The sequence below is a fragment of the Dermochelys coriacea genome, chromosome 7 (genome assembly GCF_009764565.3).
Source record: "Dermochelys coriacea isolate rDerCor1 chromosome 7, rDerCor1.pri.v4, whole genome shotgun sequence".
NCBI lineage: Eukaryota > Metazoa > Chordata > Testudines > Dermochelyidae > Dermochelys > Dermochelys coriacea.
Genome location: NC_050074.1, coordinates 28,947,143 through 29,181,047, shown reverse-complemented (window position 1 = coordinate 29,181,047; position 233,905 = coordinate 28,947,143). Strand labels below are relative to the sequence as shown.

At 41.5% G+C, this 233,905-nt stretch overlaps 1 protein-coding gene across 3 annotated transcripts; it reads right to left on the bottom strand.

The window, feature by feature from the left end:
* Positions 1-9,475: 9,475 nt before the first annotated feature.
* Positions 9,476-182,595, bottom strand: BICD2 (BICD cargo adaptor 2). 3 transcript variants are annotated; one of them, XM_038410551.2, is made up of 8 exons: positions 181,842-182,595; positions 90,875-91,087; positions 55,410-55,562; positions 52,379-52,831; positions 50,145-51,164; positions 48,576-48,727; positions 31,723-31,933; positions 26,379-28,529 (listed from the first exon to the last, which is right to left on the bottom strand). In XM_038410551.2, the coding sequence occupies exons 1-8, from the start codon at positions 182,424-182,426 to the stop codon at positions 28,524-28,526; spliced, it is 2,793 nt and encodes a 930-aa protein (XP_038266479.1). In that variant the 5' UTR covers positions 182,427-182,595; the 3' UTR covers positions 26,379-28,523. The 3 variants fall into 3 exon arrangements, with proteins under 3 accessions (XP_043374419.1, XP_038266479.1, XP_038266478.1); XM_043518484.1 differs by lacking the exons at positions 26,379-28,529; positions 31,723-31,933 and adding an exon at positions 9,476-9,640 and having other exon boundaries at positions 181,842-182,447; XM_038410550.2 differs by having other exon boundaries at positions 26,379-31,933; positions 181,842-182,497.
* Between the last annotated feature and the right edge of the window lie 51,310 nt (positions 182,596-233,905).

Below are 233,905 nucleotides of genomic sequence, written 5' to 3'. Positions count from 1 at the left end.
ATGCAAGCAGATCAGAACATACACACTGGAGTAAGAGACAGCAAGCACCTAACTTAGGGTAGAACCCCCCCCCCCCCCGGAGTTTAGTACAAGATACCCCATGAAGGCCAAGAACCAGTAGATTCCAGGGCCTACTTTAAAGGAGGCATGATATTTACACACAATAAATTTTTAAAAGACAATTTCCAAGTGCGCCCTCCAACTGTGCGTACCAAAGTTGTTTAGTGCACTATTCTGGGCATCTCAAAACCTAGAGATGTAAGACAGACATCTACAGGGCTGACAAAAACTAAAATGCAGCTTGGTTCCATGGCAAGTTCTCAAGGACAAAAACCATGAACTTACAATTTTGATCCATGCAAGGTTAGAGATGGGTTTGGAGCTACTTTGAAAATGCGGCGTTAAGTGTCTGAAAAATTCAGTTCAAAGTCCTTCACTGCTGCCTGATAAGACATGACAGGAGATTTCAAATAAGTGAGACTAGGTAGAGCTATGGATCAGAGCATTTCCTCTGGCCATGGTGGGGTATTCTGTAATGTCAGTAGTCAAGCCACACAGTTTAAAAGGTGATACTGGTCTTTACAGATGACACCACACCAGTCCCATCTTTTAAACTGCACCAGTTCTTTTTGACACAAAAAGGTCATCTCTCCCCCAGAATATGAGCTACAGCAAAGACCATCCCATCTCGGTTGGATGATGTGCTCACAACACAAACCCCTGCCCTGCATAGTGGGTTGCTGATTCCCAAGAAAAAGAAACACTTTTAAATGTGTTTTTCAAAAAGATCATCTCTCTTCTAACACCTCACCACCATCCACAATTTACAGTCTTTACAAAATTTTGGTGGTAGATTTTCTAAAAGTGTAAAGTTTAAGATCAGAAATGAAAGTTAAGGGATACAATCAATTCTCTACTGTCTTGTAATCCTTCATTACTCCTTGTTCCCCACCTGATTATACAGTCTACCCTACCTCCACTTCAGTCCCTTGGTTTGTTCTGTAACAGAAACATGCTGTTTGATAGGTGTTATGTGTTGGTAGAGTAGATGGATGTTTTAATTAATGGGATTAGAAAGATTGATGTTTGGTGTGATGAGATGTGTTTGTGTGAAGTATATGTAGACCTTGTAAATTTGTATTTTAACTGTACCATGTGGCAACTAACTTTTTTTGTAGCAAGTAACAGTGTACGTTTGCTTTACAGTACAATGCTTTAAGTCTACAATATTCCCTTAGATAGGAAATGGGATTTTGCAATAATTTAATCTGTTATTTTGACTTTTCCATATATTGTGTCTCCCTTAAATTCTACTTCATAACAGCCTCCTTGGGCAAGGAAGGCCGAAAAGGCCCCTTTGTAACAGGAAGCCAGCTAAGGGAGTCCCCTTGTGTCCAAATGTGGCCATGCTGCTATCAGCTATCTCTTCTGAGTCTTGTAAGATAAGAGTACTTTAAAATTTCCCCATCACCCCCTTTGTGGGGTCTCATTTATTAAATATCATACAGCGAATCAAACTTCTTCACCCCGTAAGTCCAGCTCTTGTTCCCCAGAATTCAGTCCTGCAAACCTCTTTCCTTGGGTCTGCACTGCTAACTCACTTAGGCTTTCCCTTCTTAAGTCAGGAGTCCCACAGGCCTCTTTCTGGGGTCTGTACTGCTAATTAAGGCCAGCTGCAGCTTCACTCCAATTCTCCAAGCTGGTCCCTTTCAACTCTGTCCCCCCCGAGGGCATTAAGAGATCGGTAGGCAGGCTGGCAAACAGTCATACTCCTCCTCTCCCTAGGCAAGCACTAACCAGGCTTCTTTCAAGCCATCTGCTCACTCTCTCCACCTTTGGTTCCCTGGAGGCTTCTCTTTTATCACTAGTCCAGGGACTCATTTAGCTACATGAGCTACCTATCATGTGACTGCAATAACTTCCCCTGGGGAGGAGATCTGAGCAAGGCACAGGTGGAATTGGACCCATTACCTCTTAAAGGGCCAGGCACCCTATGACACACATCAGTGCCACTTCTGGCTTGGGCACAGTCCCAACGATCAAACTCAACTTTCATCATACACCAGTGAAGAGCACTAACCATTTGGGGCCTGATTTTGCCATTTTTACTCACTAGGTCTATTGATCCCTTTTACACACAAACACACTCTCAGGGTCAGACTCCCATTACAGGGTGCAAAAAACCTCTTTGCTTTAGTACTATGTATAAAAAAAATGATGTATTATGCATCAAAGCTGAGAATTTTCAAGAGCGCCTATGGGAGTTAAGAGTTCAGTTCCCATTGAAATTCAATGAGACTCAGGGACCTTCTTCCCTTAGGCTCCTTTGAAAATCCCAGCTTCAAATATTGTCCTGCAAATGTGTTTTCCTAACATGCATTTAACATATAAATAACTATGCAAGAGAATAAGGCATTTAATTCTTTAGAAGACAGCCATAGCATCCTGCAATGCTGCCATATAGGACAATGAGGCAAATTAGGTCTTAAGCTTATTTCTGTTTTATAGCTCTCCTTAACAGTTATCATTAAGTGACTACCACATATAATGGCTGTTCAGAAGCAGAAACAAAGAAATAAGTGAAAATAGATACAACAGGTTTTTTTTAAGAACAGTACTCAGCTTCCTTGTAGTCTTAAGTGGGATCAATGCTATTTTAAAGTACTTGCTATCTCAACAAAAATACATTTATAAGGAGTCCATCATACTAATGGCTGCCATAAAAGCCAACATTCCTTTAAAAGGATAACTATTTCTTGCCAGTTTTGTTCCTTTCCAACATTGTATCTTCCATTGGTTTGGAGAAATAAGGCTGCGCAATGTGGTGTTACCATTAATGCAAAAAGTGCACACAGGCAAGAATTCCTTTGTGCTAATTCCAATTTCATGTGTCAAGGAGTTACATTGCCAGGCAGCCACCTCCGGAAATACTCAGATTTTCATCCTGGGATCTCTCAGCCTTAGGGCCCTGATTAGTTGCAACTCGCATAGTGGGACTCTGTCCAATCTGAACATAAGAACAGCCATACTGGGTCAGACCTAAGGTCCATCTAGCCCAGTATCTTGTCTTCTGACAGTGGAGAATGCCAGGTGCCCCAGAGGGAATGAACAGAACATGTAATCCTCAAGTGATCCATTCCCTGTCGCTCATTCCCAGCTTCTGGCAGAGGCTAGGGACACCATCCCTGCCAAAAGCCATCGATGGACCTATCCTCCATGAATTTATCTAGTTCTTTCTTGAACCCTGTTAGTGTTTTGGCTTTCACAACATCCTCTGGCAAAGAGTTCCACAGGTTGACTGTGCATTGTGTGGAAAAAAAAAAACCTACCTTTTGTTTGTTTTAAACCTGCCTATTAATTTCATTTGGTGACCCCTAGTTCTTGTGTTATGAGAAGGAATAAGTAACACTTCCTTATTTGGTCTAATCAAAGAGCAACTCTATGGAGACAAAAAGAAAAGGAGTACTTGTGGCACCTTAGAGACTAACAAATTTATTAGAGCATAAGCTTTCTATGGAGACAGTTTACAATCTAAGAGTTTGTCTGTACTTGACATGCCGCAGTGACACCGCTGCAGCATTTGAAGTATAGACACTGCCTATGCAAACAGGAGAACCTCTCCCATCAGCGTAAGTAATTCACCTCCAAGAGGCAGCAGCTAGGTCAACAGGAATTCTTCCATTCACCTAACACGGTCTACATGGGGACTTAGGTCGGCTTAACTACAGCATTCAGAGGTGTGGATTTTTAAACACCCCTGAGCAACATAGCCGGGTCATCTTATGTCTAGGCCAGGCCTAAACAACTATTCAGGTGTAGCCATTATTACTGGCCAACCAGTACTGTAATCAAATGCCAATAAATGTCTCTCTAGAAATAGGCTATTTTCAAATCAAGATAACTGAAGTAGGTTTAGGAAGTATTTGCAGTAAATAAACAGTAATGAGAAGGAAAGGAAATAAAGTGTGGGATTTTTTACTCTGTTAGGGAACTTAAAGAATTTCAAATATTTTTAAAAGTATGTTGGACAAAACCCACGATGATGCTTTGTAAGGCATGATTAAGAAAGCAAAGCCCAACCTTTTATCAATACACAGGTTGCAGAATTGTCTATTAATTTACTTTAGTGAGAGTGCTTCCTTCTCAGCTATGGCTGCATCTCCTACCCATCAGCCAGTCTCCTGCAGTCTTTCACAAAGGAAGTCATAGCAGGAACAAATCCAGAGAGTCATCATTTTTTTCCACTTCTCCAGCACGGTGTGACTTGCTCTTACCATGGCTATAGGCCCAAAGTTGTAGTACTGACAATAATAGAAACTCACCTGCAGTCTCACAGGATGAGTTCCCACACTGAAAATGCAGTTTGCATAGCAAATGAGGGCAACAGTTTTAATTAAAGTTTATTTTCAAATATACCTTACAGTTTGTACCAGGTACAAAAGTACTGCATATCTTATGAGCTTTGGAGCACTGCTCTGCACAAAGCAAATGTGTCCTTTATCATGAGACTTTTCCTATAATTCCCAAGCCCCCCAGATGACTATCACACATACACGAGAGTAGGAGAGAAGGGTCAATAAATGCAATGTAAGCAGTTCTCAAAATTCACACAATTATTCATTCATTCATTCTTCTCCCAAAAAAATTGCTTGTCATAATTCATTAAAAATCTTTCAGCAGAAGAGAATTTTCCACATGATTTAGTTCTCCCCAGTGTTACGCGTTGCAGTTAAGTAAAGATTGCCACTGAATATCCAGGAAAGATAAATCTAAGACAGGAAAAATAATCTCTTATACATTTTATGAGACATTAGAGACCAAAAAGCTCAGATTTGCAAATACACAGTTTTGCCTGACATGCCTTTCATATAAGAGATGCATGCTTTATTCTTTTCTGGATGATGTAATACTCAGGATGACTTGCATGTGCTTTTGCCATCATAGGACATTCTACTGAATATACAAAGTTCCTTTGTGCACTGCTTTCTTATTTATAATTCTCAGGATTAGAGCAGAGCAATTTTTTTAAACACTTCTCATTTGAAGATGAATACAGATTAATGTAACATGTCTTTTGACCATTTATGCAATTTAGTTTGATGTATTTTGGATTGAGCTCTTTCAACTGCGGGAAAAGAAACAGTGCTTTATTTCTCAGTCACAAAGAAATTAAATCAGTGATCATGACAACAAGAGAAATATAACTGTGCCAACACTAAGCCTGGTAGTTTTACTTGGATTCACAAAGAAAAGTGAAATAAAATTGATGCATCATAAGTGGCTTTATATAGGCTCATAACAACTCAAGCAAAAGCAGGTTTATGCCACATCAGTCAGCTACAGTTATCAAAACAGCCAGTAACCCAAAGAAAAGACAAAGCTGGAATAAAACAGTTAAGAAGAGACAAAAACACACACTAAGATACTGTGACTAAAAAAAGAAAGAAGGCCTGATCCTCCACTCATTACACCAGTTTTTCCTACAGCTATTCTGGTGTAAAGTTCATGTAATATAGTAGAGCAGGCCCAATATCTGGAGAATGACATTTTAACCTCACTCCACAAAGAATTTGAATTTAAAATATATACTCGACACCGTAAATTGAACTAGTGTTAATTCCCCGTGATATTAAGGCAGTTCACATGCAGGACCTTATAACTGTGGCAGGATTCTTTGAACATTAACTTAATATGATTTTTCATATTAGTTTGCTTTAAATTTTTTTAACATAATAGCATAGAATCATAGGACTGGAAGGAACCTCGAGAAGTCATCTAGTCCATTCCCCTGCACTCATGGCAAGGATTAAGTATTATCTAGACCTGTCAGGGGGCAAGCAGTGGGGGGGATGGGTCAGAGGTTCTGAGGGGGGGGGCAGTCAGGTGGTGGGAAGTGGGAGGGGATGGATAGGGGGCAGGGGCCCGACTGGGGGGCACAGCCTTCCATACCCAGCCCTCCATACAGTTTTGCAACCTGATGTGGCCCTCTGGCCAAAAAGTTTACCTACCCCTTCCTTAGAGCCTCTACCCCATGGGGCAGGGGGGCGGGAAGGAGGGAGAACAACTGATGGATAGGTGCAATGGTAGAGCCACTTGTCTTGTCCCCATCCCTTTCCCTTGCAACACTTAATTCTTGGGGCGGGGGGGAAGGGGGGATTGCTGTCAGTGTGGAGGGTTATGCACCCTAGAGTGACCTACTAATATCTCACATAGATGAACTTCACTAGTTCTGGGACCATCCACTGTTCACCCCTCAATCTCTTTGATTTTAGCTCAGGCTTGTAAGTGTTTTAATGGGCATCGATATCTACAGAAATCAGTGTACCCTCTTCCTTTCTTAACAAATGTACATATAATATATATGGACTAGTTATAACTAGATTACCAAAAGTAAACTCTTTAGAAGAGCTAATGCAGTAATGTTGCTATATCCTTTGTCTGTGGATTGGACTCCATTTGTTAAAGGTTTTGCATAATTATATATATATATATTACACACACACACACACACACACACAGTATTAAAGATAGTCTTAATTTGTTTTAAATGATGCATGTTACTTAGCAAGATCAAGTGTGTAATTAAAACTCAGCACTATTTTTTTTAAAGAATGTTTCCAAGTAGCATTGGTTATAGTGAGCCCTTTGACACCAACTTGTACTTCTGAACTGACAAGTCTTATATGTAAGAAATAGATGTAGGGTAAAATTTTCAGGAGCACTTGAGTGATTTTGAAGCCTAAATCTCATTTTCAAAAATGACAAGGAAATAGGAGTCTAAGTCCCATTCACTTTCAACGAGTGGCAGGTTCTTAAGTCCCCAACTCTTTTGAAAATACGACTTGGGCATTTCAGAAAATTTTACCCAAAGGCTACAAATCCCTGTCTTCTTGAGAGCCTGTCACCTACTGTAATTATGATCAGTGCAAGTGCTTGAGCTAGAATCTTCAGTATAAAAGAAAGGGAGGTACTGGCAGCACAATTGCCACAAGAGCCTTCAGCTTGGGAATTCATTCCCACCTGGGACTGAAATAACCATATTTTGATGACTTTCAAGGCATGCTACGTGGCCTATTTACTCAGGCTTTTCAGGAAGGAGAAATACAATGGGGTCTATCTTTTACATGGAGAGGGAAGAATTGTTAAGATTGATTTTTGCTGTCCTGGTTATTGCTGGTGTGGGGCAAAGTAATTTGTTTGCATTTTAAGTTTTTGTAAAGGTGCATTGGTGTCTTTTTTCCTGTGTTATTGTGAATCTAAACAAATCGATATACGGCAGTGTCAGTACGAAGTACTAGGTAGCCCCACAAACTAGTCTGAGGCCCAAACCTTTCTGTGCGAGCTTCTTTACTGTGAGCATAAATACATACATATATGCACGCAGAAACGGTCAGCACACATTCATGGGATCCATTACTAAAAACAGCCAAACTACAGACATATCTCCTTTAAAAACAGGTTCTCCTCTAACTTTTCCCAGGGTGACTAAAAAGTTCACAAACAACAAAATTACCAAGTCATTTGCCAAAGGTTCAAACAAGCTCTCTTGTCTGTCCTCCCACCTGCAGTTACCAAAGTCTCCCTAAATTGAAAACTCTTCTTTATCACCAAACTTCCTCCTGTAACCCCCCAAAAGGGCATTTGTCACTTAGGGAAGGTCCTAAGCCCCTCACAGCTGGAGTCAGCTCTCTAGTTTTGTCCTGTGCCTAATTAGGCACAACAGGAACCACCTGCAGTAGTGTTGCTTAAGAGAATCGAGAGAACACTTACAGCGCTCTGAGTTCCCAAGCTGGAATGCTGCAGTTGTTTGTCTGTTTTTTACCCACAGAAGGGTTCTCCCAGGACCTGTTTCCAGGATGGCATGTGAATAAGGCTGTATTATCAAAACTCAGCCTATTTGTGTCATCTGAAAATGTCACTTATCCCCACTAGGTCAGACTGTGTTTCAATCCTCAGATTCACAGATTTTAGGGCTAGAATAGACCATTATGATAATCTAGTCTGATATCTTGCATAACCAAAGACAAATTTTTCACTCAGTAATTTCTGCATCAAGCCCCAAACTTCTTGGGTGAGCTAGGACAGTGGTTCTCGACCTTTCCAGACAACTGTCCCCTTTCAGGAGTCTGATTTCTCTTGTGTACCCTCAAGTTTCACCTCACTTAAAAACTACTTGTTTACAAAAATCACACACAAAAGTATGTCAGCACATTATTGTTGAAAAATTGCTTACTTTTTACATATATTATAAAAAAAATTGGAATAAATATTGTACTTACATTTCAGGATATAGTATGTAGAGCAGTATAAAAAACTCATTGTCTGTATGAAATTTTAGTTTGTACTGTAAGTCTGTGCTTTTTATGTAGCCTGTTGTAAAACTAGAAAAATATCTAGATGAGTTGATGCAGCTGCTGGAAGACCTTTGCCTACCCTGAGGGGTACATATACTCCCGGTTGAGAGCCACTGAGCTAGGACATATTAGTGGCTAATTGGCCAAAAGCCTTTTCTTCTTAAACCTGAGGCTACTGAAAAACTAGCCTCAGACAAACCATATAGTGAACTTTAATCAGTACTTCATGCAGCTCTTTGACTATTACTTAATAGGTCTGAGCTTTTCTTTGTATCTAGGTTCTCATACTCATCAGTATGGTATCTTAGATCTTGTTTTTTCTTGTCACATGGCTCTGTCCTCTAGTCAGGAATCAGTGATGTGAGGATTGGGTATAATAAATGCCCTAGTACTTGACTTCATTTGCAGAATTTTTTTTTCTTGTCTCTACATCCAAACTAGAATCTGAAACAAAACAGTATTTCCGGTGCTTTCTTTTTATTCTTGGTAAGAAATGAATCATTCCAGGATAGCCATGTACCCTCTATTGTTGATTAAACACCAGAGCACAACTTTTTGCTACTGTTGATCTACATACATAAGCATAACTCTTGTTGATATGTGATCCTAATGCTGAGATGTTTGCCACCAGGACAAATTACTGTACTTATATTTCAAACACTCAGTGCTGATGTTTCAGAAAGCATAAAACATGGCTTTTGACTCTCAAACACTTCACCTAGAAATTGCTGGTACTTAGATTTACTGACCTTTAAGAAACCACCTTGGATTATTTTTCAGATTAGTCTGAACAAAACATATATGTCTTATAAATTAATGATTAAGCCAATTTCTCTAACTTTGTGTGTTAACTGAACCATTACAACTGTATCACAAAGGGAAAGGCCGGGCCAATTCAAGCCACTAATTTTATAATATAGCCTTCCTGTATATTCATCTGTCTTCTCTGAAAGATATCTGGGGCCAAATTTTGCCCACAAATCCATTTGCACATCTCCCATTGATGTCTATGCCTTACCTGGGTCTCCTAAAACAATGCAGTCCCCAGGAACATCGGTCTATCCCAGTCTAATTTTCCTTCATCCTCATCTCAGTGTTTTTGTTTGTTTTGGGGGGCCATCTGTCTGATAGCTCCCTCCCACATGCAAAGTGATAGTAGCATCAGGTCCGGTGGAGAAGACAGCAGTCAGTGCCTCCAGCAGAGCTACCGGGATCCAGGGGAAAATCCAGAGGGAGACCATCTTTCTTGACCAGTAGATCACACTGTGACCAGATATCGGACTTCCCTGCAATTGTTGAGAGGAGGGAAAAGTCAGTGGCTAAAAAGATTAGGCGGTGGAATGAAAGGAATAAGGGAGTAAGAGGTGAGACCCAAGCCAAAGCAGCAGGACATATGACAAGAAATAAGCAAAGCAGCATTCTAGCTCTTAATAGCTCATTGTATAGGATACTCTTGAGTCTATGATCATCTCTTCCCCAAAATGCATGCAACCATGAAAGCAATGTGGAACAGAAGGAGTTTAAAACCAGAGATACAGACATTTACTATTACTTCCATCTGCGAAGCAGCCAAGTGTGGCTAGAAGACCAATGTTCTTTCTCCCATCAGTCTTGCAACAGTACACAGGGGCAAAGAGACAAAGTATTGGCAGAGTCATGGTTCCCGGACTCTTGAGAAGACCGTGAGATCCCAAACAGCGATTGCATTACAGGCTACAATGCTAAAACATAATAGCGTCTATGAAACTCTGCATCAGCCAAAAGGTCAACATGCCTATGCCTCACCGGAAAGCTAAGACGAATGTATACAGTCCTGTGCTGTGTTCCTTCAGATGCCGAGGACTATGAAGTATTTCAACAAGCTCAGTATTGTCAAGGTGAGAGTCAGTGTCCTCTAGCATCTCCCCAAATTCTTACCAAGGAAAGAGAATGCTTTTGAAATGCAATCCCTTTTGATTGGGTTAAGTACAGGAAGGAGGAGCAACCTCCCATCTGCAACAGGTGCGCAGAATTCAGTGCACCACCCAAGACATAGCTTACCCAGTAACAGGCAGTAAACATGGAATGGCTCTCTGAGCCAAACAACTCAATTTCTGCCCTAGGAACCTCAGCCACCAAACCTGTTGCAAATCCTGCGCGAACTGCCATCGTCGGTCTCTGCTGAGCTGAAGAGGCCTGGGAGTCTCCTTTTAGTCATCCCAACACATGAACACCCACTCAGGGTCCGCTTCCCTATCCTCATTGCTTCAATGGCAACTTCACCTATGGCGATCAGCATGAAAAGAGGTTGGTAAAAGCATGCTTGGATGGACTGCTTCATGGTGGGTGCGTATAGATGCCTACCGCAGCTGCTGACTGAAGTGCCCAGGATGGATGGGCTTTGCCTAGTCACTGCTCTCGCAGCTTCCAGTTCTACCCTAGCCCAGCGGCACTGACACAGGTCCCTGCCGGCAACCCCACAGAGGCTAAGCCCAGCTCTCCTGCTTTGGCTCAGACTTTGCCCGAGTTCAGTCAGCCATCCTCTTTTCACACTGGCCACCCTAGGTGAAGTTGCCGTTGAAGCAATGCCCTGAAAGGCTGACTGAACTCAGGCAAAGTCTGAGCCAAAGCAGGAGAGCTGGGCTTAGCCTCTGTGGGGTTGCCGGCAGGGACCTGTGTCAGGGCCGCTGGGCTAGGGTAGAACTGGAAGCTGCGAGAGCAGTGACTAGGCAAAGCCCATCCATCCTGGGCACTTCAGTCAGCAGCTGGGGTAGGTTCCCAGTCACTGCAAGTCCAGAACCACCTCAGGACAGTTGATTAGATGGCTTACTGGAGACAAAATGGCTGCCACTCAGGCACAAAGGTGTGTTACCTGCTCAAAAATGTAGTAAAGGAGTCTCCCCTGCACCTGTGGTGTCATTAATTGACTGTCATATGGCCCTTGAGGCATTCAGTCATAGGCATGCTAGCTGGCCATATCGCCCGTTCACAGAAAGCTTTACGCTAAAAACCCTCCAAGCTAATATCTTCCCCAAGTACTAGGAAGTTATTTAGTATTAAGTGTGCAAGGCTAAAGGAAACCCTGATCAGGCAAAATGGATTGGAATGTAAAGCCACTACAAGACAGGATTTACAGGGGGGGGAGGAGGGGATCAAATATAAAATCCTTTAACATGGAATTAAACAAACTGATAATGTAACCTTGTTCTCAGCATTATAGGCATTTTCTCAGTAGTTTCCCAATGATCTTGTTTGCAGCTGGACATCTCTAACTGCACTGAGGCCACTTTGTACTGTATTGCCATCTAGTGGCTGCTGTATAGAATCGCTCCAGGCCATGGTCCAACAAGAAAACTGAATTGCAAGCAATGGTGTTGCATGTTCAAGCACAGCAAGCTTCTCCCTCTATCCCTTTCATACTGTATGCCGTTTAGTTATGAATGGAAGCATAGTTGCCAATTGTGGACACATTAATGAATTTGCTAACATGCACTATAAGAACATGCCCTGAATCTCAAAAGACAAAAGTTAACTAACATTTCTGCTGCATTTCTTAATGTAATCTCCATAAAGCTGCGGAAAGCATTAGAAATGGGAATAGAATTATTGAGGAATCCAGTCTGTTCCTGTCCATGTTTACAAGTGTTTTAATGAGTTGCTTTTAAAATATTGCTGTGTTGTACAGTCATGGTCCCAAACACGCTAGTAACACTACTTTTAACCTTCAGTGTTTGCATTTGTATAATGCAGAATCCTGTGGTGCGTTATATCAGTAAGTGATAGAAGTATTGGCTTCAACAGCACAGATGCTGTGTACAAGAGCGGTCCAGATCCTCAGTTATGGCCAAACTACTCAGAGCAGGATTTTGTACTGTCCTGGTCCACCAGCTGTGCTGTGCAGGCTGCAACCATCTTAAAGTAGTGGGAAGCCTGCTCTAATTGATGCCCTGATTAATGACTGCAGGGAACTGGTAATTGAGTTTGTTTTGGGAGAGCAGCAATCCTTTCCATTAATCCTTTCATACCATGGTTTACAACCACCATATCCCAAAACACTTCCCTTGCTTTTAGTTAATCAGCATTAACATGGAGAAGGACTGTCATAGCTCAGAGCAATCCCAGCCAAGCCTCCTGTTTCCCTGCTATGCTGGTAGCAGGGATGGGGAGCCGCAGCGTCAGCTCTACCCCACTACTCACCTTTACCCTGGGATGATCTACTCTAGGCCAAGTAAACCAGTTTCAGGTTCAGATGATGCCAGCACAAAGCAGTTGCACTCTTCAGATACTTGGATTTGGGCCAGATCCTCTAGTCCTTTACAAATTGCTCAGGATTAGAAAACCAAACTCAGATCATATTCTTTCTTCTGTACAAAACTCTGGGCTTTACAATGGTACATGTGTCTACAGGGAACATCTTAACCTGCCTGAGGTCAGAATTCTGCATTTCAGTGCAAGGAACTGGATGCGTGTATTGTAGATGGATCTGATGGGGGAATTTCCAGTGAGTTTGTTATAGAAATTTGGAAATTGAGTGTGCGTTGGGCATCCAGCTGTTTGGCCATTCTGGCATGTAGGTGGGGCTGGTGTGCATATGAACACTGCCCTATCTGGTGACTTCCCTGAGATTGCATAAGTAGGAAGGGTACTTGAGCAACCTTAGCTATCAGTTCATTAAATTTGTCTTTGTGGGATTTGTTTAAACTAATTGAGGATCTCCAGCCTGGTCTGTTTACCCTTACATTAGTGGTGACTCTGGAGAAATTCAAGAATCTTGATTCAGAAAAGTACAGCTGTAGCTGAGCTGATGTTAATGCTGATTAACTCAAAGCAAGGGAAGTGTTTTGAGATACAATGGTAGCAAACCGTGGTATAAAAGGACTAATGGACAGGATTGCTGCTCTCCCAAGCCAAACTCAAATGCCATCCCAAACCAATCAAAGCTGAGGGGCTGTGTCTTTGTTGCAATCACGAGATGTGATAGATGTAACCAAGGTAGCCTTAATCTAGCCAAGTTGGGTATTGCAGCAGTGAAGCTGCAGCAGGCTAGCCCTCTGAGTAATAACCCAGGGCTCCAGGTGGGGTTGTACAGCCCACAGCAAAGAATGCTCAGCTTTGGCTTCCCTGCTGCAATGCTCAGGACACAGGTATCAGAGCAGATGGCTCTTTGTTAGTCTGGTACAGGAGAGCTTTTGCATTCTGTTTGCAGTCTGGGAAGCCCATTCAGAAAGCAGACCACACTTAAACCCGCCTCCTCCATGCTAGCTAGCCTTGCTTCTTTGACCTGTACAACATTCTGGGAGAGTTTGAGGGAAGTATTAGTCTCATGCAAGTTCTAGAAAGGCAGTAAATGCACAGGGCATAAAAGCACCAGTAGAACTGCATGTCAAGATCTAGCTCAAGTCCTCAGCAGAGGCCACTATGTTAAATTAAGGAAGCATGTTTGAGCTGCAGTGAAGAGATGGAATGCAGAATTATCCTGAAATGCCACTAGACATTGGACATACCAAGCCTCCAAAGATTTTTATGGTCAACTGTGGTGTAAGTGGTTGGCAAAGGAAAGATCCGAGTAATTAGAATGATTTTAATATATGTTAGAGGTAGTATAATGCATGATCTAATGCTTTGGACAACGTGGCCCATTTTCATAAAGTATACTAAGGATGAGTATACTCCAAGCCACATCTCTCTCTACCCCTCCTCCCCTCACAAAGCCCATCCCCTCTTCTTGCACAGTTCCATCTCTGTTCTACCATGCTAGCCTTTTCCTAGCCCCTGTTATGGCTGCCAAGAGAGTCTCCCATCCTTGCAGATGGAGAAACATGCACTCATCACCAGCCTACACTAGACAGCCAGCTGTCTTTTCTGCATGGAGCGGTCCTGGGCTTTATGCCAAAAAGCCACTGCGCAGAGCAACTGCAGCTGCTCTGAGTTGCTCAAACTGTCCCTCCTAGCCCATGCTATCTTTTTCCCCAGGTGCCTCCTTCATATCCTCAACTCTGCTTGCACTCCCCTGTCTCAGCTTATCAACCTCATGCTCACACCTCTCCTTCCTTCATTCCTGTGCTACGATCACGCCCAGAAGCCCTGTTGTATTCTCCCTCCCTCAAAGATGAGATTGGGAGTTTTGTGCTGTTTTTCTCCCCACCCTCTGGTTACGCACCAGTTTTCTCTATGCCCAGCTGGAAGATTATAAAACTGAACAAAGGAGCTATTGCTGCTAGTGCTCTTGTTGACGTATGGTGGTGAGATGTTGCTTGTAATTATTAGAATTGGGAGCACTGGCTGTTGGGAGTCTGAAAGGACAGGAAGGAGGGGAGAGGAGTTGAGAGGCTGGAAAATAGCTACAGAGGGTGCAGCAACAGCTTGGTAAAGAGGTTTCCACTTTGAAAATAAAGTCCTGTTGAAGCTTGTTAGTACCTTGCCTGGTTGATACAACAACATTCTGGCGACGAGGATGGATCTTCTGCCTCTGAACCCACCTGCACCCTTTCTGCAAAGCCCAGGTGAGCCTCCAATTGCTTTTACTGCCTGGATCCATGTGCTTGCAATCGGTGCTACAGAGATTTCTGAAGTAAGAAAGCGTGCTCTGCTAATCCACTGCCTTGGAGCAGAGCAGCCTATATTTTACACTTTTTTCCCCTTGCAGATGATAAATATGAGACTGCACTCACGGCATTAAAAAACATTTTTGTGCCAAAAGTGAATGTAGTAGCTAATCGCTACAGATTTCTCCAGCATGAGCAGAAACCAGAGGAAACTATAATGCCAGTATATTGCTTTCCTGAGGAGTCTGACTGTAATTTGTGACTTTGGGAATATGGCAGATGAAATGATTAGAGACCAGTTCATTGAGAAAACAACCATGCTTTGTGTAAGAGAATGCTTAATTCTAGAAGCGCAACTTACATTAGAAAAAGCAATAACCATTCTATTCAGATTGAGTCAGCTACAGCTGAAGCCGAAATAATGAGCATGGATACAGGAGGCACAATCCAGGCTGTGACTCCTTTGCAGAAAAGTTCGCTATCGCTGCAGACACACAATTGCAAGAGGAAAACTAATGAAAAACCACCGAATCAGCAAATTCAAAATACAGTAAAAGCATGTTTTTGCTGTGGATCCACACAACACCTTGCAAGCTACATAGGATGTCCAGCAAAAGTAGTTCAGTGCAATCATTGCAAAAAGATTGGACATTTTGCTAAAGTATGTCACAGTAGCCAGTTCAATCAACAGGTGCACGCAGTTACAATACCAGATGTTACTGTGCTGAACGTGGACAAAATCGCTATTGCACATATTCCAGAACAGATAAAGTGCACTGTAAACGTTTCCACCATACCCTCAGGCAAACCACACTCTATTCAGCTAATGTTGGACACGGGCTCAGCAGTATCTATACTACCTGATTCCATTTATCTGCATTACTTTAAAGATGTGCCTCTTACTGAACCCAAACTTCACTTGGTGTGCTATTTGAAAAAAACATATTTCAGTATATGGCTGCCTACCAGTAATAGTTCCTTTTGGTGATTGCTGTGTAACTGCAGAGTTCTACATTGTCCACAAAGGCACTGCTAACTTGGCAGAGATTTACTGGCTGCTTTAAATGTCAGGGTAGTTAATGGACAAATTGATCTTCCTCAGCAAAGCACTCTTGCAGTACACACACCAGTTTCAGCTGGGACTCAACACCAAGTTGAGGAGAAACTCGGCTGTGCTTATGGGTTTCTGCATAAAGTTAAAATGTGGAATAATGTGATGCCTGTACGACAGAAGTTACGGTGCTTACCATTTTCAGTCAGGGAAGCTGTTTCAGAGGAACTTAGAAAACTAGTTCAAAAGGACATTATTGAAGAGATCGACACCTCGGAATGGGTTTCACCTATAGTAGTGATGCAGAAGAAGGGTGGAGCCATTCACCTTTCTGTGGACTTAAGGGACCCAAATAAAGCTATTGTGATTGACAGCCATCGTCTTCTCACATACAAGAAGTATTTGCAGAACTCCGTGGAGCAAAGATGTTTTCTACTCTTGATTTGCAGAGCGCATACCACCAGGTTATGTTGCACAAAGATAGGAGACACCTCACAGCATTTATTACACATGAGGGACTATTTCGTTTTAAACGTGTTCCATACAGTCTCGCATCTGTCCCAAGTGCCTTTCAAAAAATGGTGTCATTGATTCTGAAGGTTTCAGAGTAGCAGCCGTGTTAGTCTGTATTCACAAAAAGAAAAGGAGTACTTGTGGCACCTTAGAGACTAACAAATTTATTAGAGCATAAGCTTTCATGAGCTACAGCTCTGAAGAATCACCATGGAGTTCAGGGCTGTCTGGGTGATATTATCGTGTTTGGAAATACTGCTGAGGAGCATGACAATGACCTGCAGTCTGTACTGAACTGCATTAGCACAGCAGGCCTCCAGCTCAACAGGTCCAAATGCAAATTTAGACAAACTGAACTCTCCTTTCTGGGGCATACGATTTCACAGGCTGGACTAAAACCTGATCCAGATCATATCCTGGCAATTTCAAATGCTCCTCTCCCAACAGATTGGCAAACCTTACGTTCCTTCTTGGCTCTTACCTCCTGGTATGCAAAATTCATTCCCAATTATGGTTCTGTCATTGAACCGTTACAGGAATTACTATGGAGAAGTTCAACCTTAGTGTGGATAACGGATGCACAAGCTAGTTTCGAAACCGTGAAAGACTTGATTGTACATAGTCCAGTACTTGCACTATTCAGTCCTGCATTGCCCACAATTGTAACTACTGATGCTTCTGATTATGGACTTGGGGCTGTTCTCACAAAACTGCATGAGGACAACACAAAACAGAGAGGACTGTTGCATTTGCTTCAAGGACACCAAGTAATGCTGAGAGAAAATATTCTACAGTCGGAAAAGAAGCACTTGCTTTTGTCTGGGCTACTGAAAAATGGAGAACTTACCTGTAGGGCCGCATGTTCAAGTTGCGCACAGACCACAGCCCTTTGACGACATTGCTCACCATGAAAGGACTGGGAAAAACAGGATACCGTATTGCTCGATAGTCTGCAAGACTACTCTCTTTCAATTATGAACTGGAATATAAGCCTGAAAAACAAAATGTGGTCGCTGATTGCCTTTCTCGCCTGTCTTTGCCTTCACCAAATGGTCCACCGGAGGATGAGGATGTAGTGGTTGCGCTTATTACAAGCACTCTCACTGCAGTTACAAGGGAACAATTTCAAGCTGCTTGTTCAGCATGTCCAATTCAACAAAAACTATGGGAATTTCTGACAAAGATTGCCCAGTCACCCTAAAAACCTCAACCCAGTTTTGCTGCCTTATTTTAGAGTTTGGGATGAACTTTCTTTGTTCGATGGCTGCGTGCTACAAGGTACACACCAGCTCCTTGTGCCAGAAGAATTACAGTCAAAACTCATACACGTGGCAAACAAGACTCATCAAGGAATTGTCCAAACCAAACAATGACTACGGGATCTGTATTAGTGGCCAGGGACAGACTCTCAAACTGAAGCACTCATAATAAAATCCTTTGTCACTTGCCAAATGCATGATAAGACAGCAGTGACATGTACCCCTCCATTACAGCCTGTTCCTCTTCCTGAATCTGCATGGGAAAAAGTGGCGACTGACATTGTAGGACCCTTTGATACTGCTCCAATTGACTGCCGTTATGCCATCACTTTAAGAGACTATTTCAGTAAATGGCCTGAGGTAGCATTTACATTACAAATCTCTTCTGATACAGTAATTAAGTTCCTCTCTTCAATTTTTAGCAGGGAAGGTAACCCCAAAGAACTGGTTTCAGATAATGGTAGTCAATTTACTTCCCTGGAGTTTGAAACTTTTCTAGCACAGAAGAACGTTTTCCACAGAAGGTCATCCCTATATTACCCTCAAGCCAATGGGGAAATCAAACAGTTTAGCAGAAGTTTAAAAGAGAGTTTGCAAATGGCTAAACTGGAAGCGCGACTGTGGATACCCTTCACTACTGATTTCTGTAAGCATACGAGGCTACGCGACATGCCACAACGCAAAGATCACCCGCAGAGTTACTGCATGGGAAACAGATGAGTACTAAACTGAACATTGCTGGATTATTACAGGCACAACCTGATGCCCCAAATTAGGATGATATGAGAAAAACAGTTGAACAGAACCAAGCAAAGTCTAAGGCTTTCACAGACAAGCGGTGGGGTGCTAAGGAACCAAAGTTTGAGTGTGGTTCCTTCGTTAGAATACGAAAACCTGGAATTTTACACAAAGGGGACCATAAATTCACAGCTCCTCTTAAAATCATAGAGAAGAAGGGATCTTACACCTATTGACTTTCTGACGGGCGGGTATGTAATGCTTCTTATCTTGCACCTGCCTATGCACCAAGAGGAGATTATGCCAACACCCAATCAGCATTGGATGACTTCACTGTAGTACCAACACAACAAGACATTGCAGTGGAACTGGGGCTTGAGAGACGGCCTGTCAGACCCAGATGACCACCTGTCTGGACTAGAGACTGTTATGTAGTATCTACAGTGTTTTCAGTGTAATATTTCTGCCAACAGTATTGTCTTGTTTCATATTTGTTCCTGTGGTTAGAACAATAATGTTTATTTTAATTGGGAGAGTTTCTTAAGAGAGGAGGGAATGTGGTGTTTAGATGTTGCTTGTAATTATTAGAATTAGGAGAACTGGCTGTTGGGAGTCCGAAAGGACAGGAAACAGGAAGGGGGGAGGAGTTGAGAGGCTGGAAAATAGCTACAGAGGGTGCAGCAGCAGCAGCTTGGTAAAGAGGTTTCCACTTTGAAAATAAAGTCCTGTTGAAGCTTGTTAGTACCTTGCCTGGTTGATACAACAACTTGCTGAAGCCTCCAAGAATGGAAGACCCTCCCTTCTGATTCAGTGCAGTGTGTAGAGGCAGCCAGAAGAGGAATGGGAGAAGACAATGGGGTAGCAGCACCACCTGGAGGCAGTAGGAGAGGGAGGCTCACGAATAGCAACCGTTTCCTGCAGGGTGTCCCAGAGTCCGGGGCTGGCCCAAGCAGAAGCAACAGTCATACCCCTGCACCCCAGGAGGAAGCCTTCCAGAGGGAAAAGGATGAAGTTGCATGAATAGTTTATTTGCTGAAAAATGCAGTTTTGGTTGACCCGAAACTATTTGTGAATTTGACCTGATTAATTTTGGCTCAGGAAATTTTTTTCAGGGCTAGCTTCTGGCAAGTGAGCCTATGTGCCCTGATACTCTTCAGCCTACTGGTCAGGGCTCTTGCCTGGGATGTGGGAGACCCACGTTTGAATCCCCATTCTGGAGCACTTGACCTTCACCCTCCCCAGCTCTCAACAGAGCATCTTAACCACTGGCTATAAGCTCTTCTGGGGGTGAGTTGCTTTCACTCTCTCCTGTTGCAAAGCTGTGATCCTTTGAATAAATTATTACTCTGGTCCAAAGAGAGAGAAGGACTCGCTAGCCTGGTGGTTAATGCGCCCCACCTGAGAGGTAGGAGATGGAGATTCAACTCTCTCCTTAGGCTGATGACTGAGATCCACATCTCTTACCTCTCAGGTGAGTGCCTTAATTGCCAGGCTAGAGTCATTCTCTCTGTGGCACAATGAATAGTTAAGTATTTATATACCAAGCAGAACAGCTTCAACAGGAAAGACCAAGAGCCGCCTAGTGACAGGATGCTCACTTGAGAGTGGGGAGAGCTGACTTCAAGTCCCTGCTCCAGAGCCATGCGTTAAACCTGGATCTCCCACAGCCCAGCTAAGTGCACTAACCACTGGGCTAAAGCTTACAAGGATGGACGGACATATACCTGGCTCTTTACAAATGACTGGAATGAAACTTCTGATTTGCTGACAAATTCAGAGCATTTGGGGAACAAAACCAAGTTTGTTTGTTTGTTTTTTTGGTTTGCTGGCCAAATTGGGGGGGGGGGGGGAAATCAGTTATTCACCCAGCTCTAGTGAAGACACTATTCCAATGGGAAACAGGACCAGAGGAAGCTGTGACTGTGGTAATTCCTGGACTCAAGGAAGTGATAAGATTAAAGGGGAAGGAAAAAGGGTGGGAAGGGAGGCTTATGGCCATTTGAGCTTCCTTCTGATTTATAAAGGAGGTCTCAAAAACTTGTTTAATCAAGGTCTTGTCTAGGGTGCAACTGAAACTATGCTGTGGACAACTGGCAAACTAAGAGTGTATTGGATGTCCTTCCAGGGCAGTGAACCTGGTACAGGGGTGTGGTTATTTTTACTGAGTCTATTTAAAACTCCTTGGCTTAGCAACTGCATAATTAAAACACATAGGAGACAAGTTCTCTCTACTGCCCCCCTTCAGTTAGGGTTGAGCACTCTTTTGTGTTGCCCAATAAATCCTCCGGAGAGGGGAGGGGGAGAAGAGGCAGGCAAAAGACAAGACTTGACAATTGGGATATTTTTAGGGAAGATATAGAGAGAGTAAAATAACCCATTCATGCATCTTCCATATACCATAAAGGTTTTTTTAAAAGTGTGTGAGGGATGACACACAAACCTATTTCTCTCTGCCCTTATCTTTACTGGTACTTTTTAATTCTGTGCCTAAAAATGCTATGTGAAGAGAAACACTTGCACCAGAATCACTAGCAGGCAAGGCCAGACAGCCTTAGTGACAGCCCACAGGGAGGGGGACTTTAGGAGGAGGCCCACAATGTGTCACAGTCACTGCGAAGACCAACCTCAGTGCCATTCCCTCTGACAGATCCACCATGGTAACAAGTAGCACTACCAAACTGCCCAGAACAGCCAGTAAATTGTACAATGTGAGAGATTTTCTTCTGTACCTAACAGAAATAAACTGCTTATATCCATAGTACCTGAAAGCTAGACTCATTTACGTTCTCTCTGGTTCATAAGGTAATGTAAACAGAGACCGGAAGATGTTACCCGGTGTCTCTTTGGTGGCCTATGTGAAATGAAGTTTGTGGTCCCCTTCCTAGTCATGTGTGATAAAAGTACACACATTAGTGTTTGCAATGTGCATGTGAGGACTGCCACAACAGGGACTGAACTGGGGGACCTCCAGAGCTAAGAGCATGAGCCACCTCAACTTGAACTAAAGAGTTATGGTGCTATAACAACTCATGTCCCCGGTGGATCAGCAGAGGAGGAGGATCCAAAACACCCATTCACCGGTGGGCTATCACCTATACATGTCACTGAGCTGTCACAGCACGGAGGCCAAGGAGTGAATGGCATGGAGAATGAACAATCCCCAGTATATCTCATGTCAGGATCAAGACCAACCCTTGGAGTAATCCACTCTTTCTGTAAGAGACCTTATTTATCTTCTCTCTTAAGTAAGTAAAGTTTGAGCCTTTTGCTTTGAGACTCAAGTAACTGCACTGACTAAAAAAACCAAAACATCCTCCCAAGCAGTGGTATGTATGCATAGATTGCATCAAGAGTCCCAGAAAGTATCCATCCACAATCTATGCATACATACCACCAGTAAAGATAGAAAACTCACTTCTACAGGAGGCAAGAAAATCATCCATCAGCTGGAGAAGTTACCCATTAACCGTCCAACTGCTGCCAGATAAATACCAACTTTTTGCACAGTAAAGGAGAATGCATTCTATTCTCCACCTCAATACGGCTGGCCTCAAAAGCTGTTCTCTGAGCCCGTGTTGGATCATGCTTTAAAGATTGCTATTGTCACTCGAGAATTGACAGTCTGGTTTGGCTTGTTCTTCCAAAACATTATATATCAGATTTCCTTGTTCATTTTTAAAGGAGAGGTACTAAAGCAAGGATTCCATAATTGGTTTAATAAAGACTCATTGTTAATTTTGAGGTAACAGGAAGCTGGTGATCCATTGTTGGATCAAATACTTTGCTCTTATCCCCTTGAGCTGTATTAAGGTGAACTCCAAAGTATACGACATGCTATAAAATAAGTGACAATATACTGAAGATTAATTAAAATAGATTGTGTGCCTAATTCTGAAACTAGATTCATGTCAGAATCTCAGTGCAAACTATCTTAATTAGAAACAAATTCTCATGACCAGAGATCAGGTGAAACTATTTGTGATTCTAGAATTGCTGGTCTGGATTTTGCCTTTGCTTGAGTAAGCAGGTCTAGTTATTTATTGTTTTTAAAGCAAACATACTGCAATGGCTGAGCAATAGACTTTAAAAAAAAGCAACCCCTACTCAACTGCTGGAAGAAAACAAAGATTTAGCCTTTTATATGGAAGATGAGGGATAATTTACCTTAATTATAATTGTGTGGTCAGGTAATAGGCAGCTGGTTCAATAAAACCCATGCAGCATCTGATAAACTGCTCATTAAGGATACTATTATACTAGAATATTAAAATCAGGTATGTGTACTGAAGAATTTCCAAAGCTGTTTTAAGTTCACGGGGTTCTTTATCTCCGTTTCTTTTAGTTAGGAGATGGAGTAATGTTGGCAATATTTCATTTATGAGACCACTTTTGTCCTTTAGAAGAAAAAGAAAATCAGTTTGGCAAGGAGCTAATGGCTAGTACTTAGGAGCAGGATTAAGTATAAGATCTGTGGCTAGAACAGGAGCTGCTAGAGGAAAAGAAGTCTCTGAAAATTCAGCGACACCACAACCCAGACAATTATTGGAAACATCCTCAGGTGCACTTGCTATGTTTCCAATGTACAAAGGCCACCTCTCTCTCTCTCTCTCTCTCGCGAGAAATTCAAAGTTCATCACTGAATGGGTGCGTTTCTAGTGAGGTTCCACAGGGATCGGTTCTTGGCTGTGTATGCTATTTGACATTTTTATTAATGGCCTGGAAGACAACATACAATCATCAGTGATAAAATTTGCAGATGACACACAAACTGGGAGAGGGGTAAATCATGAAAAGGATGGATCACTGATTCAGAGCAATATGGATTGCTTGGTAAACTGGACTCAAGCAAACAATGCATTTTAATACGGCTAAATGTATACATCTATCAAAGAATGTAGACCATATTTACAAGGTGGGGGACTCTATCCTGGGAAGCTGTGACTGAAAAAGATTTGGGGGTTATGGTGGATAATGAGCTGGACATGGAGAATCTTGAGCAAGAGTAGAGAGGTTATTTTACTCCTGTAAATTGTATTTGGCAATGGTGTGACTGCTGCTGGAATACTGTGTCCAGTTCTCGTCTCTACAATTCAGGAAGAATATTGATGAACTGGTGGAGAGGGTTCAGAGAAGAACTACAAGAATGATTAAAGGATTCAGAAACATATCTTGTAGTGATGCAGGAGTTCAGTCTATTTAATTTAAAGAGAAGATTAAGGTGTGATGTGATAATCTAAGTATCTACATGGGGAACAAATATTTAACAACGGGCTCTTCAATCTAGCAAAGTATAAAACAATCCAATGGCTGGAAATTGAAGCTAGACAAATTCAGACTGGAAAGGAGGTGGGAAATTTTTAACAGTGAGAGTAATTAACCATTGGAGCAACTTAGCAAGCATCATGGTGAACTCTCCATCAATGACAATTTTTACATCGTTTTAATGTTTTCTAAAAGAAGATCTGCTCTAGGAATTATTTTGAGGAAGTTCTATGGGCTGTGTTATATAGGAGGTCAGACCAGATGATCACAATGGTCTTTTCTGGTCTTGGAATCTGTTAAAGTGATCTCACTCTACAAATTCCTTGCTGATTTGGAGTGCTTGAGAGACTGTTATCTAGTGCTCAGAGCAGGGGGCACCTGGATTCTATTCTCACCTCTTTCACAGTCTTGTTGTTTTACTTGGGCAAGTTAGGTAAAGTGTGGAACAAAAATCCTATTTGAAAAATAGTATACTGTATAAAAGGAAAAGGAGAAGTTACATTTTGGGTCTCCATACCTTGACTCTTTCAAACCAGGTTTCAGAGTAGCAGCCGTGTTAGTCTGTATTCGCAAATAGGAAAGGAGTACTTGTGGCACCTTAGAGACTAATACATTTATTTGAGCATAAGCTTTCATGAGCTACAGCTCACTTCATCGGAATGCATCCGATGCATTATGCTTATGGTCAAATAAATTTGTTAGTCTCTAAGGTGCCACAAATACTCCTTTTTTTTTCAAACCAATGTTTTGCAAAATCAAACAGCCCTGTTATTTGCAGGCCTTGTCTACACACACAGTTGCATCAGTTTAACTACATTTGGTGTTTATATGGATGTACTTACACTGATGAAAACTAGTGTGGACACTCAAATTGATTTAATCCCAGTCAGTCAATTAAGGATATGTCTACACTACAGCCTATGTCAGCATGAGAATTTGGCACTGACAGGCTTCTGAAACCTGTCCTCTCTGAGGAAAGTTGCTGACTCCCTTACACATGGGGTCGTGGGGATAGAAAGGAAGGGAGAAAATGAGTTAATCTTATTCACCAACTCACATGCTGTTCCAACAGCTGCCTGTTATTTACTATGGGTAGCTAGGAAAGTTTGTCTGCAATGATACTTGGGTGCATTCCTTCAGATCTACTGGAAATGATAGTGTTTGTAGAGCTGCTGTTTTGAAACCTTCTTCTAGGCTATAGAACTGATTTGTCTTTGGCTTTTCATCTTTATTACTAGAAACACGATTTAGAAAAGAGCCTTGCCTCTCAGAGCCTGATCCTACAAGGAGGCTGAGTGACTTCAACACCCATCAAAGTCAAGGAGAGCTGAGGGTATGCAGCACATTGGAGGACTGAGCACTCAGCCAGATTTTTAAAGGTATTTAGGCCTCTCAAAATGAGATAGGCACCTATTGGGATTTTCAAAAGCACTGAGGGGCCTCCCATTGAAATACCTTTAAAAATCTCACCCTTAGTCTCTCTTGGTGCAGTCCTGCTTTTGTTATAAGAGATTATAAAATAATAAGTTTTTTTTTTTTAACTTTTTTTTTTTTTTCCAATCTTTACTGCCAAGCAACAAGTATTCAGCTCTAAATTGCTGATTCTCCAGGACAGGTAAGGGTGTTATGTTATTTGGTAGATTCCTTTACCTGAGACTAAATACAGCAACATTCGTCAGCCTGGCGTTTCAGCTCTGGATTAAGTCTCTGAAGTCAGAATGTGCCAACATGCCACCAGACGGGCCCAATTTTCACACCACAAAGACTGGCATAAGAAATTAATATTGTATTAAAACATACAACAGACAAATAAAGATAAATGTTTTCCTTGTATTATTTTGCTATTTTCCCAGTACACAGATGTTTACTTAAGCTTTCATCTTTTGAACTGCTCTGTTCTATATGTGTGCTTATTTGCATATATATTATATATAATCTATTCTCCAGGCACAGCAATCCTGCAGGGAAAACTCCAGTTAAAGCTAAGGGAAGTTTTGAATGAATAAGCACTAAAGGATCAGGCCAAGAGCCTTGTCAGACATGAGTTCTGAGTATTTCGCAAGCTGACCAACATGGTTTGTGAACACTTGCTAAATAGAAATGGGCCATTGTCTTCCTTGAGTTACAATGTACATTAAGTTGATTAGCTTTTCTAATGGAATTGAATACCAGGTTACATAAACTACAATGAGTTGCATTAGTTTAGGACAATCCCCATTTTGGAGGGATGGTGGTATTATAAACCTTAAAAATCCCATAGACATGTATTTCATGTCCCTAGAGGTCAAGACCAACTCATAGTAACCTACATCCTGAAAAGGCTTTGTGTGTTGTTTGGATTGATCAAAAGTCTTATCTATTTACAGCTGACTTCGTACCTATATTTAAGCTGGTTTTAGGTCAGCTGTATATACAACTTCCTTCTGAAGGGTCCATCAGAAATTACTGTTAAACGTATGAACAACAGTTAATAGATGTAGGAGTTCCTTTTTCTATTCAAACTATACGCAAATGTAAATCATCTTTTAGGTTTCTCTCAGATAAAACCTATGACAAAAATACAAATATTCATTTAACCTTGTATTAAGATTCTTAATGACCTAGGAATATTTCAACAAATTAAAGTGGCAGACATTGCAAAAAAAACCAAACAAAAAAAAAACCCACACGCACACAGTAAACAGATCTCCTTTTCTTTTATTGATACTGCCAATGTGACTACCTTTACACAGGCAGATTGCTTTCCTACATTACACACTTTTTTTTATTGATTTGGAAGTAACATTTTGCCCCCTGTGCCTCCTAAAGTTATCAAATTAACACACAGTTATACTTACGAATCAGTTTTCCACAATTTTTTTTTAACCAATGACATTTACTTTTTCAGATCTGTGTAAAGGTTACTTGGCAAGAGTACATGCATGACATTAAATGGAGACCAATCTGCCACTAAAAGGTAATGCACATAAAACATAATACAGTACTTTGACATCATTTCAAATAAATACCCACGTACAAATGTAGTAATTTTTAAATGTAACAATATTTCTTATGAATCAATACTGTAACCGAAGATGAAAATATAAGAAGTCCCCACATCTAGGAATAATAATGCTTCTTCCAGCAAACAGAAATCTTTTCCCCACTGACATTATTACAATTTGTACTTTTTTTTTTTTTTTTGAGGGAGGGAAGTCCTCCCTCCTCCCCCCGAAGTACCAATTTAATGATTCACATTAGCCTCAACAAACAGCACCAAGGCAGGTAGGTACAGCTTGTTGATGCACTTTTCACTTTCTGTTTCCTGAAATTACAATGATTAGATACAACATGCAAGAGTAGGTATTAATGTCTTGTCTTTCACATTTCCAAATAATACTATGGTTAAACTGTATCCACCACCATACACAGCTAACAGAACATTTATGTTCCCAATACATCCTCTGTACTGCAGCCACAAATGCGTTAATACATCTTGCTCATTTGTTCAATAAAAGTCCATTTTGGTTCCCAAAGTGTATTCGGGTTCATTTTTTTTTCCTATACCCCTGAATTTGCAAGGATCTGCATGATGAAGTATCATTGACTAACAGTATTTTTTACAATTTCTTGTGTATATATAATCTCTATATTAAGACTACCATTAAAAATGTGCGAAAGGGGAGTTCGCTTTGCACTTATTGCTCCACATCTTTACTAAGTTCCAAAACAACCGTTCATTTCTTCTTGTATAGACTAAGCTATTCTAGGATTCTCACTTAAATTATTAAAGGCACTACTGGCAATAATAATGACAAAAGGCGCTGAAATAGAACACCCTATTCATTGACAACTTTAGAATTTTTCTTTCTAAATGTACCATAATTTGGCACAATAAAATGAAGAAGTAACAAAAACAATTCCAATTTGGAATTTAAGCCATACAGTTGTATAAAATTCTGTTAATCAATAATACTTCATACCTTCCTAAAACCCAGAAATTCTGGAATTTATAGGTAACACTACTTTAATATTTTTCAAGTGCCTATTACTGTTTTAACTAGAGCAAAGTCAAGTTTTCTTCTTGTTACATTGAACTATTCCTAAGAATAATAATACAATATGAAAAAAACCCCAGAATTTGAATACCCTGGATTTCTTAATGAACATGGCAGTTAAAAATCAGTAATTTTAACACATAAAGCTTAACATTTTATAATAATAAAAAAGTTGCTGAAGCACAGCACATATATAGTTTAGCAGAGCTCCTGGGTTTTGTGTTGAAACTCTTTCTAAACACTATCTAGAGCAAAATCAAAAATAGTCCAAATCTCTGCCACATGCTGATGTAGAAAATCAACAAGCACAAGCCCAAAATCGGGAGAGAGACTATGAGCACAAACCACTGCATTTTATATAAATTCTTCTACATAAGGAATTAAAAGAAGCTAAAGTAAAATATCAAAAGTGCACAGGTTTAACAATCAGATAAAAATGAATATCTGCAATGAAATAAGAAAAATTTCCCCATCTGAACATTTCTAGTAGATCATAAACTATATGGTGATCATTACGTTCAAAGTAGGTTTCTTCAGCACTTGTAAGTTTTCTTCCTGCAGCAGCACATATAGGTAAAACTTGTTTGTTTTATAACTTGAGACATAAAAGTAAAATTGCAGGTAGTATATTGGAAAAAGGTGTTTTTTTTAAAAAAAAAAACCAACAATCTAGGATCAGGTCAGTGGTTTCCATTCTTTGTGCAACAGGCTACCACTGTTAACCAGAACGAGGCAGGCTAAGAAATACTGTTGCACTGTTGGAAAGGCCATCTCCAGGAACTACTCTAAAGCTGAAAAATGGAAAACAGAATAACATTAGAAAAATTGGTATTCATTCATCAGTTAAAGAACTGACTTAATACAGAGTGCACTGCAAGATCTCCATAGCAGGTTAGTCGGTTGAGGGGCATCTGTTAGTTTCCCAAAGTTAGAGGCAGTCACTTTAGTTGGCATGTGCTTTCCAAGCTAATGAACAATGCTTTACATGAGTACTGTTCAGAAGCAATAGCTTTGCAGGAAGGTTTCTTACAAGTACTGAATAAAGCTATGCTATTTGAGCAAAAAGATACAGCAGTGAGTATGCGAAAGCCATGATCAATGAAGATTTAGGTTCTCCCAAGACATGCAGGTCAGTATATCATGCAGGCCAATAGAGAGAACAGTAATCATTCAAAAGAAGAGCCTGCTTGCAGAGGTAGGTGATGGCTTAAGTTTTCCAAGCTAAATCCCAACCCATTGAAAGGGAAATGAAAGACTTAACATAGCATAGGTAAGTTTCAAGAGATTTGTTTCACAAAAGTACAAGCCCCCATAATCTTAAATATATTAATCTAAACATACAGACAGCAGGAACAGGTCACTTTTATGTACCGTTGCTCATTTCTCTTTAGATCAGGTTTTAAAATGTACACTTGACAAGCTTAAATAGTCTGGCTGTTTTTTATTTTAAGAGCCATAGAGATGAATAAAAATGGAAAGGATTACTAAACTGGTGATGTATCAAAACTATTCATATTTTGTACTGATAATGTGAGCCAATATTGATAGTAATAGTCAGCTTCTGATAACACTGAAATCTTCCTATAAAATTTCAATTGACTTTAAAACTAATCAATGCATGTAATTTCTTAAATTTACCTTTTCTATCATTCGTATGTTGTGACAATACTACCACTAGAGACAGGGAAGCAATAAGAATTGTATTAACAGCTTCCTACCACAGTTAAAACAAAATGATAGCTGCTTCTAATGGAGCAAAATGAGTTCGTAATCTAAATGCCTACTTTTACAAGGCATTCTTTATAATTACCCACAATGCAAAAAAAAAAATAAAGGCCTTTTGAAGGATTGTGCAGCAAAGAAGAGGAAAAGCAGGATTGAAAATTGTTAAAAGGTATTTTGCTTCTAAAAATATCAAACCTGCTACATAGCAATATTAAAGCTCAAATTCAGGAGAATACAGTGTTTTCTAAAAATGAAGTAATAACTAATGCACAGGGGCCTGCTTTTAGGGCCACAATTACTGTCTTTTTAAACGTCTCATGTACACAGGTAATTGGGCAATATAGTAGACTTGGAAAATCCACTCTTTTTAAAAAAATAGATATTGGCAAATGTGATTCTGGCACCAAATTTAAGGATGCCACATTCAAATATTTCTTTTAAAACAAGATTTTTCATAACTCTGATATCAAATTTCTTCACCATTCACTTGGGTGGATTTTAGAAGCATTTTTTAAAAATCTCTCAGAAGCCAAAGACTATCTTTTCCCTCCACTGGGAAAGCAGGCTGCGCTGCTTATTACTTTATATTTATATTGTGATATCTCCTGACTACTTATAGGCAGAGCGGCGATACACAGGAAGCAAGCTGCTGACCATCTACAAGAAATGGTAGTGAAATGAGGCAGTACTACACCAGGATCATTAGAATGGCTTTAGAAAACATCACTATCAGCAGACAACTGTGCAGTCTTGGATTACTTTTAGTTAATACTACAAGCATACAAAATTATTTTAAAAAGTACAAAATGAACAGGGCTTTACATTAAAATAAAGTTTGAGGCTAGGCACTTTAAAAACTTTTGTTTTTAAAAAAAATGTGCCTTATTGTGCTCCACAAATTTTCCACAATTTTAAAAGCAACATTTTTCAATCTTGTATATCACTTGTATAGGCACCAATTATGAAGTACACTTTTTTATGTTATCAAACATATTGAAATTAAGTGGCTAAAAAGGCCCCTTAAAAGTCCAATAGCAGACAAAGTATTTTTTTTTTTTACGATTAATACATATGCTAACCTACTCCATTAATATTTATTAACAAGATGAACAGGTTAAATTTCCTGTGCCTATAATGTAGAGCCCTGTGAAAGGTGTGCTTGCATAAGGAATGCGATTTTTTTTATATTAAAAAAACCCACAAATAGAGCTCTGAAACACTATCCCATTAAGATTAATACTGAGAGCTGAGAAGAACTGTATTGCGACTTAAAAATAGTAGAACACAGTCACATAAATTCTGTACAAATATGGTGTGGATATAGTAATATGTAAAACACCTTCTTTCCAAACTGTTATGCTGCAATAAGCAACATGAGACCACAAACGTCCTTTCCATACATGACACTTTTTCACAGCATAACTTTAATGTGAAACTGCATATCAGTTAGGATCCTAATATTTTTAATTTCCAATTTTATTCCAGATGGGGTAATATTGCATATTTTTAATAGACTATAAATGTGCAAGTTTCTTTAGGTTAACCCTCTGAAGTAGAGAAGAAAGAGTTTAAGAATGTATCCCATATTTCTCCAACTTTTATAGCTTATAAAAGCCTTTTGGGACTTCGGTCAGTGGTGATATGGCAGAAAATTTCTGATGACTGCCACAGCAGGCAAATCTAGTTTTGGTACTGGTTTTGAAATGTTCTGCATTTCCACATTACATATCTAATTTCCAGTGTTGTATTTCACAACTTTTCAAACCAGATTAACAAGGAGATTTTAGGTTTGCTTTTTCCTGTGAAAGCTTTTTTTTTTGAAGGATGCTGTAACCCTGGGGAAAGGTTCATATTTGTGCTAATCAAACTAGAGTTAGTAACACCAGATGTAGTATATCAGGTATACACTTAACACTTACCCATAAACAGCAAAACCATACATGTTAACTGTGGAAACAAAAAGTTCCTTTCCACTATTAACTTGTTAATAAGATCTCCATATGTATGAATTAGTTACAGTTAAGACCACCATAATACTATTTGTATTACATGGTTTAACAACATACTAGTACAAGCAAACTCACTGCAACATTAGATAGTGGGGATTTATGCTGACAATTACAGCATAAAAATTAGATGCATAATATGATTTCCTACATGCCTTTTCTAGTCACAATAGATCTTATACTTCTCACAAAACACCTGGTTGTTAAGGACAGACCCCTCAGATCTGTCTCCACAGGACCGGATATGACTTACACTCGGGTTACTGGTCTTGGCTTTGGAAGCAGATTTAGTGCGCACCCTTTTGGACTGCTCGTGGTCGAGCTCCAGATGCTCCAGGCGCTGGGTCAGTGCCAGTTTTTGCTGGATTGCCATACGAAGCAAGGAGTTCAGAGTCTTCTTCTCATCTTCAGCTGCTGCAAGCTGGCGTTGCATTTCATCCAGCTGTGTGACATATTCGTCACATCTGCAATGAAATATCAAGAATCTTTAGCAACCCTGTTTTCCATTACAAAGCATGAACCCTTTGTGCTCAGCGGACATGGCCACTGGCTGACCGGAAGGAGTTTTGTAATCTGTTATGTGCATATTTATTTAAGAACTTCAGCAAAACCACCGTGCAGCCTAATTATTTTCTTCTGTGGATCTCCAAATCCCACATTTAGTGCTCAAGTTCTCCCATTTCATTATAAGTCTCCCTGACTACCCAAATATGGAACCTGAAGATCTTTGAGGGGGCTCTGTCTGAAAATTGAGCATCCCGCACTTGACCTGATAGTGATGAATTACATCTCATGACTCATTCTTCACATAAATGGGGCATTCTATTACAGAAAGTTAGAACTTTAGTTCTAAAGTGTAGGTTAGAACAAAAGGCTCCTATAACTTTTAATGAAATGGCCATTAATGCCATTTTACCATTGACTCAGATGAATTCATTTCCCTATTTTCCATGTGAGAGAAGGCTGAAAGACGTTTAATAAATTCCCCTTGTATCTTCCAATGCACATCCAACCCCATACTGAACTCAGTCACTCTCCCGGTCCCAAAGAAAAGGCCTACAAGCTACCCAATATTGTTTGATTCAAATTTTTTTTTTTTTTTTTTTGAAAGAGGAGCAGATGTAGATTCCAAAACTCCAGTTTTGCCTACCCTGTTTGCTGGTGTAAGATACCAGATATTAGTGTTTTATTGCTGTTTTGTTTTGAGCAAGTATGTCTTTTTATGCAAAAATAATTGTTTTCAATGTAACAGTTTGGAAATGAATTTCTATCAAAGAAAAGGTGGGCCCTTCCAATGTTACCTGGCATCTTGCAGGGCACGCTCCACAAATGTCTGATCTGTTTAATCTGTAATCACTTCCATTGAGCTTGGGAGTTATTAAAACTGCATCACGCACCATAAGCAATTCTAAATGAAGTCCCTCACGTGTAGGTGTGTGGTATGTAGATGATATAATGAGTGTGGGTGTAAAAATAAATATGTCTATCCACCAGCAGAAATTTCTCACGGCCACATCTGTAAATCTGAGCATCTTCATAAAAATCAAAGCCAAACCTCCACCAGGGAGATCCTTCTTGTGAGATGTATTGAAAAGTCTGTCAAACTACAAGCAACGTATAATCTAAAGCAGAGAGGGGGAAAAAAAAAATCTGCATTCAAATGCAGATTCACACACTGTGCCTTATAAAGGGCCTGATTGTTTTCCCGTTGACTTCAAAAGCAGCAGAGGCCAGCCTGCCGTCTGAGTTTGTAGGAGAAAAGTTTTTATTTTGAAGTACACATTGAAGAAAGTATCCAATAGTGGCCCCTAAATGCTCATATCAAACTTCAGTGCACTCAGACTGCACTGTAGGTTAGCGTACCAGGGACAACTGGACTCAGTGCTATAGATGGGAGTCTACCCTTTTTCTCATGGAGGAGCTGTATCGAGAGTAAAGACCTATGATGGTAACAATACATGGAATTCTTGGAGAGTTTTGAGGTGATGGTGGGATTGAGACAAGGCAGTGTGCTGACTCATCTTCCCTTCAGCCTAGTTATGGAGGTAATTAGTAGGAGAATCAAGCCAGCGGGGAGACAAAAACCTATGTATGCTGACGATCTGGCCCTTTTGGCTGACAGCAAAGAGAAATTAGCTAATACGGTATCAGAGTGGGCATCTGTGTTTGAAGACCATGGTTTGAAGGGAAACACAAAGAAAACTGAAGTTGTGCAAGTAGGGAATGTGTAAGAAGGGTGGGTGGTTGACATTTCAGGAGAGAAGCTACCACAGAACTACTAACTGTGGAATGTAACCTATCATTTAAATGAGCTTCTGTACCAAATGATTGGAGGATAGCTAACGGGATGCCAATTTTTAATGCTCCAGTGGTGATCCTGGCAATTATAAGCTGGTAAGCCTAACTTCAGTACCAGGCAAATGGGTTGAAACTATAGTTTTTAAAAAAAAAAAAAAAAAAAAAAAAAAAATCATCAGACACACAGAAGTACACCATTTGTTAGGGGAAGAGTCATCATGGTTTTTGTAAAGAGAAATTGTTCCTCACCAATTTATTAGAATTCTTTGAGGGGTCAACAGACGTGGACAAAGGTGATCCAGTGAATATTGTGTACTTGGACTTTCAGAAAGTCTTTGACAAGGTCCCTCACCAAAGGCTCTTATGCAAAGTAAGCAGTCATGGAATAAGAAAGAAGGTCCTCTCATGGATCCATAACTGGTTACGTGGTCACAGTTTTCAGAATGGAGAGAGGTAAATTGTGATGTCCCCCAAGGATCTGTACTGGGACCTGTACTGTTCAACATATTCATAAATGATCTGGAAAAAGGGGTAAAGAATGAGGTGGCAAAATTTGTAGACAATACAAAATTACTGAAGCTAGTTAAGTACAAAGCAAAGAGTTACAAAGGAATCTTTCAAAACTGAGTGACTGAACAACAAAATGGCAGATGAAATTCAAGGTTGATAAATGCAAAGTAATGCACATTGGAAAACAATCTCAACTATACATACAAAATGATGGGGTCTAATTTAGCTGTTACCACTCAAGAAAGATCTTGGAGTCATTCTGGATACTGCACTGAAAACATCTGCTCAATGTGCAGCGGCCGTCCAAAAAAACTAACCATATTAGGAAACATTAAGAAAGAGACAAATAATAAGACATAAGATATCATGCAACTCTCTAAATCCATGGTATGCCACCATCTTGAATACTGCTTGCAAATGTGGTCACTCCATCTCAAAAAAGATATTAGAATTGGAAAAGAGCAACCAAAATGTGGAGGAGTGTGAAATACTGTCCATATGAGGAGAAATGAAAAAGACTGGGACTTTTCAGCTTGGAAAAGAGACAGCTAAGAGGGGACATGATAGAGGTCTATAAAATGATATGACAGGTGTGGAGAAAATTAATAAGGAAGGTATTATTTATTCCTTCCCATAACATAAGAACCAGGGATCACTCAATGAAATTAATAGGCAGCAGTTTTAAAACAAACAGAAGGAAGTACTTCTTCATACAACATATAGTCAACCTGTGGAACTCATTGCTAGGGGATGCTGTGAAGGCCAAAAGTATAACAGATCAAAGAAGAACTAGATAAGTTCATGGAGGATAGGTTCATCAACGGCTATTAGCTAAGACGGTCAGGAATGCAACTCCATGGGTGTCTCCAGTCTCCTGATTGCCAGAAGCTGGAAGTGAATGACTGGTGATGGATCACTCGATAATTGCCTGTTCTGTTCATTCCCCCAGAAGCACCTGGCATTGGTCACTGTTGGAAGACAGGTTACTGGGATATATGGACCATTGGTCTGACCCAGTATGGCCGTTCTTAAGCTGATTTGGAAAAAGAATTTGTGAACTTAGGGAATACATTTAGCACTATTGGAGAGAATCCAGAAAATTGAAAAGAAGAACCCAAGTATGCTGAGACAGCACTGAAAAAGGTGGCAGGAGTGCTGTGGGATCTGTAATTAAGTACCAAATCGAAAGGAAAAGTGCATGCTGCATGTGTGTGTCCCTGCTTGCTCTGTGGTTTGGAAAAGATGAATCTTACATAGATGGAAGAAAAAAAGGTACAGATAGTAGAAAACAATATACTGAGACAAATGGCAGGTAAGTGGAGAGTTGACAAAGCGTGTCTGGAATTCATTAGGGGGAAGAAACTTGGGACTCTCAGTGATAGATAGTGCTAGAGAGAGTATGCTTGAGGTGGTCTGGACTTGTGAAAAGAATGGGAGAAAAATGAAAGCATGGGAGGAAGAGGAGAGCAAGAAAGGATGTGGAAGACTGAGGAAAGATGGAAAGATTCTGTCAAAAGAAGCTTGAAGAGAAAAGGACTACAACTGTAAGACTTAAAAATCCATGCCATGGACAGGAAGGCGTGGCGAAGAATTATGGTTACCTCAGACCCTGAGTAAATAGGAAAAGGAGTTTAATACAACAGATATTTCCAAGGCAAACTTGAAAAAAACACTCCAAAAAACTAGAGGAACCAGACTTGATACTTCCCAAACTATGGGCCAAGTCATCCCCTCTGATCTGTCACTGATATTGAGGAAGGAAGAAAGCAAAAGGAAACAAGTTTAAGTGTCCCTAAATATGTTGGATGGAGGAGAAATGAAACTTTAGGACCATCATTTCCCTTCCCCTCCCCGTAAGCTTCCCTGCAGAACTTTCCCATCTTTGGAATGAGGACAATGGGGTGGGTGTGGCCGGCAATAGCTGTCTTATGCAGCATGTCCCAGCAATCCTGCAGGGAAATGTTCACAGGAAAGAATCATTTGGACCCCATCAGCACTAACTGCTGCACCATCCCCTCTATGCTGGCATATGGAGATGGATTTCGTTGCCAAAAGGTGAAGGGGGAGGCTGAAAGGACAAGGAATAGCCCAAAGGGACTAAAGATCTCAGGATGGCCAGAGATCTGTGGGATTTCCCTTCAGTTCTTGGGACATCCATGATGTTTGGAAGAGGGAGCACACACTGGGTGGACACCATGAGGAGGCAAATCTACCACCTCCTTCCCCCAACCTGACTCTTTGGAAACTTGGCTACCATAAGCCAATGGAGTTTTCATAGTATCTTGTGACCTCTTGTTTTTTTCCCCTGCAGCAGAATGTGATCTGGCCCTAAAACATGACGATTCATTAGGCCAAATTTGGTCCCAGTTTAAACTGCTTGCATTCTTAGTGCAGGACTGCTGGAAACCGATCCTGCACAGAGCAGCTATCCTCAGCTACACCTACCCCTCAGTCCTCAATGAGGTAACAGGATCACACAGGGTGAACATCAGAGCAAAATATCTCTGCTTTTCTAACCATTTGCAGATACAACCAAACTAACAATTTCTTTTCAATCTGAACTGCACACTTCAGCCCCCAACCTCACTACAGTGAGGCTTATTTATAACTGCTGCAGCCATTCATTTGATTTCCATTGCAAAATTTGTATTAAAAGACAAATGAAGGGGAGCGGATTTCAGTTTTAGTCCTCCTGAAAGCGAAAGGCTGGCTAGGAACAAGAACACTGCAGAAAACCAGAATACAGCTTCCCATACAGCTTTGCTAATGCACCTTAATAGCAGGAACATTGCAAACTGAGGATTATCTAGGCATCTCCTGATCAAAGGCTGTCAGTTGTGCCAAACTGGGTGGTAGTTTGGTAACATGGACAAATGCCTGTACGGGACTAGAATAAGGCCAACAAACTCAGTCCATGGGTGATCTAAACTGTAATTAAATCCCAAGATTTCACCTGTAAAAGGCAACCATTGCACCATCAAGCTTTTTGCTAATGTAATATTTAAACATCAAATGAATGCTATTATAAACTTGACAATGGAAAATGATTTACTGTTTTTAAAAATGTGATGAGTTTTTTTTTATCCATCCTATTCTCACACTATTTCATTAATATAGGTAGTGCTTTCTTGCTAGCAGCAGCAGAAATGTAGTTGGGATAATTGAGCTTTCAGGCTTACAAAGGAAAATAAAATTAGCATAATTCAAGTCTGTTGTGCACGTACTGTTATATAGACAACAGTACGTGCACGTACCGTTATATAAATAACAGTATGTGCACAACAGACTGGAATGATGCTACTCTTATATATGATGCAGACCTTGAACATAAGGCTTTGATGTTGCTTACTTTATCACTGATGATTAACCAGGAAAACAAGAATTTAAGGAAACCACCACTTTGTAAAATTTTAAATAAGCAATACCATAAAAAACCTCAAACTCAAGATACAGAGAGAGGAAAATCCCTGAAGGGCTCCATAAAACTAAAACTAAAAACATTTAAAATGTCCATGTCTAAAGCTAAATTATTCTTTAAAAACAAAATCAAAAGCATGCCGAATATCAATGTCTCTAGGGTTAAAGATCTCATTTTCCAAAGCAGTTTAACATTAGCATTATTTACTGCACATGCCAATCTCTCCTTATTTCTGCATATATTTTTAATCTTGAACTTCAGTGTGTTCAAAATGGTTAATTAATCCTGATATGTTTTTAATCATGTGTTCTGCCATGTTCTTCTACTGTGCTAAGATCTGTATTTGCAAATGCAACCCATGTAGTTATTGGCACCTGCACTTACTTACACCCATTTACCTTTTCCCATATTCAGTTGTGATCAGTACAATGCAAATTTATAAGAAAGCAGTAAAGCATAACAAGTAGAAAAATCTAACTGAAGAAGCCTCTTTGGGAACGTTGTCAGCTACTTTAGCCTCTACCACAATAGATTAAACTGTTAATTAAGAGCAGAGAGGATTAAAGTCTCACAATTTTTCCTCTTTATTAAAAGATGGAAAAATATATCCAAGCAGACGCTAAAAGACATTTAAATGAACATGGACTCTAACAGATACTAACAACAGCATGGCTATAAGAGGTATTAGCTTCGACCTGCCATATTAAGCTCTGTCTTTATATTTGAAATAAATTTTATGAGAAAATTCCTAACAACCCACCATCACCAGCAGGAATGAAGAGGCCCTTACCTGCAGCGGAAACAGTGTGTGCTTATACTGCTAGAGGGGTGGGCATGTGGAGGAAGAGAGGGGTCAGGGAAAAGAAGGTGAATGTCATTATATAGCTCCATTACCCTTCCACCCAAGGCGACAGTAGAAAATGCACAGTAGTTCCGCAGCTGCTTTGTAGGTTAGAGGGCAGAAGTAAAGATTCTTCCTTTTTCCCCTACCTCCAAAACTATCCCTGGTTTGTACTGGGCACTGAAGGCAAGATTTAGAGCCAAGCTAAACACCATTTGAATTTATTTAATTAGAACACCAAGTTTTAAATGGCTTATATTTTGCATTAGCTCACCATGCAATGTAGAGAGAAAAACACAAGTTACAGTGGTTCATTTTAGATGGACAACCTCTAATTTACAAATTTTCTTTCACATAAGACCAAATTTTGTGATTCTTTCTCAAACCAAACTCCCACTGGATTTCATGGAATTTTGCTTGTCTAAGGGCTATAGAAGTTAGCCTTCATTTACTAACGTCTCAATCCTGGAAGGTGTTGAACTCCCAACTCACTTAATTTAGATTAATACACACACATACACAGACAAAGATAAGTATCCGTATGCCCTCAGCTGCCTTGACATAAAAGTGCATAGCAAGGAAAACAAACCGAAAGATAAGAAAAGAAAAAAAAGAGAAAAACACAACCTAACTGAAATGCAGTTATCCCATCCACTTGGACTTCAGTGGAGGAGCTCACACAGGACTGGACTCTAAATAGTGAATGAGTTATTGACCTTCATTAAAGACAAAGTGAATAAACAAGTTGAAGCCCAATCCTGAGCGGTGTCAGTATGGCTCTGCACATGAATTCGTGTGGATCCAACTGCAGGATCAAGGTCCTAGTCCTAATCCAGTGTCTGAAATATTTTATGAAGTCACTTCATAATCTTGACCTGTCTGCCTGTGTGGGATCACGCATCTGTAGCGCACATGCTTAGCAGATCCATGTAAACAAAGGAATTCTTTCAAATGTATTTTGAAAAAAATACATGAATCCAATCAGATAAAAAGGAAAAGACCCCAGATTTATATATTTTTGGGTTTAGAGATCAAACCAATTCAAATATCTATTGGAAATCTTGACTCTGACTTTTCTTATTTTTTCCCTAATCTCCTGGACATCTTACATTGAAAATTCATCTGAACTGCACATTAAAGAAAGTTAATTATGGGGTGGGTGTCCTTTGGCTAAGAATCAAGTACAGATTATAACCAATATATAGTTTCCTAGATCATTTATCTCAGCCATATGGAACAAATACTTTTGCAAATTATTTGTATTAACTGTTTAAAAAATAAATCACATGGAGAATCTCCTCTGCAGCTTGATATTTCCCAGGAGAATTCTCTATAATACAAACGCCAAGGTCAGATCCACACAACTGGACCCTTCAGTCCTTCTGCTCTTCCAAGGAATGCAATGGGACTCTGCCACAAGGGTCTGCCTACTTCCATCCTATTGAAGGGTCATGACCAGACTTGAAAAAAACTGAATTTACCATTAAAAGAAATCCACAGGAAACCCCATTTCTGTATCAGGGGTGAAATTAACCCTGATGAACCATTTAATTTTCATCTAGGCCACATATACAGAACAGAGGGCCTCTGCAGCTGCTCTCTACCACTAGCTACCTTTTAATTACTGGGTGACACTTGAGGTTTTGATTTTAACCAATGAAGGCCCTGCCTATTTGAGAAGCTGCCATTTTGATAAGTTGTTGTCAAGGCTCTCACCAGGAAAGGGGCTTTAAAATTTACTCCCCATTAAGTTCAAAACAGCACCAAGCTTTTGAAAAAGAACATGGGATAAGGGCTGGTATTTTCTCTAGTCGATGGGTATTTTCATGGCCCTCATTACCACACAATAGGACCATTTGCCAAGTATTTACAACACTCCTGTGAGGTGAGGAAGTCTCATTACCCAAGTGTTGCAGATGCAGAACTGGGGCACACAGCAATATGTGACTTGCCCAGAATCACACAGGAAAGCTGAGGCAGAGCTGGGATCTGAACACAGATCTCCCCGGTTCCAGTTATGAACCTATTCATAAAGCTATCCTCAAGGGGATAGCAGAATATTATTGATTTTCAAGCTCTGGTCATATTCTGGTTTGAGGAAAGCTGTTGGCCATTTTCATTATATTTTTCAATCTTCTTGTCAGCAGTGCCTAGATCCTAGGATAGGTGCATTTTTGTTATACATACAAATATATAAATCAGTACAAGAAGTCACGAGTGTCATTTTACATAATTTCTATCAAATACATTTTGAATTCTTTTTTCTGCCACCATGTCTTGTTTCTTGCATATAGGACATTGGCAGTGCACAGTACTGGACCTGGAAAACGTGTTACACATAGGCTCATTCACTGCCCCTGAGCTATACTGTACCACTGGCTGTAGAAATTGGGAGAGAAATGCCTGTTAGTCAGGCCTTATGAGACTCCACTCTAGCCAGTTTTCAAGATCACAGTTCTCCATCTGGCTTCTCTGAACTGAGCATTTATCCAATGTAGAAATATTCTACAACTTGTTCCAAAACTGTCCCAGTCCAATATGAAGCCCATTTAGTTATGTTTCAGAGTAGCAGCCATGTTAGTCTGTATTCGCAAAAAGAAAAGGAGTACTTGTGGCACCTTAGAGACTAACACATTTATTTGAGCATAAGCTTCCGATGAAGTGAGCTGTAGCTCACGAAAGCTTATGCTCAAATAAATTTGTTAGTCTCTAAGGTGCCACAAGTACTCCTTTTCTTATTTAGTTATGTATGTCTCTTACATGCAAGTTTCACTGTGCTCTGGTTCAGTTTACAGCTTCCATTGTTAAGCTCTTCTTTCATGTTCTGTAGGCCCTATGATATCTGAACAAGAGGATAGCCTCCAAATTAGCTTTGCTATTTTAACCACTCTGCCAGTGTTTAAATTTGTTTACTTCATTTCATTTTCACACCGCCAATTTGATGCCTTCTCTGTGATGGTGAACAGTAATCATTTATTAATTGCTGTTTGGGTGGTAGAAGTCACAGCCTGATTCCCTTATTCTGATAGCCTTCTTGGAATAGTCTCCTCCTATTTTAATACTAGTCTCATACTATGCACTATCCTCACATTACCAGCATTTTCTAATACATGTCATCTTCCCTCCTGCTGACTAGCTGCAGAGTTTGTCTTCTTCACCTCCTATTGATGAAATACTGGAGTGTCAGGATGCTTGTTAATTACATCTAGGTGCACTTGCACATTGCTTGTCAAAGTCATCTACTCTCTGCAGGATGCCATTTCTTAGTTACTGTTCCATCTTCATTCTGGAGGGAAAACATCTATTCTCATCTCATTCTCACTTGTTCTTAGTTTCTGGGAAGATGGTTTCCCTCTAGAGATTCACTGTAAGGTTCTATTTGCTGATGTTCTATAAAACCATTTTCCTCAGGCTCTTGCTCAGCGGATTCAGCAACCTTCACTCTGAAGCAGGGAATTTGCAATGCTGTGGCAAAGTTCTTTTTTCTGCAAGTGTTCATTTTGTCCTCCTTGCAGAACTAAAGTACTTTTCTTCTGTTAGAAGAAGAGGCAGAATATTTCTGCAGAATGGTCTGAATGGATTTATTTGATCTGAGGTTTCAGATTCTAACATAAAACACACGAACACCATGTTTGAAAATGTTTTGTCTTTGGAATGGATAAGTGTCTCATTTTGCTTTTCTGTCTCCAGTTGAATTTGCACCCTTTTAAAGGGATATTTGCTTCTCATCCTGAAATAATATCTTGCTTATATCCTTAGCTGCTTTGATCTTTGCATGCATTATTTCCTGGCACAGTAAGTCTTAATGCTATGGTCTTCTTGCTGAATCTTGGCATATTGTTCTTATTCTTGTATTATTAGTGCTGTAAGGTGACCAAGTGTCAGAGTCAAGTCCTTGTGGGGCAGAGTGAAGACTGTTCTACTGAGTTACACTGACTTGAAGACCAGGTTGGTCTCTTTGGCCCAGATTTTCAAAGGTTTTTGGGCATCGCTGCATTCACTCAGTGATGCAATGTCTATATGATTTAGGACCCTAAATCTCACTTTCAAAAGGGATTTAGGAATCTAAAATCTATCAATAGTCAATGGGATTGAAGCACGTAAAATCCCTTTTGAAAGTGAGATTTAGGCTCCTAAATGAGTTAGGAGTTGCAACGCTGAGCGAGGGCAGCAATGCACAAGTGCCTTTGAAAATCTGGGCCCTTTGCTCCAAATCATGGATATAAATAGAGGAGTAGCAAAGAGAGAGAGGCAGTGCAGCACAGAAAATTCCAGAGACTAGCCTGCCTGAAAAGAAGCAGGGTCTGAGTGTTTGTAGGTAGGGACCTGGCCAATTCTGTGTTCAGTTATGAATAGAGGAAAATCATGGTAAGATAGGAATTTTGTGCAAACTAAAGAAACAAATCTTTCCCCTGAGGGGCTTGCAATCTAGGTTATTCACAAGGCAGCCAATTATGTCCTGGAAATGATAAGGGTCACACTAAAAAATCATTATGTACTTTTCATATGTACACATCCTGGGTTCAGTGGGTTTTTTAGAAGGGTGCAGGTGTGTTCACTAATACGTTAAAGTGTTATTTTTAGGACCTGGGCAAGCTAAGTCAGACAAGAGAAAGGAGTAAAACAATGGAATCAGTGATAGCCAGTCTTCAAATTGAAACCAAAAGATCTTCCTTTCTTTCAGCTTTTCTATGCTAGTGATTAATTAATACCTGCTTGATCAGGGTTTGGGTTTTTCCTGAATAACTGAAGCTTCTCTCCCAAATCTGCAATAATGCCCTGTGTTTAGTCTGCCATAGTACAATAGCTTCTTAAATAATGACTTGTGGGCCAGTTATTTTCTGTTCTTCACCGAGTCAACTTCTTATAACCACACTTTCATTCTAGCATGTGTTTTTGATCTTTACCCTCAGATGCTGTAAATCCCTGCACCTCTGCTGAATCACCATTCCCATGTATTAGGGACTGCTGGAGAATTACAATCATGGTGTTTTGATTTATTCCCAGTTGGGTGCAAATGGCTCAAAGCAACTGCCAGGAAGGCTGCAGTCTCCTTCCTCCACGTTTCCTTACTGAATTAATAAAAAAATAACTTCTGTTTAAATTCCAAGGTTGGTATATTTCTTATCTATTCTAATATTGTGTTTTGTTCCATAATGAGCCTAATTCATTAGGAAATGAAGCCCTTTGGAACTTTTTCTGTAAATAACTGTCAGTCTAGAAACATATACCTTTAAATTTTAGCCAAGTTAATTTCAATCTCATCAGAATTTTACAGGAAAACCTTTTCATAGAAAAGAAATCTTATTTTCAAGCTTCTAAACAAATAAATTACAAAACCACAGTTTAAATAACCTGACTTGATAATTGTAAAAAGAATCAACTACTTATGTGCTTTTAAATATCTGCCTTAGATCTGATGACTTTTAAAACTAGCTACTTGGAAGTGTAAATTTGATAAGATTCCTGTATAAAAATTCCTTCCAGAATAATTAATCCTCTACATTCATTATTGAGGTTTCCTTATTTGGTGCTGCTAATATAGGCCCTTAACCACAGGAACCTCACTGACAGCTTTATAGCTCTTTGGAAGTAGCCTCTTGATTAAAATATTTTTCTGGAAATGTATGAAACAAGATCTCGTTTCATTTGAGTTTTCTCTACATGTGTGCTATTTTACCAGCTTCTTTGTGGATAAAATAAACAAACAGCTAAACAATGTGTGTACACTACATTTCAAGAACTTTTCCTGTTTCTGATAAATTCATCACAGAGATATGCATTAAAACAACTATTATTAATCAAGTTAGCTACCAATTTACAACATGCTAAATAGCACTGGGTAGATTTTTAATAAATAAGAGTGGTTTGTAGGGCATTTAGTTTTTCTTTTCAATTTGCAATGATTTACTTTTTCAAAAAATAAAATTTATATGCAACTATGCTTTCAAGTTATGAGTATATTTTAAGAACAAACCATTTATCTTAGATTGAATCTTTTCACAGCACACAGATTTTCTTGATTTGCTTTTTTAGAATTCTAGGTGCAGATGTTCCTAAGATATACACCAGATTCCAAAATGTTAACTTGGGCAGTGTATTTTTATATGAAGAACTTTTCAGAGATTCATGATTTTGAAATATACACTTTCAACAGCTGCTTCAGATGACAGCTAAACTATAAGAGTGGATGGTACCTTTAAAAGGTCAAAAAAAAAGAAAAGAAAAGCACCACTTCATATTAGTAATAAAACTGGAGACAGTGTCTAGCTAACATTTACCGCAGTCAGGAAAATAAACAGACGTTCAAGTCTTTGTTGCATGGCAACATTTAGAACCATCCAAGCTTCCAATTAGCAACTGTAAAGCTGAAAGAAAACTCAGTTTACTTTTCTCTTGGCATTTTAAATGGAAAACCTATTGCATCTTTCTTCTAATGGGGAGAGTTTGCTAATTAACAACAAAATATTTGACCGTTATGAATTGATTCATGAATAAATACTAGAGTCCTAATTAAGTGGAAAAATTCCGTTTTCAGATCAATATGGCAGATTTTGACTATCCCTCAATATTCTGATCTCCATTTGCATGGATAGTAATTGCGTGCAAATTTTTGTGTGCACAATTATTAAAACTTGGGCCTTAAATAGTTTTCTGCTTGTTCTTTTATCTTCTATTACTCAACTATTTTAAGACTGCTTGATAAATGAGCGTATGTCTATCTATTTACTTACTTGGGGATAGGGTGACCAGATGTTCCGATTTTATAGGGACAGTCCCGATATTTGGAGCTTTTTTTTTTTTTTTTTTTTTTTTTAAAATAATATAGGCACCTATTTCCCTGCCCCCCTTTCCCAATTTTTCACACTTGCTATCTGGTCACCTTAAGTGAGGGGAGATATTCCAGCATTTATATGAGTCTACTACCCTAAAAATTAAATTATTAAGGGTATATCTGATGGAAAAAGCTATTTTTCAAACTCTGATTTGCATGGCTTCCCCTGTCCACATCTCAAGTCCTGTTGCGTTTTCATTATTTATTGAAAATAGTTAATAGTACTGTCAAATTAGTAGGATTAACCTACTTTAAAGAAAATTAGACCCCTAATTTCATGCCCAGATCATTAACACCTATTTATTATTTCACCTTCCCTCATATGCTACAAAATGGCCAGTTCCCTGTGGATAATATAGATCCATGCTTATCTCAGCCATTGTAGCATCCAATGGAGGAATGCAGGCCACTACTAGAAGACAACATACTGGATGAGATGAAGCTTTGAACATGGATAGCTATCCCAGTAATTAAACTCTGCACAAAGATGTGTTTCTCCTTCTCCTCCCCTCCCCTGGCCAGTATCTTTAACTCTTCACAGTGTGTGTGTGAATTTACTAGTTATGGAAGTGAGGGACATATCTGTGGGAAGAGAGGAATTTTGCAAGCTCCATGCAAGTCTGCCACTTAGCCTCAGTTTAGATATAAAATAATCCCAGGTAACTTTGCGCAAGTCTCTGAATTTCTCAGATGGGTGGATTATTGCTCTCATATATGGGTGATTTAAGATACAGTATGAATTCAGGTGTTCAAATGTGAAAGGCTATTGCACTGAATTACCATCCATGCAGTCTTCTGCTTTCTAAGGGTCACTCTGTGCTCTTACTGACAGCTCATTGCTCTTTCATTGCAATGCCTAGGTAAAATGGGATCTCAGAAATGTTAGCTATTCATTTGTGCAAGCAGGTCTCTAGTGCGTTAAGCAAACAAGTCATTCCTGAGTTCTTTATTCATGCAAATTCCCCACTTACCTCACTGGGCATAAAGGCTGCAGGCTCAAGCTCATAGTCTATACCTCCCAGCAGCTTTCTCTATGCGCCCTCCCCCCCCCCCCTCGCATGTACATAAGCACCTTCTCGCCTGTAAAAGATCAGGGTTGAGTTTTCAATGCCAATAAGCTGGGAAGCAGGAAAACAGAAAAGAAAATTTTCCCTGCAGCATCTCACTCTATGACTTGGCTGTTTATTTTCCCTTCCCACCCCCTCCTCTTCCTGCTTCCAGCCATTTTCTCACTGATCTAAAAGTATCCATGGGAAGATTTGGTCCAGGCCTATGCAAGTGTAACGCCAACAGACCCCGGTTGTCGGCGGGCAGGATCGAACTTGGAGCCTCTGGAACTTAGTGCATGAGCCTCTACCATATGAGCTAAAAGCTAATTGGGCTATTAGCTAAGGCTATAGAGCAGACTCCTTTTCTCTCTCTCTCTCTCTCAGGGCAGGTCTTCACTATCTGCCAGACCAGCGTGTAGTGATCGATCTATTAGGGATTGATTTATCGCATTTCGTCTAGATGCGATAAATCAATCCCCAAACGCGATTTATCGCTAAACTGATCCCTGATAAATCTGCAATAAATCGATCCCTGAACGTGAGAAGCAGAAGTGGAGTTGATGGAGGAGCGGTAGCGGTCGACTTACCTCTGTCCTCACAGCCAGGTAAGTCGACCTAAGATATGCCAACTTCAGCTATGCTATTTGCGTAGCTGAAGTTGCATATCTTTGGTCAACCCCCCCTCAGTGTAGACCAGGGCTAAGTGGTCTCTAAGGTGGGACAGAACACCACACCCAGGGAGATGGGCGGTGTTAAATAAGGATAAACAAGGGAAGGACAATACAAGAAAAAAAGTCTGTATTGGGTATTACATTGTGTAGGAAAATGATCTGCCAGTTATTCATCCTTAAAGCATCTCCATATCCAGTTTCTCTTTCTCAGCCAAGCCCAAATGCCAGGGTATTGCAGGGAAGAGAGTATTGCTGTTGATCCGACATTGCGCTTTGCCTGAACATCATCATTTGAGTGATGTACCTCCAGGAGTGCTGCTCTAGAGCCATCCTTTCAAGTGCACTGAAGATGAAGCCACAGAGTCCTCGCAAATGTTCCCATTATTCCTCACTGTGGTACTTTTTGACATAGCACAGAAAATCCTTTCAGCGTAAAAACTGCTCACAGCAGACAAGAAAAAGGTATAGGAAGTACCTAGCGTAAAGACGCACAAAGACCTGTCCTCCCCTGTGGTTAGCTATCCAAACTATTGAGTTACATTAAATGGTGGTCTTTATGACACCTGCCCTGCTCATCTTGCATTGTTTAGATAGCCCTGCATAGCCTTCGGTTATTCCAAGAGGTGTGAGGGTTTTTTTGTTTTTGTTTCTGTTTTTTGTTTTTTAAACTACAACCTGGAACTGCCTACTTTAGATAAAGCTTTTTTCAGACTAGTTTCCCCCAACATTCCCCCAACCCTAAGTTTTGTAGGTTTAAGAGAGGAAGTCAGTGATGGGCAGCTCCAAGTAACATGCAGATCAACAATGGAATGCTCACACCATTTACAGCATGTAACATATCAGCATGTTCTCCAGGAACACCACAAAGTACAGCTAAGCAGGGCAGAAACAAATTCCACGCTAAAGTAGTGCAGCGACCCTGATAAGGTTAACTTTGTAAATGGCATGAGAGACAGGTGCCAAATGCAGCATCTACAGCTCTAAGAATATTTTTTCTTTAGTTTATTAATATATAGACATATACTCTTCAGTGCTTGCTAGCACCTCCCATATTACTCTGTGTACCAGCAGGATTCAATTATAGCTGTATCTTCATTATGTAGTGTTTATTTTATGTTCTTAAACATAATTCCCTCTCAACCTGAGTTTAAGTCATTGAAGCTAGTCACTCTCTCCCCTGATTTTCACATTATGAACACCCCCCATTCCAGAGTCAATACAATTTGTTACAGCAGAGTGCTATATCCCTATATCCCTGTCATTATCCTAAGCAATAGGAAAATATAATTGCAGATCACTTTAATGAAACATTTCAAACAGCAGAAACGTGAAGGAAAAAAGGCATCCCTCTTTTGTTTTTCCTCTCAGATATGATGGCATCCTTGCATGGTTAATACTGCTGCTTGTAACTAATACATTCTATTTATTCCACATACAAACAAGCAGTGTTTGGGGGTTTCAAAAAGAGTTCATGTGTTCTTTACCTTGTAGCAAACATTGCTCGCAGAGAAGAGAAAGTAGCAGCATCTTCTTTTAAAGCCTTCAGCTCATTACGCAGCTTCATCATTGTCTCCGTAACCATAGCTTTCTCATTTTCATACTTGCTTTTTAAGTTGGCAAGGGCTACCTCTGCAGTCTATTGTTTACCAAGAAGAACAAAAATGTACCAGTTAATGAAACTCTTCATAAATTGGTTAGCCAAGAGGTTTTTAATCTCCATTCATACAATGGAGCATTTACTTAGTACTGAAATTTTAAGCTTCTAGTCAACTTTTCCTGGACAGATAAAATGAATTGCATATTAGGATATTGGAGCACAAAAAGAGTGTTTCTAACCATAAAGCACCATCCCAAAGAGGTCAGCCTGAAGGTATTTAGTTAGTTGTATATATATATTCCCAACACTACTTTGTTGAGTCAAATGCTACTATAAGTGTAAGTACTATACTACACCAACAAAGATACAAAAAGTTAAACAGTATAATTTGAGGACTTAATCTCGATTTGCAAGTTATTGGGACTACAACTACATATAGCTTCTAAACTGCACCAGTTTTCAGAATAGATTACATTTCTCAAACAGTAATATTACAAACAAGATGAGTATAAGTCTATTTCTGAAATAAATGTACTATATAATTATTATTTATCTTAACATCTATGCTTTGAGATAAATTTGAATTTACATTACCTTAATTTTAGATTAATTAGTGAAGCATTTGTCATCGTAAACTCTAGAAATAGCTGATCACAATTATTCTAATCCAGCTGTGCTACTATGGTTATCAAAATGACATAATCCAGTCTCCAAAATTTAAAAATCTCTTTTTCTCCTGGTTTTTCTTCCCTTATTCTGGGGTGGAGTTGTTGTTTTCTTTGTTTTGTTTTTTTAAGTTCTTATACCATTCTCATCACCATGGAGTGTTTGAATTATTTGTGTGTGTGTGTGTGTGTGGGTGAAATCTTAGAAAAGACATACTTTTTACAATCCCTTTAAAAGACCAGCAAACATAATTCTTTCAATAAGAAAATAATTTTTATCTTTTATTTTCAGTGAATTCAATGATTATTGATCCATTACATTACATATAACCTACTATGTTTTAGGCTGTCACTAATGAAGCTTGCCCAGAATGCTTTGTCAGTATACTTACTACTGATCTTCAACAGCCCACTATTCCAGTTCAGAGAAGATGCCAATAGCGTTACATTATGTAGGAATGTATTCATATATTCCCTTGGCACTAGACAGAAGCCACTTTCTATTTCTCTTGTCATCTCAGCTAAACTGGAACTCATGAAATGCAAAAGTATGTCAAGGTTTTGACTCACTAGACTGCTCGGCATCACAAAACTTCAGCCCTTAGACTATGTACATGGAGTGAAATCCAGGCCTCACTGATGAATGGAGCCAGGATCTCACCCAGGACTGCAATGTCTAACGCATGTGGCAAATGGCAACAAGGGTCATTCTAGCCAAATTTTCTTTAATGCTTTTGCTTTTGATGTAGGTGTGTAAAACCCTGGGTTTCATGCCTGCAAAACCTGCTCACCTGTTTGTTGGCCTTTAGTACAGTTCTCAGGGTTGCTATCTGTTCTCTCTTGGTGCTTAGCAGGGACTTCAGCTTCAGGATTTCCTCCATGAAAGCTTCCTTGTCTTTGTCCACTACCGGCCCAAGTTCTTGGGTGGCAACGCGCTGCCTGGACAACTCGGTTGTTCTGTCCACAGCAGCTTGTAGGTGTTTGATCTGATCACGAATTATAGCGATCAAGTTGTAAATGTTCATGGGTTCCTTCCGAGGATCTGACACAGGAGATGGGAGGGATGACACTGGAGATGGACTGCTGTCACCACTTCCATTCTCTGCTTTTCCTAGGTCTATAGATAGCAGCCCTTTAGAGAGCAGGATTGGCGACCTTCGACCTTTGCCCTCTGGGCTGCTGCGTCCTCCTTTACCCTCTTTGTAATAATCCAGCATCACCCTATTTGGAGTTTCATTGTTGCACATGCAGACGTGGTGATACAAATTGGCCAGCTCCTCACTGAACGTGACTAGTTCATCTTGGGCTACACTGAGACTGCCCTGTGTTTCTCCAGCAACGTCGCTTACTTTCTTCAGCTCCTTCTCCAGTCTGGCTACCTGTTCTCTATCTTGCCTATTAGATTTTTCTAACAAGGTGATCTTTTCAGTAAGAGCTTGGCTTTCAGTCTCATACCTGCTCTTCTCCTCCTCATATTTAGACTCACACTCTTCATATTTGCCCTTAAGGACTTTAAACTCTTCCTTTAGGTCACTGATCTCTGCCACGGCCACTTTGTACTTGCATTCTAGGATCTCTGGCCCATTGATGTCAACTTCGTAATAATCTCCATCTTCGTGGCTGTCACGCTCCTTCTCATTGTCAAGAGCAGACTGACGTTCCTTGCTGACTTGGAGTTTTTTCATCGCATTAAGGTTCTCTGTGAGCCTTCCAACTTTCTCATGCTGCTCTGAAAGGGCTCCCCGGGTGTTCTCCAGCTGTTTCTGAGTCTCTTGGAGTGTAGATAACAAATTAACTTTTTCTCTTTCCATCTGAAATACATAAAGTCAGACATTAATTTTCTGGAAGCAAATACTTGTGCAGCTTTATTCTGTACAATCAAATGAGAAAATGGTAAATAGTCAATAAAAGATCATACAACTGCAGAAACTTGGTCCCTTACACTCTGTGGAAAAGGCAACTCCATTTACATTAAACTCAATCTTAAAACCTATTGGCACCATTATTAATTTGCATCATAGGGTGGTTCTTACATCCATTAAGGATTTTCAAACAAACATACCCTTTCCTGTTTTACCTTCCCCTTCCACAGTTTGGACCTCTTAGTAAAACCATTATCCTTTCAGTTAAAGCTAAGCTGAAAATAGTGTTGTCCCATAAAGTGCCTAGGAAATGATTGGGCACTGTAAAAAACAACAACAAAAAAATGTGAAGCCAGTCAATAGTGGCAGTTTCGCATAGCACTACCAACCCCAGATTAGCCCTGTTAGCAACAAAAAAAGGTAAAACATCAAACTATTGTCACCTTACTTTGCAGCACAGGGCACTAAACCTTCAGAGAATTCTTGAACTGGTCAAAACTAGGTCTTGTGTTTTTCTATAAAAAAAATTCTAAATCAAATTTTTGAATTTTGGTGGGGGGGAATCCTACTCTCACTTTATAAAGTTCTCCCCTTTTTCCACTATATATTTCTTCCCCCACTTTTTGGGGTATTACTATTTTTTTTAAGTGGGCATTTTCTCACAATTCTGAAACAATTTAGGGATTTCCCCCCGAATACTTTTCTCACTTTGAAAAAATGAAAAATTTTGTCAAAACCAACATTCCCCCAACCCCTACCGTCCATGTTTTTATTAAATCCCATTTTTTACATCAGAAAATTTTCAGCAAGCTCTAGGCAACCCAAAACTGTGCCTTTTTTTATATTCTTCAATACTGGGTATCTTGATTATAATATAGAAAATGCAAATGACAATTCATGGCAGACTCTTAAGCAAATTAAAATGGATTTCATTTTCATCAGACTATGAATTGCATTAGACAGGAATTATAGTACAGTTAAATGTAAATGCATATTAAGTACATTATGACAGATCAAAAAGCTCCAGTTTTAGTATTTGCAGGAGACCCATCAGACTGTGCGTAACTGAATGAAAAAGATCTTTTGAGAAGACTGGGTTACCCCACAGTAATCTCAGACTGCTAGTGTAACACAGATTTATTATCTAGGATCTTAACATTTACCTGCACAAGCTGTTGTTTCAACTTCTGGATTTCTGATATATTTAGCTCACTCAGAAGATCTGAGACTAGGCTTGGGGCTGGAGGAAAGCTGTCATTTTTCTTGGGCGTGGATGTATTATTCTTGCCATTGCTAATTTTGCTGAGGCAGTTCTGTTCAAAGCCATTCATGATTTCATCATTATTGGGCTCTGTGGTTTCATCGCTGAACTTGAGTCCATCCAAAGAGATGTTCAGGTGGCTGGTGTACATAGAGTCATTGATGTTCATGTAATGAGAGAGCTCCTTACGAAGGTTGTTCTTCTGCTCACGCTCAGTCTTCAGGGTCTCTAAGGCCTCCTCAAGTTGGCGTTCTGAGATCTCTTTCAACCGTATAGCATCTTCTAACTGGCTGTTGAGAAATTCTGTTTCCTCTTCAAGCCTTTTGATTTCATGTTTTAGGCCTTCAAACTCCACCTAGAGAACATATGATAAAACACTATCACTAAAACGCCTGACTGTAAGAGCTCACAAAGCAATCTCAGAACACTTCACTGATGTACATTTTATTTAGTTAACTATGGTGGAAGGGGAATAATTTTTAGATTCTGAACTCTAGTTCCTGCACCATGACTACAGACATCATTCATTTAATCTACCTCTGAGAGTACATTTGACAAACAATTTCTGAGGAAACTGTTAAATGATGTTGATCTACTCCAAATTAATTAGAATAATTACGATTTGCATCATGTTGTAAAGAGGCAGCACCCAACAGGTTTCCCTAGCATATAATGACAGCTACCTGTTTGATCAGTAAATCTGTGTGCCAAACTTCACACAAACTCAACCCTCAACATATTTAGAACCAAAGTTTTAAACGCTGTGAGCCTGATTCACTATGTGTAACTCCAATGAAATGGCCTCTTGAAAAAACTGTTGTGATGTAGTGATGAAGGGCCCTATAATTGTAAAGGTACACAAAATGCCTTATTACTAAGCACAGACTAGGACATCTTCAAATCAAACCTATATTGACAATATGGTATGAAATCTGACTACTACCATAGTTTTCTCATCGTTGTACAGATGAGAAAACTATCTGTTGTGCATTGGTGTTGTAACCTTAATTAATGTTTGTACAGCTCTTTGGATTCCTTAGAAGAGAAAAAGAGTAGCAGAAGTGGAAAGTACTGTATTATCTGATTTATTGTTCCTCTGACTATGACTTAGGACATGCAGCCTTTGTGTTAATTCTGCTTTGCAAATGAAGGTCTGGAAAAGCTGAGGGTTTCTTTTGGTTGTCTCAATGGATTAATTAAAAACTAGTAACATTCAGTGGATGGGATTATGGGATGGAGAAAAGCAAAAAAAAAAAAAATTAAAAAATTACTTACTTTGGTTCTAAATATACCCACCAAACCAGTATATTTATGATGTAATTCACATTATCAAAGGATCCAGGACACAAAATGATAACCAGCAATTGCTGGAAACAACCGCCATCTACCAAACACCGCCTGACAAAGTTGGCTGAGGCTCAAAGTCAGCATTAGTGAGTTTAATTGGCTTTGGGTGCAAAGACTTAAATAGCTAGGCAATTTCACTTGCTTCCCCCTACAGGGCCAAAGTGAAATCCTGTTGGCTAGAGGAGGAAAAGAAAAACAAGAAAGGAGGACAACATTGTTTGTTCTGTTTCCTAGTGATTTTCTTGAGGACCTACTATGGCTGCCAATGCAGTGTGTACAAATAAACCAGTTCCTCCGCTGAAGATCTGGACCAATGTATTCAGTGAGGGGGAAACTTATACGTAAGAGTGCTTTGTATGAGTTGGAATTCATTTGCCTCAACCAAACCGTGTTTCCTCAACGTGTGATGTTCGGGCCACTAGATCCACATAGTCCTGGCCCACCCTCAACTCACCCTACATGCTGGCCTATTTGGGGCTGACATGGAGCCCTATTCTGAGCACACAGGTGGTGTGGAGGCCCAGTTGTATGGCCAGTCCACCCCAAAGAACTTGTGCAGACCCCTCTGCAGGTTTAGAGGTGCACATAATATATTGGAACACCCCACAACACCTAGTTGAAAAACCACTTTCTGCTGAACAGCCCCTTTAATTCTTGGGGGGTGGGGGGAAGAAATTAAAATGAAGGTTAAAAACAAATCCCAATAAGTTTGTTTCATGTTTTCTATATTCTACGGCAGGCACAGCTACATTTTTTTCTCCCAAGTGCTTCTTAACTCAGCAACATGACAGTATTTTCTGAAGCCTCCCAAACTACGATGCTGTATGCAGGTTTATAAATTAAATTGACAGGATCTCGGGAGGAAAAAATGACTAGACATCAGTAGATGCGTATTTCATCTGTATACAGCTGAGAGACAGAATAGAAATAATTCCAATCTAACTACCGTCTGAAACAGTAACACAAGAAAATTCTAAACTCGTTACAAATACATAATTACCTTTCCTGAGAATCTGCAGATGATTAGGACTGTACAATAAAATATTACTTAGTTTTCCAGCATGTGCATCACACAGGTATCTGACAATGCAGAGCAATTATAGCAGTATTTAAAATATTACAATAAGGAGTCAGAGAAGACAGAACATTAGGAGAACAACAAAAGTAGCAAGCACAAACATGAAGAACTGTCCAAAAATATATTAGTTACAGGTGAGACTGGCCGATGTATTTTAAAAGGGGATGAAGAATCAAGTGCAGCAAGGAAGTAACTCCTAATAGCTGATGTAGCAGGGGATCAGCCTCGAACAGAGGAAAGGAGGGAGTGGAAGGACTTAGATGAGACCAACAAAGAACTAGTAGAAAGGAATGACCATGTGGGGGTATAGGCAGAGTAGAGATGAAGGTACCATCATGAAGAACTTTCAGTACAAGAGGATTGATTTTGTAATGGACAGAAAGCCAGCAGCGGCCTTTTGAGGGTGGGGAGATGTGGCTGCACATGCGCTAATGGGCATGGAGGCATGTTGTAGCATGTTGAGCACACAGGAGCAACCTGGAGCCATGCTGATTATTTCAATACTTGCCTGGTTTTGCTTGAGGACAGACACTTGTTTCTGAAGGCAGATGTTCTCCTCCTCGAGCTCAGTGTAGTCTTGCAGCAAACGAGCTTCTCTGAATTTATATTCCTTGATGTCATCTCGCAAGCGGGCTCTCTGGGTCTCCACATTCTGATTGATCTGTGAAAGTACCACCAAAAATATAAGCGTCTATATTAATTAACTATCTAAAGCTATCACTATATGAACAATACTTCAATTTTAAATTAAACTGTGTATACATCCTCGTTATTTAATGAGACTAACCTGAACCTTTTTTTTTTTTTCCATTCTGAACTGAAGCCTCAGGGAATTAAGTATTTTACACAATAATTAATGATGACCTACTTGCTTATCTTACAGGGGGACTACCCCTCCTTCATATGAAGTAACGCAACACAGAAAGCAACACTATGGGCTTGTCTACACTACCACGCGGGGTCAATCTAAGATACACAACTTCAGCAATGTGAATAGCGTAGCTGAAGTTGACATACTTAGATCTACTTACTGGGGTGTCTTCACTGCGGTAAGTCGACAGCTGATGCTCTCCCATCGACTCCACCTGCGCTCCTCGTTCTGATGGAGTCGACAGGAGAGCGCTCAACCGTTGATTTATCAGGTCTATACTAGACACGATAAATCGACTGCCACTGGATCGATCGCTGCCCACCGATCCAGCGGGTAGTGTAGACAAGCTCTAACAGAAGAGCTCTCACAGGCTGTAAGCAACAGGACAAGAACGTTACACACCTCAATCCATCTTTAGGCATTTAAACAAAAAGGCCTTTTTAAGAGGGTAAATACAGACTGAGGTGTTTAGCTTTAGGCAACCCATATTAGAATACTAGGTCTCATTGCTTATGCCCCTCACCAGAACTTTAGCCCATCCCCAGTGCTGACAATGCAGCTCCGTAATTTGGGGATACTGCACAGTTAGAATTAAGAGAGGTGCATCCTTTGGATGAGACATGGAACTGAAGATCCACACAGCTCTGATGAAAGCCAAGATGTAAATCAGGAAGACTGGGCCAGCCTGGTGAGTTTGCCAATATTCCCTCTTTTGGTAATAGCCCAAGATTTGTACAAGACATTGCTGAGCAAATCCTATGTCTTCGTACACAGTCACCACAACCATCCAACTTATCCCTGGAAAGCACTTAAGGATATGCGAGTACAAAAACCAATATAATGAACCAAGTTATAGTCACATGACACATATATGCAGACAAATAAATACTGAGCTAGCACAAATTCCATTTGTTCGGATTCCTCACTGTACTTTGCCAGATTTTTTCACACAATATTTTTTCCTTCAAGCTACACTAAACTACAACAGTGAAAAATATATTTTAAATGTTAGCAAAAATATTTTCACAGGAAAAAATGTTTAAAAAATTCAGCCATAGAAGAGCAGCCAAATATTTTGCAGCAGTACACTTGATAGAGTGAAGATAATAGCTTTTCAAACAATTAATGAAAAAGCTAAAAATAAAAGGAGAGGAGTTGTCTATTATTAATTCAGCAATTTAGGCTATCACATCTTGTTTCTGCTATCCTCAACCCAGCAGTCTAGCCAAATAACAAAAACGTGTCTCATTCTTTTCCAGTGCTGGTATGCAAACTAGTAAAGAGAGCTACTTTGGATTCTTTTAGCATAATGAAAAGGAGTACTTGTGGCACCTTAGAGACTAACAAATTTATTAGAGCATAAGCTTTCGTGAGCTACAGCTCACTTCATCGGATGCTGAAAGCTTATGCTCTAATAAATTTGTTAGTCTCTAAGGTGCCACAAGTACTCCTTTTCTTTTTGCGAATACAGACTAACACGGCTGCTACTCTGAAACCTGTCTTTTAGCATAATGTTATACTACTGGTTGCTGGAAATCAGAACATCAACACTGCTTGCAAATTCATCAAAACACTGTGTACAAATCAGCAGCCTCTTCAACAGAGATACATAGCACAGATGTCAAATAGGCATTTACCGAAAGACACAACACAAAGAAAATGGATGTATTTCAGGAGGGATGCCAGGAGCAGAGTCTGTTGTGTGTTCAGGACATATGTGGAGTTGAGTCACCTAGAACTACAAATCCAGTAAAGCTAACACTAGCTCCCTCCCTCCTCAGGTAGAGAGTCAACTGTGTAAATTAATTTACTTTTAGCAGACAAGAAAATAGTATCCCTAGCACAGTGGGAGGCTAAATTAAAATAGCCTGTTTTAGCTAATTGCTAAAACAGACACTAAAATGCAGTCAACAATGCAAATGAGAGGTCATTGCATTCCATATTCCAGGGCACGCATCACAGCTCTACAATAGAACCACTAATTCCTTGCACAGGATGATGTTGCAAGAGATCATTTGTACTTTAACTACAGCATTGAAGGAATCAGGGATTTTGAGTCACAGAGGTTTGTGGGATCTTTTTTCCCTTTCAATTCATATGCATTTTTCTCTGAGTTCATGGTTTTGGTGCAAAAATGAAATCTGGGCTTAGGCTCAACCGATAGATTCATGAAATGTCTAACAAACCTTAGCTAAGTAAAATTCATAGCTTGTAACGGATGGCCCAAACCAGGCAAATCTGCATAGTTTTGAATCTAAATATCCCAGATAATATTTTGTGCTTCTGTAATGCCTTTTCTAAGAGATTCTAACAGCACTTTGCAAACATTAATGAATCAAGCTTCACAACAATTTTGCAGGTAATATTTCCCTCCATTTTACAAAGGAGTACTGGTTAGAACAGACAGACGCCCAAGCTGTTGTGAAGCAGAGGGGCATTTTAAATAAATATAGTATTCTAAAGAACCGAAAGTTATAGGCAGGCATGAATGCATGTCAGAACTCCCTCCCCTGCTCAAGTGCCAGATCCCAGCAGGAAAGAAGACACTGCAGCCAAATAATTCAAGCAATTAAAAAGCTAAAATCATAAAAGGCTCCTGGGTCAAACTCATCTCTAGGTCAGATCTCCAAGTTTTATACCTAATTACGAGCCTGTTCTTGTAATCTTTACCCACGTGAAGTCCCAGTGAAGTCAACGGTATCCCTCATGTGAGTGAACAACTCTCCCTACACCATCAAGTTAGTCTCAAAATAAGATACTCCAAGGTGTGTTCTTTGAATCCTTAATCATTTTATTTGAAAAACAAGGTTACACTCCTCTTCAGTACTCTAATTATCGCATCTCTCACATAAGTTTAAACCAAGTTGTGTGTGTGGAGTAGAGGTGGATTTCAGATTCGCAGTTAGTAATCAGACAAATTTAATTTCTTTTGCTGTAGAGTTTTTCTGTGAAAGGCTATGATTTTTTTTAAACTAAACATGCTACTTGCAATGGTTCAGCGAATCATCCAGGTGAACAAAATTTCAGCAAACTTTATGGATTGTTCATGAGGCCCACTAATAGCATTCACAGAGTTTGACTGGTCACCTTAGTCACACAGCATTGCTTCTGTTCCTTGGTTGGATGACCTAAACTTTGCAAACAGGAGGGCCTGGAGAAAGCATTGGAGTGGTTATTTAAGACTGGGGCAGAGAGCATTTTAAGGAGATTCAGATAGAGCAGCAGATGTAAGCAGGTCTAAGAAATCATTTTAAAATCTTTTCCTGTCCTGTTCTTCACAAGAAAGAGCATTGTCTGTGGATATGTACAAGAAGCCCAGATTTTAAAATAGCTGACTTCCTTCCTGAGCACGGAAGGAAGATCTATAACTCTGATTTATTGGCTGTCTACAGATTGTACATTCCGTTTGCTCCTATCACATGTACACCAAGCACCTATGTATGTTGCTAGTTGTAGAGGTTATAGCTAGGTCCCTGGCTGTCTCATATAGTTGCCCAACTGCCAAGGCTTGGAAATCTGGGGTCTGCTGTTTATTTCCCCCATTCCATATATAAAACACTGTATTATATCCACCAAGTGCATGGAATGAATCCACTGGTCTCCATACCAAAGGAAATTATACTGCACTCGTTCACACAATTAATTGCTGTGGCAAACGATTGTTGACAGTATAGAAGACAACCTAGTATTAGAGCCTATCAGCATGCCAGAGCTCCCTCTCCTACTAAACTAAGGAATATTCTCTGCTACACAAAAAATCTTCTCTCTCGTTCTACACAGCAGAGAATATTCATCAAATTGACTGTATCCTAAAATGGTTCTGCTCATTCAAAAGCACACAGACCTTTTCTCTGACCTGTGTATCAACCCTCCTGTTACGATATTTATCAGTGGAACTTCTTCCTCTTAATTTCCCCCAGATGAGTTGTTGCAGGGATCTCCATTTTACAGCACAGATATTAATTAGAGCTATTAGAAACAGTAGACATTTTCCTGGCAATAAACTAGGCAGGCCAAATCCACATTATCCCTTATATGCCAGGGTGCAATTGTTTTACTTTGTGTGGCCTATTCCCTATCATTGACACCAATTTCTCGATCTGCATACAAGATAAACTGGAAAAATTTTCCTTTATGTGGGAGACAAATGGCACTAAACACGTGGGAATAACCTCTCTAATTTAGAGGAAAACAGCCACACAGAGAGGGCGAAATTGTGGCCCTACTGAAGTCAATAGGATTAGAACCAGAGAAAATGTAATTCAGAAGTCTTCAAACAGGTGAATCTCTCTTCAGTTTCTCTTAGGGTATGTCTTCACTCCAGAGTTAACTCGGGTGATTGGCACCTGGGTCTGAGCACTCAGGTTAGCCCAGTCTGGGAATGGAGTCATTGCAAAGCCATACCCCAGTTACCGAGTCAACGCTGGTGCTGCGCTCACCCGCATGTGTGACTAGGATTTCTGGAGAAATCTCCCATGGTTCTTTGGGATGCAGTCAGCAAAGCTGCTCTATGATTCTTTCCTAGTGAATTGAGGGAGAACTAGTCTGTCCTTGCGGGCACACGGGTGGAATTGTGGGAAGGTATTGTAGAACTATCAGTTCTCAAGTGATTTAGTCTGTATCCTTCCTGCAAAGAGAGTGATTACCAACCTGAGTGAAAGTGGTACCCAGGGTTTAGCTTACAGCCCAGCCGGGCCAGCTAAACTGGATTGAAATGCCACTAAATTTGACTGAGATGGTTGTGTGTGGATGGAAAGGGGATTAGAGGCAACAAACAGGAGCCTGAGTTAACTCTATAATGAAGACACATCCTCAGTGGGTCTGACTAGGGCTCCTAGGTGCTTTGATAATGTCAATAGAGTCCAAAGATATTCAGCATACAAGGTCAGTTATTTTTCAGATATAACCTCAAATTCACCTACTGATCAGCTTCAACTCAGTTTCTTACATGTTACCTTTCAAAAATACAGCCCTCCTGCATGACAGCACTGGACACAAAGAAAACAAGCTTTGGTAGATTAATATTTAAGATGGGGTCAATCAGGCCAGCCTGGAGCTGTTAATTATATCTTCTACTTAAAACAAGGTAGGAAATAGATCATTTGAAATTATAATCACATCCAGCTGGGATGGGTTAATGAAACAGGGTGGCTTGCCACTTAAGGGCTGGAGGCCTGGGGTCAGCCAACCTGATGACTGTGGGAGCCATCTGTGCCACATTAAACCACTTTGATGGGGCCTGAAGGAAGGCAGCTGATTCCCCTATAAAGGGGGGAAAGGGGTAGAGAACAACTGATTGTCTCCTCGGGGGAGAGCAAAGAGTACCATTGAAGGGGGGGGGGGTATTTATATAAAAACGTAGAGGCCTTAAAATATCAAAGTTTCTGCTGCAATACATACTAAGAACATTAGGAAAACAGGTCCCCATTTTTTTTTAAAAAAAAAAAGCAATATTGCTATTCTTTAAGACTACTGGGAAGGATGAAAGACTTCAATTTTTGAATTATCTATGGTGCCCTGTGTTTGGCAGTGATAGACTCAGGAACTGAGTCTGCTTTGCCCTAAAACAGAAGAAGAAGAAGGAGAGAGGGGGGAAGCTCACAAAGCTGTGGCAGAGACTGAAGAGAGTAAGGATCTGTGCAGAGAACATGCTGCAGGAAAGGCTGTGAGACCAGAGGAATCACCCCTGTTTAGAAGGCTGGGAGTATCCTGCTCAGGCAGAAGGAAGAACCTGGCACCAGCGGAGTTTGGAAGTCAGAGCCTGAAGGCTGAGCTCCAGCCAGGTAAAGCCTGGAAGGGGTAACTGACTTGGGAACCAGCTCAGGGAAGGAAGCACAGGTGATGGGGATAGAGGGGACAGGCACATGGGTCTCATACCTCCCCCAGATTTCTGCCAGACTGGGAATCGGGCTGAAAGGACGTGCCTGGGAAAGGCACCAGCAGCTAGCGCTCCCACTGAGCCCCACTAGGCATCAAGATCAGGGAAGCGAGACCAGGTTAAAGCAGGTAAAATATAACAAGTGAGTCAAAGTTTGTAAGTTCAAAATGACAGCAGAGATGTAATAATCTGCCAGTTTCCCAAAAGTCTTCTCAGCGTTACCCAGAATAACTCTGGGAATCTCTGTCTTCTCGTTCAGTTATTTTACCCTGTTGGAATCCAAAAGGTCCAGAGATGAAAGATTTTCCTTTGAATCAGTACTTAAAGCTTCTTCTTCGGACAACAATCTGCTAAATGTGTTTACAAACACAATGGCCACTAGCTTTGAAATTAGTATTTCCTGTTACAGACCTTAAATCCCGCATTAGCATTTCACAAGATTCCTTTGAGTAATTTAGTTACAGGGTTATGCACAAATGCAAATGTTTGTAATAGCAAACAATAGGGTATTTAACTAGTTTTCATGAATTGAACACCTGAATACATTCTCATACTAGCACACATTTTAATGTAGGGTTATCTAAACAAATTATAGGGGTATATGCAATGTAAGTGCAATTTAATAGCAGACAATCAGTTACAGATAATACAAGAACATTAGCATCTCTTTTGATCTCTACTAGCATAAGAGTGAATTAGTATGAATACATACTAATGCACTTAACACTTCTTTGATAATCACAGACAAGTAAATTGGCCTATGGCTCTGGCCTGAGCTAGTCTGTCAGCATCACAGCCTGTTACAGTTGATTATTGAAAAGAAAGCTTTGCTTTCCCATTGTCTTTATACAATCTTTTCTTTGTGTCACTCCAAGACTATCAACAAACCCAGTGTTTAAATCTACTTGGAAAAATCACTCTCTCTCTCTCTTAGATAAGTTGTATCACAAGCCATGCCATCATGCTGTAAAACAACAAAAAAACACAGCGTGGCTCAGCTCTCTAATCACGATTGGCATTACATCCGTTTTTGGTTGATGAAAGCACAAAAAGGAGTTAACAAAATCAGTGACCTAGAAAGTAAAAAAAAAAAATCAGCTTTTTATCATTCCCAGGGGTATCAGTATGTAACAAATTCAGTCTACCTAGCAGGCAAGTTTATAAATATATGCACTGTGTAGCTGCCCGAGAATCCCAATTAGCAGTAACACCACTACCCTAAAGGCAGGTATCTTTGAAATACAACACAATAATTTACTTAAACTAGTTCCATCCACCTATAGATGTACATTTAAAAAAAAACATAAGATGCCTAGGTTTGAAAGTCTGGGCAATGGATCTTAGAGCTGACATCACCCAAAAGCATTGTTCAAAATATGAAAGTCATTTAATCAGACAGCAAGAATTCAATCTTTGTTCTTTGGGTTCATTGAGCTGTCTTGACCACTGTTAGATATGGCCGGTATTGCAGATGAAGCCCATGTGAATACACATTCTGTCATGTCAACACTGTAGGCTCCTTAGGGCAGGATCTGCTTCTTTATTTTTGGGTCAGATTCAGTTCTTCCACTGTGGTAATCTGGCTCAGAGCAAACCTTACACGTCACACTTATAAGTTTGCTCTCTCACTTTCAGATAGCCCCAGTTGCCATAGCAGATGAATACCCTGAAAAAAAAATTCCAGTTGTATATTTGGTATTTCATGTAAGAAAAATATTTTTGGGACATAAGTAATTTTCTCATTCTCAAGTCTTCAGCCTTTCCCAGTTTCACAGCATCACTAGTGGAAAGATGCGTAAAGAGATTGCAAGGGACTGTGCCTTTCTTTATCATTGTACAGCAGCTAATATACTGAGGTCTCAACTGGAAATAATCTCCTAACCATTGCACTAAAAATCAGCATGAAACCTGGTAAAACCAATCTACCTGGCTCAGTGCAGTAGGCCTTGTCATAAATTTCAAAAAGCTGATGAGGTGGTAAATACAGATTAACGTTTCTATCTGTTTCAGCAACTAGCATCCCACAGCAATGTCCCTGCAACCTCACGCTAAAACTCATTTGTGGCTCAGATTACATAGACTACCCATCTGTTTCTGGGTGCAATTCCAGGGGTTAATTTTGAGCCATACGGCTCTTTCACATCTAAAAAAACCCACTATTTAGGCTACAAAGCCAACGTTAGAAGATGCCAGATTTACAGCAGCCCATGCAACTTCAATTCTGTCTCCCTGTGCATCTATTCTAGGCACTAAATAAGGTAGGAGTCCCATGGCAAAACAGCATGTGATCATGCAGTTAAAAAGAAAAGGAGTACCCGTGGCACCTTAGAGACTAACAAATTTATTAGAGCATAAGCTTTCGTGAGCTACAGCTCACTTCATCGGATGCACGAAAGCTTATGCTCTAATAAATTTGTTAGTCTCTAAGGTGCCACGGGTACTCCTTTTCTTTTTGCGAATACAGACTAACACGGCTGCTACTCTGAAACATGCAGTTAAAGACCATCATCATACAAAAGGGGCAAAATTAAGGTTGCACAAGAAACCATAAATTTGGCTTTTCCTAACTTTTGAGTGCTTGTCTTAGCCACCTAAACATTATTTTAATTAAGATTTTTAATGTAATTTACTATGATTTTTTTTTAAATGGAAAAAGGTAAAAACAAATTCTGCTTTGTGCCTCTATAAAAATCCTTTCACACCATGCATGATCAGGCAGGCTTGAAGCCTGAACCTTCAGCACTGCTGCAGCCCAGACAGCTTGAGCGACAGGACTAACTACATAGCTGCAAGCAAAAGGCTTTTATCCCAAAGGTGGGAGATGGGCTGCTTGGACTGTGTCCAAGGTGGCTGAGGGGATTCTGGCCATTTCTCCCCTCTCTCTCCAGAGGTTGGAGGAACATTTCTGAATATTTAAATTTTTGTTTTGTTTTGTTTTTATAGCACTTTCCATCACAAAGTGTCCAAAATGATTTCCAGCTGTAATACGTAGATACTTAGATACTGTACTTGCCTATTAGGGAGGCATGGGAGAAGCGCAAAGATAACTTATTTCAGAGTAGCAGCCGTGTTAGTCTGTATTCACAAAAAGAAAAGGAGTACTTGTGGCACCTTAGAGACTAACAAATTTATTAGAGCATAAGCTTTTGTGAGCTACAGCTCACTTCATCGGATGCATTTGGTGGAAAGATAACTTAGTCACTTTTGCCCCACCTTTCCCCTCCTTACTTGCACAAATCTTACTTCAGACAGGAGGTGAAGATCTAGCCATGTTTTATTATATTATATACACATTACACACACACACACAAATGTGTTATTTTGGTGGCGAAGTCAAGCACTCCAAAGTTAGGACAACCTAGGTTTATGGTTTCCTGTGCAACCTTATTTTGGCTCTCTTGTGTGTATGCATTCTGACACCATCTTTAATTACATACATGTATATGTATACAAAATATATATATATATATAATATAAAGACCTCAGAAATGGAAGCCATCTCTGGGATGAAGGCTGGCAAGCAAATGATACATTGTACAGCAATGGCCTGTGCTCCTCCAGGTCCACAGAAATCAGGATGGCAATTTAGATTTTATATATACTACACAGTGCTTGATTTATCTATCGCTCAAGGTGATCATCCCCCTGTTATAAATGTATTCTGGATATTTCTAGCTATAACTAACTTATGGATCCATTACTAATCCCATTTAGCTATTCAGGCTACTATACCTGTGACATACGCTATTCGTGATCTCCTGTGTTTTGTTTACATTATGTTCATTATTTCCTTTTCTTGTGCTATAGGATTCAAACAAATCAAGTGTTTTCACCATTGTTTTCTTACCACATTCCCTCCCCCAGATACTCCATATAGATATTATGTAAATGTAATGCATAACAGAAATTAATACCAAAAATATTGAAAAAAATCTGTGTGCACAAACTGTTTTACCATTGATCTAGGAAATTTGTTCAACTATTTTCCTTGAAATTTTGCAGGGAGCATTATTCATAAATGTTTAGTAAATATCAAATATTTATTCATGTGCCTTTATTTACGAACACACATCAGTCGATCTCGCCACCCACAAAAGTGAGGCCATGAAATAACTGAAATGGACATTCCCCAAGAACAGGATGTTCCACTTATTGCAAAGGCATTAAGTAAAAATCTACAGAGAACCCACAATCTATAGATTCCAGCAGATACAAAGAAAATTATTAAAAAGTAGCCTGGTTGAGCTATAGACATATTAGCTCAAAAGTACTGTACAATTTAAAAAGTTTAATTCTAAGGAAATATAGCAAAAGTCATGTCCAAATAATAGCAGCAGAAAGCGTTATGTCATACCTGATGAGAACAATGATCACAGTACATTTTACAATGTTTTTATCAGTGTGTGTTTGCAGTCTGAACAAGTTAACTGGAGGAGAAATATAAAGTGGACATTATGCCAAGTGGGTAGTTAAAAACCAGGCACGTGCTTCTGTTGAAGTCAGGGACTGCAAGCGGGACTTGGTCAGTCTTCTCGGAAGCTGCTCGGTTTTTAAAACTGGGTATGATAGGAAACAGAAGGTAGACAAAAATATTAAAGGGCGTTGCAGATCACAGGTTTTAAGCACAGAGCGTGTCACTAGCACCCAATACACCAGAGACGAGCAGAGTTCTTAATGCTCCCTAATTCTCCCACACACCATTAGGCAGGACTCAAGCTGCTTAAGTGGAAAGACTGCTACTTTTAAAAACAAAATAAAAAATGCCACTTGTAGGAAGGCAGAGGTCGCTTGGGGAGTTACATTACACCCTTTTTGATCCTGCATTTGGTACAAGCCTTCATGTGTTAATGCTGCTCTTTCTTACTAGCACTACTTGTTCACTTCAACAATGAGTTTAATGCTATTAGAAACACAGTGGGTCTTAATCTACATGTTAAGTGTTCATTCAAATTTTAACCTGATTTAATTTAGGGGGAAAAATTTTTGAGCAAAAAAATAAATGGTACATTATATCCAGGTCAAAGCCTCGCTTCCAAGCCATCTCATTAAAACTTCACCTCTTTAAAGAAAGTATTATCTGTTCCTTTAACAATGAAATATGCGTAAAGTGCCTGGCTCAGCAGTTAGCATTTTGCACAACAGGCTCCCATACAGGAGTCTGAACCAGGGGCAGATTCCACCGAAAGTGTCTCACCCTTCTGGATTAGCAAAGGTTGGGAGTTCTACAAAAGCACCTCTAACAGAAGGAGCACCTACTGTGATATCCTGTGGATATTCTGTAAGCACTGTTAAAAGAAGACCTAAGTGAATGTTTCATGATGCAACCCAAATCTCACCTGTCTTTAGGTTTTACTACAAGTCCTAAAGTCATGCCAGATTTGCTGAGATTCATGAACCTGGAGCCAACTTCTGAGTGACCCTGGATCAACTTTCTAGTGGAAACCACACCAAAAGGTTTGCACAGTACCTTTGCAAACCAAAGACCTCTAATAAATGCAATCTGGCCAGTCTTCCTGGGACAGACAGGATGGGTTCTAAGACACAAGAAGCCTACAGGAGGGAAATAAAAGATGGGAAGGGGGAGGAAGAGAGAGAAGGTCCTCTGGGCTCCAAGAGGGGTAGTATGCATTACCTTTCTTCCCCCTCCTGAACCCCCCAGAAAGCAGGGGACAGAGTTAGGGATAACCATTCCTCTTACCTTTTACCAATGTCTAATATATAGCTCCTGCTACCTTTAAAATATTTTAACAGCAGCCAACTTTAGGGGTGAATGTGAATGACTGTCTGACTTCTTCCCTGTCCCCCTTGTGTCCAAACATCTAATTCCATGGAGAGTAACAAATACCTTCATCATCATAGCTGCTACCCTCTCAAATTTTTAAACCTGTTATTTCCAAGGTGTTGTCTGGTTTACCTGCGTAGCTCCAAAGTTTAGTCACAGCTTATAAACTCTTTAAATAAATAGCTTTTGTGACACTAACACTAAAGAGAGGTTTATTGCAACAGAGGAGAATAAAAATATATAGCATCATGGATTTCTGTTCCGTGCAACATTATAGCTTCGCTTAATTAAAAAGCACCAAGAGCAGTAACCCCATACACATTTAAATCTTCTATAATTTCTTAATCAGCACAAAGCCTTGCTATAATACAGATATTTGATTAGCAACTATTGCTTAATACATAGTTAATTAACACTTCAGGTTTTTTAACCCAATCTAAGAGCCAAGTTTCAAAGCACAACCCCAAATCCTTTATTTGTCAGGGCTAATAAGGAGAGTTGACATCTGTGCACGTACAGCTGGGACTACAGACACATCATTGTCTGTTTTCTGTCAGCTTGTATTTGTTTGTATTCCTTGTTTGAGGATCTTGCCTTGATCAAATAATCTATTCTATCTTCAGTCACAAGCCTAAACCAAATATGTCTGCTGTGGCATTCTTCCCACCTCACTGATTACCACCACCCACTGGACTCCATCCTGGGTCAGTAATCTGCAAGTTTGTTTACTGTGGGGTTTTTGGTAGGTGGTTTAGGGGTGGGGTGGTTGGCACTGGTGTCTCTACACTAATGCAGCTGCACCAGTGCAAACCCCTAGTATAGTTGCAGTGCACTGGTGTAAAAAATGACTTGCACCAGTGCAGTTACTTTGGTGTAACTATATTGGTGCAAACAAACCCTCATTGCAGGTAAGTCCTAGAAGCAAAGGGTTCCACATATCCGAGGAAAACCAAGCACCAATGATTTTCTGATTTGCTGATAAATGTGGGCTTGTCACCTGCAAAATCGCATGCTATAAACAAAAAGCACAAAATTTCATCCAGTCACTGTTTACACATTTCCACACTTTATTGAAAGAAATGACCTCATTATTTCAAATGCAGCTTTTTGTGTGTGTACGTGTGTCCAAATTCTATACTGCCCTCCCCGCAAGAGTGGGAGTGTACAAGGAAAATGCTGACCAAGCATAATGACAGTGGTGTGAATGGCACAGTGTGGCACAATTATAATAATCTCTCCCTCCACTGCACTGTACTGCTTGCTAAGAACAGCTAAACTCCAGCTGCTTTTCAAATCTGACATTTAAATGATTGGCAGCATTCCATGTCCTTCATTTTAATCAGGAAGGGGTTTAACCCTTCTTAGGCATGCTAAGGGAACAACAGTCTATTTGAACATTAATGGTGTTAATTCAAAGGATTTCTCTGAAGGTCTTGTTTTGAGAGAGATTATATGTCTCTGCCAACTTGGCAGTAAGGGAAAGGATGAGTGTGCTGTGGGAGCTTTATAAGAAAGGCACACCTGCCTAAAAACATGTCTTTGGAAGATCTTTATTTGCCAAAAGACAGGCATCTGCTTGCTTCTCAGTTTGTGGTAATCAGCAATAAAAAATAATAAAGTTAGTCAATCATGGAAGCAACACACAGTAACATGGCAAGAGAACCAAAATGAAGCACAGTGTCCGGAAGATATCAGAGCAATATACCTTAACTATTACGCACTTCAATCCAATCTGCCTCACAGCAATGTTACCTTCTGCACTTATCAAAAGATAACACCACCTTATTATGAAACCAACACCAGCATGACTTCACTTGTACATACATTAAATAAATCAATCAATCTTCGCCCTCGTCTAATCTCTTCCCAACAGAGTTCGTGTAAGAATCAATGACGCTGTAAACTCCATCAGCACTAGATTATGGGCCAGATCTTTAACATTACTTTGGCACCTCCCTCCCATTGAAATCAAGCTGAAGTAAGCACCTAAACAGCGTTAAAAAATCGGGCCCTTTGATTTTAAAAGATGCTGGACAAATCAAAGAATGTAAGCTAACACAGAACACTGAGTCCAATCCATCAAAACAAAACCCCAATACAGCTGTGAACAAAAGAGAAACAGGTATGACTTCAACTTTTGTTAGAAGCTTCAAGCTAAACCCTGGTCATTTAAACCCCATTTTGCCAGTCCACTAACCCACACATCCCTATCCCTTACCTTTAAAGTGGCTTCCACGTGCCCTACTGTCACCCAGTCCCTCTCCTCTGACGTGTCTTCTAGCTAGACAGCCCATTCACTGGGATCTTCAAGCAGTGCCAGATGGCCACCACCATACATCAGTCAGGGACCAGGGTTTCCCTAGCTACAGCACAATGGATTGTGGGGTGCCTCATCCTTCCGAGGCTCATTCATCTGGCAGAAGCAGGACTGTTTCTTCTGCCACTGCTTCTCAATGCGTGTATTGAAAGGACCAGGACAGACACCCAAGGATTCAGTGGACAGAAAGGAAGACAGCACGTTTTCTTACTAAAGAAAAAAGAAAAGGAGTACTTGTGGCACCTTAGAGACTAACAAATTTATTAGAGCATAAGCTTTCGTGAGCTACAGCTCACTTCATCGGATGCATTTCGTGAGCTGTAGCTCACGAAAGCTTATGCTCTAATAAATTTGTTAGTCTCTAAAGTGCCACAAGTACTCCTTTTCTTTTTGCGAATACAGACTAACACGGCTGCTACTCTGAAACCTTACTAAAGAAATCACTCTCAAGTTAGTCCAAAAATCTTCTAAGTGAAGGGGGCTCTCAGCCCTGAAAATCCCAGGACAGGAGATGCAAACCACCAGGGCTGAAGATATTGGCAGGGCGAGGGGGGGGGGGGAAATGAGGAAATTGCAATATTCCTATTCAGTCCTGCCTCTCCCTGCAGAGGAGCTAAGTTATTAGAGGCTGGTAGGGCTAATCCTAGGAGTCAGCCACACTATTAGACAGTTCCAGCTTGCAACACCACCTGCTGCCATGGGGGGACTTCTGGTGGGTCTGAAGTATTTGGGCAGCAAGTAGAGGGATTGTGTATAAAAGAGAGAGAGTAGAGACTTCTTAGGGGGGTCACATTGCTCCTTAATATAGTACTTCATTTTTTATTCTGAAAGGGGCCTGTCTTTCTTTCACACTTCCCCACCAACATCCTTCACCCCCCACCTACGTATTCTCCTGTGACACCTACTCTCCCACTGTCCATATTTCAGTTTGGAAAATGTGGTCCCCCTTCGGGAATGGGGGAAGGTCTGATGTATGGAGGTGGTAGGGAAGAAAGCAGTGGAGGGGTCTCTGCTACCTGAAGTCCCACCACTTATTTTGTCACCAGCTACCACCATCTCCCCCTTTACACTTAATAGAGAGAGGGTTTCCAGGGACTGCTCAGAGGAGTCACTTTTAGGCTTTGAATATATACAGTTCAAAGTGACCTAAGTCTCCACAGGACTCAGCAGCTTTTCTGAAATCTTCAAACATTTAAAAGAGCTTTGAAGCACAAAAACACAGTATGATTCACAGCTGATCAGAGGTGAAATTCTGGCCTGATTGAACTCCCTGATGAAACTTTCCTGATGAAAGCTGGGTCCAGGATTGCACCCCAGGTGTCTATAGTGAGCATAACTTAACAAAACAGATTGCTAAGCCACTCTGATGCCAAAAATTTCCTGAATGACCTAAGTTTAGGGACATATATCCAGATAACCCTCAAACAGTCTGACACCCCATATTACATCCATAGAGAAACTTTTGCTTTCAGATCACGTGATAGGAAACCTCAATTCCATTCATGAATAGAGATCTTAAGTAACTTTTTTTTTTTTTAATTCTGGTTTTGAAGCTCCTGGATTCACATATTTTAGATGTTACATTCCCATCTTAAGCAGTTCATTGTTTAGACAAAAGTGCTGGTGAGAGATTGAGAAGGGAAACTGATAATTGGAAAACAAATTTGTAAGAACACTCAGCATTCAGAAGACTTGCCTGCCATTTCCCAAGATGCACTTTTGTTCCAGAAATAATGGTTAGCTGATAGATCAGGGCAAAATCGCGCCCTACGAAAGCATTCAGGGAGGATATGGACACATCATTTTACAGTCAAAGAGTAACAGTCAACAAATTGATGTTTTGTAGAAGGTCAAAGACTTTCTTTTTTAGGAGACAGGAAACAAAGAGAGAGAAGACTAAACACACATACAGAAAAACAGAATGAGCAATAAGCAAGACAATGGGAGTTGACAGCCAGACAAATATAGAGGGTGTATAGAAATTGGCAATGGCACATCCGTACATCCAGATCTAGCATCCCATACTACCCCCACAAAGAATGGGTCTATATAAAATAAGTGCCACGGCAGGTTACAAATTATATTTTAACTAAATCACAAGTTGTCAGATTTTAACTCAGCCAAAGACATCTGATTCTGTGCCTATTATAAAAGATAATTTCCTTATTTTAGTTCAGGGACATTCTCCTCCCTGTGCCCTTCCCCATTAGAAAATGGTAGTAAATAGCCCAGGAATGTGGTATTGTTCTACCCAGAATAAAAAAATATCTGGAGACTTTCAAAGACAAAGGGATACCAAGCTAAATGTTGAAGTAACACTAGTTAGGATTCTGAAATAAGACAGAGCACTAAAGTTCCAATTTCCTGACTGAAATGTACAACATAGACCAGTGACTCTCAACATTTCCAGACAACTGTACCTCTTTCAGGAGTCTGATTTTTCTTGCGTACCCCCAAGTTAAAACTCACTTAAAAAGCGCTTGCATACAAAATCAGACAAAAATACAAAATTTACTGAAAAATTTGCTTACTTTCTCATTTTTACCATATAATTATAAAATAAATCCACTAGAATATAAATACTATACTTACATTTCAGTCTATAGTACATAGAGCAGTATAAACACGTTATTGTCTGTGTGAAATTCTACTTTGTACTGACTTTGCCAGTGCTTTTTATGTAGCCTGTTGTAAAAATAGGGAAATCTCTAGATGAGTTGATGAACCCTTTGGAAGACCTCTGCATACCCTCAGGGTCCATGTACCCCTAGTTGAGAACGACTGACCTATTTATTACATTGTATTCTCTAACCCCAAAGTGTGTGTAATCTGATGTGATAGCTTGAACAATAAACTAAAGAAAGGCAAAAAGAAAAGCAGTACTTGTGGCACCTTAGAGACTAACAAATTTATTAGAGCATAAGCCTTCGTGAGCTACAGCTCACTTCATCGGATGCATTTGGTGGAAAAAAACAGAGAAGAGATTTATATACACACACAGAGAACATGAAACAATGGGTTTATCATACACACTGGAAGGAGAGTGATCACTTAAGATAAGCCATCACCAGCAGCAGGGGGGGGAAGGAGGAAAACCTTTCATGGTGACAAGCAAGGTAGGCTAATTCCAGCAGTTAACAAGAATATCAGAGGAACAGTGGGGGGTTGGGTGGGGGGGAGAAATAACATGGGGAAATAGTTTTACTTTGTGTAATGACTCATCCATTCCCAGTCTCTATTCAAGCCTAAGTTAATTGTATCCAGTTTGCAAATTAATTCCAATTCAGCAGTCTCTCCTTGGAGTCTGTTTTTGAAGCTTTTTTGTTGAAGGATAGCCACTCTTAGGTCTGTAATCGAGTGACCAGAGAGATTGAAGTGTTCTCCGACTGGTTTTTGAATGTTATAATTCTTGACGTCTGATTTGTGTCCATTCATTCTTTTACGTAGAGACTGTCCAGTTTGACCAATGTACATGGCAGAGGGGCATTGCTGGCACATGATGGCATATATCACATTGGTAGATGTGCAGGTGAACGAGCCTCTGATAGTGTGGCTGATGTGATTAGGCCCTATGATGATATCCCCTGAATAGATATGTGGACAGAGTTGGCAACGGGCTTTGTTGCAAGGATAGGTTCCTGGGTTAGTGGTTCTGTTGCGTGGTGTGTGGCTGCTGGTGAGTATTTGCTTCAGATTGGGGGGCTGTCTGTAAGCAAGGACTGGCCTGTCTCCCAAGATCTGTGAGAGTGATGGGTCGTCCTTCAGGATAGGTTGTAGATCCTTGATGATGCGTTGGAGAGGTTTTAGTTGGGGGCTGAAGGTGATGGCTAGTGGCGTTCTGTTATTTTCTTTGTTGGGCCTGTCCTGTAGTAGGTGACTTCTGGGTACTCTTCTGGCTCTGTCAATCTGTTTCTTCACTTCAGCAGGTGGGTATTGTAGTTGTAGGAATACATGATAGAGATCTTGTAGGTGTTTGTCTCTGTCTGAGGGGTTGGAGCAAATGCGGTTATATCGTAGAGCTTGGCTGTAGAGAATGGATCGAGTGGTATGATCTGGATGAAAGCTAGAGGCATGTAGGTAGACTCCAACGAGAGACTGCTGAATTGGAATTAATTTGCAAACTGGATACAATTAACTTAGGCTTGAATAGAGACTGGGAATGGATGAGTCATTACACAAAGTAAAACTATTTCCCCATGTTATTTCTCCCCCCCACCCAACCCCCCACTGTTCCTCTGATATTCTTGTTAACTGCTGGAATTAGCCTACCTTGCTTGTCACCATAAAAGGTTTTCCTCCTTTCCCCCCCCCCCTGCTGCTGGTGATGGCTTATCTTAAGTGATCACTCTCCTTACAGTTTTCAGAGTAGCAGCAGTGTTAGTCTGTACTCGCAAAAAGAAAAGGAGTACTTGTGGCACCTTAGAGACTAACAAATTTATTAGAGCATAAGCTTTCGTGAGCTACAGCTCACTTCATCGGATGCATTTGGTGGAAAAATAGTCTCTAAGGTGCCACAAGTACTCCTTTTCTCCTTACAGTGTGTATGATAAACCCATTGTTTCATGTTCTCTGTGTGTGTGTGTGTGTGTGTGTGTGTGTATATATATAAATCTCTCCTCTGTTTTTTCCACCAAATGCATCCGATGAAGTGAGCTGTAGCTCACGAAAGCTTATGCTCTAATAAATTTGTTAGTCTCTAAGGTGCCACAAGTACTGCTTTTCTTTTTGCGAATACAGACTAACACGGCTGCTACTCTAAAGAAAGGCAGTTTCTCTTTCCAGAAATTGGCCTACAGCCTTATATTTAGAAACAGAGTCTTTCCTTTGGTTATTGCCAGACTGCTGCATATAGCCTGGCCCTATTCACATACTCAAATCAATTAGCATTTTTCTCCATGAGCAGATCAAGGATTATTCTTCTGATTCTGTGCATGATGGCTCTCCCAGCAAATCACAATCAACATGACTGTCAATGATCTCCGAACTGTTCACTGGAAGTGGAGTGAAGATGATTAGTCTAAATAATAATAAAGCAACACTCAAGATAGGAATAGAAGATTGGATTGCCCAGTTTAGCTCCCTGCCAGCGCAGGATTTTTCCCTACAGTGTTTTGCCCAGTCTAGTTTCAAATGTCTCAGGTGCCACCATTTCTCTAAAAAGGCTATTTGTTCTTCAGTCTAACAAATCTCAACATCAGGAAATTCTTCCCAATATTCAGTGTGAGTTTTCCCTGACTTAATTTCAACCCATTTTCCTAACTACGTCCCTCCTTCTCTCACCCAAGCCTCACATATTAATTCTTTAACCTTTTCTCAAACCATTCTTTTGAGCTCACTGATAATTTTGGGCCTGGTCTACACTTAAAATTTCACTCAGTATAGCTACACCGCTCAGAGGTATGACAAATCCACATCCCTGACCAACGTGGCTAGACCAACCTAACCCACAATGTAGACACAGCTAGATCAACAGAAGAACATGTCTGTTGACCCAGCTACCGTCACTCAGGAGGTGATGTTCCTACAGCGATGGAAAAACCCCTTCCAGAGCTGTGGGCTGCATCTACAGTAGAAGGTTATGCTGGCAAAACTACAGCACCACAGCTATGCTGCTATAGTCCCAGTAGCATAGATGTGGCCTCTGTTGCTCTTCTCTGCACTCTCTCAAATTTGTCAATGCCCTTCAGCTAGTCAGTTGCCCAACTCTGAATGGAAAATCCCAGGTGCAGTTTTATTATATCCCTATAGAAAGCAACTACTATCTCACTGCTCCATGGTACAATCCCTCTGTAGCCCAAAACAGCATTGGCTGTTTTATTTTGCTGTCATATCCCATTGTAAACTTGTGTCTAATTTGTCTCCTCATATCTGTAAACATATATTCCACTTTAATTGTCTGAAGTTTTACTGGTTAATTAATGCCTGGCCTTCCTCTACTCTGAGATCCTAAAGAGTCTAACCTATTTTCTCTTCTACTCTAATATTAAAGACCTATTTTAATGTCCATTAATCATTTACAACAACATTCTTGTCAAGCAGATTTGAAGTTAAACTACCTTCTGCAGCAATCTGGGAGAAGATTCCCAGGAATTTAGTGCCAGACTACACACATTAAGTCAGATTCGGGGAAAGTCTTTACAACTAACAATGTTAACAGGGCAGAAAGTTATGAACTGAAGAAAGATGTCACAGGGTACATCTGACCTATCAGTGTAACTTTGTCCTAAACCTCTTGCATGTATATCACTCAAGAATGATTTTAATACATATTTCATTACATTGGGAAGTTATTCCAGTTAAGGGTCATATAGTGCCCAAAATCTGCACAAGAGACATTAACAACAGAAAGTTGAGTTTCAGTGTGGCTCAAGGGAACTAATTGGTGCTAACTGGAGTTCTGCTGCAATTCAAGGCAGTATTTGGCATTATACTCCGAAGTTCTGTTCTGAATTGAGAGTAGTTAAAGTTTTGGCTAGTTTGTAAACTCACAACATCATTGTATATGCTTTAAAAGAAAAAAAAATCTACCAATATAGTAAAAAGCATGGTTTATGCAAGCTACCATATCTCTGGGATGTAATATGGGCTTAGCTTATTCTGTTTAATTCTGTTGAGATCTTAACTCACAACTACCTGACCTGGACTACTCACTGTTTAAAACTACTTATAATGAGTAAATACCAAAACAACCCATTAGGCTGAACTGTATTTGTGACACTCCAAGATGTTGTTATAATCAGGGGAGTTATGTTCAGGGATGTGTATAAGCTTCTGATGGAGGAAGTTTGAGAGCGAGAGGAGTGTTGGGGCTCTATACGGTGTGCTCTATACTACAGGGAAAAAACAGTTACCTACCTTTGTAACGGTTGTTCTTTGAAATCTGTGCTCATGTCCATTCCATTCTAGGTGTGTGTGCACCAACGTACACAGTTGTCAGAGACTCTTGCCCCGGCGGTATCTGTAGGGTTGACTGTAGTGCCCCCTGAAGAGCCGTGCTCATGCGTCGGTATATTAGGCACCACTGACCGTACACCCTCTCAGTTCCTTCTTGCCAGCAACTCCGAAAGAGGGGAGGAAGGTGAGTAATGAAATGGACATGAGCAACACATCTCGAAGAACAACAGTTACAAAAGGCAGGTAACCATTTTTTCTTCTTCGACTGCTTTCTATGCTAGGTGACTCACAAGCAGTATCCTTGGAGGTAGGCTTGGAGTTCACATTTTGGCAGTTTGTAGTACTGCTCTACAGAAGCCAGCATTGTCCTGGGAGCGCAGCCTCCATGAGGAGGGCCCTCAAGCGGATATCTGGGTCCTTTTGGGTTCTAGGTTGAAAGTTTTTATAGATTTGACACTTCTCCTTTCTATGGGATTCCCCCAAATACTTCAAGCAACTGTTGTGGGGTTCACTGATAGGCATTGGCCTGCTGCATGTCAAACATGGTTTGAAGCTAGCAGAGCGGGGCATGCCCTGCTCTGGAGAGGGAAGCCCAACCGGGCCTCTAACTACCAACTAACCTAACACTTAATAGCTAACTATGTACCTACAAACTATGTACAAAGAAGATAACAAAGGCTATAAAGAACTGCTAATGCTCTTGTGATCTGCAAGACAAAGTGCTTCAACCAACCATCATGGATGATAAGAAGGAACTGAGAGGGCTTAGGGATGGAAGCGCCTAATATACCGATGCACGAGCACGGCACTCAAGGGGACACCACAGCCGACCCTACGGATACCTCTAAGGCAAAAGTCTTCAACAACTGTGCCCGTGGTCACGCACACACCTAGAATGGAATCGACATGAGCAAGCACCTCAAAGAACAACAAAAACTTAAGATATTAAACAGTGTCATATGAAACAAGAAGAATATGGTTAAACCCAGGCTATCCTAACGGGTGCTCAGAGCTGGGTGCTGAGCACACAAATTAGCTCTGCAGTGAAAACATACTATTAGAAAAAGTTATATTGGGTTACTGGATTAAATCCTCTCTTTATCTTCCTTTTTACAGAGACCAAAGTAGTGGCATTCCCTTAAAGCCTAAACGTGCAGCCTTACTCACAGCCTCTCTGACTTCAGTTCGACTCTTCACCTCAGCTACAGCTGAAGCTGTACTCCAATTTCTGACGAGACTAACACTTCCAAAACTGGAGTCACCTAGCATTCTAGTTTCAATAGCCAGTACCATTCTTCTGGCTTCACATATACTGCAAGTTTCCTTGTGAAGAATCATCCAACCCTGAAGACTGCCTGTAGTCCAGGGTTTTTGGGAGCCAGTGAATAAAAAGGAAGTGACTAACATGGTTTTTGTCTCTCTAGCCACTTCTATAAACTGTTCAGCAGGAGATAGCCCTTAAAAACATGCTGATGATTCACTAAAATAACTTCAGGTTTATTATAATCAAACCAAGGGCAGATAAAGTTTGCTGCCCACTTTTCCCAGTTGAGCTCCAAAAAATGTCTCACAGCTCTTTGTAATTTACAGAAACAGATGTGGAGATGTAGCAATTTGGACACTTGTCAAACAGTGACTAAATGTTGTTTCCAGAGATTTCCTTTGCCTTCCTCTCCTTTTTTTTTGGGGGGGGGGCGGCAGGGGGGACTGGGTGATCTTCCAACTAACAAAGACCTCAGAAAGAATCAATACATAAATCCGTGGACTTTCATTTCACTGGATAGGTACTGGGTGGATCTGTAAAGTGTTAGTGTAATGCACTCTAAGGCCTTGTCTACACACAAGAGTTGTACCACTAATTGTCCCAATATCTAGTTCTACACTGCTTTAACTATATTAGTAGCACAACCCCCCTAGTGTGGACACTGTTATACCGGTCTAGAAGTTCTTATGCCAATGTAGTTGATTCCCATGAGGAAATAATCTGTGCCAGTACAAGGCATCTTTATACTGCTGATTTACCTGTATTCACACTAGAGGTTGTACTGGGTAACTAGTTTGTTTGACCCAAACAAATCACACCCCTAACTGAAATAGCTATACTGGAACAAAATTGGTGTATAGATTAGGTTTATGCTGGCAATGCAGACACTGCTCTTGGTCATGTCAAAATTCACTTTCACTGAATGGATGATAGAAAAAAGCAGCTTTTGTCCAAATAGCACAGAAATTAGAAGCATGGTTGGAAACAACAGAGAAAGGTGTGACGTTAAAGAAGCTCTTTTACAGTGGTTATCAAAATGTACGGAGTCAAGTTAAAGGCACTAAAGATTGACTTCCTCAATCTTCTTCACCAGATGTCCTCAATTCTTTTGTGGAAGTCAAGTGCTGCATCTATACCTTGGCTTCAGGGACTGACTGGCTGCTCTCCTGAAACTGGCAGTTGCAGCGCTAGTTACTCTCAGATGAGGGGATGTTTTTTATGTTGTAGACAACTGTTCGTTAGACCCCAGACTGACAACACCAACTCTTTTCACAGAGGTCATTAAGTTAGTTGTCACATGATGGCAACTTTCAGCCACTTTTGAAAAACGACTGGATTCAACCAATTATCCAAAAGATGACAGGCTTATTATTCCCATTTCCATTCCCCTGACCTGGTCTCTGTTTAATGGAAAGGGGAGCAGGAAAACCAGAACCACCACACACAGCAGGAAGCAGCCATTTCATTAACTTGCCTTACCACATGCTTTCCCTTTCGGCCATGCCTGTTTGGACAATGGATAACAAATTAAAGAGATACCAGCTTCTGACACATGAACGAATGATAGCTTTGACTCAGTGCAGTGCGAACTATCCCAGAACTTCAGCAAATTCTTTATTCTGGATTGACAACACTTGTTAGAACAGCAACGGACCTCTCTCGTGAGCAATAAAAAGACAAAACATGGTAGGATTTCATGAGTTAGCCCCATATTCATTTGTGACTGAAGGAGAGAATAAAAATTAAACTTGTGAACAACACTGATTTCAATCCCTTTCATCTAGGGAGAGAACATCTGATCTGCATTTACAGACTGGATCCCCATGTTCAGCCACTAACCCAAAATATTATCTTACATGCAAGAAAGTTGAGAGGGAAGTATTAGTAAGGTAGCAAAACTAGGGTATTTTTTGGAAATTCTTTTTCAACCTGACTTACAAAATTGCTGTGAATGGCATAGGCACAGAAACGAATATAGGCAGTAAGACGACAGAGAAATGAACAAAAATAATTGGTATAAGAGCTGGTGTAGTGAAAGCACAAGTCAGTACTACAGTGACCATTCACTAAGAGTATTTGTGCTTCCTATTTGGACAATTTTTTGTCACATTCCTCCCTCATCCCCAACACCAACCTAAAATGGCTGAAAAAATATCTTAGAAGCAGTTCTGGGTCAGTTTGCTAGCTGCCAAGCTACTAAATACACTGTTTTTCTTCAAATACAATTATTCAAGTATAATTATTATTACAATTATGCTTTAGAATGTACTACACATCCATGCTCTTTCCTATTTTCAAACCTTTGCCTCTCAAAAACATGCCAAACAAATCTTACTTGGAAATACTGCCAGAGGCCACAGTCCCATAATGGAGGTAGCAAACCCAGAGCCATTAACCCAGAAGAGTGCCCTTATTTTCTGTGGCCTTAAACTGTAATACTGCTGGAGTTTGAGAAGATTTCATCCAGCAGCAAAAGAACACTTTTAATAATGGTTTGCCAGGTTATTTCAAGCCACTGTCAAACCGGTTAGAATGTTCTCAGTCACACTACATTGTGTAAGTATTTTCAGATCAGATAAAAGATTACCTCACAGGGGATTGTTTTACTTTTCCAGAGCTTATGCTGGTCAGAAAACCCTGAGCAGACAAAGGTCAAAAGGAAGGTCATAAGAAGCCATCATTTAAAAAAAAAAAAAAGCGTTCTGTTCCTTGCAGTGCAGCACCACCAATGGTCACATACCAGCTTACTTAAAAGGGGCGCAATTCCCAATTGACCTTGGAATCTTACCACTAACTGAACCTTTGAGACTCTTATTACATAAAAAAGATTAGATTAATAAATATCATGGCAAAAATCTCTGCATTGACTCGTTACTTTAAACCTGGAATTTGAAAATATGCAGTACGGTTAAAGAGTAACACGTGCATCTCTTTGAATTTCCAGTATCAATTTATTTTTCAAAATTCTCACTCTTTGGGATGCAGCCATTACAGAAAGAGAAATGCTGTTAACATCTTTCCCCTGAATATATCAGTGCACAACAACAATGGAGAAATCAGGAGCAGATGCCTCCTGGAATACATGCAAAGCAAATCAATTGAATTTCCATGACAATTCATCTTCTTTGAAATTGATTTTATATTATTTCTCAAAGGGCTACAAATGATATATGCTACTTCCCTATTGTAAAAATAAAAAAATTCTCGTTATCAAAAAAAGGAGAAGTTGTCAGTGTAAAATCAACTCCAATGAAGATAAAAGGTGGGAAGAAAACAGCTGCCATCTGTAACCATCTGCAATATGCTGAGACAGCACCCAGCAGCGTGCCTGTATCATACGGTTATCACCATATTTGAACTTCCTGTTATGAACAAAAGACAGGCAATTATTCTGCCCATTTACCAGACATCCCTTCCAGTGCTCTAGAGTCAATGGGGGGGGGGGAAGGAAAGAGAAAGAGAAAAATAAAAAATTCACACTGTGATCCTTCTAATTCTTTCAATATGTTGCAGTGATAAGGAATCCAGTCTTGCAGATCACATTTGATAGGCTTGGTTCCTTTGGGACATCGACCCGTCTCTGGCATGCTTTTATGAAAGAGCCTTGTTAGTCCACAAACAAAAGCTTTCAGCTAAACAGAGCTTTGAATAGTCAGTTTCAAGCTCCATTAACGATTTCAGCGTAAGGAGCGTTTTTTAAAAAACTGCATCATCTCAATAGGCTTTCTTCTAAATCGTAAATAAATAATGCTTTCTTCAATAAATTGAAAAAAAATTCACATTAAAATACTACGTGTGCACTTGCTAGAGTATTTTGTTTGAATTTTTAGTCCCTCTCTAGTCCCACAGATATGAATTCCTGAGGAAATCAAGTCTATTTTGTGAGAGTATTAAGGATCCAAATGTGTTTTTCCTAAAATTAGTGTTTGCCAGGGCATCCTCTCTACCTCCCCAAACTGTAGTGCAAAGTGCTGTGTGCCAGCTGTATGCTGCCCCTCCCCTTCAGAGGGTGCATTTCACAGTGGTGAGATACATGCATGCTTTCTAACACTTTGGAAACTTTTGGAATGAAAAGCAATATATAAATGTAACTTCTTTAAAAGCGTTTCCCCCCCCCCAGGATACATGAAAATGGAAATGAGTGATATGATCTATCAAACCCTCCCCTCGAGGAGGGGGAAGAAAAAAAAAGAGAAAAGAGGGGAAACTGAATTCAACCTTGAAAAATAATCAGAGCCTCTCAGGGCAAAGTGAATTGAGGAAGTTTAACTTTGTGCTTCCACACGTCATATTCAGCTTGGGACAGCAATCTAAAGAAAATAAAGACAGTTACATCTGCTGAATCTGCCAAACAAATTTTTCAAATTTGGATTTTTCACCAAAATATCAGGAAGAGGGGAGGGAGCTGCCCAGCTTTGGAGAGGGTTGAGATTTTTTTGTTTATTTTCAAGAAAATTGTCTAAAAACCACAACATTTTCAAAATGTTTAAATAAAAGAATTATGAAGTGTTTTACTGTATTTTTGACCAGCTCTATATGGGGGGAGGGATAGCTCAGTGGTTTGAGCATTGGCCTGATAAACCCAGGGTTGTGAGTTCAATCCTTGAGGGGGCCATTTAGGGATCTGGGGCAAAAATTGGGGATTGGTCCTACTTTGAGCAGTGGGTTGGACTAGATGACCTCCTGAGGTCCCTTCCAACCATGGTATTCTATTCTATGAAATATACTCGGTCCACTCTCTCCTTCACTTTCTCCATTATTGCTTCTGCTAACCTTTACTCTCCTGATTTTTATCTCCCTCTGGCTGTGTCTGGACTACCCATTTTTGAGCCCTGGTATAAGCGTTAGTGTAGACATGGCTCAGGCACTGTATAAAAGACAAAAGAATATAAAGAAAATAAAGGCATAAATAACACGAGCCTTGTTTATACCAACAGTCAAAAAAACAAAAAACAAACAACAAGCACCAAACTAAATTTGGTAGTGGAGAGACAGCCTCCGACTGCTCCTTTAGCATCTCTGACAGGTTTCAGAGTAGTAGCCATGTTAGTCTATATTCGCAAAAAGAAAAGGAGTACTTGTGGCACCTTAGAGACTAACAAATTTATTAGAGCATAAGCTTTCGTGAGCTGTAGCTCACGAAAGCTTATGCTCTAATAAATTTGTTAGTCTCTAAGGTGCCACAAGTACTCCTTTTCTTTTAGCATCTCTGTAATGGTCCCTTTTTTCCTCTCTTTTCCACCCTTCATCCCCCTCCTCTTATTCATCTCCATTCTCTCTTTAGGTGGCCCCCTATGCTCCCACAGCTTCAGCCTCTACACCAATGACAAATTTACCTCTCAGCTCACATCCTTTCCCCTCTTGTACCTTCAGCTGTTTCTGGTCTCCTAGGTGTCTTGCAAGAATCTTCAACTCACTCTCTCCAAACCTTTTTTCTACTTGACCCATTTGCTACATTTCTGTATCAAACTTAACTATGTAGGTCAGTCCTTTTCTTCCACAACCAACACTGACAACTCCACTGTTCTTCACCTCTTATACACCTGCAACCTCTTCCCACCCACATTTCTCCAAAATGCTGTTGCTAAAGCTGTCTGTTTCCCACTGCTCTGATCACATCACCTTCCTTCATGAAATCCTTCACTGGTCTCCTATATGTCAGGAACTCAGAAACAGATGCCTTATTCTCACTCCCATTTACATCTCTGATATGATCTCCCTCTTTTGCTCTTTGTGCACCACTATTTCCTTTCTCCTTTTTGCTTCTTTCCTCCTTTTCTAAAACTTAGGCCATGTCTACATTACAACAGCCCGGCTACAGCACTGCAGCTATGCCGCTGTTGTGCTACATCGATGGCAAGGGTTTTTCAGTCACCACAATTAATCCACCTCTCCAAGACATGGTAGCTAGTGGTATCTACACTGGGGGTTAGGTTGACCTAACTATGTTGCACAGGGCAGGAAATTTTTCACAGTGGTTTTTTGCAGTGACGTAGCTAGATCGATCAAATTTTTAGGTATAGACCAGGCCTCAGCTTCACACCTACTCTCCTATTCTTCTATATTCTATTTATCATTAAGCAACTCCTCTTTCCTCCTATAAGTTTCTTCCAAGACTTCCTACTTTGTTCTCATAAATCTTTCTTCCCCACCGCTTACATGAACTGAACTGTTTTCCCACGTCCTGTCTTGTCTATTTTATTTTGATTATAAAATCTTCAGGCTAGGGAATGAGGCTTACTCATCTGCCTGCCTGCAGTGCGTGCACACAAATTTATGATGCTATATGATTAACAACATCTCCATCCTTACCTCACCTCATTGTGTTGCAAATTGGCAAGTTGAGGCCTTTATTTTCTGTTTCCTGGCAGGTGCATCTGAATAGAAGTACTATCTCAACTTGGATTTTGTGTGTATTTTTTTTTTTAAAGAAAAAAACCTCAAACAATACTAAATTAAAGAGAATTAGGTAAATAGTTTACCAGTTTATTTGAGAGGGGAAAAACAGAGGATAACAATTCACAAAGGACTAATCAGCATTTTAGCTATAAATCCTACTGGGAAAGAGAAGTGCACCCATGACTTTGGGAATACTCTTCCCATTACTTATGATGCTAAGGCAAGTGCTTATGGGAACTTGGAGGACTTGAACAATTGCCCTACTGTGTACTTGGAGAAGAGTACTAGACAGTGCTGCTATAGGCAGACAGGCGCTTTGAGTCTAATAGCCAGCTTAATGAGCTACCATGGTGACAGTGTTGGCCCCTAAAAATACACACTTGCTAGAAATCAAAACACAGACAATCTGCTATGAACAGAGCAGGCTCTGTGCTTTTCAGCAACATCTTTCCCATCTCCAGTTCTGTACTTTAATGTCAAGACTCAAAACCCAGGAAATTGATCTTGAATGGGTGACGCTGTCACCTCTAGGGCTCAAGTAACTAAAGAACCCAAGACCACTGCCAGGCACCTATGTGAGCTGGGCCGAGTGGGACCAGGATATCGCACTTCTATGAGGGCCCAGGGCAAACTTGAAACTTCTAACCCTGAGGGGTTGCCTGACTTAGTCTGGGGTCTCAGGGCTAGGCGAAAGAGCCAGTGCTGCCCCCAGGAAGCAAACCCTTGGCTGATCCCTTAGGGCAGTGGTTCTCAAAGCCAGTCTGCCGCTTGTTCATGGTAAGCCCCTGGCGGGCCGGGCCAGTTTGTTAACCTGCCTCATCTGCAGGTTCGGCCGATTGCAGGTCCCACTGGCCACGGTTTGCCGCTCCAGGCCAACGGAGGCTGCGGGAAGTGTGGCCAGCACATCCCTCGGCCAACACTGCTTTCCGCAGCCCCCATTGGCCTGGAGCGGCGAACCGTGGCCAGTGGGAACCGTGATCGGCCGAACCTGTGGACGCGGCAGGTTAACAAACTGGCCCGGCCCACCAGGGGCTTATCCTGAACAAGCAGCGGAACGGCTTAGAGAACCACTGCCTTAGGGGAGAGCGATCAAGAGAGGCAACATTTTGAGAGCCCCAAGCACAAGGGCTTTTGCCCTCCCTGTTGAGATGTTTTGCCACAGCAGCTGTCTGGGAGGGTTCCCCAATCTTGGGCATTCCCTTTCCTCTGACTGCCCCAGGCCTATGTGCCTGAAGCCATGCTCCAGTTCAAATGGTAAAAGCAACAGGAGGATAAGTCCTGCTTCAGCACACTGACCTGAAAGCCCTCTACATGATGTTTTCTAGCACCGCTGCTGGCTGGGGGAGGCGCTGCAGACTCCTGCTGCTAAAAAGGAGAGGATCCGAGTGCTGGATCACACTGCAAATGCTGCTGGCACTGAGCAAATGCTGCTCCTGCCTTAGGCTAGTGCCCTCTCCCTGTTGGAAATGCTGCTTAGAAAGAGGGAGAAAAAAAAATCCTGCCTGGTAAGCAGGCCCAGAGAGAGCCTTCAGAACATCTCTCTGCCCTTAAAAAAAGGCAGACGTCTAGGCTGCAGACAGTACATAAATACCGTCAACAGGAGGAGCTAGTGTGCAGCCTAGCTGGGCATGGCAGACATCACCAAAGGGAATTGCTGCCTAGAGCATGAGTTGAAGTCAGAAAGCTTGGCCATCAGTACAGGGCTGATGTAGCACTGGATATTTATGTGGAAGAGAAAAGGGCACTAAGTGCAGTGACTGGGCTAATTCCTTAATACAACATTAACCTGCTACCCTACTTTGCCTCCACGGTTTCTTTATCCCCATAGGAGAAAGGGTTGGTCTTAGGAAATAAACAAAACTGTCATGTACAAAATGTTGCCCCTCTGCAAATATATTTTTATAAAATTCTGCGACTCCTCCCACAGGACAATACTTTGGGGGTGGGGGGAAGATTGTCAGCATTAACCATGCAAAAAAAAAAAAAAGTAAACAAAAACTAGTGGGATTGGAGGAGCAAAGGGAGAAATCCCTGCAGATAGCAGAATCAGGAAACTACATTTTGTAAATTATCCTGCAGTTTGACATGCATTTTCTCTATATAGCGCAGCCAAGCAAAGATGAGATAATACAGAACAAAGCAACACAAAAAGCTTCCTGAGGAAAATAACTGCCACTTTATAGTTTCAGAGGAATGACGCTTGTTCATACCTTCCTGATAACCCTGAATAAGAGAGTTTTGTTTTTCAAGCATAATTTTCTGCAGATTATATAGAGCCATGTCATTTTAGCCAGCCTAGTACTTAAATAGTTTGATTTTTTTTAAACCCAGGTATTGAAACAATACAGACAATTGTTTTGAGATACATTTTCTTCTTCGGTTTATATAACTGAGGCATCTTTCCACTTTCCATGCTCTCCTGGAAAAGCACTGCTCAATTATTTTTTGGCTCCTATCAACTGTGCGTGGCTAACATTGAGGGTTGGAATAATCCGCTTTGCAATCCTACTGCTAAAATACAGAAGAGATGAAAGAAGAGAAAAGGGAGTGGTAATTACTAATTGTTCAGGAGGTGTCCCTCCAATGACTCCTCCAGGGCACAAGAGCTGCTGAGCTAGCTAATGGCAGCACTTGAATTCACATCTGGTAACCACCCTGTCAACCTGTCTCAACAGGACTGAACTAGGTAATTCAATGGAAAACTGTCAAAAGCTCTTGGATCTACTCCAGCAACTTCAGGTGTATCAGAAGTCATTTTCTCCTTAGCAAAACACTGATCACCTCCACATGAGTGCTTATGAGAAGACAGTTTTATTGCACATCCCCTTTCGGACACAGCTTCTGATGGTGACAACAGCATGAGGTAGATGTTTGTTCTAGCTCTTTAGACTGAAAATAAAGTATAAATTTTTAACAATGAGAAGAATTAACCATTGGAACAACTTACCACGGTCATGGTGGATTCTCCATTGCTGACAATTTTAAAATCAATATTGGATGTTTTTCTTAAAGATACGTTTTGCAAATTATTTTGGTGAAGTTCTATGGCCTGTGTTACACGGGAGGTCAGACTAGATGATCACAATGGTCTATTCTTGCCTTGGAATCTATTAATTATTTTAGGCATCCAATGTCAACCACATCCTGCTACATTACATAACCATTAATATTGTCCAGTATAACTCAAGAGTGAGCTGCTAATCAGTCTCAGTACAACCACTTCCCTGTTCTGTTATTGAGGATAGATTGATCTTTCTTTTATGTTGAGATTAAAAAAAAAAAGAAGGATACCATGTTGACAAGCATGGAAACTGCCAGGCACCTATATCCACATAATAGGTCACTGCATGGGTAGTGCTAGTTTCCCCACCAACCCTGCCAAACGTATCACTTCTAAAAATGAGACTGGGATTCAATCAAATTCTCGACTTCTGGACAGTTTTGCTATATGGGCACCGCCACTAGGAAATGGACTGAAGCCATCTCGGATCTCGTTGACAAAACACCCTCCTTCATGAGGTGACTAGTCACTACCAGACTGGACCAGATCTGAAATGAACAAAGAGGAGGCGAACAGCGCTCTGTTCCATTAGAGATCTCAGGAGCCAGCCCATTCCTTTTGAAGAAATCTGTCTAATAGTAGTAAAACAGAACTTCCCAAACATACACATTGAATGGGCCAAATCCTGCACAGGGACTCTGACAGGTGATAGGGGGAGAGGGGCAAATTGCAGTAGCATCTGTGACCTGGATAGTTCTCCTCCACAGTGGATGTTAGCCAATGGATCTGTCTGTACAGTCATTGACCAGTTAGCCACACCCCTATGCCATCTATGTTGCTGTTGAGAGGGATAATTCACAGGGAATGGAGTCTTTTTTTTGGACTATGGTCTGGTGTCTGTCTCTCTATGCAAATCTAGGGCTGTCCATGCCTGCATGGTGAATGGAGTGGGTAGACTTTCCTCACCAATCTACAACTGATGTTGCATAATCTCCTCCAATTCTCCCCTATAATGGCTTTGAATAAACTCACTAATATGTACTGTATCCATAATCTTTATAGAAAGAGAAGCCTGTATGTCTCTTCCCAGTTACACTCAACCAAGTAGCTAAACGATTTAGCTATTCAACCCACTGAAGAAGATGATGACGAAATAGGAATTGTTTTGAAGTTTTGCCAATTCTTGACCCACTGCTTTGGAAAATGGTGAGTCTGTCAGGTTAGACATTTGCTGCATTTTGACTTGGCTCCAAATAGACTGGAGAACTTGTGATAGCTAATACAACATTGTTCATGCTGCCTCAATATTAGAACCACCAATGGCAATTACAGGATAGTTTAAATTTAAATGTGGTGCAGAAGCAAGCACCTTCACAGGAGGCGAATCCTAAAATATATTAGCCAGCTGGCTCAGATGTTTTCACTTTAACATTAAAGGCCTTGTGTTATTTTTTTCCTAGCAGAAGAAACAGCTGGGTCTTAAATGGGAAAAAGAGAAAAGCAATGAGATGACAGAGAGGAAATGACATACAACCACTCTTTCTAAAGCAGCATTATTCTTAAGTACTCAAACTCATCAGCAGGGGTCTAAATTTTAGAATACACACACACACACACACACACACACACACACAATAGCAAAATACACTGTTTCTCAAACTTCGAACATTTTTTTAAATGAAGGATTGCTCAGAGTTTAATAGATCCATTTAAAATTTATAGTTAAACATGAAATTAAATTCTTTACATTATTCTCACAGCTGATTTCTAGTCAGATGTAGAAGGTGAAGAAATTCAGCAGATTTTCCCCACTCCAAAACACAGAAAACTTCAAACTTCCTTTTTTAAGCAGAGGAAGAATCTCCCTGAGTTCCCATGGGTGATCTGATGTCACTGTTTCCCTCTTTAGAGCTGCTCAGCTCTCTCGGAACAAATCTACAAAAAAAAGTTTCCATCTCATGCAAACAGCATATGTGTACTGGGGGAGGGATGGACCTGAATCAAGCTAAACAGCTTGTCCTAATGCAAGCATGACAACATTTTATTAATCAACATGATGCCTCCAAGCAAATCAGGCAGAGTTGTTTTAGCATGATAGCACAAAAAACATCAACTGCAGCTGGTGACTCGTAGATTTTGGATTGCAATCTGCCTATCAGCATGTTTTAAGGAACATTTTAAATTTCATTAAGTGCACAAAGCCCTGGCGGTGGGGGTGGGGGTTATGACGGGGGAAAGAGAAAGGAAAGGGAAGGGAAAGGATTTAAACTGATCTTAATGGTAGGAAATAAATACATGATAGCTTTGCATGTGCTTGCAGAGACTGGTTCATATGTTCATGTTGCCTGAGCATATCAGCATGGCTGGACTCCAGCTCTATAGTCCTGCAATCATGGCACAGGATCAGCGATAGAAGAGAGTTAGATTATTCCTGTTCAATAACTTGTAGTAATTCATGCTGCAAATCCCCACGCTGTTATACTTAAAAGGCTAAGTAGTGACTGATTCTATTCTACTTTACTGAAATAATTGAATTTTCCAGAAGGACTCAATTTAAGATTTCCCACTTCTGTAGAATTTCTCCTGCCATGTATTTTCCATGTATATGCCATTCAATTATAGAGAAGAGAAAGAAAACTAAACAAGGCGCCTCTGTAAGTCACTTAGCAATGTGAAATATATACCAGAGGTATCAGATAATTAACCTATATAGAACTACCCCCCAGTCCAGTATCCAAGGATTCAAAGGCAGGTGCAAGAAGTCTCATAATAAACAATTATGAAATAACTTCCCTGAAATTTATCGCTTTTAGACTTTATCCTATTTAAATTTAAGGAATTGACGTCTGTGAACTTTAAACTCAAAATGTTACCGGCTTCACCTCCCTCCATACCTGTATGATTTTGTTTTTATTTTAAGTATAAGAGTTCATAAATAATGGAATTGTTCGTTTAATCAGTTATATGTCTCTATTTTCTCCCTCCAGATAGCCCAGCACTATTAATATTGTGCAGCCATAACACTAAAGAAATATTATGATCAGGACTGAAATAAAAGGGTCAGATCTCTTGCAACAGCAATTTAAGCAGTCTGTTACCATGAGATAAATACAAACTTATAACTATAAAACAAAGAAATCATATTAGGACCTTAACAGTAACCAAGTTCAAGGTTTTTATCCCATGCATGTGCGTCTTTTCAAGTTAGGCTGCAGGAAGTTCTAAGTTTACTATATAAATAAAAGGGCCAAATTCTGTCCCATCTCACACATTGATCCAACCCCATTGATTTCACTGTAGAAGTTGCTACCAGGGTGCAAGCCAAGACAGAACTGAGTCAGGATATTCTTTCTGCCTGAGCTAAGCAATTTTCCTGTTTCTTAGCTGATACAGTGCTTTCTTACACTCACAAGAGCGACACCCTGTCCTACTGGCTGTGGGGTAAATACACTGAATACTGACCCAGGATGACTTCACAGGTATGAAGTAGAACACTGATTTCACAATGGGAGAAACAAAGTGTTCTCACAATTCATGCTATGATGCACAGCATCCATTTGCCCTTACCTCTTTCAGTTCCTGTGCGACAGAATTAAGGCGTTCATTTTCAGACTGGGTGTTGGCAAGGACATTCCTCAGCTGCTTTAGCTCAGTCTGCAGCTCCATTACTTTTTTCATGTAGTACTCTTCTTTGGTAGCAGACTCCTGAATCAAGGTCTCCTCCCTGCTCTCTCCATCTGCTGCTACCTTCTTGTGGTTGGTATGAGCCTGCCCAAAAGCCTAGGATGGTCAGAAAAAAAATGATATATTTGATTAATAAACACATCGACCTTTGCATAAAAATTACTTTCATTTTAATAGTTCACAAACTTTTCCACATTTCAGAACTGCAAAAAAAAAAAAAAATCAAATCATCTTTTCTTGCACTTCAATCTCTCCATTACAGGGCAGATTGTTAACTGGGGCAAACCGGCTTAGCTGCATTGACTTCAAAGGAGATACACTAATGTACACCAGCTGAGGCTCTGGCTGTATGCAGATAATGACCTGACTCTGTAATTAGAAACCGTTTTGCCCAAGCAAGGCCCCTGAAAATAGCAGGATAGGGTCCCAGTGGTGTTCCGAGTGACCTATTCATGATGCATAAACAAATACACATATAGAACCTTGGATACATTCACATACCTGAGAGACTATCTACTATATTTCCTACTGTTTGAAATTCCAATGTTGATAGCTTACTCATCATTTTTGTGGCCACCATTTTAGTCTAAATGCTAGGCCAACAAACAAACTTTGTACACAAGGAAAAACAACCAATGTTCTTTTAAAATCTGGACAGGGTAACTGTTAAAATAGGCAACATCAAACAATGGCTCAGATACTAATGAAGGACCTCCTTTTGAATGCCATACATATTAGTAAAATCTACTGCCTTCATACAGCATAAGCACAGGTACTCAAAACAGGGAGATAGTGGACCAGTTCTTAATTTGCTGTTGCCACAACAAGTGATCTTATTTTCTGGTTCAACTTCTAGCTCTGAAGAGAAGATGGATCTTTAAAACAAACATTGCAGTTTATCCAGCTTTTATGTCAAATCCTCTTGCCAACACTACCCATATTTGTGATGTGGATCAGGACTCAGGGTCCCAATTCAGCAAAACACTTGATGGGATTATGCACGTGCTTAAAATTAAGCACACGCTTACATCTCATTGACTAATGGCACTTAATCATGGTTTTCATGTGCTTTGCTGAATCAAGACCTTAGTCTCCAACTGGACACGATATCTCTGTGTGATGATCGGATACAGTACTTTTATCCTTCCTCCCTTGCCCCTTCCCCCCCAAGGCATGGTATACAGTGTAAGTGGTCAGGTCCAGGGCTGTGAAGACAGAATGAATAATGGAACACAGATTTTATGCTAACAGGCTGTTCTGTTTCCTGGTTTTCATTTGTGATGGGAAAAGCATCTTGCAGCAAAATTTTCCTTTGAGATGTAAGCATGTAGGTCTTATAGATTCAATGAGCATCAGATGGCAGAACCTGTTTTTAGAACCCAGTCAATTGCTTTCACTAAAACACATTATAAAGCAAAGGGTTTCTTAATAATTTAAGTAGGTATATACTGGTAACAATCTGCCTGACAGATGGACTGGAGTCAATGAGATTAATGAATGTTATCTTTAAACGACTGTATGTGTTTCTGCCCCAGTCCACTCCAAGATGAATTTGGGGCTTCCAGGTGTCAGCAGTTTTCAGGGTGCCTGTCTCCGTAAGACAGGTTTTTTACAGCTAATATTATTATGATGCTTTAAGCCAAATCAAGGACAAACTAGCATCTCCTTTCCAAAGGAAACTCCTTGTCGAGTCAACTGTAAATTTTTTCCATTAACCATTTTTTCCTCCACTCTTCAAATGTATCCTATCATCACAAAAGGAAATTTGCTTCCAATATATGTAAGTAGGTTTCAGCATTTCATTCTTCTGCATATTAGAGAGGAAGCATTTACTGATACAGTGCTTATTGAATACATCAGGGCTGAAACAGATTGATAATGTCTGCCCTGTCCACTGTTAAAGGCACCCACTTACTGCTCTTATCAGAGTGAATTCGATTTCAGATAAGCAAATCAGAGAGCACCTGACATATATCCACGGAGGAAATACTGGCCAGATTTACTCAGCCAACCCGAGGGAAATTAAAAAGCGTCACATTTCAGACATAAAGTAAAGCACCATCTGTGCAAGTCCTCGTCAAATGAGTTTCAACTGTACAAAGCAGCTTAAAAACTAATACCTCAGATCTCCATAAGTGTCAAAGGGATGACAAAAAAAATAAGCTGCTTCTCCTCAACACACTGACATTTTTTCCCCAAAATTAAAATCAGTCTGTTATGGACTTGCATTTATTTTAAGTCTATAATATGGAGACAGAGGATCCAACATCCACTTATACAGTAAAATCAACTGTTTTCAATATGGTAGGCTTTTCTTACCGGTAGACTGCTAACACTGAGCAGGTTACAACAACTTAAACCCATTTCTGATCACGCAGTAAAAAGTCTAAGCAAAGTTAAAACAAGTGATTTAGTAAATTACCTACAGAAAAATTCTTGAGAGCAATGGCTAGTTCACATTTAATCCTTTGGACACAGGTGTCAATTTTAGGATTTCTTGTAGAAGTTAATGACTCTCATATCAGCAATCAAATAGTTCATCACCACATCACTGGTGCAAATACAATCTACGGCCAAGATCATAGGAACATAGCAATTGCCATACTAGATCAGACCAGTGATCCTTTTAGTCCGGTAGTCTGTCTCCAACAGTTGCCAGTGCCAGATACTTCAGAAGAAGGTGCAAGAAACCTCCTAATCTCTAGTAGTTGGGAGATTGGCTTAAACCCTGAAGCATGAGGCTTAATAGCTCTTCCAAAATGTATACTGTGATTAATGATTATAACTCTGGATATTCTTGTTATCCACATAACATATCCCATCTCTTTTAGAATCTTGATTTGTTTATGATGGTGTCCTGTGGCAATGAGTTCCACCATTTAATCGCACATTGTGTGAAAATATCTTTCCAATTAATAAGTTCAACTTTGCCATTTTTTTTATTTCATTGACTGTCCCTTTGTTCTTGTGTTATAAAATAGAGAGAACAGAAGTTCCTGATCTATCTTCTCGGAACCGTTGTTATTTTATATACCTCTATCATTTTTACTCTTGTTCATCTCCTTTCCAAGGTAAACTATCCCAATCTTTTCAATCTCTCTTCATACAAGTTTTCCCATTCCCCTGATTATTCTGAGAGCGCTCTCTGAGCCTTCCCTTAATTCCGCAGTATCATGCAATATGTTGTTATAAATTGTGACAAATAAATAAAATCTGCTCATATGGACTGACTGCAGAATTGTGACTGAAGTCGACAGTGACTAAGGTCCCAGTCCCACAATTTATCCTGTGCCAAGTCCCAATGAAGACCCAAATGCATCACATTGCAAGATAAAGGCCTAAAAGACTTAACAGTCCATACCATCCAATGGATGTGGGATGTCCTGTTTGAAGGAGGTTAGTGGTTTCTAGTACAGTGAATAGATAACCCCATCACAAAGCCAACCATCACAACAGATCCCCTTATTGGTGATTTGAGCAGAAATTAAAGGTTATATGGGCAAGGAGACCTACCTACTTTCTAAACTCCAGTGTGTGGTCCACCCAAATAAGGTTGAGGCAGGGCACTGTGGTAAACACACACTGATACTATCCAAGATACACTTATTACCTACACTTACTATATACCAGAAGCCTTTACTCACAAAGCTGTCAGCCTGGTAATTTTCTCTAATACTAAAAATGCCGGAAAAAAACAAAAACAAAAAAAAAAGCCACAGAGTTCTCCCATTTTTAATCACGTCTCACTGTGCCTCTCTTCTACTTAAGAGTGGGGATCCCATATGTTCATGTTACAACTAACTGCAACAGACTATGTGGAATGGGAAATTTTATTTTAACCCAGATGTCCATAAAATGTAATTACCATTCATGGCTACGGTCCAGGTCTGTCTTAAAAATCTTACGTTATGAGAAAAACAGGTTTTAGTAATGTGCATGAAACCCATGAACATCAAAGCACCATTAAAACCAGTGGTGTTCACAGCCTCCTTTTACTTTCTTTGCTATTTAGATGTAAGAACCATTGGAGGGATGAGGAGAATTCAGAGTTGATTAAGTAATGCTTCTCTTACTCCTCTACCGAATGCTCATTTTGCTTTCGCCTACTAAATTACCTGGTTATTGTGCTGTGATTAACAAGCTTCAAATACCAGCATTTCCCCGAGGCTTTTAAGAAAAAGTGCAGGCAAACATCTAAGTGCTAACTGCACAAAAAAATATCATGGGGCATATCTACGCTACAGCTTATGTCGCTCAGGGGGCTGAATAAATCACCTCCTCCCACCCCCGAGCGATATAAGTAACATTGATATAAGTGCCGGTGTGGATACTGCTATGTATATCGACGCTACAGCTTCCGCCGCTCGCGGGGGCTGGAGCAGTTTAGCCGATGTGAGAGCACTCTCCCATTGGCTTAGAGTGGCTACATTAGCAGAGCTTGCAGCTGCGCCGCTATAAAACTCTCTAGTGTGGCAGTAGCCGAGAAGAGGAAGGAGGCCAGTTATAAAAGGATCGTTGTAGAAGAGCGTTTTTAAGTGTCACTAAAATGCCACCCTGACTGGATAATTCACAATCGAAGGTCTGTGACTACTATGGGGTCATGCAATTAAAATGCATAATGCACACACGCAAGTTAAGGTTGTCCCAGCCAACTATAATACTGCTGTTTCCTAACTTTTTCATGCTTGAATTTGCAACCTTAATAATGTTCTTTACACTCAGTTTGCGTGTGTGAGATACGTATTAATTTATACACAGAGAAAGAGAAACATACTTTTTCCTGCATCTTAATCTAGGAAGCTACCAAAATCCATACAGGTTTTGGTGGATGGTGACTTTGTAAATTCTGGAAGATACCAACATTAAAAAGGACTACCAGAGCTTTCTCTGGCCTGTCCTCCCCCTGTCCTATTCACCATACTGGTCGTCTTTTCCAGGATGAAGTCAGCAGTAGGAGTCAAAAGTGTTCTTTACTTATTTAGCCAGATGTAGGTGTTGCTAGCTACATAAGCAAAGCACTTCCATACAGTACTGTGCTACTATTTGTTGCCACCTGTAAGCCTCTGAACTGTTCCTCATTATGGAAGGATATTTTACTATAGACCCACATATACATCTGTCCCAGACAAATCTGTTTATTTCCTCCTAGCTTACATTACAAATAAGGAACATTTTACCCATGAAACTGAGGTTGTGGATAATATCACATGAAACAAAACTCCTTCTGCACATATGATTGCAAACTTTCTGAATTATTGCAGTTCTGCACCCTTTGGATTGCATCTTTGAATGCATATTTGAACTCCAGGAGGTTGAATGCTATGGATAATTGTCCTGCCGGCTCAAGGAGAAAATCATTAACCAGCTGCAGTCTAGGAAAGCAGCACACTACCAATCAGTAAGTGTGGTGGGTATTTAGTCCCACTAGGCTTTCTGAGTCTCCCACGACCATGACCACCATTCATTAGCTGTACTTCCAGGATAAAACACTGAAGGCACACACGGAATTTTATATGAAGTGATTGAAAAAATAATAAATCAAATTACAGTTACCAATGTTACCATCCTTTCTCCTAATAGTTGAAAGCATAATACTAAAAATTAGCTAAACTCATTTTGAGAGCTTAACCATAGCCATTTTACTGCACCCAATAATACAGAAGTTCAGAAGGGAAAAAGGACTTTGATATTTTAATTTGCTTAATAAAAGCTGATGTTTGATCCCACTGCTGGTGGCAGCTATTTTGTTGAAATGAGCAACACAGGATTTACTGTAAAGGTGCGTCTAGTCCAGTATCATTTTGTGGCACTAATATTATGGGAGGCAGCCCAGAACAAGAGAGACAGTAAAAATGGCTTCTTGTTTTAAACACTGAGCAACCCGGGGTAGGGGGCGGGAATTCTTCTCTACTACCCAGCCCCAGGCTTTGGGTAACCATTTCTTTACACCAGTACAAGGAATGTAAAATTCTACTAAAGTCCGAATTCTCCAGGCATGGCAGTGTTAGCATTTTACACCCACATTTTGTTGGTGAAAAATGACTACGCTAGATGTCAGGCAGTGGAGAAACAGGTGCCCAATGCTTTAAAAATATTCAGCGTTGTTTAAGTATCAACAAAGTAGGCTTGAAAGCGACCCACGCAGCCAGCCAGTATCACATGATACTCTTTTCATCAACATGATCACCAGCATCTATTGCTACAAACAAAAAAATCTCTCAGGCATATAGCTTCTCCTTTCCAACTCCCTCAACCTTTAAAAAAAAAAATATCTTGTGATTTGTTCTGAGATGGATCCAAATCACAAAATTCAGATCCACACCTCCTACAAGTTTAGGGTGTTCAGAGCCTTTTCTTGCTTTCATCTTAATAAAAAATGGACTGTAAAGGTGAATTACTTTATCAGATTTGACAAGCATCAGTACAACACAAATCAATGGAGTACAATAGATCTGAACACAGCACCTGGCAACAGCACTAAAAAGAAAATCCTATCGTCTGCAGTCTAAACCTACATCATAATAAACAAACACTTTTAATGAAAACATTATATAGTGTCTTTCATCCAAGAATCTTAAGTACTTTAAAGCCATAAATGAAGTCAGTCTCACAACACCCTGTTGAATAGGTAAGTAATACTGCTATCCTTATTTTGCAGATAAGGAAGCAGAAGATGAGACTTCAGACAGGTTACCCAAAGTCTGCAGCAGGCAGGGACAGAGAATGACCTGTCCCCCTCTTTCTCAACTTCCTCTTTTCCCACTTGAGAGAAAGTCTGTGAAACAGGGGAGGAATTCCCACAAGGAATGTATTATGATAATTATCTTTCTCTAGCACATTTCATAGTTCATTCATGGTAGTAAGAACATTCTCCCTTCTGAAATCTTAGATGGTTGGGCAGGATTAGGTGAAATCAGAGCTGTTCTTTAAGGAAGGACTTTCATGTAGCCGGAGGAGTGGAAATCAAAACTTTCAAAATTATTAAACTTATTGCTTGAATCTATTTATCTCAGAGATGGGCCTGAGCCAGAACATTCATATCTAGATGTCAGACAAACCAATATTCAAGTGTATTCAGAGCTAGAGTTTTGATTTGAGCCCTGTCTCTAATTTGCAATTCACATTTTCTTCCCATAATTTTCCTTGCAATATTTGCTAATTAGAGATATTTCTGTTTAAACTAAGGGCTCATTCATTCCCTTCCCAGTCCATCTTCCCTTTCTGCTTATTCTGCAGTAAAGTCATAATGCTTAATTTGCAACCGATAGTTCATTTGCATGGCCACAGATTGATACATAATTAGTACCTCACTGCAGTATCAAACTGAAAAAGAGAAATGGTATTAAGGGCCCAATCCAGTTCCTGATTAAAGCCACGAACATTAGCAGAAATTGGAGAAGATGAACCGTACAAGTATGATTCAATTCCCACTGTAGACAACACCAGTTTTTCCATGCACTTCAGTAGGAATTAGACCAAGCCCTAAATAAATAAGCTCTTCTCCAAGTCTACGTGTCTGAAACAATAGCAAACAAAATACAGAAAGTGACTGTCCAGTTGAAACAACGTCTTTTATAAAATTGTCTCTCTTCTTTAAATGTTTGCTCATGTCAATGCTGCTCTTTTTACACCAAACAAAAATATATACATATATATTCCCACCTCCCCCAAATATATGCGTCTGATTGATCCAGCTTGCATTAGGGTGTTCCTGTTATAGGGCCAGATTATGGTCCCATTGAAGTCAAGAGGACTTTTGCCATTGATGGCAAGGGGAGCAGATGCAGGTTCAAAGCAAATACCTTTTATATTACCATCATTAAGTGAAGATGATTTGAGAAGGCGAGAAAGTAGTTCATATAGTGTGTGAGGATTAGAAACTTTCAGTTAAACAAAATTTCACTTTGGCTATATTAGCTATATAAACAGATTCAAAGAGCTTCCCTCATCCCCCCCAAACACCACTATCATACTTTAAAATGCTCCAGAAACTTCACTGATGAAAAGAAGGAGAGACATCTATTAGTTTAAAACTTTAAAGATAAAATGCAACAATATTATCCAGATTTTTGTTGTCACTGGGCTAATTCAAAGCTCTCCACAGTTGATTAGAACTGGAAAAAGGAATTAGGACAGTAATGGGATGAAGTGGACCCATGCCAAGAATGACATGTTATACAAATCGCACCCAATTTCCAAAATACGAACTCATACAAAGTGAAGTTTCATTGGTATTTTAATCAACAAAGATCTAAAATCATCTGGGTATTTACAAGAAAGGATCAAACCTTAAGTCTCTTGGCAGAGGTGAAGTTTTTTTTGTACCTGACAGCACAGTGTGACAGGAAGGTAACTCAATATTAAGGATGATTCTCATACACAAACATCATAGGAAGCAGCTATTCCCCCTTTGAAGGTTAGTGTCAAGATTATCAAGCTGTTTTTTTAACAAAAAGCAGTTTCTGCATGTCGGTGACATATCCATTCAGCATAAGCATAGAACAACATGAAGAGTTACGGAAACTCAAATCAATTTGTCCATTTCGTGCGCTGAACCTCACATCTATTAAAACAGCCAGTGTAATAAGCCAGAACTGACCCTAAAACGCTCAAAACTCAAAGCAAAGCCCAAGGCTTTTCTGAGATTTGAAAAGGTGTACAGTGGTTTTGACTGCTGTTTAAAAATCAAACCCAACACTCTGTGCTATTGTTTTACTGTGTCTACATGACCAGAAGCAGAAGTACAGAAACATCTGGAGAAAGAGCCTCGGGTCCTCAGTTCTCCAATGAATATTCCATCGTGATTCTGAAAAGGCTAGCATCAGCAAAAACACTGCAAAACTATTTTGAGGCACTAAAAAATGAGGGGACAAACACCTCTGAAGTGACTTACAAAGGTAGTAACTAATCACTACAATACTTTGATTATTGCAGATTACCAGTTTGGAAGACACAAGAACCATCTGGGTTAAATAAATAAACTTTGAGGTAGGACTTTGCAGAGGGGCTGCTCACAGCCAAGCTAGGCTAACCTGGGTGCTGATCTCCCAAGCTAGCTCTGTGGTGCAGACATCCCCTTAGCTTAGGGGATGAGAAGCAAAAGACAAGCCACTGGGCTTGTTAAAACTAGGCACACTGAATGGAAGCAAAATATCACAAAGTTGAAGATGTTACAAGAGCCAGTAATTCAGTTAATCAGCAACAGAAATAAGAGCTCTATCTTACACAGAAGAAATTATGGGGGTTCCCTGCACAATAAACATAGCAGTTAGAAAAGAAAAACCAAACTACCTTTATTAAAATGTTTTAATGGAAATTACTAGGAAATTCACTTGCCAGAGCTACACTCATTGGTAAATTACAGTGACACACTTCAAAGGATTGAAGGAAAAAGGGAGGAAAGCAAACTGCTTATGAAAAATGTATGAAATACAAGGATTAAAAGAAAGGTAAGGAAATAAACAGAATGACAACTTGAAGATTAAGAGGCATCAGGTGCCAAAAGTACAAAGCAACCTCAAGACAGTAGGTATCAATGTTAGAACACACACAGCTAGGCACCTTCAGATAAAAGGGGCAGCTGAAGTTCTTTGTCACACTAAAGAACCCTGAAAACATGAACTCAACTGAAAAATAAAAAAGGCAAAGCAACTAATAGGGGCATTCCATGTAAAATACTTCGCTAGGCTCTTTGTATGATTATCTGAAATTTCTCAGCCTGAATACATCAAAGTGGCAAAGAATGTTTTTATATCCTATAATTTGTCTTTGGTCCATACATACTGAGCCTTTTACGTTTTAGAGTATGAGCTTAGAAGCAGCCTTTAATTAAAAAAGCTTTTAAAAAGTCAAACATGAAGAACAACATTAAGAGCCATATTTTCTAAAGCATGAGCACACACAAAAAATGTACATGTAATTGCATGCCTAGTTTATAGATTTTTTTTTTTAAAACACACAATAAAAAGACCGATGCATCCGATGAAGTGAGCTGTAGCTCACGAAAGCTTATGCTCTAATAAATTTGTTAGTCTCTAAGGTGCTACAAGTACTCCTTTTCTTTTTGCAAATACAGACTAACACGGCTGCTACTCTGAAATAAAAAGACCCTGCACCTTGTACTTGTCTGCTATCTCAGTCATGAATGAATTACTACATAGCTAGCTCATCACCAACAGGAAAAAAAGATTAAATCTGTTAATAACTTAGACCTTGACCCTGCAATTGCACAACTATGTTCTTACATTTATTCATATGGAAGTAAAGTTATGCAAATTTGGGTGCATGGTTCTTAGCCTGCGAAGGACTCATAATAGTATGGAGGAAACAAGCAATGTGTAATTTTAATAATTTTAAAAGAAATACTATCAAAGTATATTCTTGGCCTTTAGTCATTTTCAAGTTGTGCTTGCCTCCTATTAGCTTATTCAAATAAGATCTCTAACAGGGAAATTAGAACCTAATTAAGAAGGTATTATGCACCCTTGTGTGATCTTGTGCACTAAAGAACATGTTTCTTGACAGGTGACTAGTGCATATGTGGAACTTGTAAGATGCAAATACTTTTTGCTCTCTTCATGTCTCAGGTATTAGGAGTGGTCAGTGCATGTCTTCTCTTCCTCTCTGCTCCCAAAACACCAGTTACTTATACCAAATGTTTTGATTTAATTTTTTATGAGGATTTCCAGAATTTTTCCTACCACAGTTTATCATCCCGGAAAGGCAGACAGTGAGGGAGGGACGTTGGAGGAGGGGAGAAGCACAAAAGAAAGATGCTTTGAAGGGGAATGACAAAAGCAAATCTATGAACTGAATTTTTCTTTTTGTCTACTTATGCCATTAAGTTTTCTACTTTATTCTCCTTTCAATCTGTGCACTAGTTTTTCCTCTTTAAATGAATACAGCTGGGGGTTTTTAAATTCAGGGGAAGTGCAAACACTTCTGCTTCAGAGGGTAGAAGCTGCCAGAGCTCAGTTTCTCCTTTCTTTGACCACTTGGTGTGCAGCTTTATAAACCAACAATAGGGCTCTCCAGTGGTAAACTACAAAGCCAGAGCAGAGCAGTTAAGCATTATCATCTGTATCAGGGCAGTGTCTACAAAGGTGCTAAGTGCTGTACTCAGACATGAGCAGCTCCAGAGAGAATAGGATTGTCACTGAGGAAAACAGCAAACTCCTCTTGCAGTGCTGTGTACGTACATGCCATTTTTAGAAAACAGTGAAACAAAATGAACTCACACTTGTTCCTCTTGTCACTCCACAGAGCTAAATTTAGCTGTTGATTCAAGCACCAAGACCACATTAAGGATCCCAGAGCAGCTCAGTGCTGAATGTATCAATTGAAATCAGTACCCAAAAAAAAAAAAAAAAAAAAAAAAGTCAGGATGAAGGCATGAAACAAAATGGGGCAACACTGAAACTTTGTGATTTTCTCACATCAGGTATTTGAACAGTGAGCAGAGGCGGGAGTTTCTGAGTTGAAAGACACCACATCAGGTGTTCCTTAGATTCCCGACATGAAGATTTGCAGAGACCAAGTTCAAGTTTCTGAGCCAGAGGCAGATTAAGGTTTCCTAGGGCCCTGGGCCAGAGCAAGTGGGGGCCTCTCCCCACCAGTTCTGCCCCTTCTGCTTGTGGTCCTGCCCACAGCCTCCCCTTTCTACCCCTTCCCCGGGGCCCCCCCCCGTTCCACCCAGGGTCGTACCCCCGCCCCCACTGCAGCCCCGCAGCCTGTTTGCTCCTTTCTGCCCTAGACCAGAGAAACTCTATCCCATGCCATGGCCCCACACTGCTATGGGGAGTGAGAGCTCCTCCAGTCGCAGAACTGCAGCAGGGATTCAGGTGCTGGGGCTTCCCCCACCACCCCTGTGGTTCGGGGGGGCCGGGGTAGGACAGATGCACAAGGATTGGGGCGCTGGAGCTTCTCCATTCCTGCACGAAGCTTCTGCCAGAGAGCGGGGTCCAGTGGGCTTCGTGTGCCCCACCTACCCAGCAGCCTGGGCTCTGGGCTTCTGCCATCTGGCGGCCGATATTTCCCGGCACCCCCAATTTGGCTGGCCCCATCGGCCCGGTGGCTAATCTGCCACTGTTCTGAGCTATAGTCAGTTGCAAAGGGCTAATAAGCAACAATAGAAGAGCGTAATGGTGGGAGTGTGTCTTCCAGAACTGCTATTGGCCAATTATTTTACATTAAATGTAATAATAAGTAATAAAATCTGACATTTATGCAAAGTCATTCCAAAGGATTTTAGGTTTCAGAGTAGCAGCCGTGTTAGTCTGTATTCGCAAAAAGAAAAGGAGTACTTGTGGCACCTTAGAGACTAACAAATTTATTAGAGCATAAGCTTTCGTGAGCTACAGCTCACTTCATCGGATGCATCCGATGAAGTGAGCTGTAGCTCACGAAAGCTTATGCTCTAATAAATTTGTTAGTCTCTAAGGTGCCACAAGTACTCCTTTTCTTTTTACAAAGGATTTTACATTGCTTTACAAACATGGGCTTCAGTAGGGCTCTGCAGGGGAGCAGGGATCGGACTGCACAGGTCTGATTTCAGTCTTATTTACTAGAGATGGTCTAAAAGCATTCAGAACAGGACATAGACCACTTTTAGACTACAGTTGGGGACAGATTACGGTTACGTTCCAGGATCTCTGATGGTAAACATATAAACTTATTCTCAAGGGATTTTGACCCAAAGTTGTTTGAAGTCACGCAAGGCAGCCATTCATTACTTTTCTGCTATCTCAGGACACATCAGAACCAGGATCCGACCGGCTAGAAAGGCTCCTTCCTGTTTGGGGGACATGCACCCCAAAGCTGTGTCGGGTGGGTTCAGTTCTTGGGTTTAGATTATACAAAAATATGTTCAAACAAAAGAAGTAAGAGTTAAAAAGTAAATTTGTAAAAAACTGGAAAGGGTAGGGTGAAATACATCACAAGGGGAAATGGCAAGGGCTAAAAATATAAAACAGTTAAAAAAAGAGACTGGGTCTGAGACAAATATAAAGAAATAAAGGTAAGATTTAAGATTAATTTAAAAAAAATTAGGCAAGGATTAAACAAAAAAAAAGCTCAAACAACATGCCATGCATCTGACATCACCCTGACCACTTTACAAGGCTGTTGTAATCTGGTTCCCCTTGCCTTCTGACCACCCACATTATTCATTTATTTATTTTAAGTTAGGAAGAAACAGTCCCCAGCCCAAAGAGTTTACAATGGGTTTGTACAGCTTTCAACACTATGGAGTCCTGATCTTTATAGGGGTCTTCGAAATAATTCAATTGAAATATAAGGGCTTCCTACATGGGGAGTTATTCTGAAATAGTTAGCCCTGATTAATTCCCTGTGTGAATGCTCTTATTCTGGAATAAGAGTGCCTTATTCCATACTAGCATAATCCATTTTGGAAGTGGATTAAACTAATTCAGAATAAGGCACTCTTATTCTGGCATGAGAGCCCACATGTGGAATAAGTCAGGAATAGATAATCACTTTAAATTCATATCCTACCTTATTCCAGATTAATTTTCAAGGCCTGATAAAATTGTGCGTTAAAAACACCCACATATACACCACCCCCACACTCACAAAATTATTGCACTCACCACTAAAACACAGTCACCTCTGTGATAATACAACAGTACAGGACAGGAATATCGAATAGTACTGTATCAAACAGAAACAGTGGGAGAGGAGTGGGAGAAAGTTAAATAGACAGCAAGGTTCATACAATTATGCAAAGTGGACTTTGGCCAAGATGCCATGGCTACCTCACTATCTCTAATATCTCTTATAAAATCTTTAACAGGAACAAGTGAATACAGCTTAGATTTTATCATCTCACATCTAAAGCACAAGGTCACATAAGATGGGATATTAGATGGATGGGATCTGAGTTACTCAGGAAAGAATTTTCTGTAGTATCTGGCTGGTGAATCTTGCCCATATGCTCAGGGTTTAGCTGATTGCCATATCTGGGGTCAGGAAGGAATTTTCCTCCAGGGCAGATTGGAGAGGCCCTGGAGGTTTTTCGCCTTCCTCTGTAGCATGGGGCATGGTTGACTTGAGGGAGGCTTCTCTGCTCCTTGAAGTCTTTGAACCATGATTTAAGGACTTCAATAGCTCAGACATAGGTGAGGTTTTTCATAGGAGTGGGTGGGTGAGATTCTGTGGCCTGCACAGACTAGATGATCAGAATGGTCCCTTCTGACCTTAGTATCTATGAATCTATAATACAAAGACCACGTCTACACAGCAAAAAGGTGAGTTGTTCCCAAATTAGTTAGTTGAATTCTACTGAAAACTCCTCTTACTGCTATGTTAAACAGTTTAAATCTTTCAGATCCTTTGGAGTTGGTCATGTTGTAACCCAGGGGGAGTTTAGGCCTTTGTGTAAGCAAACACACTTTTAATCCTAAACTAGAGAGCACTTTATATCAACAATACTTCACTGTAGTTATGCCAGTTTGTACTTGCTGAAGGTCTATCCCAGTGAACGCTCTTCACAGATGGATAGCATACTGGTGGCAGCATACCTGCTTTTTCAAGCAGCCATACAAATTATATATCTATATATCTATCAAACACCTCCCAGGTACCACAAATTCAACCTGCCTCAGATGACAAAATTCTCCCCAAAGGCTAGAACTGCATTTTTTCCCAATTATGGGCTATTCATAATCCAAAGATTTACTTCTTTGCTTTCTCACTCACAGTACAGGACCACATTCACAGATCCACAACTGCTCTTTGCTCTCCAAATTGCTGTATACCATAGATAAATGATATAGGCTTTCTAGTCTAGATTGGTTTCCTACCTCAAGAAGTCAGATTGCTTTGTCTGAATTTGCTTTGTCAGCTAAGCATTTATGGCCGTCACTTGCTCTTTTCATATCATAGATTTCCAAGGAATTCAAATACTATGCTATTTGGCTCTGGTTACATAACCTAAAATCAATTCTGTACAGAATCACATGTAACCTACCGACATTTCCAAGTATTAATAGTGAAACTCTTAGGGGCATTGTCTCTGTTTATTCCATGAGGATAACTTTCATTACCAACAAAGGGAGAATGGACTTTTATAATGTATGTCAACTGAAGCAGTCTTGAATCTTAAAGTCTTGCCAGTTACAACTGCCTGAAACTGGGGTCATGGAAAATATAGAAGAGCTGTCGCTGAAAAATTAAACTTAATTCCAGCTGCAAGTTAATGCTTAACCACAACTCCTTAAAATGAGGAAGACCATGATGCAAGCAGGTTTAATAGCATATTTGTATGCGAGAAATAAGCCTGCTAAATGCAATTTGGGGTGTTAGATTGTGCAGGTTTCCAGAGAGTCTAAGACTTTTTATCTTCTTTGAATAGAAATATCTTATCACACAATGTACAATTCAATTGTGGAACTTTTTGCCAGAGCAGATCACTGAGGCCAAAAACTTAGCAAGATCCAAAAAAAGGATTCGACATTTTAATGGTAATACTTAATACTGACTATCAGAAGGAGACCTTATGTTGGGGGCAGGTTATCCCACATCTGCCTAATACAAGGATTCACATGTGGGCCACTGTTACAGACACGATACAGGTCTAAATGGACCACATGTCTGATTCGGTATGGCAATTCCTTTGTTCCTAATTGGAATAGACTCGGGAGACAATAATTCTGTGTTATGAGTATCAGCACCCCTCCCCACAATCAAATTTACAGGATGGTACAGTGGTAGGAGCTTCTTACAGGACACAATGCACCAGTATAATACGCCTGCTTCTCACAGAGGAATTACAAAGATCCCATGCCACGTCACAGTGACAACCACAGAGGTCTGAAACACACTGTAGTGATTCCCAATACAGTTGGTGATTCAGTATGTCATGAAACACACTTCTCCTCTATACACCATTAGAATCCTCAAGAACAGGAGCTGAACATTTATTGTTTGAGGGAGCAGCTTCTGGTAAGGTCTAATGCAGAAGTGCAGAGTAAAAAACAGCCAGAGAAAAGGAGCGTGTGGCAGATATTTCTTACCACAGCCTGCTGAGGCTTCCCTACAGTCCCATGATGGCAGGAGCCAGAGAGAGGTTTGCTTGTAAACCTCCTGCTCAGAAATGGTCCCTGTTCGCTCTCTCACACACGCAGCTTTAAGCAGGAATAGCCTGTGTAGAGCAGCTTTTCCCTGAGAGAACATGGATGCAAACAAAGGTTTTTCTTTGAAATCTGAGTGTAAACCTGCCTGCGCTTTGCGCATGCATGTGGCTCCTAATTTTGTTTGGAAAAACCCCATTCTTCATTGCTAACCCAGAAGCAGATGTAACAGTGAGGCAGCACCTTGTTTGGAAGCAGGGTTTGAATGATGCAGCGCTCCCTCCACAACGACAAGAAAAATCCCAGTTTAAACTGCACTGTTTTGCTCACAGCAACTTTTCTGCACTTCATTTCTCAGTAGATCTCATCAGCATTATACTAATCAGGATGTGCTAATACGCTTCGGAAGATTAATTAGCACTAAAAGCCATAAGGATTTTTGTTCACGCTTTCACGTTTCAGCCTCTGAACTTAATTACAAAATTTTATCACAATATCAGCTCCTAATTTTTTCTGGTCATGAAATTCAAAATAAAATAAGAGGGTTGTTTTCTAGGGTTTCCTTGAGTGCTGCACATTTTCCTACACTAACATTCATTATGCCTATAATGAACTGATTAGCGAAACAAAAGTAAGAAACATCGATCTCCAGGGAGTCAAGTCACTTGCCAGAGTGGAGCATTAACAACAACAAACTTTGCATTCATTCCTCTTGCATCGCATTTGTCTGTATTTTTTCCCCTGAGCCTTCATGTAAAATGTGTATGTCCCTGTTTCTCAGTTAATAGACTCAGCACTTTGGGTAGACTTCCCAATAAAGTTCTTAAAATGATACATTAAACCTGTGTCAGAACATAAGTCCCTCATAGAAATCTGATCCTTATGTGATCCTGCTGGATTTTTTCCTACATATTTTTAGAAACTTTTAAACTAAGAACTGTCTACACGAGCAAATATCAATACCATTGTTCATCTCAATACAGCTGTTCCTGGTAACAACCAAAAAAGCTGTAGCATAAACAGAGCACAGAATATTTTTTGTCACTGTGTCATTAGAATAATGGCTGCATACTTTACAAGGAAAATTAATCTAAGAAAGGAAAGGCAAAGATTTTGAAGCACAAAATATTAACTTTAAAATTACTGGGCTATAACAAAATTTGTGAGTGGCCCCCTGTGTTCACTGACATGGCTAGTTGTCATGTAGATATCTGCTCATTCTCCTGTCTCAGGGTGTGGATGCAGAGCTCATTCCAATGCCAAAAGAAGAATCAGGGTGTACCGCCTCTCCTACCTGCAACTACAAGATCCCCTGTGATTTGTGCAGATTGCTGGGGATCCGACAAAGGCATGAGCCAAAGGAGCTGGGTGCTCAGCTCTGGAATTTATTTCCCTCCTTTGATCCAGTACAGCCAGAATTTGATGGCAGACTCAGGACATTTTATAAGACTTACTAGGTTTCCAATCCACAATTGCCTTATAAGATCATAAATAATCTTATTCTGCTAAGGCGATCACAGAGGGACATTCAGCACAGAGACCGTTTAGAATGACTGTTCTTATTAATATTTATGTTACAGTAGCACCCAAGACCCTGCATTCAGCACATACTGTTGCAGTGCACTAAATTTGGGGCAGGGAGGTTATCTTGAGTGTTATTGAAACCTGTTTTTTTTTTCTCAACAGTTTACAAAAAAAATTATTTGAAAAATATGGACCCACAAGAAAAGAAAAAGAGAGCCTGAGAAGCAAATCCTGATCTCACTGAAGTATGTGGCAAAAGTTGCACCAAGTCTTGAGGTAACACCATTTCACCTTTATGAAGTGGGGGAGTTTGTTTCACAGGCAGGCTGCTCTTTATCTAGTTAACTTTTGTGACTTTGTATCTATTATTGTAAGAAGTGTTATTGTAGTTCATGAGCCAAACAGTCTAGCACTTCTAATGGGGTTCTACCAGCAGAGAATTTGGCCCTGGGTTTGGAAACTGCCGAGCCAGCAAAAATAGAATTCAGTACATGTGAAAAGGTGCCAGATTGACAGCTCTGGAAACAGAAGGTTTACTCTCACACACAAACAAAAGGTTTTCTCTCTCTCTTTCTCTCACACACACACACACACACACACACACACACACACACACACACACAAGCGTGAGAAGCATCAGCAGCACAAGTCCTCTCCTCCCCCCACCCCCATCAGTGTCTCTTCCTTGACTAACCTCGAGGATCACCTTTAAGAATGATCCTGGCTCCAGTCCCTTTTACTCCATAGCTTCACTAGCAGTGTAGTCATCAGTGCCATTTGTTACAATGGTGAACTGCTGTGATTTCAATCACTAACCCAGCACCAGTGCTTAGGCAAGACCACATTAGTGCCAAATTTTACCTCACACGACTAGAATCAGAACCACTTTCTTTAAAATAAATAAATAAATAAAAAGTGGCTATATCCAAGTGGTGTGACTAAAGAGGCCACATGCACACACACAGATTGAGGTTACATGCACACAAAGGTGCACAGGTACTTTTGGGTGTTTCATGCAGGTGACTTGGCCACTGAGTGAGCAAAGACTTTTCTTCTAAATGTAGGTCTAAATGCGCCGTGTCATTTGTAAGCTTTTCATCAAACACTTAATTCCAACGCCAGTAGTTCACAAATTAGCAGCTACTAAAAACCATCTCACAGTTAAAACAAAGAGGGTCATATGAATGATGTGATTGTGGAGTCCAAATATTTGTAACCTGCCACGGCTAGAAGCAAATGCTTTAGGATTGGGAAAATGGGATTCCTTGATCTTTCAGTTGTAAAGGGCAATAACAGAGGACCTTAAAATATCATTAGGTCACTCGGGCTGGCTGTGCTTTTTTTGGCACCAGGCTGAACACAGGAAGACCCAGACATTCAGATTGATGTTATTCTTAATCCCTTCATTTTGTGTAGACATCTGTCCACTGGGACCATTGATTTATTTCACGTAGGCCACCAAGCAGCCATCAGCTGGTAATTACTTCTGGTCACTACTAACCTAAAGGTGAAAGGCTCTGTATAGCATTAACAATCCCTTGCTACCTAGTCCCCCCATTACTTATACTATAATTTGAGGCATTTCCCCTCCATTCGTGGTATATGGATAAACACATTGACCTGAAAGAGCTCTTTGTAGCTGGAAAGCTTGTCTCTTTCACCAACAGAGATTGGTCCAATAAAAGATATTACCTCATCCACCTTGTCTCTCAAGCACATTACCAATAGTCTGAACACAATGAAAGAATGACTGACAATTTGTAACATTCATTTGAGAGGTTACCACACAAAATGGGCTCATAGTATTATAGTACAGAACAAGATGCCTGGCTTTTAAGCAATAAAATCAGCACCAGGTAATTATAACCACCATTGGACTAAGGGATTCCCCCTTGCACAAACAGCACATTCAAACTAACCAAGATTTCTATATCTGAATATTTCCAAAACCTTTCCCCCATTATTTCCTAAACAAATGAAGAATAGACATACTGTTAAGACAAATCATATAAGACCACCACTATGAGCACTTCTGCAGTTAGGAGCCTTAATCACAAACGCAATCTCACAGACAGCACGTGACCTGTCTTACACCACAAACAGATTTGCTTGCAAATGGGTCAGACTGACATGCATAATTCATAGGATCTTCCACATGATTTGTTAAAATTAAACCAGATACTACTGCCACAGCTGTACTGTGCTAGGACAAAGCATAAGATCAAAAATTGGTGGTCACTGTGACCATCTATCTTCCTACCCACAATAAGAGATACCCTTATGTAGTAATCCAGTGCAGCCAGCATATAAAGTTAGTCCAAACTGAATGGTAAGTAATAAAGTGCATTTTTATCAAGTGTTAATGTCTTTTGTGGCTTATATAGAAACCATAAGGAGTTAGTTTTAACATCAAATTAAAGAGATAAAAATGCATTTCAAGGGGTTAAACCATATTACAGATTTTTAGTACATCATCATTTCATCTTCTGTAGCAAGGTACTGCCTTATTACTGTTCATATCAGGACCTACGAGACATATGTGACACATACATGGTAACTATTTCAGGCTTCGCACACACATCTGAGATTACTGACCAACACTAAAGCGACAGGTAAATTAAATAAGTGATTTAAAATGCTTTGCTCTTCATAGTTAAGTTATATTCCACTTTTCATCCCAGAGATCCCCCAACTCTCACAAAGGCGAGTAAGCATTACAATCCCCATTCCGCTCACAGGGAAGTCAGTGGCACAGAGAAGGTTAAATTATTTGCCCAAGGTCAATATAAGAGCAAGAATAAGAATCAAGTCTTCAGACTCTGACCTTCACTGTACTATGCTGCCTCCTTATTACCTAGGTTCTCTGAAACATGAAAATCAATAGTTCTCTTATTCACAGTTCTTCCACTATTATTATTAATCATTTATAATCACAGTGGTACCCGATCACAATTTGGTGACAGTATGCTGAACACTGTGCAAACACAAATAATGACAGTCTCTGTTCCAGACAGCTTATGTTTCAGTGTCCTTAAAATATATGAAATATGAGGTTTTTTTTCCAATGAAACATTTTAAATGAAAACTCATGAATTTCTTAGAAAACTTAGGGAGGAAAAAAATAGTGAAAAAAACTTCACACAGGTTGAAATAATGCACTTTTGTTTTGTTTTGTTTTTTTAAGGGTCCAGTTTGATCTCATGACAGTTAAACAATGGGTTGATGAAATGATATCAGAAGCAAAAATCAACACATCATTACACAATAGCCTTTCAAATTTGTTTACATTTTGCAACCATATTAATTAAGACATTGGTTAGGGATCAATGGGACTGCTTACTTACATAAGTAAAGTTAAACACATGTATTAAGTATTTGTAGGATCAGAATCTGTGTGCACGCACACACGCCATGGTAAGATTAGAAATCAACCTGAACCACTAATGTCTAATCCAGGCCCCAAATTCTCCAAAATTAAATAGTGTTCTTATCCAGGCATTTGATTCAGGTTCTCTTCTAAGCAAATGCAACACAACACAATTCAAATTTGAAAAAAACCCAATAATTATAAAGCCTGGTTTTCATATTAGCTTCGATAACAGAACCACTGAGGGGGGGGGGGCCAGCGGGGGGAGATTTTTTGCCTCAAAACACTCCACACAGCACAGCACACGTATCACTGCATGGCCTAGTTTATTACTTTCTTAATCTTACTTGACCATAAAATCTTGTTACAACATGCTGAAGACCACGGAGGGAATTAGGCTCATACACCGAGAGGATGAAAGAGCTATAGAGGTCAAAGACTGGTCAAGAGTATGACAACATGCATCTGCAGAAAATGAAATCTCCAACACCGCTCTAATCCAAGGCTGCCACTAATACAAAACATGAAATAGGAGTGGGGGAACCAAAAATCCTTCCACGCTGTTAAATCTGTCTTTATATACTCTCTGTGTGTTTCCAAGCTGGTCAGTACTTCAGGTTAAAGGAGATGAACCTGTTTTCCTCCCTCTCTCGATTGCCCTGCACTGCCCCCTTCTCCCCCCCCCCAAATGTAAAGGGAAAAAAGTTCCTCCTAAAAAACAGAACTCGTAAATCCTTGGGTTAATATTAAATGCAGTAAACATTTTATTTTAAATGGTTTTCTTTGTTTTTATTCAAACAATGCACTCAAGAAAAGAGCTAAGCATTTAAGCCATAAATGACTGGGCCTCAGGAGATCTTGGTTTAATTCCTGGCTCTGCCACAGACTCCTCATGTGATTTCAGGCAAGTCACTTACAACCAGATTTTTAAAGGCTTTAGGTTTTGCTCCAGCGATTGCATTTAGGTGTGGAGAGACTAAGGCCCAGATGTCTAAAGGTATTAGGCATTGCAAGGCCTATGTGACTTAGATGGCTAAATCACATTTTGAAAAGTGATTTAGGCACTTAAATCACTTTTGAAAAATGCAATGCATTATACCTTTAGACATCTGGGCCTTAGTCCCTCCACACTTTTGTTTCCCCATCTGTAACGAGGGGAGAGTAATATTTCTCTGCCACAAGTAGGTGTCGTGAGCAGTGCAGAGACACAGTGATGGGAAATATAAGCACCAGAATAACCAGCTAAAACCCCCCCAAAGTTGCAAGTTTTTGTTTTATATTTACCAACTCATCTCTTCTGTCATATAAAGAAAAAAGACCACCAACTCTGAGATGCAAGTACAATAAGTAAATCAGCCCACCAAAAAGAGGAGACATATAGTAGAACAGGTAAATAAACAGAAAGCACTGAAGTTGTCATTCTAATGCAGAATGAAGGAGCTTGTATATACTAGAGTGACTTTCAGAGTTATCTTAGTTAGCAGGGTTTACTTTATCTAGCCTTTGCTCTGTATTCAACTATATTTACAGAAATTACGTTTATTTGTGGTTTAATGATGTTTAAAAAGAAACTACAATTTACAACAACATACAATTAAGCTTGACAGGAACTATTTGCTCTAAAATATACATCATAGCATCTCTGGTTCAATTTTTCACGTCTAGAGGAAAAAACGCCTGTGTAATTACCAACAAAACCTCTCTCTGACATCCGTTTCAGAAACACTATTCCTGATAATAATCAGTAACACATCTGATGCACCATAGGTCCTACATCTGCTCTTAGATTTTCATTCTTCTTTTCTGACATTCAACTTATCATACAGGGGGACAAAAAAAATAATGTTGCCATTTGATTCACTTTGTTGTTGCAAATGGGAAGAAGTGGGAGGCTTACACAGCTGGAAACCTAATGCCTCACTGATATTTGCCAGCTGCCTACCCACTCTCCCACAATGAGATTATTTCACTAACCAATTTTGAGAAGTGAAAAATTATCTTCAAAATATGAGTGATTTTAAAAGAAATATAATAGAAACAGAATCAATCTGCTGCCGTACACTAACAGCAAACGATGCAACCTTTGTCCCTCTGCGAACACCCTGCAGTCAGAACACCCTCTGCACAGCAGGCTCTAATTAAACCCTGTATGTTGGAAGTGTGAGTGGAGCATCACTAACAGCCCAAGGACTGTGCACCTAAGTGTGTCTGTGTGCTCTTTTGTGCTTTAACTTGTCCCTGGACTCCAGTCTTTACCCAAGCATGTTTGTCATGCTGGCTTCTTTAACGCAACCTACATTTGTTTCTGCATCTCCAGCGATTGCATTGATACAACCAAGCTCTTTTCTCTGCCCTCCCCCCACATTTCGTCTGGCTGAGCATCTAATGACATGTGGTGTTGAAATGTCAAGCAACATGGGGCAGGCTTTAATAAATGCCACACTGCCCTTTCCTCTGAAGTGAAAGGCTGATACAGGAAGCTAATTGTACTCAACAGATGAGCCAACATGAGGCATTAACTGTTGCCTTCACTCATTCATAGAGAAGTTGAGGGTTGTGTTCTCCAATTACATTCACATTACCATGTACAGCACACCCTCACAATACAGCAGTGTTTGGAAGCAAAGGAATGGGCATGTGTTCCAACAAGACACGTGTTAAAAAAGGAACCCAACTGTAATTCTTTCAGTAGAAAGGCACAGCTGAGGGCTTGTCTGCACGAACAGCACTGCAAAGGTGCAGCTGCGCCACTGTAGTGCTTAGTGAAGATGCTATCTATGAGCACTTTGCCCATCCGTGTAGGTACTCCCTCTCCATGAGAGGCAGTAGCTATGTCGACAGGAGAAGTCAGGGGTAAGTTGATATGACTCTGTCGCACAGGGTTGTGGATTTTCTACACCCCTGAGTGACGTAGTTTTACCACCATAAATTCCTAGGGTAAACCAGGCCTGAGTGTGAAAGAAGAAAAATGGTATAAGAATGGTAGACTTGTTGAGAATAATCCACTGCCTGGTTTATTGAGCTAAAAGGGCTTGTGTTTGTGGAGCGGTGGTGCTCTGCATGTACTTAAATTGGAGCCTGATAGGCCAATAGGGTGACCCACTCGTTATATTTTAGACAGTGGGCACTTGCACTAATGCTCCTGAATCACATGCAGGCATGTAACTTTCCCCTGCTGTGTCTTCGCTTAGTTTTTGCCTGCTGGAAATCAAGGAAAATGTGTACAAATCCCACCTTTGGATTCAGTGCCTTAGCTGTTCTTTCATCAAAATAAGCAGTTTATGGATAAATAAATAACGAACAAAAAATACGAGCACTGCTAATCAAGAACTCCCATGAGGAATACTATGCATTCTGCCTTTTACCCTCAGTAAGAGGAGGCCAGGACTATCCAAACCAGCTGTTCCCCTTCAAACTGTTCTTTATTCAAAGAGATTCAAAGTCTTTGTTTCCTTCAGCTGGCATTGTACTAAGTAATATACCATAAAAGCAGGAGCACACACATTCTACCCTCCCCCGACAACAAGCGCTGTAAAGTATTCAGGGTGTATGTATTCTTTTTTGGGTGTTAATACATAAAGTCAGAGCTGCTAAATAAGCATTACTGGTTGCCTTCCCTTCACATGACTTCGCAGTCATGAGTAAATATGTAGTTGGGTTATGTGGAATTAAGTACCAAGCAATATTAGTCATAAGGTATTTAATTCATTAGCATTCCTCCCTCGCTGCCCTCCCCCCGATTTAAATGAATGTAGGATCTTTTGATAAGAAAATATGAAGCCAGTTGCCATTGGCTACACCAAAGGTATCTAGTTCCATTATGCAGCTGGTGCTAAAAATGGCCGTCAGTGTAAAATCTTGAGGGAGGGGAACTGCACACACCAAAACACATTTAATGATGCATTCCCTCAGTTCTCCTTCATAGAGTTCCCCTTCTGGTGTTCTGTCCTTGGGACACTCAGCATGACACTGCTCCAACAACCAGAATGTGTCCTGCTGCTTCTAAGCACATTAGCTATCATGGAATAGCTTAATTGGCGAGCTGCATGGTTCAGACATTGCTTGGGAGGAAACTGCAAACCAGCAGCTGCTTTAGTTGTTTTAAGTGGCTGAATTTGGGCATCCATGAAAGATTTTCAAAGAAAATTACAGTGTGACTGCAGTGGAGGAGGAAAATTAGAAGCTCCAAATATGGTTTGCTGAGTTTAAAAAAATTAAATTACAGTTTTATATTCAAACAAAAATAAAGCGTAGCTGTGTGCACACGTGCGTGTGCAGAGGAGAGTCTAAAAAGACTGCATCAAACAATAATTTCTAGGTCTGATAGATTTGGGACAAAGATTTTCCTTCCTGGGGCATCATAATAGATCGATGAACTAATGCTCGTCTGCTAGTAGCAGGCATCTGCTCTTACAGACCACAGGTTCAACACTGGGTCTCGGGAGAGGAGCCCCCCCAGCCTCCAAAAAAGACTTTACCACAGATAGAACTTTGCAGCTAATGCTTCTGCTTAACACTGGCACTATTTATTAATTTGAGGAGAGAAGTTAATTATGGAATTCTATCCACCAGTACTGGGGGTGTCCTTTACTGTCCACAGGGGGAGCTGTGGAAGGTGGTCTCAATGTATGTCTACACTGCAGCTGGGAGGTGTGGTTCCTAGCCCAGTAGTCAGACTGATACTAGCTTCCACTAAAATTAGCAGTGTGGATGTGCAGGATGGGTGGTGGCTCAGGCTATCCACCCAAGCTCAGACGCAGGGAGTGGGCTGGCTTGGACTTAAGTGGCGAGGCCAACCCACCACCCACAGAACTCCACACACATGCCTGCCCCCTGTGATAGGATGAGGTTCACTTTTGTCTGATGGTGGTGAGGGGGAAATAAAGGAGGGTAGCTTTTGGGGATGGGCTGGTTGGGGAGAGAGAAAGGACACCTCCCCACAAACCAGCTAAAAAATTAGAGACATTTTTATATAAATTCTAAAATCAATTGAAAAAAAATACTTGCACGAGCTCATTTAAGGAAATGTAAAATTGTTGGATTTCTTTTTTAAAACTGTTTCACAAAATTAAACAGATACACCCACCAGTTTGATGCAGTATGGTCATTACTACCTTCTGCAATGTTTGTGGGCCAGATCCCCAGCTGCTGTAAACTGACGCTTCTTTGTTGAAATCATTGGATCTAAGCCAATTTGCACCAGCTGAAGTTCTGTCCCTGTATGTCATTTTTATCATAGAAAACGGCTACCCATCTATGCCACTTCATACAACAAAAGCTGCAAGACAATGGATTAGCATACTGCTTATATCCTGCCATTAAAAATTTCTTCCAGAGATGAACATTTGAGGCCTGGATAATGTACAAATGTAGACCTAAAAGTGTGATGTCCCACCACATAGTATTAGTATTAATAATAGTATTAGTCACTATTATTCCTGTGTTGAACTACAGGCAGGGTAGCTTTAGGCTGGAATATCGTTTTAAAGACCTGGCTTATTTTCAGTTCTCTGAATCCCAAATCTGCAGCTAGCAAAGACGTGCTCAGATTCCTAAAGCCATCCTCTCCTCCAATAGCTATCCCATTCCCACTGGACTGGCACAGATCCACACACTGACTGGCATAGCGCTGGCTCTGCAAGGTGCTGCTGGTGTGACAAATCATGTGGGCAATGTGACAACAGTAGAAACTGTGAAAATGATGAAAACTGTATATCAAGCCATTTATTTAAAGATGCTGGATTCCACAAAGGTGGTAAAAGTAAGTGAAAACAGCCAGCTTCCTACAGACTAATGGGGAGGGTAGTCACTGGCATTTAGGCAAGGCCAACCCCACCCAGGCTGAAGGACTCGGCTTAGCACAGCCTGCAAAAGTGTAACCGTCCCCCATTGAGCAGCCCATTGGTTTATGACCAGGCTTGATTCAGCCCTCATTTGAAATCCGTTTCCAATGGCATGTAAAGCCATTCTAGGCACAGAGCCTCCAGTAACTCAAAGGCAGCCTACAGCAAGGCTGAAGTGGCACAAATTATCCCCTAGCAGGAGACTGGTAGAAGAGCAGAAGTGGCTGGGAAGGAGACGTAGCCAGGGCAGCCATGGGATGAAAGAATTCAGCAGATCCTCTAGAGAGTGCACAACCTCCAGTGGCAGAGCCCTAACCTTTCGAGAGGTCTTACCTAGCACAAACCTTTGGGGGACCCCACAGAGAGTAGTGGAAGGGCAGACAATGCCTGTCATCTCCAGTGGTCATGAATCAAGCCAAATAGCTACTTATGTTCATATTTTACATAAGATGTAAATACTTTGACCTTCCCCTCCCAATCCCAATACCGAAGGCAGTGAATGGACAGGCCACCTATGATGTCAGAGGGAAACAAGAAAACCTGAACCTTCCCGACAACTTAGGCTATCTACACTACAGCCTATGTTGGCAAAACTTATGTGTCACACAGGGGTGTGACTATTCCACCCCTGAGTGACATAAGCGTTTGTGTGCACTGCGCTGTGATGGTGGGACAGCTTCTCCTGACAACAATCGCTTATGCCACTCACAGAGGTGCTTTTATTATGCCGACGGAGAGCTCTCTTCCAATTTCAGATTTTGGTACCGGGAGGTGGGGGGGGAAGGGCGCAGCACAACTTTAACCATGATTCCAGGGACTATTAAGGCTCCTGAGAACTCTAATTGTTTTTCTAGATAATAACTTAGAAATTAGCTGACAAAACCACCGTATCTAATTCCTGAATAAAGAAAGAAAATGAAATAAATATTAGACCCACTCAGCTCTAATACTAACATGTTCTAACATCTTGTGTCAAGTCACTTAAGGGACACTGGTTACATTTAAAATTTTAATGTATATTTTTACTCTGTTACTAACTCTGAAACAAAGAGCAATTGAAACAACTGTAGAAAAATCTAGATTACTATCACTTTTTTGCAGTTCACCGGTTCACTTGGAATAGATCATTTAACTTTTGGAAACATCCTTCTGCACCTGCTTGGGGCTCTAGCGGTGTTACCCCACTACAAATAACAGACTTGAAACTGGCTTTAAACGGGAGTCAAACTGATACTTTCAAGTCACTTTCACAGTATTGCCAACCCAAATGTTAAAAAAATCATGAATTAGGCTCACCAAAAATCATGAGATTGGCTTTAATATATTTGGCGTTCTTTTTATTTGCCTTCTACTTTTTGAGCCTTTAGAGTGCACTGGGGTCACATTTTGAAGCTTTCTCCACAGCCACAAGGGCTAGAAATTTCATTTTTCAGTTCAAAATGAAGGCTGAAATCATCACATATCCACTTGACTCCAGGAGCTGGGGATTTAAGGAAAACAATCATCATGAGACTCATGACAAAATCATGAGCGTTGCCAACACTACTTTCACTTCTGTTTAAAGGCTAGTTACTTTCCAGAAGGCTCTTAAACACAACACTACAGCGACAAAGTTGCAGTTTTCACAGGAGAATATTTAAAACCAAATACCAAGAAAATTCACATTTTAAAGATGAGTAAAAAATTGAGACTTCCGGAGTTATATCCAGGCCACTCTAGGCAGGAAAGGAAAACAAACAGGCACAGGCACTCTGGGCAGCTCTTCCTCTTGAAAGAATGTTGGAGGGTCAAATCTTCTAGTCCTTAATCAAGTAAAACTTCTATTGCCATCAGCACCTCCACTCAGAGATATTAACAAGTGCTCAATAACTATACATTTCATACTTAAATAGTCCCTGAGCCATCTTATCCAGGGTTACACATCTTATATGCATTGGCTCAGGGACTACATTTTCTGGCATATTCTAAACAGTGCTGAGCACACACATGGAACCAGTGAATAATAGAAAACATGACAATAATCATCAACATTATGGACTCTGTGGGTGTAATTTCTGTCCTTTGTTCTGGAATTGGCCTGAATACAGCTGAAACCCTAAGAATTTGAGGCACAAACACATTTGATACTCATACAACACTCTTATTCCTTCCTTTTCTCAAACTCAGAACAAACAAATGACAAAACAAAATGGTTTTCAGTTAAAATGTAAAACCGAACAGCAGCCATTGCTCTATCACCCAGCATGGGGCAGAACCTGCCACTCCTTGGAGGTTAAGTGATCTTCTCTCATCTGACTTTCATTCTCTCTCTTTCTTTATCCTTCCTATCTCTGTGCTGCTTTTAATGCTGTTAACTACGACATCCTTCCTAATTGCCTGGGACTATTTGCTGGAGTCTCAGAACTGGCCTTCCTGGTTTTGCTCCCATCTATCAGTGTCCTCTTTCTTGCATCATGCCACAGAGAGATAGGCTGGTCCAGTAGATAGAGAACTAGCCCTCAGAAACCTGGGTTCTACTTCCCCCATGGACTTCCTGTATGACCTCAGGCCAGTGCCTTAGGGACTGAGCTTCAAAAGTTTTTAGACACCCAAAGATGCACCTAGGCATCTAGTGGGGTTTACAAAGCACTGAACCTTCTAAGCACTTTTGAAAAAAATCTCACCAGGTGCCTAAATAGCTTTGAAAATCTGGCCTTTAGTCTGTGTGTCCCTCAGTGCCCCATCTTTACAATGGGGATACCAGCACTGCACCACTTCAGTGAGGGACTGTGAAGAGAAATAGGCGAGACATTGTGAGGCACTCAGATACTACGGTAATGGGGCCACACATAAGTACCACAGATAGAATGGAAACTTTCCTATGCCACTGCTATTATTTTTCCTCATTTTTGGCCCCTTCTTTTCACCTACTCCCCTCAAATCTCCCTCTTTTCTGAACGTAACCTTGGCTCAGAGGGCTTGGCTGCATTCGAGTCCCCTGTAGTCTCTCTTCAAACACTCCCCACCCGCAGCAAAGGGATTCCAGTTTTTCAGGCTCATCTAATAAACTTCCAGTTTCTTAGTATAATTACCAGCCCTTTCTTGTCTTAATCACCCTGCCTCTGTTTATAAACAAAATACTGACTCCCTGCCCCAGGGGCACAGCTGGGAGCAGCACCCCTCCCCTGCAGAACTCACAGTTCACACACATGCTATGCAGCAGTTAAGAGCTCTGCCTGGGAGCCCCCTGCCTCTCCCCAAATGGAACCCTGAACAGTTTGAACGTGTGTGGCCTCCTTTGAGTTATGTTCGGTCTGAGCACTGCTATGGCAAACTGCAAATTGCCAAGTGAAAAACCCAACTGACTTCCTCTGTGGCCTTGAGCAAGTTATTTAAGGCCAGATTGTGGCCAGCAACTGGAGAAGTGCTGGTGGGGAGCCAAGGGGGCCACAAGATCCCAACCTCCATAGGTGGCCAGGTGAGGCTAGCCCCCACCTCCCCTTCTGCCTGAGGCCCCGCCCCACCCCCCTCCTCTCCTTCTGCCTCCCACCCCCGCAGGAGCCCACAGCACTCTTGCCCCAGCCCTGGAGTGCTGGGTGGTGCAGCTGCAAGGCTGAGCGGGCAGCGCAGCCCCAGCCCCAGCCATCCTAGTGCCCGCAGCAGGCTGGCCAGCCCCAGCCAGCCTGGGCCAGGGCAGAGTGCCAGGAACTGCAGGAGGGAGCCTGGAGACTGAGTGTAGCCAAGGCCCCACCAGGTTGTTTGGGGAGGCTCAGCCTCGCTCAGCCTCCCCCAGCCTATGATACCCACCACCCATGCCAACCCCCAACTTGGGGAGGTCACACCTGGAGCCCTTGTATTCCCACAAGCTCAAAGTCTGCTCAGGGCTACTGCCCCCACACGTGAGCCGCTACAGAGACCTGATCCAAAAAATTTTTAAATCAGTGGGACTTTTTTTTAAGTCAGTGGTCCATTAACTTCAATGAACTTTTGATCAGGCCCGAAAGAGAAGTGGGCCATGGAACACCCCATTCTTTCCCTATCAGCCAGCCCCAGAGGAGAGCACACACCACACCTTCCTAAGGGGTCAGGCAGTAGCTGTGCTCCCCATAAGCTCTGAAAAGTGTTGAGTGCAGCTCCCGGATCTTCCCCTGGAGTGAGGCGTCTCCACATTAGCCCATACTTGAGGTTGTGCCTTAGCGACCCAGTCTGACCCTTCACTCTCTGCCTTCATCTCTGTCTAGAAAACAGAAGTAACAATACTTACACAGGATATCCTTTTGGAACTCAAAACACAATGTTACATAGGAAGGAGGTCCAGGAGAGACTCACTATCATGCTTCTCACTGAAATAATTTTCAAACACCGTTTTAATACAATGAAAGACAAAGCCAAACACTCTGAGGACCATTCACCTTCCCAAGGCATACAGCCACCATTTCCGGGAACTTGCTTATTGTAATATACACTGTATGGAAAGGAAATACTGTCAAGCAACAGAACAGTGTAATACTGTAAACAGAAGACACTATGTCAGAAACTCAAAAAGCTCATGCATCTCTGGGGGTTCTCTTCCTTAACAAAATATCCCTCTGTGTAATCATGCAAGATCACTAATAATATTAAGAATATGTTTACATCCTTGTAAAAATACATAAGAGAAATACAGGAGATCTATAATGGCTTATTACAAGAATGAGAAGGATTAACTATTAAGCAGGAATACCACACTGTCTTTGCTCTCACTACTTATGTGATCCGAGTTAAACTGGAGAGTTTTATAAGGTCAGTCAGGAATCTAAGTTGACAGTTAGGGGACTCTGCTCTCCGGTTCAGCAACTGGTTTTAAGAAATGAGACTTAACTCTCAACCTCTCTTTCACCTAGTCCTCACCAGCTTTTGGGCCCAATCCTGCATTCGCAATTAAAATTACTGGCGAAATTAAATGGGGGCAGGTTTTGACACTTAGGAGGGGCAAAAAATTCTGCTCCCTCCTTAATTATGCATTAATTGGTGACTACCAAGGTGCAAATGATTCAGTTATTTAAGAGCCCTGTCCTGTTCTTTTCAATACCAAGGCTCAATACACTGGTGAATGTTTTACTCAGATAAACAGCCTTTTGTCTATTAGGCCAGCAAAGTTATACTCAAGCATGCAGCTCTGCAGTTATGCACCCCCAACCACACTTTTCTCCTACTGATTCAACAAGTCTGTTTACTGTTTCTCTCCCCATCTCATTTGCAATACTAAAATGACGCTGATGTTCCTTACATGTAGCTGTGATTGGAATTTTGCACCATAGGTAAGCATATAACTTTGGGTATTTTCATTGTTCTTCATGTTAAAATTCCCCGGTGTGCCTCCTCTGTGTTGTTGGGATCATCTTCCCAGAGTGCTTCTCTATGGCTTCTACTAAATGAAGTTTCATAAAAAAATAAAATTTTCGGTTTGTACAGGGTGATTAACATGATACACGAAGGTTTTTCCTTATGCTTACTTGGTTAGTCCTCCATTTCAAAGTATATATTTAAACAGTATTTAGAATTGAAACAGAAGAAGTCTGGAATAGAATGTAAGAAATATTAAACCAAATCTCTTATTAAAGAAAGTGCTATTTTGCTAATTTACTAAAATAGCTCTAACATAGTTGCTGTCAATTTGGGGCCAAATTTTCAAAGGTATTTTAGTATCAGAGGGGGTAGCCGTGTTAGTCTGTATCCACAAAAACAATGAGGAGTCCGTGGCACCTTAAAGACTAAACAGACTTATTTGGGCATAAGCTTTCGTGGGTAAACACACACTTCTTCAGATGCATGCAGTGAAAGTTACAGATACAGGCATAAATATACTGGCACATAAAGAGAAGAGAGTTACCTTACAAGTGGAGAATCAGTGATGATGAGGCCAATTCAGTTAGGGTGGATGTGGTCCACTCCCAATAATTGATGAGGAGGCGTCAATACCAAGAGAGGGGAAATTGCTTTTGTAGTGAGCCAGCCACTCCCAGACCATCTGGATTTCAACAATTTCCACCCCACCATCAACTTCAGCCTGGAGCAGTCCACACAAGAGATCCAGTTTCTGGACACTACAGTGCAAATAAGTGATGGTCACGTAAACACCACCCAACATTGGAAACCTACTGACCGCTATTCTTACCTACATGCCTCCAGCTTCCATCCAGGATACATCATACGATCCACTGTCTACAGCCAAGCTCTACCATATAACCGCATTTGCTCCAATCCCTCGGACAGAGACAAACACCTACAAGATCTTTATCAAGCATTCTTACAACTACAATACCCATCTGGGGAAGTGAGGAAACAGACTGACAGAGCAGGACAGGTACCCAGAAGTCAGGTACCCACTACAGGACAGGCCCAACAAAGAAAATAATAGAACGCCACTGGCCATCACGTACAGTCCCCAGCTAAAACCTCTCCAGCACATCATCAATGATTTACAACCTATCCTGGAAAATGACCCCTCATTCTCAGAGACCTTGAGAGGCAGGCAAGTCCTAGCTTACAGACAGCCCCCCAACCTGAAGCAAATACTCGCCAGCAATTACACACCACACCACAGAAACACTAACCCAGGAACCAAGTCCTGTAACAACCCCGTTGCCTACTCTGTCCCTATATCTACTCTAGCGACACCATCGTAGGACCCAATCACACCAAACCACACCATCAGGGGCCCGCTCACCTGCACATCCACTAATGTGATATATGCCATCATGTGCCAGCAAAGCCCCTCTGCCATGTACATCGGCCAAAACACACAGTCTCTATGTAGAAGAATAAATGGACCCAAATCAGACATCAGGAATGGTAACATACAAAAGCCAGTAGGAGAACACTTCAATCTCCTTGAACATTCAACAACAGATTTAAAAGTAGCCATTCTTCAACAAAGCAGACTTCAAAGAGAAACTGCAGAGCTACAATTCATTTGCAAAAACTTACCACCATTAATTTGGGCTTGAATAGGGACTGGTAGTGTCTGGCTCACTACAAAAGCAATTTTCTCTCTCTGGGTATTCACACTTCCTCATTAATTATTTGGCATGGGCCACATCCACCCTGACTGAATTGACCCCATCATCACCGATTCTCCACTTGTATGATAACAACCTTCTCTTTATGTGCCAGTATATTTATGTGTGTATCTGTAACTTTCACTGCATGCATCTGAAGAAGTGTGTTTTTACCCATGAAAGCTTATGCCCAAATAAATCTGTTAGTCTTTAAAGTGCCACCGGACTCCTTGTTTTGTAAAAAAAGTATTTTAGGTGTCAAAAGATGCAAAAAATGCCTAATCTGATTATGAACTTTTGAAAATTCAACTAGGTAACTACCTGCATCTTTTTATACCAGTGCCTTTGAAAATCTGGCCTTTGGGTTTTAAAATTAAGTTTTGTTTAACAAGTAATAATGCACGAGGGGAAGGAGGTCTTAACAAAACCTAATGCAAATTACATTGTTTTTGTGTTTGTTTGGACTTAATAGATTCTGCAAATGAATAAAATATAACATTTTAACTCTTACCCAGTGTGGTGAGCCCAACCACAGCAGCATGGTGGTGCAGTTTAGAGTCAGAAAGTAAAATGGGCTGTATGTTCAAGTGAAAGTGCCTGGGCTAGTTTCACAATCTGAGGTAATTGTGCACAGTAAGCCAACCTCATGAGAAGTGAAAGGAAACAAAGAATGTTGAAAACAACAACAGTAATATAGTTACGGGTTCGGATTTTAATACGTGTGGCCTGGTTTTCAGAGCTGATGAGCACCAGTAACACCAGGAGTTTGGGGGGGGGGGGAGAGTAGGGAAGAGAGAGAAAAAGAAAAATCAGGCCAATGATTTTAAGCCTTACATAAAATGCCTTTAAATACAATCCCCAAAACGACTCTCAGTCCTGCATCACTACAGAAGTGCCAGTCATAGTTTACTATTTTTTCAACCAGTTTCTTCTTTACATGGATAACAGAAAGGGGCGTTTTGTCATGCCAGGCATCATCACTCCTATTAAAAGTAATCTTCTGTCCATTAAGTAAGCACCATCTACTCAAAGAACTCCAATGGGGAACTCATCACATGCTAAACAGATTGAGCCTAAGGCTCCTTACTCAACTGCTTCTTAAATATAATAGCAGCGTCCACCAGTATGGCTATAATTAAGCAGTTGTGAATGAACCCGGTTTTGCAAGGCATTAAAAACCCATTTGCACAAACACACTCCAGGAGATAAGGTATGAGGTGTCAAAATTGGGAGGACCTTTTATTAGGATTCTCTCATTTTTAAGTGTCACAACGGAGAATAATTTGAGAAGGCAGTCTATGCGGATATAATCCGAAATCCTACTTTGTAGTTTTGTAGGGGTTGGGTTGTTGGTATTTTGTTTGCTTTTAAATGTTGAGAGAGAAATCACAGATACATGCTCATTTGTTTTGAAAATACTAAAATCAATCTAAAATCAGCTAAGATATTAAAAGGTTGGAAGAAGTGGGTCAAGAATTTGCCTTTTCTCATTCTCAATCATCCACATGCTTATGATGTTACAACCATGTAACTATGAGTATTAAAAGTTAAACAGAAATTAATTAACTAAATACTATTTAACAGTGAACGATAAGTGTTATAAGTCTCAACTGTTTAAATTTGGAAAAGTACCTGAGAATTCAGATAGGTGAGGAGCAGAGAGCTTACTAGAAAAAGTCACAAGCTGAGAAGGATCCAAGGCAAAAAGGATCAAATTATTCAGCACAATAAGAGTCACTGATAAAAATCTAATCTTTCAAGACTAAATATAATCAGTTAATGTCAGTTTCACCATATACATACAAATAGACAAAAGAAGTATTTCCATTGATAATAATCTACATTTACAGATGGGCAAAGTAAGGAAAAATGCTGCTTGAGAACTTATTAGAGTTTGATTTAAGGATATTTACTTAATTATATATTGATGCGATGATGACAATTTGTTTTAATGGTTATAAAGCTTCAAGTTTTTGAATATCAGCATTCACTGTCATTAAATAATTATTGTCCCAATAATTTCTCGCAACTGTGAAAATTTAAAATTTATTAAAAAATGCTTAAAAATGAACATTGGTAGTATACATCAAAATTATAAAAAAATTACAACTGAATTCTGCCCTGGCTAAATATATTTACCCCTTTTTTGGATCATGAACCAATCTGGATTTCTGCAAAGGTTTTCTTCATTCCACAAATTTCAGCTCATGGGATGCTCTTGAGCTATTTGGGTATACATCAGCTATTTGCTATCCATTGTTTTTAGCTGTTGATTGGTCACCCAAATGCAAAAATGCCCTTGTACACTGGGTATTTGTATAAAGAACAGCCATTCCCCACACATGCAAACAAAAAACCATTTGAGCAAAGTTCACATACTGTAAGAGGGGGCACAAATGCACATAAAAATGTATCAGCTCTAACCAAAGAAGGTGGGTACCAGCAGAAGAGGAGTACTTTTTAACCTCAATGAAGATTTAAGTTAGGTTGATGGGTGATGCTACATACCAGTTTTAATTTTTCCCAGTACCAATTTGCTCAATCAAATTGACAATAGCATATGTAGGCTCAGATTTTCACAACCACCTATGGGGTTTGAATACCCAATTTCCACTAACCTTAACCAGGGTTTGGGCATCCTCTAGGCAGCTTTGAAGAAGAAAAAAAAAAAAACAGGCTAAAAATATAAAATACCTACCTGTGCTTCCACAAATACTAATAACTTGCAGTTAATGAAACTGACGATGAATGACTGAACATTTAATAAAGTCAACATGTTCCAATACTGCACGATTCTGAGTTAGTGAGTTCTTCACTTGCATCATATACAGAGTGGTTTTGAAAATGAAGGTGCAAATAACAGACCTTTGCAACTTCGCAGTTTTCTACAATCTCAAAGATGCACATAGATTGCTCAGAGTCCCTATCTTTTCACCAACCTTTACAAGAATCAAAACTTACTGTGTGACCATTATTATACTGTAAAAGGGATTTCTGTTGAACTGATTCACGTCCCCCTTTTTATCCACCTCTTTACTTAAAAGCTTTAATAATGGCTAAACTGCAAATGAACTGATTTTTAAACTGAGCAAGGGCTATACAGTTCATCCCAACAATACCCAATTACAATCTCATAAGATTTTCTATCAAGTGTGTACTGTATTTACAACAGTCTAAAATCTTTTGATTTCCTTCCTTTTTAATTGCAGCCTATGCTGAAAAAGTCTAGGTTCTGCATCAAACCAAGTTACATCAGTTTACTACTGCCTGCCATGTCACTACTGCCAGCATCTGTCATTTTAATAAATTATGCTCTGCTTCTTTAAGTTTAAATTTCCAGCTAAAAAGGAAGGGGGGGGGGGAACCAACAATAAAAGAGAGAGAAATTGTACTTCAAGGAAAGGGCTATGATCAAACAGGGTAATCTAGAGTGATTGCACTATTCAGACAGCACACACACACACACACACACACACACCCTAAATCACGGGTGTGCACCATTTAATCTGGAGCACAGAGCTGAATCAATGCTAGATAAAGTTATAGTGCTGCTGTTCAGGGTGCTTGCAACTGTGTTGCATAGCCTAGCCGCTGGTAATGTCACAGTCACCAGTGATTCAAGAAGCTACAAAAAAAAAAAAAAAAAAAAAAAAGAACAAAGAAATGAGCAAGTCTGCTTAACATAGGAGCCCCAAAGAAAGATTTATTTTTTTTTTGGTTTGAAATCTCTGAGGAATATGCAGTTCTAGTGATTTACTTACACACTGGAAAACAGGAAGCACAGGCTTCCTTTGTATTCACGTGCCCCCATGTGAATTTTCAAATAGAACTCATGCAAGTGAGGAGGAAACAGCAGGGTCATGTGACATTACAGAATAACTGGTAACTATTTTTACATCTCCTAGTCAAGAATGCTTTTCCAACTTTCCGGTTACAGCAGTCACCTCCTATTTAATAGCTCAAAGACTGAAAAAATAAAAACCAATATAACACATAGTTTCCACCAAAAAGTTTTTGCTGTATTTAATGACACACTTGAAAGAGATACATCACTCTGTAATAAAAGTTCGCAAAAAGAAAAGGAGTACTTGTGGCACCTTAGAGACTAACAAATTTATTAGAGCATAAGCTTTCGTGAGCTACAGCTCACTTCATCGGATGCATTTGGTGGAAAAAACAGAGGAGAGATTTATATACACACACACAGAGAACATGAAACAATGGGTTTATCATACACACTGTAAGGAGAGTGATCACTTAAGATAAGCCATCACCAACAGCAGGGGGGGGAAGGAGGAAAACCTTTCATGGTGACAAGCAGGTAGGCTAATTCCAGCAGTTAACAAGAATATCAGAGGAACAGTGGGGGGTGGGGTGGGAGGGAGAAATACCATGGGGAAATAGTTTTACTTTGTGTAATGACTCATCCATTCCCAGTCTCTATTCAAGCCTAAGTTAATTGTATCCAGTTTGCAAATTAATTCCAATAATAATAATAAAAGTTGTGACACCCTATGCCTCATGTTAACCACTGTTATATGGGTTATGATATATTTTGCACATAAAGAAAAGGAGGACTGGTGGCACCTTAGAGACCAACAAATTTATCTGAGCATAAGCTTTCGTGAGCTACAGCTCACTTCATTGGATGCATTCAGTGGAATTTTTTCCACTTTTTTTTTTCCCCACACTGAATGCATCTGATGAAGTGAGCTATAGCTCACGAAAGTTTATGCTCAAATAAATTTGTTAGTTTCTAAGGTGTCACAAGTCCTCCTTTTCTTTTGGCGGATACAGACTAACACTGCTGCTACTCTGAAACCTGTCATTTTGCACATAGTATGCCTTGTGAGGTATGATTTGAAAACTCATAATCGGCTGATTATTATCATCCTGTTGAAATGTGTGCAAGATCATTGCATGTAAAATTCTAAGATTTTGCTGTATGGGGAACAAGGTTGGGACTGAAGAAAATGCAGGTGTCGCCCGGTATGTAATTCATGAATGGCTGAGACAACATAGCTGGGAGTGATTTTAATGCTAGTGGCTGTATGCGAGCAGGCCAGGTGTGGCTGTTCTGGCATGAAAGTGGTGTAAACGGCACCCCAGGCTATAGAGTTATGGGGACACTGTTGTTCAATCCTCCAGATTGTACCCTGGGGAATGTCACAACAGTATCCACTGAAGCAACTGTAAATGGGACCTGTACATTCAGACCTACTGTAAACAACATTCCACAATAGCCAAAAGGACCTCACTTTAGATTGCTTGTATTGAAGGTTGCCATGTTCCCTCTTCTATACAGGGTTTCAACTGCCACATTGTTTTAATCATTAGGGACTACTGATATCAATTGAAAAACATCCAGTTGCCTTCAATGAAAGTAAGATTAAGCCCTAGAAAATCTAAATTACATGCCTATCTCTGCACATAAGCTAAACATAGGAATTTCACTGTCCTACAGATTCATATCCTTTTCATTTTTTCAGTTTTATAGCTAAATGGTTACTTCATTTCCAGCTGGCAAATAACTATCCAAGGAATGGTAATAAAATGCCTACTCACTTTGTATGTTGATATATTGGACTTATTCATCCTTTGACTGAAGTCAACAACAAAACTCCTTTGACTCGAGACTTGGTACCATGGTAAAATGTTACATTATTCTTATTGTCAAAAGCAAATAAAATCTGAAGTGACAATGGACTTCAAAATGACTGTGATCATGAAAATAAATAAACTGTAACTTCACAAAACTCCACATAATTGTCTAGGAAAGCCAAGAGTTTTTTCATACTCAGCATTACCCTCAAACCACTCTGCTGCTTTATTTGCTTGACACCGAAACTGCAGCACCTTGACATCCAACTCACAAAAATGTATGCATGATTTTACAGTCTGCCAGCAAACCCCTCATGAAGTTGGACAAAATGCTTATCTAAAAAGTGCTAGCAATCTTAGTTCCAATATTTCAGAATTTACTAATGAAAGCTAAAGCATGAATGTGCTTTACTTTTTGTGTGATATTTAATGGCTGTCAAAAGCCACACGTTCACTGTGTCATTGTATGAGAGAACTGCATTTTTGACTTCTACTGAGCACATCCAGAGATTGACTGGAACCATTTAAGCTCTTCACAACTCAGCTATTAACAAAACGCCAGTCCTGCTAACTTCCGCCATAATCTTGCCTAAGATATTGTGCTTTAGAATCAGCTCTATCCAGCTGCCATTAGCCATATTAAATTTTCAACATATAGTACTAAATTTTGCTCAGCTACACTAATGTAAAGAGTGGGAGTTGCAAGGGATTTAGACGTAAATGAGAACAGAAGTTGGCCCACAACAGATGAACACCAGGGAAGGAACCCAATCTGCAGAGGTGCTGAGCACAGCTGTTCCTGTTGACTTGTGTTCATAAGGGAGTTGTAGATGCTCAGTGCTTTTGAAAAGTAAGCTCCAGGTTTGCAGATGTTCCATTCTGGTGATACAAAGCCGCAAGCACGTAAACACCATGTAACGCTGTTGAGCAAGATATTCTGTGCAACAAGGCTCCGTTGCATCCACAAACACTAACGTGTCCAGCCCAGACATTTATTCCTAGTGACAATAAGCAAAATCATTTGTTTATCAAAACAAAGCAACAGCTTCATTCTTCCCTTCCTCTTCATTTTAACAAGTCTCACATGCTGTTAAGGTATTAGAATTACAAAAAAAAAAAATTATTATTCACATGCTGTGGAGGCAGAGATCCTGCTGGTATTAATACTAATTTGTTCTGAATTGCAGATCAATATTAAAAGCACCACTGACACTTCATGTTTTTTTTAAATATGCAAGTCAGCAGCATCTAAATGGAGGTTACCTTAAACTGAGACTTTCCAGATTACTCAAGCCACTGCATGCATCCGATGAAGTGAGCTGTAGCTCATGGAAGCTTATGCTCAAATAAATTTGTTAGTCTCTAAGGTGCTACAAGTACTCCTTTTCTTTTTGTCTGATCATCTTGTTTCCTGTAACACTGCAGACACTTTGCCCAACAGAGTTTTCCCTAGCCAGTTCTGAATTTAAAAAATAAGATCTATACTTTTCTTATGAGCTCCCTGTATACTAATTATCCATAAAAAGTGGAGCTATTCTCTCAATGCCTTAATTTGATGCAATCTATTTTGCTACTGTAAACACAAAGGAGCAATTGCCAGGACAATATTGGATATAAAGGCAAAGCTGATGCAATGTGAGGTCATCTGCCACAGATAATGTCCAGACTGTGCTCTCTGCACACAGGAAGCCTGTAATAGAAATCTAGATTGTCTGCAGTGAGCTCAATATCCTGATTTAGCCTGGAGGCAGCCCCTCTGCTGTTCCACATCCTCCTCCTGACAATGCAGTGAATGGCATAGATCCAAATGGATTACATCAAGGCATTAAAGCTTATTGTTGTCTTACATATTCTACCTTAGCCATAAGGGAATAAGGTTGCCGGCAATGAAAATAGGTTAGAGTAGGAAGGAGAATGTAAATTGAGAGTAAGTCGGTGAGGAGCGGGTAGAACTGCCAAGGTAGGTGGCAAAAAATAAATACATTTTAAAAGCGTAGATGGGCGAGGAGGCTACAAAGGACCAAATCAGAGGGAACTTGTTAGTAAGTACTGAATTTCTGTTTGGAAGGATAATAAAAGAGATGAGTATCACAGTCATAGGAGACTAGTAGCAATGACCAAAATGTTAGAATATAAGGATCTTCATGTCATCACTGCAATCTTAAAACCCAACGGCAGAGCTGGAAAGGGATGACAGCCACCAATTGGAGGAGAAAGAAAGATGATTACAAATACCAGTCACTGACATACGGCAATTCCTTGCTAGAAATTACAAGGTTAGATGAGCGAAGGAAATGCGTTACCCCAAGCATGCCACGCCTACTACTTAAAGGTCATTCTAGGTTAGAAGGACTTAAGTATTATAAAACAAAGAATGGTTGGCCTAATGAAAGAGCAGCACACTCTGTCTTTGTCTTCACTGCTAAAAAAAAGAAATGCTCTTTACCTTGGGATAACTAGTGAATGGGAGTTTTCCTGAGGTAAAAAACACAGTAAAGACAAGGCACTTCACTTTTAGCGTGAGGTAAACTCGCCAAGATCAGCACTGATCTCAGCAAGTTTACCACACAATAAAGACGAGGCCTTTGTACTCATCTCCACAGCAGAGGACAATGGGGAAATTGTTATTTCACTGAGGGTCTCAAAGGAAGTCGGTGTGGCCCTAACAGAGATTCGAACTCAACAGGCCTCATCCTGAGTTCGCTTATCCTGGTTTTACACAGATGTGACTCTATTGATTTCATTGGAATCACTCAGGATTTAAGCTAAAGAGATTCAGGCCCTATAAGGCAGTATACACTACCAAGATGACTGGTTGCTGACAAGAGTTTTCAGCAGTAGTTCCAATGGATGTGTTGTGGACAACAGCTTAGCTACCAGCCATTTCCATCATGACTGCTGCTAGCTAGAGGTGGGAAACTCTGGGTCCTCCCTCACTTCAGCATGCCCAGAAATGCAATGTAGCTTCTGCAGTCTGGGAAGAAGGGACAGGGCTCAGATGGTAGCCAGCAGAGTTCTGAAAGAATAAGATGTGATATAGCAAACCCTGATGAGGCTGTGCAGTATATCTAGGAGCAGCTGCTGCTTTAAGAAGATTGAAGAATTACAAAGGTAGTACAGATTTCAGAGTAGCAGCTGTGTTAGTCTGTATTCACAAAAAGAAAAGGAAGACTTCTGGCTAACAAATTTGTTTGAGCATAAGCTTTCGTGAGCTACAGCTCACTTCATCGGATGTACAAGCTCTGCAAAAGAATAAGCCATGGAAGACACCAGAGAGAGCACCTCTTCTCAACTCCAGGAAAATTGTTTTAAGCTTTGCCCCTCTTGGAGCAATGCCGAGCTGCTGGACCTCATCATGGGGAGAGGAGGCTGTCCAGTCCCAGCTGTGCTTCAGCCATAGGAATTGATACCTATGGACAGATTTCACGATGCATGACAGAAAGGGGCCATGACCAGGACACATTGCAGTGCAGAGTCAAAGTGAAGGATCAGCAGAACGCCTACCACAAGGTGTGGGAGGCAAACCGCCGCTCCAGTGCTGCGCCCACGAGCTGGACGTGATATTCGGTGGTGACCCCACCTCCACTGCAAAGGCCCCTGTGGATACTTCAGTGGCTTGCATGCCAGTGGACTGAGCCAGGAGGAGGAAATCTTGGACGAGGATGTGGAGGGGGACCCAGAAGCAGAACGACTCGGAGCTCAGAGATGCATGCAATCAGGAGCTCTTCTCTACCCCCGAGGAGGCTAGCCAGTCACAGCTGTCAGAGCTTGGTGAAGTGCAAACAGGAAAGGAGGCCCCTGGTAAGTGGCTTTGATTTTGGGAATCACTGAAGCCAGTTGTTGGGGGCAGGAGGGTTGCAGAAAGCAAGCTTGTGTCTGTATGATACACGTGCCACCACATGCTTAATCTGAGCGGCGGAACAGGGTGTTGATTGACTCCCTCACTTCATGGGAATTTGCCTCAGAGATCTCCACAACTCTCATGGAGATACTGGGCAATCCACTGCCGCAGGTTCTTTGGCAGAGCTGCTTTATTTCTTGCCCCATTAAAGGTAACTTTCCTGCACCACTCTGCCGTCACTGGGGGAGAGGGACCCTTGCTGCACACAGGTGAGCCACATAAGGGCCAGGGCGAAAGACCCTCCCTTGATTCCCTGGTCACCCTCAGCAGCGGGATATCTTCCATAATGAACAGAGCCCGTGGAAAATGTGGAGACAGTAATGATTATAAGGCCCCCCCATACACTGCTGGCTCTCCCCAAGAGCCACGTGCCTAGTGTACAGTACAGTTCTGGAACACGGATTTCCCCTATGGTTACACACCATTTTGGGGGTCTTGTGGCTCATGTGTGCTTGCCTGGGATTAGCCAGTTAGTGACAGGTATGTGAATAGTGGCTGTGTTTTAAATCACTGAATCAGTGGTGTGTTTGTTGCAAACAATACTGCTTCTGTAAAATGTTGCATTTTCGCTTCACAGATATGACCTTGGGAGCCCAGCCTCCCTCTTTGCCTGAATGGCTGCGCAAATTAGAAAGCAGCCACAAAGAACTAAAGAGGACTTTCTGCATGATGTCATGATGCACTCCACAGCCGAAAAACAAGAATTGAAGGAGTGGAGGACAGGAGATTGAAGGAGGGACCGAAAGGAGAATGTGGCCAGAACTAAGCCATAGAGCAGCTCTTAAAAGTTATGGAGTGCCAAGAGAACATGCTTCAGGCGCTACTAGCACTACAAACCGAGCAGCTCTGTGCCTACCCTCCCCTGCAGCCGCTGTCACAAAACTCTTTCCCATGTGCCCCCCAGACACTGCCAACACACTCTTATCAACCTCCTGGCTCCAGTCTGTACCCTATGCATTCCACTCCTGCCCCATCACAGTCCAGCCCTGCCGACTCCCAGTACCCATGTGACATAGGGGGGTTCTAGTGGGGACCAGCTGTGGTCACTCAATTAGGGTAAACTGCAAAGAATGGGCAGACAATCCCCAAAAAGCTGGTGGATATTCCAATATTTAGATTTACCAAGTCAGCATAAAACAGCTTCTTTATTACCTTACTGGTTACTCAGAAGTCCAAATAACACGGTTCCCTTAAAGTGATCCAGCCTCAGCCCTCCATCCAGGTACCTAGGTCAAATACTGTATGATGATTTCTGAAAATCTTATTTCATCATAAAAAGGAAAAGGCTCTATCAATCCCAAAGGATCAGACACAACCTCCCAGGAGACTCCGCTGGTTGGGAGGCATGAGATGCGATGTCCTGAGGTTGGGAGTTCCACGACCACCACTCCCAAGAGGAGAAGGCGGGTGGTGGTGGTCGGGGACTCTCTCCTCCGGGGGACTGAGTCATCTATCTGCCGCCCTGACCGGGAAAACCGAGAAGTCTGCTGCTTGCCAGGGGCTAAGATTCGTGATGTGACGGAGAGACTGCCGAGACTCATCAAGCCCTCGGATCGCTACCCCTTCCTGCTTCTCCACGTGGGCACCAATGATACTGCCAAGAATGACCTTGAACGGATCACTGCGGACTACGTGGCTCTGGGAAGAAGGATAAAGGAGTTGGAGGCGCAAGTGGTGTTCTCGTCCATCCTCCCCGTGGAAGGAAAAGGCCTGGGTAGGGACCGTCGAATCGTGGAGGTCAACGAATGGCTACGCAGGTGGTGTCGGAGAGAAGGCTTTGGATTCTTTGACCATGGGATGGTGTTCCATGAAGGAGGACTGCTGGGCAGAGACGGGCTCCATCTTACGAAGAGAGGGAAGAACATCTTTGCCAGCAGGCTGGCTAACCTAGTGAGGAGGGCTTTAAACTAGGTTCACCGGGGGAAGGAGACCAAAGCCCTGAGGTAAGTGGGAAAGCGGGATACCGGGAGGAAGCACAGGCAGGAAGGTCTGTGAGGGGAGGGCTCCTGCCTCATACTGGGAATGAGGGGCGATCAACAGGTTATCTCAAGTGCTTATATACAAATGCACAAAGCCTTGGAAACAAGCAGGGAGAACTGGAGGTCCTGGTGATGTCAAGGAATTATGACGTGATTGGAATAACAGAGACTTGGTGGGATAACTCACATGACTGGAGTACAGTCATGGATGGTTATAAACTGTTCAGGAAGGACAGGCAGGGCAGAAAAGGTGGGGGAGTAGCACTGTATGTAAGGGAGCAGTATGACTGCTCAGAGCTCCGGTACGAAACTGTGGAAAAACCTGAGTGTCTCTGGATTAAGTTTAGAAGTGTGTGCAACAAGAGTGATGTCATGGTGGGAGTCTGCTATAGACCACCGGACCAGGAGGATGAGGTGGATGAGGCTTTCTTCCGGCAACTCACGGAAGCTACTAGATCGCATGCCCTGATTCTCATGGGTGACTTTAATTTTCCTGATATCTGCTGGGAGAGCAATACAGCGGTGCATAGACAATCCAGGAAGTTTTTGGAAAGCGTAGGGGACAATTTCCTGGTGCAAGTGCTAGGGGAGCCAACTAGGGGGAGCGCTTTTCTTGACCTGCTGCTCACAAACCGGGTAGAATTAGTGGGGGAAGCAAAAGTGGATGGGAATCTGGGAGGCAGTGACCATGAGTTGGTTGAGTTCAGGATCCTGACGCAGGGAAGAAAGGTAAGCAGCAGGATACGGACCCTGGACTTCAGGAAAGCAGACTTTGACTCCCTCAGGGAACAGATGGCCAGGATCCCCTGGGGGACTAACATGAAAGGGAAGGGAGTCCAGGAGAGCTGGCTGTATTTCAAGGAATCCCTGTTGAGGTTACAGGGACAAACCATCCCGATGAGTCGAAAGAATAGTAAATATGGCAGGCGACCAGCTTGGCTTAATGGTGAAATCCTAGCGGATCTTAAACATAAAAAGAAGCTTACAAGAAGTGGAAGGTTGGACATATGACCAGGGAAGAGTATAAAAATATTGCTCGGGCATGTAGGAAAGATATCAGGAGGGCCAAATCGCACCTGGAGCTGCAGCTAGCAAGAGATGTCAAGAGTAACAAGAAGGGTTTCTTCAGGTATGTTGGCAACAAGAAGAAAGCCAAGGAAAGTGTGGGCCCCTTACTGAATGAGGGAGGCAAGCTAGTGACAGAGGATGTGGAAAAAGCTAATGTACTCAATGCTTTTTTTGCCTCTGTTTTCACTAACAAGGTCAGCTCCCAGACTGCTGTGCTGGGCAACACAAAACGGGGAAGAGATGGCCAGCCCTCTGTAGAGATAGAGGTGGTTAGGGACTATTTAGAAAAGCTGGACGTGCACAAGTCCATGGGGCCGGACGAATTGCATCCGAGAGTGCTGAAGGAATTGGCGGCTGTGATTGCAGAGCCCTTGGCCATTATCTTTGAAAACTCGTGGCGAACGGGGGAAGTCCCGGATGACTGGAAAAAGGCTAATGTAGTGCCCATCTTTAAAAAAGGGAAGAAGGAGGATCCTGGGAACTACAGGCCGGTCAGCCTCACCTCAGTCCCTGGAAAAATCATGGAGCAGGTCCTCAAAGAATCAATCCTGAAGCACTTAGAGGAGAGGAAAGTGATCAGGAACAGTCAGCATGGATTCACCAAGGGAAGGTCATGCCTGACTAATCTAATCGCCTTTTATGATGAGATTACTGGTTCTGTGGATGAAGGGAAAGCAGTGGATGTATTTGTTTCTTGACTTTAGCAAAGCTTTTGACACGGTCTCCCACAGCATTCTTGTCAGCAAGTTAAGGAAGTATGGGCTGGATGAATGCACTATAAGGTGGGTAGAAAGCTGGCTAGATTGTCGGGCTCAACGGGTAGTGATCAATGGCTCCATGTCTAGTTGGCAGCCGGTGTCAAGTGGAGTGCCCCAGGGGTCGGTCCTGGGGCCCGTTTTGTTCAATATCTTCATAAATGATCTGGAGGATGGTGTGGATTGCACTCTCAGCAAATTTGCGGATGATACCAAACTGGGAGGAGTGGTAGATACGCTGGAGGGGAGGGATAGGATACAGAAGGACCTAGACAAATTGGAGGATTGGGCCAAAAGAAATCTAATGAGGTTCAATAAGGATAAATGCAGGGTCCTGCACTTAGGATGGAAGAATCCAATGCACCGCTACAGACTAGGGACCGAATGGCTCGGCAGCAGTTCTGCGGAAAAGGACCTAGGGGTGACAGTGGACGAGAAGCTGGATATGAGTCAGCAGTGTGCCCTTGTTGCCAAGAAGGCCAGTGGCATTTTGGGATGTATAAGTAGGGGCATAGCGAGCAGATCGAGGGACGTGATCGTTCCCCTCTATTCGGCACTGGTGAGGCCTCATCTGGAGTACTGTGTCCAGTTTTGGGCCCCACACTACAGGAAGGATGTGGATAAATTGGAAAGAGTACAGCGAAGGGCAACAAAAATGATTAGGGGTCTAGAGCACATGACTTATGAGGAGAGGCTGAGGGAGCTGGGATTGTTTAGTCTGCAGAAGAGAAGAATGAGGGGGGATTTGATAGCTGCTTTCAACTACCTGAAAGGGGGTTTCAAAGAGGATGGCTCTAGACTGTTCTCAATGGTAGCAGATGACAGAACAAGGAGTAATGGTCTCAAGTTACAATGGGGGAGGTTTAGATTGGATATTAGGAAAAACTTTTTCACTAAGAGGGAGGTGAAACACTGGAATGCGTTACCTAGGGAGGTGGTAGAATCTCCTTCCTTAGAGGTTTTTAAGGTCAGGCTTGACAAGGCCCTGACTGGGATGATTTAACTGGGACTTGGTCCTGCTTTGAGCAGGGGGTTGGACTAGATGACCTTCTGGGGTCCCTTCCAACCCTGATATTCTATGATTCTATGATTCTAGGTTAATGAATGTTTCAGATCTTACCCAAATACACACTACAGCCAATTTTTATTAACTAAACTAAAATTCATTAAAAAACAGAGAGAGAGAGAGAGAGTGTGTGTGTGTGTGTATGGTTAAAACATCATTATACGTACAGACATGAGTTCAATCCACTGAGGTTCACATTCATAGCAGAAATGGTGAGCTTCGTAGTTGCAAAGAGTTCCTTTAGAATTCAGTTCATAGGTTATAGCTCAATGTCCAAATATCATATTCTGGGCGTACCAGCATAACTGGGACCTCTGTCTTGCAATTCAAACTTCCCCTGATGAAGCTTAAGCAGATCTGAGATGACACAATCAGGACCCAAGGATCTTTTTATACAGTGTTCTAGCATCCACTTGACTATGCAGTCCTGGTTAGTTAACAATAGGCTTTTGATGCAGCCTTTGGCTTAACCACCACCAGTAATTAGTTACACAAATTAACAAAGGGCAATTTGTCCATTAGGCAGTCTATCACAAAATTCAAAAGAGACTTATAAACAACATTATTTTACCAAAGAGTCAGCTAAATGTTAATATTCCATTTTGGTCTCTGAATCAATAGTTATAGTGACAGACAGGAACTGTCCAATTACACAGGTAGCATCTAAGATGCACACAATCATAGGCACCCATGGGGAAAAATTAGCAGGTGCTTAGCACCTACCAGCAACCAAACTCCCCCGGCCCCCTCCTCCACCTACCTCCCAGTGCTTCCTGCCTGACAGCCGCCAAACAGCTGTTTGGCAGTGCTTTCGACTTTCCAGGAGGGAGGGGGGAGGAGAGGGGATGCAGCACACTCAGGGGAGGAGACTTTGGGGAAGGGGTGGAATGGGGGTGGGACAAGGTCAGTGCAGGGGTAGGAAGAGGCGGGTCAAGCACCAACCAGGCAAAGGGGAAGTAAGCGCCTACACACACAATTAAATATTACCTCTAACAACATAGGTTTGCATTTCAAAGTTCTAGCCTATTTAGCATACAATGGCCCTAATTAAATTTCTAACATGTCTTTAAAGGTCAGCTTTGGGTCATTCAGCCTGCAAGCTGTTTAGCCCTTTCTGGCCATGAGTTATATTTTGTATAAGATTTGCTGCAATTATATAGCAGTGGTAGCAACAATGGTTTGCAGAATTATATTTTAATTCATTAGACATCACACCCACTGCATTCAACACCTGTCCCTCTGCAGTTTAGCCCTGCTGAAGTTCAGTACCCACTGCACTGTACACTAAAGGACAAGGTTGCATATGATACCCGGACATACACAAATCTTTAACTGTCCCGGGACCCAACCTCCTCCTAGGACCCTCCCTTCCCTCATCCCCCAAAGCACTGATATGTTTTTCTGTCTGTCTCTCTCCTGTGGTTGTTTTTTTTATTAAAAAAATGGTTTTGTTTTGAAAGCAATCTTTATTCTGTTAATTGAAAGCAAACAGAGCCCTGCAAAGTAACAGGCAATTTTCTTAAACCTTCATAGTGCATCCTCTTCACCAATCTCAATCACCACCTAGCATTACAAGCACTGCACTCCCGAGCATAGCAACAAATATTAGAGGATTTCAGCTTCAAATTGCTGCCTCAAGGCATCCCTGATCTTTATGGCCCTGCACTGCACTCCTCTAATAGCCCTGGTCTCTAGCTGTTCAAATTCAGCCTCCAGGCGCTGAGCCTCTGCAGTCTAGCCCTGAGTGAAGATTTCACCCTTCCCTTCCCAAACATTATGGCGCATACAGCACGCGGCTATAAACATAGGAATATCGGCATCGGCCAGGTCCAACTTCTCATATAGGCAGCACCAGCGGGCCTTTAAATGGCCAAAAGCACACTCAGTCTTTCTGCACTTGCTCAGCCTGTTGTTGAACCACTCCTTGCTGCTGTCAAGGTGCCCCATGTATGGCTTCATAAGCCATAGAATTAAGGGGTACACGGGGTCTCGCAGGATCAAATGGGTATTTCGACTTCCCCTACAGTGATCTTCTGGTATAGGAAGAAAGTCCCGGCTTGCAGCTTCCTGAACAGGCTAGTGTTCCGAAAGATGCGTGCATCATGCACTATTCTGGACCAGCCTGCGTTAATGTCTGTGAAAGCCCACGGTGATCCACAAACACCCGGAAAACCATAAAGGAATACCCCTTCCGAACAACACACTCTGTGGCTAGGTGGTCTGGTGCCAGACTTGGAATATGCGTGCCCTCTATCAGCCCTCCGCAGTTAGGGAAGCCCATTTGTGGAAAGCCATCTACAATGTCATGCACGTTGCCCAGAGTCACGGTCTTTCAGAGCATGATGCAATTAATGGCCCTGCACGCTTCAGTCAACACAACTCCAAACAGTCGACTTTCCCACTTCGAACTGGTTAGCAAGTGATCGGTAGCAGTCTGGAGTAGCCAGCTTCCACAGTGCAATCATCACGCTTCTCCAATGACAGGGCAGCTCTCATTCTCATGTCCTTGCGCCACATGGATGGGGCGAGCTCATCACACAGTCCCATGAATGTGGCTTTCCCCATCTGAAAGTTCTGCAGCAACCGCTCAACATCCCAGATGTGCATGATTATGTGATCCCACCGCTCAGTGCTTGTTTCTCAAGCCTAAAAGCGGCGTTCCACTGTGGTCAGCACTTCCATGAATGCCACAAGCAATCTCGTGTCGTAGCTACTATGCGTGGCGAGATCAATGTCACACTCCTCTTGCCTTTGTAGTTTAAGTAATAACTCCACTGCAGACCGAAGAAGCAGAGGGCGCAGTACACAAACAGTTGATAGATGGTGCCAAATGCGGACGCAAGCACAGGGAATGCTGGAATGCAAAGCAATGCATCACAGGGCATTAGGACAGGACCCAGGATGCCTCACAAACCCCTCCGCCTTCCCATAAGTTTTAACGGCAGAAGAGGAAGAGATGCTCTATGGGATAGCTTCCCAGAGTGCACTGCTCCAAATACCGCTGCAAGTGCCGCAAGTGTGAACACGCTATTGTGCAGGCAGCTGACAGCGTGAACTCACAACAGTGGCTTCCCTTCAGCATTTTCTGAGTGGTGCTGTAACTGCCAGTGATGCAACTCTGCCAGTGTAGACATACCCTAAGAAAACAACAATGGTGGCCTACAAATCATAGTTTACCTCAATTTTCAAACAGCTCTAGATAAGGTCACATTAAAAGAAAAGCTCTTCAGGAAGATAAACCACAAGGAGTTAGCAGCAAATTCTTGTCATGGATTAAATACTGGCTGAGCAACAGGAAATGGATTCGGTTCAGAGCTGCTCCTCAGAGTAGAGATAACTTAGTTGTAGGTCATCCCAGGGGCTGAACAGGGAATGGAGTTACTTAAAATGAATGATTTAGAGCAGGACCAGGACAGCAATCTACTGATTATTGTTGATGATGCCAAGTTGGTTTGGTTAGTAAAAATATATTGGAAATAAGAGAAACTCCAGATAGATTTTAAATACACTGGTGGACTGGGCAGCATGTTGGCAGGTAAAGTTTAGACTGGATAATCATAAGTTAATAAACATTAGCAAAAGGAATCTGAACTTCAGATACATACTGAAAAGCTGGAACCTTGCAGGATCTTCTGCAAAAAGACTTTGGAATCTGTGCAAATAGCCCCAAGAGGAGTGCTGTTCAGAATGCAGTCACAGTTATTAGACGCTAATGCGATGTTTAGTTGCATTTAAGAATGGCTGAGAATACAGAATGTTATGAAGACGTTTTATCAATTTTTTTTTTGGCAAGTTCTCTCTCCTACTGCCCCAATTCTGGTGGCCTGATCTTGAAATCATAGCATAGGGTAAATGGATCCAGAATCATTTAACATAATGATGGGATTCAAATAAAATGAAAGCAAAAATTAGGATTCCACAGAAATGAATGGACTGAACATGAGTGAGGTATTCAGAATTCTGAAAGGCAAAATAAAACCTAATAGGTCCTTTAGAGACTTTGTTCCATAACAACGTGACACTCAATAAAACTAAAGGAATGTGAACGTAGACCATAAAAAGTAAATACCGCTTTATTGCGGCTTATAGTCAATCTGAAATCTACAGCTGTAGTAGGTGATCAAGTCAAATATCATGGATAGAGGTCTTTAAAAAGGCTGGACAATTTCAGTACTAGCAACAATTGTAGATATACAAGCCCAAGATAATACGGGTAATCAAATCTCAAACAGAGTCCACCTATAGAAAATCAATGGAAAAGAGAACAAACAGATTCCACCTATAAGGAATCAATGGAATCAAACACACACAATTCACAAGGTGTGGTGTTTCAGAGTAGCAGTCGTGTTAGTCTGTATTCGCAAAAAGAAAAGGAGTACTTGTGGCACCTTAAGCTTATGCTCAAATAAATTTGTTAGTCTCTAAGGTGCCAAGAGGCGTGGTGTGAAGTTTTTGACCTAGTTTGAAAGATCCTGTATACTACTTCCAGAGGCAAGGGGCCTGATTCTCTATTGCCTGGGGATCATGTGTAATCCCTTGCCTCTTGTGCTAAGTGTCTGTAAAATGCTATTATCCAGATTTGCTAGCATTTTACACCCACTAAGCACAGGTATAAATGACTCCATGGGTTACAGGGCAGCAGACAATCAAGTCCAAAGTGTTCAACTCAGAATCCTGATCTCATGTAGCAGGCCTTTGGTAAAGCTTTAAAACAGTACTAATTAAAGTGACAGTGCCAGACTACAAGCATCTTACAAATACACTGAGCATTTTCATACCTGTGTAATTAATACAAGGAAGTTCTAAATAATCAAATTTAGATTTCAGTATTTATGGTTTGTTTACTTTTGCATTTCACCAATTTTGACAAAGAAAGTAGATTGGCCAGTTTCACTTTGGTTTCTGGTCATCTTTAATATCGCCAAGATGGAACTACTATAAGGTTGGTGCATAACTGATTGGAAAACCATTCCCAGAGAGTAGTTATTAGTGGTTCACAATCAAGCTGGAAGGGCATATCTAGTGAGATCCCACAGGGATCGGTCCTGGTTCCAATTCTGTTCAGTATCTTCATAAATATTTAGATAATGGTGTGACTGTGCCCCCCATAAGGCTTTATGGAAATATTCTTATGAATATATATGACATAACTGGAATATGTTCTATGCTGCATATGCTATGTAACATATCTATGTAAAGGTTATGATCTACTGAATCTATTAATCCTATTTGTATGCATGTATCATTTTTGTATTCGAAGTTATGAATATTGGCCGTGTGCTGGCTTGATTTCTAAATAACCTTAGTAGAGCATTTGGTCCGTTCCTGGAGAAAGGAATTCGCAAAGTTAAGTGCCCAATCAAGACGCATTTAAGGAACAATGACAGGTTTCAGAGTAGCAGCTGTGTTAGTCTGTATCTGCAAAAAAAAAAAAAGGAGTACTTGTGGCATCTTAGAGACTAACAAATTTATTTGAGCATAAACTTTCATGAGTTACAGCTCACTTCATCGGATGCATACAGTGGAAAATACAGTGGGGAGATTTTATATATACAGAGAACATGAAACAATGGGTGTTACCATACACACTAATGAGAATAATCAGGTAAGGTGAGCTATTACCAGCAGGAGAAAAAAAAAACCTTTTGTATTGATAATCAAGGTGGGCCATTTCCAGCAGTTGACAAGAATGTGTGAGGAACAGTGGTGGGAGGGGGAAATAACATGGGGAAGTAGTTTTACTTTGTGTAATGACCCATCCACTCCCACTATTCAAGCCTAATGTAATGGTGTCTAGTTTGCAAATTAATTCCAATTCAGCAGTCTCTCGTTGGAGTCTGTTTTTGAAGCTTTTTTGTTGAAGAATAGCCACTCTTAGGTCTGTAATCGAGTGACCAGAGAGATTGACGTGTTCTCCGACTGGTTTTTGAATGTTATAATTCCTGACTTCTGATTTGTGTCAGGGGGTGTGAGTGCTTGCTAGTCTGTAAAGGAGAGCTTACTGGAACTGGTGAGGTTTTTATCTGTATTCAGTTTGATTAGATAGAGACTTGCATATATTTTATTTTATTTTGCTTGGTAATTCTCTTTGTTCTGTCAGTTACTACTTGGAACCCCTTAAATCCTACTTTCTGTATTTAATAAAATCACTTTTTACTTGTTAATTAACCCAGAGTATGTATTAATACTTGGGGGGGGGGCAAACAGCTGTGCATCTCTCTCTATCAGTGTTATTGAGGACGAACAATTTTGAGTTTACCCTGTATAAGCTTTATAAAGGGTGAAACGGATTTACTTAGGGTTTGGACCCCATTGGGAGTTGTGCATCTGAGTGTCAAAAACAGGAACACTTCTGTAAGCTGCTTTCAGTTAAGCCTACAGCTTTTAGGGGACGTGGTTCAGACCTGGGTCTGGATTTGCAGCAGGCTAGCGGGTCTGGCTCAAACCAGGCAGGGCACTGAAGTCCTAAGCTGCCAGGGCAGGAAAGCAGGGGCAGAAGTAGTCCTGGCACATCAGTCGGCAGTTCCCAAGGGGGTTTCTGTGATCCAACCCGTCACAAATGGCATACAGAGTATACTTGATACCAAGCTAGGAGGAGTTGCAATTGCTTTGTAGGATAGTATTAAAATTTAAAATGTTCTGGACAAACGGGAGAAACAGTCAAATAAACAGGATGAAATTCAGTAAGGACAAATGCAAAGTACTCCACTTAGGAAGGAACTATCAGTTGCACCCATACAAAATGGGAAATGACTATCTAGGAAGGAGTACTGTGGAAAGGAAACTGAGGGGTCATAGCGGATCACAAGCTAAATATGAGTCAACAGTGTAACAGTTGCAAAAACCACACACATCATTCTGGGATGTATCAGCAGGAGTGTTGTAAGCAAGACACAAGAAATAATTATTCCGCTCCACTCCATGCCTGATCAGAGCTGCAGAATTGTGTCCAGTTCTAGGCGCCACATTTCAGAAAAGATATGGACAAATTTGAGAAAGTCCAGAGGAGAGCAACAAAAATTATTAAAGACCTAGAAAACATGACCTATGAGGGAATTTTAAAAAAATTGGCTTTGTTTAGTCTGGAGGAGAAGACTGAGGGGGGACATAACCTTTTATGTACTTGAAAATTGTACAACAAGGGTGAAAAATTGTCCTATCCTCAGAGGTTAAAGAGAACAAGAAGCAATGAGCTTAAATTGCAGCAAGGGCAGTTTAGGTTGGACATCAAGAAAAACTTCCCCACTATCAAGGTAGTTAAGCAGTGGAACACATTGCCTAGAGAGGTTGTGGAATCTCCATCATTAGAGATTTTTAAGAACAGATTAGACAAACACCTGTCAAGAACAGTCTTCTTATTACTTACTCCTGCTTTGAGTGCAAGGGACTGGACTGGAGGATCAACTGAGGTCTCTTTCAGTGTTATTCTAACGGGACTGTTGCCCCCTTACTAACATTCAATGGGGGTGTTTTGGTTGGCTAGGTCCCAGTACTAAAAAGGAGGAAGGGTCGATGGGGAATCAGGACCCTGAGACTGCAGCCCCCAGGCACAATGGGGAGAGGCCAATGCTCCAGGTCAGCCTGAATGACAGGGTAAGCAGGCTAATCAGGGAGTCAGGAGGCCAGGGAGGTCCCATCCTCCGTGTGAACTGGAATTACCTGGGTCAGAGAGTGGGGCCAAGCTGAGGAGAAAGCAGGGGCCCAAGCTGAGCTGGGGAGCAGAGCTGTGCCAGATCCAAAGGGATCAGAAAAGCAGCCCAGAGAGAGCAGACCCTGTCCTGGGAGCAGAGCTGCAGCCCCAAAGCCAGAGGCACAGCCCAGAGAGAGAGCAGACTTGCCCTGGGAGGAGAGCTGCAGCAACCAGAGCCAGAGGGGCCAGAAAAGCAGCCCAGGAAGCAGGTCAGTGCTGGGAGCAGAGTCACAGAAGGAGCCTGCAGAGCAGACCTGTTCTGGGAGCAGAGCTGTAGCAACCAGAGCCATAGGGACCAAAGAAGCAGCCCAGGGAGCTGGAGGCAGAGCAGCAGCAGCGCTGAGACAGAGTGGTGCAGCTGGGGCTGGAGCAGTCCTGAGCTGGGTGCGGTGAGCAGCTGGGGAGACTGAAGGGGACCCTGGGCAGAGGGCCCAGCACAGGGAGATGCCTCAGCCAAGAGGCTCTGCAGGCCAGGCTTGGATCTTAACCCCAACAGGGTGCGGGCGATACTGGGAAGAAGGGTCCTACCACTTAGAGCCTGAAAGCATGTGGCTACCACCAGAGCGAGTGTCCAACCCACAGCATCCCTGCAGCACAGCCAGGGCCTGAGAAGGCGGCCTGGGTCTTACAAGGAACAGACTGTGAACTGCCCTGACATTCCAGAGACACTGTTTGTGATGTTCCCTGCCACAGAGCAGGTTGATGTGTTTCCTTTAACCTTTCCCATTTTTCCTTATTCTTTTTAAAATTAATTGTTGATTACATAACTTGCATTTGCTTTAACTTGTATGTAATGGTCAGTGGGCCAGAGAAGTGCCTAGTGCAGAGAGAGTACCCCGTAGTGGGGACACCCTAGCCCCTGCCCTAGGTGACCACAGCAAGGTTGGGGGTTGAGCCCCCCAGGAATCCTGGGTCCACAGCCTTGTTGGGGCTACGAGGACTCTGCCAGACAGGAACATGGAAGGGGAGTCCTCAAGGGCAGGGAGGCCACTGGGTAAAGGAAGTGGGAGCAAGGACTCGGATCCTTTCGCTAGCCCACTTCACCGGGGTAGTGCAGAAGCCAGGAAAGTTCCCCACAAGAGCGAGACTATTCCCCCGCTTACACTATATTTCTCTTATTCATTTCCCTTCCTATTTTGATTTTAGAGCAGTAGCACAATGCAGCAGCATTTGATTTGCAAGCAGGTCAGGAGAATGTTTAATCTCCAGAACAGTGTTGTCCCCAAACTTCACACCTAACAACATTAACAGATTTCAGAGTAGCAGCCGTGTTAGTGTGTATTCGCAAAAAGAAAAGAAGTACTTGTGGCACCTTAGAGATTAACAAATTTATCTGAGCATAAGTGAGCTGTAGCTCATGAAAGCTTATGCTCAAATAAATTTGTTAATCTCTAAGGTGCCACAAGTACTCCTTTTCTTTTTGCGAACATTAACAGAAGCACCATTATCAACATTTTAAAACAAAACTTCTAACTTTTAGCCTAAGCTTCTTGAATATATGTGGGGCTGCTGGGTTTCCTAAATTGCTATAGTGACCTGATTTGATGTCTACTTTTCAGCAAAACAGTTTTTAGTCAGCTGTTGCGGGGGGTTTTTTTGTTTTTGTTTTTTTTAATTTAAGGATATTTGCTGGAGATTGTTAATGCATTATCTCATACTACAGACTGTTCATGCAGGCACTGACTGCTTTCTGAACACTTGCCACAAATGGCAGCTGCTAATTGAAAACTTCTTATAATTAAATTCACCCATGACTTCAGAATTCTACTAAGGATGTGTTTGTTTGCTGAATTACATGTTTAATAAGAACTGAATGCAGATTTTTAGAGCCATTAATTATCTTCCTAGGGTCTCTCTAAGGCTCAACAGCCTAAGGGTCACAGGTTCAAGCCCATCTGTCACCATCGCAGCAGGCACCAAGCAGTTTTTTATACTGTGATGGGGCGGTTCATCTGATAAGGCATATGATCTTGGAGACTATATGTACATTAAAAAAAATGCAATTCTGACCTCTGTGTGGCAGCATTTGAGAGGTATATATATAATCTCAGCATAATAGAGACTAAAATAATGTATATAGGTATTCACTCATGTTATTCTGGAGCAGAAAGCAGCACAGAACCTCAGACACCCTTAATAGGACCAACCCTTTTTCACTGAAAGGATTTTTCTGAGATGCTTCTAAAATAATCAAAAGAGTAGCTTCTGATTTTGTTTATACTACAGTAATTTTATGTTAAGTAAAAAAAGGAAGTCATTGGCCTCTAATCTAAATTTTTGAGAGAAAAGAGGTTTTGTTAATTAAAAACCGTGGCACAAGGTCTATTCTCCCCAAAATAAATTTGTGGCGGCTGCTCGAATCATGCTAGCATATTCATACCAGCCGCTAACGTTCATTTGAACATTAACACAGGAAAAGTTTAGATACATGTTACAATGAAACTGGCCTACTTAATGAAGCAAAGTACTTCAGGCTAGGAGTCTGAGCCAATGTTGTTATCCAAGGTAACCAAGATAATGGGCTTCAGACATTATACAATTTTTCCTAGTTCCAAACCAAAATAGAAAGCAATGAAAGGAGACAGAAAAGACTTCTTCTGTTTTTCTTCCCTTTATTTAGAGTTTTCGGGCTGCCATATATATTTTCAATTAAATAAAAAAAAGTTTAGAGCTCCATCACCAGTCAGATTATCCAGACCATTGTTGTACTACTAGATTGGACAGTGTCCCAAACAATAAGCTGTTTTTAGAAAACCAGGGATTCATCCTCTTATGTGGCATGAGGGAGGGATTTAGACTTAATTTAGCACCATTTAGAAAAGATTACCCCTTAATTGCAACAGGAGCTGGCAGACATGGGCAGCAATGAAAAGCTTTTATCCAGTAAATCTTCCAATGACTAGAGACAACTACGTACTCAGAAGCAAAGAGGCACCAAACTTAACTAGCCACAAACTTGTCTGTCAGCTGAATCTGGACTCCTGGCTCTGGCCTAGAGGAGAGGCCTCCTCACGTGTAAGGAAAAGTGGGGGAGGGAGGGAGAGCAGAGGGGAAAAAACCCACAATTCTTTAGGCACAGCTGCTGGCTCTTTTGCATATTCAACATGACCCCCAGGAAGGACACAAACCCTTCATTCATCATCATGCAAATCAGAGAGGTGGCTGAGGGCCAGAGACGCTGCCACCATGCATAGGAAAAGTCCACTCTTAAAAATTTTTTTTCAAGAAAACACAGACCCCTTAATGGTCAATAGAGATATTATATATGGACAAATGCTGATTATTCAGTTTTAATATCAATAGGCTAGGTAATTAGTTTGCAAACTGGCAAACAGCCTCGTGTAAAACAGAGATTTGATCATTCACCTTTATGATGCAATAGCCTTTGTACACTACACTAGATGTGGAGGGTTCTGAGTTACTACACAGAATTCTTTCCCAGGTGTCTGGTAGGTGGGTTTTGCCCACATGCTCACAGTCTAACTGATCACCATATTTGGGGTCGGGAAGGAAATTTCCCCTTGGTCAGATTGGCAGAGACTTGGGGATTTTTGCCTTCCTTCTGCAAGGAGTCACTTGCAGGTTTAAACTAGTGTAAATATGGTTGATTCTCTGTAACATGAAGTCTTCAAACCACGATCTGAGGTCTTCAGTAACTCAGCCAGAGGTTAGGGGTCTATTACAGGAGTAAATGGGGGAGGTTCTGTGGCCAGCAAAGTGTAAAAGGTCAGACTAGATTATCACCATGGTTCCTTCTGGCCTTAAAGTCTATGAGTCTAGACTGCAAAGGCCTAAACTCAGGGTGGTGTCTCCTTCTCAAACCAGATGACATGCACTGTCATGCTCCATGAATTCTATGGCACTATCTGCGCTGCTCTGGTGACATGCAGAGGCCACAAGGACAGGTTTCAGAGTAGCAGCCGTGTTAGTCTGTATTCGCAAAAAGAAAAGGCGTACTTGTGGCACCTTAGAGACTAACAAATTTATTTGAGCATAAGCTTTCGTGAGCTACAGCTCACTTCATCGGATGCATTCCAGCAAGGAATTCGCGCAGCCTGATCTTTTCCACCCCTACCAGATACAAGGTGTGTCATCAAAGCGTTGCTGGGCTCCAGTGGTCCCCAACTGCCTAGGAGGCCTTTACAAGTCTGTATAATTTGGGGAAACCCAGAGACTGTTCTAAGGCCTTGTCTATACAAGAGTTTAATTTAAATTGTTGGTTTTTTTAAACATTTAATTAAACCAGTGTAAACCCCAGTGTGGTTAACCTGTGCCCAGGCAACAAGCTAATGTCAAAATAAGCCTGATCTAAACTGAATTTAGAGTGTCCCACAGACTGTTGTACTGGTTTAATTTATCAAATAGTTAAAGCAGTTTAACTTGTGTTTAGACAAAGCCTTACATCGGGGCTGAACTACCTTCTCTTCCACCTGCACCCCGCTGGCAGCTTCGGGGATTGGGAGAGTGCAAAGATGGTGTGGCAGCTAACCTTGGTTGGTCAAGGTGACTAGGAGCTGGGTGAGGGGGAACTGGGACTGTTTGGGCAAGGAGGCTTGAACCAGCAGGGCAGAAAGAAGGTGGGAGGAGGGGAGACAGATCTGATGAGGAGACTGTGTGTGGAGGGGACAGGACTGGTACTGGCAAGGCAAGGAGACTGCAACAAGGAGAAGTTAGGGGAGAAAAGAGATAGATACACGCAGAGATGGGATGAGGAGCCTGGGGTGGAGATGGGAAGACTGGGCCTGGGAGCCACTGGGATGGGGAATGTGGGTAGAGATGACTTGAGGGTGGACGAGAGAGATCAGAGAATGAGCTGGGAGGGGGTGACTGGGAATGGCTGAGCAAGGAGAAAGGGACTGGGACAAGAAACATAAGAAGCAGAGAGACTAGGATTGGGTAGGTGAGAAGAAAGACACTGGAGTGAGGAAACATGGGTGGGGAAAAGAGAAAGGACTAGAAGAGGGACAGGTTGGAGGTCGATGAGGCAGAAGAGTCTGCACCCACTCAAGCACACTCCCCTCTAGAGCCTGGAGTGGAACCCAACATTCCTGAGTCTCACAATTTCTCTACTGTCACCAAATATCTATGCTACTTACTGGCACAGTGTCTCTCTATTCCCCCTCTAGTGCTGGTCTACATAGAATCTAACAATCTAGTGCTGCTATTTGCTCCTAGGATGATCCCTAGGGTAAAGAACAAACATTTATAGCCTGGACCAAACGTGTGGCAAGTGTCCACACCAGCCTTTACAAACATATTAACTGCTTTGAGTTAGTTAGCTATCAACTCGAGGTACAAAAGTCTACTGAAGACATACTTTCAACCCTCTCTTCACTAGGAATAAAAAAAATGTTAAAATCCTTGTGTAGAGGCGGCAAGTGGTAACAAAGTGGTATTTAACAAGTGGTATTTAACAAATACTAGTTAGACAAGATTAACCCTGGACTCCCCTCGAGTCTCACCTCAACCAGCTAACATGTGTTAAAACAACTTGCCTTATCTACACTAGGATTTTAATACATTAAAATACCCATTTTTTTAAACCTAGTTTAGACACATGTGTGTGCGCGCACACACACACACACACACACACACACACACACACACACAGGCCATGTCTACATTCACTGGTAATGGTTAAACTATTTTCCTAATGAACTTTTCCTACAAAGAGTTTGTAGAATGCATTATTTGAATAAGACATTTGTGTTTTGTTTTGTATAGGGATAGTAATACTTTGTGCATTTACATATTCAGATTGTTTTACAAACAAACATATCAATGCATAGCACCTCTTTGTTGGTATATTAATGCAAATAGGCTGTCTTTTTCCTCTCTCCCCCCAGGCCTGAGTACATAGGAATTGCTTGTATGCAGGTGGTAAGGCTATCATGACACAGCCAAGTCGTGCAGACACACCTAATGGTGCCATGGCCAGCTAATTCTGGATGAAAGGTCTAGATAAATTCAGAGGTTGTGTGTAACGTGGTGAAAGTTCTGTGTCCATAACCAAGCACCAGAGTTTGAGACTAAAGGGAGTCTAGTGCCCTGTCCACACTAAGGAAATCTGATCCCCTCATGCAACCACACTGCAATGGCACAGACCAAGGCTTACAATGGGTGTGATTTACTTTGGCAAGATAGTGGATTAAGATATACCCCTGTAAGCCTTGCATTGTACTGCAGCTGTGTGTCTACATTAGGGTTTGTCCTGCTTTGACTACAACAGTGTAATAACACCAGTGCGACATTTCCTTAATGTCGACAGTCTGTTGGCTGGTATAACTCACACCGAGGGGCCAGAAGAATGTGCAGTAAGGTGCACACAGTTGGGGTCTATTTCAGATTACACTCTCCAACCAGTTGCTTTTCTTCTGACACCTCTCTCTTCCAGCCTCTCAGAGTCAAACTTAGACTCAGAGACATTCACTGATGTGCAACCTAAACTGTATATCACCTCTGATTTTGCTCCACTCCCTCTGCGTCCACTATCATTGCTACTGTCCATATACATTCTTGATCATTTTTATGAGTACAAGTGAAAATAACCCAGCTCAGATGTCTGCTATAGAGCTACGTTTGAAGAAGAGAGATGAAGATTTAACAACTTTTCTATAGCTCTGGAGTCAGGAAGGGAAATTTATCCATATAGTTTCCACAGGGGTAAGATGCATAACTCCACTCTTGCCATTCAAATACAAAAATGAGACATAAATGCTATAAGCAAGAGAAGAACAGAGCCCTAAATTAGCTCCAAGGACATACATGAGCAGATTTAAAAAAAAAAAAAAAAAAAAGGTATGAGGAAGCAATACTTTTTGCCTATATAAGGGCTGATCTCATTCACAGCTGGAATCTGAGAAAAGCTTTAGGCACTGCTGTATCGATTACACTGCTAGTGGATGCCATTTTCATGCCCTTCTCAGCATTGTCTGAGGTTCTCTGGTGCAGTAAAGACAGACTTGGGGAAGGGGGAGAGAGGAATTTCTAGCTGTCCCTATATCCATTGCTCACGTGTTCCCTTGCTGTAACATGTCCACAATTAAATCGTTTTTTCAGCCTGATAACATCTTTGTAAGAAATAAAAATCCATGAGATTTATCTCCAGTCCTGAAATTTCACAAACCTCAACACTACAGCAGGATAAGAGGTATATAATATCATCATGCTATACTGCAGTACCATAGAGAGCAGGATCAAGATCTAAGCTATTTTTAAAGCAGTCTGTTAAAAGACAATGGGAAGAGTTAAACAATCTGATCATGAAAGCCTTCCAGTTTGCAGTAACAGACAAACAAAAAGCTTTGGCCTCTTTTGGTGAGCTTTGGCAATCTTTTACAAATAAACTTCTTTAAAGTCCCATTTAAACTGAGACATAATGGAACAAAATCTGGATTGTCTCCATGTCTTCTGGAGGCAGTATTTCTTTTACAGCCAGTGCCGGTTGAAGCACAAGGCTACATATTCTTCATACAAAGCCCAACACTATGTACAGTGCCACAAAGCTAATATGCAACTGACACAGCATGGCACCGTGCAGCAAGTGAAGGAACTTAGGGCAAGCAAAATAAACCAGTCAGAATTGTCACATTCCTACGCAGTTGACCTTGCTACAGAAAAGAACAATGAAAATAAAATTAGAAAAAATACATTCTTTATGAAGCGTACTTAAAAACACAATGTCAACCTTAATAGAATCCCAGGCCTACTGTGAGAAAATACAGGACGGGACTCGTTTGAAAAGAGAAGAATAAAGGACTATACTGAAGTAGAAGAGGCACAGTAGACCACAGGGTCAATAAATGTTCTTTGCGACTGGTTCTCACAATTCCAGTATCTAAGAACCTTGCAATCTATTAAAGTATTGTCACAGCTTTGCCAAGGAGAAAGCCACACTGGATCCGTGAAATTCCAAGACACATTCTCCAGCTGCAGTCCAACACACTGACGGGAACGAAAGGAATGAATGCCTTACTATGTTCCCTGCAAACCGTAACAATAGGAAGGTCAGAGGGAACATCAGACCAATTTTTATGGTAACAGGCTTTGTGTCACAGCTAAAAAGTCCATTTGCTTGAGTCCCCAATAACTCATTTATATTTTAGAGCATCTGGCCTCTCAGGCTAAGTGAAAACAACAAACGACCTCAAAAGGCACATAGTTTATAATGTAAATCCACAGCAGCTATTATGGAAACTATATGTACTTCCATTATAAGGTGGCTTGGCACCCTAGAAACCTATTCTTTAAAGGCATTAGATTTCATGTTCTACTCCCACACATATGTCTGTCTTGGGAGAAATATACAAACCAAACAAGGTCAGGATTTTGGTTTAGCAGGAAAAACTGGGAAGTTTTAAAGAGATATTGCCGGTCTCCCTTTCCATAAAGTAATAGATCAACTTACTTGCTCTTGAGTGTTGGGGGGCCACCCTGGAACAGGGATATATCTGGATAGCTGCTACCTCTTCAAATCCATGTCAGCTCCTCCCTGTGCCCCAGCAAGTACCCTTGGGAGATTAACCCACTGGATGAGTGGAGAATTTCAACAGCAGAAAACCAGAAGTTACCTTGATAAAGATCCTTCACCCCTCCCATACCAGCTCATCTCCTCACAATTCAACTCCCCCTTCCCAGGAGCCTCTATACAAGACCTATGCACTTGCCCTTGTGTTCCCTCTCTGTGTCTTAAAAAAAAAGAGGCTCCCCAATCTCCAAGCATTTGAAGAGTGCCACCCAAATGGACATAAAAGTTCACACTCTAGGCCTACCTTCGCTCATTGCTGGCAAACCCCTGAGCACAATACAGCTGCTCCCCACCAGCCAACATGCCGCTCCTCAGCCTGAGGTAGAGAGCGGAACCTAGCAGCAGGGACCAAGGGGGCACGGCCAGTCCAGGCTCACTGCAGTCCCAGTCAAGCCCTGCCTCACAATGCCCATACATCCTCTTGCCCACTGCAGCACCGTCTAGTGGTGTCTTTATCCCTCGCAGAATTAGCCAGTACCCAGACAACAGGCGATATCATCTCTAAGGAAAAATGTGAAGTGCACATGGTTTTATTGACTTACAGCTCTTCTGGAGTCCGTTTAACGATCGCTGTTGTTGCCGCCAATAATCAGTCTTATGCATGTGGGGAAGGAACTACAAAGATGTACCAGAAGGATTTCAAAACTGATAAGAATATAACAGAAAACTAGAGGCCCCTACATGAAACACAAGAGACCCAAGCTGGAAGTAACACAGAGCTTTAGTGAAAGAGCAGGCATTCCTTATCACGTGAGACCCCCCCAGATTCCCTTCATAACAGGCAATGCTAAGAGTCACAGCAGTCAACATACATGAGGTCTGCACTCCACTGCTCATTCTGAAGTCATGCTGAAAAGCTACATAAAACTTACTTTTCTTTTCTTTTTCTTTTTTTAAATCTGGAACCCAGATACTTCATCCTTCAGCGAATATTCACTCTGCTAAACAAATAAATCAATGAAGACTTACCACTATATCCAACAGCAGCTATGGAGCACAGTATAAAGCAGGGGAGAGCAAAGTTTTTGGCTCGAGGGCCACATCAGGGTGCGAAACTGTATGGAGGGTTGGGTAGGGAAGGCTGTGCCTCCCCAAACAGCCTAGCCCCCACCCCCTATCCACTCCCTCCTACTTCCCATCCCCTGACTGCCCCCCTCAGAACCCTCAACCCATCCAACCCCCCCTGCTCCTTGTCCTGACCACCCCCTCCCAGGACCCCCTGCCCCTAACCACCCCCCCAGAACCCCACCTCCTATCCAACCCCCCCACCCGACTGCCCCAACCCCTAACTGCCCCCTCTCACTTCCCATCCCCTTACTGCCCCCCCTCAGAACACTCGACCCATCCAACTCCCCCCGCTCCCTGTCCCCTACCTGCCTGATCCCTATACACACCCCCGCCCCCTGACAGGCCCCCTGGGATTCCGAGGCCTATCCAACCCCCCTATTCCCCGTTCCCTGACCACCCCCACCCAGAACTCCAGACTCATCCAACCCCCCCTGCTCCTTGTCCCCTGACTGCCCCCTCCCAGAACACCCCGGCCCCTAACCGCCTCCCCGAGACCCAACCCCCCCCATTCCCTGGACCTCCTGCCCCTTAGCTAACCCCCCGCTCCTCTCCCCCTTACCATGCTGGAGCCAGCCATGCTGCCATGCTTCCCAGGAAGAGCGGCGGGCCAGAGTGATCGTCGTGCAGCGAGCTGAGGCTACGGGGTGGGGGGACAGCAGGGGAGGGGCCGGGGGCTAGCCTCCCCGACCGGGAGCTCAAGGGCCGGGCAGGACTGTCCCATGGGCCAGATGTGGCCCGTGGACCGTAGTTTGCCCACCTCTGGTATAAGGCATATTTATAATGGCTGTCATATGTATTCGAGTATGACTTTGAACAGAAATCAGTTTCCACATGTAAGGTTCAGGAAATGTGCCAGAGCATGTCAGTGTCTGCATTCTCTCCTGCTGTCGGCCAAGGTATCACAATAATATTCCGTTGCAGGTTCTGCTTCCTTCATGGCAGAGAGTGTCAAGTTTGCCTATCATGGGCCATACCCTCCTAAGTCATTAAGTCCAGCCTGGGAGACTGCGTGTGTCACTTGATGCACCCCTTGAGGCAGAGTTTGGGACAGCCAGCCTTCCCACTGCCTTTCTTCAAATTCACTGTACAGAACTTTGTTAGGCAATCGATTGTTATCCATACGTATGACATAGCCTACCCAAGTCATTTGCCTCCGCACTAGCATGGCTTCCATGCTCAGCCTGGCTACCAGCCATACAACTTCATTGTTGGTGATTTTGTCAGAATTTTGTCAGATATTTATCAATATAGGCATACTATATTAACAATGTAATACAAGTTGAACACAGCATGAAGACTTCATAGTGTACATATTTTGGCCTTTCTGACAATAACTTGGGTGCCCTTGAAGATCATCTGTCTGGATAATAACTAGCAGCTGAAAGTCAGTGCTGTCACATGGGTGTGGTAGTTGGGCCAAGAAAGCCCCCATTTGTGCAGTCTCCTTCACACAACCAATGAAATTGCTGCATGCAAGTTAGCTGTAGAGTAAGAGCAATAATGGGTGGAGTTACCTCTGTTACCACAATGGTTGAGGTAAGCCTCTTGGTTTGGCATGGCATAAATACAAGCCACATGGCAGCTCTACACTGAACAGAGGTAATTCAGAAAGTCAAAATGGCTGAGAACTTAAAAATTGGATGCTAACAGACACTAATTCCCAGTATGATTGAACCTGGTGATATTCTAAGCAGAGAGAGCTTTCAGCCATGCTAAAAGCTGTTTCTATCACTTCACTCTGACTAAGACATTCTAGGCTTCAGAGTGACAATCCTGGAAGCTTATATAGATCATCAGTGGTTTCCATATCACAAAGGATATTGGTACAAGACTTCAGAATAAATTTATTTTTATATTCACTTATTATAGACTCCAATTCAGCCAGGTATTTAAGCATGTACCTAAGTTTAAGCACATGAGTAAGTCTCATTTCATTGGGACTACTCAGATGCTTAAAGTTAGGTATGAGATAAAGTCGCTTGCTGAATCAGAGCCATGATGAAGAACAATAAGATGTGTTAATAAAGCAAAGCAACAATTCCTAAGAAACTATGGGAATAGTTGCTCTCCCCAAATGTACTCTGTGGGAAAGTTTAAGATGTCTACACTGAGGCCAATTAAAAATTCACTAACAATAGACTTTAATGTGGAATTACCAGCACTACTTCTCTCTATGCCCTTCCAGAACGTCGAAGGGCAAGACCCCAAGCAACATTAGATAACCAGGAGATGCCCTGTTAAAGTAATGCTTTCCACACAGTACATCCAGACAACATTAATTTTGCCCCTCCACTGTGAGTGTGACTCAGTGACCACACTTTTCTGAGCTGCCCTCCTGTGGAAAGGGATGGAATGATCACAATCTAAAAGCCAGCTCTGTGCAGTTAATGTATAATTAGTTGGCACACACCCCCAAGCAACACAAGAGGGACTTAACCTTATGGTATCCAAAATACCTTGTGGCAAATAAACCTTCCCACTTAATCAAGCAAAAGGGTACACCAATAACCTCAAGTGATCAAGATTTGAGACTGCTGTAGTATCTCCACCAATAAAGTCTATCCTCTACCACTGACAAACTGATCTCTGCTCTTCACTTCTATCCAAATTAAATGCATTGATTAGCTTTCCTTTGAACTTTTGCAGGATGCTTTTAAAGATAATTGCTTTTATTGTCTAATATTTATGTTGTTTCACACAGTGATAAATGATGTCTAGAAAGATACCACTCCTTATCCGCTATCTGTACTTGGTCAGCATCAAAGTGCTTCCTGATTTTTCATTTTACATTTTTCATCAACTGTGTAGTGCTTGGAGGTACATCTGCATTGCTACAATATAATGAATCCAGTAAAACATCATTTAAGAGCTACGATATCATAAATAGAAAAGGAGTACTTGTGGCACCTTAGAGACTAACAAATTTATTAGAGCATAAGCTTTCGTGAGCTACAGCTCACTTCATCGGAAAGCTTATACTCTAATAAATTTGTTAGTCTCTAAGGTGCCACAAGTACTCCTTTTCTTTTTGCGAATACAGACTAACACGGCTGCTACTCTGAAACCTGATATCATAAATGTAACACAGAGATTAACTTTTAGTTGTGTGTGCAGCAAAATTTATATCTGGAAGCTACCAAAACTATAAAGGTAAACAAGGTGAAATTCAGACAAGAGTATTCAGTGATGCCAAATGTCATATTTTTATTGAAAGTCTCACAATATTGGATATTTTACTTCAAGCTGCAGTGCTTGGAGACAGTTTTACAAAAAAACGTTTCTAGCAGTCATGGCTGAGGAGAAAAAAACTTTGAAAACATGATCAAAGGTCATCCTGAAGGTTCAAAAACTAGAAGGCAAATAAAGCAACAATTAAAAAAAAAAATCTCATGAATTACGGGCCTGCCTCATGCTTTTTTGAATGTTTTGAGCTGCCAATACTAAGTATTGCTGATAACAGTAAACACAGTGAAGAAGAGAGAAGATGAAACTGCGTTCTAGTTCCTTACAAAACAAACAATCCTCAAAACTCCCCTTGGTATCACTATTCCAATATTAATAATAATAATAAAAAAGATCTACTCAGGCTATAAAATGTTCTGTTTCCTAACTCCTGGGTTATCTCACAACAATAAAAACAACCAAGAAAAACTTTGGGTTTAAAATGAAGTGTTCTAAATAACAGATCTGATAGAAGTTGATTACATGTTTTTACGAGTGTGAAATAAAATCATAATGTTTGTAATTCCATCAGAGCATCAACTCACACAAGATTCAGGGCAGGAAGTATAAATGCTTCCCAGATCTATGGCTTTTTATTGTCACAGATGGAGACTTAAACCAAGTGCCAAAAAGACAGTTTCCAGCTCTGTCCATCGAAACCACGCAAGGGCCAACTAACAGCTCAACATCTTCCCAAATGGTCACAGGCAGGAGGACCATGACCAAAAGCCTGTGTGTATCTAGGTGTTATGCTGTACTGTACCATGACTTTCAAGGAACACCTTACCAAGAGCTTGCTGAAAATAAAGACAAGAAACAATCTGATCAGCAAATTAGCTGATTCATCCTGGGGAGCCAATGCACTGACATTACGAAGCTCCAGACTTGCCTTGTGTTTTCTGCAGCAGAACAGAGCTCCCAATGTTTCACAGCTCCTCTCTCACAGAACTAGTGGACACTCAGCTGAATTGAATTGTGTAAAACATCTAGAACATGAGATCAACCAACCTGGCTTGGCAAAACTGCCCGACACTGCCCCTTCTTACATCAAGCAACAAGTCACCTTGCAGAATCTGCAACATCACGCTACATCTACCCCTGTTTCAAGATAAATCTAATCCCTGATCTACGGTTTTAGTGCAAGGCATCCTATTTTGACTGTTTTTTTTCAAGAACTTCTATGTCACCTCCAGATCGTGTACTAAATCGCGTACAAGAACAAGCTTCAAAACATAGCTAATGCCTATCTTGTGACGGATCCAACAGTCCAGCCCCGGGGCTCTGACCTTCCATGCCACCTGTTGGCAAAGCTTCTCATAAGTTGTGGTGCCTTCAGCACTCTCCCCTTTGCCACAGTGGCCAGTTTGAAGATGTCAATCATATACTTGTAGGCTGCATCCCTTGGCAAGGACTGCTGGTTCCTCATGAATATGCACAATGCCTTTCCTCGGCTACTGAATGGTTAAGATATTTAGACTAACACGCTTGACTTGAATGTCTATGTAAATCGCAATAAGAAGTGCCCTTCTCTGTATGGGAAAAAATATGCCCCCCCCCCTTTTTTTTTTTTTTTTTTTTTACCATCTATCAGTTACCTCATGATAAAATCCACATGTAGAAAAAGCAGTTGTAGTTTTCACGCTTGCGGGCAGGTGAGGTAAAACCTAAGCTCCCCCCAAACTCCAAACAAACATTTCAGTGAGAAGGGATAGCTCAGTGGTTTGCACATTAGCCTGCTAAACCCAGGGTTGAGAGTTCAATCCTTGAGGGGGCCATTTAGGAATCTGGGACAAAAATTGGGGATTGGTCCTGCTTTGAGCAGGGGGTTGGACTAGATGACCTCCTGAGGTCCCTTCCAACCCTGATAGTCTATGATTCTATGATCTCCAATTGACCTCTTTGCCAGCCCACATTACCTAAGAACCCCACAGAAGACCACCTACCTCCTTGGAGTTAGTAGAGACTGGTGCGCTTTGGGTAGCCAGCTAAAAAGACATGAGACTCTCCGGGTAAACTACAAGAGGTCTCTTTTTTAAATGTTTCCTCATACATTTTACACCAAGAAAATAGAAAATTCAATTGGTCTAGGAAGAGGAAGTATGTTAAATTTGGAGACTAAATTCTGCCATTACAACGTAGAACTGTTCTGCTCAACGGGCAAAATCTTCATGCAATCTTAACTACGGAACCAATGGGGACACCTCTACAACCTTCAAGAGAAGGTCATGACATGACTCCAGAATTGCACTAATTTCTCACAGGAAAGATGCATTGGAAAACATACAATAACTCTCAGGTTTCAGAGTAGCAGCCGTGTTAGTCTGTATTCGCAAAAAGAAAAGGAGTACTTGTGGCACCTTAGAGACTAACAAATTTATTAGAGCATAAGCTTTCGTGAGCTACAGCTCACTTCATCGGATGCATTTGGTGGAAAAAAAACTCCACCAAATGCATCCGATGAAGTGAGCTGTAGCTCACGAAAGCTTATGCTCTAATAAATTTGTTAGTCTCTAAGGTGCCACAAGTACTCCTTTTCTTTTTGCGAATAACTCTCAGGAAGAATTTTTGTTCAGAAGCCAGGAAATAGAATTAATTTAAATTGCTCTTTAAAAATCTCCAGAAGACAGGCTGTAACTCTGAGCTTTGTCTGAACCACCACCCACCATTACAACTCCAGTAGAGAGTCCTAGAGCAGGCTAAGTACGCAGCTCTACTAATGCCAGCATAGACTGACAGCAATGATGAGAGACTGTGATAATGCTCAATGTGAACAACTATTCATAGTGAAAAGGGTCAGTGTAGACAAGTATTTATGTATAGTGAAAAGATCTGTCTGTAGTCAGTATCTCATCCTTCCTCTAGTCTCCGGATTGGAAGCAGAAAACTTCTACATTAGGAGATTGTAAATCAAACTATTAAAAAATGAACTTTTAAAAAAAAATATAAACTTTCAAAAACTACATTTTTAAAGTGTGCATTGTATTGATTAAAATATTTTTTGTTCTTTTTATAAATAATTGGTATAGAAAATATAAAAAAAGGACAAAGTCTAGTAGGTTCTCACACAATACGGGGCACACTGCCAAAAATACATACAACAAGTAGGTAAACATCTGAAAAAACAAACAGCTCTGTCCAGCTGAGAGATATTCAATACATTTTTAAATTATGTATTATGTTAGTTGTGTGTTACTTACAGTGAGATTTGCATTTAAAATGATTGGGTTTGATGTGTTCAAAGAGATTTGGTAATGCAGTTCACCAAGGTCACATTAAATTAGCTAAACCCAACCACTCAGTGCTTAATTGCCTGCACTGTTTCACAAATGTGAAAACAACAGAGGTGATCTAATGGACTCTATTTCAGGGAGCTAGAGTGCTACTTACGCAATTCTTGATTAACATTTTCCTTTGAATGCAGATTTTTAGAATTTCCAAGTGCACTGCTCTTCTTGTGAATTCACAATTCTGAACTCACAATCTCTAAACAGAGCTAAATGGATGAGTTTCAATCAAGGATTAACCTCCAGTAGCAAATCATACACACTATTTCCCTCAATTTACATTCTTGCAAATGTAATGAGGGAAAGAGCCTTAAGACACCCACAGTAATAACATTATAACTCTGCTGTAATGCTATATATTACAGAACCAACAACTTTGAAAATTAGGTGGTTTTGGATTTGGTTTTTGTTCTGTTCTTTTAAAGCATCAAATGATTCACCAGAGTCCTGTAATCATCTGAGCTTGAATGAGATCTTTTGGCCCTGGACAAAATAAGGGAGTTCCACACACCCGCCCTAGTTTAGATTTTATTTAAACCAGCTGTGTTCACAAACCAGCTATCTCCATTTCCTGCACATAAAATGTCCCTAACTCATTTGAAATGGATGGAGGGGGCCGGGGAGGGAGAAGAGAAATGGAACAAAAAAAAAAATTGTTGCTGCAATTGCAAAATAAAACCCAAACATCAGTAATAGCACCTCACTAAACATCCAAACTACAACTTGTTCACTCTGCCATTGAATGCAAAGGCACTATTCCAAGGAAGTGCTAGTGCAGAGTCTTGCATTGCCAAGGGAAAAAAGATCACTACAATCCAAGTCATTAGATTTCAGGGTCTGTATTCCCATTAAGTCTCCCATTTTGTAAGTAATTAGTGCACAATGTAGACTGCACTTTTTTTTTTCCTTGCTGTTTTTAGAAAAGTTGTAACAAAGGCTCTTTGAAAACTTGGCCCTTAACTCACCCTACACTCAAAAGGGCCTCATGATCAACGACATGATTTTGTATATATACACTTGTTATATGCAGGTTTTAAGAGTACAAACAGCACCTGCAAAGCGTTAGGTGTTCAGCTATTACCGGTGTTGCCAATTCATGATTTTAGTTGCAAGTCTCATGAGGTTTTCCTAAAAAGATTCAACTCCTGGAGTCATGGAATTACAGGAGAATCTCAGGTTTAACTTTTTTTTTTAAAAAAAATTAGTTTCTAGCATTCATGGTTGCAGAAAAACAAAAACAAAAAAACCTTAGAAACATAAAACCAGAAGGCAAATACAAAGAACTGCATATTTATCGTTTTTTAAAATCTCAAGTTTTTTTGTGGCCTGATTCATGATTTCTGTCACATGGCATTGGCAATAATGCTAATGTACCTGGCATGAATGAAGCAAAGGTTTTGCTTGTGCAAAAAACTGTGCCCCCTAGTTTTGAAAATGTTGCCCCACAGAAAACTACCCCAAAACTATAATGAATTAGCCCATAGATTGCACTCATGTGGATCCAATATACTGATGTAAACTGCATGACTAGAAAGGAATCATGACACCTGTATGGAGTCCCACTGACTTCAATTAATATTTTGCAGGGTTGAGCCCTTCCTGATCCATGAACTAAAGTCTCATTGAGCCCAGTTCTGTTCCTACTGAAAACCATGATCATATAATAAGAATACTATTATAAAAATTATGCATAATTTTAAGTGTTTGTAAATAATACAGAAACAATATTTGAGAGATAAGGCTAACAAAAATATAGTCTAGCCTGATACTTTAGCCTTAATGTATTGTAGAAAAACAACAAAAACTTGACATATCAAACACCACATGAAAACCAGAACATTTAGTTAACTTAACATTATTTATATGCAGGATTTGTGTGGCTATACAGCATGCTAAAGTTCTCACTTTGGCAATAAGTTTACTTTTGATGTATACATAATAAACCTTTACATGACTGGATCTCATTCATCTTGAAAACCAACCATCCATTCAAATTAAACACTCATATTGTTATCAGAGACCAAAAAGATGGCTGACAAAAGCTAGAATAGAGTAGAGTAATCAGATTTGTTTAAGATCACAAAGCTTATTCTATTATAATGGAAAAATCAACAGCATATTTTCGTAGAGGACAAGGACAATATAAAGCTTTCCCCAAGGGTACAGACATCTCACAAGGTAGACAAAAGCTATGCATTCACTGATACAATTTCATTACACTGTGTTGCTCTATTTAAAAAGCAAATACTTATGCAACCCCCTATGTCTACATCTGCAGCTATAATGTGGGTGGGAATATACCATTCAGTTGACTGACAGCGTGAGTGCCAATACCGAATGTGTAACTTGACTTTTATAATGAGACCAAAACCTAAAATTGGCTCCACAAAGATTTAAAAAGGTAAGAATGAATTCCTTCCTGTTAAGTTTCTATTTATATTTAATTTTTCTCTCAACCTCACTGTCTTAATTCAGCATCTGCAATGTTAATATTGTAATGATATCGCACTTATTACAGTAATTTTGAATAGAATCGAAGAAATTTGCACTTGAAATGAAGGATGAACTTTGTAATGGAGTATAGTTAAGAGTGAGAGATAAATCAATCCCTACTAGTCATTTTGTAACAGATGACCTAGTCTCCAGTTACATTTGCAAGAGAAATGGTTATTTGGATTTAACCATTTAATGTTTAATACTACTTTATAAACTACCAATAAATTGATCAGAATAAATTTGCTTGCACAGCTGTTGAACACGGTGAACTAAGATATGTATCAAAACCTGAGGTCTTGCAGAGATACAGTTACTAGAGCAGAATTACCAGTTTTGACTATGCCACAGAGTGCTGGGGGTGGGAGGAAAATCAAATCAGGCTCAAATAAATTTGTTAGTCTCTAAGGTGCCACAAGTACTCCTTTTCTTTCTACCAAGTATGGTAATTCAATTCTGCATCAGTGACAAATTGATCATTTAGGGAAGAAAATTCTGGGAGAATGATAACCCCTCCTCCTTACATGTTATGTAATGAAATTGGTGAACCCAACAGGGTTTCTGCTCGCTTTCTCTTGAGAGGAGTGGCACTCCGCATAGAAGGGTCACGTTTCTGCTAATGAATGCAGAACTCTCTCATCAGATGAAATCACAAAGAGCCACAAAATAATCATATAGCAATATCTCGACACTGCATGGTGCTGTTTTCTTCTACACATCAGACTTCAGTGTGATCATGTCCACACTCAATACCATGACGCAAATTTGGAAACCAACATAGGATAACTATTATTTTGGGACGCTCCACCAAACCCTTCAACACAGTCTACTGCCATCCCCCATCAGCTCTTTGGAGGAACCCACGGCAATACAGTATATTAGTTCAGCACCATATGGTCCATGTCAGACATCAGGCAGGAAAAGACAAATTCCAAAAAAAAAAAAAACCTAACATGGATCCCCAAAGAGCCACATGCGACCACAGAGCCACATGTCCAGTACCAGTGTTCTCAAGCTACGTTAACAAGGAATCTCGACTCCAACAACTCCCCCGGTTTTTCCTACTAAGGGCTAGCCTACACTGGCAACAGGAAAGCACTGCCATGGCAGCGCTTTAACATGGCTTGTGTAGTCGCGGCAGAGGACTGGGCAAGAGCTCTCCCAGCACTCTAGACAAACCACCTCCACAAGTGTAGAAAAACCACCTCCACCAGCACTCTAGAAAAACCACCTCCACGAGGAACGTAGCTCCCAGCGCTGGTGCACTGTCTACACTGGCGCTTTGCAGCACTGAAACTTGCTGTGCTCAGGGGGGTGTTTTTTCACATCCCTGAGTGAGAAAGTTGCAGCACTGTAAAGTGCGAGTGTAGACAAGCCCCAAGACTTTCCTCATTGCAAGCTTTCAGCAAGTTCTAAGATTTATTATGGGAACCTGCATAGAACATAAATGTTCCTTTATAAACCATAAGCTTCACAACAACTCAAGAGAGTCTGGATTCTGAATACATTCACTCATTTTAAAAACAGGGCTAAGCAAGGAACAGAATGCATAAATTACTTGCCCAGGATTACAAATCAAGTCACTAGTGGAGCTGAGAACAAAATCTAGGAGCCTCGACTCAGTTCCTACTCTAGACACAAGGCCTGCTGTCTCCCTTTCCCAAATGAGGAACAGACAGTAAAGACAAAAGTGGATCTATGATTGGACAAAAGGAAGCAAGGACTCATGCTTGGCCTACACTGAAAAGCTATATCTGCTTAGCTAGGTCGGTCAGGGGCATGAAGAAACACAATGTACCTAACAATGTAGCTATGCAGACAAAGTCCTCAGTGTAGATACAGCTATGTTGACAGAAAAGACCTTCCATCAACACAGAACTTCATCAAGGGAGACTGTGTCCCTAACTGACAGAATAACTCCTCTGGTGGCGTTGGCTGCATCTCCACTATGGTGCTATGCCAGCATAGCCACACCAACATAATCTCCATCTACAGGAACTTTATTACAGGGCTTGGGTTATTTTTCAGAACCTCACTGAAATATGAACATTCAGTAATAGCCCCCCCCCCCATTTAAAATCCACTCATTTAAACAGCACACTTAAACTCGGCAATGCAGAATACTACAGGCTTCTTCAGAGACAAATTGAGACACAGGCCTCAGAACCCAAGACTGGTTATTTGAGGGACTCAACATGAAACCAAATCTATTCAGGGATGGCAGAATGGAGAACATCAGGATGGAGGTGCAGTTTGGGGAGGGAGCGAATGTGGTGCGCTTGCTGGCCCCCCATGTTATAACAACATAACCTGTCTATTTTATAAACAAATTGCTTGTTTGTTTTAATAGGAGAATTTGTCAGTAGGTGTGGTTAAGATTTCCAAAACTGACTTGGCAATTTAGTCACAGAACCCCCACTAATTTCAGTGGTGTTTGTGTGGCTAAATTGCCTAGTCAGCTTTAGAAATCTTAACCTGTATGTTCACACTGTATCATGAATGTCCATCCTTGGACATGGACTATCAACTGTAATGAACTCCTCATGCACCTAGGAAGTAATAAAACTTTGGTGCTAGCAAATCATGGGGCAGTATAAACATGTCTGTTTGTGGGATTACTGGAGAAACTCCTCCATCCTCTAAATCAATAGACTCTTTGCATAGGAAACCTCTGCAGAATCCTAGCCAAACCACAACAGCGATTACCTTCAGCAATATCAGGGTACAGAAGGGGAAACCCCTTAGCAAAGTTTAGAAATACCATATCATTTGTATGTAATGCAGTTCTGTTACACCACTTAAACTTGCTAAAAGCAAGGCCATGGGTAGATGAAAATTAATGTGAAGTACGGGATTTCAGGGAAAGAGGTATGAGTAACAGGTCACAGAATAAAGCACTGTGGAGGAGTAAAGATTGAATGCTGCAGTGCATGTTCACTGCATACCCAAGCTGTTCCATTCATTTCAATACAAGTTGCACATGCCCAAGGGCTGCAGGATTGGGCCCCCTACATAGAGTACACTAGTAACATGCAAATCCAAAAGTGACTAAGCATTAGAGATTAGACTGAAGTGCAACAGGACAGAATCTGAGCAGTCCTGAGCTCTGGCTGTGTTTGGTTCCAGAATTAAAATTTCCCAAATTAGATACTGAAGCCAGAATATCTCCATTTCCACTCTGAAGGTTCAAAGTGGAATTTAGACATGACCAAACTCCCTTACCAAGACTCCAACATTTCTGTTTTCTGCAAAAGGTAGCCCACAGCCCTGTTGCTGGCTCTTTGGTTGATGAACCACTCCCACTCCAAACCCTGATTTCTAATCACAGGTCAGCCAGTCTCTACTAAGGATGCAGAGGGATAATCTGCAGCATAGTATACACTGCCGCCTGAGAGGGAAAACCAAGTATCTGTGTAGGGGGAGGGCATGTGGAAGGAGAAATGGAGGCCGGAAAGATATCAAAGCAGTTATATATTTCCCAGTTATTACGTTTGAAACTTTGACTTTTTTCCCAATCTGGATCATATGAGGCTCCGACACTCATTTGGATGGCAAAGTTTATTTATATATGTCACTTCCCTCTGTTAAGGATTTATGGATCATATTTCAAATACATGTTATATTCCACTGTTGCTCAGTTACCAACTCTGAACAAACAATTCTCCGCATACTGAGAAAGAAAAAGCAAATGAAATGCCTGGAGCATGAATCACCCACTAGAAGTTTTATGGCCCCTCAGTGCTACAGATTAGTCATAACCTCACATACAGTAGAGTGAGAAAGGAAATGGTGAACCTATTAACTCCAGTGCATTGAACAGCTCCCCCGCCTTCTCCCACTCAGCACTGTTCTTAAAAAAGGGACACTTTCCAAATCACTAGAATTTACTTAAAGATTAAAATTAAAGGCTCATATTTTCATTAGGACAAATTTAACCTGGTGCAAAACCCCTGAAATCAGTGGAGTCACACAAGCAGTGAATTTGGCCCAGCAGCAGCTTTTCAAGCAGTAATTAAAAGCTGTGACTCAGAGGGAAGAAGCTGAAGGCTCAGTCATATCCCCCCCACAGAGAAATCCACACAAGGATCGGGAGAGCAGCTCTGCACTAGTCTGTTTCCAGACATCCCAGCATTAAGGACGGCCAGGGTTTGACTGATTATAGAGGGAGTGCAAGCCACCAAATAGGTGGATATCCAAAACTCCTCAACAAAATCTTGTACATCAGGGAGGCATCCACCAGCCCCTTGCTGTTTCCACCTGGTTTATCTATCCTCCAGTGGAGCTGCTTGTAAAAGAACACCCATACCTACACCAAGCTTTCCCCAGCAACCCTCCCTCACCAAGGAAGGGTAAGGTGAGGAGCACTTAATGCTGACAATATTAATTCCCATGGGCCCTGTCAAATATGGATTCTATGGTGCTGCATAGGGAGTATTTGCATTCTCCTATTTCCCCACCCCCATCCTCAATCAGCCATGAAGTGTCCCCATGTGGGGCTTGGGGATGCCATGTTAGATTACACTCCCCCTTACGGCAGCTATTTGCACCATTGTGTTACCTCTTTGCCTGAAGAGAAGAGCATAATTTGATCCTCTGTAGACTGCAAACTCTTTGGGGGCAGGGGCTGTGAGTTCCCACAGCACCTAGCATAATGGAAACCCAGTTCTGTTTGGAGCTTCTGGCTGCTCCTATAATGTGACTATATAAATTATTGCTCATCTGATCAGAGTGTTAAATCAAAGCAAAGAACATATCTACCTGGACAATGATCCCACCAGAAGATTCAACAATTCAGTGCAACTCTTTCATAAGAGAGGGGGACAAATTCTACTCATATACAAATATTCCCACTGAACTAAAGGTGAGCAGGATTTGGAGCAGCCCTGCACACTTTTACCCTGACATAACACGTAGGCACCAAACTCTATATTGCTGGGCTGAGAAGTTTTGTTTTTCTTTTTTATACTTTGTTTTGGGTCAGAGCATGGATCAGTTTTACTAAATTAAATACATCATTGAAGTGCAGAAAGTCAAACCTTTCAGATGGGACTGCTGACCAGGTAGGCCAACAAAAATCAAAACCAACCCACCAGCCACTAAAACAATAATCTGCACTTTTCCCTCACATCCATCCCCTCCAAACTGTTTTTTTTTTTAAATTAACAGTCTGATTCCTCCCAAAGGTCCGCCCTACTCAGCTACACATTTTCAACAACTACTAAGGGCTTGTCTACACTGGAAGTTTACAGCGCTGCAACTTTCTCGCTCAGAAAAACACCCCCCCCCCCGAGAGCAGCAAGTTTCAGTGGTGTAAAGCACAGTGCACCAGTGCTGGGAGCGCAGGTAGCTATGCCCCTCGTGGAGGTGGGTTTTTTAGAGCGCTGGAGAGCTCTCTCCCAGCGCTCTTCCGCGACCACACAAGACAAGTTAAAGGCTGCCACGGAAGCATTTTAACTTCCCTAAGGCCTGGTCTACACTTAACATTTAGATCAATCCAGCTACATTGCTTAGGGATGTGAAAAATTCACACACTTAAGTGTTATAGTTAAGTCAGCCAAACCTCTGGTGTAGACATGGCTAGGCCAATGGAGGAATTCTTCCATTAAACTAGCTCAGAGAGATAGGTTACCTACATCAATATAAAAACCCCTTCCGTCGATGTAGGACGGATCTACACTACAGCAGCACAGCTGCTGTGTGGTAGCTGTGCTGCTGTGGCACCCATACTGTGGACATGGTTTCGTGGTAGTGAATTATGTTCTGGATAAATTGCTCAGAAAGAGGAAAATGATGATCCTTCATATAACAGTGACAAGGTGGGCAAGGTAACATCTTTTATTGGACCATCTTCTGTTGGGGAGAGAGAGAGAAGCTTTGGAGCTACACAGACCTGAAGAAGAGCTCTGTGTAACTCAAAAGCTTGTCTCTTTCACCAGCCGATGATGATCCAATATAAGATACTAACCTCACCCATCTTCTCTCTCTAATATCCTGGTACCCCCAGGGCTACAACAACACTGCAAACAAGAATGTATGTAAGTGTATATGAAGGATCTTCCAGTTTACCACAGAGGGAAGAGAACTGTTTCTGATTTTAAAAGCTTAATCCAAAGAATGTGAGCTGTTTATCGAAACTGCAGGCTTCTGCAACAGGCAGCCTAACTGGTTACCACCTGAAGCACAGCAAGAATTGGCATACATAACTTTAAGGGATTTTTTTTTTCTGGGTGTCTCCTTAAATAAGGACGTGCAAGAGAAGTAGTTTTTCCAAAACTATCATGACAATGGCAGGTGTCCCTTCAGCTAGACCAGGGCTGGGCAAACTTTTTGGGCCAAGGGCCACATCTGGGTGGGGAAATTGTATGCAGGGCCGGGGCAGGGGGTTGGGGTGCGAGGTGTTGGAGAGGGTGTGGTGTGCAGGAACGGGCTCAAGGCAAGGGACTGGGGCAGAGGAGGGGTGCGGAGTGTATGGGGGCTCAGGGCAGGGGATTGGGATGCACAGGGGTGCAGGGTGCAGCAGGGAGCTCAGGACAGGGATTTGGGGTGCAGGAAAGGTGCGGGGTGTGGCAGGGGGCTCAGGGCAGGGAGTTGGGGGGCAGGGTGCAGGAGAGGTTCGGGCTCTGGCCTGGCGCCACTTACCTAAAGCAACTCCGCGGTGGCAGCAGCTCACACTGGGGCCAGGGCAGGCTCCCTGCATTCCTGCCCTGGCCCCATGTCGCGCCGCTCCAGGAAGCGGTTCACACCACGTCCCTGCGTGGTCCCTGGAGGTGGGGGGGCACAGGTCTTCGCGCGTTGTCCTTGCCACACGTCCAGGTACCTGCCCCAAAGCTCCCATTGGCTGCAGTTCCCCATTCCCGGCCAATGGGAGCTGTGGGGGGTGGCGCCTGGAGGCAAGGGCAACGCACGGAGCCCTCTGCCCCTCCCCTCCCCAGACCCCAGGGACGTGGTGCCAGCTGCTTCTGAGAGTGGTGTGGGGGCTGTGGCACTCTGGGGGGCAATCCCAGGGGCCGGATCCAAAGCCCTGATGTTCTGGATCCGGCCTGCAGGCCATAATTTGCCCACCCCTGAGCTAGACTGTGCCATGTCAAAAACAGAGAAGCAGCCAATTTCCTTGGAGTCAGCTGGTCTTAGTGTCATAAGTATGAGAAAAAATTTTAGTCTCCTCAAAATGAGCTTCCAATCTCACGCTTACTATGAACAGTGATTCTATTCTCTCCCTATATCCCAAATACACCATTGTGATGCATGGCCAGAAAGGGTTAAACATCCTGTAAAATAAAAAACCCTCAAAAGACATGTGGGGAGATAATGTTTGTGTTTTTGTGTATTTAAATTTTATATATTACACACACACACACACACACACACAGGAGTAGGATCAACAATGTAATAAACAGTCCCTATCTATGCTGTATCCTGATAGTTCAGAGATCAAAAGAACATCCTAGCATTTAAATGAATTGTAAACACAAGATATCTTGGTATTCATCTCTCTTTGAAATGTGCTGTGAATGGTGGAGGAACAAGCAAATTGCCTTATGTTAATTCATATAGCTAACTCTTGGTGATAGACCTCCTTCCAAATCATCTTAATTACCTTTTGTTCCTGGAGGAACTCCCAACTTGTCAAAGACAACATGAAATTATATAAAAGATCCTTGGATCCTGATTCTGTCATCTCAGATCTGCTTAGACTTCATCAGGGGAAGTTTGAGTTACAAGCCTGAGGTCCCAGTTATACTAGTATATCGTGAATATGAGATTTGGACATTGGACTATAACCTATGTGCTATTTCTGAAAGAACTCTTTGCAACTACAAAGCTCACTATCTCTGCAATGAATCTGAACCTGAATGAATTGAACTCATGTCTGTATGTATATTGATCTTTTAACCATACTCTCTCTCTTTTGGTTTTTTAATAAATTTTAGCTTAGTTAATAAGAATTGGCTGTACTGTGTATTTGGGTAAGATCTGGAACATTCAGTAACCTGGGACATAATGTGTCATATCCTTTGGGATTGGTAGAATCTTTTCTTTTATATGAGGAAATAAGATTTTTGGAAATCATCATATTTGACTTAGGTACCTGGATGGAGGCCTGAGGCTGGATCACTAAGGGAACTACTTCTGAGTAACCAGTAAGGTAATAAAGAAGCAGTTTTATGCTGGTTTGGTAAATCTAAGTATTGGAATATCCACCAGCTTTTTGGGGTTTGGCTGCCCCATTCTTTGCAGTTCACCCTAATTGTGTGACCACAGCTGGCTCCCACTGGGACCCCGGTCACAATCACTCCTTAGCTTATAACCAGCTCTCTAGATCTATGAAGAGAATATGTACAAAAATATAAACTTTTTTACTAGTAGATGAAGTACCAGACTCTAATCTTAGCAACACAGTGTAAATCTGTAGAGTTGAATTGATTCTGGATTTATGACAGCGTAACCAAGATCTGACTCTGACCAACACTGAAGTCTTCATTTCAAAACAAAAGGTGAACTATTTAAACAATCAGTAGAAAGAATTCCTTTTATTTACATACAATTCCTGAGGTTTTAACAGAATTATACAGCTGAATGTAATCCTGTGAGTGGATTTTTTTCCTTTAATCTTCTTAAAACAAAGTTCCCTCTGTGTTTTTGGCACCGATCAGTATTAGTTTAAACACTTTGTGGGAGGACAGGAAGAAGTCACCCAGTACCTTAACATAAATAGTAGGATAAGCTCATAATTCTATTAAAGGGTGGCCTAGTGGCTAGAGACCTGGATAGGGACTTCAGAGTCCTGAGTTCTACTCTTGGCTTTGCCACTGGCCTCCTGTGTAACCTTCGGCAAGTCACATCACCTCCTTGTACCTCAGTTTCCTTTCCCCATGTATAAAATAGAGATAATGATAATGACATCCTCCGTTAAGTGCTTTGAGAACTCCTGAGGAAAAAACACTGGGAATTATTATTTCAGCAGTCACTTTATTCCAATTCAAACAAGTGTATTTGATTCAGTAAAGAGAAAGGTCTCTCCTGCTCTTCTGAACTTATATTTAATCAAAATGTTAAAACAGGTCTGGATTAGTTTTCATGTACCCAAATCAATATTTTATAGCTAACTGTATTAAAACACACAATGCAAAACTTACATCAATAATCACATTGAGCCAGGGCAAGATGTGTTTCAGTGGTACATTAACACACACTTCGGCTGTGTTTCGCAGCATGAAGCCAATAGCCTGATCTTCAGATACTCAAGGCACATATTTTAACCAAGTACTAGCACCTGCCCAGCATTATCTTGATGCTAATATATTATGTCTGCTTAGGTTTATATTTGATTTAAACAAGAAAGCTTCTAAATATATCTGAGAGCACACTTTTGGATTATGTACCTCCACTTAGCCAGAAAATTCATAACAGAGAGAGAGAGAGAGAGAAAGAAAGAAAGAACGAACACAAAACAAAATGCAGAAAACCCTCATAAAAAAGAAAAAACTCCTTGGTTATTTTCAAACAGGTCTTCAAATTAAACAACAGGGATTTATTTCTCAATTTTCCCTTGTTTCCTGCCTCCCTCTCTCCCCCTCCCTGCACAGCCAGAATATTAAAACTGAGATAGGATCTATCTAGTTCCTTGGTGCCTTTGCCTGGCTAGTACACACATTACTACTTTCACCTTATGTTTGAATTGTATAAGCTAAGCCAAAATTATTCCAGGTTCATCTGATGCACTATTGAGAAGGCAATTGCAAGTTGCTAGATAAAAGGAAAAAGTCTTAGGGAAAACCAATGCAGGTTTTATATTATTATGACATGAACAGCATAATCTAGAAAATATCAAATAGGAACTAAAAGACAATTCTTGTTTTTCTTTCCCCCTTTGTCTTAACACTTTTTTCCCCCCCTTAAAACCACCTCACATATTTAGTATGGTGCAGATCAATTGTGCTGTATCTGCACATGCTTTTAGACTGCAAGGTTTTTAGAATAGCCACACCATTTCATACGTTTTGTTTTGTTTTTTTTACTACTGCACATCTACTTATATTATGAATTTTTTATTTCTATGATCATGCCCATGTTTGCTGAGAGATTTAAACATGGATCTAACCCCCCTGAAGTGACCTTGCCAGCCAATCAAAAAGCAGCTTTGGACAGCATCCAGTTTCATATTTGAATTTATAGCTAGCTGTAAATCAACTGACATCTCAAACATGCCTCAAAGTAGATATCAGCTTTTCAAGTCAACATTCCAAGCCACATTCTCCCACAAATCACCCAGACTGCCAATAAACAGACTCTCCAGACAGCCACTTTTGTAACCAGGGTTGATCCTGCAAACCTTCAGTTGTATGAGTAGTCCCCGTCATGCAGGGACCCCGAGTTACTTACGCAACTAGTTTTGTTGCGGACAACAGTTTGCAGGATCAAATCCCAACATAGTAAAAAGTCTATGAAAGTGCCCTTTTATTACTTCACCTTGTGTTGCATTAAAATGTGATGCAACACTTAACTGCAAGAGATCTAGTTACCTTCTTTTCCCCACCCTCATGAAATCCGTGAGGAAATAAATCACACGCTGGGCTATAACTGCATAATGAAAGTTTGAAATGGATTCCACTTTACAGAATCTAGGTCATAGGTTACGTCCACCTTCACTAATCATTACATTCATCAGTGAAGATGACCTGTACCTAATTCCCTTAGGTGACAGTAAATACAAATGAAACAATGGATCAGTGGGAAATGCAGCACAAATTAACATAAGGTGTGAGATATAGATAGATCTCACCACACTCACAAAATTGGCATGCCTGAGAGGAATTCCATGCTTCACCAAGGGCCCTCAGCTCAAAGCAGTTGCTCTACAAGGGGGAGAGAGAGCTGAGAGAAGGCTTGAGGTCCAAATGTTGAAGGTCATCCCTTGCATAATCTGGAGCACGGATCTGTGGGTGTAACCAGTACTCTTTTGTAGAGGAGCTTGGGGAATAGAACTAATGGAGAAGTAACTATGCAACTCCAGTCATATTAGCACCCTGTGATGATGGTGGTGGGGCGTGCTGGTCCACTAATGCTACTGAAGTTCTGATGCTACAGGAGCTGCAACCAAGAAGCTTGTAGCTTGGGCAGGACCACTAAAGAATCCCTTCCTCCCCAAACTCCGCTGCACACAGCCAATTTACAGGGATAGTTCTGTCTTCTTAAATTATAGCCTATTCAAGGCATGGATCTTGCTTTATGTGTCTGCACAGCACCTATTACAATGGGGTCCCAGATCTCTCGGCATGACTACAACATAATTAACAATAATGCATGGTGGAATAAATCATTGGTTTGATGTGTTTTAAAAGCAGCATGGGGCTGTGGTTAGAGCAGGAGATTAGGAGGCAGGACTCCCAGTTTCATTGAGTTTCATTCCCAGTTTGTTAAACGGCCACCCCTGACAGATCACTCCCACTCTGAGCAAATTGTCTGCCACCAAGGTCCCTGCTTTACTCTAGCACAAGCTTCAGAGCTTGATATGTGGCAGATCTTGTGTGTGAACGTTTCTTGGCTAAGTTTGGAAAAAAAAATTTAAAATAAAAGTTACATAAACGGATAAGGGGGAAGTCCCTTCTGAGAATGCCCAGTGTGCATCTGCTAAAGTTTAAGACTGCTACTTTGCTAAGGTTTAGTAGATCCTAATGAAGCACAGACTCCTTCATAACGTCATGAGGGAGCTAGAGGAACTATGTATTGTCCCTGCTTGGTCTGACTAGGGCAGTGGTTCTCAATTCTGGTCCATCACTTGTTGAGGGAAAGCCCCTGGCAAGCCAGGCCAGTTTGTTTGCGGGTTTGTTTACCTGCCGCGTCCGCAGGTTCAGCCAATCACGGCTCCCACGGGCCGCGGTTCGCCGCTCCAGGCCAATGGGGGCTGCAGAAAGTGGCATGGGCCGAGGGACATGCTGGCCGCCCTTCCCGCAGCTCCCAATGACCTGGAGCGAGCGGCGAACCGCAACCAGTGGGAGCCGTGATTGGCCGAACCTGCGGACGTGGCAGGTAAACAAACCAACCCAGCATGCCAAGGACTTTCCCTGAACAAGTGGTGGACCAGAGTTGAGAACCATTGGACTAGGGGATTCAGCAGGGTACTTGAGCTGCTCTTAGGATTGTTTACATGGAAGGATAGGAGTACCCAATGTGGACACAAGAACAAATGGATAGAAACTGGTCATTGGGAAGTTTAGACTTGAAATTAGACGAAGGTTTCAACCATCAGAGGAGTGAAGTTTTGGAATAGCCTTCCAAGGGGAGCAGTGAGGGCAAAAGATCTATCTGTCTAAGATTAAACTCGTTAAGTTTATGGAGGAGATGGTATGATGGGATAACATGATTTTGGTAATTAATTGATCTTTAAATATTCATGGTAAATAGGCCCAATGGCTTGTGATGGGATGTTAGATGGGGTGGGATCTGAGTTACTACAGAAAATTCTTTCCTGGTTATCTGGCTGGTGAGTCTTGCCCTTATGTTCAGGGTTTAGCTGATCACCATATTTGGTGTCGGGAAGGAATTTTCCACCAGGGCAGATTGGAAGTGGCCCTGGAGGTTTTTTGCCTTCCTCTGTAGCATGGGGCATGGGTCACTTGCTGGAGGATTCTCTGCTCCTTGAAGTCTTTAAACCTCTATTTGAGGACTTCAATAGCTCAAACATAGGTGAGAGGTTTTTTGCAGGAATGGGTGGGTGAGATTCTGTGGCCTGCATTGTGCAGGAGGTCAGACTAGATGATCATAATGGTCCCTTCTGACCTTAATATCTATGAATCTATGAGGTAGTTACAACAGGACACACACAGAGCAAAATCCTGCTGAATATCAAAGGCAGGAGAAAATCCATGGGAGTGAATAATTGCTGATCTGTGATTTTAAGCTGTCTTCATTTTTGAGGCATTCTACAACATTCAGCAATCTTCTAGCTTTAGGGGGAGAAAAAGGTTAATTTCCTATCTTTTTCCATTTTGAAGACACAGCATCCCATACTCATAGGCAGTTGTCCTAGTGGCTAGAGCACTGCACTAGGACTCAGGAGGCATGGGTTCTATTCCTATTTTGACCACTGGCTTGCTGGGTGATTTGGGGCAATTTACTTTACTTCTCGATGCCTCAGTTTCCCCACCCCCATCTGTAAAATAGGGATAATAATGCTTACCTCCTTTGTGAAGTGCTTTGATGTGTACTGATGAAAAGCAATATAGAAGAGCTAGGGATTATTATTATTTTTATTATTCTCTGGGGATGAGGGAGGCCACAAAGGTGAAAAAAAGGAAAAAGATTAAATCTGAAATTTAAAAAAAAAAAAAAAAGTGGCCACATAGGGATTTGCGCTGGTTTAATTAAATCAGTTTAACTTCACACCTTAGCTTAAATCTGCATAACTTTCTTGGGTAAGCAAAGTCTAAGTCAGTTTAAAACCAACACAGGGATTCTATACTGAAAGTGTTGCCAAAATAACTAAATCAGTTTTAACACACACATTTTCATAGTTTGCTGCAACTCTGTGTGAGCGCTCTTATTTCGGGTTAAGTGTCCACTTTCACTCTGGCTTATTATTATTTGTATTAGCATAGCACCTAGAAGCCCTAGTCATGGACCAGGACCCCACTGTGCTAGGTACTGTACAAACACAGAAAAGGCAATTTCTGCCCCAAAGACCTTACAGTCTAAGTGTCGTCTACACTACAACTGCTATGACAACACTGCTGCAGCACTGAAGCTACCCTGCTGTAGGCTCTACAGTGTAGGTGCTTGTTGTGTTGGAAGGAGTTTTTCCAGCAATGTAGGTAATGGTCAAACCACCTTTCCAAGAGGCGGTAGCTGGATTGACGGAAGAATCCTTCCATCAACCTAGCCACATCTAAATGGGTGGGCTAGGCTGTCCTAACTACAGTGCTCCGGATGTGAAATTTTTCACAGCCCTGAGCGATGTAGCCACGTTGATCTGTTTTAGGTGTAGACCAGGCCTAAGTATAAGACAAGCGATAACAAATGAATAGAGACAGAGCGACAGGGGAGCACAAGGAAATAAGACGCCTGGTCATGGGATTTTTGCCAGAGATGCTCTGCAGCACTAGAGCAGGAGTGAAGCAAGCAGATATTGAGGGTGAGCCAGGGGATTGGAAGGACAGACCTTGCAATGGGAAAGGGGGCCAAAGAGTCAAGAGTGGAGAAAACTGAGATATGGAGAGAATCAGCAACCATATTGTTGGGAGAAAGCTTAAACTGGGGTTTGTTTTAAACACACTCAGACCTGCACTGAAACAAAGGGTACTGGGCTCTAGGTCCCTGCGAGGAAGGTCCCACAGCCTGGACTCCAGCCAGGGCCCAGAAGTCTACACTGCAATGAATCAGCCCCACAGCCCAAGACCAGGTCAGAGGGCTCAGGTGTCTAGTTGCAGTGTAGGTATACCTAAAAGGTGTGAACTAACACCAGTCTGGTTATTGTGGATGCAGTTTTTGTGTAGACAATCCCTCAGTTACATTAGTGCAAGTTTTCTAAAGCCTGATCTACACTTCAAATTTAGATCAACATAACTACATTGTTGTTTCAGCACTGCAGGCTGAAGATTGAAAGACTGCCAGGGCCTTTGTGGGGGGGTCGGAGGGAAGAATATACACTGCTGCTCCCACCCCTGGTTGAGTGCTAGGGGAGAAGTAGTAAGTCCTCAGTGTAATTACCCTATAATCCCAATGTAAAGTGAAGCTATCCTGCCAATCTACTATTGCAGAAAATGATCTCCACCCGAACAATTAGCAGGGAAAGGTGGGAACTCTCCCCTCCCCCAGCCCATTCACTTGTGAGGTGAAGGTCTTCAAAGCTCAGGGGCCTGCATTTGGTACTAAGAGTTTGACAAGCCAGCAATAACAAGGCTGACACTCCGCTGCTTTACACTTTGACGCTCGCTCAGAAGGCCAATTATTTGATTTCTGTACTTTCTGCTTTGCTTCCAGGAAGCTCCATGTCACGTCAAAGTTCCGACATGGATGGCTGACATAGTGCATCAAATGGCTCGGTAGTACATGGATCTTTGGCACAGGGTATAGCATTTCTACATATATTGTGCAACCATTCATTCATTTGCTGGTCTTTACAGATTGTTTATTATAAGGCTAATTTACTAGAGAACCATCAGCTCTGTACAGAAAGGATCCTGTGAATGCTCTGTAGCCAGTATTTAAATATCAGCAATTCAGCCTTTTATAAGCAGGCCTATTCCTAATAAATGCTATCTACCAACAATTTTTCTATTTTAAAATAGCAATAACCTCTGTACTTAGGTGGAGAAATCTACTTAATACTAAGGAACTCATAGTTCACCACCATATATATCCCTTTTATAAGCAACCAGATTAAATAATGTAATTCAAAATCTGTGTATATTTGGAGGGACAGGAAAGGCGAGAGAGATAAAAACTTGACCCCAATGTCAAATTGCAGCCTTCAAATTCAGGGAACTAGGTTTTATATGAGAAATGCTATCTGGAGAGCCCTGAACTGTGCACCATTATACAGCAAACAACAGAATTATGGTCTAAGACTTCCATTATTCCCTTCCGCCTGCAATGACCACCACAGGAACAGCCTGGCACTTGAACTCCAGTGTATTAATTGCAAGTATCCTCTTTCCTGTGCATCTCGCCCAGCTGAGAGAAGACACAGCAGATGTCATTAGAAGGGCACAGGGTCTTAGAGGAATTGCTGAGCTGCCCCTTTAAAGGGCTGCCCAGCATGACGCCAGCAACGATGAGCACGATGATGCCGGATCTAGCTGTGACACTGCACTGCATTAGAGGCGATGGTGATGATGATGTTCTTCATCTGAGCTGGAAGAAGCCAAGATGCGGCGAGCATCAGCTGCTTTCCAGTGAGGCTGAAGCCAGACTTCCCGGGGAGGGTGAATTACATCGCTACTGCCCCGCACAGAAACAGACCAGACAGAAACCTGCCTGCCCAGAACATCCATGGGCAGCAACGCATCCTCTGCGCTCCCGGGCCACCTCCCCACTGCAGAGGTCAGGGTGCTCTGCAACAATGAATCAGTCCTTGCTGCAGCCCCAGCATATATGACCGGCCTCCCATTACGCATGGGCCAAATTCCTCCCAGGAGTAACTCCAGCCTTTGCAGGGGAGTTACCCCAGAGACTAGCGTGGCCCCACCCTAAAGTTTCAGGGGGCCTTGCCCAAGGTCAGACAGCGGCTGAGGCACCCCGCCTCTCCAGATCCCCATGGGCCGCAGCCCCTCGCCGCGCTCCCTCCCCCTCCAACAGACGGGCCCAGGGCAGTCAGTCCCGGCGCCCCCCCCCCCCGACCCGGGCCCCCGGCTCACCTCCTTCAGCTGCTCCATCTCCGTGCGGATGGTCTCGTACTCCGCCTCCAGCTCCTCGTACTGCTGCTTGAGCTGCTGCTTCTCCTCCAGCACGGCCAGCCCGTACTCCGCCGCCTGGATCTTCTCCCGGGTGGTCTCGCCCAGCTCCTGGGAGAGCCGCTTGAGCTCGCTCCGCAGCCACTCGGGCTCCGAGTCCATCACCAGCTTGGCGTACTCCTCCTCCTCCGTGGCCAGAGCCATCGCGGCCGGCCGGGAGCGGCGCCGCCCGTCCCCGTCCCCGTCCCCGTCCGGCGGGGCAACGCAGCGAGGGGGGCGGCGGGGCGAGCCGGGCAGCGGGACGGACGCAGCGCCCTTAACACCCCCGCAGCCGCTGGGCTGCCATGGGCCGCCCTCAGCGAGCGCAACTTGGCCCCGCTGCTGCGCTGCCAGCTCCCCCGGCTGCCATGAAACGGGCCGGGCGCTCGGTTCGCTCTGGCCCCTAGCTGCACCCCCCGCCCCAGCCGGCCCCTTACACCATGACTCCTGCCTCCCGCTGCTGCAGGCTGCGGCGAGACTCGCTGGGCAGGCAGAGCGCAGTGAAATCATTCAAAAGGAACGGCCAGCCAGCTGCCCGCCAGGCCTTGTGGGACGTGTAGTCCCGCCTCCTGCCCAGCTCCGAGCACACGCCTGCCTCCGAGGACTACGAGTCCCACAATGCACAGGGAGGGCAGCCCAGCTGGAAGGCAGCCCCCGCCCTCTTGGAGGAATTCTTGCTAAGGGGAGAAGCTGGCAGCGGGCTGTGTTATCATCCTCATCGGCGTCAGGGCAACTTTCCCTTGAACAGTGACGCCTACAGGCCGCGTCCAACCTGGGGGGCTACATTATTGCGGGCGGGGAGTCGGAGTTGTGACAGCTTCTGGGAAACGTGGCTTTCAGAGGCTGTATTCATTGGAAACAGGGGTCACTAAGTAAAACCAGTGGAAGTTGGGCACCTAAATACCTTGGGGAATCGGACTCATTGGCTGTGATAAGAAAAGGAGTACTTGTGGCACCTTAGAGACTAACAAATTTATTAGAGCATAAGCTTTCGTGAGCTACAGCTCACTTCATCGGATGCCTTGGGTGGAAAAAACAGAGGGGAGATTGATTTTTTCCACCAAAGGCATCCGATGAAGTGAGCTGTAGCTCACGAAAGCTTATGCTCTAATAAATTTGTTAGTCTCTAAGGTGCCACAAGTACTCCTTTTGTTTTTGCGAATACAGACTAACACGGCTGCTACTCTGAAATTGTCTGTGATGGAAGTGAACTTAATATAGCATGCAGCCCTCTGGCGTTTAAACAACGCAGGACAATGTTCCCCCCCCCAAAAAAAATTGTTATCATCAGCATCATTGTCAACCCCCTCTGTCTTCTTTGTTGTAGTTCGATAATTATTTATTTATTCACCAATGCAGTATTGTTGTGCATGGTACCTTACAAACAAAAATATTTTGTTTGTTTTGATTTCCTCAACTGAAGGATTACATAAATCTTTGCAGAACCAGGGATATGGATTTAGGCATGTGCTTCATTTTATGCACATGAATAGTACACATTGTGTAAAGTTAATTATGTGTGCTCACATGTGTAAAGTTAATTATGTGTGCATAGGCCTTCTCAGCATCAGAGCCTTCTTACATGATCCTGTAAACCCTTGCTCACATGCATAGCTGCAGTGAAATCAAAGCTAATGCTTGCCTGAGTGATTACTCAGCACATAAGAAAGGGTTTAAATACCCAATCGGGGAGATTGTAGATTATGTATTCCTTACGCCACTCGTTCCTAAACCGAATTTCGCACCCCTTGATAATCTGTACCTTATTCCCTGGATAACCAGAAACTTCTATGCTTAAACTCTGTACCGTTTTCTTTTTTACTTCAACATCATCTTAATAAAATTATTAAATCTGGCTAGAAGCTAAGATGTAACAAAGAGTGAGGGCCACAAAGAATGGGAGGGGAGGAAAGGGAAGGGAGAACAAAGGTTGCAACAATAGGAGCATGTGTTTACTTTTGCATGTTATGCATGTTTCTTGAGAGTGCTGCTTTTGTTAGTTTTCTTCATTGTTCAAAAACTAAAACTGATATGTAGCATTCTGATAGAATTAACTGATTAAATTAAATAGTTACAGCTATTGTACTGTAAAGCTGTACCATTGCTCTAGCTTTCACTCAAGGGGGTAGATTTAATGCTGCTATAGATTCCTTCCTACATTTATGACTGAAGTACAATGGTTGCTAAATAATGCAGTTATTTGAAATAAAAAACACCTTAAGTTATTGATTATGATTTGTATTGGGGTGCTTGTTTATGATGGTTATTATATTATTACTTTTGGGGTCTTTATGTAATTCTTCTTTCACTCAGCTTATTTATTTTTCCATATAGTCCCACTGATGTGCATGGCACTGGGCAGATAAGTAAGAAGATGAGGTTCTGGTTTCCAGGAGTTTACAGACCGAACAGATAAGCACAAAAGGGGAACAGAGTGGTAGTTGGGCTAGTCCGTATCAGCAAAAACAAGGAGTCCTTGTTGGCACCTTAGAGACTAACAAATTTATTTAGGCATAAGGTTACTGTATTTTTCACTCCATGCATCTGATGAAGTTTTAGTTCACGAAAGCTTATGCCCAAATAAATTTGTTAGTCTCTAAGGAGCCAAAAGGACACCTTGTTGTTTTTACAAAAGCAGAAATTATTACAGACCATGAAGTGGAGTAGGGCTGGGCAGAAATACCAGAAAACAAGGGGAAAGATAAGCAGCTTGTGCAGGAACATAATTTAGTGTATTTTATTACAGGTTTGTCTTAATTTTTTTATTAGCTTACTGTAATTTTTAGGGTTTTGCAGAAGCAGGTACAGGCATAAGGGAGAAAGGAGAGGGTGCTGGAGTTAAGATTGATTATAGAAAGTGAAGCTAAAGTAATGCTCTCTCAAAAGCACATGGTAAAGCTTTATATTCCTTTAAAACACAGATCCAGCAAAGCACATGCATAACTTTAATCACATGACAGGTTTCAGAGCAGCAGCCGTGTTAGTCTGTATCCACAAAAAGAAAAAAGGAGGACTTGGGCACCTTAGAGACTAACCAATTTATTTGAGCATAAGCTTTCATGAGCTACAGCTCACTTCAGCTGTAGCTCACGAAATCTTATGCTCAAATAAATTTGTTAGTCTCTAAGGTGCCCAAGTCCTCCTTTTTTTAATCACGAGTCATTCCATTGAATTCAATAGAACTCCTCACATTTAAAGTTATGCACATGCTTACATAATTTGCTGAACTGGGGTCTTCTATATAAACTAATATACTAATTTATATATATATAAAATGTAAACTATATATGACATATAATTGAGAAGAGGCTTGCAACTGACGAGAATTCAGAGGAAAATAATTTGATAAGCAATAGAAATTTGCAGAAGTTACAAAATCTTACTTGCCAGGTATAATTTTGTTAAATACTTTGTACAGTGTTAGTTCAATATTAGTATTTCACCACAGCAGTAGTATATTTAGACCTATGCAGCTGTGAATATGGCCCAGGATTTTCAAGGACTACTCACCACATTTGCACACCCAATTTTCCAACCAGAGTTTCAGACTCAATGCCCATCAGTTATTTCATCTAACTTTAGCACCAGCTAGCAATGGCAGAGAATAAATTCCTTAGCATTCCTTCCTTGTTACCAGCTTTATCTCCTGGCTTCTTGGTTCTTTTAGGATGGAGCACCAGAAATCAGAGAGCCTCACAACCAGCTGTATGGAGGAAGAAGCAGCAACAGCAGCTGATGGGGACAGTGTCATGGGTACACAGGAGTGGGTCCCAGTCACACTGGGCAGTATGCTGGATGGGGCACGTTTCATTTTATACAGGAATGGCCCTAAGAATGAAGTAGCAAGTAAATTTCTGTGTGAAAGGAAACATCTTGCCATAATTTTCCCCATCAGGAGTAATGTGGTAATTGTCCCCGTAAATCCTCCATATGCCTATTGGAGTTCTGAAGATCCCTTCCTTTTCCATGGTTTCATATCTCCCAACTCAGTGGCTCCATCAAACAGTCCCCCATCCCTCAACTGGGAATAATGGCATTTCACAGGGTTAATGTGAGGATAAATGCACTAAAACCTGTGGGGTGCTCCGGTACTCTTGTACTTAAAGTACTGCACAGGATCTTTTCAGGGGGGATTAAGCAAAGCACCACATTTATTGGTAATACATGTATCAATCAACACTGTATCATATGCATATGATATATATTACACTCATGCACTCACATACACACACAAGCACACTCCATCTTGTTGTTACCAACTAGTTGCTCCCCTTAACTTCACTGGCCAGGTGAGTTAGATGGGGGAGGGGTGGAGCCGGGCTTCTGTCAATCCAGATCAATGCTCTGATGTTGACAAGACGAGACCCAGGGTCCTCTGCAAGACACCTCACATTTACAGCAGCTTCCCTCTCATGCAAATGCAAAATCTGTGTTTGCGTCAGCTGGTCATCTGTGACACTTCCTTCTGGGTGAAAAGAAAAGAAAAGAGTCCTTGTGGCACCTTAGAGACTAACAAATTTATTTGAGCATAAGCTTTCGTGAGCTACAGCTTTATTTTCAAAGAGTGTGTTTTCAAAAGAAGGTTCTCGCTTCTCACTCCCAAGGCCCTCAATATGTCTGATCTTCTTTCATGAGCCCACTTGACAAGTTTTATTGTTCTTGGATCCAGCTTCCATCCCCTCTTCAACTGGAGGTGCATGCCTTCCACGCCTTACTCATTCAACAGGGCAATTGATTAAAAGGGGGGAGATCTTGTTCTACTCCTAGCGAAAAGACATTTTTCTTCTACCTTAACTATCCTTAGGAGCTATAACATTATACCAAGGCTACATACAAAGTTCCTCTATCAAAGGACTTGATATAAAGTTGTATGAAAATAGAGGTTATATATGAAAAGACTTAATATATAAAAACCTTACAAGGTTATATGAAGAGGCATAATACAAAGTCATATGAAAATGATACACAGTTATGCGAAGATGCTTAATGCAGAGATTTATCTACATTACTACAGGAATGGGGGGGAGTAGGGGAGCTGTATAAGTATCTAAGGTAGATAGATTTTGCAACTGTCTTGGTTGGCTTGTGTAGCTCTCTACACAATAATACTTGAGCATCCTCCAACCTATCCCCATCCCACTTGAAAAAGATGCAGCTCTTTTGATGAGGAAATGTAATCAGCTATTATTGCCAGTTACCCTTTAATAAAATAATGATGGTTACCAAAGAAGAGTAAACAGGACACAGTGAATGATGTAATTACTTCTCCACCACGGATAGAATTAATTTATAAGGCATGATGTAGGGCTAAGTACCCTGGGTTAAATTCTGCTCTCAGGTCGACCTAGCAATATTGCTCAGGCTGTGAAAAATTTCACACCCTGTGCAACCTAGATAGGTCAACCTAACCCTCATTGTAGATGCCATTAGGTCAGCAGAAGAATTCTTCCATCGATCTACCTACTGCCTCTCAAAGGGGTGGATTTACTACAGTGATGGAAAAACCCCTTCCGTCATGATAGTAGGTGTCTACAGTACGGGGCTACAGCAGCACAGCTGCAACGCCCATTGTAAATCCTGAGTAACTACACTGAAGTCAGTGAATTCACTCCAGATTTACACCAGTGGAACTGAGAGCACTATTTGGCCCTCTGCATGTCCAACTTGCCCAACTTGTTCAAAGCTTGTTTTTCTTTTATTGCAGCAGGCACAGCTCTGAATTTCACCTAATGTCAAAAATAATTGGTATTGAATTAGTGGGCAAGTGCCAAACACAATAAAAAACAATTACCTGTCTGAGCACACATGAGGATTAGAACATAGTATATAACACGGGCTGTGCCTATAGCTCCAGGGCTTTTTCAGGCTGCTTTAATCTTCCACCTACCTATGTTCATCCAGATCCACCTTGGTACATATAAAAACATTTCCCTTTAATAAAATATTTTAATGTCCGAGTTTAACCTCATAGTCATGAAGCCACCCAGCTAATATTTTATTTTGAGGAACTTGTGCCAACTCAAACCTCCACATGGTTCATCTAGAGAGGCTGCATTGGACATGTGAATATTGAGGTAATGCGCTAATTCTCTTCCCTGTAACAAACTTGCCTGGAGCTGAAAAACAAAAGTTTGATGTAAACAGTCCGCTGCAGCTAACGAAAATTCCTTCTCTTTTCAGTTTCAAAATGCCTTGGAGTCCTGTGTTAATAGTAAACCTGTATGTATGGGGCCTGATTCCGAAAACCTCACACACCTCTGACAGCTAACACCCAGCTTTTATACACTCAATTATTTCTTCTCTAAATTCACATCCATTCCACATCCCCTACACTCATTTAAACCCCCAATGCACTATATGCAACCAAACTGATTGGGCCTGCTTCTGATCTCACACCAGTGTTATAAGATGATGTAACTAACTCCTTTGACTTCAATAGATGCTCTCCAGATTTACACCACAGTGAGATCAGAATTTGGTCCACTGAACATGAAAGTCCTGGAGTAGCACTGCCACACTTGACTTGCAACAGTTTTCATACCCTGCTACTGTTGTTGTTCTGCCAGTTTCCATTCCCTCCCAAACTATACAAGCTGGCAAGGTCAGAAGCAGCTGCTCTTGTCTACAACTCTGCAAGTAGCTCTGCTTCCCAGCTGCCCAACAAGGAGAATCAAGGAGGAAAATGGCCAGGGTGGTGAGACTGCACACAATGCACCTCAGGAGCAATTTTCTTCCCTGTATTCAGGGACAAAGACAACTGGGGGCTTAACGGGAGCTTTCTCCCCCTCTCCCCCTTCAAAAAAATTTAAGGATTGTATTAATAAAGGAAATGCTGAGTTTGAAAGAGAAACTTGATTATCTCACTTGATTAAAAGTAGACAAATTTAGTCATGATACAAAACTATTCATTAAAACTATATTCAACAGCTATTATTCTATTATTTCTTTAACTGTAGTCCCCTCCTCCACCCCCACTTCCCTATAAAGAAAATTATCTGTGCCCCTGGTACTTTCCAACTTTCATGGGAGATCTGGGATCTGGACTGGACCTTAAGGAAATGAGCCATATTGGTGGCCCTAGTCCAGGGTTCCTCAAACTTCATTGCACCATGACCCCGTTCTGACAACAAAAATTACTACATGACCTTGGGAAGGGGGATGGGAGCCCAAACCCCACCACCCAATGCTGGGGAGCCAAAGCCCAAGCCCTGCCATCCTGGAGGACCCCGAAGCTTGAGGGCTTCAGCCCTGGGTAGTGGGGCTCAGATTTTGGCTTCAGCCCCAAGCCTCAGCAAGTCTAACGCCAGCCGTGGTGATCCCATTAAAACAGGGTTGCAACCCACTCTGGGGTCCCAACCCACAGTTTGAGAACCACTGCCCTAGTCTTACACTTCAAAGGGAGTTCATTAAAACCAGGGTAATTATTTCATTATGGCCTTGGGAGACTTGGGCTTAGAGGTAACAGCACCCCATATAGTTTCAGCAGTGGGAGAATTTGCAGCTGTAAATGGGTTGGATGAAGAACAGAAGTAAAGAAGTGCATAGAAAGGACCAAGAGGTGATATGAAAGTTAAAGTTAGATTCCCTTAAGCTCAATGAAACTCTTATATCCACCCTACTCAGCATCTAATGGCATGTCCATGCTATAAGTGAAGGTGTGATAGGTGTGATTGTATTTGTAGTATGGGCAGGCATACCTATGCTAGCTTTAATCTAGCTAGCACAGGGGACAAGAATAGTGAAAGATGTGGCAGCATGGGTTCATACTCAGGCTATCCACCTGAGTACAAACCCACTGGGGACCTTAGGTAGGTACTTGCATGACTACCTTGCACTGAAACCTATGCCACCACATTTTCACCAATATTGTTACTCTTGCTATCTAGATTAAAGCTAGCCTGGGTAGGCCTACCCATGCTACAATCACACCTTCACTTGCAGTGTAGATACACCCTAAGAGGGCTGAAAAATAGTATAACTTACATGCATTGGAGCCAGAAAAAGGCAAAATGAGATGTAAATTAGAAAACAAGAAAAGGAGTACTTGTGGCACCTTAGAGACTAACAAATTTATTTGAGCATAAGCTTTCGAGAGCTACAGCTCACGAATGCATCCGATGAAGTGAGCTGTAGCTCACGAAAGCTTATGCTCTAATAAATTTGTTAGTCTCTAAGGTGCCACAAGTACTCCTTTTCTTTTTAAGGTGCCACAAGTACTCCTTTTCTTTTTTGCGAATACAGAGTAACACGGCTGCTACTCTGAAACGTGTAAATTAGAGTAGCCTTCACCCTACTTTAATTTATAATATTTTATAGCTCTTTGATGTATAAATTAGGTAGCAGTTAGCAAAAGCTATGTTACCAGCTCCAGGAAAGGAAATAAGTGTGAAAACAAAAGGCTTACCATTTCTGTCATAAATTGGGAACATCATTTTGATGAGAAAGGAAGACACAGGGCCTGGTTCTCCACTCTGGTTTTTGTACCATCAGTGAAGTCAGTGGAGTAAACTGGTCAAAACTTTATGAATTTTGAAATCTTGAAAGCCAAAATTATATGGGGAATTTTTTGAAATAATTTTGTTGACCCCTCCCCTCCTTTTTCTTGACCAGTTACATTGCCAACCCTAAGCATTCAAAAACCATGAGTCAGATGCAAAACAAAATCAGGAGGCTGACTTTAAAATCCTGAGATTTTGGAGAAATAATAAATTTGGTATTCTTTTTCATTTGTCTTGGTTTCTGAGCTTTTAGGATGCACTCGGATCATCTTTTCAGGTTTTCTTTTCAACCACAAGGACTAGGGACTTAGTTTCTCTTTTTAAATGGAAGCTGAGATTTTTACATAATCACTTGCCTATCTGAGCTGGGGTTTTAAGAAAACACTGAATATTGCAAGATGCATGGTAAAATCATGAGAAATGGCAACACAGCTTAACAAAGTGGGCTAATTGTTTTGTCATAGATCAGATTTGAGTCATTAACTATTTGCATTCTGGATGGCTCATAAAACTACTGGAGTCTCATTACCAGATCCCATTCTACAATGTTTTGCTAAATAGTCTTGTTGAAAATGTGAAGGAAAATGTTCAGCAGCAATTGTTAACATGGGAACTGCTATTTCAGAGGCATCTGTGGGCATTTTTGGAAAAGAGCAGATTGCCAAAGATAGAGCTCGCCTGATGCTTTGAGATGATGGAGTTAGCATAATAAAAGCTTGTGATGTCTGCAATGTGTATGTGCTGGCATGTGTCCATAACCTGCACATCTGCTTCAAGAAGTTTCTGTGGGGAACTTGATCATAGTTAGCCAAAAGGTGACCAGTCATTTCAATCTCCTCTCTTCTGCTGTCTCCAACCATACAAACCCCCGACTGACACCAGCTGATTCAAGATTCATGACCAAGTGTAACTCCATTTATAGTACAACATGCTTAAGCTGGAAAATCAAGAAACATTCTCACTCCCTATTGTTCAGAAGATTTCAATTTTAACCCACTTGCTATATCCCAGTGGAATCTCCCAGACACTGTAACGTGAGGCCTCAAACCATTCAAGGAGCTAACAACAAAAGTCAACTCCAACCAAGCCTGAATTACCACGGTGTTTCTTGCTGTGTGAACATGGACAGCCCAAAAAGTGAAATATCAGATGAAGACATCAGAGCCATAAATGCTAAGACTTTCATACCTCATTTCAGACCAGTTCAACTGAATCAAAATAGGGCAAGGATATACAATTGCCAGTTTAAGATGTACCTGTACAGAGTTCAGATATTATAAATGATGACACAAAAAACATCCATCTTGAAACTGGATCCCCAAAACAGGCATTTATATATATATACACACACACACTCACACACACACACACATACACACACTGCAAGAAGTAAAACTCCTGTAAATCTGTATTCTGGCAGACAGCCAGACCTCTACTCACAGACCTTTGGGCAGATTATTCCTGGAAGGGAATTAATGATCTGTGAACAGGTGGGTGCAAGATCATTGCAAGATCAGGGCTATGGCTACAGCTATAAAAAAGCAGCTCATACTACCTGACCCTCCAAATGCCCTCTGCATCACTGTCATCTGTCATGGTGGGCCCGGGAATGGGCTCATTATGAAGATTTAAAGGAAGGAATATAGGCAATGCCAATTTCCACCCCAGGTTCCTGCTGCTAGTAGAGATTTTTCTAGTAGATGTCTGTGTGCAAGGCCTGTCAGAATTTGGCCCACTGTCTTTGGGTTGTAAGTGTCATGCATGTCTATGTTACATTTCCCTGATCCTAGCTTTCTACTTTACTGTTTTTTAATAGAAAAATAAAACTGAAGGGCTGAAAATACATTCCAAACATTTTGCTACAGATTCACAGATCAAGCTGGGCACTACATGCATGACTGATCTATGTTGATGACTGGTCCTTAAACAAAAAAACAAGAAAGTAATAGGTGCTTTGAAGTGCAGTGACAGAGTATTCTGTATATGCATCATTTACTATTATACACAGGAAAGTTTGGTGAGTTTACATCTTTACTGGCTGAAATCTACCCATAGCAGAGTTTGCAGTGTATTCATTTATGTAGCTTTTTGTCAAAAAATTAAATTCTTAAAGTGTCCATGAGCAGGTGAAGAATGTGACTTAACTCCTAAGACTAGTGAGGAAGTTTTGGCTGATCTTTGGGAGCATATATGGAACAGGGGGTTACCCATTGAGTGGATATCCAGCCTAATAATTGCTTGGCTTATCACCAAAGGTAGAGAAGTAGGAATGAATGAAGGGCCCAATAACAGTATGTCTGACACACCATCTGCCAGGCATATCAGGCAGCAGATGCTTGGCATGGTTACTCAGTAAAAAACACACTCCCTATTCTGCCACCTTTGAATTAGTGTGGAGGGCAATGTTCCCTATAATTTTTGACAGGCCGTGTGCGCAAAAAATTTCTGTGCAAATTTTTGTGCGTGTGGTATTTCGCCATGTGCGCAGGGTTTATGATCTATGTGCGCGTGCACACGCGCACAGCTTAGAGGGAACAGTGGTGGAGGGAGTGGGCAGTTTTATTAAACATTTCCTCATTTTAATTTTTTGTATTTGTTGTCTTTGTATTAAAAACATCCTCTCACATAAAGCCAGCTAATGCTGCTAATGACTACTTTTAGTAATTTATTCTTCCTCAGCCTAGTCTATATGAGAGAGTTGCACTGGGTTTAACTAAAGTTGTGTCTTTTAAACCGATTTAGTTAAATTAGTGCCAAAGCAGTGTGGACACTCTTAGTTTAGTTTAAAATCAGGCTTATTTCAGTTTAGCTTTAGTCAATTAGCTAAATCAAAATAAGTGTCTCTTAAAGTGAAATGTTTCAGAGTAGCAGATGTGTTATTCTGTATCCACCAAAAGAACAGGAGTACTTGTGGCACATATGCATACATGTTCCATTCTATTCATCCGATGAAGTAGATTTTAGCCCACGAAAGCTTATGCTCTAATAAATTTGTTAGTCTAAGGTGCCACAAGTACTCCTGTTCTTTTTTAAAGCGAAATCAGCATCCACACAAAAGTTTGCACTACTTTAACAAAATGGGTTTAAAAAACAATTTAAGGCAAACTGGCACAACATTTAAATGCAGTGCTCTCCCACATACTGTACCTGAGCTCACCAGTATCCTTGCCAGGTTGTGAGCTGAGATCCTGGTTCAGTTTCTTCAATTCTACTGCTGTAGCGAGTCTAAGGCTTTGTCTACACTGCCAATTGAATGACAAAACTTTTGTCATTCACAGGTGCTTAAAAAAGCTCCCCCTCCCCCCAAAGACAAAAGTTTTGCCGGGGCAAGTGGCAGTATAAATGGCTTCTTGTCGGCAGGAGCGCTCTCCTGTTGACAACGCGAACCTTGCTCATAGGAGGTGAAAGTATTTTGTCGACAAAAGTGCCAACAAACAGCGTTTACACTGCCTGACCGTCGCTAAAAGCTGTATAGAATACACAAAGCATAAAAGTACTCCCTCCTCAGGCCCTACGTTACCAGCACTCCCAGCTATCTTCGAGACACCACTGACTTCCTGAGGAAACTAAAGTCCATTGGTGATCTTCCTAAAAACACCATCCTAGCCACTATGGATGTAGAAGCCCTCTACACCAACATTCCACACAAAGATGGACTACAAGCCGTCAGGAACAGTATCCCCGATAATGTCATGGCTAACCTGGTGGCTGAACTTTGTGACTTTGTCCTCACCCATAACTATTTCACATTTGGGGACAATGTATACCTTCAAATCAGCGGCACTGCGATGGGTACCCGCATGGCCCCACAGTATGCCAACATTTTTATGGCTGACGTAGAACAACGCTTCCTCAGCTCTCATCCCCTAATGCCCCTACTCTACTTGCGCTACATTGATGACATCTTCATCATCTGGACCCATGGAAAAGAAGCCCTTGAGAAAATCCACCATGATTTCAACAATTTCCATCCCACCATCAACCTCAGCCTGGACCAGTCCACACAAGAGATCTACTTCCTGGACACTACGGTGCTAATAAGCGATGGTCACATAAACACCACCCTATATCGGAAACCTACTGACCGCTATTCCTACCTACATGCCTCTAGCTTTCATCCAGATCATACCACACGATCCATTGTCTACAGCCAAGTTCTATGATATAACCGCATTTGCTCCAACCCCTCAGACAGAGACAAACACCTACAAGATCTCTATCATGCATTCCTACAACTACAATACCCACCTGCTGAAGTGAAGAAACAGATTGACAGAGCCAGAAGAGTACCCAGAAGTCACCTACTACAGGACAGGCCCAACAAAGAAAAGAACAGAACGCCACTAGCCATCGCCTTCAGCCCCCAACTAAAACCTCTCCAACGCATCATCAAGGATCTACAACCTATCCTGAAGGACGACCCATCACTCTCACAGATCTTGGGAGACAGGCCAGTCCTTGCTTACAGACAGCCCCCCAGTCTGAAGCAAATACTCACCAGCAACCACACACCACACAACAGAACCACTAACCCAGGAACCTATCCTTGCAACAAAGCCCGTTGCCAACTCTGTCCACATATCTATTCAGGGGATACCATCATAGGGCCTAATCACATCAGCCACACTATCAGAGGCTCGTTCACCTGCGCATCTACCAATGTGATCTATGAGATCATGTGCCAGCAATGCCCCTCTGCCATGTACATTGGCCAAACTGGACAGTCTCTACGTAAAAGAATGAATGGACACAAATCAGACGTCAAGAATTATAACATTCAAAAACCAGTTGGAGAACACTTCAATCTCTCTGGTCACTCGATCACAGACCTAAGAGTGGCTATACTTCAACAAAAAAGCTTCAAAAACAGACTCCAACGAGAGACTGCTGAATTGGAATTAATTTGCAAACTGGATACAATTAACTTAGGCTTGAATAGAGACTGGGAATGGATGAGTCATTACACAAAGTAAAACTATTTCCCCATGGTATTTCTCCCTCCCACCCCACCCCCCACTGTTCCTCTGATATTCTTGTTAACTGCTGGAATTAGCCTACCTGCTTGTCACCATGAAAGGTTTTCCTCCTTTCCCCCCCCTGCTGTTGGTGATGGCTTATCTTAAGTGATCACTCTCCTTACAGTGTGTATGATAAACCCATTGTTTCATGTTCTCTGTGTGTGTGTATATAAATCTCTCCTCTGTTTTTTCCACCAAATGCATCCGATGAAGTGAGCTGTAGCTCACGAAAGCTTATGCTCTAATAAATTTGTTAGTCTCTAAGGTGCCACAAGTACTCCTTTTCTTTTTGCGAATACAGACTAACACGGCTGCTACTCTGAAACAAAGTAAAACTATTTCCCCATGGTATTTCTCCCCCCCACCCCACCCCCCACTGTTCCTCAGATATTCTTGTTAACTGCTGGAAATAGCCTAGCTTGCTTGTCACCATGAAAGGTTTTCCTCCTTTCCCCCCCTGCTGCTGGTGATGGCTTATCTTAAGTGATCACTCTCCTTACAGTGTGTATGATTGTTTCATGTTCTCTGTGTGTGTATATAAATCTCCCCTGTTTTTTCCACTAAATGCATCCGATTAAGTGAGCTGTAGCTCACGAAAGCTTATGCTCTAATAAATTTGTTAGTCTCTAAGGTGCCACAAGTACTCCTTTTCTTTTTGCGAATACAGACTAACACGGCTGCTACTCTGAAACCTGTCACAAAGCCAAATGTAACCTTACTGAACCCATTAGCCAGTTAGAAGTCATACAGTGGGTAGGTCCCTGAATTTAGATTTTATGGGATTCGTTTTTCTTTCCATTCCCCTCACACACACCCATCTTTTTAGGTGGGGCAGAGCAGTTTCTTTTCCCATTGTTTTAACTATTGTGAAGTAACCAATCAGGTGTTAGGTGCTATAAAAACTGGTATATAAAAAGATTTCAGGTTGCAAGGTATGGCTTTGCTTTCTATATTTATCTATGTCTAATCAAGAGTTTATAAGTAAATACACACACAAACACATCTCAAATTTGCATAATTATTTAAGCTAATATAAATATCATCAACCTATGTAACTTCCCTCCTCCAGTCCAACTTTTTCACAGGAATTTAGCCTTTAGGACACAATGACTATTGCAAGTTTTTGCCTTTTCTTTTCCCCCCACTTGGTAAAAAGTGTCTCATCTGCAAAACATCATTTTTATGGGAGCAGGTAACAAACTATACAAAACTACATGGAATGTAGCATATACATAGTGTGACAAAGCTCTGTTCTTGCCTCCATGGGTCCTGTGTTTCCTGGCGGATTTCACTAGTCTCAGAGGCTCACTGTGACCCTCCACGTAACCCTTCTTTCTCTAGAGACAAGGGTCACAGTCTACTGAGCCATTTTCATCATAAGCCAGCAAGGGAGGTGAGGAGAAGTTATCCTTCCTTGCACAGTCTCTGTTGTCTCCCAGTCTCAGTGATTAAACAGGGGGAAAAGATTGCGGGGGGGAACCCAGGCCCACCCTCTACTCCGGGCTCCAGCCCAGGGACCCTAATAGTATCAGCTGTGGTAGCTGACCTTTTAGAAACATGACATGTACAATTCCCTGGGCTACTTCCCCCACAGCAGCCCTCACTTCCTCAAGCTCCACTTCACCCTTACCTCAGGGCCTCCTTCCTTTTGCCTGATATGGTGTGTACTACTCAGCCTCTCCAACCGCGCAACTTCCTCCCACAGCTCCTGACATGCACCCCCACCTGACTGGCTGGGAGGCTTTTAACTAGTTTCAGCCAGCCCCTGATTGGCTTCAGGTGTCCCAATCAACCTAGCATTCTCCCTGCCTTCTGGAAAGTTCTTAATTGGCCCCCGGTGTCTTAATTGACCTGGAGCAGCTGCCATTTCACTTATCCTGGTACCAGAGATTTGTTTAGCCTGGAGCTAATATATCTATCTCCCACTACTTTTCTATAGCCATCTGGCCTTGCCCCGTCACAATAGATAGGGCTTGATTTTTCTCTTACATTGGTGTAATTAAGATCAAAGATTTCTGGCCCCATTAAAGATACTTTGCACCACGTCCGCAGTGCAAAGCAGCTTTAATTCACTTAAAGGGACACTGGAGGATTACCTCCTATATTATCTTCCTTCCAGCAATTGCTATGGGGCAAGGCTGGGAGCTGTTTCTACACCCTGGTGGTCCCTGCTTGCCAGAACAGCCCTTTGGGACTGTAGGTAACTGTAAAGTAAAATAGGCCTAAGGTTTTAGGCACTTTGCACTGGAGACCGGATCTGTCCCCAGCTAGACACAGGATTACGATGGCATAAAAGGTAGCTTTAAGCCATCTTTGTCACACCCTCCAACTTGACTGAACATAGCTGGGACACAGTCCAGAATCTGGCCCATTCCAAGTGAATTAATGTCACTCAGTGGATGAGAATACAACCTTCAGCCAGGTAGGCACTAAAAAGTGATATCAGTGTTGCTATGTGTGTCAGGGGTCTGAAAACACCACACCCCTGACCGATGTGGCTATTCTGACATAACCACCAGTGTAGACACAGTTAGGTTGACAGAAGAAAGCTCTCCTGACACAGCTAACTTTGTTTGTGGACGTGGAGTTCCTACATACCAACAAAAAGTTGGTTCAGGCGGCATCTATGCTACAGGGCTCTGCTGGCAGCCTGGCATAATTATACCAGCATAGCTAGTATGTCTCTGGCTCACGCACTCCGAAGTCCAATACATTGTTAGGCAGTTTGATGAGGTGTGAAATGGCTGCTCTCCCTTCTCTATAGTTTTTGTTGCATCCTAACAATGTATCCCATTGCCAGCTTTCTTGATCAGATTAAGGAAGAATTAGTGGAATTCATTAAAAGGCTATTCCACTAACCACCAAACAGCAGGTCTGGTTTTATTTTTATTCCCCTCAAACTATGCTGAAGAAAAATATAAGGAACCTTAGTTACAACAGCCTCAGGTTTACAAAAAGGAAAATGGAAAAGACAGTGCAGCAGCGTGGGCTGCAAATGAAACAACCTGATTATTTCAGATCATTATGGGAAGAGAAAAGGAAGTGAACAATGGTGGTTTAGACCTCAAGTCCTTCTTCTGGAGTGATCTGCAATTAAGAAAGATACAAGTGTTTTTTTTTTCTATATGTTATTCTTCAGTAAAGAGGTATTGGCTGGAATTGAAATGCACATGGACAAAGGTACCTATACTTGAACTGCTCAAATATCAGACTCACTGCTAGCAGAAATATAAAAGTAAATAGAGCCCATTAAAGTTGATGAGAGTCTTTCCGTTTACTTTAGTGGGCTTTGGACCAGGCTTATAGTCTTTTATGGCACACATTACATCCAACCACATATTTCAGGAATGTATGGATTTTTATGTCATATATCATACCCCTATGTAATAAATAATAATTTGCACTTGTACAGCACCTTTGATCATAGGATTTCAAAGTGCCTTACCGAAGTAGGGATTTATCAACTCAGTTTTTACAGGTGAGGAAACTGAGGCACAGAAATAACCTCTCAACTATCATGTCTGTAAATCAGTGTCATAATCAGCAGTAGATTGCATGACCAAGATTTTCAAATATGGTTGCCTAAAGTTAGGCTTCTGAATCCATGTCTAGGCTCCTAAATAAGTGGCCAGGTTTTTAAAAGTGTGTGAATCCAACAGCTCAGATTAAAGTCAGTGGGAGCTGCTGGGTGCTTAGTACTTATGAAAATCTGGCCACTTATGGAGAAGCCCAAACATTGATCTAGGATCCTAACTTCAGGCTCCCTTTAAAAAAAAAAAAAAAAAAATCTGGGCCCATGTTTTATGAAGCCTGTTTCTCTGCTCCAGCTCCCAGGTAGTGCTGCCTCCATATACCTGATTAAAAACATCTGACATGCAAAAAACCCAAAGCTGTGTAACCAAAAAAGGACAGGGGTAGGGGGAGAGAAATCAGGTATATAAAAAGAGCTACATGAGAAAAGGATTCAACATTTAAATGCTTATGTTGCAAAGGTCATAATTAGGGGTAATTTGATCCCCCATGGCTGCGTTTAGAAAGCCTAAGAAGTGGGGCAACAAGTTAATTGTATCTGGTTAAACCTGTCCATTTAAACAGCTAACACTTGTCTAATGGGGCATTTGGGCAGCTATCACAGTTTTATGTGTCTGTATTATTATCCAAACTGGCTTCTATATATTTGGCTCAGATTATACCATGGGACCGATTCTGATCTCACTTAGGGTACGCCTTCAATGCAACATCAAAGTGTGTTTTTTGGATTAGCTAATTTGGGTTAAAATAGCAGTGAAGACATTGGCAACTAGGATTTTAGCTCAGGTTAGTAGCTTGAGTTAATGTCTATGGGGGGGACCCTGGGATTGAAGTCAAGCTACTAACCAGAGTTAAAAGTCAAGTTGCTGAGTGACCACTGCAGTTTCAAGCTGAGTTAGCTACCCCACTTTAAGAACACATTTTGTTTTTACAGTGAAGACACACACTTACACTGGTTGTTTGCTAGTTTAACACTATTGTCTTCACTTGTGTAAATCAGGAGTAACTCCAGTGTACATGCAATGAGAACCAGGCCCTATGTTTCTGTATTTGTTCCCTTTAAATAAGTAGTGAGAATTAATCTATATTCATAATGATGAAGAAAATAAAGAGAAACCGTATTAAAAGCATAACCTTAAAAAGACAAACATACAGAATGAAATCCTGGTCCCAGCAAAGTCCATGGGAGTTTTACCATTGACATCAATGGGGCCAAGATGTCACTCCCCAGACTTTGAAATCTGACATATTTACACTTTTGAAGTCAATGGAAAGACTCCTACAGACATCAGCGGCTTTGGACGAAGCCCATAATGTACTGCACCTCAAAGTCATTGGTGGAAACACAGTTTAAAAGCTCCAAATTTCAAAACAAAAGCTATCTACCAGAGGGCTCCTCTTTTATCTCCTAAAATGCACCAGAAATACATTGAGAATTACAAGTCAAAATTTAATTAAAAATGACATAAGGGTCTACAGCTTTCATACAGTGTATTCCTTACCTCAAATCTTAAATTTATGTATATGCAAACTTTAGTTTAAATCAGATTTATTCTACTGTGTTTTGCTACTTCACTCAAAAGAGTTTACATGCAAAATATCTGGGAGATTATAAAGATAATTATACAGGGATTCATCTGACACTGAGAAAATGAAAGATGAATACATTCTAAGACAATGAAATCCTACCCCTTAGGATTTATCCAGTGGGTATACTAGACAAAAATCTGCCCTGGGGTAACTGCAGTGACTTCAATGGAGTAGCACCAGAGAGGAATTTGGTTAGAAGTCATGGGGGTTTCATTTAACAGTCTATGTGGTGTAGGAAATCTACAGCTAAAGGTCACAGCCTCTCAGACTGATCACTGAAATATTTCAAGAGAGGAGGTGCCCATTTTTAGTTGCAAGTTGCACATTCTTCCTGGCAGCTGATTTAGGTTCTTCATGTGCTGCCTGGCTATCAATGGGACATAAAAGATGCACCTGTTGACAGTCCATCTGTTATATTTGGAGGGTTTCATTTCTAGTGAAAGCTGTATTTCTAGGACTGCTGTCTTGGAAAAGAATGGGAAAATGGGAAAAAAGAAGAAGGAAGGAATGGGAAGAAAAAAGGAAAGCAAAGGGAAGGAAAAGTAAGAGCAGGAAAGTCTAGTCCAGGCTCTTTCAGCCCGTGGGTTGCCAGAATGTTTCAAAGGGTCATGTGGCAGCTCCTGTGGCTCGTGTCCACAGGGCTGGGTGGGCTCTCCCTGCTCTAGGCATTATGACCTCTGGGGTCACAGTGCTGCTCAGGTTTGGCTCAGCTGTCCCTTCGCCCCTTAGTCATGATGATGACCCATGTGTTGGTCACAGCGCCACTCACACAAATTTGACCCGGCCATGAGTGATGATGAGACTTCGGAGGTCGCACCACCTGGAATGGGGAGGCAACCCAGCCAGCCTCACAGGATCAGAGCTACAGGAGTTGCTACTGTGGGGTGAGTGCGGGGCAGTCTCTGCTACCCCTGCCCCGGGCCTCCCACCCCTTCTGGGGGCAGGACCTAATATCCCCCTAGTCTATTTACCATGTCGGGACAGACCATCAACGTTTACAAATGGGTCCTTAGCCCAGAAAGGTTGAGAAACACTGGTCGAGTCCTTCACTTATATCCAAATCTGTTGTCTTCTTTTTTCTTTACTCCCATCTTTTAAATTATATTCTCTTCCAATTCTCCCTTCCCATTCCTTTCTTTTCTGTCCTCATCTTCCCTCTTCTCCTTTTCCTCTGACTCCCATCCGCTTTATAATTTCAGAATTATTGACTTCCATTGACTTTAATGGCAGCAGGATCAAGTCCCTATAGTGCAAATGGCTATGTCAGTAGCTGAAGGCATGTTTACCCTGCATCTGGGAGCACGCCACCCAAATTGGGTCCACAGACTCGTAGAGCACTCTAAAAATAGCTGTATAGATGGTTCTTTGATATTGCAACTTTGGTTGGAGCTTGGTGTCTCAAGTCCACCACCCTGCCCCTTTCCAGGCATCTGAGCCACGATGTCTACACAATTCTGGACCCAGGCTGCAAGGTGTGGTCCCAGATGTAGGTTAGACATGCTCTAATAGGCTAATCTCCCTGGCACATGATCACTGAGGTGTTTTTTTGTCTTTGTCCTTGTTAATGTTGGGTTTCTCCTTCCCATCTTAAGTGAACTTTAATATTTACTTTAATTATAGTTCAAGTTAGGATGCAGTTTATCCCGTACAGTAGAACTTCCGAGTTTCGAACACCAGAATTATGACTAACTGGTCAACCACACATCTCATTTGGAACTGGAAGTACGCAATCAGTCAGCAGTAGAGACACACACACACACACAAAAAGCAAATACAGTACAATACTGTGCTAAACTACTAAAAATATAAAGGGAAAAACAGAATTTTTCTTTTGCATAGTAAAGTTTCAAAGCTCTATTAAATGAGTGTTCAGTTGTAAACTTTTGAAAGAACAACCATAACATTTTGTTCAGATTTGCGAACATTTCAGAGTTACAAGCAACCTCCTTTCCTGAGGTGTTCGTATTGCAGAGGTTCTGCTGTAGTTTGTCCAGAAATTAGCTGTCAGGTACAAAAAGGCAGTAGAGCTATTACTTGAGGCAAACAATACAAAAGATTATTGTGGTCAGTCTCACGATAGCTGTGTTTTTTCTTACTCTGTCCTATGACCTGAAACCACGCCAGTTAATGAGCCTTAATAAAAGTTCTCAGCCAAACGCAGACCTTTTTTTTCCCTGTCATCCTGCCTCTGTCACTGACTTTGGCAAGTCCCTTAACTTTTACAGGCCTCAGCCTCTCCAGCTGCATGGTTAATAAGCAGGGGATAAGCTCACCCATCATTGTAGATGAAAAATGCTAATAATTTTAAACTGTATCATAGAAAGTGAAGATGACTCAGATACCACAAGGAATGACTTGTGCACAAATGACTGTGCTGCATCAGGTGTTTTGCATGTGTGCACTATCATTTGGTTTGCCCAGGATTGCTGGTCACAGCTTGGGTGGTGGGTGTTTTAGTATCTGTGTCACTTCCTGTTGGGGAGAGCACATGTAGATCATATCTGTGTTCTTTTGTAAGTGAAGACCCTCATTGTGATGCTGACAAGTGCTATAAAAAAATAAAAAAGTTAATTAACAAAAAAGGGAATTAATAAAGTTACGTGGCAGGAGAGTTCAGCTTCATTTGGAACATCAGATGCAGGTCATTGCTGGAGGTGGGATCCTGTACTTCATGTTCGCCTGTTCTGCTATGAAAAGTCATATGTATATGCTCAAAAGGATACGAACAGTGAGAGGACACTGGACACAGCTTCTCAGTTCAGTACAGCAATCTTTAATACCTTGAGGCACTCTAACTTTACTGGATAAACTCTTAGACAGTCAAAGGAGCCCCTCCAAAGGGGATTCAAGACAAATCAATGTTCAGAATGGCTTTGCACATCCCAGGAATGTTGAGGGGCAACAGGAGAGGTTATTGTAGGATCATCTACATGAGAAAATGCATCAGTATAATTTATGGTGTGACTTTAAACTGATTTAGTTAAACTGATACAAAAGGCTGGTGGACACTGGTATATCTGAATTTATACTGTGTTTTTTTGCCAGCATAGCTATGCCATTTTGGGATGAGGTTGTTTTCATACTCCTAACCAATATAGCTATGCAAGCAAAAATTTTAAGTTTAGGCCAGACTTTATTACAAAATCAGAATATCCTCACACCCTTTTGCACTGGTTTAACTATGTCAATCAAGAAGCTGATTTAAGTTTTATATCCATGCAACTTTCTCACGTAGACAATCCTTGTGAGTGACTGTTTCAGTATTATTGTAATCAGCTTCAGTTCAGCTTCTCAGTGAGTCTTTCTGAGTCTACATATACCTTTCAAGCCTCCCTTCTGTTCATGGTGCAACACTGGCAAGTCAAAATCTGGGCCTGGAAACAGCATAAAAGCAGCAGTGCATCTCCACTAGATCGTCACTCAGCCAAGTCATGGACCTTTTTTCCTGCACTGCAGAGGATATACCATAGGGGGTGCTTAGTTGGCCTACAATTGCTTGTTGCATTATCTACAGTATAATAAAAGCTTGTCTAGTCAGTTAGTCAACTTTGGCCTTAAAAAAAGGAATAGAATGTTTTAAAATCTTATTTAATAGCCGTATAAAATGATAGGGTCTTGGAAATATGTTCAGTGTCAACTGAAAAGAGAATGGAACACCATTCCCAGCACTGTGTGGAAAAGTGTTTTCAATACAACCAGCACTGCTTAAGCATGCAATTAGACTAAAATGTGAATGTCTTATAAGAGAAAATTGCCAATCTATGCAAAGAAAGGACGCAGTAGTTAAAGCTTCAGTAAAGTGTAAGGAATAGAAATATTACAAGTGTACTCATTATTCAACCTGAGTACAATGTATGTTGTTAGTGGGGTTGAAATAGAATAGTCACAGGGTAAGAGGCATATGAAAGTGGAGTGAGACTTTTCCCGTCTTTCAGTGGCAGGACATATAATGGGCTGTCAAAACAATAGGCGACATCTAGCATTTTATTTGAAGAGGCGTGTTTTTGTTTTTGCAGGGCATGGGCTGGAAGGTAGCAACTGGCAGTCGTGCTATTGCCATCATCTTCTATAGCTATCATGGATACCTTCACCCCCATAAGTCCAACACACTACATCACCCTGCCCAGCTGTCATGAGCCAAACACGCATTATTATATAGCTACTGTCATTCCATATATGACACACGCAAAAAGAAATGTTAAAAGGTTCTTTTCCTGGAATGTCTAATGTACTTACAGCAGCTAATGATTGCACATTACATGGAAATTATAGCCCATTACTACAATAAAGGCCCACAGACAAAAAGCAATACCATAAGCACGAGCCTGCATGTCACGTGTGATGCCAAGAATATAATCATCAGCATACTCCCTAATTATTTCTAAATACACCTATGATCCAAATATTCTATACATGCCCCAGTTCAGCCAGATAATTACATTTGACAAAGACATACGGGATGCATGTTAGTTTATTGCATCTAATTTTGTTGTTGTCTTTCCTCAAAGCTATTATGAGTGTTAATTTTTAGAGCAAAGTATATAGCATTTATTAATGCTTCACTAAAAGCCATGTGTTTTGCTGTTCCAAGTTTCATTTCTTCCCAGTCTCCATAAGATCTTTTCAATACTGTGTCTTCTCTTGCGGAATGCTTTAATTCAACAATAAACACAACAAATAAGTGCTATTGCTGTCACACTGTAAATTCCTTGAGGTCTTTTTGTTCTGTATTTGTACAGCGTCTAGCATACTAGGGTTCTGGTGCATGACTGCAGCTCCTAGGTACTACAGCAATACAAATCATAAGTAATAACAATGGCTCAAGTGTGCCACTGAGGAGCAAGATGGGTGCAGCTTCTATCACTATTCCAATAAAGACACTCAAAAAAACCAAAATTAGGCTACAGGGAAAGGATGATTTGTTCTAAATAATCTGGAGTGAATCTGCTTTTTCTCTCTCAGGTGCCCATCACAGTGGTATCTAAGCACCAACATCAGCATGTTAATCACTACAAAGACTCCAGACGCAGATTTTTTTTAAATGATTTGTGATTTAGGGTGCCTAACTAACTTGGTCACCTCAAAGGAACCTGGTTTCAGAAGGTAGCTGTTTGGTTGGGCACCCAAAATCACTAGTCACTTTGAAATCTTTGGTCTGTTTTCTCTTCTTACTGGTTTACTGTCCAATCTAGAGTCATGTTCTTTCCCTCTAATCCATGCAAATGACCCCTCCCTCTCTTTATCTAGTCAATGCAAAGGGGCATTAAAATTCCCATGTGCATGTAAAATTGAGCATAATAACAGTCAATATTCATGTTCCAACTTGTGGGGCAGTGCCTAAAGACAGTTCTTTTTGTTCACACCCCAACTCATATGTTCATGACTCACTGCAAGGGTTCATACATTCTCCGATTGTTGTGGGCCTGTCAGCTTTGTTTCTATCTCTTACAGGTGGTTATGAAAGTGCTACTGCCGTAGAACAACTGTAGCGTTGCAAGAAGTTGCATGCTGGTGCCTGAAGAGAACAAGCTGTAACCCTGGTGCCTGCTGTTTGAAGATGTAGCCTCTGGTAACCTTGGTGTTAATCAGAACATTGCTGTCTATTTATCATTTTCACACTTATGCCACATTAGCATAATAGTCCGGGTCATTAGTTATTTGTCCCATATGGACAGAGTCAGTCGGTCTGTTGCCATAAGGACAGATGTGCTTTCACCGCGTGTTTTATTCATCCATCTGACCAAGTAACTCCTTTATAAGCTGCAAGAATGCAATGGATTTTTATTTTTGATGTAATTATAGTGCAAGAGAAATCAACATTTAAAAAAGAAATAAACCAGTTTCTAACAATTTGGGTGGGCAAATCATTATTTAAAATCTGTTCTAGCCTCAGTAGGGAAGACAGTAGATAGCTGGGACTAGACAGAGTGAAATTTAGACTAGAAGCATTGACCTAAAACTGCTAGGCCGTACTTATGCAGGCTAGCCAAACCATGGTCCAGTTCCTGCAACCACTTATGCAGATTAATAACTTCAAAGGGACTTCACATGAGTAAAATAACTCACCTAAATATCTGCAGCATCAAGCTTCCTAGATTAGCTGGAACTGTCTTTGCACAGGGTTCCTTAATGCTTCTCCTGACCCAGTGAAGATGCTTCCCACGCTGACTCTTCTCAGAAAAAAAACCCCCACACACTCAACTTTCTAGCAATATTGGTTTTTAATTTAAAGGCACACCCCATCAACTTAAAAAGTACTGTCTGTCTGAAAATGTAACCTCTATTATTATAAGGGGCAACTAAAATTAAATTAAGTGAAAGATTAGAGAATGTTTTCTTTTCAGTATAAAGAAAAGGAGTACCCGTGGCACCTTAGAGACTAACAAATTTATTAGAGCATAAGCTTTCGTGAGCTACAGCTCACTATGTTGACAGCACTTGATATATATTTTGCTTCACCATATAGTCCATTTTGTCTGGTCACAAGGGTCTTTCTTCATTAAAAAGCGTGGAGGATTCCTTTTGCATTGTATAAGGAATCTATTTTTGTGAATCGTAATTAAGTATATTTTCCAATGCTGCCTGCTTTGGAAAAGATGAGTCAGAATTTTGTGGAGCTGCTTTCTGGTGTCTTACTCCAGGAATGCTGGTCGTTGAAAGAAAAAAAGGCTTTGAAAAGAAATGACTTAATAAAAAGAATGCTTTGCTTTTGTGTAACATCTTCTAGCTAAGGATCTAAAAGACACACAACACCCATTTGAGGCTAAGTTATTACACCTATTTTGCCTATATAGAGGAAGTTTTCAGGAATGGTGTGATAAATGAGAGGGGAGATAGCTCTCTTTTGTGGACACCCAGCCAGCCCGTTAGCTATAGAAACCCTCTTGGCAGTTGTTCTCTACTTGCTTTACCTGAAAGGGTTTACAAGCCCACAGGTAAAGGGAAAGGAGTGGGCACCTGACCAAAAGACCCAATGGGAGGGCTAGAATTTTTTAATATTGGGAAAAAAACTTCCCTTTGTCTGTGTGTTGTGGTTCTCCGGGGAAGAGGGGAACAAGGTAGCAGTTATGCTGTGAGAAGCTTTAAGTCAGGTATGAAAAACCATAAGATCATACCTAGAGATTGCTTATCTGAAACCCCAGATATATAAGTAAATTAGGGAATGCTTAGGAAGACACGATTCGGTTTATTTCTGTTTATTTCTTATTGGCGTGTGGACTCCTCTGTGCTAACCCCAAATGCTTTTTTGTTTTGCTCATAACCTTCCTGAGGTTCAGCTTAAAGGTTATTCTTGATGTTTAATTTTTGTAAGTGGGTTTTTTAAATCTAGAAAAAGCCTAAGTTCCAGATGTATTTTCTTTCTTTTTGTTTTTAATAAAATATACCTTTTTTAAGAACAGGATTGGATTTTTGGTGTCCTAAGAGGTTTGTGTATGTTGCTTAATTAGCTGGTGGCATCAGCTGATTTCTTTTGTTTTCTTTCTCAACTCTTTCCAGAAGGGGTGGTAGTAAAAGGGCTTGAGGGTACCCAACAGGGAGGAATTCCCAAGTGTGCCTTCCTGGGTCCCAAGGGGTTTTTTTGCACTTGAGTGGTGGCAGCATCTACCCATCCAAGGTCAGAGAGAAACTGTGATCTTGGGAGTTTAATACCAGCCTGGAGTGGCCAGTATTAATTTTTAGAATCCTTGCAGGCCCCCACCTTCTGCACTCCAAGTGCCAGAGTGGGGAATCAGCCTTGACAAATGGCCACTGATTTTAGATGCCTCCACTTTTTGGGTGCCTGATTTTTCAGAGGTGCTGAAGCTTTAGCTCCTAGGCACCCCTATATATAGTGAATAGAAAGATGGGCACCCATAAATTGAGGCACACGAAAGGGCCATTTTTGAAAATTTAGCTGTTAGTGATGTACCTGAGATGCACTGCATCAACAGTGGGGGGAAGGGATAGCTCAGTGGTTTGAGCATTGGCCTGCTAAACACAGGGTTGTGAGTTCAATCCTTGAGGGGGCAGTTTTGGATCTGGGGCAAAAATTGGGGATTGGTCCTGCTTTGAGCAGGCATCTAGACTAGATGACCTCCTGAGATCCCTCCCAACCCTGATATTCTATGATAACAGCAGATCCTGGGAAAGAACCCAAAAGCTTTATTCCCAGTTCCCCATTTTAGTATACCTGAAAAGAGTTTTGTCTGCATGAAGTGCCACCTGATAGAGCTGATGGAAGAAAAGATCCGAGGACTGGAAATGAAGGTGGAAACTCTGGTCGAGTTTAGAAGGGGGTTCGAGCAGATGATGGAGCAAAGACATTAGGAGGCTGAAGGGAAAAACTCAGACTTGCAGATGGAAACAGGACCAAAGAACTCTGAGGGGAGACTGCTGGGTGAAGAAAGTGGACAGTGGAAGCATGTGACTAAGAGAACCAGGCAGAGGAAAAGATGGGCTAGTGAAGGAGAAATAGAGCTCAGGAACAGGTTTGTGGAGTTGGAAAATGAAGAAGGGGCAGAGCAAGTGGTCACTGAAGGTGAGAGGGCAAGGAAGAAGAGAAGAGCAGCTAGTTCTATAGGAAGAGGGAAAGAGTCAATGGAGATGACAACACCAAATATGAGCCCCAGGAGGATACAGGATGGGTTGCAGAGGATTGCAAGGGAGAATAGGAATCGAGAGGACTTGCAGCCAGAAGGAAAAGGGGATAGACTGGAGAATCGCACCATCATGAGGAAAAGGCAGGTCTACATGATTGGTTATGTTGGATCATATTAAAGAAGTTCTGTATTAAAATCACAAATGAGTTTGATTCCCCATAGTTTAAATTCCAGGCTATTACTAATTAAGAGGTCTCGGTTTTTGGTACTGTTTCTCTCCCTCTGTGTGTGAAACTTGCAAGCTGCTAATTGTGTTAGTACATTCTAAGACAGGGTCTGTTCTCAAAGCAATACTTTGTAACAACAAGTATTGGTTGATCATAGGATGACTATGAGCCACCAATGTGATATTGCCATGAAAAAAGCTAATGCGGTCTTGGGATGCATCAGGCGAGGTATTTCCAGTAGAGATAAGCAGGCTTTAGTACCGTTATACAAGGCACTGGTGAGACCTCACCTGGAATACTGTGTGCAGTTCTGATCTCCCATGTTTAAGAAGGATGAATTCAAACTGGAACAGGTACAGAGAAGGGCTACTAGGATGATCCGAGGAATGGAAAACCTGTCTTATGAAAGGAGACTCAAGGAACTTGGCTTGTTTAGCCTAACTAAAAGAAGGTTGAGGGGAGATATGATTGCTCTCTATAAATATATCAGAGGGACAAATACTGGAGAAGGAGAGGAATTATTTAAGCTCAGTACCAACGTGCACACAAGAACAAAATGGATATAAACTGCTCATTGGGAAGTTTAGACTTGAAATTAGACGAAGGTTTCTAACCATCAGAGGAGTGAAATTTTGGAATAGCCTTCCAAGGGGAGCAGTGAGGGCAAAAGATCTATCTGTCTTTAAGATTAAACTCGATAAGTTTATGGAGGAGATGGTATGATGGGATAACATGATTTTGGTAATTAATTGATCTTTAAATATTCATGGTAAATAGGCCCAATGGCTTGTGATGGGATGTTAGATGGGGTGGGATCTGAGTTACTACAGAAAATTCTTTCCTGGTTATCTGGCTGGTGAGTCTTGCCCTTATGTTCAGGGTTTAGCTGATCACCATATTTGGTGTCGGGAAGGAATTTTCCGCCAGGGCAGATTGGAAGCGGTCCTGGAGGTTTTTTGCCTTCCTCTGTAGCATGGGGCATGGGTCACTTGCTGGAAGATTCTCTGCTCCTTGAAGTCTTTAAACCACTATTTGAGGACTTCAATAACTCAGATATAGGTGAGAGGTTTTTCGCAGGAGTGGGTGGGTGAGATTCTGTGGCCTGCGTTGTGCAGGAAGTCGGACTAGATGATAATGGTCCCTTAGTATCTATGAAGAAAAACTACTCACACAGAGAGAGACTCAAAGCAATACTCTGTAACAACAGAAAGCACCCAGAGACTCCCCACCCTTTTGTTGTATTCATCTCACTTTGTTAACAATTGTGAATAAAACAGAGATAGAGGATGTATGTGGATGGATGCTTGGTGTGGATAATAACTGAATGATCAGGAAGGTGCCAGCCTAAGAATCCAGTGTCCATCGATGAAGAAGGCATCAAGTGGAAATAACCAGAGGACCCCTGGAGGGCAGACTGGAATCCACCCAACAGCCTCAAGGATGGGAGAACCAAAGAACAAGATAACATCTGGCAGCAAAGAGCCGTCAGGAATGTGCCATCTGCTGATTGATTCAGCAACAGAATGATGAAGCAATTCCCATAGACTGGCATAGGTATAAATTCCTATAAAAATGGACTCTTGAAAGTGAGAACTTTGGGGTCTGATTCTGCAAACCCACCTCCAGGAGCATCAGATGAGCATCTGACAAGGCCCTGCTCCCTCGTCATGTCCAGGCCACCTGGCCAGTGGCTTGGCATGAGCAATTCTAAGGCTAGTAACTCTGATAACAACCTTGCAGAACCTGTGTGTGTGTGTATGAATGTGTGAATAAATATGAAATTGAATGGAATGTTATAGCTATAACTAACTGCTTACTATGATTCTTTCTGTATTCACAATAAATGTGGTATTTTGTCTTTTCCCCTTTAATAAGATCCTGCTGGTTTTTATTTTATTGGTATAACAGGGACTTCTTACTGAGAAGAATAGATAGATCTGTAACTAGAGGTGATCCAGAGAACTGAAGGGTGTGCTGTCTGCCGGGTGCTAAGATACGGGATCTGAGGCTTAAGAGGATCCTAACAGAAGAGGGAAAGAATCCACTGATTGTCCTTCATGTGGGAACAAATGATACGGTTAGATTCTCGCTGGAATGTATCAAGGGAGACTATGCCAGGCTGGGAAAGACACCTAAGGAAATCGAGGCTCAGGTGATCTTCAGTGGGATTCTGCCTGTTCCAAGAGAAGGGCAACAAAGGTGTGACAAGATTATGATGATCAACAGATGGTTCAGGCAGTGGTGCTATAAGGAGGGCTTTGGGATGTATGGCCACTGGGAGGCATTCATGGACAGAGGACTGTTCTCTCGGGATGGACTCCATCTGAGTAGGGAGGAAAATAGACTTCTAGGATGGAGGCTGGCAAAACTGATTAAGAGAGCTTTAAACTAGGAATCTGGGGGAGATGGTTGGGAGATGTCCAGGTAATCTCTGCGCCGGATTTTAATGTTGAGAGGGAAGAAAATGAAGTAAGAAAGGATTACCCAGCTGTGGGTAGGAGAATGGACATAAGGCAGAAGGGTAGAGTATATACCAGTCTAATAGGTGATACTGGCGGCAGAATGCCTATGCCTAATTGGGTAAAGAATGTGAGCTAAGCCAAACAGCAAAAATTAAAATGTTTGCACACCAATGCGAGGAGCCTAGGTAACAAAATGGAGGAATTACGGTTACTGGTGCAGGAAGTGAAACCAGATATTATAGGGATAACAGAAACATGATGGAATAGTAGTCATGACTGGAGTATGGGTATTGAAGGGTATGTGCTGTTTAGGAAAGACAGAAATAAAGGCAAAGGTGGTGGAGTAGCATTGTACATCAATGATGAGGTAGACTGTAAAGAAATAAGAAGTGATGGAATGGATAAGACAGAGTCTGTCTTGGCAAAAATCACACTGGGGAAGAAAGCTACTAGAGCCTCCCCTGGGATAATGCTTGGGGTGTGTTATAGACCAGTGGTTCTCAAAGCCAGTCTGCCACTTGTTCAGGGAAAGCCCCTGGCGGGCCAGATCGGTTTACCTGCCACGTCCACAGGTTTAGCCGATCGCGACTCCAGGCCAATGGGGACTGCGGGAAGCAGCGCGGGCCAAGGGACTAATTCAGTTCAAACTAAATGGAAGGATAAGCAAATATAGATCTGTGACTAGGGTTTTTGATTTCAAAAGGGCTAACTTTAAAAAATTAAGGAAATTAGTTAGGGAAGTGGATTGGACTGAAGAACTTGTGGATCTAAAGGTGGAGGAGGCCTGGAATTACTTCAGGTCAAAATTGGAGAAACTATCAAAAGCCTGCATCCCAAAAAAGGGGAAAAAATTCATAGGCAGAAGTTGTTGAGCAAGCATCTCAGAGAGGTGATTAAGAAAAAAGCAGAAAGCCTATAAGGAATGGAAAATGGGAGGGATCAGCAAGAAAAGCTACCTTATTGAGGTCAGAACATGTAGGGATAAAGTGAGAAAGACCAAAGGTCATGTAGAGTTGGACCTTGCAAAGGGAATTAAAACCTATAGTAACAGGTTAAGAATACAAGAATAAATAAGAATAAAACAAAGAAAGAAGAAGTGGGACTGTTATACACTGAGGATGGAGTGGAGGTTAAGGATAATCTAGGCATAGCCCAATATCTAAACAAATACTTTACCTCAGTCTTTAATTAAGCTAATGAGGAGCTCAGGGATAATGGCAGGATGACAAATGGAAATGGGGATATGGAGGTAGATATTACCACATCTGAGATAGAAGCGAAACTCAAACAGCTTAATGGCACTATATCGGGGGGCCCAGATAATCTTCATCCAAGAATATTAAAGGAACTGGAACATGAAATTGCAAGTCCATTTGCAAGAATTTTTAATGAATCTGAAAACTCCGGGGTTGTACTGTATGACTGGAGAATTGCTAACATAGTTCCTATTTTTAAGAAAGGAAAAAAAAGTGATCCGGGTAACTACAGGCCTGTTAGTTTTACATCTGTAGTATGCAAGGTCTTGGAAAAATTTTTCAAGGAGGAAGGAAAAGGAGGAAGTAGTTAAGGACGTTGAGGTCAATGGTAATTGGGACAAAATACAATATGGTTTTACAAAAGGTAGATCATGCCAAACCAACCTGATCTCCTTCTTTGAGAAGGTAATGGATTTTTTAGACAAAGGAAATGCAGTGGATCTAATTTACCTCAATTTCAGTAAGGCATTTGATATGGTTCCACATGGGGAATTATTAGTTAAATTGGAAAAGATTGGGATCAATATGAAAATTGAAAGGTGGATAAGGAACTGGTTATAGGGGAGACTATAACGGGTCATACTGAAAGGTGAACTGTCAGGCTGGAAGGAGGTTACTAGTGGAGTTCCTCAGGGACTGGTTTTGGGACCAATCTTATTTAATCTTTTTATTACTGACCTTGGCACAAATAGTGGGATTTTGTTAATAAAGTTTGCGGATGACACAAAGCTGGGAATTGCCAATACAGAGAAGGACTGGGATATCATACAGGAAGATCTGAATGACCTTGCAAACTGGAGTAACAGTGATAGGATGAAATTTAATAGTGAAAAGTGCGAGGTCATGCATTTAGGGATTAATAACAAGAATTTCTGTTATAAGCTGGGGACTCATCAGTTGGAAGTAACAGAGGAGGAGAAGGACCTCGGAGTATTGGTTGATCATAGGATGACTATGAGCTGCCAATGTGATATGGCCATGAAAAATGCTAATGTGGTCTTGGGATGCATCAGACGAGGTATTTCCAGTAGAGATAAGGAGGTGTTAGTACCATTATACAAGGCATTGGTGAGATCTCATCTGGAATATTGTGTGCAGTTTTGGTCTCCCATGTTTAAGAAGGATGAATTCAAACTGGAACAGGTACAGAGAACTGCTAGTAGGATGATCCGAGGAATGGAAAACCTTTCTTATGAAAGGAGACTCGAAGAGCTTGGTTTAGCCTTGCCAAAGGAAGGCTGAGGGGAGATATGATTGCTCTCTATAAAATATCAGAGGGATAAATACCAGGGAGGGAGAGGAATTATTTAAGCTCAGTACCAATGTGGACACAAGAACAAATGGATATAAACTGGCCATCAGGAAGGTTTGACTTGAAATTAGATGAAGGTTTCTAAACATCAGAGGAGTGAAGTTCTGGAACAGCCTTCCAAGGGGAGCAGTGGGGGCAAAAGACATATTTGGCTTCAAGACTAAGCTTGATAAATTTATGGAGGGGATGATGGGATAGCCTCATTCTGGCAATTAATTGATCTTTGACTATTAGCGGTAAATATGCCCAGTGGCCTATGATGGGATGTTAGATGAGGTGGGATCTGAGTTATTGCAGAGAATTCTTTCCTGGGTGTCTGGCCTGTGAGTCTTGCCCACATGCTCAGGGTTTAGCTGATCACCATATTTGGGGTCAGGAAGGAATTTTCCTCCAGGGCGATTGGTAGAGGCCCTGGGAGGTTTTCGCTTTCCTCTGCAGCGTGGGGTACGGGTCACTTGCTGGAGGATTCTCTGCATCTTGAAGTCTTTAAACCAATTTCAGAAACTAGGTCAGAACTTGGTTTCATAGCAGCTCTCAAATAATGCATCCCAAAATACTTGACATTAGCTAGGTACTCAATGCCTGTAAGCTCTTTGGGGCAAAGACCATACCTATCTTCCTTTCTGTGCAGGACAAGGCATTTCTTGGAGGGAAAGATTTTGTATCTAGTGCAATGGCTCTATATAAGTAATTGTACATTAACTCTAAGGAAAGCCGTCACTAGCTGCTCACCAGTAGCTCACTCGCAAACATTAGATCCTGTTCAATTGTGAGGAATGTTGATAAAAGCACTGCAGTTACCACTTATTATTATTTATATTGTGGTAGTCCTAGAGACCCCAGACAAAAATAAGAGCCCTTTCCATTAACCACTGTAAACACATATTGCTGAAAACTACCTTGGGACCTTTAATTTCCACCAGAGCTAGATAGACAGGACAATGATTTAAATGTCTCATCTGGAAAACTGCAGCTGTAATGTCACATTCACAATGGGGGCAAGAAATGGGAATCCATGCAAGTGCAAGTATACACCTCTCTCCATTATTGTACAATACTATCCCCAGGTAACTCTTTCGGTGATGAGCCCAAGTCCTCATAAGAAAAGGTACCTAGGACCAAATTCTCAGCTGCTGTAAATCAACATAGCTCCACTGAAGAGTGCAAAGATTTTCAAAGGTACAAAAAAGGATTCGAAAATCTCCCCCTCAAGCCATTAACGGGGTAGAGAGTTTTCATTATTTGAAGCGTGTTTATTTTGTGATTCTCCCCCTGGAGGAAAATAGCACCCAACTGTGAAATAGAAGGAAGTTAATGGATTGCAGCAGCAGCAAAATGTGCATCTTTCTGGATAGTAAGTACAAAGGCGAGAAGAAAGGTATTAGCACAGTCATCTCCTATGTGGGTTAACTGCTTGGATTCAGTGAACAAGCTGATCAGTTTTGCAGGGTCTCACATAGCTTTTTGTTTAAACACAGATGCCCCAGGACTGAGAGATGGTCCATATTCACTCTCCATAAAGCAGTATGAGGCACACAAGCCAGGTCATAAGGACATTAGAATGACTGGGGAAGGGGGACAATGGTCCCTGGGTTGAGGGGTTTGAGGGCAGTGCCTGTGTGAAGGCTCAGGGAGGAGCTGCACCTGTGATCATCCGCTGAATAAAGTGACGCAGAATGTCTCCTTCCAAACAGACATATTACCCATTCACCCAAAAGCACACAGCAGGGGGAAAGGGTTAAACCCACAACAGACCCGCAGACCTGGGGCTTGCATGATGCTCATCACCTGTCCCAATGCTTAGGCAAGTCCAGCTGTATCAGGTGCATCCTGCAGACCCCCTGCCTGAGTTCCATGGCCCTGCCTATAATATATCTGAGTAGGCAGAGAAAGACTCCGCTCTTGCAATTTCTCTCTCTGCCTCTTCCGCACTCTGGGTCTCTCCCACCAGCATCTCTCCCATAGCCACTGCTGCCAGCTCATGCCCCTTTTCCTTTTTGTCTCTAGGCCAGTGTTTAACGGCAGAGTCGTTTTTTTTAAATCTTAGGCTCTCTCTGGCCTTCAGAAAATAGGCCTGTTAACCTGGCTGGCAATAGGCAAGTAGTGATTTCCCTCGGACTAGCTCACTCATTGTTCTCTTAAGAATTCTGAAATTCTGCCTGGAGAGACCTATCATTGTTTCATTTCCTGCTTGTTCCTGCCTTATGTCCTCCATTGGACATAACTCCATGCAATCAGACCGAATAATAATAAGCAGGTAAACTGAGATACATACAATTTTCATACAAAATAACCGATAAATCTTTCCTTCTCCACAGCTTCTTTCAGAAGACCGCCTGGAGCGAGGGTAGAAGGGCCCCTTGACACAAATTAAATCATGCACATTGTAGCTGAATCCCCCACGCCCCCATCATCCACAGTGCATTAAAGAGGAAATTTTAGAGCTATTGGAATGCAAGTGTGAGGGAAGGCGCTATAAATGTCATAAATCACTCTGACAGATTTTCCGTGCCAGCAATCAGTTTGCACTTTGAGGAAGACTGGCTGAGATTTTTTAATTTTTCAAATATTTGATGAAAAACCAGCAACATTTTGGATAATTTTGTTGTTATTGTTTCTGGCATTCATGCTCGGATTTAAAGTGAAAAGAAAAGGACTGGGGGAAAGAGAACTGAGATTTGTGAGGTAACCCTTGAAGAAATCTTAATGAGAGATTACACCTCTACCCCACAACCACCTCTGGTTCAAGAGCTCAGGCACTAACAAATGATTTACAGTCCTGGTAAACTAACAATGAATGGCAAAATATTCTTAGTAGAACCAGTGTGATGTGGGGAGCAAACGCTGATCAAATGTTGCATTCTTTTCCTTTTGACAGACACATTGTGCTCTTGATGAAATTGTGGCAAAACTCAGCTAGACTTAAGGGTGTTGGAGTTTGTTACCTACCATTTCCTTTATTCTGTTCCTTTATACCAGAGGTGGGCAAACTATGGCCCCCGGGCCACATCCAGCCTGCGGGACGGTCTTGCCCAGCTCCAGAGCTCCCGGCCGGGGAGGCTTGTCCCCCACCCTGCTCCCACAGCCACGCCGTCATGTGAGGAGAGCAGCTTACACCCGCCCACCTCCCAGGCTTTCCAACAAGCCTGTCCTGCTGCTTTGAGCGGCATGGTAAGGGGGCAGGGGGAGTGGGGAGCAGGAGGTCCCAGGGGGCAGACAGAAGACAAGGGGCTGTCGGATGGGGGGGCGGTCAGGAGACGGGGGGGGGTTGGATAGGGGGTGAGGTCCTGGGGGTCCCAGTAGAGGGGATACAGGGAGTGGGGGGGGTTGGATAGGGGGTGAGGTCCCGAGGGGCCTGTCAGGGGGCAGGGGTGTAGCTAGGGGTCGGGGTGGTCAGGGGACAAGGAGTGGGGGGTTGGATGGATGGGAGGTTCTGAGGGGGGCAGTCAGGGGTTGCGAAGTGGGAGGGGGCGGATGGGGGCAGCAGCCAGGCTGTTTGGGGAGGCACAGCCTTTCCTACCTGGCCCTCCATAATGTTTTGCAACCCTGATGTGGCCCTTGGGGCAAAAAGTTTGCCCATCCCTGCTTTATACCCTTTCCTCCTTTCACCTAATAGTCTGTCAGGCAAACTTCTCTTCTAATTACTCTATGTTCGCCTGACCTTAAGTACTTGTATCTAGCCCCTATCTCCCCATTGCAGCTTTGTCAACAAAACTTGTCTTGATTAGATTCCTGTTTTGATATCTTTTCTTATATGTTTACATTCTTTATATCCCACTGCATGCTATGGCCTTGTCCATGCTTTGTAACCTTAAATAGGATATACAAATGTCCTTTATTAGCTCCTGTACTTAAAAAAGCACTGGGTAACATTTTCAGCCTATTACTGGAATCTCCTCTAAGTAAATTTAAGCTCTCTTAACATGTTTCAGAGTAGCAGCCGTGTTAGTCTGTATTCGCAAAAAGAAAAGGAGTACTTGTGGCACCGTAGAGACTAACAAATTTATTAGAGCATAAGCTTTTGTGAGCTACAGCTCACTTCATCGGATGCTGTAGCTCACGAAAGCTTATGCTCTAATAAATTTGTTAGTCTCTAAGGTGCCACAAGTATTCCTTTTCTTTTTGCTCTCTTAACATGTAACTGATCTGCCTCTAACTACAGAAAAAGCAGCAGTAAAAGCAAGGTTACCTTTGGTAGACAGCAGTGTCAGTGACAAAGGTAGTAAATGTCTTGAGCTTGCTATTCTCTTGCTATCTCACTTGGATTTTGCTTTCTCTCAACTATATTATTTTAGCAGCAGAGCAAATTCTTTTATGGTAATGAACCTGATGTAGCATCTTGCCTGCACAACCATAGTTTTCTTTCCTAGAAGAAATCCAGCCTGAAATGTCACAGTTGTTAGGGGGCTTATTTTCATTGAAGGTTTTGAACAAAATTAACCTTTATTAACATGTGTTACTAAAGGTAAAATTGTCAAATAATTCTTTTTTTTAAGTCTAGCATCATTAATTCAACAGTCTTTTGGCTGACGTATCAAAGATGTGATTAAAAACCATTTATGAAGTTCAGTGTTAATTTAATCATCTGTCATACATAAAATAAGACACAGTCCCTGGAATCCCTGGCAGGAAAGCATTTAGGAATGAAGTTACACAAGACCAGACACCTTTGAGGTAAGAGAGGGTGTGGAGATGACTAATGAAGAGACAAAGTGAAGAGGGATTGTTCAAAGAGATGTGGGTTTAGGAGCGATTATAAGGGTGGGGGAAGGAATTGAATTATAGGAACACAGATTGTTCAGAAGAGGTCAGGGCAGCATGACAGAAAGTATAATTCTGAGTAGGAGGCAGAGATGGCTGAAGCCAGTGGTTCTCAATGTATTTACCATTGCAGGCCACATATGCCGCTCTCTTGTGCATCTACACAATATATATTACCTGTATGGCCCTGAGAATGTCACATGGGCCGCAGCTGTGTGCTGATTGGGTCGCAAGAGGCCTATGGGCTGAGAACCACTGGCTGAAGCTCTAAAGCCAAAGGATAAGAAAGAGAAGGGGAAAGGAGAGCAGAAAATAAAGGTGGGAGAAAGATTATGTAGGGCCTTGTGAGCCATTTTGCATGTTCCTGTTCTAAGAATCTACATGTTGCTCACCCACAAACCTGTGATGCAAACACTGAAACGCTGGGAAGCGTGAGCATGACATTCACACCATTATGTGCATTCTATCCTTTTTCTTAAACTCAAACTTTCTTATGGCCATTAGAGATGCTGGTACAAGGTTGCTGGCATCCTGCTGTGTTTGAGAAGCAGCCTCTCCTGTCATTAGCAGAAAAGAACTGCCTCCCTACTCAGCAGAATGGGGACCAAGGGCCTGGGAGCATCAGCAAGAACCAGAAGAAAGTGTTTACACACTATTTAATTATTTTCAATATGGGGAGAGAGGAAGGAAGGAATGAAGAGGAGATAATTGGACAGAAGAGGGGAGAAAGATGGACACAATGGAAAGGTAAAAAGAAAAGGAGTACTTGTGGCACCTTAGAAACTAACAAATTTATTTGAGCATAAGCTTTTGTGAGCTACATGATGCATCCGATGAAGTGACCTGTAGCTCACAAAAGCTTATGCTCAAATAAATTTGTTAGTCTCTAAGGTGCCACAAGTACTCCTTTTCTTTTTGCAAATACAGACTAACACGGTTGCTACTCTGAAACCTGTCAGAATGGAAAGGTAACCAGTGCTCAGATATTATAGTGATGAGTGTAGCATAAGAACCTGATTAGAATAGCAAAGGTAGAGTCCCGATAATCTTCTATTTGGTTTCCATTAATCTATCTCCCTCCTTGTCTTTCCCCATCCAACATGTCATGTGCATGACCACTTTTCTCAGCATCTACTTCCCATGACAAAATGTCACAACAAAAACTTAATAGCAGATTGAAATCTGTTAAGTGGGGGCCACCTTCTTAGTTACGTTCCCCTTCAGTACACTTGTGTGCTGCTCCCTTCTGACTGGACATGTTCCTACAGGCTGGTAGAGAAAGTCAAGAAGGCAGGTAACATGGCACCTGAAGAAGGAACCTTTCTAGCCCACAGGCTTGTGTAACATTTCCCTTTTGCTCCAGAGGAAGGTATTGCATAATCTACTTAACTCAGATTGAATAAGAGTTCCCTCTAGTGGACAGTCAGTTTGATATTAATTAAAAAATTAATCGTGATTAATCGCACTGTTAAACAATAATAGAACACCATTTATTTAAATATTTTTGGATGTTTTCTACATTTTCAAATAGATTGATTTCAGTTACAACACAGAATACAAAGTGTGCAGTGCTCACTTTCTATCAATTTTTATTACAAATATTTGCATTGTAACAAACAAAAGAAATAGTATTTTCAATTCACCTAATACAAGTACTGTAGTCCAATCTCTTGATCATGAAAGTTGAACTTACAAATGTCGAAATATGAACAAAAAATAACTGCATTCAAAAATAAAACAATGTAAAACTTTAGTCTACAAGTCCACTCAGTCCCACTACAGCCAATCACTCAGACAAACAAGTTTGGTTACATTTGCAGGAGATAATGGTGCCCGCTTCTTGTTTACAAGTGAGAACAGGCGTTTGCATGGCACTGTTGTAATTGGCATTGCAAGATATTTACGTGTCAGATGCGCTAAAGATTCATATGTCCCTTCATGCTTCAACCACCAATCCAGAGGATATGCATCCAAACTGATGATGCGTTCTGCTCAATAATGATCCAAAGCAGAGCGGACCAATGCATGTTTATTTTCATCATCTGAGTCAGATGCCACCAGCAGAAGTTGATTTTCTTTTTTTGGTGGTTTGGGTTCTGTAGCTTCCGCATCTGAGTGTTGCTTTTTTAAGACTTCTGAAAGCATACTCCATACCTCATCCCTCTCAGATTTTGGACGGCCCTTCAGATTCTTAAACCTTGGGTTGAGTGCTGTAGCTATTTTTAGAAATCTCACATTGGTACCTTCTTTGCATTTGGTCAAATCTGCAGTGAAAGCGTTCTTAAAATGAACAACATGTGCTGGATCATCATCCGAGACTGCTATAACATGAAATATATGGCAGAATGCGGGTAAAACAGAGCAGGGGACGTACAATTCTCCCCCAAGGAATTCAGTGACAAGTTTAATTCACGCACTATTTTTTTAACGAACATCAGCAGCATGGAAGCATGTCCTCTGGAATGGTGGCTGAAGCATGAATGGGCATACGAATGTTTAGTATATCTGGCACGTAAATACCTTGTAACACCAGGGCCAAAGTGCCATGCGAACTCCTGTTCTCACTTTCACGTGACGTTGTAAGAAGCAGGCAGCACTATCTCCTGTAAATGTAAACAAACTTGTTTCCTCTTAGCGATTGGATGAACAAGAAATAGGACTGAGTGGACTTGTAGGCTCTGAAGTTTTACATTATTTTGTTTTTGAGTGCAGTTATGTAACAATCTACATTTGTAACTTACACTTTCATGATAGAAATTGCACTACAGTACTTGTATGAGGTGAATTGAAAAATACTATTTCTTTTGTTGATCATTTTTACAGTGCAAATATGTGTAATAAAAATATTATAAAGTAAGCACTGTACACTTTTTATTCTATATTGTAATAGAAATCAATATATTTGAAAATGTAGAAAAACTTCCAAAAATATTTAATAAACAATAGAATACCAATTGAAATTTAACAGTGCAATTAATAGCGATTAATTTTTTTAATCGCAGTTAATTTTTTTGAGTTAATCGCGTGTGTTAATTCCGATTAATTGACAGCCCTGATTATTTGTAAAGTACAGAGGGTTCTTTTGTTTCCTTTTCACCACGTTATAAAGGGTAGTTTGAACACTTGCAGTCTGATTTTTCTCTCTTTTAGACCAGTGTAACTCTACTCATTTCCATAGAGAGATTCCAATTTACAGTGGTGTAAGTAATAAGAGAATCACTCCCCTGAAGTGTGTGTGGGGGGGGATTAAACTGGATCTGGATTTGTGAATTGTTCCTACATATTCTGTGTTGGGAGCTGTAGAGTGCAGCATGTCTGAAAAACAGACTCTGGGACCTCCAGTTGGGCACCTAGGCACACAAAATTAATAAAACCTTTTGGAAATACTGGCCTCAACTAATATACTACTATAGTTTTTCTCCCACACAAATACCCACCACAAATACCCTCCCCACAAATACCCAGAGAACTCAGCATGGTGTTTTAGGCACAGAGTTAAAATTAACATCTTTTAAACGACAACCTATTTATTTGCCAAACATCCAAACCAATTTAAACTTAAGCTAAAGCAGTAAATTTAAGCAAATTAGTCACTTATACATCAATAAAATGTACATTTGAAACCATTTTTAAAAACTATTCTGTATTTTTAAGCCCTGAGCCTAAAGACAATGTTCCATGGAAAAAAGCAATATTTTTCAGAATGTCTAAAATTTCTTGATGTACAAAATTTAGAACTTAAGTTGGAATGATTGTGCAAAAGGCCAAGCTTTCAGGGGAATGGAAGTTTCTCCTAGCTCTCTGCTAACGCTCAGCAAAAAAGACTGTCAATTTCATTATGCTTATTGTGGCTTGTGAGAGCAGAACAGATTGGCACAGCTGTAGATGCTCTTGCTGTAAGGATAAGTATAGGGTTGCAACTAATCACAGACTTTCTTTATCCCCCTACCAAATAAAAAATCTGATTTATGACGTGTCATTTTTAACAGTTTGTTGCTCGTATAACATGCATTTCTAAAGTGCTCCTCATTGAAGTATTCTGGGTGTCTTTACACAGATTTTCAAGAAGACCTCCTGAAAGGTCTTCCTTGAAGCTGCCAGTTGACTGAGAGTGGTGACCCCAATCATCTCTTAGGCAAACTGCTGCACAAAGAGTTGAGTCAGGTCATCATGAATTAGCACCAACGGCTCCCATTACTGTGGTTTTAAAAACTAATTTGGAGTTTAGCTGTACCACCCTTACAGACAATTCTTTAGGGTAGCCTGTGAAGTTAAGCACTCATGTCTGCATGGCCTTCTTTGAATACTGTCACTTAAATCCTGATCCTTCTTTCCTTGAGAGACAGTCAATTTACTACCTCTCAGCAGTGCCAGCAGCCAAACCCTGAGTTTAAAGGGGAGAAAAGGCAAGCTCTTTGCAAGAAGATGCACCAAATGCTTGCTGTGAAACTAGATTCCAGTCTGGGTTCTTACTCTAGGCAATGATCGCAATTCTTTACCCCCCACTCTTGTGTCAATCCTTTAGCCTCACTCTCTTATGTGATCTATAGAAAGGGTCCTGTAAGACCACACCATTCTAATTTGCAGGGGGAGCAACTGAGTGAGCAACTGCGTAGCAGTCTTGAGACAATACAGCTGTTTTCAAATTATTGCACAAATTCAGATAGTGCAAGCAGTTAGAAGAGCTGATACAGACACAGTTAGGATTGCCAGTTTTGGTTGGACATATTCCTGGAGGTTCCATCACATGACAATCTTTAATTAAAGATTAATCTTTAATTCCTGGAGACTCCAGGATGATCCTGGAGGCTTGGCAACCCTAGACAGTGTAAATACATTAAGGTATAACTAACAACTGGTGTGCTAGTGACCTTTCAATCAGAGAAGATCATACATGTTGCATGTGACTGGGCTGAATGACAATGAAAGATTCCAGCTGCCAGACTGCATTTCCCAAAGAAGAGCTCTGTGTAAACCCAAAAGTTTTTCCTCTCACATCAATGGAAGTTGGTCCAATAAAAGATATTACCTCATCTACCTTCACTCTAACATTCTCCCAGCACTGGGACTGACCCCACAACCAGAGAATAAAAGGGATACTACTGATTTAAATGATATGTATGTATTTTCTTTCCAATTGGTCTTGTGATATTTTTTACTTCTTTGTAATGTCCAAAAATAAGCTGAATGTTTTTGAGTTTTTTAGTTTGGGTGTTCTTTTTGGGTGATGGGGAGAAAAAGGAGTTTAAAGATTTTTTTCTTATTATTATTTACCTTAAAAATATCAGGAATTGCAGGAATCATTTTGTCCTTGGCTTTGCTTGGATGTCTCAGTGCATGAGCTCTACCTCATTAATTGAAGGAGTTGGGAGTGTTCGGTCTTTAACTCCCCTTCTCCAAAATATTAATTGCTCACTGAAAGTAAATAGGTGTAAAAAGAATATACTGTTCCCCATATAGGCTAATGATAATGGGCTTCATAAATACTGACTGCTGTTGGAAATGTAACTCCCCGGGTGCTACATTAGCTCATATGTTTTGGGAGTGTCCCGTATCACAAATTACTGGCATGAGGTGGGTCAAGGACCAATTTGATATTGGAGCCCTCCCATTTAAGTTACAATCTTGAGGGAGATTACGCGGTAATAAAGTAGCATGGTTCCAATGCGCAACTTTGATTACTAAAAAAATGAATCCTGCAAAAATGGAAAAGTCGATCCGCAGCAAATATTGATGCCTGGCCCGGTGATATGGCTGACCTCAGAGTTAACAAACAACTGGCATTCTGCAGGGAAAAAAATGCCTGAAAAATTCAAAGTAATTTGGGCTGATTTTTTAGAGGTCTACGATTAACATAGACCCTGCAGATAGATATGGTGCTCCCCCTTCCCCTCCCTTTTATCCTAACTCTCTTAATTTACTTTGGGTATTATGAAGACTCTAGTAGTTTGGTATATTTATTGTATCTGGAAAAAAATATATATTTAAAAATAGGTTGTTTGCAAAATCAAGCTGAAAACAAAGAGTTTTAAATCTGGCTATAAATCGCCCACCCCTTTAACATTTCAGTTGCTTATTTTTCACTCTTCTGGGCCCTGAACCTGCAACTCCATACAGGTGCAGGGGTCTGCCTGTAGGGAGCTCACTTCTGGATGGGAGTCTTGGCTCTCGTCAGGTCATTTCTCTGGTTCCCCAGTTTTGCAAGCTTAAGTGGGACCTGGCATTTTAATGTTAAATACAAACAGACAAACCTTTAAAATAAAATACCTTTCAGGCCTTCTCTATATGTCTCATACAGAGGTAACATGCTCTTAATCCGTGATCCCAGCAATTGATTTGTATCAGCCTCAGGGTCCACCTGGATGAATTAGCTTCTAAAACTGGGGCCTAGATTTCAAATTGACTGTGTTCTTATAATTTTTCAGGGTAGAGTAGAAGCCAAGATAGTCCCTCCACCTCCTCTAAGTATGTTCACAGGCTCTTAACATTCAATAGCTTCCCAGCCTATAGAAATGATTTATCCCCCTCACCATATGTTATGACCAGCGTGGGTGGCACTGCCTATTATTAGGATTCCTCAATATTTCCCATTAAAACAGTTGCTTGTAACTTTTTTCAAACTGGTAACTGTTCAGGCTGAAATTTTCCATGTTGTGTGTCTGCCTCTGCTCAAAATGGTTTGGAAAATTTCAGCCAAAATGGTTCTGCCATTTCTGAGATCAAAGCTAATGGAAAATATTGTTTTGTCCATGTTAAATTCTGGCAACCTTTTATTTGAAAAGTTCTGGGGCTCCCATGCTTTGGAGCAAGGACTTGAGATTTGGCAGCGGGTGGCTTTATGTCAGGGATGGACTTTTCCTGTCCCTGTAGAAATCCACCCAAATCTGGCCAAGTTATAAGCTTTTGAAAAAGTGCAGTTCACACATGCTTAGTAGACACTTGCAGCTAAATTCCCCAAATGTTTCATCTGCCCTAGGCATGCTACAGCTAGGGACTGAGCAGGACTTTCCCAGCAACTGCAGCTCTGGGCAACTACAGGCTGTGGCAGGTGCAGACACCAAAACTCACAGCCTGTGCAACCTTTACTTGGTTTCCTTGTGTATAGATAGAGTTTTTAAGTACCTGATCACATACTAGTTTGTCCACAGACCTGCTGCTGCATACATTGCACCAGCTGGTCCTGCTCTGGGGATGAATCAGGGTTGCATACTACAGGAGGCTGTTGTCTGTGGAACCCCTGCTTCGTTTGGTGCAGAAAGTGGAAAGTGTGTGCTGCCTACAGCATTCACGATTCCCAGGTGGTCTCCCTTCTAAGTACTTATCAGGCTGGGGCTTTTTAGCTTCTGATATCAGGTGCATTCAGGCTGGTATGGCTGTAGGTTTAGAAGATGTGTGCTATGGGACTGGGACAAGTGTGTTTAGACCTGCCCCAAATTAAAGGTCCACTCCCTCAGCTAAGGGGTAGGAACCACTAAGCACAGGTTGGAACTGAGTAAGTCGTTGGAAGTGTGATGAATGAGGCAGGGGATTTCAGGGAAAGAAAGGGTATTCTTATGGGTAGATTGAATACTGCCCTGGAGAACTAGATTCTATCCCTTCCTCTGTGATACTAGTCCAGAAATGTAAATCAAATTTTTCACAGGTGGCCACTAACTCTGTATTCCTGATTTTCTGGGTGTGTGCCTTGAGACCCTGGGGTCTGTTTTGCAGAAATGCTAAGCACTCACAACTACAACTGAAGTCAATGGGAGACGTGCTTTGAATATATGATGTGCTATATAATGCTAAGTACTCTGAAAAATCAGGTCCTAAGTGTCTCAAATTGGGCACCTAAAAATCGTGGATACTTTTGACTTTAATCTCTCCTTGCCTCATTAAGTGAGCTCCATCCATCCTGTACACTGAATGAGGAAAGGGTCATGTGGAAAAATTAGAATGATCATGTCATTAAAGACTATCATAATGCATACGCACAAGGGGGGCAAATTAAGGTTGCATGGGCAACCTAACTGTGGCATTTCCTAACTTTTGAGTGCTTGACTGTGCAATCTTAATATTTTTAATGTATATTTGTATCATAATATATAATTTCTGTGCTTTGCATTTTCACTTGCTAAATGTATTATGACATGCTATTTCCCTCCTTTTGCACCTATAGATGTTTCCCTTCATTCACTAGGGATTTCAGAAAAAATTCTGTTCCAGACTTTCTTTTGTTTGCAGTCTCTATCTGAGGATGGTTGAGATCCACAAAGTCTCAATGTTGTGGGCACATGAAGGTCAAATACTCTCAAACATTCAGCAAACTAGGGCTGGCACCCAAAGGGAGCCTTCACAAGAGACATTTTGAAAGCTGGTACCATCTCAATATTATCATGGATTCCTAGGGAGTTTTTTTAAGAGTAACTGGAGTGCCAATACAAATCAGGGCTCTGTCATTTTAAAAATGGTTACTGTACTGTCCTCCACTGTATGGAATTTCATTTTACATATTTATACTATACAGGGGTCTTATTTCCAGTAATTGGGATGTAATTGGTAGATTGTAATCTGCTGTGCCTCTTGGAAAATAAATCCTATTGTGGAATCAGATTGTTTATAATAGAGCTAACAGGGGGTAAGAATAAAAGCTGTAGCTATAACAAGTGTAGCCATTATACGGTTAATTAAGCAGTAACAACTGAGGTGCAATACACTTCTGGGGATTAATGACCATCTGGGAGGACTCAATGGGCCAAGAAAGCCTGCTGGGCATTAGTCTATAGGAGATGCCCTGCACCAAGGTCTTTACTGCTGTTATAACCTACAGATGAACCAGAATAAAACTCCAATGCAAACATGCACCCATCCCTGCAAATTCTGGGGAAGTTCACATCTGGCTCTGAAGTTTGTGGTTCCAGCCACTGTTATAAACTGTTATAAACTGATCAGAAGAGACACATAGAGGCCCATCAATTTTAATGGGTGATTCAGTCTTCCACAGTGTTTACAGAGATTTTGTAGAGAATTTGCCTTTTACTTAAGCAATTGGATAGCTCTGAATAATATCTCAACAGTCTGTTCCATTTATAATTGTCAATGTTAATTACTATAATAAATACAAGTTCTCTGTTAAAGCCCATAGCTAGGGCATCTGTAGGTTTCATTTCCCATGAAATACCATCAGGTCATTGTGGTCTACCTAATCCAGTATTCAGTCTCCTACAATAGACAATATAATGCACTTTCCTCTGAAGTATAACAACTATGAAAGAACCTGCCCAGAGCAAAAGATTCTCCTTGCCCACCTCGCTCAGAGGCATATGATCTGAAGCATGAAGGTTTGTATCTCTGATATAATTTTAGCATAGTTAATACAATTGTGGATAAATTCTCATTATCCACATAACTGTCTAATCATTCTGAATCCTGCAACGCTCTTAGGGTACATCTACATTGTGATAAAAGACCCGCTGCATGGCTGTGGCTGGCCCGGGTCAGCTGACTCGGGCTCGTGGGGCTTGGGCTGTGGGGAAATAAAACTTCAGTGTAGATGTTCAAGCTCAAGCAGGAGCCCCACCTTGGAGACCCCAGGAGTGGGGAGGGTCTCAGAGCCCAGGCTCCAGCCCGAGCCCTAATGTCTACACTGCAATTTTTAGCCCCGCTTCACAAGCCCCGCAAGCCTGAGTCAGCTAACACAGGCTCTGAGACTCGGTACTGTGGGGTTTTTAAATCACAGTGTAGATATACGCTTAGAGTCTGATATCTCACAGCAGTGAGTGCCACAGGTTGATAATGTGAGATGTAAGTCCCTACTGTGAGTTTTAAATTTAGCTTTCAATCTCTTTGAATGTTCCCTTGTTCTTCTTTTCTGAGTAAAGGTAAAGAAAAGCACCTGACAAATTTTATGGTATACTAGTCAATATTTTATACATTTCTATCATGCTCCCCTTTCTTCATCTCTTATCTGAAGTTAAATTAATTGTGACAGAGTCTAGACACCCCAAGGTTTAAATCCCCTAAATGAGCAGTTGAACCAACTGATTGCATACTGTATTATTGTACTGTAAAAGTGTGCTAAGTAAGGTCTTTTATGAAAGCTTGTAATGTTCTGAACTTGATGGTCATTATGAAATATGTATAGACACTGTGGTTATGAATCTATGTATTTATGTGTATATAGAAAACTGTGCCCATAACCTGTACTACAATTTCTACTATACCTCACAGTACAGAGGGATACCTCCCAAGCCAGGTGTTTACCTGAAACCCGCTCTAAGTAATGTCCCATTGTCCAGCCAGCAAGAGACAATGGCTCACCATTAGAGTTAATGGAATGATATTGAGACATCCTAGTTCTCAGTTTATGAGGGGACTTCCACATGAGTCACCATGGACTGAGAGGAAAAAAAACCTTTTAAAAGCACATTGGTGTGTGAGGGTTTTTTATCCTGAAACAGAGCCTCTAAGTGGGAAGCTGTCTGTGAAACGCTAGATCCTCCCTAAGCTAGGGGGTATGATGGGAAATTGTTCGAAGACAGTAGGTAACCTGTATTAGAAAAGGGATTTTACCTAATATGAAAGTGTAAAGCCCAAGGATACCTCTTTGTGTTTCTTTTCTGTGTAACTTACTCTTCCTTACTATTTTATCTTTGAATCTGTGGCTTTTCTATTAAACAAGCTTTTTATTTATTTTCATCCCAAGCAGATCTCTGTTGTGCAAACTGTGTGGAGTGTGTGTGTGCCAAAGTAAGCTGGTGTCTGGAGGGCAGGTTTCATGCTTTCAGGGGTGATGAACCAGAGGAGAAAAGTCAAAATGTCTGATGATTCAGGGAGGACTGATTTGGGGAGACTGGATTGGAAAGACTGTTGGTGTCACCCTGAAACGAGTAACTAGGATGATGGAAGCCTGGGTGAGACATTGTGCTTGTGGTCTAGCTACTGGTGTTAGTGGTCTGAACCGAAGTTGCACAGCATAAAGGCACCTAAGATTACAGGGCATGTGGTGATGGTCCCCTTACTGGTCTGGGTGATCCCCAAAAGTCACATTAATCTTTTCACGTGGAAGTCTTTCTATACCTAAAGTCATTTCCCTCATCTGTGTTTGGATCTCTTCTATTTTTGCTAAATTTTTCTTTTTTGGGATTAGGGAGTGGTGACTGGAACACAGTATTCCAGGCAAGAGCATCTCATCCATTTATATAATGGCATTGCAATATGTTCAGTATTTTTTTCTATTCCATTTTTATACATCCCAAAATCTTGTTTGCTTTTTTGACTGCTGCTGAACATTGAGCAAAGGTTTTTGTTGAGCTGTAAACAATGAATCCCAGGTCTTTTCCTGAGTGGTTACTGCTAATTTATAACCTAGCAACATGTGCAAGTAATTCATATTATTCCTTCCAATAAGAATTACTGTACATTTCTAAACAGTGAAATTCATAAGCCATCATTTCATATAGTTTTGGTAAGCCCCTCTAAAGTGCCTCTCAGTCTTCTCTAATTTTGATTTACCAAAATTTTGCCAATTCACTGTTTGCTCTCTTTTTCAGTTTGTGACTGGGTATATTAAACAGCACTTGCTCTAGTATGGAACCTTGGGGCACCCAACTGTTAACCTTTAGCCAGGCTGAAAATAGACCATTTATTCTCACTCTTGGATTTTTTGTATTTTAGCCAGTCTCTAATCCATGTCAGAACTTTGCCTTTTCTCCCCATGACTCCCTAGTTTCTTCAGCAGCCTCTTGTGAAAGACTTTTGACAAAGGCTTTTTAAAAATCCAAATATGCTGTGCCTATACATTCTCCTTTATCCACTGTTTTGCCCCCTAGAACTTTTTCCAAAAGTCCTCCCTGGTGGTTACCCGTCATTCAGCAGCCTCCTCAGGATTCAAGACGTGCTAGGCAGTTCTCCCAGGAAACCCTGTCAGCTGTCAACACTCTAATTTGCACTTGTGTCACATGGTGAAATCTAAATACTTTCTAAATATTCCAGCAACCTTCTGACTTGACTTCCTGTTTCTTTACCTTGGTGAGAGAGACAAGCTCTCGAGCAACACAGAAGCTGGTCCAATAAAAGATATTACCTTAACCACCTTATCTCTCTAATGTCCTGGGACCAACACAGCTACAACTACACTGCATGCAAGTGCTAATGTCAGTCACAGGTATGGAAAGTTCATGATCTTGGCAAGCTTAGAAATTTAACCTACTCATTTCCACCAGAGTTATGAACAGCTGAGAAGCCTCAAATACATTTTTAAAGTCAGTTTGTAGACCACTGGCAATAGGAGTTTGATATTGTAAATGATCAGACCATGAGAATTTTTAATTTACTACCAAGGAAAAGTGACTGGTTCCTTGAAATTGCCCATAATGACAGGTCATACATGTTATATCCTTGGGGGAAACAGTTTTAGGAAGAAATCACTGGAGACAGAGAGAGCTGTAAACCCTGAAAGCAGCCATTTATTGCCACACACCGAACTAACCAAAAGCCAGCCAAAACTGGCTGGGCTATCCCCTAATAATCTAACTCAGTTGCCATAGCAACACAAGCTTCTATTACCGCGACAACCAAATACACAACATATTCCTCCCCCCTTAATAAGAACATCACCTAAATAAAACAAACACTAAACAAGAGAAGGAGGGTAGACTGCCTCGGTTCCCGGCTAAACCCCGGGGATTATTGTGCCCCGTAACTGTGAGTTGGCCCTAGCTAAAGATCCAGCCATTGAGGAGGCCTTCTGTCTCAAGGTGGATTACAGCAGACTTCTGGTGTTGTTGCACCTGAAAATGTCTTGGGCGCGGGCCTGACACTGGGTTCAGGGCTATCCCCTCATAATCAAACTCAGTTGCCATAGCAACACAAGATTCTATTATCACGACAACCAAATACACAACAATACAGACAAGAAATCATCTTCTCAGCAGAGCTGTCCTAAACCAAAAGCACAGTTCCAAACAGCCCCAAACTTGGAGAAAGTTTGAGTCTGTTCATAATCTGATTCATTCGTTGGCTTCCAGGCAAGGCTGGGCTTAAGCCACTGCAACCTATGTAGTCATACAAGGCCTTGTACTACATGCACACCCCAGTTCCCTGTCTGTCTTCAGTGCCAACGTGCTATGGCACAGAATGGATTCCTCACTGTCTGCATGTTGATGAGTACATGCTGTACAGTGGTTAGGAAGTTGGGATCAGGTTTCAGAGTAGCAGCCGTGTTAGTCTGTATTCGCAAAAAGAAAAGGAGTACTTGTGGCACCTTAGAGGCTAACAAATTTATTAGAGCCTAAGCTTTCGTGAGCTACAGCTCACTTCATCGGATGCATTTGGTGGAAAAAACAGAGGAGAGATTTATATACACACACACACACAGAGAACATGAAACAATGGGTTTATCATACACACTGTAAGGAGAGTGATCACTTATGATAAGCCATCACCAGCAGCGGGGGGGGGGGAGGAGGAAAACCTTTCATGGTGACAAGCAAGGTAGGCTAATTCCAGCAGTTAACAAGAATATCAGAGGAACAATGGGGGGTGGGGTGGGGGGGAGAAATAACATGGGGAAATAGTTTTACTTTGTGTAATGACTCATCCATTCCCAGTCTCTATTCAAGCCTAAGTTAATTGTATCCAGTTTGCAAATTAATTCCAATTCAGCAGTCTCTCGTTGGAGTCTGTTTTTGAAGCTTTTTTGTTGAAGTATAGCCACTCTTAGGTCTGTGATCGAGTGACCAGAGAGATTGATGTGTTCTCCAACTGGTTTTTGAATGTTATAATTCTTGACGTCTGATTTGTGTCCATTCATTCTTTTACGTAGAGACTGTCCAGTTTGACCAATGTACATGGCAGAGGGGCATTGCTGGCACATGATGGCATATATCACATTGGTAGATGCGCAGGTGAACGAGCCTCTGATAGTGTGGCTGATGTGATTAGGCCCTATGATGGTATCCCCTGAATAGATATGTGGACAGAGTTGGCAACGGGCTTTGTTGCAAGGATAGGTTCCTGGGTTAGTGGTTCTGTTGTGTGGTGTATGGTTGCTGGTGAGTATTTGCTTCAGATTGGGGGGCTGTCTGTAAGCAAGGACTGGCCTGTCTCCCAAGATCTGTGAGAGTGATGGGTTGTCCTTCAGGATAGGTTGTAGATCCTTTATGATGCGTTGGAGAGGTTTTAGTTTGGGGCTGAAGGTGATGGCTAGTGGCGTTCTGTTATTTTCTTTGTTGGGCCTGTCCTGTAGTAGGTGACTTCTGGGTACTCTTCTGGCTCTGTCAATCTGTTTCTTCACTTCAGCAGGTGGGTATTGTAGTTGTAGGAATGCATGATAGAGATCTTGTAGGTGTTTGTCTCTGACTGAGGGGTTGGAGCAAATGCGGTTATATCGTAGCGCTTGGCTGTAGACAATGGATCGAGTGGTATGATCTGGATGAAAGCTAGAGGCATGTAGGTAGGAATAGCGGTCAGTAGGTTTCCGATATAGGGTGGTGTTTATGTGACCATCGCTTATTAGCACCGTAGTGTCCAGGAAGTGGATCTCTTGTGTGGACTTGTCCAGGCTGAGGTTGATGGTGGGATGGAAATTGTTGAAATCATGGTGGAATTCGTCAAGGGCTTCTTTTCCATGGGTCCAGATGATGAAGATGTCATCAATGTAGCACAAGTAGAGTAGGGGCATTAGGGAACGAGAGCTGAGGAAGCGTTGTTCTAAGTCAGCCATAAAAATGTTGGCATACTGTGGGGCCATGCGGGTACCCATCGCAGTGCCGCT

Coding starts and splice junctions, on each gene's coding strand:
- BICD2 (XM_038410550.2), bottom strand. CDS start 182,426: ATGATTTCACTGCGCTCTGCCTGCCCAGCGAGTCTCGCCGCAGCCTGC. Junction 55,563..90,874: donor TCGCACAGGAACTGAAAGAG/GTAAGGGCAAAT, acceptor GTACTTTCACAG/ATCAATCAGAATGTGGAGAC. Junction 51,165..52,378: donor TGAAACAACAGCTTGTGCAG/GTAAATGTTAAG, acceptor TATGTATTTCAG/ATGGAAAGAGAAAAAGTTAA.